At 41.1% G+C, this 278,804-nt stretch overlaps 32 protein-coding genes, 1 long non-coding RNA gene and 1 other non-coding gene across 43 annotated transcripts; 12 read left to right on the forward strand and 22 right to left on the reverse strand.

The window, feature by feature from the left end:
* Positions 1-3,942: 3,942 nt before the first annotated feature.
* Positions 3,943-13,089, reverse strand: LOC136951475 (von Willebrand factor A domain-containing protein 5A-like). Of its 3 annotated transcripts, XM_067245886.1 has the most exons (20): positions 13,016-13,089; positions 10,499-10,550; positions 10,108-10,310; positions 9,404-9,626; positions 9,054-9,229; positions 8,757-8,871; positions 8,399-8,574; positions 8,141-8,229; positions 7,853-7,997; positions 7,448-7,527; positions 7,192-7,306; positions 6,872-7,030; positions 6,616-6,719; positions 6,191-6,414; positions 5,757-5,840; positions 5,579-5,638; positions 5,014-5,043; positions 4,644-4,828; positions 4,346-4,469; positions 3,943-4,226 (listed from the first exon to the last, which is right to left on the reverse strand). In XM_067245886.1, the coding sequence occupies exons 2-20, from the start codon at positions 10,539-10,541 to the stop codon at positions 4,147-4,149; spliced, it is 2,415 nt and encodes an 804-aa protein (XP_067101987.1). In that variant the 5' UTR covers positions 10,542-10,550; positions 13,016-13,089; the 3' UTR covers positions 3,943-4,146. The 3 variants fall into 3 exon arrangements, with proteins under 3 accessions (XP_067101987.1, XP_067101989.1, XP_067101988.1); XM_067245888.1 differs by lacking the exons at positions 5,579-5,638; positions 5,757-5,840; XM_067245887.1 differs by lacking the exons at positions 5,579-5,638; positions 5,757-5,840 and having other exon boundaries at positions 4,993-5,043.
* A 5,733-nt stretch (positions 13,090-18,822) lies between these two features.
* On the forward strand, positions 18,823-25,340 carry vwa7 (von Willebrand factor A domain containing 7). Its single transcript, XM_067246429.1, has 16 exons — positions 18,823-19,062; positions 19,276-19,509; positions 19,899-19,995; positions 20,520-20,642; positions 20,819-21,014; positions 21,233-21,402; positions 21,628-21,740; positions 21,975-22,091; positions 22,267-22,458; positions 22,689-22,821; positions 22,914-23,066; positions 23,264-23,356; positions 23,480-23,751; positions 23,969-24,105; positions 24,232-24,391; positions 24,785-25,340. The coding sequence occupies exons 1-16, from the start codon at positions 18,823-18,825 to the stop codon at positions 25,325-25,327; spliced, it is 2,973 nt and encodes a 990-aa protein (XP_067102530.1). The 3' UTR covers positions 25,328-25,340.
* A 22-nt stretch (positions 25,341-25,362) lies between these two features.
* On the reverse strand, positions 25,363-30,683 carry LOC136951820 (major histocompatibility complex class I-related gene protein-like). Its single transcript, XM_067246428.1, has 5 exons — positions 30,592-30,683; positions 28,200-28,457; positions 27,709-27,981; positions 27,237-27,515; positions 25,363-26,712 (listed from the first exon to the last, which is right to left on the reverse strand). Exons 1-5 carry the CDS (start codon positions 30,635-30,637, stop codon positions 26,582-26,584), a joined length of 987 nt encoding a protein of 328 aa, XP_067102529.1. The 5' UTR covers positions 30,638-30,683; the 3' UTR covers positions 25,363-26,581.
* A 1,099-nt stretch (positions 30,684-31,782) lies between these two features.
* LOC136951443 (sodium- and chloride-dependent GABA transporter 2-like) lies at positions 31,783-38,441 on the forward strand. The gene is made up of 14 exons (XM_067245832.1): positions 31,783-31,936; positions 32,221-32,355; positions 33,559-33,699; positions 33,968-34,049; positions 34,167-34,299; positions 34,501-34,635; positions 34,846-34,949; positions 35,164-35,288; positions 35,424-35,536; positions 35,677-35,814; positions 35,994-36,096; positions 36,466-36,566; positions 36,846-37,016; positions 37,311-38,441. Exons 2-14 carry the CDS (start codon positions 32,265-32,267, stop codon positions 37,431-37,433), a joined length of 1,560 nt encoding a protein of 519 aa, XP_067101933.1. The 5' UTR covers positions 31,783-31,936; positions 32,221-32,264; the 3' UTR covers positions 37,434-38,441.
* A 449-nt stretch (positions 38,442-38,890) lies between these two features.
* si:ch211-132b12.7 (uncharacterized protein LOC564531 homolog) lies at positions 38,891-43,908 on the reverse strand. Of its 2 annotated transcripts, none has more exons than XM_067246705.1 (4): positions 43,700-43,908; positions 41,654-41,811; positions 41,105-41,472; positions 38,891-40,224 (listed from the first exon to the last, which is right to left on the reverse strand). In XM_067246705.1, exons 2-4 carry the CDS (start codon positions 41,808-41,810, stop codon positions 39,085-39,087), a joined length of 1,665 nt encoding a protein of 554 aa, XP_067102806.1. In that variant the 5' UTR covers position 41,811; positions 43,700-43,908; the 3' UTR covers positions 38,891-39,084. The 2 variants fall into 2 exon arrangements, with proteins under 2 accessions (XP_067102806.1, XP_067102805.1); XM_067246704.1 differs by having other exon boundaries at positions 41,654-41,815.
* Positions 43,909-44,660: 752 nt separating this feature from the next.
* ccnp (cyclin P) lies at positions 44,661-47,952 on the reverse strand. The gene is made up of 9 exons (XM_067246863.1): positions 47,897-47,952; positions 47,434-47,568; positions 47,155-47,230; positions 46,826-46,995; positions 46,473-46,571; positions 46,134-46,289; positions 45,678-45,836; positions 45,422-45,600; positions 44,661-45,188 (listed from the first exon to the last, which is right to left on the reverse strand). The coding sequence occupies exons 1-9, from the start codon at positions 47,921-47,923 to the stop codon at positions 45,011-45,013; spliced, it is 1,179 nt and encodes a 392-aa protein (XP_067102964.1). The 5' UTR covers positions 47,924-47,952; the 3' UTR covers positions 44,661-45,010.
* A 1,799-nt stretch (positions 47,953-49,751) lies between these two features.
* akt2 (v-akt murine thymoma viral oncogene homolog 2) lies at positions 49,752-59,602 on the reverse strand. The gene is made up of 14 exons (XM_067245848.1): positions 59,215-59,602; positions 57,377-57,554; positions 57,090-57,218; positions 56,749-56,860; positions 56,156-56,306; positions 55,904-56,035; positions 55,701-55,766; positions 55,510-55,578; positions 55,301-55,423; positions 54,911-55,039; positions 54,243-54,457; positions 53,683-53,770; positions 53,112-53,214; positions 49,752-52,910 (listed from the first exon to the last, which is right to left on the reverse strand). Exons 2-14 carry the CDS (start codon positions 57,420-57,422, stop codon positions 52,831-52,833), a joined length of 1,443 nt encoding a protein of 480 aa, XP_067101949.1. The 5' UTR covers positions 57,423-57,554; positions 59,215-59,602; the 3' UTR covers positions 49,752-52,830.
* A 235-nt stretch (positions 59,603-59,837) lies between these two features.
* On the reverse strand, positions 59,838-65,234 carry dhx40 (DEAH (Asp-Glu-Ala-His) box polypeptide 40). Of its 2 annotated transcripts, XM_067246149.1 has the most exons (17): positions 64,881-65,234; positions 64,493-64,638; positions 64,285-64,404; positions 63,903-64,139; positions 63,673-63,739; positions 63,461-63,592; positions 63,172-63,271; positions 62,941-63,027; positions 62,631-62,813; positions 62,359-62,439; positions 62,014-62,171; positions 61,686-61,800; positions 61,425-61,533; positions 61,123-61,217; positions 60,901-60,970; positions 60,473-60,701; positions 59,838-60,310 (listed from the first exon to the last, which is right to left on the reverse strand). In XM_067246149.1, exons 1-17 carry the CDS (start codon positions 65,056-65,058, stop codon positions 60,189-60,191), a joined length of 2,229 nt encoding a protein of 742 aa, XP_067102250.1. In that variant the 5' UTR covers positions 65,059-65,234; the 3' UTR covers positions 59,838-60,188. The 2 variants fall into 2 exon arrangements, with proteins under 2 accessions (XP_067102250.1, XP_067102251.1); XM_067246150.1 differs by lacking the exons at positions 59,838-60,310; positions 60,473-60,701; positions 60,901-60,970; positions 61,123-61,217 and adding an exon at positions 61,254-61,380 and having other exon boundaries at positions 61,414-61,533.
* A 169-nt stretch (positions 65,235-65,403) lies between these two features.
* LOC136952188 (uncharacterized) lies at positions 65,404-66,580 on the reverse strand. The gene is made up of 5 exons (XR_010877815.1): positions 66,536-66,580; positions 66,214-66,403; positions 65,962-66,100; positions 65,797-65,860; positions 65,404-65,665 (listed from the first exon to the last, which is right to left on the reverse strand). It is a non-coding gene; the product is annotated as an uncharacterized lncRNA (long non-coding RNA).
* Positions 66,581-68,076: 1,496 nt separating this feature from the next.
* Positions 68,077-72,173, reverse strand: LOC136951902 (uncharacterized). 2 transcript variants are annotated; one of them, XM_067246555.1, is made up of 12 exons: positions 72,055-72,173; positions 71,311-71,465; positions 71,118-71,193; positions 70,474-70,578; positions 70,235-70,285; positions 70,009-70,089; positions 69,827-69,850; positions 69,567-69,689; positions 69,421-69,468; positions 69,258-69,314; positions 69,143-69,172; positions 68,077-68,714 (listed from the first exon to the last, which is right to left on the reverse strand). In XM_067246555.1, the coding sequence occupies exons 1-12, from the start codon at positions 72,125-72,127 to the stop codon at positions 68,659-68,661; spliced, it is 879 nt and encodes a 292-aa protein (XP_067102656.1). In that variant the 5' UTR covers positions 72,128-72,173; the 3' UTR covers positions 68,077-68,658. The 2 variants fall into 2 exon arrangements, with proteins under 2 accessions (XP_067102656.1, XP_067102655.1); XM_067246554.1 differs by having other exon boundaries at positions 71,118-71,465.
* A 2,022-nt stretch (positions 72,174-74,195) lies between these two features.
* Positions 74,196-84,495, forward strand: LOC136951663 (integrin alpha-E-like). The gene is made up of 31 exons (XM_067246200.1): positions 74,196-74,319; positions 74,872-74,974; positions 75,077-75,162; positions 75,284-75,357; positions 76,347-76,458; positions 76,698-76,811; positions 77,325-77,446; positions 77,674-77,828; positions 77,949-78,105; positions 78,271-78,403; positions 78,560-78,630; positions 78,761-78,887; positions 78,997-79,133; positions 79,259-79,396; positions 80,070-80,288; positions 80,447-80,580; positions 80,832-80,971; positions 81,076-81,230; positions 81,387-81,506; positions 81,653-81,720; positions 81,851-81,986; positions 82,072-82,170; positions 82,502-82,581; positions 82,821-82,901; positions 83,029-83,098; positions 83,176-83,277; positions 83,375-83,416; positions 83,484-83,570; positions 83,731-83,817; positions 83,938-84,048; positions 84,130-84,495. Exons 1-31 carry the CDS (start codon positions 74,292-74,294, stop codon positions 84,181-84,183), a joined length of 3,342 nt encoding a protein of 1,113 aa, XP_067102301.1. The 5' UTR covers positions 74,196-74,291; the 3' UTR covers positions 84,184-84,495.
* Positions 84,496-84,762: 267 nt separating this feature from the next.
* Positions 84,763-89,880, forward strand: p2rx8 (purinergic receptor P2X, ligand-gated ion channel, 8). Its single transcript, XM_067246016.1, has 12 exons — positions 84,763-85,155; positions 85,591-85,741; positions 85,876-85,947; positions 86,759-86,834; positions 87,050-87,146; positions 87,285-87,365; positions 87,453-87,594; positions 87,899-88,035; positions 88,211-88,304; positions 88,431-88,496; positions 88,666-88,748; positions 88,825-89,880. Exons 1-12 carry the CDS (start codon positions 85,019-85,021, stop codon positions 88,913-88,915), a joined length of 1,227 nt encoding a protein of 408 aa, XP_067102117.1. The 5' UTR covers positions 84,763-85,018; the 3' UTR covers positions 88,916-89,880.
* Positions 89,881-91,032: 1,152 nt separating this feature from the next.
* Positions 91,033-96,194, forward strand: LOC136951535 (transient receptor potential cation channel subfamily V member 1-like). The gene is made up of 15 exons (XM_067245990.1): positions 91,033-91,435; positions 91,780-91,910; positions 92,225-92,386; positions 92,571-92,708; positions 92,901-93,223; positions 93,532-93,708; positions 94,016-94,171; positions 94,263-94,358; positions 94,448-94,518; positions 94,596-94,761; positions 94,859-94,925; positions 95,014-95,324; positions 95,455-95,564; positions 95,651-95,766; positions 95,856-96,194. The coding sequence occupies exons 1-15, from the start codon at positions 91,257-91,259 to the stop codon at positions 95,948-95,950; spliced, it is 2,298 nt and encodes a 765-aa protein (XP_067102091.1). The 5' UTR covers positions 91,033-91,256; the 3' UTR covers positions 95,951-96,194.
* Positions 96,195-96,231: 37 nt separating this feature from the next.
* On the reverse strand, positions 96,232-102,482 carry fam222bb (family with sequence similarity 222 member Bb). Its single transcript, XM_067246900.1, has 3 exons — positions 102,348-102,482; positions 101,141-101,268; positions 96,232-100,953 (listed from the first exon to the last, which is right to left on the reverse strand). The coding sequence occupies exons 2-3, from the start codon at positions 101,220-101,222 to the stop codon at positions 98,804-98,806; spliced, it is 2,232 nt and encodes a 743-aa protein (XP_067103001.1). The 5' UTR covers positions 101,223-101,268; positions 102,348-102,482; the 3' UTR covers positions 96,232-98,803.
* Positions 102,483-104,172: 1,690 nt separating this feature from the next.
* flot2b (flotillin 2b) lies at positions 104,173-110,655 on the reverse strand. The gene is made up of 11 exons (XM_067246876.1): positions 110,452-110,655; positions 109,676-109,757; positions 108,113-108,203; positions 107,600-107,723; positions 107,286-107,404; positions 106,156-106,269; positions 105,895-106,014; positions 105,294-105,508; positions 104,946-105,129; positions 104,593-104,742; positions 104,173-104,410 (listed from the first exon to the last, which is right to left on the reverse strand). Exons 1-11 carry the CDS (start codon positions 110,498-110,500, stop codon positions 104,372-104,374), a joined length of 1,287 nt encoding a protein of 428 aa, XP_067102977.1. The 5' UTR covers positions 110,501-110,655; the 3' UTR covers positions 104,173-104,371.
* Positions 110,656-113,855: 3,200 nt separating this feature from the next.
* Positions 113,856-121,754, forward strand: galnt17 (polypeptide N-acetylgalactosaminyltransferase 17). The gene is made up of 11 exons (XM_067246363.1): positions 113,856-114,111; positions 114,430-114,613; positions 116,290-116,456; positions 117,887-118,061; positions 118,442-118,639; positions 119,070-119,187; positions 119,563-119,748; positions 120,391-120,528; positions 120,763-120,858; positions 121,115-121,276; positions 121,557-121,754. The coding sequence occupies exons 1-11, from the start codon at positions 113,871-113,873 to the stop codon at positions 121,698-121,700; spliced, it is 1,809 nt and encodes a 602-aa protein (XP_067102464.1). The 5' UTR covers positions 113,856-113,870; the 3' UTR covers positions 121,701-121,754.
* Positions 121,755-124,350: 2,596 nt separating this feature from the next.
* Positions 124,351-154,098, reverse strand: caln1 (calneuron 1). 2 transcript variants are annotated; one of them, XM_067246423.1, is made up of 7 exons: positions 154,020-154,098; positions 147,987-148,108; positions 144,598-144,741; positions 142,070-142,182; positions 129,397-129,553; positions 126,633-126,812; positions 124,351-125,333 (listed from the first exon to the last, which is right to left on the reverse strand). In XM_067246423.1, exons 2-6 carry the CDS (start codon positions 148,099-148,101, stop codon positions 126,685-126,687), a joined length of 657 nt encoding a protein of 218 aa, XP_067102524.1. In that variant the 5' UTR covers positions 148,102-148,108; positions 154,020-154,098; the 3' UTR covers positions 124,351-125,333; positions 126,633-126,684. The 2 variants fall into 2 exon arrangements, with proteins under 2 accessions (XP_067102524.1, XP_067102523.1); XM_067246422.1 differs by lacking the exon at positions 154,020-154,098 and adding an exon at positions 152,657-152,859.
* An 8,932-nt stretch (positions 154,099-163,030) lies between these two features.
* tyw1 (tRNA-yW synthesizing protein 1 homolog (S. cerevisiae)) lies at positions 163,031-197,665 on the reverse strand. 2 transcript variants are annotated; one of them, XM_067246939.1, is made up of 16 exons: positions 197,506-197,665; positions 197,123-197,250; positions 196,710-196,844; positions 194,946-195,047; positions 193,908-194,102; positions 193,208-193,483; positions 191,970-192,083; positions 186,657-186,777; positions 183,582-183,634; positions 183,337-183,455; positions 182,196-182,305; positions 178,766-178,943; positions 176,516-176,651; positions 174,121-174,231; positions 168,193-168,360; positions 163,031-163,959 (listed from the first exon to the last, which is right to left on the reverse strand). In XM_067246939.1, exons 1-16 carry the CDS (start codon positions 197,570-197,572, stop codon positions 163,738-163,740), a joined length of 2,235 nt encoding a protein of 744 aa, XP_067103040.1. In that variant the 5' UTR covers positions 197,573-197,665; the 3' UTR covers positions 163,031-163,737. The 2 variants fall into 2 exon arrangements, with proteins under 2 accessions (XP_067103040.1, XP_067103041.1); XM_067246940.1 differs by lacking the exons at positions 197,123-197,250; positions 197,506-197,665 and having other exon boundaries at positions 193,908-194,118; positions 196,710-196,837.
* Positions 197,666-198,094: 429 nt separating this feature from the next.
* sbds (SBDS ribosome maturation factor) lies at positions 198,095-200,016 on the forward strand. Its single transcript, XM_067247055.1, has 5 exons — positions 198,095-198,299; positions 198,645-198,774; positions 198,906-199,106; positions 199,301-199,465; positions 199,687-200,016. The coding sequence occupies exons 1-5, from the start codon at positions 198,172-198,174 to the stop codon at positions 199,813-199,815; spliced, it is 753 nt and encodes a 250-aa protein (XP_067103156.1). The 5' UTR covers positions 198,095-198,171; the 3' UTR covers positions 199,816-200,016.
* Positions 200,017-200,783: 767 nt separating this feature from the next.
* LOC136952326 (claudin-4-like) lies at positions 200,784-201,685 on the reverse strand. Its single transcript, XM_067247057.1, has one exon. The coding sequence runs from the start codon at positions 201,680-201,682 to the stop codon at positions 201,032-201,034; it is 651 nt and encodes a 216-aa protein (XP_067103158.1). The 5' UTR covers positions 201,683-201,685; the 3' UTR covers positions 200,784-201,031.
* A 1,025-nt stretch (positions 201,686-202,710) lies between these two features.
* cldnj (claudin j) lies at positions 202,711-203,346 on the reverse strand. Its single transcript, XM_067247058.1, has one exon. The coding sequence runs from the start codon at positions 203,344-203,346 to the stop codon at positions 202,711-202,713; it is 636 nt and encodes a 211-aa protein (XP_067103159.1).
* Positions 203,347-204,288: 942 nt separating this feature from the next.
* On the reverse strand, positions 204,289-204,942 carry LOC136952325 (claudin-like protein ZF-A89). Its single transcript, XM_067247056.1, has one exon. The coding sequence runs from the start codon at positions 204,940-204,942 to the stop codon at positions 204,289-204,291; it is 654 nt and encodes a 217-aa protein (XP_067103157.1).
* A 1,122-nt stretch (positions 204,943-206,064) lies between these two features.
* LOC136952328 (claudin-4-like) lies at positions 206,065-207,147 on the reverse strand. Its single transcript, XM_067247059.1, has one exon. The coding sequence runs from the start codon at positions 207,052-207,054 to the stop codon at positions 206,422-206,424; it is 633 nt and encodes a 210-aa protein (XP_067103160.1). The 5' UTR covers positions 207,055-207,147; the 3' UTR covers positions 206,065-206,421.
* Positions 207,148-208,599: 1,452 nt separating this feature from the next.
* Positions 208,600-212,685, reverse strand: LOC136952329 (claudin-5-like). The gene is made up of 2 exons (XM_067247060.1): positions 212,184-212,685; positions 208,600-209,764 (listed from the first exon to the last, which is right to left on the reverse strand). The coding sequence occupies exons 1-2, from the start codon at positions 212,664-212,666 to the stop codon at positions 209,003-209,005; spliced, it is 1,245 nt and encodes a 414-aa protein (XP_067103161.1). The 5' UTR covers positions 212,667-212,685; the 3' UTR covers positions 208,600-209,002.
* Positions 212,686-213,448: 763 nt separating this feature from the next.
* LOC136951430 (claudin-4-like) lies at positions 213,449-214,624 on the reverse strand. The gene has a single exon (XM_067245805.1). The coding sequence runs from the start codon at positions 214,529-214,531 to the stop codon at positions 213,905-213,907; it is 627 nt and encodes a 208-aa protein (XP_067101906.1). The 5' UTR covers positions 214,532-214,624; the 3' UTR covers positions 213,449-213,904.
* A 5,574-nt stretch (positions 214,625-220,198) lies between these two features.
* LOC136952122 (claudin-4-like) lies at positions 220,199-225,000 on the forward strand. Its single transcript, XM_067246812.1, has 2 exons — positions 220,199-220,689; positions 223,925-225,000. Exons 1-2 carry the CDS (start codon positions 220,199-220,201, stop codon positions 224,586-224,588), a joined length of 1,155 nt encoding a protein of 384 aa, XP_067102913.1. The 3' UTR covers positions 224,589-225,000.
* A 1,545-nt stretch (positions 225,001-226,545) lies between these two features.
* LOC136952335 (claudin-3-like) lies at positions 226,546-228,242 on the forward strand. The gene has a single exon (XM_067247064.1). It carries the CDS (start codon positions 226,666-226,668, stop codon positions 227,311-227,313), a length of 648 nt encoding a protein of 215 aa, XP_067103165.1. The 5' UTR covers positions 226,546-226,665; the 3' UTR covers positions 227,314-228,242.
* A 3,687-nt stretch (positions 228,243-231,929) lies between these two features.
* si:ch211-235m3.5 (BICD family-like cargo adapter 2) lies at positions 231,930-245,652 on the reverse strand. The gene is made up of 10 exons (XM_067247063.1): positions 245,269-245,652; positions 243,799-244,014; positions 239,394-239,510; positions 239,028-239,174; positions 238,205-238,378; positions 236,380-236,544; positions 235,572-235,649; positions 234,850-234,959; positions 234,266-234,386; positions 231,930-233,716 (listed from the first exon to the last, which is right to left on the reverse strand). Exons 1-10 carry the CDS (start codon positions 245,512-245,514, stop codon positions 233,480-233,482), a joined length of 1,611 nt encoding a protein of 536 aa, XP_067103164.1. The 5' UTR covers positions 245,515-245,652; the 3' UTR covers positions 231,930-233,479.
* Positions 245,653-247,188: 1,536 nt separating this feature from the next.
* Positions 247,189-249,668, forward strand: chchd2 (coiled-coil-helix-coiled-coil-helix domain containing 2). 2 transcript variants are annotated; one of them, XM_067246236.1, is made up of 4 exons: positions 247,189-247,365; positions 247,762-248,020; positions 248,252-248,456; positions 248,899-249,668. In XM_067246236.1, the coding sequence occupies exons 1-4, from the start codon at positions 247,316-247,318 to the stop codon at positions 248,907-248,909; spliced, it is 525 nt and encodes a 174-aa protein (XP_067102337.1). In that variant the 5' UTR covers positions 247,189-247,315; the 3' UTR covers positions 248,910-249,668. The 2 variants fall into 2 exon arrangements, with proteins under 2 accessions (XP_067102337.1, XP_067102336.1); XM_067246235.1 differs by lacking the exon at positions 248,899-249,668 and having other exon boundaries at positions 248,252-248,470.
* A 338-nt stretch (positions 249,669-250,006) lies between these two features.
* phkg1a (phosphorylase kinase, gamma 1a (muscle)) lies at positions 250,007-257,719 on the forward strand. The gene is made up of 10 exons (XM_067245863.1): positions 250,007-250,195; positions 251,405-251,538; positions 253,381-253,559; positions 253,947-254,001; positions 254,149-254,214; positions 254,317-254,480; positions 255,371-255,461; positions 255,659-255,812; positions 256,045-256,170; positions 256,385-257,719. Exons 2-10 carry the CDS (start codon positions 251,456-251,458, stop codon positions 256,649-256,651), a joined length of 1,185 nt encoding a protein of 394 aa, XP_067101964.1. The 5' UTR covers positions 250,007-250,195; positions 251,405-251,455; the 3' UTR covers positions 256,652-257,719.
* A 107-nt stretch (positions 257,720-257,826) lies between these two features.
* Positions 257,827-262,663, reverse strand: LOC136951465 (T-complex protein 1 subunit zeta). The gene is made up of 14 exons (XM_067245862.1): positions 262,467-262,663; positions 261,838-261,901; positions 261,489-261,623; positions 261,172-261,345; positions 260,941-261,044; positions 260,711-260,821; positions 260,469-260,628; positions 260,193-260,275; positions 259,835-259,931; positions 259,486-259,633; positions 258,852-258,985; positions 258,537-258,639; positions 258,299-258,371; positions 257,827-258,190 (listed from the first exon to the last, which is right to left on the reverse strand). Exons 1-14 carry the CDS (start codon positions 262,601-262,603, stop codon positions 258,118-258,120), a joined length of 1,596 nt encoding a protein of 531 aa, XP_067101963.1. The 5' UTR covers positions 262,604-262,663; the 3' UTR covers positions 257,827-258,117.
* LOC136952350 (small nucleolar RNA SNORA15) lies at positions 260,001-260,136 on the reverse strand. The gene has a single exon (XR_010877854.1). It is a non-coding gene; the product is annotated as a small nucleolar RNA SNORA15 (small nucleolar RNA).
* Positions 262,664-267,315: 4,652 nt separating the features above from the next.
* psph (phosphoserine phosphatase) lies at positions 267,316-270,171 on the forward strand. Of its 2 annotated transcripts, XM_067246045.1 has the most exons (6): positions 267,316-267,421; positions 268,398-268,547; positions 268,691-268,825; positions 268,966-269,111; positions 269,462-269,610; positions 269,726-270,171. In XM_067246045.1, exons 2-6 carry the CDS (start codon positions 268,408-268,410, stop codon positions 269,834-269,836), a joined length of 681 nt encoding a protein of 226 aa, XP_067102146.1. In that variant the 5' UTR covers positions 267,316-267,421; positions 268,398-268,407; the 3' UTR covers positions 269,837-270,171. The 2 variants fall into 2 exon arrangements, with proteins under 2 accessions (XP_067102146.1, XP_067102147.1); XM_067246046.1 differs by lacking the exon at positions 267,316-267,421 and having other exon boundaries at positions 268,397-268,547.
* Positions 270,172-270,222: 51 nt separating this feature from the next.
* On the reverse strand, positions 270,223-275,868 carry nipsnap2 (nipsnap homolog 2). Its single transcript, XM_067246044.1, has 10 exons — positions 275,757-275,868; positions 274,742-274,881; positions 274,593-274,638; positions 273,994-274,088; positions 273,619-273,689; positions 273,021-273,161; positions 272,790-272,821; positions 271,935-272,029; positions 271,665-271,748; positions 270,223-271,508 (listed from the first exon to the last, which is right to left on the reverse strand). The coding sequence occupies exons 1-10, from the start codon at positions 275,846-275,848 to the stop codon at positions 271,444-271,446; spliced, it is 861 nt and encodes a 286-aa protein (XP_067102145.1). The 5' UTR covers positions 275,849-275,868; the 3' UTR covers positions 270,223-271,443.
* Between the last annotated feature and the right edge of the window lie 2,936 nt (positions 275,869-278,804).

Here is a 278,804-nt window from a genome sequence, read left to right on the forward strand (position 1 = left end):
CTTTATTGACTTAAGAGACATTGTCAAATGTATTAAGGCACTTTTTTCGCATCTGCACAGAATTGATACTGAGTGAATCAGAGTCAAGGTTGTCAATAACTTAATGATAAAGTGTGTAGCACTTGTAATACATGGAACATTCTGCCCTGTGTGACAAAGTTGCATCAATTACTCAAACACATTCATGTAATACATCCCATTCGCTCCAGAGTCACACACAAACATCTCTGAATAAGACGCAACCAACGCTGGCATGTCATAATACTAATTTGTAATCACACATTTGTTGTGTATAATTGTATTTACTGCGACAGTAAACAAACAGGATGTTTATGGGACACACAGACAGCAGGGGGGCAAAAGGTTAATGGTATCTAACATAGCTGTTACATACTGCCAATTTTATTTGCCCACTAAATCCTGTCCTTTATCGCAAAATGCCTGAGCATCTTTTGTTCAACACGCACAAAAATATGATAAAGATTTTGGACGGCTACGCGATCTTATAACTTTGCTAGCACTGTTGTCCTCATCTGGCAGTTCAGTTATGCACCTTCTTTGTATGGGCACTATGACAAAATGGTGGGCAACCAGATAAACGGAGTGAATATCTGACTTAGTTTGGTTTAATTTAAGAAACTGACATGTATATAAATTAGTGGAAAAACATTTACTAGACAAGGATGACATGAGCTGTGATGATCTCAGAGCTTCATTTAATCTAAGTCACAGTTATCCGACCTGTCAGAAAGGTCAAATAAACCAAAAAGGCAGAACAAAATATTTAAAGCATCTTCTTTGGGATTCCAACTGGACAACAAGTTTTCTGCCTCAAACTGTTGTTGCTTGTTTCAGAATTTCCATATTTGTTCATATACATCATTGTCTACACTTACAAAACTACCTCAGCCCCACACTACCCGGCAAAACGCTTGTGACATCACACATCTATACATTCTATAGACATAGCTTAAAGAAAGGCTGGCCGGATTAACTTGTAAATGCAATTAAAAAGGCTCTCATTGTGTCTTAAAACTAATTGCTCAACAATGAGGTGGTTTATATTAGTCACACAATTTAATTATTTTGACCTTTACGCCTGATTGAACATGTCACCTGGTCAAATTTGGCAAGCTGTGCACTAAGTCCTTTGGTAAACATGAAAAACACAGAAAAACTCAAGACAGCACCATAGCCAATGTGAATCCTACTGACTACTATTATAATCTAAGGGAGATCAAATAATCATGGATGGAAGTTATGCCTGTGAGCCGAATTTGGCCAACTGTGCCACACATCTCCATCCATCTAAAAGGCACCTGTAAAGCCACCACAGGGCTTCTTCATTCAATTTTGATTGTTTAGCAGCTTGAGTCTTCTTTCACACTGAAAACTGCACTTGGTGGAAGCATTGTTTAAAGACAATCCATTCTAACAGGCAGATGAGCTGTGGACCAAACTACAAAAAAGTGAAAGGGAACAAGGACAGAGGGATGAGTGGAGAGAGATGGGAGAACAGAGGCTGCCCATAGGGTTGAAGACTGTCAGGAGAAGGCTTGGAGGCTCGGGTCATCCTTTGGGTGCAGCAAATTCCCAGTCCAGGCTCATAGTTATTGGTGAAGTGTGCATGTGGCCCCACTGGGTCTCTGGGGTGGAGCCTGTTACTCAATGGCCCCGGGCCTGGTGGCCACATAGACAAAGACCACGATGACAAGCACCACCACAGCCAACGTAGGCAGCACCACGGTGGCCACCTGTTGGCGTGCCTCCTGCATGGCCGCCTTGCGCTCCTTCTTGTCCTTGGACGTCTCCTTCTTGGGCTTGCCTTTCAACTGTCTCATGGCGCCTAGCAGGCTGTCCTCCTTCCCTTGAGCACTGGTGTTCTTAGACCCTCAGCTTGGTCAGACAGTGGGGGAGGTGAGAGTTAGGGAGTGCTGAGTTAGAGTGCACCCCCTGGGTATTGAGTACGGAGGTCCACTCCTACCCCACTGGTGCCTGTGTTTATTAAGAATAAAAAAAGACACATTAAAACATTTTAATTGATGAAAGACCATAAACAACATGTTAACATATGCTTATATATTTACATGACTAGTTAAAAGCTTCCACAGCACTGGAGCACCTTATAACATCCCCACCTCCACCACTATATCCTCAATTCATTTTTAGCAATGTTTCTGACTAAGGTACAATGCCACCTGTTACCATAGCAACTAAGCACAGGGCAGAGGCTGGCACTACGTTTTCATTCTGTCTTTGTTATAGAAAATATAAAAGGAACTAAAACCTGAGAATCATCTTGTTAGAACATTGTTTACCTTTTAGCTTGTTGGAGTCAATTGCTGCCAAAAGCAAAAGCAGCACTTTTACAGGTTTCTATTGGCAATTTCTTACAAATGAGTTAAGATCTACAGTAGTCTAGGTCTTGAGGAAGACATCCACCAACACGTTGAGTCCACGCACTGCAGCCAAATTAACCAAATGAATATATGAATCGATAACGTCGAAATGTCTGCTTGACAATTTTTAAAATTGTATATGCATGGACATTTTGTACATGCACCACAAGGCCACGTATTAACTTATTAACTGTTAGTTTATTAAGTTTGATACCTGCCTGCTAAATCGAATAGAAATTGCCTGAAATGAAGGAACACTTCATCACCCAACAATATCTTAGCTAAGGAATTCTAAAGAGCTCTGCCCTTCCTTCTCCCAACATGCTAAATTTAGCCTGGTACCATAAGACGTCCCTCCCCTGGAGAGAGGAAGTGGGGTCTCGTATAATTTCAGTCCAAAAGCAGGACTCTTACTGCCCTTCTGCAGGTATTGTAGTGACCCTTAAGCAAGTCAAGTGTCTTGGACCTCACAATAACACGCGCACAGCCCGACTGCCATGAGATGGGGTTTAGTTAATTAACTAATGTTAATGATTCAAAAGTCCAGGAGGCCCTTTATTTATGTCTTTAGTCTAACAACGCTGACAGCTAGAGCTACGTTACTTTGAACAGTATCAATATACATGTGAATAGTAGCTAGCTCTACGGTTATTACAACATATTATTGTGGCATGGTCATGTTGCAAGAATATAAGATGCATGGTTGAAAGTCAAATTTTATTTTATAAAATAATTGAGATATCATCCTCTGGAATCGTTGGTTAAGATCGCTAGAGCTAATGGATTAGAAGACTTACTGTAAGACTTTAATTTAGCTAGCTATAACTCTAAGACAACTTGAACTCTTGGTAACTAGCAAGCTACCCATATCGTATTCAGTTAGACCTAACTAGATGGCTAGATTCCAAGTCCAAACCTAGGTAGCATACTTGCTTCGTAGATTTAACACAAACGTTTTCAAAGACATGAGACAGCTCTCTAGCTGACAATTCACGTTAGCTACTGTGAGATGCGATAGTCAGTCTGGCTAGTGTAACGTTGCTTTCAGGCTAGCTCTAACAGCTAAACAAATCTCTCACCTCAGCCTATGAAATAGAAAGCATAGTATGACCAACATTGCTAGCTAGCCTTGCTTAGTGTTTCGGAACAGCCCTAGAAGAACACCGAAAATAATATTGTGACTTACCTATTCCCTCGATGATGTGAATCAAGGTTTTAAATCGTATCAGGGAATTTCTTGCTCCGTCTTCACTCAGTTTTCTTCGCCCAGTTCCACTCTACTGTTGCTCCTCGGACCGCCCATTGCCCTGCAGGCTGCGTTTATCTGAACTCTGAGATTACGTGGCAGTATAACATACGCTTTTACTAGGTATCATGGCAAAAAAACGAATGACTCGACATTTTAACTTCTGGGGCAAGAGTGGCGTTACAGGGGTTTCTTCTCCAACCGACAAGTTCGAAGCTGAACTGTAAAATAGTGACAAGCATCGAGGCACAAGGGTTTCTGAAATTGGTGCCAAAGACGAATACGATATTTATTATTAGATTTATTGAGATTTATTGAGATGTATTATTGTACGGCATTGAAAGAAAATACACGAAACATTATATCAGGTGTCAAGATATTTGTAGTGCAGTCCAATAAGACTATATTGCTTGGAGTATGACAATGTTGCTGTTGGTGTACAGCCCAGGTACAGCATTTGGAGCATGAACAAAAGAGAAAAAGGTAGGCAGGGTGATCTTCTCAGAGTCCCAGAGTCTCCTTCTGCACCTTGCAACCCAACAGGGCATTCCCAGCTGCCACACACTCCGGAACACAGGGCACTGGGGGGGGGGGGGGGGGGGGGGGGAGAAATCCACACAGGATGATTATATTACTCATGATGATAGCATAATAACACTAGATGGTAAGGGTTTAACATGTCAGGACAGTTGAACAGTACCATTCTGGGCCTGGATCCATGCCACAGCTTTGATAGCCAGAAGTTGCCACTCGTCCTGGTCTTTGATCTTGAACCCATGGAGCCATATGAGGGCCAGAACAGTGGCCCACACTTCCTGGTCCACCTGGTTCCCCAGAATCCAGGGTGAAGGAGCATAGGAAGGAGAGGGGGCAAAAGAGAGAAATCAATTGTATCCATAAACAGGTGCTACACAGACAACATGGACTGCTGCAGAAGTATAGTAACATTCATAGATCTGTGGATGAACGGATGTCACAGGCTGTCATCAGTGACCCACCTGTTCAGGCTTTGTCTTGTCCACTTCCTCCAGTGTTTTCCCCAGCACAAGGACCAGGGCTGTCTCTAGGTCCCAGGAACCAGAAGCTTTCTGAAGGGAGATCAGCTGGAAGAGAGGGTCCCTGGTCAGTTCAGGGACAGTGATGCTGTTTTCAGCCATTTCAAAGTCGTCAGCCATTTCAAAGTCTGATGGAGAAAATACACAATTTAGTTTACAAGTAAAATATGTACCTGCCAGATTTCATTAAAAATATAGGTGGGTAGAGTACAGAAAACTGCCAAAACCCCCAAGATTCAGAAGGGCTGATAGCAAATTCAGGATTTTAGGTTAAAAGACAAGTAACAAGTACAATGTTTGATTGAATGTGTACCTGCATCACAGTAAACTGATCCCTGTACACCTGAATAAAAAAAAGTTAGAAAGTAAAAATCATTGTATTAAGCATGTTTGTTAATCAGTCACAGTTTTTCTAGCAGGACAAGCTATGACAATCAACCTTACTGATGGTAGTACTGCATAGTACATAGCTAGCTTCAAACAGTATCATTCAAATACATTTACGTTTTTTAGGTTTTGTGGAGAGAATTTGACAGGTACACAGTGTGTACACAGTAGACTATATGTTAACAGGGTTATTATATGGAAATTAGTTTGTTGAATTGATTTTCATTATTGACTATAGTTAACTGATTATTGTTCTTTTACAACATTTAAAAGCAGATGCAGAAACAGAGAGAAGCAAGGAAAAAGAAACTAAGGGAGAATTGTCATATTCATTTTTAGATCCTGTATTAGATCTTATTTTGTTAACAGTCTTCGCTAGCACTGCATGATACTTTATTATTATATAGCCTATTTGTATTAAGCAACTGTACACAGGTCGCTGGACAGACTGCGTTTAAAAGTCCCACGCTGTTTTTCGGTCCCAGTCCCACCTTTGTTACACATTATCATTGGGGCAGGAAAACATCCTGCCTGAGGTGCATCAAGAGTCACTGTGTGAAAGAAGATAACCAAAAAGATGCACTGAGTATCACTTTCCACAATTTACACAATTTACACAGCAGCACTTTTAAGATAGCGAAAATGAAACACTTTTCCAAAAATATATACTTTTTGTACTTTTCTTCATCAACCTACATCCCATGGCCATAGGCATTGAACACATTTGGCGACCATAGCCTCCTCCCAACAACACTGTGAAAGAAGGAAATACGTCTGTAATATGTTCCGAGTGGATTTTCACACTACCTTTAGTCGCCATTTACTCTATATACAATATTATATTATTATTTTCTGAATACCTACTATAGGAGTCTAATTTTGTAACAAATGATTCCCTGGTCTCGTCAAATTTTCCCACTTATTTGTGTTGTTTTCATGGTTTCTTTAGTTTTTTTTTACTGTGCATTTCTTCCATTGTACATTAATTCCACATTATATATTTATTACTTCTATCACCTGCTATCAATGTAAAAAATAAAAATAAAATAAAAACCTTTTGTTTAAACTAATTTTAACTGAATTTTAAAAAGTAAGACACTTACTGGGTGTGGGGACATTCCTACGAAGCATCGGGCCCGTCACAGCTTCCCCACTGCCTTTGTGGACAGCAATGAAAGCAGTGAAGACACTGCTCACTCCTGATTGGACACTGAGATTAACCACTCTGTCTTTTAACTCTGTGGCCTTCTTCTCACTACCCCCCTCTCTCTCCTCCACTTCCAGGGAGCGGATCAGGGTTCGTGCCCCAAGTCTATGGACAGTTAGTCTGGACATGAGGAGAAAGGAGGGTACAAGAAAGAGAGAGACAAAGAGATTGAAAGAGAACAAAGAGAGGATTGAAAAATATCAGATTTGATGTGAAGAATGTCTTAACCTTACAATACTGCATGTACTGTGTGCTATGATCTAAGATCATGTGCTGGTTTTGTAACTTTGCCAGGTGAGTCAAAAGCTCATTTCTGCATACCCAGTGTCCTCTGCAGGTTTGAGACTAAAGCAAAGCTGGTTCTTGACAGGCTGCTTCGCCAAGCTGTACTTCACTGTCACAGAGCCCTCAGTCTGTTTTGAGCTCTGTACATGAGAGAGGACATCAAGAAAAGAGAAGATGAAGAATACAATAATATAATTAAACTTATGGTTGCATTTTTCGCAGATACCATTTTAAAAAAATACAGTAGTAATCAGTAATGCACATATTTTACCAGTTGGTGGTGTCATCTTACCTCTCCAGTAAGCTGGGCATAGATAAGTGACCTTTGACCCTGAAAGATCACACTGATGGGTTGAGACAGAGGGGTGACAGACACACCCTTTGGAACTTTCCAATCAACAGCGATGTCAACAACAGCAGGCTGAAGAGCAAAGCGAAGCGACTGCATCACCTGGAGGAGAGGGAAGGACAGAGGGAGGAGGATAGAGGGGGGGGAGTGGGGATACAGTAGCCATGTTCGACAGGGTCAATTATGAATGCCACCAGGTTTTGGTTTATTTAATATACATTCCTCTTTTGTTCTCTGTCTGTCCACCTCATTGGCCCTCTTACTTTGGGTTGCATTCTATCAGTTCCTGTGATGAACTGGCTGTGTCCCCCTCCCTCCTTGGCGACCCCACTGATGAGGGCAGAGCTGGCTCCTTCTCCGATCCCAAAAGAAAAGCACCTAGAGATTGTGAGGACTTGATGTTACTGAAACATTACTTTGTAAAAATGTTGTGTTAATATAGGTGTTGTACCAAGACCTGAGAGTGGAATGTCTGTTAAGTGTATAGCATACTTTATTTGTAGTTTAAAAAAGACCAACCTATGAGATTTTGCATTCTCCTTGACTAGATCCAGGACTTGCTTGGTGTTTCCCACCTCACCATCAGTGAAGAGAAAGAGCTGAAGATGTAAACAGGATGGTGTGTTGAAACATGTTAAGTTATCTTTTGTGCACACCTATGTTTGTATGGTTAGCATGTTGGGAAACACAGGTGGAAACAGTTTTCAGTTGCTAAGGTGCGGTCAATACAGAGCACTCACACTAGCCTGACTGGTTGTGTGTTTAAAATAGCAGCTGGTGACACGTGTAAAGCTGGTGCAACTTCATGAGGTGGTTTTAAGTGTGGGAGAATAATGTACCCTGGGGACGATGTGTCACTTCATCCAATTTATAAAATTGTAAGGCACATTGTAAACATGCATGTGTTTCATGAACGTGTATTACCTGTCTGGGCTGGTTAGGGATGCAGCTCTGACTATAGATATGTTTGAGTGGCTCAAGGATCTCTGTTCCGCCCATGTCAGCCCCCATCGTCTGCACCTTATTTAGAGCATCGTCCATAGTCTGCTGACTGTACTCCACACTCTTGCTGGAGAACAGATATACCAGCAAAACAACAATGATTTCCCCCAAACATATACAAATAGAGAAGCAAAAGTCAACATTACTTGTGGTGAATGTTGCCATTGGGTTCAAATAAGCAAGAGGAGGGTGGAGGAGAAGGGTACTTACGGGAAGAAGGACTCATAGTTAGAGCCAAAGCCAAAGATGTTAAAGTAGCAGCCCATAGGCAGACTCTTCAGCAAAAGCAGCAGAGTGTCCTGTAAGAAAAATGGAAGGCCAGGTGAAATCTGGAACATTTGTATATTTTTTTACCTAATTTAGAGTATTTTGTGAGACTCTCTAAGAAAATGTGTTTGTCAGCCAGTCACTTTATCAAACGTTCAGTCAGTCGTCAAGGACTACTAAGGGAAAGATCAGTTACAATACCCTGGCACTGCCAATGCGTTCCTGTGCCCCTTCCCCTCTGTGCATGGGGCATGACATGCTACCAGAGCGATCCACCAGGAAAATAAACTCCCCAGACGAGGTCATGGATGACATCACAGACGTGGGGAACTCTGGGTAAAGGCTCAACATGACCACCGTGTCACCCATCAAAGAGCCTGGTCAGAGAGAGAGAGACAGAGAGAGATTAAAATGCTTGACAGTTGTAGGTCTATCTATGGTGTATATAATGTATATTATAGTGTATTACTGTAGGCTGTTCTAGAATTTATTTAAACATTATATTCTATACTGTTCTAATTGAATGTTATCTAACTGGGATGGTTCCTCCAGGCCTCACCTGGTTTAGCGGAGGCCTGTCCTGACTCGACCACAGGAGTGGGCTGGTGGGTGTCTTTGTAATAAACCAACAGCTCAACATCCCGGTCAAACTTGTGTCCTGCAGCCAGGCTGATCTACAAACAGTACCAAAACAGCACAGTGTTTATTCATTTCATTTAGCGACACTTCCGTTCAAAGTAACGTACAGGAGGAGATTTGAACCTGTAAGATCTACTACCACCGAGCTTTCAGACAATTAATGGGGCCAGTGAGTGGGAAATTAGCAGACATATACACACAGACAGATATACCATACCGTGGCTTGGGTTTGCTCCGGGTTGAGATAGTTGAGTGGATCCAAGGGACAGTTAGACTCTACTTTAGAGATGGGCCGAGGGGAGGACACATGAGCTTTGACAGACAAGTTGTAGGGCACAGCACTCGCGGGCACAGAAGTCACCTGGGCACTGCCCCCACCTCCACTGTTCACACCTGAAAGAGAGAAGGTCAGTAGAAATAAGTAAGTAAGTAAGTACATTTTATTTATAAAGCACACTCTAACACAGCAAGGCTGACCGAGGTGCCAAAGACATGGAGACAGACTGGAGCCTTGCCCTGGTGTTGATAGCTGAGGTGTTAGTCTGTGTGTGTGTTGATCTCTCTAACCTTGGGGCTCATAGCGGGGATTCAGCACGGCAGGCAGGCATATCCTCAGCCCATCGTCCGCCTGCACGGCCAGCTCAGTGACGTACTCCAGCCTGATGGAGGCGCTCTCTCCAGGGGGAAGACTGCCCACTTTCAACTGGAACACATCTGAGCTTTGCTCGCTCTCCTCCAATAGGAAGGCCTGCTGGCCCGAGCTCAACGCATCATCATACTCTTCCCGAGCCTGAGGGACAGTGATGCGTCATTAATATGAGACACAACATAAATCACACACGCTGTTATGGTTATTCTAGTCAGGGCACTTGGGACTCCAGACAAGAATGTCTTTATTAGAAACTCATGGGTGTGGGGCAGGTTAAACAAGATCCACTAAGAACATAGACTGTCATAGAGAAGTCAAGGCATTTTATTTTTTTGCACAATTCATGCAGGAGGCAGAATCAATGTGCTTCACCTTAAAACATGTTATACAATACATTTGGATTTAAAAAATAATGCATAGACTAACTGTTTTTTATTGTACAATTAGTGTAACCCGACCTCGTTCCCACAGTATAATTATTTTCACTGAGATATTTCAAGGAAAAAAGCACAGATTTCTTACAGACAAAATACAGTATAAAGTGAAGGTAGTAAACTATCGCTCAATAATTCATCACAGTCCTTAAAGTCAGTTTATTGTGCGGTAACAACATTGCTCTCACCTGCTTTTTCTCCTGCACATGGGCCACCACCTCGGTCTCTCCGATCTTGGCACTGAAGTGGCAGACAGCAGCCTCCGCTGGCAGAGGAAACACAAAGATGGCCTCCAGGGGTTTCTCTTCCTTGTTCTCATACTGCAGTGTGGAGCTCACAGTGGCTACATGGTCATTTACCTTGACCTCCACCTCAATACTCTTAAGAGGCACTGGAAAAGACATTGAAGGGTGGAGCTTGGAGATTAGCTTTGAATGGACTTTAGAGAGCAACTACCTTTGATGATTACAATGAGAATGTCCATAAAATGTGAGAGAAATGTATGAAAGTAACAAGTAAAAAAAGAAAAAAAGAAGAGGATTAGACAAATCGAGTGAATATTGACCACTGCATACATACCTGGTTCATTTTTTCCAGTCACCAGTCCACAGTGGCACACCATTTTGTTCACCTACAAGGGGGAAGAAAATTGCAGGTCTGTTACAGAGAGCAGTTAGACAGCATACAACAGCACTTCACATATTAACAGATAGAGCAACATACTATGTAAGCCATTGTGACAAAAACAAACAAGGGGAACTGCAATCCTGTGCAAACAGATGAGTCATTATCATAAAGGGTGAGTCATGGATAAAGGTTTAAGGTCAGGAATGTAGGCAAGCCCTGCAACCATAAAGGGTTGGGGAAGTGTTTCGGCATTTGCAGTTTTGTCTTATCTGAGGTTTCACAGGGTTTCGATTTAAATGATTTTCAATACATCATCATCATAAGCTTTATTTCAGACACTTACTAGGTCCATAGATTAAAAGACAACATACAGACAAACCAGTGGCGGCTGCTGGTCTTTCAAACAGGGGAAGCTCATTTTCGGCCTACATCATATATATTTTCAGTTCACTGGCTAGTTCACCCCTACGACACTAGCCTAGCCTACTGTATGAATGAATGAACGAACGATCTAACCAAAAAATATTTAAACCCGAAGGAAATATGGGAATTAGGTTCAACTGAAACAAGGAATGTGATGCATAATTGTATGAAATGTATGATGAAAATTGGCTAGCAATTTCGCCAAGCAAATACCAAGAAATAGGTTGCAGCCGTTTGTCTTTCAACTACAGTTGCAAAATCCGTGATGGGACTGAGCTTGAATAGCTTCGGCGACTTTTTATAGTACAAAATCGCTGTCAATCAAAAGGAGATGCAGTCTTTCGACAGACCCTCCAATCATCACGCGGAAGCCCAGCGTCCAGGCCAGCCCACTCCTCCATTCACCCCCAGAGACGCTGAGCGTCCAGGGCGGGACATAATCGCAGCATTTATCCAATGACCTTATAGTTTCGAAGCACTGAAAAAAACTGTTCAAAGCAGCCCCATTGAAGTCCATGGAAGCTGAGCTTCAACAGGGAAATGCACTGTGGCGCTACGGGAATGTATGAGATGGAAATCAGTCAGTCGACCTGCTAATATGAACGTGTTTAAACGCATTTAAAATGTGTTTAAAATGTAAAATGTTGACACAATAGTAAATATTTGACCATACATGTTACGCCACCGGTCACTCAACCAGTCGTTTGTAGGCTGGGCTAGCAGTGGCACAGAACAGTCACGTAATGTGACGAGACTGAATTTAAAAGTAGGCTATAAAAACACACTAGGAACAATGACGACATCGGCAACCATGCACCATGCATTATTAGTTTAATGTAATCTTTAAATTCAGGCTCGTCACATTAGTAACTTTGTTCTGAACAGAACTGGGTGTGCAGACACATACGAAAAGGTTCTCCTCCATCTTGAAATTGTGAAACCTAGAAATGTTTATGATGACCAACGGTTGCTACGTTACAAGAAACAAGAAACCAATCCGATTGGCCAACGCTGGCGTTTTCACGCTCCTCATTTACATAAAGTTGAGAAAATCCAACTTGCAACGCTCCGCTCGCCTTCCCACAATGCCCTACGCGAGCGTCAACGCCTGGTTTCATTGAAAATGAATTGGAAGCCGACGCCGCGCGCCGCCCGCTCCGCTGCAGTGTGAACGCACTGTCACTCTTGAACAAGACTCCGAGATACTTGAACTCCTCCGCTTACAGACAAACATATACTGAAATCACCAGGTACATAATTTTCTGAGGAGGCTCAGACGCCAGTGAGTCCACATATTAGAAAAGTATCGTACTGAACTTAGTGCCGGATTGGTCAGTACCAAGGTCCTGTTCATAGAATATACACAGTGTCCACTTTTCTACGAATAAGATAAAAGTTTTGCAATAAATATTTTCTTGTTTTCTTGGGATAATACATTTGTGCAACATACACTACAGATTCCTTCGACCACACCCATTTTTTTTCCGACTGCGTATAAGGTTCAAAGGGTCATTAACTTCCTGTTTGATTGCAGTTAGTAACCTAGTTGAGAATTGGCAGTTTATATCAAAGTTGTGTATTCATTTAGAATACCCTTTCATCCAATATAATACAATCAATAGAATGACGGTAGGCTATATTTCAAGTCATGATTGGATACGCGGGTTGGTAATCTACATTATTATTTGTCATTCGTCCTTAATCAAATGATTTTGGACATCCAGTTGCAATATCCACTGAACATAGCCTAATATGTAGGTTTGTTGCTTTACATCTAAACATACAGCCTGGCTAAATTTTTACTAGGTTGGAGCGTAATTGTAGGCTACAGCCTCTATTCAATACAGTCTATTGTTTCTTAAATCTGAAATGTATTTTTCCAAACCAGGTAGATTTGTCTTAAATATCGTCAAAACCTTGCCCTTTATATTCCTTTAATATAATTGTATACTGCCATGCAGTCAAGTAGACTACCCTAGACAAGCTGTTTTTTTGTTTTAATACGATACTTCAGTCTTTAAATAGTAGCCTATTAAAGTTACCTACCGTCGAAGGTTCGTGAAGTGAAAATGCGTTTATGCCTGCTGTAGGTTCTCTTGTATTTGAAACAAAAACCTTTGAGTTACTGGAATCACAGGGGAGGAGAACGACAGTAAACCACGTGTAGTCGCACTCAATTGGCCAATGCACATAACATTTACGCCCACTGAAAGTTTACGGTCCGTGTTGGTTCGTTTTTTTTTAATAATGAAATAACCATATAACACAAATGGTATAACGAGCTATTAATCGTTGTTTTGATTATTCCATATCCGTTATGCTGATATCTGCAAAAGATGAAAAATGGGCTCGTAATATCGATTTGTCCATTTCGGATGTCAGAACCAGATGATGGGGAAATGCGTGGTTTCCCTTGTTTTGTTTCATTTTGGAATTACGGAATAACCATATAACACAAACGGTATAACGAGCCACTTACTCATTTGTTTGATCGGCCGTATTATGCATACTGGCACAAGTGAAAAAGAGAGAGAGGGGGAGAGATGTGTAATGATTGGGGGTGTTATTACTTCCGAACACCAGAGACAAGCAACGACTAGCTTTTTTTTCTTTTTCTGTGATGTGTAGGCCTACAATCTTTTAGGGACTAACCAGGGACCAAACCAGTACCTTGCGCCCAGTTCCTCTATTACATGTGTTTTCCAACACCAGTTGCAATCAACCCTGGGTTATAGCCCTCCACCATTGCATGGTGCCATTCATTCTTTACAGGTCACACCCATCAAGTCAAAGTGAATAGTAACTGGTCCAACTCCATATCCAAGCCCATGGTATCTGTGGAGGAATACAGTCATCACACTTGTCAAATCCTCCCCACACAAGTCCACTGACTTAACAACTTTCGTGTAGGCCCATACTGCAGTTTGCAGACATACAACACAGATGAGACTCAGGAGAGTGAATTAGAGATAATGGTAATGGGAGGGTGTTGCACTTTTCTGCTTCTCTTTTCTCAACTCACTTTACCTTCTAACGCTTTCAAATTGTTTAAACAAGTCTCTATACTCTATTCTCTCTGTATTCTGACAAAAGATGACTGTGTACTGTATATAAAACATTCCGGCATATAAATCCACGTACAGTTAGGTCCATAAGTATTTGGACATTGACACAATTTTCATCATTTCGGCTCTGTATACCACCACAATGGATTTGAAATGAAACAATCAAGATGTGCTTTAAGTGCAGACTTTCAGCTTTAATTTCAGGGTATTTACATCCAAATCAGGTGAACGGTGTAGGAATTACAATACATTTTATATGTGGCCCCCCCCTTTTTAAGGGACCAAAAGTAATTGGACAATTGGCTGCTCAGCTGTTCCATGGCCAGGTGTATGTTATTCTCTCATAAAGGGAGTTCGTTATTTCATTGACAAGGAGCAGATAAAAGGTCCAGAGTTCATTTCAAGTATGGTATTTGTGTTTGGAATCTGTTGCTGTCAACTCCCAATATGAAGTCCAAAGAGCTGTCACAATCAGTGAAGCAAGCCATCGTTAGGCTGAAAAATCCAAACAAACCTATCAGAGAGATAGCAGAAACATTAGGTGTGGCCAAATCAACTGTTTGGTACATTCTTAAAAAGAAAGAACGCACTGCTGAGCTCAGCAACACCAAAAGACCCGGAAGACCACGGAAAACAACTGTGGTGGATGACAGAAGAATTCTTTCCCTGGTGAAGAAAAACCCCTTGACAACAGTTGGCCAGATCAAGAACACTCTCCAGGAGGTAGGCGTATCTGTGTCAAAGTCAACAATTAAGAGAAGACTTCACCAGAGTAAATACAGAGGGTTCACCACAAGAAGTAAACCATTGGTGAGTCTCAAAAACAGGAAGACCAGATTAGAGTTTGCCAAAAAACATCCAAAAGAGCCTGTACAGTTCTGGAACAACATCCTATGGACAGATGAGACCAAGATCAACTTGTACCAGAATGATGGGAAGAGAAGAGTATGGAGAAGGGAAGGAACTGCTCATGATCCAAAGCATACCACCTCATCAGTGAAGCATGGTGGAGGTAGTGTTATGGCGTGGGCATGTATGGCTGCCAATGGAACTGGTTCCCTTGTATTTATCGATGATGTGACTGCTGACAAAAGCAGTAGGATGAATTCTGAAGTGTTTCGGGCAATATTATCTGCTCAGATTCAGCCAAATTCTTCAGAACTCATAGGACGGCGCTTCACAGTGCAGATGGACAATGACCCGAAGCATACTGCGAAAGCAACCAAATAGTTTTTTAAGGCAAAGAAGTGGAATGTTCTGCAATGGCCAAGTCAATCACCTGACCTAAATCCAATTGAGCATGCATTTCACTTGCTAAAGACAAAACTGAAGGGAAAATGCCCCAAGAACAAGCAGGAACTGAAGACAGTTGCAGTAGAGGCCTGGCAGAGCATCACCAGGGACGAAACCCAGCGTCTGGTGATGTCTATGGGTTCCAGACTTCAGGCTGTCATTGACTGCAAAGGATTTGCAACCAAGTATTAAAAGTGACAATTAGATTTATGATTATGTTAGTTTGTCCAATTATTTTTGGTCCCTTAAAAAGGGGGGGGGGCACATATAAAATGTGTTGTAATTCCTACACCGTTCACCTGATTTGGATGTAAATACCCTGAAATTAAAGCTGAAAGTCTGCACTTAAAGCACATCTTGATTGTTTCATTTCAAATCCATTGTGGTGGTATACAGAGCCAAAATGCTGAAAATTGTGTCAATGTCCAAATACTTATGGACCTAACTGTATCTCCACACTCAGATCCTGTCACCCTTCCCCAGTCCGCTGCTGTTTTCAACTAACCTATATACTCCAACAGCATAATACAATTCCTGAAATTCAGTTATGGCTTGTGATTTTGGAAAGCCACCCCAGGATTTCAGTGGCCCCATCTGACCACTCGTATAAAAAATTTCTGGGGGTGCCACTGCTTTTGCCTGTTAATGCCTGCACTGCAGTGAAGAAAACTATGGATGTAAGGACAACAAATGTATTGTCACTACAATGGCCTTTTGCAAAATTGAATAGATTTAAATGTAATGTTTTGGGTCAAGTTAACTCTACATTTAATCCAAACTGAATAAAAGTTACTTCCCTCTTTATAAATAAATGTATTTCTAATATTTCTCCATGTGTTTCCTTTGAGTTTGTAATTATAATAGGAGCCCCATTCTTGCAATATTTCTAGGATTTGGCTACTGCTTTAATTTGGCAATTGAGGATGATAGCTGAGTCTAAGATAATTCCAAGGTTTCTGACTTCACACTTCAGGTTGCCAGTGTAAACAAAGTAGGCCCTGCCTTTTAAGTAAGATCTGAGCCTACAGAGTCTCGTCCCTGATAGTCCCACCAATTCTTCTATCTCTGTATATTCTTCATTTCGGGGTCTGTTAGGGTTGTATAGGAGCAAGCAACTATGAACCAACAGCATGTCTTCTTACTTCCTTCTCAACCTATCCTTCTATGCATGATTCTCTCTCACTCACTTTGGCCAAAGAATGGAGGGACTGTCACTAACACGAGGCTGGAGGAAGACAATTGAACACTGTCTCCTCTGAGGTCAAAACGCTAAATTACAAAAGAGCTTAAACCCTCTCTCCCCATCCCTTCTCATAACAATCAGGCCAACGGACTGAGGTGCAAAGTTGAGCCTAGCGTTGTTGGCTAGCAACTGACCCCCTCCCACCTCTCTGTTCATATACTTATTCGAAAAGGGAGTGAAAGGGATGGGGGGGTCTATTGTAGTGGCCTGGCCTCAACGGGTTTCTTACATGGAGAAAAACTGAGTGAAAGTCTAAGACAGAGGGAGGGGGTGCAGGCCTTAAGTTGAGCACTTTGGCGGGTAATGTATGCAAACTTATTGTGGTGGGTTAATGCACCATGCAATAATGAGGGGCAAGGAGGGGGATGAGGCGGTAGAGGGAATGGCATGATAGCCCCAACCTTTCCTATGTCTTCTCAGTAAACCAAGGACTACTAAGCGTCAACCTAAATCTCCTCTAAGTGACCACGGCATGATCATCCAGTTTATAACTTCTTCATGCACTTTAACTTCAAGGAAACTTCGTAAGACAACAGGGCCTACCGACACAAAACATCAAGACCTAATAGTGGTGTGACATAGAAAAGGAAGAGGTAAGTGCAAAGAACATTTGTGGTTTAGAAACAGAAACCTGGATGAAACTGAATGAAAACAAAAGTATAGCACACAGGGAGAATAAAACAGTGAGGTAGGTCACTTACAGGAAGATTTATCAGTAACCCTGGCAATATTACATTGCTATTACTCGAATGTGTTATATTTGAAGTATTGTGATTGCTGTTTAGCATACCAGTCAAAACATGTTTTCCTGATTACTATGACGATGATGATGATGATGATGATGTTTTATGTTACCATAGAGTTCTACACAGCCTACCCTCAAAACTTCATCTGCAGGATATCTTGTATGCTTTTTAAATATGCTGTACTAGGAAGAGGAAACTGGGTTAGAAAAAGTAAATAGACTTTTGAATAAATCTAGGAAGGGAATTTAAAATGCAGTTAAAGTTTAATTCTCGAAACTATTTCAGTTGTAGTTCAGATTTACCAACTTAAAAGGAATAAAATAAATGATGAAACGTGTCAACCCTTAGGGATAGTAATAAGGCAATTATGAATATTGTAATATTTACATACTTTAAATTGCACAAGACATAACAATTAATTAATGTTGACCATCACGGGTAGATGTTTGGTGTCTACGAGAACAAAGCAAAATGGAGACTGTAAGATAACAAATGACAATAGGTTCCTCTGTCACATGACATGGTCTAAAAGAAGGAATAATGATTAATTGATAACTGAATGCTTAATGAATGGGACCTTATAATATTCTTTGCCAAGGCTACAGGCGGCCTAACCCTTGAATTATGACTTCTTATCATTTAATGTGTACAGAACATTCTCCTATTCAGTATAATATACAGTATGAAAGTAAATCTTGCTACTGTAGGTCTTTCTATGTCTATAAAATGCCAGTCTAATCATGTTACATTACATTAGGTTCAACCATAACAGGTGCAGTACCAACCATATATGTGAAGAAACAGTCCAAGACAAGCCAAAACTATGTTTGTTAAGAATTGAGAGCTTGAACTGCTGCAGCTAGTGAGCGGTGGTTGTGGTTGGAACCACTGTTAACAGAACTGAGAGTCTACTGCAAAATTCTCAGGGTGAAAAACAACTTTCCGTGTAAAGGTAAACCTTTGTTTGCCAGCAGTCCATCTTCTGTCCCAGAAAACCACATTCGTAACCCCCCCCCACCCCCAACCCACCGCCTCTTTTGATCCTCTTGTTCTTTTCAGATGTTATGTTTGTTCAGAGAAAATGTCTTTGCAGATAACAATACACTACTATATGGTTTATGATTGCTTTCTCGCAAACATGCACAACGTTTCTGTCTTTTTCTTTAACCTCATACCATCCCGTTAAAACAACACAGACAGCAGAGTGGGTGTGCAACTTCACCTGACTGTGCACCATTTGCTTTTTAGCACATCAATTTCATTGGCAGTAGGTTTATAATAGTTATTGTCACCAATATAGTCTAGATTTTCAAGCCTTATTTACCCTAGTGGTAAAGAGAAAACACAACAAACTAATGCTAAATATGTATTTTCCCAGCCATTGACACCCAATATAATGTAGGTGATGTTTATATTGTATATAACAAAGCTCAAATCAGTTTGAACCACTCCTTTCACATTGCAGGTGGGGTGGTTTCCAACCAGTCAACTTGTGTGCAGGAAATTATGTCACAAAACTGTGGGGAAAGTGGATTGAAGTTGATTAGGGTGCACATTCTGGTGTACCTGCTGGCTCTACCATTCTGCGAGTCTTTCCTCCCAAACTTCTGGTCCCGTGTGTTAACCCTTTCCTGGAAGTCCAACACACATCAGGAGATGACTGAGCAGGCCATCCTCAACATCACCCTAGAGACGTTGAGCAGCATCAACACACATAAGCATGCCCATACACAGAACCAAATGAAGGTGTGCTTACTCAAACACACACACACACACACACGCATGCACACACTATCCTTAGATCCAGTCTTCGTTGTTCACACGTATCACGTAAGCTGACAAATTTGCTAAATAATACTAACTGTTAAACATGGACATGCATAAAACGCACACACAATGCATAGGCCCATAGGTAATCATGGAATAGTTGATGATGATGCTCACTTTTCCTCGTCCTAGTCTGACCTGGGTCGGGGGTTCTGGCGAGCTGTGGGGGAGGTGGTCAAGTCAAATGCAGCCATGGACTTCCTGAGCTCCACTCGCTCCAATCCGGTGTACCACTTCGACTCTGAGCGTATTGAGGACGCCATACAGATGCTGCAGTTGCTTCAGTCCCAGACTGTATTATCTGTGCAGGCTAAAGATTACCAGGGGGCCCGTCACAGTCTGGGCCAGCTCTTCCACTCTCTGCAGGTGACCCATTTATAAATTCATGGATGAGTCTTAAAAAAAAAAAAGGGACAGGTTTATTTGACCATTGAGACACCATAACGGCCTCTTGTTGATGGTTGGTACTTGTTCTCAGATTTTTCATTCTGACCATCAGTGAAGCTAACTGTTTTGCCCAATGGACACATATTACAGCTTGTGTAGGGGTTTAAATATTGGCCAAACAACCAAAACTATTCCCTTATGTTTGAAGCTTGCATAAATAAATACTGTAATTTTGGGGGGGAGAAATCTATAAGGCATTAGCCCAATTTGCACCAGCTGACACCACTTTTTAGTTCACTGCGTAGGAGTGCTCAACGAGATTTTGACTCCATCATCATGACAATTGTGATTTTGTTTCGGTGGCGCAGGACTTCTACAGTCACAGCAACTGGGTGGAGATGGGCCAGCGTTCTGTCTACCTCCACCTTCTCAACCCAGACGAGCCTGCCCTTCCTGTAGCCACAGGTCTATTCGAACTCTGCTGATACCCACCACATCCTGATACCCACCACATCCTGATACACACCACATCCTGATACCCACCACATTCTGATACCCACCACATCCTGATACACACCACATCCTGATACACACCACATCCTGATACACACCACATCCTGATACACACCACATCCTGATACCCACCACATCCTGATACACACCACATCCTGATACCCACCACATCCTGATACCCACCACATCCTGATACACACCACATCCTGATACCCACCACATCCTGATACACACCACATCCTGATACCCACCACATCCTGATACACACCACATCCTGATACCCACCACATCCTGATACACACCACATCCTGATACACACTGACACGTCTCAGCACACCTGCCTAGTTTTTTCAAAACTAAATTTCTTTGATAAATTGTTAGTGTGATAAGATAGTATAATCAGATATGCCACAATCATCAGGTCCCATTCATTAACAATCACAGATGCACACTGGTCTCATTTTTTGTTTCCTCAGAGGACACTCCTACCTGTATGGAGTGTTTCAGTGCCACCTGCAGAGACAACCTCCTACAGGCTCAGCAGCACCCCCTGATGCTCACTACTGGCTACTTCAGCAGTGATCCTCCCAAACCTCAAGGTAAATGTCAATTTTTTTTCCAAGGTTACACTAAGTAAGACTGATAAGGGCCTAGTCTGTTCCTTTAACTTAAATGAACTGGATTCACATGCATGCCCCATGCATAAGTTCAAATGTTGCTTATTACATTGACCACAATATCTTTGAATATCCCATACAAACTCTGTGTTGTTCAGGAAAGTGCAGTCATGGTGGGATCCTGGACAGCAGTCGCCATCAGGGCGCTAAGGGGGGCATCAACAAGGACAGTACCTCTCCCCTCTTCTCCCCACACCACTACCTCCATGCCCAGGCAGCCAGACTCGCAACCACGGCAACCATCAATGTGTTGAGAGACCTTCGAGACAATGCTGGCCCCTCAAGCTTCCTCCGGTAGAGTGAATAGTAACCAACTGTAACAGCTTTAGTGAAAAAAAGTTTAAATATAGCAGCAAGAATATGCAGTTGTTGGTGTCATTTTATCTCTTAGAGAGGAAATTGAATAGAATAGTACATTGTTCTCAGGCTCTATGTAGCTCTTATGTCACATCTGTATAGATTAGGTCAAACAAGCAGGCTCAACATGGAGTTTGTGACATTCCTGTGGGCAGGCTCTTCAGTGTGAAGCAGCCACCAGCATTGGTGTTCGTCATGGATACGACAGGCAGTATGTTTGAGGAGATCTCCGCTGCCCGCCGGCGTGCCCTCTCCATCATCCAGGCTCGTGCCGACAGCCTTGAGCAGCGTGGCACCTTCCTGCTGGTGCCCTTCCATGACCCAGGTGGGCATGGCTGAAACCCTCGGTTGTCTTAGTTTTTGTCACCATTGTTTCTTAATGAGGAGTGTCTTAACCACATAGCCTTCATAAGAAGGCTAGGATTTGTCCCTGTTGTGATGTTATATTCTTATTCAACACACTATAGCCAAACAACACGATTGTTTGTACAGTGTTGAAGCATGTGTGTGCGTGCGGGAAGATGGTGAGTGTGTTGGTCTGCTGTTGCAGATGTTGGACCAGTGTTAGAGACAGAGGACCCAGACCAGTTTATGCTCTACATGGAGGATCTGATGGCTCTGGGAGGAGGAGACGAACCAGAGATGTGCCTCACTGCCATCCAGGTATGGATGATTCACAGCCTCGTTTAAGCAATGCACAAAAATGTACATGGAGTGGCATGTAAGCATTGCGTTTCAATCTTCATGGCATTCAACAGAAATATTCTAGTACAGTACAGTGTTTCGATACACAGTGATTATATGTGTTATACTATACATCATATGATATATTCTGTTATTTTATACATGTATACATTATCTTGATTTTTATTATGTTTTTTGTTTTTCCTGTATCAGCTGGCCCTCACTCATAGCCCTGCCCTATCCGAGATATTTGTTTTCACTGATGCCTCCCCTAAAGATGCCCATCTGTACAGTGCAGTGAAGGCCCTCACACTAGAGAAACAATGTAAGGTAAGACTCCTTGATTCAAAGTATTAGACTTGATACATGCAGTCATTCTTCAGTCATGACACTCCAATATGTTATTGTGTTTTATTCCTCAAGATGCAGTGCTGATGTATAGCAAGAACCCTTTCTGGACACTCCTCGTTATAGCTTGTGACTGTCTTCCTGTTCTCCAACCCAGGTGACCTTCCTCCTCACCGAAGACCCCAGTCTGGAGATGGTGAGCCGAGGGAGGAGAGAGACTCTCTCCCCAAACCGCTTCTCCCTCTACACCTCCCTGTCGTCTGTGTCCGGAGGCCTCACTATCTTCACCTCCAACTCAGACATCTACAGAGTCTCTACCATAGTAGAGGACAAAACCTCTGCTGACAAGGTACTGCTCCAAGTTGGCTGACTGTCCCAGAAGCACTTTCTGAATCTCACTGATGTTCAGATACATACAGAAACATACTATGTCACTTGTAGACTCTACACTTTCGGAACATTATTTATGTTCGGATACATAAAGAAACATAGTATGTCACTGGACTAAAGGTATTAGTTAAACATGTTTGTAGAATTGTTATTATTGTACCGTAATACAAAGCTTGTCTCCCTCTGCAGGTCACTCTGGTACATGCAGAGAGTGACAGTGCTTCTGTGTCCATCCACTCCTTCAGAGTGGACAGTGCAGTGAAGAGTGTGACCCTGCATATCACTGGAGACCTCACCGAATATACCCTGACCAGTCCAACAGGTGCAATATAACACAGCATAAACTCACAGAACTCATTCAAAAACATACAAACACACACACAACCTCTCTCCCTCTCTTTGTCCCTCCCCAAGGCCGTAGCCAGTCTCTGTTACAACAGCAGAGTCCCTTGGCAGAGCTGCAGCAGTCCAGGGGTCTTTATCGGATCAGTTTGCTGTCCCCTGTGGAGCCAGGCCAGTGGCAGATGACCTACAGGGCAGAGGGACACACCACTTTCACAGCCATAGGTATCACAATTGTTACACAGTAATCACTGACTCAATGAAAGACCGACGGAAAGACTGTAGATGCTGGGCTAGATACAACTTGTAGAGTTGCTGAACTGAAGCTTTGCATTCACTACAGCCTCATTTGATCCTGCTTGTAGACCACACGACTACCACTCATTGAAATTCATCATTGGTCTGTAATTGTATACCCATAGGTGACAGCAGTGTAGACTTTCTGTATTACTTTGCTGTGGAAGCCAATGAAACACATCCAGGCCTGGCCAGGGTAGAGGGGAATCCAGTTGCAGGTAAGAAGGAGTGGCTGTTACTGTTATCAACCACAATGTAATATTTGTTACATTTACATAAAGGCATCTTCCATGAGACAACGGCAGTCAGGCCACTCCTAATATCTTGTTACCTTTTTTCAGGTGTTCCAATGTTTCTAGTCCTGGTTGTAACCGGCATTTTGCCCAATGAGGAGGTGTTTTTCAGTCACGTGACTCTTCTTGGAGCCAATGGGGAGAGCCTGCAATCAATCTCACTTAACTCCTCCTCTGCATTTGCGGAGGAGCTTGTAGGCAGAATGGACTCAGTTCCCAGAGAGCCCTTCTGTGTAAGACTGTCAGGTAGAGACGGGAATGGGAACGAACTACAGAGGATCTCTACAGAGATGATACAGCCAACTCATGTTCAGATACAGGTAATTGAAGACAGTACAGACGGAATCTAAGAGACAGGCTAAGAGATACATATACAAACACTGTACAAACAGTTCAAATACAGCAATGTTACTGATAAGTTGTAATCATTAAGCATGACTGGCAAGCACAGCTGCTTTGTACAGTTCATGGCACACAAAGCAAAGTTAACAGGTGTCAATATAGTGAATTAATAAAGTATGTCCAACACTCTCTTAGGTGCTGTCAGCCCCACGCCTGGTCCCTGGTCACACCACGTCAGTAGATTTTAATGTCCTGAACCATGGGCCCGCCCGCCTATTTTCTCTGACTGCGGACGACGACCATGGATACCTCTCCCAGAGAGGACCTCAGTTGTGAGTGGGGTCACACAAAAAAGTCTACCTATAACTACTATGGATTGATTTATATATATATATATATACACACGTGTATATATAGCACTATGTCCATTGCTAAATATTAATCTTTTTATGTGTTAGGTTCCCAGTGGGAGAAATGGGGTCTATTAGAGACAAAGTGAACATCCACATTCCAGGAGAAGCAGAGGCAGGAGCGGCAGTCACACTGACCCTTACAGTGGAAGCTTTGGACTCTGCAGACTCCAACTATGCAGTTCTCCACATGATTGTTGTCCCCCTGGTGAGACTTAAAAACAGAATGCAAGATACAAAACTTTCATGCAAAGCCTGGTTGATGCTAGCAGAGATATTATATCTATTATTAATGGGAGTCAGGTGGCTGAGCGGTTAGGGAAGCGGGCTAGTAATCCGAAGGTTGCCAGTTCGATTCCCGGTCATGCCAACTGACGTTGTGTCCTTAGGCAAGGCACTTCACCCTACTTGCCTCGGGGAGAATGTCCCCGTACTTACTGTAAGTCGCTCTGGATAAGAGCGTCTGCTAAATGACTAAATGTAATGTAATTATTATTTTACCATAGTTAAAAGAGAATGTCCATATTCATCATTAATTTGACACATTTTGTAGTTCCTGCCTTTGCTACTGACATCACTTCCTGGCTCTCTTACTCCACAGGACTTGGACACGTCCCCCCCATCCTGCTCCCCTACACCTGTGAAGCAAACATGTCCATCTCAGTGTACAGGCTCTAGCTGGAGTGTTAGTCTTGCTGTCACAGACAAAGGGCGCTCAGGCCTTTCTTCTCTCCAGCTCAGCCTGGGCCAGGGCACCCTCACCCTGCTGCATGGCCCCGCAGCTCTGGGAGATGGGTCTGAGGAGGACCAGCCCAGTCTCAGCAAGGATCAGGAGACTGGGGAGCAGGGAGGTCAAAAACAGGGAAGGCCCAAGTTGGAACAAGGTGACCCGGCCATGAACGTGTCAGAGTGGGTCGGAAGGTCAGGCCACCTGCCCTTGTGGGTGACATACAGCTCCAGCTGCTGCTCCCCACAGGCTGAGCTTCTGGTGTGGGACTGGGCCGGAAATATGAGACGCTGCCATCTGACCTCCAGCCTGCAGAGGGGGTTTGACGAGAGAAGCAAGGAAACAAACGGAAGTGGAAACACAACAACAGGCAATGTTTTGTTGCTTTTGAGTACTCTTTTCACGATTATTTTGTAGTTCTACATGGAGCATGAGCAATTCAGCTGTACAGATATGGACTGTACATGGAACAGGCCAACAGCAACTCCAGTAGGATTCTCAGGATACTCCCATAAGTAAGATTTGCATACTGACGGGATCATGCAAAGCCTATGACTTCAGTCCACTTGAAGAAGAAAAAGAAATCCTATCTCTTCATCAGAATTTATTATATTTCATAGCTGGCGCCTGTTCTAGGAATCAAGTTTAACATACCGTCTTTTAATTAGCTGGCTTCACTAAGACTAACAACCGCAATCAACCTAAGTGGTTCCACAGTGGTAATCAAGTGCTGGTCCAACCTTAATGATTGGTTGTGTTTATTACAGTCCTGCAACGCTCACAGATACCAGATTTATTTAATTTTACTGTCAAACCTTTAGATTTGTTGATTGCTATCAGGATGAAAAGTTTATTTCAGCAAATATGTGCTTCTCAACATTACCTACCCTGGCCTTTAACCCATCTACACGGTACCTTCTAGAAACAATGATTAATTTTTCCAAGAGATTGGTCAGTAGGCGGTGCTTTCATACGTGATGATCTGTAATCTGGAACATAACCTGCTCCGGAGAAGGTTAGGTGTGTTGCAAAAGTTACCATGGAGATCTACCCTGGTAAGAAGGGAACTAACGTTGTTGTGACACTGAAAACACAGGGTTAAACCTGAAGTCACCTTGCTAACCCCAAATCTTGCTTCGTAGTAGGCCCCTGGTAAATGGAGGACTAAGGTCTGTAGGCCTATGGTTGTAAATGTTTGGTTTTAATTGTTTTGTGGATTGAGAAGCATGCCATACAGTCTTTAAACACATTTAATGTGTAAGCAATTGTCTCAGACAAACAATCCTATTGTAGCCTGGTCCTACATAATTTATGTAGGCTATAATTGGATTGTTCGTCTAAGATGTAAATAACATAACACACATAAAATGTGTGTCTATGTTACATTAATGACCTCAGTGTTGGATATATAGGTGGTATTCTGAAAACGTCACCATAAATACAGTACAAGCACTCATTATCAAAAATATACTACAAAATCCCTGCAGTCCCTCCACCCAGCCACATTGTAAACAAATAAACATAATTTGACATCATACGCATGTCAAAACAGAAAACCTTTCTACAGACCCTTGTCTCATTGATATTTGTTAGTTGAAACTGAATGCAATTGACTTATTTAGTATAAGCAAACAACAAGTAACAGTTAAATTGGTTAAGATCACTCCTCAGTTAATTACGGACAAGTAAACAATGCCCATTCCGTACAAAAATGACGCCTACAGCCACCAACCCAGAACAGAGCAGCAAACAGATGGAGATCGAGATGCTCCAAGTATTCCAAATTCTTGAGTGCTTGGGTTCTATTGAGAAATGAATAAAAGGAAATAACTAACTGGATATGGCATAATAAAAAAATTATTATGACTAAAATGTCAATGATGGATATAAAATGTAACATAATCAATATTACTTATTTTGACAATAAACAAAAGTCCATCATTCATATTACATTGACATTTAGCAAACATTTAAATCCAAAGTGACAGACAAATAGTGTACTATTTAAAGAAGAGTTCATGATAAAATAAGGATCAGAAGTGCACAGTTCTAACAGTATTTTGGTGGTTAGTCGAGGAAAGATCTGTTACCCTTACCATGCAACACAAACAACATCTCATTTACAGTAAAGCAATGACATCTGAACTACAATATTACATACTAAAGTAAATCAAATTTGCTTAAGTGTAAAATCTTGTACAGTGCTTCAAGAGAATCTAAAATACAAATAAGGACATTTCCAAAGTTACCTCAATAAGTTTATATTCAGTTAAAGTTAGATTTTAATGTCTATATAAAATGTTATTGTAAATAGCAAAGGACTCACCCCAGATCCTGGTGATGTTCCCCTGGACACTGCTGTGGACCACCAGACAGCTGTAGCTCAGGGAGTGCTTGGATCCCAGTGGGACAGCCAGACTGGTCCTCAGTTGGTAGGTAGCGTCTTCATTGGGCAACACCTCTCCTCTCCTCACCCCCTGCACCAGGGGGTGCCCCTCCTCATCCAGCCACTCCACCTGCACCTCCCTGGGGTAGAACCCTGTCACATGACATGTGACCTCCACTTCAGAGCTGCTAGATCTTTCAAACAGGCTGACATCAGGAGCTGGGAAGAGATTGGAACTGGTCATCACATACTGTACACTAAGTACTGACATCAAATAATAGGTTAGGTTATAAATAAATGATAGTTTCAGAAATTGGTTTGATTTGAAAGCTAAAGTCTACTAATCAGGTTAACACCTCCCTGAGGTTAACCAAAATGTGCCAATGACTCCTTCAATACCATGCATATTTACCTTTTGATTTCAGCAATTTAGAACCGAACTGTAACAGTTTCTTGAGCCAAAGGATGCATTCAGATTCGTAATGGTTGGTAATTCGATCAAGATCTTCAGAATTTTGCTCCCTTGATGTTTTGTAAAAGCGAGCTTCAGGAACTACAGCTGTCCATTGTTTAGTCTGCACATCAAAACTGATAAAATCTTTGCCATCATAAGCGTGGCTCATGAGTGCCACCCTGGTTCCGTCTGAATTCCAACCACAGTGACCCTGAGCTTGATACAAATGATCTATGGCAAGGAAAATGACCATGAGTACCAACAAATTCATCAGTAAATTTAGGATAATAGTAATAACAATAATAATTTTATGTTGCCACAGATTTACATATTATCAAGAAGGAATGCTTGTTATATTGCAATTAATTCAGATGAACTCTCAATTCAAACACTGAAAAATATCAGTATTTCGGAAATGTAGGCTATTTGGTACAAATTGTTTGCCTTACCATGTGAATGGTTGAAACGTTCACTTGTTAGCTGGACTGCTTTTTCCATTACATGTCGATTGTATTTCAGGTTCCGAGTAAGTTTCTTCCAGAACTCACTGCCTTCAGAATGGTTCAGCCATTCTGGCATTGGGGTACCAAGGTCAGAGGAACTGTTGTAGTAATAAATTATGTGATCATCCAACATTACAAACTGGATGTGTTTGTGATATGAAACTCCCTGGGAGGCAATACAATGGCGATGAACAGAATGAGGTTCTGTGAATGAAATTGAACATTTGTTTATTTATGGACAATTAGGAATCAACATAGTATATCTCTCAACAATAACGAAACAGCTTTTACCATTTCACATTATATGTATTTATGTATACATATATTAAGTTACATAAAATATATATATATATTTTTTTTTTATTGTGTGTGTTTCATTGTACAGCACCTTCTAACCTTTGTTTTGAAAGGCATGTTATACATAAAGTTTAGTCACACTAGAAGGGCAGGATTGATTGTGCTTTGAAATGTATTGACCGATATACATTAAACTAGAGAGGGTACAATTTCTGGGGAAATTGTAGGGTGTGCTTGCTTGCGTCGGTTGCACAGGGGTCCGTTTTTGAATGACATTTTTACAACTGATATTTCTGTATATTTTATATAAAAATGCATACTTATTATTTATAAAGATGACATAGATTTAAAAGCATTTTTTTTTTTGCTGCTCATTTACAACTGAAAATACGAGTGAAGTGTAGAATGAAATAGATGTCTTCTCATTTCCCCTGCAAGAGGCAGCCTCATCGTTGAAACAAAACGAATAAATTGGGCAGACCGGTGTAAAAATGGACCTAATCTCTATGACTTAAACGTCATTTTAAGTTTTTCCCTTCTCATGATATTTTCAGGCATTTAGCCTACTCATTGCATTCATTCATTAATAAAGAACCCCCTTTGAAGATTATTCTATGACGTTACCCGGCAGTAGAAGATGGAATCGCGATTCAAACAGTACCATCTGCTAACTGAAAATATGCCCCCCAAAACGTAAATAAGCTTGACATTTATTTAGTGGAAAATCGCTCATTCATAAAAAGCTCAGTGGTAGCGATCATTGTCAGTAACAACGCAAAATGCGATATAGCCCTGTGTGGAGAAGCTGCCCCGGTAAATTGTACTACTACGGTACAGTACTATACTACTACTGTGTTCGTCTTGGTAGCGATTGCGTTGGTTGAATTGGATTTAACGTTCCGTTGTACGGTTTAAGCTGAAATTAATTATTTTCATGAACAGATTGACAACGTTTAGGCTGTGGCAATGAAGTTCAGGTTAGTAGTTAGATAGACTTTTGATTTAAGTAAGGGGAGTACCGAACATGTTCTGTCGCCGTTTGACTTCCTAAACAGCTGTTTAGTGTAGATGTTTTTGTACAGTAGTGTGTCTCGCGTAAGCTACAGCGTTGCAGTGAGCTACACTGGTTTGAAACCACAGGTAATGGTAATTTCACCAACAAATCGTTTTCTAATGTCAGAATAAATCCTACAACGAAAATGTATATGTGAGGAATGTTTATTTTAACGATTGAAAACAGATAACGCTACATCATAGACCACTGTAGTATGTGTTGCCCGGGCAACACAGGTTAATGTCATGATGCTAATACTTCAGTGAAATAGTAGACTACTGTTTCCGAAAGTAGATGTACTTCCTTAATAATATCAGCTTATATTGTACATTACACATCACAATTGTGTGTCATATCATAAAGTAAAATGAGTAAATAGTTATCACCCTGGCCTCTTTTCTTGTGGCGTTTCTGCAGCTGCCTTGCAGTAAAGCTATAGTTAGCCTAGCTATCCCCCAAGTTAACAGATGCTAAACGAATGTTCTGGCAAAGGTAGTCACGCGTGTTTTCGTGACGTTAGTGACGCAGTGACGTTAGTAACGTCAGTGACTGTGGCTAGCAAATTAGCCACCGTTAGCTTCACTTTTCGCCACAAAAACTTAACTTAAGCTTAAACCATGCAACGGAACGTAAATTCCAATAGAAGCAACTCAATCGCTACCAAGGCGAAACTTTTGACACCTACGTTGTCTATGTAGGCCAAATATTGACTGAGTTTTAGGGGGGCAAAAAGAAATAAAAATAATAATATATATGTGAGAGAACAAAAGTTGTGCTCTCGCCGAAGGCTTGAGCACACCCAATAATAATGTGACATCAATTGACTTCGGCATAAGGTTGCCTCTGGGAATCTACTTTATCGCCAGTGTGCTAGCTGGGCGTAACCCACCTTAAAGACCTACTAGCCTGCCTTTAGCTTTAACGTCAGGTAAACACAAACGTGTAATCTAAACCATTTTGACTGTATTTTTGAATCCATTAACTCACCTGCGTTCGAAAAAGTAATAAAAACGATAAAAAAGAAGTGTATCATCTTTGCTGTACAATTTGTAGCGAACAAGAACCTGACTAAGTGGACATGAAAGTGAAAATGAAACTGTGTTTCTACATTTCCCGAAAGCTTACGACGCTTCCAGAAACGCAGCCCAGGTCCTTTAAGTAAAACAGCTTCACGTGTTCAGTAATTGATGTGGTCTCCAGAACTGCCTGTTAACAAAAATGTCACAATCTTTTCTTTCTCTGACATCTAGGCAATACAATACAGCCCTACGTGGAAATCTAACATGCTCACTCTTTTGTCAGACATTTCAAAACACAGACATATCTTGTATATTCAAGTTTTTTCAGTTCTTGCTTATTAACTTACGTTTAATGTCGACTCAGATACAAATATTCACTATATTCAGTAGACCTACTTGGTGTTTTATTCACCAACTTATATTGTTTTATAATTAATATATGGGCTATTTTTGTGATATACATAAACATCTCCACCTCAGAGCTGCTGTATCTTTCCAACAGGCTAACATCAGGAGCTGGGAATATTTCAACAGGTAGATGTGGTTCACACTGACAAAATGAAGCTTTGGTAACATGCCATTGTATCCCATTCACCAATCTCACTGAGTTTAAAGCGCACCCTGCGATCTGATTAAGATAAATAAGTTTAAGTGCGTATCTTTACCTTTTGGTTCTCTGACTTTTGGTGGAAACCTAACCTAACATGAAAATCAAACACTTGTGCTAGTGGTCACAAAAACTAGTAGTCACAAAATAAATATTGACAGTTCTACTGGTTAGTAGGTTCAAAGCTCTCTTTGTTAGATCTATTGTTTGGAAAATAACAGCTTGAGGCATTACTGTAAAACAATTCGTACCTGGATGTATCTAGAAGTCCAAATTTTGGAAGGCCATAGTTAGTGTTGTCAGACACAAAGCTGTGAAACAAGTCCATACAGTGGTAGGAATTGGTCACTTGCAGTCAATGAATACAGCTTTAGTTCTCCATTAAGCCACCAGTAGTAGCCTTGGTATAGACACCATCAACAGTACAACTATAGTACGATGGAAAGACAAGCAAACGTGAGCGATAGGAAAGGTGAATATGTCTGGATAAAGGAAGGAAACAGGAATGCTATTAAACACAGAGCCCTGGCTGAGATGTTTGGGATGAGGAAGAAGAGAAAGGCAGATGAGGATTCAGCGGAGGGAAATATTGAGGCAAGGGGCCACTGGGGAAGTAAGGTGGAGTTCCTCCTGGCAGTAGCCGGAAATGTTGTAGGCCTGGGCAATGTATGGAGGTTCCCCTACCTTTGTTATAAAAATGGTGGAGGTGAGTGCCCAAGATAATATGATGTAATACTTCACAAGCAGGGTTAAAGTTAGTCAGATGGTTTAAACTTTGGTTTGTTCTCGTTACAGAAAGTACTAAAGGGCTGTTAAATCTACTGTCATCATTCATTGATCTTGTGTAATGTCACCGAGGGTTACGATTAATAAATGTGACAGATATGAGTTAACTGAGTCAAGATTCCACATTTGATTTAATTCTGTTAAAATTCTGTAATCCCATGGAATGAATGGTCGACTTCTGTTTGACTTCTTCTGTGTGGACAGGTGCCTTCCTGGTGCCGTACCTGGTATTTGTGGTGACATGTGGCATGCCCTTGTTCCTGCTGGAGACAGCCATGGGCCAGTATACCCAGCAGGGGGGAATTACCTGCTGGAAGAGGCTATGCCCACTGGCAGAGGGTGAGCACCTTTACATCACTGTCAATGTCCACAATGGAGGACTTACTCCAGACACTCTTTGCTTTACAAATACCTTGTGTCCTAGTTATTACACTGTAGTTTGAAGGACCACATTTCAGACATGAGTTCTAGTTTTTTTAGCTTTAACATTGTATTCATTTATTTATATTGTTTCATTAGATATTATCACATTTAATTTGGATTTCTTTAGAAAATAGATTTTAAATCACAATAGGATATAAGCTAAGCTCAGAGTAAACTGTCACCAGAGCAGGATTCAGAATTCCAATGCACTTGTTGCAAATGACAAATATACTTGGAACTTGAACTTGAAACGTAAAACTTAAACTACAAATACACGCATAGCCAGAGATTTGTATTGAACCATACAGGCATGGGTTGTAACTTGTAACACTTTGCAGCATACAGCTGTATTGGAGAGCGCTTCTGTCTGTGAGTAGGTCAACAACTTCTCAGTCAGACTCCAGTAGAGTTTTTGTTCAGTTATTAAATGTCATATTAAACAGATGCAATGAGTTTCATATTGGCATTACAGTTTAGCTAGAGAAACCTTTCTGCCTGAGAATTTGTTCTCATTCTAGGGACACACGTCAACAAGCAATAGCTTCCAAAGAGTGTGAGGGACAAACAGACTAAAGATTAGGTGGCACAAAGTATGATGACATTGAAGTTTCAACCAGTTGTCAACTGTGATCAAGAGTCTACCACCTGAAGTGGCTTGGCTTCACCTTGGCTCATTTCTTTCCACCAGATTCAGATAAATTCCTTCCCGTTTTATTTTTAACTAAGCAAAGCCATAGTTCTATCATTTTTTTGTACACATTGACAAATGTGCTACTGTAGTCTGCTAATCCAGAGATAAATACAGTTAAGATGTTACTACAAGTGAGGTCAATGGGATTCATGTGTGAGCGTATAATGACACATTTATTTCTCAAAGATCTAAACTTCTTATTTTAGTGTGAGAGCTGGTTTATTATTTATCTTGTTTCTTGATGTCAAGCTTGTTTGCTTTGATACTTTCCTTTCCTGTAGTAGGATGTGAAGAAAATAAAATGTTTTTTCCAACATAGGAAGGAAGAAAATAGCCTAACATTGGATATCAGTTAGATTTTTCAGGCACATACATTCACACAGAAAATACATCTTACAAAAATACAAGCTTTTGCTAATCTTTCCTAGGTATTGGCTATGCTGGCCAGCTGATTCTCTTGTATAGCTGTATGTGCTATATTATCATCCTGGCCTGGGCTCTTCTGTACCTGCTCTTCTCCTTCAGTTCTCAGCTCCCCTGGGCCAGCTGTACTAATTACTGGAACACTGGTAAATGTGACAATGGTCAACCACTTAAACTCCCTGAAATGTCACTGTTTGTGAATGTGAGAACTGTCCGAGAGAAAATATACCTTTATACATTTTTTGCTTGATTAACCTCTCACACCATAATGTGCTATTCTATAAGTGTGCTGTAGTTTTAAGATTATACATTTTCTACCCAAAAATGTTATGGAAAACTGTCTACAAATCAAAATGGCCCCAATCTAAATGGAGGTTACCTGAAGTATCAATGCATCTGCTTTTATCGAAACAGATGACTGTGTGGATTTACGAAATATGTCCCTCAACTGGACGCATCAGGCCAACTCAACCTCTGCAGCCACAGAATTCTGGGAGTGAGTTGATCTAGAAGCATCTTCAACCAACCCAATATTATAATCTTCCTTTCATCTTAGCCAAATGCAGCAGTAATTTCCCAAAAGTAAGATTTTGTTGTTGTTGTCTTTGTTCAGACGGCGTGTGCTGGCTATCTCTGGGGGGATAGAAGAGGTGGGCAGTATCCGGTGGGATGTGACGCTGTGCCTTGTCATTATGTGGGTTGTCTGCTACTTCTGTGTCTGGAAAGGGGTCAAGTCTACAGGCAAGGTGTGTGTGTATGTGCATCAAACTGGTTAAAAAAAATTGAGTTACAGCATGATCTGTTATAATTAGCTCAATCTGACAAATTCACTACCAGCATGATACAATTCGTAATTTTCATCAGCAGGGATGAATAAACTAATTGGAAAACACTGGCTGGTATGTATTCTCTTGTCCTGTGATTGCATACTAACTCTGTCTCTCCAGGTGGTGTATTTCACAGCAACCTTCCCCTATGTGATGCTGTTGATCTTGCTGGTTCGTGGACTCACTCTGCCTGGTGCTCTACAGGGGGTTGTTTTCTACCTCTACCCCGAGCCCTCCCGGCTATCCGACCCTCAGGTATGTGGCAATCGGTGAACGACTTCCAGGTGCCAGGTCACATGATCAACACCAGGAACACCAACATCATAAAACATCACAGCAGGGAAGGCCTGTAAACATAAATGTGTTTTATTTGAGATTAAAACAACTTTTACAAACAAAATAATGAAGCTTGCATTGAAGAAAGTAAGGGAGATCATATATTTGTATGCTGTGCCTTAACTATAGGTGTGGATGGAGGCTGCTTCACAGGTCTTCTTCTCCTACAGTGTTGGGGTGGGCTCCTTAACTGTACTGGGCAGCTTCAACTCTTACAACAACAACTGCTACAAGTAAGTCCAAATTATGCTCAAAGTCAAGAGTCATGATGGTGGTAAAAACAAAAAATGGAGGGAAGTTAAAACCAACTGATTGTTTGAGCAATTCAGAAAATATTGTTTGAGATGACTTGTGAGGTGACTTGTTTGAGAGACAACTTGAATGTTGTTTACATGGACATTTTGTATTCAGGTTAAGTGGGAGTAAGTGATAGCTTTTTGTTTTCAGAGACTGCCTGTGGCTTTGCTTGCTGAACAGTTGTACAAGTATTGTGGCTGGCTTCGCGGTCTTCTCTGTATTGGGCTTCATGGCTCATGAACAGGGTGCCCCTATTGAAAAAGTGGCAGAATCCGGTAAGACAGCAATACTTCGGTAAAGGAACCAATTGAAGGAACTTAAAAACCAAAAAAACGTGTAGATCAATTAAGTAGATATAAATCAAATGCTGGGAAATAATATTATCTTCTATTCCTTAATATTGGTTTCAGGGCCTGGCCTGGCATTTATAGCATATCCTCAGGCTATAGCCATGATGCCCCTGCCACAGCTATGGGCAGTCTGCTTTTTTATCATGATCATACTTCTTGGTGTGGATACACAGGTATGACTCACAAACATCCAGCACACTTCATTCTAAACAAAATCAAACCATAATATGTTTAACACTGAGCGAGAAAATGCCATCCCTATACTGTGGCCTAGGTTAGCTACAGCATGGTCATTACTTCCTTCTCCTCTCAGTTTGTTGCCATGGAGGTAGTGATGACGTCAGTCACAGACGTGTTTCCCAAGATTTTGCGCAGGGTTGGACGCAGGGAGCTCTTCCTCCTCCTCTTCTGCCTCACCTGCTTCTTATTACAACTCATCATGGTCACAGAGGTGTGTGTTTGTAGAGAGAGAGATCGATGGTGCTTTCAAGTTATTTTAAAGGCAACAGTGCGGAGCTTATATTCAGTTTTTAGCACATATCCTGTAAATAAGGAAATCCCACTTAATAAGAACAAGAGGGATGTTGTTTTACTGTTGTGAGTCTTTAAATACCTTGACCCTTGTTTCAGGGGGGGATGTACGTGTTCCAGCTGTTTGACTACTACGCCTGTAATGGAACATGCCTGCTCTTTCTTTCTGTGTTTGAGTCTCTAGCTTTGGGATGGCTATTTGGTAAGTCTCTGAGGTCAATGCTGCAGAATGAAAAAGGTGGTCATAAGCTTTTGGTCATCTGCTTTGAAAAGCTGTGAAGAATGCATTTGGTCTGAGTGGAGTATGCACTTGTCGCAATGAATTTGGTAAGAATAAGTAAAGTTATGGGATGTATGGATGGGTAAAACTCGGTGTTAAAGCACTTGACCGCATGTTAAAGATGTTGCAATTTCAAATTTCCCCTTGTACTTCACTTCGGATACATAGGCAAAATTAACCATTGTACAGGTTTGCCAAATGACAAGGAAAACAAGGTATCAAATGCCATGACATTGCTGTCTGCCTGTACATTCCACAAATAACTAACTAACTAACTGACGGACTTACCAGGGGCAGAACAGATGTGTGATATTATCAAAAACATGACAGGAGTGAGACCTAACATCATCTTCAAGTTCTGCTGGCTCTATCTCACCCCACTGGTCTCACTAGTAAGTACATTTTGTAGCTTCAATTAGAAATAATGCAAATATTTTATAATTACTGTTAATATAAATAATGAAACATTTAAAGATATTATGTGACATTTATTGGTATGAACATTTAAAGCTTACTTGAGCAAAATAAAGTTTAACATGCCACCACCAAGTTCACCACAGCCCCACAAGGAGTCAGGAAAGGAATGACATCAGTAGGGGACAGCAACATGACAGAAAGAACCTGTTGTGTTGGATCAAAGCATACATGCTGACATATCACCTATCTTCCAGGTGTCATTCATCTGCTCTTTGGTGGAGTACCAGCCCCTGACCTTCAACCGCTGGTATGTGTACCCAGCCTGGGTATATGTGACTGGCTGGCTGCTAGCCCTCTCCTCCATCCTGATAGTGCCTGGGTGGGCTCTGTTCCGGCTTGGGACTGGCCCTGGGTCCCTCCGAGAGGTAGGAAACAGGAGGGGCATACTCTGGGGAACTCAAGAGGTTTGTTGCCATGGTCATTTGGTGATTGCTGGTTTACAGGCAAGGTCTATGTAAACAAGCTTGTATTTTTGTTTTCAGGAAATAGCAGTACGCAAAGGACAACTTTCCAGAGACAGTTTTTGACTATAGCTGCATGTCGTAGAACCATTCAGTTATCCTGAATGAAATGTTTTCATAATTATAAGAATAATTATTTTGATAAGAACAATGACAACAATGCAATACATGGTGATCATTCTCGCTTTTACACCCCAGCGTTTCTTTCACCTGTGTCAACCTGACCATGATCTCCCAGTGACCTGGAAGAAGAAGGCTGGGCTCGAGAAAATGACTCTCGGAGCTGAGAAGGGCATCTTTATTGGGAGCACGGACATCTGAAGTTCACAAACAATTATCAGAACTGATGATAAAATTATGATTTATCTGGACCGCCTATACTACAGTTTCTTAATTGATTATATCTGTCTCTCTGTCCACCAAGGCCTACAACACAAATTCTTAGCTCATACTTCACATAATGTTTTCTACTTGGCTCTCTCCCCCTGCAGTTTCCATGGCAGTGACATTGCATGGCAACTAATCAACAGGTGTATAAAATACAATATCATCATCTACATTAATAATGTTTGCACGTAGATAACACATTTTTTGTTTTTATTTGTTTGAGAGAAAAAAAGACTGTAATAGCAAAATAAATACTTGGTTGACCATAGCTGCTTTATTATCTCTTGAAGTCATGTATAATTATGAGCATTGGCAGAGCTATACCTAAGATGTAAATCAAAGCTCATAAAAACATGAGAAAGACAAACTCGTAAGATAATACTTGAATCAAATCTACAAACATTATTGTAGTAAAAAAGTATTTTATGCCACTAGGACCTCTCCTCACTCTGAGCTGTGTTTGACAGCAGCCAGTAGCCTGTGGATAGTGGTCTTTAAGCATCAACAAGCATCAATGTATTACAATATACAATCAATTTGACATAGTTGAACTGAGTCTGTAGAAGTAAACAGTTGTTCTGTTTTGTATTAAGTGCATTTTTAAGATACTGCCTTAAAAGTCATACTTATGAAGTCAGATGGGAAATAGTTATACTTATGAAGTAATGCACATTGTCTCCCAATCTGGCTCTACATTTCCACTCTCACATTTTATGATAAACAATATTTAAAAGTGAAAGATTCTGATGCAGTATTACAGGTCTGGAATTGAGAAAAGGCAACAAGAAACTGCTAAACGTCACCAAATACGTTAAGGCTAGAACTTTTTAGTCTGTTCCCTGACTAAAGCAGAAATATACAGCTTGAAACATGTGCAGTCTATCAGTTTCCAAGTTAAAAAGATTCAAATGCCATCAAACCTTTCCCTTTTTACCTTCCATTTGAGCTTCAAGTTTTTTCAAGCAGACCAAAACAACCCTGTAACTTGTTCCATGGAGGTGTGAAGAGGAAGGGGTGGGGATAACAAGCATTTTTAGGACCCTCATGCCAACAGGAGGCTGTTTTAACTTCAGTCTTTAACAAAGAATATTGAATACAAATTATAGAACATTAATTCAAATATCAGAGCACCGAAAATGAATCTCCTTCCATGGGCTCCTCCTCTAACAGCGACTGGATTAAGAAAAATACTAAGAAAAATGTCATCTATATTTACATTTACATTTAGTCATTTAGTCATTTAGCAGACGCTCTTATCCAGAGCGACTTACAGTAAGTACAGGGACATTCTCCCCGAGGCAAGTAGGGTGAAGTGCCTTGCCCAAGGACACAACGTCATCTGGCACGGCCGGGAATCGAACTGGCAACCTTCTGATTACAAGCCCGCTTCCCTAACCGCTCAGCCACCTGACACCCTATATGTATTATGAAGACAGTATTTTATTTCCAAGGGTCTTATCAACAAAATTGGAGTGAATGCTAAGCAAAAGCCAAGAAATGCATGTGGAACCCTATTCTATTCAAAACAGCAGAGGGGCTCTCAATCTCTTAGCCAGCTTCTGATTGCCCTCTCCCTGTGCGTACCCTAGAGAACACCCCAATGAGTGGAGCTGTCTGGGGGAATGAAGGTGAAGTTCACTGAGGGTGTGGCACTGGGTTTGTACTCATTTCCCTGCTCAGAGTGAGGAAGGGCAGCTGTCCCATTGCGCATACAATTTTGTGACATTGGATAGTTCTGGGATGGCTCTTGCACTGAGACGATAGGAAACGACAATTGTGCATGGGAACCATTGAGAGTCTGTGTGGTGTTGACCCCAACTGTACCTCTAGAGTCAGGATCAATAGCATTTACTGGATAATGAAGTGCTTCCACTTTGTCCAGGAACTTGAGAGTGGGGTAGACACCTGACTCTTCCATCGTCTGGTGCAGGCTTTCCAAGGTAACGCCTCGTCTGCTCTCATTGTTGCCGCTGGCAGCCTGACACAGCAGCTGAGTGTGTTGACGCAGCTGGGCGATGTCTCGTTCGGTGGCGTTGCTTTGGCTCAGCAGGTCCTTGCTGCGTAGGGTGATGTCCAAAAGGCCTGATTGGCTTAGGATCTCCAGCGTGTTGTGGAAACGGCGATGGTGTGCATTTAAGAGGCCGTTGTGGGGCCCCCTAGTGGCTGAAAGTGGTGAAGAACTGTTGGAGGACGAGGAAATAGTGGAGAGTTCCGAACAGGAGACAGAGGGCCAGCCCCGGCTTGAAGAGACTGTGGAGGGGCTGGAGGGAGGGTAAGCAATAGGTCGTGACTGCAAACTTTGGGCTCTGGAATCAGACTGCTTGTGAGGGTGTTGCTTGGGCATTTGCAAGTCAATGGTGGTGGTGGACACCTCGTCTCCCTTATCATCTGTACATATCCTCTTGCTCAGGCTCTGACCCTCACTATCAGTCACTTTCTCCAGGCCGGTTGGGGGCTTGTCGCGGAGCTTCTTGCTAGGGTGCGGAGCGATGCGACTGTAAGAGTTCAGTATGGGCAAGAACTCGCCTTTGGTTTTCTTATTGGTCCTGCGAGACGGCGGCTTGCGGAGTTTAGTGGAGGATGGCGAAGGAAAGGACATGCTGGGCGGCTGCAGGAGGATCACATGGGTGGGGCCGGTGGGGCCGGAGGAATTGGCTCCTCCTGTGTTGCTCCATGTCAGCTGACTCTGGATGAGGTGATCACTGCCATGATGAACTGGTTCAGGCTGGGAGTAAAAAGTGATACAGAGAGGAATACAGAGAAAAAAATATGCAAAATGCAATATGGGAAACAGATTCTATATAAAACTGAGCATGGAAATCTTGATAATTACACATCAAGACTATTACTGTATCTTATGACCATTTATCTACTTTATTTGAGTAGAGACACTCCACTGTTCTAACTGTTTAACCTACTACAACCTCCAGGAAAATGTCAACCGGTCATTCAAAAGATTGTGAGAAACTTCAATGAAATAAAAAGGTCAGGTCCCATGGTGCAGTCTACAACATTCCTCAAAAGCTGTCATTCTGACCTTCTCCTGACGTTTGTCACACATCCCACTCTCATTTTGTGAATAATTCACCATGTGCTTTCTTCTCCCTCCCTCTCACTCCGACTGCTTCTCACCTATCATCTTCAGCCTTACCCTCCACCTTTCCTGCCTCCACTCCACTCCTACTTTCATTTCAACACATCCTTTCTTCCAATTTCCCATGGTTTTTATACATCCTTGTGAGCCTCCGGTTTGTGATTGAATGACCCTCTCCACATCTGTTTTCTTTAACTCTGCTAAATGTCAAGTTGGCCATTCTTAAATTAACTGTACACTGATCACAGGCTCTTCAAGACCACCCTAAGCAAACAAAATGTACACTGAGATAAAAAAAAAATGAAAAGTGCTAGTACAGTAATGCATCAATATTTGCAACCAGAACAAATAATAAGGTGTCTACTAACACTTCCATCAGTTTTCCTCATAGAATTTACAATTTAAATAATACTTTGATGTGATATCCCCTGGGACTCAAGAGTACTGGGATTAAATATATCATTGTGTTCTTGCTTTGTTCGACAATTTAATCTTCCACCCTGTTGCTTACCTTTTTTAACACAACATTCTTAAGGACGTAGACGGGGGTGAGCTCACTGGTCCCCTGGCCCTGCATGGTGCTGCCCTGGTGGACGGGGTTGACAGTCCCCTGGCCCTGCATGGTGCTGCCCTGCTGGAGGGGCTTGACAGTCCCCTGGCCCTGCATGGTGCTGCCCTGCTGGAGGGGCTTGACAGTCCCCTGGCCCTGCATGGTGCTGCCCTGGTGGAGGGGCTTGACAGTCCCCTGGCCCTGCATGGTGCTGCCCTGCTGGAGGGGCTTGACAGGCCCCTGGCCCTGCAGAGTGTCCATGCCCTGAGGTTCACTCACACTGCTGCACTGGTCATCCCCCTCCATTTGCTGCCAGTCAGACCCATTATCTGGGGGTTAAGAGGAACACAGTTTTGACAGCAACTGACTATTGGACGTGTCATATGTACGTGTGAGGTTATTTTAGCAAGGGATTTAACAAACACTTTTAAGATTCTGTGAGTAATGAATGTGCCACAGGGATTGTATGAGTAAGAAGGTGACTGTTGCATATGTATTTCTCCCACTTACCAGAATATCCAGAATCCTTTTCTGAGCTGTAGTGTAATTCTTGTTGGTGGGACCGGTCCGTGTCTGCAGGGCCCTGTGAGGCTAAAGGTTTTGCCTTAGAAGTCTTGCTGGATGAGCGAGGTGCTCTTTCACTCAGGCAAGAATGCTCCTTAGGCATACTGGCTGGTGGGAACAAAGCATAAAGAAGAAATTCAAATTTGAAGAGAATGTTAATGAATCATGACTTATACTTAAAAAATATGAAAAGATACATAGGAATGAATTACTGTGTGTGATTAGTATTCCTGATATTTTCAGATTCTTAAGTGTTGTATTTCAGGTTATTTCATCAATACTACCAGTCTGAATGAATTGAAACAGAGATATAAATAGTGTAGAAAACACTTTTACAATAATGCCCTGACTAATTCTTATAAGGTCTAACAACAAAATATTGACTCATTAAGAATTACTTCTCATTGAATATTACACGTCCTATAATGTAATGTGTGCTTATCTAGGAGAGACACAATGCATCGATCTACCGTACATTTTGTTTGACCAAAGGACGTTATGTAGCTGTTCTGCTGTGGGAGTGTGCCTACAGCCTTCGCTCCACCTCTACATGTGCTCTCCACTTAGCTCCTCCTCCAACCATCTTTTCCATGCATCTCTCACAACTCACTCTGACCTCTGTTTTTTTTTACTTCTCCATAACGTCACAGATGTTGTGTGTGAAGTGGTTTACACAAACAGGCACACACTTTCTACAAACCTTTTCTACTTTCTCTATGCCACAATATAATTCTCAAAGACACACCGTTGGAAATTGAATTAGGCCACCAAACATATTCAAAATGCCAGTGCAATGACTTACTTCTGTTCAAGTTTGATTACATTTAGAGATGCTCCATCACACATACTGTATGTGAGAAACGTTTTTGACTCTCACGTGGTCAGACTGCTGTCTGTCGGGTTGACATGGGTTATTCTCACACCACACTACAAGGTTGTGAGACAGATGTTGACGTTTAGGTTGACGTCAACTCAGTGACTCCTTGGGAGTTTGACTGGCAACCCACCAGTAACACTACGCCTATTTTAGTTTTTTTTATTGGCAACAAAATTTGAGTTAAACATACATTTCCCAGCACACAAATGATTATTTTAATAAGGATAAAAGTGAGAGGACTATCACGCGCTGTAACGAAAGTCTAGCACGACACAAAATACCTTATTGCCATGCGAAATGTATTTCCTAGTTATTTTATAAAGAGTTTGTTTTCAGTCCAACTCATCATACACTGGCAGATACAAGACCGATACAATCTCCATTTGCCTGTTGTCTGACATATTTTAGTACATTAATGCCCCTAATCAAATTGCCCCTCTAGGATTTAAAGTTTGTATTGAATTGTATTGTAAGGAACTGCTGATGTACGTAGTTCAGCTCTTCTGGTTCTACCCATTGCAATTATTTGCTTTCACAATGTATGCTTCATGTTTTGGCTACCCGAAATGTTTTGGGGCTATCTCGATGTTTATGATCATTGACCTATGCACTTTTTGTAAAGCTCTTTCTTGTAAGTCGCTTTGGATAAAAGAGTCTGCTAAATGAATAAATGTAAATGCATGAGACTTCCGCAGAGACTTGTGGCACGTATTTATTATCTTTCATACTCAGTCTACTGTATCAAAACGTTGGAGACAAAAAAACTGTAGAACAACGAAACATGTTTTGAGCTATTGAGCAGATTTTTATTTATTTTTTACGTTGAGGCTATTTTTGCCTTTACTTGTTTGTATGTAACCAGAGACGAACGTGCAGCACCAGGCAACTCGTGCGCTGTCAAACCCCTCCCCTAATCTCACTGTTACATAAACGTATCAAGGTACTCTTCCTCAGGCTCTGACTGCATGGGCTCGTAAACAAGCTGATAGCCAAAGAAGTAACAAAGAAATAGAATATACGATTTGTCTAGAATGGTACAGAGTTAAGACAAACAGCGGACAAAAGATCAAGGCCACTTTGTAAACAGTATTGATGTAGCCTAACTGACAGCTTACCTTCAATAGCAATTTCACCAACTTTCAAAACAAGTTCTGGTTCAATGGCCGTCAATGGCACAGTGGTCACTCCATGGTATAATGCATCTAAGATCCCTTTTCCATCTCTCTGGATGTTCACCACTCGATTTCCAAATGTATTCGCATTTTATTGAGAAAAACCTGGCTCAGTTCACTGGGCTATACTAGCAAGGTAACAGCTGCACGAATATGAATCATACTGATACTGTGCCTCCCTATAAAAAGAATGACATGACTTTGTTTCCGATAAGATCGTGAAATACTCCTTGTCCAGCCCCAAACCGGGAGCACAACGCCAGTTTGTCCAATCCTGAGTGAGGGCACGTGTAGGGGGAGGGACCGCATGGCTTTGGCATGGGAACCGGTTTAAAGGGAGAATAGAATGCAACCAAATAAAGTTAGTAGACAAATACAAAAAAAAAAATCGTAGTAGGCTAGATGTCGTAACGGCATACACATAAGACACAATAGTTAGTCACATAAGTCAAATAGTAGCCTGTGCCATTCCTAATAATCCACGAATACGAAATGGGCATAAAGGAGTGAAATATAACTTGTTACATTTCAATCTGTGTTTGGAAGCAATTTGACAATGATACATTACTGCAACCTTTGTCAGTCAGCTGCCAGTCTCCCAACACATGGGAAAATGTTTCCAGTGCATTTCAACCAATCAACGGCGCGAGCGCATGTGAGCGGGCCGACTCAAGGGAGGGGTCTAAGCAAAAGAACACATGTAGCAGCGAAAGCGCTCATGCCGAGAATGAAACCTGGCATGAATTGCTAGTCGTCGATAAGTGTTAAAACTACCTAAACGCTCCAATTACAAAGTGCTCCCAACCATAGAACAGATGGCCATAATGGCACAATTTAATTGTTTTCGTGCAATTTAATAGGCAAGAAACACCACAAAACGTTTAGCAACATACATTAACTTTTTATTTTTACATTAAAAATGTAGATTACTTTTACATAGAGCGCTCACATTTAAATGACAAGGGTAAAAAATGACAACCAACCCCATCCAAAACCATCAACTGCCTAATAAGAACATACCGACAGTTTGCATCTGTATTGCCAGCCAGCCAAGCTCAGGTGCCCAGTCCAGCCAATCACAGTTTGACTGAACAGCCCTAATTTTTTCCTCACTCCCTTCTCTGTGCCTTATGTACTCCTGTGATCCTGCATCAACAGGCCAGGCAAAAGTTCATTATGAACAGATTGAAAGAGTCCTGACACTCAAGTCTTATCCTTCAAACTCAACCTTTCTCCCTTAAAGAACAGCAGGCGTCATGCATGTTCAGAGAACAGCCCCAGCAGACTGGGGCCACTCTGCAGAGCAGGGTGGCTGCTGACATGCATGGTCTCTGCAGTGGAGAATTTGATGAAGGTGGCACGCGTTTCTCTGCTATGGGCACGGGCTGCAGCCCTTGCCTGGATGTGCATGATCTTCAGGAGGGTGGTCTCACTTGGAAAAAAGAGGGAAGGGTCCAAGTAATTGGACAAAATCATTCAACTCGCAGGATAGGTAAACGTCAACAACAACCTCTGACGGGGACAAAAACCCACAACGTATCAATGGGGGAAAGAAATTATGTATTTTGTGTTGAAGTGTTAACTAACCAAAGCGTTTCTGGATTTTTCTGACAAACTGTCGTCAAGTGTGCTCATTTAAGACTCATCACTCAAACCCTTACACACCTGCCCATGTTTATACTGGAGGCAATGCACCAGGCAGTCTCTCCTTCTGGGGTGGGGGGTTCTTGCAGTACTCTGCGGGCTAGACAGAGGGAAGCACCTGCCAACTGGGCAGGCAGGAACACCACGCACTGGCCCTCCAGCAGAGAGAGCTCCAGCAGGTAACGGGCCATGCAAACCACCTAGGATAACAGAGGTACAGTTACAATTCAAGTTCAGATTTATTATTTGAATTTGTTTTATCTGCAAGATAACTCACCTTGGTGCAACAGCGGGCAACAGAGGCTGTGAGTAGGAGGAAGTGCAGAGGGGGGCAGTGAGACAGGTCAAACCTGAGCTCACAGAGGACACGACGCTCCATACGCAGCAGCTGTCGCTTGGTGTAGCTGTTCTCCATGAGGTAACACAGCTCTGACACCTGAAGTGGTGAACACCCAACAGCTGGATGAACTAGGACTAGGCTTAGTTGGAGGATACAACCGACATCTAAATGGTATACAACATCCTTTCGTCATCCACTGTAGCCAATAGCATTTTAGACGAGGGCACAGGGTCACATCTTAATGATTTAGAAAAAGAGGCTTCAAACAACACTTTCATTCTACCAAGGATAGCTCAAAGAATCATCCTCAAGCTAAGAGAATCTAGACTCATCAGCACCCATCACAATGTAGAAAAAGTATTAAACTAATTCAAATGGTCTTCCATAAAATACCTCAGGTAGAAGACTCTCCTCCTTCTTGCCTGCTAGGAAGAGGCAGACCAGACCCAAGAGCTGCAGGTTGGAAGTGGATACCTTCATCTGGCGGAGGGCACGGTTGAGGAGGTGTATGGATAGGTAGAGGGTCTCCTCTGAGAAGTGGAACACGTCCTGGACAGACCGGAGAACGAAAACATCCTGACTCTTGTAAGAGTCCTTCTGTCTTCAAACAGGGCAGCTTACTTTTAGTTTCACAAATTAGTGATCTAGTGTAAGACCTCAAGTTGACATATATAGCTGCCTACCACAGCAACGCCACATTTTCCTTTATAAAGCGAAAAGCAGACCACTCACATGCACCTGGATGAGCCAGTCTACCAGGATGGCACGGGTGTTGTCCGTGAAAGGTTGGGGGAGGTCTGCGCTGGGGAATGTGTAGCGCAGTTGACTTCGCTGGAAATGGACAGTAAAGACTTAATGAGAACACTTTTACACACACACCAAAAATATCCAGCTGGGTCTCCATAAGAAATTCTTGCAATACTCCAAAGTGCACAAACTAGTACATTCTTCTCACCTCTCGATAAAAAGTGGCAATGCTATTGCTTTGAAAATTATGACTAGTGACCTCATCTTTAACCGACTGCAATATAGAGCAGCTTCAAAGGAGCTAATGTGCAGACTTGGCAAGGGTTACAGCTGCTTACCATCATGTCAGAAAAGATGTCCCAGGCATAGGACTTGTCATAGATAAGGCCCAACTTCACCATGGCCTGCTCAATCTCACAGCGCAGCAGCCCAGGAACCAGTGCTCGCAGGCTGTGAAGGCCCTGGAGGCCATGCAGGTACACCAGCACAGCCTCCGCGGCACACCCATCTGGGACAAACAAGGAGGAGCCTGCCATTACCATTTGTATTTTGTGTGTGAAATCTATGCAAATGAGGACCCCACATACCAACAAAATCAATAAGATAAATCTGATAATCAATTTTGCCAACCATGTACTGGAAACACATGCAGGGGATGAGGATTAACCTGAGCGGGTGAGGCTGTCATCCTCATGATAGCCTATGATGATGCCATCGTCTGTCGACACAGGTAACCTTTTTTCCTGAAGACCACACACAAAGCAAATTGATACAACATAAAAAGACTTCAATCAACAGCAAACCATCGGGACACATGGACTCCATTACACATAAGCATACGTGAGAAGATCAGTATGTAAGCCATCACAGCTTGAATAAACTGACAGTGGAGGAGGAAATGGAAGGGGGAGAAAGCCAGACGGAGGCAGAAGTTGAGGGGGCGTACCCATCTGTGCTGTGGCTCACTCTTACAGTGGGACCCCCTGGGCTCCTCTCCTTCCTGCTGCTGGTGCTGCTGGCAGCGTTGTTTGGGTGGACATGCATTGGCCCAAGTTCTCAGTGGGGCACGCCTCTCCTCCGCCTGAAAATAGGACAGTAAACATCGAACCAGACATAACAGAACTCATCCATTCCTAATCAAGCCAAATGGCTCCAGCTTACTTCCTTCAATGTTGTTGGAAATAAGAACATAACTTAGCATCATGTCCAAGCTCAACAAAATGAAATTATATACAGTAACTTTGTCAACAATTATCCTGTTATGCATAGTTGGAACCTATAAGAATACTTTAAATTGACTTAAACAGCGGGCGATTTAAACTGGTGGAAGGCCAACACCTGCAGGCGTTTTCAAGTTCAGGCTTCGAAAACGTATTGGTACACTGCATGCCACCATCAAAACAGCTCACCTTCTTGTGTAAGTCCAACAGAAGCATTGAATCGCAGAATGTTCGAAGCCGGCGAGTTTACCAGACAGGCTCTGCAGCTACTTATCCACGAGGAACGACGGCTCAGAGATTTGAGAAGTCGCCATTAGTGTTTAAATGTCAGCAAATAAACACACGTGGTTGACTAATTGGGGTGTGGGAAAAATGCATTAAAAGTGGCTAACCAAACGGAGGGACAGTAATGAGATACGATATCTCCACCAAAACTGGTACACTTCAGAACGCCCTCTTATTCTTAAATTTACTTAGCCTTCTGACACCATGGACACCATTTGTGTCCACTCTAGCGTACAATAGTTTAGGGTTGGTAACTTTGGACCAAGCCACTTAAACTTGCTTTCTAATATTAAGAGGTTTGATCAAGCATGGGGGTATGACCATGTCAACAATTCTCATTTCAAAAGCTCACATTATTTTCTGAAAAAGAAAATACGCATGTCAACGTGTAAATATACTATAATTGTAAGCAGTGGATATGCTGAATGTTTTCAGAGCAGTGTAATGTTTTCCTCATTAATTATTATTATTTTTTGTTTGTTTCTTGTTGTGAACAACGAGAAAGGATCAACTTTTTGTTTAACCAGCTTTATGCAGTGTACATGGTTCACAGTGAGGCAAAGATTAGTTAAAAACAGAACCATGGAAGAGTCAGGCATTTAAGTACAAGAGGCAACGATTGAGGCAAAATAGCAAATTGACAGCTCAGAGGAAGAGGGCGTCAACCAGTGGCGGAATCGGGCTTTTCGAAGGGCAATTTATTTTGTTTTTTTTATTCAAAAAAGAATTAAAGGGCACCCACTGCACAACATGGGGCCCCACCGGCGTAACAATGGGAATTTGTATTTGGCTTTGTTGTAGCCTACCATCTTTGGCAATTATTTACTTTGTATTTTACTATCAAATACAGTTAACCTAACCTAAGGGGTAACTTATCGACCCCATGGAAAAACACACCATTTGGGGCACTGTCTTGTAGGGGCAGCACCCTTTTCCATTGGAAGGAAGGGCACCCATAGGAAACAATCAAATTTAGACCATTGTAAGGGCACCTTATAGGGCACTGCATCAAGTTTTCACCACTGGAAGGGCACTCGTTAAGACATTTTATCAAATTGCTAGAGGGCACATCATAATGTATTACATGAAGAGGCACCCTAGAGGGCACTCAACCAATTTTACCATGTGAATAGCAGCCAATAGGGCGCTTGTTCTAGTTTTTGCCACTCTTGAGGGCACTTTAGCAACACCTTTTCAACCATGGGGGCACCAGGGGGCGCTGTCAATACAAATCTGAATGAGCTTAAGGTGTCAACAGGATACAAAACAGATCAACAAATAACCACAACAGAGACTAAGTTTAATTCAGTAAAACTCTTTACTGGCGCAAAGTCATTGCAAATATTTTAGGCTACAATACATACTGTAGCAGGCATAACCTGCTACTTAGTAAAGTCTTGCAGGAGGCTGAAACTGTCTACCAGGACATAGCCTTCCCCCCAGGAGCTTTCCTCCACCCGTTCCACCTCTATCTACTCAACAGCAAGTTTTTCTTGGTACATCAGCATTTAGATATGACATTCGTGACTGTTGATCACATTCAAAATATAGAGAAGCAAGTTAATTAGGGTCAAGCTACAAATCAAATTCTACCAAGCAGCTGACTTTCTACCAATGCTGCATTCATTTTCAAGCCTTATTTGGTATTTACAAGCCTGTGAGTGTGTTTGTGTGTGAGATTAAATGTAAATGTCAGCCTAAAGTAGAGGTGCAAAGATGCTTGTTTGCATGTAATACTCTAGACAAAAGACAGAAACAGTTACAGCATATAGCTTTACTGCCAACTTTATAAAAGGTCTTCACCCTCCCCAAGTGGCCATCATTAGATTGAAGGCAAAGTGAGACTCAGTCCAACAAAGGGGCGTCTTGAAATCCGGTCCTGCCGTTTCCGAAGGTGAACCCCAGGCCTGAATGTAGGCCTCAGCCAGTGATGAGATGAGTACTGTGAGGGTTGCATTGCCGTGATTGCCGTTCGATCTGACTTCTTTACTCAGGTTAAGGAACAAAAAAGTTGTAAGCCTACGAGGAAACCCTTAGTACTCCGTTTATTTACTAAGTTCTACTGCTATGGGCTCTCTGCAGTGATCCACTCCTAACATGCTAGCGTCAATCACGTCTTCACTCACTCTTCTCTCACACATACACAATGGCATGGTCTACATGAATAACTAAAGCCAAAGGAAAACAATGTTTTGAAATGTTTTAATATATATTTTTTATATAATATATATACTTAAAAGACATTTAAGTCTTCCGAGGTTTAAGGAATAGGTGGACAAAAAGGGAGAAAAACAAATTAATCAAAAATAAAATGAAAAACAAAAAAACAATAAGGTGGTCGCAAGGTGGTTGCTTAGGTGCAGCATCTATTCAAAAGAAGGCATTTCAGAATTTTGTCCAAACACTTGGCAGTGGAATATGATGGTTGTCTCTGTACAACCATTTCCCTATCTGCCAACTTGAAAGGGCTCACACGCTCAGGTACAAGGGTGGCCTTGGCCTGTATAATCCTCACAAAATACCTTGTAAATGATGTATGCAAATAATTAAGAACAAATAGCATACATACCAAAAGGACCCTAAAACATGATAGTGGAAGAATTTACGTGTTAGTTTTCCAGTCAGTAGAATTGGGCATCATTACAATCACTAATCCATGATTTAACCGTTTTCATTCTTAAAATGCAGGAAACAATCAATTGCTCATAAATCCCATTTCATCAATACATCCCAGAATAATTAATTGCTAACAAATTATTGAATGATTGACATCTATTAGGATATTCCTGCTCTGGGAGGGAGTGACAGCTACGGAACTTTGACATTAAAAGCTGCAGCATCTAGACTGGTCTCTAGACAGAAAACTAGTAGCTTCTTGGCCCGTCCCAAATCTATACCTACCCCAAACTACTTTAGTGGACTACTTGGGAAATTTGACAAGTGTAAGCAAAATGATAAATACTACCTGTTTGCCCTCTGTTTGGCTGGAATTGTTTGTAATTACCACCATGTTGCTTATAACCTGACAAATCCACTTAGCCCTCCGAAGGGAATGCACATAGGGATTTGAAGGTGGTTAAAGTAATTGATATAGAGTGGAGCCTCCTAGTCTTCCTCCTCCCTTCTCAAGTGTTATAACCACTAGGGAAATAAGCCTCGGAAAAAAACAAGTTGGTCACTTGAGCTACAGGTTTAGCCCTCTTTTCCCTTTAAAACTCATAGACTGTGCTGTGTAGTGTCCTCTCCTCCTCCACTTTGCCAATATGTGGAATCAAAAACATATATGCATTTGTACAAACAGACATGATAAGATGTTGTAGATTCAAATGGTTGTTCATACATTCTCTGGCACACTTCTACATACAAACATTTACTCTCTTACACACATTCATTCACATACACAGTGCAAGCAGAGAAATGGCTACCCTCCTAGAGGTTTAACACCTTTTCTTATCCCTTCCCTCTCCCCACCTTATCTTCCCTGTATGAACAGTCCAACACGATTTGTAACAGCAAGTTCCAGAAAGAGCACTTGTAAAAATTGCAGAAATATGGCTTTTAAAACCGTAACAATCAAAGGAAATTTTTGTTAAAAATATATATTTTTTCATCCCCCAAATATTTTAATTTTTGTGTTAAAATCCCCAATGTAAGTCTACATAATTGTTTCTCTACTCAGAACTGTGTTTTTTCTAAGAGAGTACTGGTGTATTTGTGTCAGTTTGAGTATATTTGTTGGTGTAGCATGCGGTCAGCTGGTGGTGAGGTGTTTTCTTTGCTGGCATTAAACCGTTTATGGTTACCCCTTCTCCACCAAGGCAGTTTGAGGGCCGGTTCAGAGCCGGTGCCCGATCTAAAACCGGTTCTTTGCATTTAGGACAGCAAAAGAACTGGATCCCGGCCAGGAAAACTGGTTCCAGAATGACACCAACTCTTTAACTTCTTTACTTACGTTAGGGGCTGGGGGCAGGATTATCATGACCAACTAAATAAAATAAAATAACAAAAAAACAGGGCTTCAGCAAAGAACTTACATTGATTGTGCTTCTACTTTGGCTTCAGCAACAGCATATTATGATACAAATATCGTAATTGCTGACCATAGCAATTGCGACGAGCAGCACAAATGCGTTGGACCACTCAGGTTTCGATGTCAATGTAGGTTTTAGCAACACTTGTAAAGAAACAATGGAGCCCACCGTTGTTGTGTTTTAAGTTGGCGCTATAGTTGCTGGGAAAGCAGAGACGTATACATTGATGACGTTGACGTGGCTCTCTAGCCCATGGAAAAGCAAACCGGTTCGCAAGCTGAACCATCTGTGAACCGGCACTGGCAACAGCCCAGAACCAGAACTAGGTTTGCATTGGTGGGAAGGGGGTAGGTGAGGTGTTGTCACTGCTTTGACGTGGTGCCCAGTGTAGTGTGGCAGGGGTCCTGCAGGCAAAGCTATGGCCAGCCCCATTGGTAAGACAAGAGAAACCTGCATGGACAAGAGGCTGCCAGTCTGGTCACATAGGACCTGCTGAGGTCAGTCATTCATTGCGTGCTTTCATGTCATGCTCTAGGATCCATGTTTTCACATGGATCTATCAGCACCTGTATTCGTGTGTATGTAGGTGTTTGTGTGTGTGTGAGAGAGAGAGTGGGTGTATGTGTGTGTGTGTGAGAGAGAGAGAGTGGGTGAATGGGTGAGAGACAAAGGGAATGAGTGTGTCTTGTGCGATTTGTATGTGTGTCATCCCATTCCCTAGCAGTGCAATTGTGTTTTGTGAGCGTATGATAACCTGCCTGCCTGTGTGTGTGTGTGTGTGTGTGTGTGAGAGAGAGAGAGGGGGGGTCACTCCCGTATGCTGGCTGAGTAAGAGAATTGAGGGAAGTGCGTGCGCTGGTCTGAGTCTTCTGCATCTAAGCTGTCATCTGGATAACGAGAGACGGAGAAAGGAAGTTCAGTACACAAACGAGCAGATACGATGTATCTGGTCATTACAGGATAGCACAACATCATTCAGAGTCACGGGCTCACACAACATTAAAAGTGTGGAACCGTAACAGTGGAGTGCAGTCATGCATGCCATGATAAGAAACAGCCCTTGTGCGCGCACACAAGTTCTAACTCACACTTGTCTGGCGGTGTTACAGTGATGGTCTGTGCTGTGAACTCATCATCAAAGTAGCGCGTGTCCGTCTCTGACGTCACCTGGGGCTTGAAAGGAGGAACCAGCTGTGCAGTGAGAGGGGGGGGACACACACACACATGTATTTCTGGGTGAGTATAAACCACCCAAACCTAACAACCGTTACTTTCTAGACGCAGTTGTAAAACGAGTCACCTTTGCAACAACAAAACAACATTCCATGGGTCTCCAAATGGAAAAGCAAATGGATTCTATCACAAGATTTCTACTGAGGAGTGTGTTTAACCAGTTCCAGTAGGTTTACTGAGTGGCACTTTGTACTAGACAGACACCTTGAGTGGATTTAATGTAATAAAAATAATAATAATCACACTGTATTAATTTAGCATGCTTTTACCCTCTTGAGTCAAACGCTCTAGCACTGATATATGTCACTATTTGAGGAAGGAATGCCTCAAGTAGTTGTGTTACTATTGGACTTACTCATTGGCACTGCGCCCTGTCAGCCCTGACTCCTCACCTCAGCCACAGGTGCTCTCAAAGTAGCTACTCACCTTCCGTTCAACCACGTCTTGCCAGTTGATAGAGGTGAAGAATTTGTGGGTCATCACGTCTTTGGCATCGTCTGGCCCGCCTCCAAGCCTGTGAGTATTACATGTTGTCATTGGCTTCACAATTCCCTTCAGTAGGGTTAAGGTTGTGCGCATAGACAGCACATTAAAATAGAAGAGCAAAGTCATTTTAAAATAAATTATGTCGGAAACAGCCGGAAAAAAATCTAATTGGGGGAAGAAAAGAAATTGGGCGTCTATATACCCACAAGAGCTGTTTTCCATAGTAGTAACCCTGCCACTCTTTCACTCAGGAGAACGAACTGTGAGAAACAGAGATTTGTGGGATTTCTTCCAGAAGAACAAAGGTTGGGGATACTATATGTTATAGTATAGTAATATTAAAATGCTTCTAAGAGTCCATGTCTGTGTCTATCACATAGCTAATTGTTTCACCAGCTCAGTAACAATGGGGCATCACCACACAGATACACACACACACTTACGCCTATATCTAGACACACACAGCTAATACCGCCATTCGCAAACACATACACACACACCTCTGCTTGGGGTCCTTCTTCAGCAGGCCTGCCAGCAGAGCCTTGGCCTCTGGGGCCAGGTTTTTAGGGAAGCGGATCTCTTCCATGAGGATGAGCTCAAACAATCGCTCATGGTCCTGGTTGTAGAAAGGCAGGCGACCGCACATCATCTCGTACATGACCACACCTAGACCCCACCAGTCCACGGCTCGACCATAGTCATTGTCTTCTAGGACCTGGGCAAGAACAGGGGGAGAAAAGAGATGGTTGGACGAAGCTTGGGAAGAAAGAAGCAGCTTAATGGTAGCTATACGGAAGATAAACATTCAAAAGGTGGATATCATTATCTTTCAGCTTCAATTGTTGTTCCTTATCAAAACACTTTTGAAGAAAGGGGAGATGGGAGGAAAGGTCACCATCAATACCTTTTTGAAAGGATACATGTAAGGAATTTAGGAAAGCAATCAAACCTTGAAATAGAATGACGTTTAGAGATTGAATTAGATGAAAGGCATTGCATAACTGCCTCTGTTGCAATGTAAACAATGTCTGCCTATTCTGGTTGATAATCATTTACTTTCCAGGTGGAAAGTTTTTTTCCCCCCAGTTCATTTCTAGAATAGAGAATTATTGACAAGTGGAGGAGAGTGCACTACCCTCTACTGAGCTTGTGTCTGGATGTTGGTTACCTCGGGGGCCAAGTACTCTGGAGTTCCACAGAAAGTCTTCATCGTGGCACCGTCCGTGATGCCCTCTTTACAAAGTCCAAAATCTGTGATCTTTATGTGTCCGTCTTTGTCCAGCATTAGATTTTCCAGCTAAATCAGACAACATGAGGAAAGAATGACCACACAGAAGAAAACAGCCGGCACAGCAGGACCACACACAGGGCCTAAACCTAACAGAATGCACATTTAACATAAGTCTGTTTCGAAAATTCATCATCGTTTGGCAAAACACTGAGCAATAGTAAAGAAAATATCTGCTTAAGTGTGAAGGCTTTTGTGTTGATGTTGTTATATGCAAGCTATGTAATTACTGGGAGTTTGTTCAACTGTTGCACGCAATGGTGGTGCTACCTTGAGATCCCTGTAGACCACGTCTCGTGAGTGCAAGTACTCCAGGGCTGATACAATCTCTGCTCCATAGAAGCGTGCCCTGTCTTCTGTGAACACACGGTCCCGGGATAAGTGGAAAAAAAGCTGCAGGAAGAAGGGTGGGGGGTTAATGTGCTAACGTCCATGTACATTATTATACAGACATGATGAGGTGGTGTGTGTGTGCTTACCTCTCCTCCGTTTGCATACTCCATCACAAAGCAGAGCCGGTCATGTGTTTGGAAAGCATATTTCAGTGTCTGTGAGGGACAGAATAAAATAAAATAAAAACTTTGTACATTTTGACCCCATGACAACTTCAATGCAAGAGTGGTCACTTTTCATGTCCTGACGTAGTTCACTTGCTATTTAGGTAACTTACTGTCAGGAAGGGATGTCTGGTGTTCTGTAGAACTCTGCTCTCCGTGACTGTGTGAGCTACCTCATCCTGATGAAACACACAATACAAATCAAGAAAAGGGACTGCCCATTTATACTATAAAACTGATCACGTTAAGTGGGTGACTTTGGCTTCATTACCACACTGCCTGAAAGAAGTACTCAAGCTACATTAGCAATGCTCACCTTGGCTATTATGACTTCCTTGCGGAGGATTTTCATGGCGTAGTACATCCCTGTGGCCTTCTCCTTGACTAGAATAACTTTGCCAAAGGTCCCCTTACCCAGCAGCTTCAGGTAGTCAAAGTCACTCATGGTCTGGAGGGACAGAAACCGTGGAGAATGTGGGAGGGTATGGCTCAGACTAAAGAGTAGAATCTGGACAAAGGCCACAGCTTGCACGCCTTAAAGACCAAGCATAGAGACAACAATACTGACCACTTTGGAACGAGACTTGGAAATGGCAACCTCCATCTCCTCCATGCCGCTGCTGTCACTAGGGAAACCAAACTTGATATCCATTGGCTCCTCCTCCTCCCGTGTCTTTAGTCCATTTGCCACCGCCTGGATCACCCGCATCCATTCTTCCCTGGATGAAGGGGAGGAAACAGCAAGACATTGAGCCACTCAGTTAAAGCAATCAAATTGGATTTTAGGGGATTTCGATTTTAGGTCTGAGTGATGCAGAAGGCGACGCAAGTCTGCATTCTTATTGGATTGAGGCATTTGCAGTTGAGGCAGTTTTCTAATTGTAAGAGCTAGCGCAAAGAAATGGGAGCAAAAACTGAGCTGGTGTTAATATGATTTGCAAGCAGGTCCATTACAGACCTCGATACTCCTGATCTGTAACATAGAAATATATGAAGCACCAGAACCAGGCTTTTGTTTTCTATCCTTTATTTTGAAAAAGGATCATGGCTTCCCTAAGAGCACGTCGGAATGAAATATTTAAAGTTGATGTCATAAGACCTACTCCTAAAAGAGCTTTGAGAAGGAGACATGGAGAACATAACTGTCTGAGGCGTTCTTACCTCTCCTCGTTACTGTCCACGTGGAAGGTCCTCTCAATCACTGTGGTCCATTGGAGGCAGCGGATGACAAATGTGTTGGGCCTGGGCCGCTCGGTCTTCATCAGCTGGCACTCTGCACACGCGGCACAAAAAAAGCAACTGTTCAAAAAATGGGTTTACAGAGTTATTCTTTGAGATGGAGCTCAAATGTAGAAGGTGGACAGTTGTGAAAGTGATCTCTTCCTTTTATTTGAGAAATATCAGGTTTTAGGAAAATAACATTCACAGCGCTCCTCTTTTCAAATGGCGTCAAAAACACCTGCACCTCAAAAGCGGCATTCTATTTGAACGAAAACACAGACCTGCGACAGAGAAGTTGTTGAGGGGTGGCAAGCTGTGGTCGGACACCTCAGGCTTCTCTTTGTAGCCAATGAATGACCCGTCGCTCTTCAGGATGAAGTACCGAGGCCTCCATGTCTTAATGTACTCTCCTGTAAACAAATAAGGGGAGGGAGGGGGCAGTTAGGGCAGTGGCAAGAGACGAGGGGAGGAGAGCGATAGAATGTGCATTGGGTTTATGTTTGACCAGTTCTGAGTAAAGCAGTGTCCTCATAAAAGTCCATGACAGTGCACAAAAAGTAGAGCTCACCTCTCTTTTGGAGCCAGCCCTCTCTCACCACACTGATTTCATTCATGCTGGTCCAGATGCTTGATGGGGTTCAGGGTGGGGTTATGGTGGAGGGAGGGGAAACAGAGGGGAGTGGGTGAGAGGTAGGGGAGATGATGCAGTATCGGTTTAGGGCGCCGACTGGGCGTCAACACAATACCTAAAGGCAAACCAGAGATATCAAAACATTAGCAGGTACCACAAAACATTCACTATTCTCTACTTTTCAATGCTGTACATTAGTAATAAGCATGAATAATTCAAAGAGTTATTCTCGTTATTCATTCTATATATTCATTTGCTTTGTGAGTTATGATAAACTGGGCCAGGTTATCACTAGTGAGCAGCAAGGTCTGACCCTATGCCTTGGCAGTCCACCATGCCATCCCGGGGCAGACCTCCCAGTTCACCATGGGAACCCCACTGGATTACCCTGCTGAAAATCCTCACCTTGTGATGCGCTCACTGCCTGTTACGTAAGGTATGGTTAGGGTGGCCTGGCCAATTACTAGGAGGAACCGTAAGCTTTGGTTGGGTCAATAAAAAATAAATAAAAGGTATTGGTTGATAAAGTAACACACCCAATGACATAATTATTGCTACTACTTATTTCTTGCTACTACTACATGCCTAATGAACATGTAAAATACATAAGAGACAAAGGAGGAATGTAAGATTTCTCCACAAATCATATGGCTGCTTTAAAGTAGCCTAATATCAAATAGCAATTTGTCACCAAGGCCTAATCGTAAACTAGAACAATTAGCCTCAGTCGGGAAGATGTTATTGATATTATACATATATATATATAATTTTTTTCATACAAAAAACAAAGTGGAAAAGTACAAGACTAAGCTGCTATTTGAAGTTTAGACTATTGTTTACAAAGGTGAAAATCAATAGACGTACGCCCCCTCTACTTTGTAAATTACAAATCCCTTGATAGGTTAGGTGTGTGGAAGCTCCGCAGATGCAAAGACGGTTACTTTATTTATTCATGTGAATCAACAAACACCCCAGTGATTTGCATTTTTAAACCTTAACCACCATAGAGCATCCACAAGCCCGCATTAGCGACGTCTCAGGTGTTACTGCCTGATAAGTAACACTGGCATCTTCATCACCAACAGTCGTTGATTAGAAACTTTGTTTCAAGTTGGACTAATGCTACACCTAAACACTAGCTACCGTTAATTTCGGCAGGGAACTTAATGTGATAACAGTAGCTCTATTTTAGTACTCGCTAAAAACAGTGATCCATAGCCAAGTCCGTCCAATACACCTGCGACGTACCAGCAGCAGTAGGTCATTTTAATTCAGATACACAGCAACAGCGTATTTAGATAAATGGTCAATTTAATTATCAATGAAGGAAATGACCTTCCAGATAGATAAGCTTCTCTAAGATACTCTTACTGCAGTAACGTTAGAGCTAACCCCTCAGCAATCGCCCAAGCTACGTGTGTTAATACGTTAACTAGTAGCTAAATAAGTTGAGATGTCATTCATGCCATAAATGAGCCCGCTAGATACAGTACCGTAGTACAGTAGTGCCTAGCTAGTTATTTAACTGGCAGTGTTTTTTTACTGTAGTTATATGGTTTAAGGCGGGCTACCTTGCGTTTATCAGAAAACGAAAACAGTCATGTTAAACTCTGCTAGCTAGCATTAGATACATAACCTACATTCTACCCTAGCTAGCTAGTCAATTGACATTGGCGTTAAAGCTAGCTGGCATAGCAAGTACTACTAGCTAACGAAATAGCTAGCCACGCATTAGTTGGTGCAGCAAGTTTCTGGGCTTAAACCGAGCTCCTTACCTCGACTACTCCTGATCTTAGCCACGGCAGATACCTTCTTGGGCTGTTGTTTTACAGGCCGAATAAAGTAAGATGAAGATCTTTACTATTTATCCTCGAAGCCGGTGTATTGAGCTCTGCCAATGAACACACAGCTTCTAAAAAAAACAATGCCCGCTTAGCTTGTTTTTCTTCCTACAACGGCGGCGTGTTGTTGCACTAGCTCGCTAACGTTAGTCAAAACGTTAGGTTGGTTAAGTGCACAATAAATGGTCGCCCTTTTTAATGTAAAGAAAATATGTAAAATGCAGAGATGCACGTTATTTTCTTTTCATGTATAATTATGTTCCTTTCTCCAAACATTAGTCGCCTGCTTAGCTGGAGCTTCTGATATCCCACCAGCACAGGCCCTCTACCTCCAGACAGAACAGTAACCTCACACGCGCACAAACAGGATATGACGTTTACAGGAGGCCTCCGGCACGAAAAGGAACAACTGTACACAGTAGTCAGTTCAGTTTGTCATCTCGGAAGCCAGAGGCCCATTTCTTCCTCTCAATATGAACTGTACTAGGTTCTAAAATTCAGATTTGTAACACTAGTCAACCTGCTATGTCCGTCGTGAAGAAATTATAAACAGTATAGTATTTTAAAATATCACATTTATTTTGGAGACAGATGTACAAAATAACCTCAATGTGTTATGGTAAGTGGTTCATGATAGTTGGCCTACATGTTTCTGGTTTTTGAGTAACTTCCCCGACATTGGCATATATTGACACTGTAGGCTAGCTTCTAAAAATATTAAAGCAAAAACAAAATCATATTTCTAACACATACAAAAATTCAAATTTCTAATGTTTTCCATACACATGCATTTAGAACCTCCCTGTGCAGTTTTAGAGGTTGTAAACCCTGAGATTTAAATCTACTACTGTTCTTTGATTAGGTACCATTCCAGCTGAGGGAAGGACAGGGTTTGGGCCTCTTCTTCCTCATGGTGCCTTGCTTTGCTGGCGTTCTTGTTTCCGCTGCAGGTACCGTGCACGGGCGTCGCTTACAGAGCCCTCATCATTGCGTCTCTCCAGTTTTTTCAAGGTATCCTCAACAGACACCTCTGACGAGAAGACGGACATGTTCATGTTTAATGAGGCTTGCTACTTATGTATAGAAAGTTAATGTAAATAGAATAAATTAGTAATTTTAGAATATTTTGTCAAGAAAGGATTAAATACTATCTTAAGAGTGTTCTGATTAACCTATAACTAGAGTCTCTCACCAATGTGTCTTTTAGCAGCTTCTTTGGTCTCCCATTTGGCCACCTCCTCCTCAGTCACCTCCTCTCTGGCAACACTGCTCAGCTCGTACACGTCTACCTCATGCAGTTTGGGCAGCAGGTCTTTCACCCAATCATAGCGGATGGGGCACACCGTTCTAACGTAGATTCGTGAAGTGACCAAAACATCATGGAAGATGATCCAGTCTAGCATCTCCTCTTGGTCGAAGAGCTGGGACACAAGGTTAGAAGCCACATACAAAATGTAAAAAATGACAGTTAAAATATAAAATACTTTAGTATGGAGTATTTAGTTGGGGACTCTCACAGATCAAAAATGGAAAACCTCTCAATAATACATGAACATAAAAGTTGTATCTGATTCAATTAGAGTTCTGATGATAGAGAAGACTTATAAACAAATTATTTACAGATGACGCAGGATGAATGTGGACCATGGATCCATGACCATCCATGGTGCAGAATACCTTCCCAACAGATCTAGGACAAGGGAAATATTTGAGAAAGTTTCACAGAGGAATATGGTAAAAAAAAATTAGATATTTTTAACAACAGGGCCTTCTCAATCTCAGACTGCCCTGTTGGTAAATATTATATATATACAGTTACATTTATTTGGGTATATATAGTACCTTCTGGCAACATTGGTGAAATAACCAGTGCAGAGGCATCGCCTGAAGAGCTCACTCTTATTACCATCAAACGTCTCCATGGGGAAATCGCTTTTCTGTACAAACAAGCACAATACATTTATCCACACATTCCCCATTTTAGTTTATAGGATTGCTACCATGGATATGCAGTCGTGTAATTACATTTCTATGGTTTCAAGATATGAATCCGGGTCATTAAAAACAAAAAGTTCATATGTGAATCCACATTGGGATACACTTAACCCTTGTGCTGCCTTCAGGTCACATGACCCAAAGAATACCTGTTGGAGTCTAAGCAGGATCTCCCTGAGCTGGGTCTCTATGCTGAAGGACGACTTGAGCGCCCTCCAGTGGATCCAGTTATCTTTGCACCAGGCTGAGGGGTTGTCACTGCAACACATGATGACATGACAAATTACATTATTAAAATTACATTATTAAGACAAATGCAACAAGCCAGACACTGTTAGCCTGCCAACTCTAGTCCCATGAAAAAAAAAAAAAAACTCATGACCCCACAGCACCTGTGACTTAAAATGTACCTGGATTTACACTTCTCAAACACACTGAGTAGCAGGGTGAAATCATTACAGCTGCCTGCCTTGGCTGCAAGCCTTCTGTGCTTCTTATCAGCCTCCTTCTGCTTCTCTGGGTGACCTGCAGGGGCACAAAAACAAAGCAACACAGTAAGTTTTGAGACAAGAAAGAAAACAGTGTTGTGAAGTACATGGTTCTGTAACAGATAAAGTTATGACTTAAAACCTGTCCTATAGTACTGCATATCCCTATACTGTTGACGAGTCAAGTTTAGTTTGAAGACTGCATAAATGCTCAGACTTTACAGTTTTTAAAACTGTGGTAAACACCTACCTGGCCGGATGAAGATGTTCTCTACAGACAACATTGCGGCCACAGGAAGTAAGAGGTCCTGGCAGCCAAGAGAGGCTGCTTTTAGCAAGGCACGGGTTAAACCTGGGGGCAGGGGGAACTCAACCATCAACTCCCCCAACCGAGTCACCTTACCTCTCCTACAAACAGGAGAGTGGAGGATGTGACATTGTAGAGAATCAAGTGAACCAATAAAAATGCATAATTAATTAATTGTCACTGTATGAGGCCTTTTTGATTTCCTGCAGTCAAGTCTAGATTAGACTAGATTTCGAGGTAAAAACATTTAGATAAAATAATGTTTAATAGGAGGTTTCTGTTGCTCACCTGTCAATTGCATCACACTGGAAAAGCTGTTTCAGCGCCTCCAGGATAAACCTCTCCTCTGGACGGTCCAAGAAAGGGAACCTATGAGGGACAAATCCAGTCATAACATTATCTTAAGATCGATTCAATTTAAAAATAAATAAAGCCAAAGTAGGGACAATATGTCCTTGGATATACCAATGTCTATTGGACAATTTACATTACATTTATATTTAGTTATTTCATTTAGTCATTTGCATGTAGTCAATTTCTGAGGTAGAAAACCTGTATACCTAATAACATCATGGACTCCCAGGCATTTGAGAGTGAGGATGACAGCTGTAAGACTGGTCCTTTGGATCTCTGGAACTGTGTAGTCCAGCATGCACTTGTCCCAGAATTCCTTAGTGTAGATCCGGAAGCATTTCCCGGCAGAGGTCCTCCCGGCTCTTCCTGCTCTCTGTTCAGCTTCACTCCTACACCACAAATAGTAAAAGGTCCAAATGTCAACAACCATGCTAATTATTATGAAATTGGACACAAACTACCATCTGTAACTACCAAACAACAACATGTAAACCAACAATTACTTTTCCAACTTACTTCGAAATTGGCACAACTTCCAAAATATCCATGCCAACCCTGGAGTTGTGATTGAGTTGTTTAACAAACCCGCTGTCAACAATGTACCTGCAGAGAAAATGTACTAATATATGGTAACGGTTCACTATTCATGTACTTGTATATCCGCGATGCAGAGCATTTTGCACAAGATAAAATGGAATATTAAATAAATCAACTAAAGCAGTCCATGTTGCCTCTAAATGTACTCACTTTATTCCATTGATGGTGAGAGACGTTGCTGCAATGTTGGTGGCCACCACACACTTTCTAATACCCGGTGGGGGAGGCTGGAATATCTGTCTTTGTTGATCTTAAACATAGGAACCCACAAGATTACATCATACAGCACAATAGTAAGACATGCCAAGCCCCCCCCCCCCCCCCCCCCCCCACATATATATATTCTAGCCCCCCCCCCCCCATATATATTGTAACGTGATGGCCTACATTTTTCTATGTCCTCCGTAGGTTGTAAATAAAATAGTCCTCCAACACTTACCAGTAGGCATGGATCCATAAAGTGGTAGGATGAGCAGGCCCTCCACTGTGCGGTCCTGCACATCGTGACGGTAATTTATACACTCTGCCTTCTCATACAGTATGTCACAGGCCTTCTCAATCTCAGACTGCCCTGTTGTTAAACAAATAACAAAGATGAGACATCTAGCGCGAGTGTACCATAAGAACCTGATATCGTAATCCACACCATACCTGTCAAAAACACAAGGATATCCCCAGCCATCTCACTGGTGTGTATATCTAGTGCCACCTTTACAACCTACAAGAGTGAAGATGAGCTTGTTTCAGTCAAATTAAAAAAACAGAAAGGTTGATGGGAAGATCAGTGAATCTAGAACAGGAAAAACTATTTAAGATAATTTTTGACAAAATTCTTTATTTTATGCGAGTCAGCCCCAAAAAAGTGCTTGCCTAAAGCCTACCTCTTTCACATAGACAGAGCTCTCAGAGTCTTTCGGTCCAATGGCACAACCAAACTTGGAGGTGACAGGGAAGGTCCGGCCAGGTATGGTGAAGACAGGACACTGACCCAGGAAGTCAGACAGCTTCTCTGTCTCCAGGGTGGCAGACATAACTACAACCTTCAAGGGGATGGAGCGCCCTCTGGATGCCTTGTCAGGGTGGGAGAGGGTCTTCCTCAAGAGACCTAGCAATATGTCCTGCGGCACACAATACACAACTGCTTAACTGCAGAGCAATACTTGTTTGTTATTCTATTTAAGACTCGGTTAGATGTTATACTTGGAAGACAGCACATTCATTTTTGCTTCCCAGGATAAGGTTGTACCAGTAACTGGTACTGACTGTGTTCAGACTCCTCTCGTGGGCTTCATCCAGTATTACCACGCTGTACTGCGACATACAGGGATTTGCCAAAATCTCCCTCAGCATACAGCCATCCGTCATGTACTTCACCACCGTGTCCTATAACACACAACCACTTTAGAGATACACACAAATGACTCACATTACAAGTCTGATTAGTCTCCATCATCTTCCTACAGTCTCTTACCTGTGATGTGCAGTCGTCAAAGCGCACCTGGTATCCCACTTCTTTACCCAGACTGCACTGCATCTCTTGGGACACCCTCTGTGCCACAGTTATGGCTGCCACTCTCCGCGGCTGAGTTATGCCAATTTTACCATCCCTACAAAATCCTGTACGGTAAAAATCACCAAAAAAAATTAACATTTGCGAGTCACTAAGTATCACTTGGATCAAACTATGGTGTTCACCAATATCCATTCCAGTCATGCATTAATTACCTGTATTTGTTATCCAAAATACGCATAAACTCAGTCGATGAGTTGACAAAAATTCGTCTGTTTAATATACGTGTAACCAGCAGGTAAATACACCTTACGTTACCATGCAGTTTTTGAGTGGGAGCTGAACTTACCTGCTTGATACAAATACTGTGGAAGTTGTGTCGTTTTCCCACTACCGGTCTCACCAGTGACAACTAAGAACGAATTGTCCTTGACAGCTTGTATTAGCTTTGACTTATGCTGATAGATGGGCAAGTTCTTCGATTCATTTACTTCTTTCTTGGAGTTCCACCTTGTCCGTTTAGACATGATAGCTCTGAATAGATAGTAAATTCGAATACAATTGCGAGGTACTAACCCCAACTTCTTGATCTAGATAATTAGATACGGCTAAAAGAGGATGGTTGAACAACTTGTCACAAGCACAAACGACAGCATGAAACATGACATTTATATTAAATATAAAAACATCCAGCCATGCCAACCATTTGACTCTACCTCACGTTTTGTTCGTCAACAATACAAATCGCGAGCCACTTCCGCAAGAGGGCATTTGGGGTTTTCATTGGTCAACACGTACGGATCATGTGACCTGACCTAAATACACAAGTCAGACACGTCATTGTTTCATTAGATACTGTTTAATAGCGCAAAATATTACAACATTTAATTAATGCCAACAGGTTTAGAAGATATTGGGGATTACGTAGTACAGATATCGCCAAAGTATGCCATATTAAAGTCAACTATATCGAATAATGTACAGCTCATTGGGAGTTCTTAAATTATAATAGCCTACTAGGGAAAGCAATCAAGTCAATTTTGTCCCAAATTCACAATACTAGTTCAAGAGGTCCATAATAGACAGTGGTATACTTCTGAACTGTCTTTCTCTGCCTCTCCAAGCGCTGCCTGCCTACAGGGAAAAAACTACTTGATATTTTGGAACTTCTTCAGACTATTTGGAAATTCTGAGATATTCAAAAATGTAACTGAAACTTGTATGTTAATTGTTTAGGAGTCCACTCTACACAAAAGTTCACTTACTTCTGTTGCAGGGTTTTGAGCAGTCATGTTCTTTGCAGACCTCTACATCACAATGGAAGTATACCTGATACACAAATGATTATGCATTAAAATGTCAATTTAATGTTAAGACAGCTCTGTACCATTGACATCTACTCTGATAAATTGGCATCATATGTCACCTACCAATTGTTGGAACTGACTGGGTTTCACAAAAGCGAACTGCTTGACTATAAACCACTTGTGATGAGAGGGATACTTTATGATCTTACTAGGGACTACTGGTAGGACCACTGTTCTGTGGGTGTCACCGCTAAAGGGACACCTGCCATTGAATACAGAGGGAAATGTAGTTACTCAGAGCTTTGTAAAATGTATATTAAATGTGCTGATGAGAGCAAATATACAGTAACATCAAACTCTATTCTGCAGACGTACCCTTTAACCAGAAGGTTCCATCTACGTTGGTCAAGTGGGTCTTCACTGGTTGTGGCCCAGCAATCTTCTAATCGGAGCTTTAGCTCCTTGTCTTCACATTTCAGAAGAAACACCTCCACATACACTGGCTTCCCGAGCTTGAGCTTCACTGGGAGGTCTTTGTTTGAGTAGAAGGAACTGTAGGAGGAGTCTAAAGACAGCACATGATGATCTACTGATACAAGTATATTACTTCTGGACTGTACAAAATGGGATATAGTGCTCTAATATATTCTGAACTCACACCATGTTAATTGACAGATCTTTATGAAAACCTAAACACCTTTAGCAAACCTAATTTCAGCCCGAAGAATTCCTTCACTCTTCAGTGCTGAGGATTGTTCGGCCCCCTCCCTGTAGACCTCCATCCCAATTTGGGACACTCTGGTCAAGGCATAGCTGCAACGCACTGTCAATCTATGGAAAAGGCATGTTAGAAGCAACAGAAGCAATGGCTTTGTCTGCCATTTGACTATGGTCTTATAACTGCTGAAGCATCAGATGTTGTGGACTTCTCACCTACCTTGTTTTTCTAGTCATAACTTAAAACAACCATCCAATTCATACCTGAAAGGGGCATTGCGAAATGTAGATTCTTGTTTATGCATCAAAAGTCGCTGTGCTTCTACTTTCACCCAATAAATAACTTTTTCGTGATCCATCTGAAAAAGATAGAATACATCCCACAAGGAAAAGTCACTGCAGAAACTGAATTGTGAGATTTTGGCAATTTATGTTGGGCAACTGTACCATTTGCAGGACTATACTTACCAAGAATTGAGTGCCACAGGAAGTGAATGGGAAACGGAAGGTGACAGAGTCAGAAGTCTTGGTTTGGGGCTTGCAACTGGGACTTTGGTGAGACACAATGTGCACTGTGTCCAGGTTCAGAGGTGGGACAGTGGCATTCTGGTTGATGGTAATGGTAAAGCCATCCTTGTCGCAATGTTTTGGATAATGTCTATGAGGTGCATTTCCGACTGTGTTGATTTTTTCTGAAGATAACAGTAACAAGCTCCTGATAACTCATAGAACTAAATGTAAACAAAGATGAAATGTACCAAAGCTAAATATATTAATTGCTGCAACTTCTGTAAAACATGAGGGAAATTGATACCTTTAATGGTAACAGTTGTCAAGGTGCAGATAAGAGGCACTGTCTTGTTGATCTCTACCTGTCCCCCTTTTGCCAAAGCTTTGATGACAACGGTCATACTTGCAATACTGCCCTAAACATTTCAAATAAATGAATAAATACATTTCAGTCAAAACAATACCTGAGACATGGGCACAAAAAGCAGGGATGGAGAGTTAAGGAGGAATCAAGGGAAGTATGTTTCTTAACTTACTTGTCTTTTGACGAGACAGCCATAATAAGGTACAGCTAATAGTAGGAAGCTGCTTGTTTCATCAATGAAGTAGTGGCAAGGGAAAGCAATATCTGTTGCTTTGAAGTGCCTGCCTTGCTCATCTGAATTACAAACCATTTAGCGTGGGTAGCCACATCTAACAATTCTTTTGTAAAAAAATACATATTTCGTGATTTACTTACTTGCAACCTACCTTTGACATAAATAGTGAATTGCAAATTTTTAAATGGTTCTTTTGCAATGTGAATGACCATGTAGTTTTCATGACAACTTGCTGTGTCCTTTATGTCTTCTGTTGCAGTTTTAAATATTCCTTTTGAGGTATGACCACAGTGTAAAACTGATAGTGATAGAATAACAATAGACACCACAGCATTGCAATACTTCATCATTGTCTGTCAAGACTGTCAGTGAGTGCGATGTTTCAATGACCATCCACAACAACAGGTGATTATCATTTGCTTTAATTGCCTTGATTATCATATTCACAATTTCCCTCTCACTAGACTTTGGCAGACAAACTACATTTTCACTACAGCATACAGCATACAAACATCAATACAAGTTAAACTCTTGGTGAGATTTATAGAATATACAAGACACATATTGTCTTGCTCTGCATGTTATATACTTACACAAAAGAAGATTAAGCTAAATCTGCAACATCTATTTAAGATTACTTTAATCTACATTAACAAACTGGAAATTCTCTCAAATTGACTGATGGCATAATTTTGACAAAACATTACTAAATATTTTATGTTGAACTCAACTAGTTCTTAAAAAATAAATAAAAACTGGATGGCAAACTATTTGAAAAGTTTAATAATCATTGTATGTACTATATGGTCAGGAGCATTTTGGTGAGTATGTACAGCTAAATCAAGTGCACATTAATAAATGCATACATTTTTATTCATGTAGAAAACCACAAAGCTATGACTGTGCAGCTGCATGTAAGCGTTCATGAGTTTTACATGAATACCTTAAAATACACATAAATTCAAAGTTGTCTGATATTTTACCCAACCATCCTTTATAAGTTGAGCTGATCCATGTTGTTATTGTAGAGAGGGTTTTCATATTCACATTCTGGAATGAAAACACACACACACACACACAAATATATACAGTGCCTGAAAAGTATTCAGACCCTGGACCAATTCACTTATATTATTTAACTTCAAATGCTACATTAAAATCATTATGGGATTAACTTAATTTAAATAATTTATTATGGAATTGTAATTGCTCAACTTCAATAATTGTGTTAAAAATGTGAATCCCATAATTGTTTTTGTTTTTATTTTCTCTGAAACTGTATTTGATCCTCACTGTTTTTAATCCTCAAAATGTAACCCCATTCAAATTCAGTTCTTGTGATTTTTCAGTTGGTAAACATTTTCTTTTGAATTGGTCAGAGGTTTGAATACTTTTGTAAGAAACAATATATTTCTGTATAACAAAAAAATACTACAAACAGTATGACCATGATAAGCAATAAGAGAAATATAACTTACTGTGTTTGGCTCTCTTTCTCCAAAAACTTGCTGCAATGGAGACATTATATAAAAATACAATCTTACAGCTATGACCTCTGATTTGAAAACCATAAATAAATAAACAAACAAACACCTCTTTGACCGTTTCCTATTGGAGATCTTGCTTGTTGGTTGAGCTCTGCTTGATTTACTGGGTTTGCATTAAAGGGTTTGCATAAAAATGAACAATTGTATTGTATCATCATTGAAGGCGAAATGCTGTGTAACATTTTGACAGTGATTGAAAGTTGACTTACCATAGGAATGTCGTCCAAGACTTGCTTGACGTAATCTGCTAAAGAGTTCTGTATAGGGAGAAGTTACAGTAGGAGTTACAAAAACATATGTACTGTTTTGAGACATGCTTTCAATGTGTGTGTTCCTAGGCATGTTCTTTAATCACCTCTATGAAATGTGACACGGTGTCTTCTCTGACTTTCATTTGTGGATTGATTATCTTGAGAGTTTGGGACATTTCTGGTAATATCTTGTTGTTGATTAATAGTTGGATCATGCTCATTGTTTTCTGTTAAAATAAACAAGTAACGGTTCAATATTGATCCAAAACAAATTAATTCAACTCGATTGACTTTTTCTAATGACATTAAACATGGTTTAAATCTGAAGCACTGTGTTTTATGAAGAGGACAAACCACCACTCACCATAAATGATCCCGCCATTGGCGTCTCCAAATGTAGGGTGAAATGGTTGAAATAATAATGAAACAATCAGTTTATCTTAGCTTCAGCTTGTGTATGTATGTGTGTTATACCTTGTGTGTGTATGTGTGTTATACCTTGTGTGTGTATGTGTGTTATACCTTGTGTGTGTATGTGTGTTATACCTCTCTGTTGTTGCTCTTCCCCTTGTCCTATATGTTCGTCACATGCAATGACCTCAGGGGGAGGGGCTCTGGCCGTTGTGCCTGTGATATTAATATGAATGTATGTATGAATCTATTCATCATACTGTGAATTGTGATTATTGTGATGTTGACTTGGTTTGATGGATGTTATATCCAAGGCTAAATTTACGGTTTTCATAATTCAATAGAAGCATAGAGTTCAGACCTGTGTGGAAGTCCTCATTTTCATAGTCAGGTTGGCTCTTTTTGCAATGCCCTAAAACAGTAACAAAAATGCAGTCAATTTCTTAAAGGGGACAACCTATATCTAAACATTGTGTAAATGTATACATTTCTGTCAGAATTGAAGTTACTTGCTTAAATGTACAGTGATGTGTGTAACAAACCATTATGGATTCACATTACTGTTACTCGAGTGAGATACAGTATAATGCATGGTCTCACCTGTAAATTTCCAATGAAAGACGCAGCATGTCATCAGAAGTAGAATGAAGATGACCACTCCAGTAGTAATGTAAAACAAATGCATTATATTTTTGTTCCAAGCCCCTAGGGTTAGATAAAAGGTTTTATTCACATGCGTCTACAGGAAATGCTACCGAGAGATCTACAACCCACACTAGAAACAATGCTAGTGACAGAAAGTGGTCGTGAAAAGGAAAATTGACCACACAGAATGCTTTTTGCAGTCTGTTTCACAGGTCTCATTGTGTTGCATGTGACTTCCTCCTTCAACTGAAGCTCCCTTTAACTTTTACCATTAACAGTTTTTAAGCCAGTTACTCCACCTAAGATTGAAAGTCTCAATGGTGCAGATAGGTGGTATTTAGGATTTGAGCAGTGACAGTTCACCGTTTTGATTCAACTTAGTTACACTTGAATTGCTTGTTTTAGCATCAAATCACAAGACTTGTTTTCCCCTAAAAATCCCTCCTTTTTATAATTTGCCAATTAATTTCCGCATGATAAAATTATCAGGTGAAATAATGACGACAGTACAGAGGCTACATGACCTACCTGTTGCACACAGGCTGCAACACAACTCAACACTGTAATACTAGAAACACTCACAGAACTAAATTACTTACCCTCTTCAGCTTTGGTGAGCTCCACTCTACGGCACTCATCTCCCCACTCACAGCAGTACCAGCCAAGGTCAGTGTCCTGAAGGACATCGATGCGGATAGAGTAGTTACCAAGTTTGCCCTGGTTAGGAAAGGCTTTCACTCTACCATCTCTTGGGTCCTTGAAGTCAGTCTGGCCTTTGGCTGTGATACTGACTAGTCTAGAACCAGGAGGTCTGCTCCAGAACACCCATTTCTGATGGGAGCTGTTTCCAAGCCAAGTATCTTTGAAGCTGCAGTTGAGGAGCACTGTGGAGCCCAGTGAAGCCTCCAGAGTGGTCCTATCACAGGAATCCAGACAATTGTTCTTCCCTAGAGATGGGTGGTACAGGAAATGCTTCAAATGAAAAAGCACAACATCACATTTTGTGACACCTTGGATGAAGTGGCTATTGATCTACCGAGATTCTCTCCGGGGAACCTAAACATAGTGGACATAGAGAGGACATGCTCCAAGGGTGATATTTAGTCAGTGCAGTCACAGACAGGGACACCCATCACACAAATGGCAATCTATGCTGCATTACAATAACATAAGTTATGTATATAGTATCTGATCTGAAGGTACTCAATTAACCATCCCCTAACACTAACCTTGCTACTTTTTGTATACAAATATAATAGCGGTTGATAAGTTGAGTACAATAACTCATCTTAGCTTAAATGAAGGTAACTTATATCTGCAAGATACCATTTGAAATTTTTTGTTGCATTGGTTTTATTGTTTTTGTTTATATACTTTTTTCTCTCACATAACCAGAAGACTAAAGACAAGTTTATTCTTTCAATAAAGGAAAAAGATTCTGTGACAACTAAAGCCGAAGAACTGACTTGAAGTCAGGTAAGAAGTAATCAACCTTAATTTAAACATTTTCATAAAGAAAATTAAGTAAGCACTTACCATTTGCAGGAACACACATATAGCACAGGACTATACAGATAATACAATGGTTAATATTGAAAAACAAGAACATTCTCTAACGTTGTGTAGAACAACTCTGTGCACTGGGTGAGTGAGCAATGGAGTCAGTAAGAAACAGAGAGGGTGAAACCATTGCAGTGGAGAATGTAGGTGTTCCTTAACTGCACATCCTTCCTCTCCCCCGCCCCCTCAAGCCTTTACAACAAATATCTCATAATAAAAAAAATTTTGGGAGTGTAAAAATATAGATATGCACGGAAATGTTGCATTCTTTAATGTGCTATCTGCATCTATTTACTGTATCAATTTACTGCTATATATTTACTGCTTGATTTATGCATTCTTTTTAAACCTACAACACCCAGAGGTTGCCATGACAAGGAAAGGCACGCTATAAATAAATTGCATTGCATTGTTATTGTTCTTTCTTGAGTTCAAATGTCACATCCAAAAGTTTTGTTTTGTTTCACTTGAAGGAAAAACAAGAATGAATGTTTTAAGTGAGTTAGCAAAAGTAATCCAGACAGAGTATGTGGCAAATGAGTCCTCTGGTTTCGGGCTTCTCAGAGCTTGGCCAATCCCCCTCAAGTGGAAAGCTAGATGAGGAGATGTGGAGATGTTGGGATGCAAAAGTAAAGACTTGTGAGTGGCTGGTGTAGCAAGGTATGTATAGTAGGCTACAGACTAGCTTGAGTTATACATTGGAATAATTGATGAGTGTCTGCTAAATGCATAAATGTAAATGTGTCAGGCCTGTATTTTATGTAATCAGGTGCGCAGATGAGGTGTCAGATGGAAATTGTGGTTTATCTTCTTCTCTTAAACCTCAGTTGCTTCTAACTCATCTAACTCTTAACTTCATTTTATTTTAGGTACCAGTATGAACTGTAGCAAACGCAACAAAGTAGTGGTGAGCTGACATTTCTGAAGACCACAGTAGCTTCCTGTTGCAACTACATTTACATTTAGTCATTTAGCAGACGCTCTTATCCAGAGCAGGGACATTCCCCCGAGGCAAGTAGGGTGAAGTGCCTTGCCCAAGGACACAACGTCAGTTGGCATGACCGGGAATCGAACTGGCAACCTTCGGATTACTAGCCCAATTCCCTCACCGCTCAGCCACCTGACTCCCTACGTGACATAAGACAATGTGGCCTTACTGGCAATGAGCAGCACAGATGTAAAGCACAATCTCTCATGGGCCTGTGTTGGAACAGTTAACAGTTAAACTCGCAGGTAGTGAAACACTTGGGGGAATTAACACATCTACCTTTTGTCTCTGTGATGTACTTTGAAGTCTCTCTTTGGGGAATTTCTTTCTATGTATGGCTATGATATAATTTCAAATGTAGTATTTTGTGAGTGAATGAGTCATATCATTCGAAGGAAAAGAAGGTGTCCCTATTCAATTGACAACCTCTATCTTGCCTTAACATCGTAAAATCAACAATGTTCAATAATTGGAGATAATGTACTTTGAAATACTACAGAACATTCCTGCTACAACAAAAACAACAAAAAGAGGTAGTACAAGCCAGAGCAGTAATACCACACAGATGCTCTCAGGAGATGAAGAATCCACAAAACAATGATTCATAATTCCCTTTATACACAATTATTACCTGCAGAACAACCACATCTTGACCCTTCCTTATCAACATATAACTAGCAATGTGACAGTAGGTTACACAATGAGGTTTGAGACAAGTAAAGAGTCCGTCCAGCAACTCCAGATTTTAGCATATGAGTGGTGGGGGCAGGGTAAACCCAGCCTTACAGTATCACCAGGGAAATGTGATGTTGCAGTAAAAAAACAAATGACAAATGGGAAACTGTCCACATTACTTCCTAATACAACCATATGTAACTTTGACTCACACAGATGGTTTGCATTCAGAACACCCATGGATGTCTCTATCTGCTTGTCCAAGTCCACCATTTCTAAACTGGGCAGGGAAAGACTATGTGAACTGAACAAACTGAACATTTTGTTTTGTAATTTCGCGTGTGAGACTTCCTCATTATATTTGGTCACAGTAGTGTACAGGAAGCACCCACTTTGAAATGCTTTGATATCATAGCATACCCTGTCTAATTTCATGTGAACCACTTCCACAATCTGTAGGCTGAACTGAGCAACAGTTATTTTAAACTTTATCAAAAGTCCAGGAAGTGCTAAGAGTTTCTCTAAACTGTCAGAACTCATAAGAAGAAACATGATTTTGGGAGTCTTATTTCTGGCAGGTATGTAGGAACAGTCATTATAGGACACCTAAAATGTTTTTACAGAACTCTATGGAGTGTGGTTCTTAACAATTTTTGATTAGTTCACTATTTCCTTTGTTGGGTTTTTCAAAAAGTGAATATGGGACAAATCATACTCATGCTTTATAAAGGTAATGTAAATGGTTTGTTCACCATTTGCTAATGCTTTCTATACCAGCGCATGTACCATTAACAGATTATAAACTACTGGTTTGCAACTATATTAACAAGCTGTCTATAAAGTATGGTAATGCAGTTATCAAACACCTTATGAATTGTATTATGAATCAAATCCATAATGTTTAACAGTGTTTATTAATGATTAACATAACATTTAATAATAAGCTTATTAACTATTTAATAATGTATTGTTAATAATTCAAAATGTTTTATAAAGGATTAACTAACTATTAGTTAACACTTTGTAAATGCCAAAAAGCGTTGACTTATTATAAAGTGTTACCCAGTATTCTCTTTGAGTTGATTAGTTATAAAATCATGTTCAGACAACAGATATGTTTTGTGTTACAGTTATCCACTCAGCAGCTGGGTTCAACATTTTAACAAATCCTGTAAGGACTTTTCAGGAAAAAGATGATTTATTTGGACAAACCACTGTTCAGTCCAAAAAAGGGTAAATTTCAATCGGTTCAACCATAATCGTACTTCAATATACATAATGTACACAGTACAGCTAGTTGTTTTACATTACAGTGTAACATTTAATCCTCTACAGAGCCTTGGTCACATCCCCAAATTCAAGACCCCCAGCAGTGTTTAATTGTACAATTGAGGGCATGTGTTCCAAAGTTGAGATCTCAGGTAAAGAAAGTAAAACACATACTTCTTAAAGCTCAAATATCTGAGTGTCCAGTCAACATACGTTCATTTTAGGTAAAGGGTAGTTTTAAGTTTCTACTGTAATTTTTGTTTTTTTTAACAGCTCCTGCAAAGAAAGGGCTCAGGCCTATTGTGTCAGCTGACAACCGTTTGACAGAGGACATTGAGCAACATATGGTAAGTTTATAAAAATTGAACCGATTCCATAGATAACACATTTGAATTTAAATACTATTAAAACCTGTGACAATGCATGACTTACTGCATCTTTTTACATTGATAAACACGTTAATAAAGTTTCATAACATATTGTGTGAATGCAAGACAAGGTGTTTTAATGTGTACTATAGCTTCAGTATTATCTGTGGTTTGTCTGCTGACAAACCACAGGTTCCTGTTTTTGGAGGTGTTATATAGACAAGGCTTTCGGCATCATGTAGCGGGCCGTAGGGAGGGGAGCTGGAAGTGGCCTGCGTGCCAGTAGTTTGAGATGGCAGTGTTAGAATGTCCTGATTGTTATCTTTTACTCAACACAACCCTCTTACACGTAAGAGGAAATGTGAATTCAAGATTGTAATTTAAATAATCTTGTTCACAGCAACTCCTCCTAAAGTTTCTTCTTTGAATCCATAGGTCAGGGAGGAGTTGAATTAGTTATTCTGTTCATTTGTTTCAGTATCCTAATATAAGTCAGACTCATGAGCAGTATGGCCAACACTGTAGTTATACTTAGAAACAAGAACAATGTGTCTCTACATCTTCTTTTAGTGTAAACTGAACATGAACCACATATTGTTGCACACATTGTCTACACTTTGTAACTGAAAATATGCAGTATATGATATAGAATACGATATTGAGTATATAGGCTACTGCTATCAACTAGTACAACTAGTAGTGATTGATGGTACTGCTATCAAAATTAGATTGATTCTTCTTTGAGATGTTGGATGTTTTTTGAACATATATTTAATGATGGCTATTGCTTTGTCTGTTGTCATTCACAATGCACTGTTTGATGTTGTTTGTACCTGTTTGTACATTGTATTTCACTTAGTTGTTAAATCAACTGAATCTTCTGTTAGCAGTGACTACATCTTAAACCTTTTTTTAATCACAATGATCATGATCATTGTCCTGATCATCCTCAACTCTTGTCCCACCAGTTCTGTCAGCAGGCGAGGAATAAAGTGACCATGAATGAGGACTTCAATGGAAACTGTGCCATCCTTATTGCTTCAAGGATGGAAGGAGAATACATCAACCCTGCTGCACTGGGTAGGCAGTGGCATCACAATTGTAACAATAGTAGTAATTGTAACATATTTGAACAGCATGCCCTTGTGTCACACTGTGAACATTATGAATACATTACTTTTACTTTAAATACAACTGATGATGATTTATGCATTGTATGTACAAAACAAACGCATAATGCATGATCCCCTATGGTGTACAATTTTGTACAAACTTAATAGTAAGGGAAAAATGCGGCCTGTTACCTTTTTTTCTTATAGTCGTTGAACAACTGGGAAGAAACATCACCACCACCAACAACAACAACAACAACAACAAAAACAATAACAATAACAATAACAACAACAACAGTGAAGATGATGAGGATGAGGATGGTATGATTTTTTATGAACTAGTTTATTTATGAATGAATTCAGTCTAATGTTTCTGCTGTATAGAAACAGTGTTTTCTATGGTGACAGAGACATGTCAATGCTTTGCAAAAGCCACAACACAAATGCAAAAGCTGCAACACAAATTTCCTCCTTTGCATTTGTGTTGCAGCTTTTGCAAAGTGTTGACACTTCTCGGCCACTTTGTCAACTTTCCAAGCTTTTACCTTTTTAACTCCTTCACCTCCTCAATAACTATGATGTTAGCTTTTGGTGGGAGTCAGGTGGATGAGCGGTTAATGAATCAGGCTAGTAATCAGAAGGCCGCTGGTTCGATTCCCGACCGTGCATAAAAATGACGTTGTGTCCTTGGGCAAGGCACTTCACCCTACTTGCCTCGGGGGAATGTCCCTGTACTGACTGTAAGTCGCTCTGGATAAGAGCGTCTGCTAAATGACTAAATGTAAATGTAATGTAAATGGTTATTGTACATTTGAAATAACTTTTTTCCACTAGATCCTGGGACTGAGATTGCATTTGTACTTGATGGTTCTGCAAGTCTCAGCCAATCTGACTTTGAGAAAGCAAAGGAGTTTATCTCCACTGTTATGAAAAATGTTTGGGAAAAGTGCCTCAATGTAAGTACTGTGTGTACTATGCAACTTTACTGTACACATCAACAAAAACATTTCAAGACTAGTGACACTTATTAACCAGTTCAGACCTTCATGTCGTTGAAATCCAAATTGGTTTGAATGTATAAAGTGTCACCTTCACATTTATTTATATACAGAAAATGCTGTGTTTGTATATATTACGAGAAGAAAACTTTATTTAAGATTTATCAAAAGGGATTATTTTTCAGTGTGACTTTGCTGTACTTCAGTATGGGACAAATATCAAAGCTGAACTCTTGCTAAAAGATAGTATCAGCAATAGCAGCAAAGCTCTTCAGACAGTCTCAGACATCCAACATCTCAAGGAAGAAACAATGACTGCTTCAGCCATAATCCATTTGTGGTAAAGATTACATCAATACAAATAATGGTATTAAGTAGAATTCAATTCCAAATTGTTACAGATATATGCATTTGATGTTAAAATCTTTATTAATATTTGTTTCAATGTTTCTCTTTTCAGTAAACATGTTTTTGTTGCCGAGAATGGGTCAAGAGAAGACTCAAAGAAAATAATGATTTTGTTGTCAGATGGGGAAATCACCTATCGGGATACATTTAATCTAACAGAAGCTCTGAATTTACTCAAAAAACAAAACATTTCAAGATATGCTATTGGGGTAAATCTTAGCCTGAATAATCCCTGAATCATTGTTCAGTTCAAGTTGATATTTGCACCTATTGACATAATAATAATACCAAATTATAAATAATTATTAGTTATAAAATGGTATGAATGCATTACAAATAAGATCATTTAATTTAATGAAGGAAATAAATTACAGGTTGGAAATGCAAATGCAACAATTGCTGACATGAAGACAATTGCTCCAGATAACCATTTTATGGTTGGGGACTACAAAGTTTTGGACAAACTTCTCTCTCTGTTACAGACCAGTATCATTAAAGGAATTGAAGGTACTATAATATTGTGGGAAAAGCTAGTATTGAGTTTATATCGAGTAATTATCTTAATTATGTATACATGAAGTAAGTCACAACATGTGTGTATGTGCATGCACTTGATTGTAAATTGCTGTCTAACCAAGTGGCTGTGTTGGATTTATAAATAAGGATTAAAGCAAGGGGCCGGATTTACGTTTCAACTTGCTGAGGCTGGATTCAGCAATCACATGGCACCTGATGTAAGATTCATGGACAAATCCTGTTTTGAAGCCCATTGTTTCAAGGGCAACAACTTCCTAATTTTGGTGTATTACTGATTCTTCCAATTTCTCCAATTAGTCATTACAGCAGCAAAATTTATGTTTCTAGGGGTTCCTTCTGTTTGGAGCTGTGGGGGCTTATGACTGGAGCGGGGGAGTTATACTGAAGCACCGTGAGCAGAACACTGTGACCTTCTTAAATGGGTCCTCTAGAGAATCATGGTTTTCCTATTTAGGTATGAACCTTGGAAAGTTTGTGTATCGTGGTGTTTGTTTCACCTCATATTCCCATTCTAATGTATTAATACATGTGTGTGTGTGTGTGTGTGTGTGTATGTGAGACAGGTTACAGTGTGATATCAGCGGTGGATTCCTTTGAGACTTCATACATCTCGGGGGCTCCTCGTTATAACCTGACAGGTGGGGTATTTGTCTTCAGTGCTAAATCACATGAGCTGATTTCAATACTTCAAGGGGATCAGGTTAGTCAATGAATGTATCTGATGGATTTTTAAAACCATTTTGGTTTTAAGTCTATTGAGTCTATTGGCTGTGAGCATTTATAATACTATATCTTGAATTCCAAATTCCTTTTAAACTTTTGTAGGTTGGCTCCTACTTTGGATCAGTCCTATGTGCACTGGATACAGACAAGGACAGTAAGACAGACTACCTGCTCATTGGTGCTCCACACTTCCACAGAAGGGGCGAGGAGGGTAAAGTGTATGTGTACAGGCTTCACCAGGTAAGTGAGTGTCGAGTTGTTTCAATTTGTATTCATACTACTTTACCATACACTACTGTTCAAAAGTTTGGGGTCACCCAGACAATTCAGACAGTTTTCCATTAAAACTCACACTTTTATTTATCAAATAAGTTGCAAAATGAATAGAAAATATAGTCAAGACATTTACAAGGTTAGAAATAATTATTTTTATTTGAAATATTAATTTTGTTCTTCAAACTTTGCTTTCGTCAAAGAATGCTCCATTTGCAGCAATTACAGCATTGGAGACCTTTGGCATTGTAATTCTATTTCTTCTAATCATCCATTAGTCTTCTAAGGTAATTAGCAAACACAATGTACCATTTGAACACTGTAGTGAGAGTTGCTTGAAATGGGCCTCTATACACCTATGTAGATATTTCATTAAAAAACAGACGTTTCCACCTAGAATAGTCATTTACCACATTAACAATGTATAGTTTTTTGTTATCTTCATTGAAAAAAGTGCTTTTCTTTGAAAAATAAGGACATTTCTAAGTGACTCCAAACTTTTGAACGGTAGTGTATATCCACTGTTAAAAAGCCATTGCGTATTGTTATTTTGCACAGCAAATGTGGTGTCAAACATCTTCAAGACATGTCTCCTAACAGTTGTTTTTTGAGGGTGATTATGATTATGTTGTGTGCTCAGGGAGTATTTTTGAAGGAAGATTGGGAGTGGCAGGGTTTGGACAATTACGAGTTTGCCAGGTTTGGGTCAGCCATTGCCACAGTGGGCGACCTAGATGGGAACAGATACAATGATGTGGCTATTGGGGCTCCTCTAGAGGAAGATTCTGAGTCAGGGCGTTCTGGAAGTATCTACATATACAACGGAATCCCTGGAGGGATAATGCATGAATTCACACAGGTGAGTCTTTGGAGATAGGGCAGCTACTTTGTTACTTTGAAAGAGTGAAAACTAAATATAAAAAAGTTGGCTGTGAAACTAAAATTGAAATTGATAAAGAGTACACATATGGTGTTGACATCATATATAATTTGAAATCTTGTCCTACTGTCATGCAGAGAATATCAGCTGGAGATTTTGACATGAAACTTCGCCATTTTGGTCAGTCTGTCAGCGCCTTCTCTGATCAAAAAGACAACCAGAGACAAAAGTACATTAGTGTTGGAAGCCAAGGCAAGGTCACTGTACTGGAGTGAGTCCAATATTATGTTAAATTGTTTCACGTGAACAGCATAAAGAGATTCATTTAAAAATTGCTAGAGAAAATGTATTGTTCTTTGTCAACATTATTTGGTATTGGACGGTTCTATATCCTGCCTGTCATCTCTAACAGATCTGTGGACACTTTAACATTATTCTGCACGTTGCCACTAAAGCAGCTTATTTTAGTTGAGGATGCAAATACTAATTAACAAATATTAATTAACTTTCTATTTATTCCAGAACTCTGCCTGTCATTGCCTTTGAACCTAAGTTAATCTTGAAACCTAACACAATACTTATCCATGCGCAAGCAAACACTGTCCCCACCATTTTGATCAACTTACACATCTGCTTCAACTCCAAGAAGGAAACAATTAAGTGTATGTACTATACAGTATACTGCTTTGGAATGTACACTTTAGGTTGATTTTAAATGACAAGTTTTTGATTAACTGTTCTTTTTTTTTGTTTGTTTTTTTACCAGCTGGTGAAAATCTTACAATTTCCTACATCATTCATCTGGATGCAGGACAAAACCAAAAGCGCCTATTTTTTAAAGATGAAACAGCCAGAGAGTCCAATTTCACATTGCTACCTGATATTGAATGCCTCGGAAGTCCAATCGAACTGCACTTTAAAGTAAGTTCTAACGGTGTCAATTCATCCTTGAAAATGTTATAGTCGTTATTGAATTAACAAATAATTCATTCGTTTTAATAATTTATAATGAACTATTGGCTATTGCTGCTTATTTAACACCTGGCAACATCAACGTTGTCTTTCCCCTTCACCCAGGGCTGTTATGACTGTTTCTCACCCATAGAGGTCAGGTTAAAATTGTATTTACCCTCCAAGACAACTTCAAAACCTGTTCGAATTTTGGATGCACTTGATTCTACAGACGTGGCTGAAAAGGTTAACATATGTTTTAGAATCAGAGCAAGTTATTGCCAAGTCAACCAGGAAGACAAAATACCCTTCAGTAATTCTCTTTGTGTAGAAACATAACTTATTTTAAACTAATAAAACCATCCATCCATTTATGCATTTTCAATCTTCAGATTGAATTTCTGAAGGACTGCAACAGCGCATGTGTCAGAAACATGAGCCTGTCTGATTCAAAACTCAGGTAAGTCCAATAAACATTTAAAATAGAAAATGGTAGTCTTAGACATTTTCAACCTACCAAGTAAAGCTGTGTATAAACATGCCTTCTTTTTTAACTATTCTGTTTCCCACTCTTTTATCTTGCTTATTAGCCATGACAAGGTTGTTATTGGTTCCAACCAGAATGTGTTGATTTCGTTCAACTTAACCAACCATGAGGATGGGACTTTCATGACAACACTTTTTCTGACATACCCCAACATTCTCCTCTACAACATGTTTATAGTGGTAATGTCATCTATAACAAACTCAGATCCTAACCTCTATAGAGGAAATGTAGAATGCTGCCTAATAACTTTGATGCGTTTCTCAGAATTCACAAAAACCGGGGGGTTCTGTTGTTTGTGAGGTCCAAGACACATCCCAGTTGAAGTGTCGTCTCTTACATCCAGTCTTCAGGAGAAATGATCAGGTAATTGGGCATCTGGGAGGCCAATATTGTAGTGGAGATTGATGTGGCACTGTCTGGTAAAAATACAGACTGCTCCTTGGCACTAACCATTGAAATACTGTTAGAACTGTGTGCTTCTGGTTGTTTGTTATTTGCTGCACTCACTATATATATTATTCAAATAATGCTATGGGGAAAAGCATCTGCTAAATGAATGAATACATCTTAAGTCTTACTTGTCTAACTCTTAAGTGACACAGTCCTTTCGCTTTAATTCAAATGTCTCAAGACTAACCTGGATTTCCCTTACTAGGCCTACTGTATTTAAAGTTGGTTTATATGGTTTCTCCAGGTCAAATTCGACATCATTTGGCAACTGGCTGACAAGAAATCACAAACACGAGAGGCTTACATCATTGCTAACTTAACCTGGTTTGAAATATTTGGTTCCACATAAATCTAGTAAAAACTTTGTCTCAAACACACTGAGACTTAAAAACATGTAATAGTCTCATACTTTTGACTTTTACTGTTGAATTATTTTGTCAAGCTGTTACATCAAGTGGTTATCTACAATGAGGGACCTGTCCATTCTATTGCTCGTATAAATGGGTTTCAAATGATATTGCAAACTGCTACTTATGAAACTGCACATCCGTCTTGTGTTTTAGTGAGAATGGAGGCACCCAAGTGTTGGATGACAAGAAGTATCACTTTGGGATAAAGAATGCTTTAAGGGTCCAACTGACTGGGTGAGTAATAATAAAACTAATAACAACTGAAGTACAAAATGAAAGTGGAGGGTTTTCAAGAAACATGAGAACATTATTATACATTTACATGATTTTTAAACAAGTTTATGGTACAATCCTGTTCCAGAGAAGCTTCACCAAACTCGCTGACAATCACTGACACTGAAGAGACAAAACAGCTGACTTTCACATTTCAGGTATGTTTGTAATGTAATCGACTTGAACACCACTCTGTAATCTTGCATCCCTATTCAACCTTCTTATGTCGTTCCAGCTCCACGGCAAGAACGATCACAACGCCGCTCTGAACGTTTCCATCGTCATAACAGTGAAGGCTGATCACACTGACTTCAAGATCAGCCATATCAAACCCAAGGTATGTCAAAAACAAAAACTGAGCAAAAAAAATAGACAACCTAAGACAGCAATGTTTTCTGTATAATCTTGATCAAACTCAATTACTGTGTTTACAGGACAAATGTAACAGGAGCACCCCTGCAAATACAGGAGTTAAAGTTAGTACTTTTACTTAGTTTTTCAACATTGGTTTGTATGGGATATTTATATGTTCTTTTTTTTCAGAAATTTGAAAAGTATCTCATCCACTGTGTCATGACAGACCTGAAGGACATTGTGATTACAGCTGAGGCTACGATCAAAGATGTGCAGGTGGGTGTACATTTACTGGATTCATGCGCATTCTTTTAAAGGGGTGTAAAGATATACATCTGTCATTAATTTTGTCGAATAAAGACAAATCTGTGAAATGAACAGTACCTAGCAAGGTCTATTGAACTCATATGGTTGCTCTCTGCTTTCCTTCTTTCAGAGTGCATCTGAGAAGATTACAGCTGAAGCCACTGTGACATTTGATGAGGATCTATATGAAGCACTGGAAGTTAAATACAAAGAAATGGTATATTTCTTTAAAATTACAAGTTTGAAAAGAGTTACTTACTAAAAAACATCAACAGAAAACTTGTTTTCATATGAGGACTTTTTGGAACCTTTCAACTATACTTGCGTTGGTCTTCAGGTTCAAGTGACAATTAGGAAGCTGGTAATAGAGAAGTCCATGGCTGCCATCATTGGGGGCTCTATCGGAGGCTTTCTGTTCCTGGCTCTCATCATGTTCCTACTGATCAAGGTATGGTTGAGGTCTCATATAGTTCATGTATCAGATCACCAGGTAACCAATAACTATAAATGTTCAAAATATTCTTTACAGTGTGGCTTTTTCAAGCGGCGCCACGAGAATGTAGTGCAATCCAATACTGGCTAGATGAGACATCCACTTCGGACTTCTTATCCAGCAGTGCTGATGTTCCTTCATTTTAATTCATAGTATTTACATGGTTGCCTCGGAAGATACATATGTGTTGTTATACAGTTTGACAGTTTTGGATATCTTTAAGCAATAAATGGCATGCTATTTTCATATTTAAGGATTCAGTTTAGGTTTAAAAAATGTAGGCCTACAGTAATGTTAGCAATGTTTTGTACCTGATCATTTTCTTATTACTTAATGTTTCATATTATAAAAATGTTTTGCATTTGTCAATTAACTGTTTAAAATTATAAAACATAAAGGCTACATACAGGAGGCTCCCCCCTTGTTTCATTCTTTCAAACATGTAGCACAACAGTAGTTTAAGTAGCCTATAAAATTACGTCAAAAACAAACATGTTTCCCTAATGAACTGTCGCACAAAATATGGACAGACATTGAAGATATTTTGATGTATGCTGTTTGTATCACCATTCCATAGCCTACCTATTAATAAGGAATTACACGTCCAGGTTGCTATTCCTACTTCAGACACCGCAAGGTGCCATGCATCATGGCCTAGTGAAGCGTTCCAATGGAATTTGAATAGGAGTTTGAATAGGGTGTGTGATAATAATCAATGGTCAATGCATTCGTAAGCCTTTTAGTTTGCTTATTGGTACAATCAAGCAGCGCAATTCCGAAAAGGATGGCTATTCGATGTAACTTTGATGACACTGGACTGCGACGACTGCAGCTTTCACTTTCAGTTTTGCTGTGTCTGCAGATGGGCTAGACTACTACCGTCACTGCATAGCGTTCGTTTGCTTGCTGTCGACAAAACGCTAAAATGTCCGGGAATTACTGGAAAACATTTTTTTTTTCCATGTTTGACTATAAGACTGAAAAATATATAATTGCCAAGAACAAGACAGTCGGCGTTTTATACAGACTTGTACAATTATTCATCATTGGATACATTATTGGGTAAGTGACTCGGCATGTTCTGTCTACTTACTTGACCTGCTTAAGTCTAAATGACAGAAAAAGGTAAATAATAGGCTACTCATCGGGAGCCTACACATAGCCGAACTGACATAACATTTCAAATTGAAAGAAAGATTAGGCTACATATAGGCTACTTCTGGATCGCCTGTCGTGTCACCAGAATACTTGATACAGATGAATGATTCATGAATCATTGACTGACTTGGCCACCTGTGCACAAACACACTTTTTGCATGATCAGAAAACAATAAGTTACTTATTTTGTTACCTAATGCTTAGACGTCAGTCTGGTAGATTACTGTCTTGGCTCAATGTTAAAGTCCTAGTATCCTTCATGCAGAAGTCCATCTACTACACTTTTGGATTAATTTGAATCTAGCTTTTTGAACCCCCCAATTGTCGTCTCCTGAAAAGGTGGGTTTTCCTGACCAAGAAGGGCTACCAAGAAACAGAAGAATCCATCCAGAGTTCTGTGATTACTAAACTGAAGGGTGTGACTGTCACTAACACCACAGAGTCTGGGCTACTGGTTTGGGGGCCTGAAGACTATGTCATTCCTCCTCATGTGAGACCAACCTTTCCACGTGCACTGTTCAACAAAGCTATAGCCAAATATAGACACAATTTGCTTAATCTGCAACAAATGGCAACTTTTGCTTTACAAGGTCAAATTGTTCACACATCTGTCTATTTTTCCAGGGTGATGCAGCACTATTCATTGTAACTAACTTTATAGAAACACCAAACCAGAAGCTGGACTTCTGTGCTGAGGTAAGAACCTTTCCTTTAGAGCTGTGGTTCAATATACTTAAGCTACTCTTAACCTTCACCCAATCAGGTGACAGGGGTGAGATTAGCCACAATCTCGCAATGTGGATCGCAATGTTTTAATCTCCACATCTTTCATCACCCCCTGAAGCAAAGGATGGTGAGTCCCCAAACTGGAGATACAGGTCCAAGAACAGAAACTCTTTAGCTGCTTCTCCATGTCCTCCAAGTACATATGTCTTAATTAGATTAGCAATGAAATATCTTATTTATGAACACTGTAAAAAGTAATATGCCTTTAGCTATCTGAGGCACTGTCTTCAGCTGAGAGAAAGACATGTGTTGTGTAAACACTCCCACGTTCTCTGTCCATCAGAGAGAACATTGCTGTCACATTGCCGCCAACGTCCTTAATACACTTAGTAATTATTTGGGCAACATTGCCTCCGACGATTGCTAGATTTTTGGGTGAAACTGCAGTTTTATATTAATAATGGCCAACATTGTGGTATCCGTGGAAATTTGATTGGTTTCATCACATCTTGGGAAGTTTTGGGCAATTTATTTAAAAAACAGTATCTGTTATCTGCTCCTAGTCCTGGCCCAACCAACTAACAACCATACAACCCTACAAAGACCAAAGTCCCAATAATTATCTACACTGGGAGTACCCACACCTCGCTGCATTTACATGTAAAGCTTCTCTTTACTACCTTGTAACAGAGATAAGGTTCTGTTTACAGTAACGTAAATCTAGCCTACTAACATGATGAAAGTCTTTGTATTTGTTCAACCAGATGGTGTCTGTTTTCAGAGCTTCAAGGTGTTGGACGGCCTCTGCAGGGCAAATGAGGACTGTGTGAAGGGAGAAACGGTTGTTGCCGGTAACGGTAGGAAGCCAAACAAACTCCTGAGTGGGATTACTGTGAAGCTTTAGATTAAAATGGATTAACCTTTCATTTAATTTGACTGAACAAAATGTTATGTAGTTAATTAAAGTCCATTACTTGTAAAGACCATCACCTTGGTCGTGATGAGTTCATTCTATTTTCTACCAGAGGTGGGACTGGAAGTTGCACCTTCAAACTTTTTTATGATGCTGCAGGTGTTATGAGTGGTCAATGTTTAAAAAGGGATAGGAACTCTACTGGTACGTGTGAAATATATGGCTGGTGTCCTGTAGAGAGAAAGACCCAACCACAGTAAGGAAACACACAAGCACACTCATAAAACACACAGTCTCTCACTCAATAGTAGTACTATTAGTATAAGTAAATGTCTCATTTCCTGTCTTGTTGGTATATTTATTACCAACTCATTTTCATTTAATTTTATTACAGGGGCCCTATATTAAGAAAAGCAGAGAACTTCACTATTTACATAAAGAATTTCATCAGATTTCCAAAATTTTCTTTCTCAAAGTAAGTCGTCTGAAGTGAAGTAATTGTTATTCACACTATGACAAATCAGTAGTCTCCACTATGTTGTTCTAACACTGTAATTTTTAGATCCAATGTTCTGGACACATCTAACGATTCATATCTAAAAACATGTCTGTATGACGAGGTCCTCCACCCCTACTGCCCTATATTCCGCCTGGGAGACATTACAAACCGAACGGGACACAGCTTCCAAGACATGGCCTTGAGAGTGAGTTTCACGGGATGTTGAGAGTTCAGAGATTAACACACATTTACCAGAAATAAGTGTTAAACCATTAGTGAGCAATGTAACAGAAAATATTGTGTGAGTGGCACAGATGGAATTGTTATCTCCCTTCCTTTCTCACTGATCCGGGATTGAACTCTGGTCTGCAGAGTCACGCATGCAGTGACCACCGTTTATTTAAAAAGAAATGCTTCAGCCACCTACTCCACGGAAAATCTAGCAATTTGATTACACATTACTTAATTTCAACTCTGTTACATGGGTGCTGATTTTCTGCCCCACTCAGGGTGGTTCAGTAGGCATTCTGATAGAGTGGAATTGTGACCTTGACAAGAGCTCCTCTAAATGCCATCCACGCTATCGTTTCACTCGCCTGGACATCAGTGCTTCCAGTGACTCCATTACATCAGGTTTCAACTTCAGGTAACCTGTCGTGCCAAAGGTAGAAGTACACAACCGTACATGCACAATACCCAATAATAGATTGAAAACATTTCTTAGGAAAGGATAAATATTATGAATACATAACACAATGTAATGCTGCTAAACAAAACTGTTAAATCCTTTCATTGGACCTATCCTTGTTTTGACTTCATAGACATGCTCGCTATTACAAAAATGCTGCAGGGGAAAGCTACCGAACTCTATTTAAAGTGTACGGTGTCCGCCTAGATATTATGGTGAATGGAAAGGTATGAACTAGAAAACGTAAGGAATTTTTATTTAAAGCTGCTCTTATATAAAATGCTGGCCTTGTTTCATGGTGTGGTCGCTTTAATACATTGTACATAGTCATTTTACTCTTCTATTTTCTCTAGGCTGGGAAGTTCAGCATAATTCCTACGGTTATCAATATAGGCTCAGGAGTCGCTTTGATGGGTGCCGTAAGTGTTACATTACCCAAGTTTCGATTATAAACGTCCAAACCCACAGGAAGTCATAATCTAAGTTCAAAGTGTTGTGTTCAGTTATAGCATGAACAGTTATAACTCCACACCATATGGGTAGGTACATAATACACAGAGTGAATATTTTGACATTATTATGTTGCAGGGAGTGTTCCTCTGTGACATGGTCCTGCTTTACCTCATGAAGAAGAGTGAGTTCTACCGAGAGAGGAAGTTTGAAGTGCCTAGGTAAGTTATGATGTTATGTGTAAAGATGTTTTGAAATAATTACTTGTATTAAGTTATTTACCCTGTCTTTCCAAAGGAAAAATAAAAGTCTAAAAAACCATAACAAAATAGAGGACACAAAACGGCTGGAACAGCAACAGCTCACTGACCTATCACCAGAGACATAGTAGCCATGATGGCTCAACGTCACCTATCCTATCACCAAAGGCTTAGTTGTCATGGTAGCAACTCAGCGAAGAATCAACAGTGGCTACTTAAATTTGGCTGCAACTATATCACTATCTTAACACCTCAGACAAAGTTATTTGTCCGATACTTGAGACAAATAATGCTTGTACACACTGGTATCAGACCACTGACCTGGAGCAGGCCAAAATGCTAAAACAGGACTGGAAAGGAAACATTTGACAATACATTGGATTGAAGTGATGATGGATACTTTTATGGATGGATACTAGTATTTTTCCATTGTGGATAAGCTTTCAACATGCTGACCTCACCATTTTAAGCAGCTGCATTCTTGAGTTATATGTTTTTCTCTGGATTTTCAATTATTTTTGTTTCTGTGCTGTCTCCGCTAGTCTTAAACTCTATGCTCTTCTGATTGATCACTTTAATTGTGAGACACCTTATCATTTTGGACAAGTACTGTATTGATAAATACAAATTATTACAAAAATCATTTTTGAAATATTTGACCATTTTATTATTTTCTTACAAAGTTGATGAAAGGTAGCCTTGTAGGCGGGTACTCTGTTGAAGTTTAAAACTATTGGATCTGCCCAGAGCCACTCTGATCTGCTATAACCAATCGCTAGCGTTCGCCTTAGCCAATTCCTTCACCACTACTGTAACAGAGCTAGCTGCCGTAGCTGGAAAATCAGACTGTTCCTGAACCCCGTGGGGAGGAGGGCCACAACATCATGGCCACCAACAAAACTCTAGCCTGGCTGCCAGCCCAACTTCGTCCCGCCCACAAGAAAATTTGGTCGGGAAGTTGGGTCTGGAGGGTCTCGTATTGGGGACAACTACAGAAAACCAGAATCTGGGCGGACCAATGAAATTGCCAGGGCGGGCTTTATACGATGATGGACAGATGATCAACAGTAACGTAATCACCCACGTCACAAAAGAGCGCTTAAATTGAATTCGTTTTGAACAAACATGGCTACCGCTGGAGATCTGGGATGTTATGATTCTGCCATCGAGTCTGTCTTAGAAGACATCGACAGCGCATTAATTTTGAAAGAGGAACAGAGAAACGCAATCAAGGCATTTGTCGATGGAAAACATGTTCTTGCCGTCCTTCCTACGGGATTCGGTCAAAGTTAACATACTACGTTGCTCTGATTGGTTGTAGATCTATCCAATTGAGCGAAGAGGCATTTGTTTTCCAGGTTCGTTTGAAACACACCCCATAGTCACAGCCCAACGGAGAGTTCTCAGACTCATATTCTGACTAGAATTATGAGTATGACAACGCCAGGCTAACAAAACTCAGCAAAACTTGTTCTTGCTCTTGCTTATTATTATTTTGCTTATTATAGATATTCGGCAGTGTTGCCACAACGGGCCGAATGGCTTCGCTCGCATCTTTCTCCGCCGCCATTACGGAACTACAACACAAACTAGCACACGACAGCCACTCCCCTCTGTTCGTTGATTGGCCGGTAGAAAATCAACCGGAGACATCTGACTTACTTACCTCATGGCCAGACCTAGTACAGAAGCAAAATCAAAATTGAGCGTAAGTACGTAGGAGGGCAGAGCCAGGCTAGATGAAAGGGGCTCCTCAACTGTGAAAGGCATTTCCTTCACTAGTTACCTGTTAAACAGGTACTGTACCTGAGCATTTAACACACACCCATTAGCCAATAGTCCATTTTACTCTTAAAATATTAGTAATGCCAACGTTTCATAAGGCCAAAATGTAATGTTTTTTTTTGTTTAGTTTAGTTAAGTTTAGTTAAGTCTTAAATCCAATAACCAACTAAATCCAGCTGTTACAAAGATCACTAGATAAATTAGTCTTGCCAGACTTTATAAAGGGTATAAAACATTACTGTCATAGCCAGTTCCTGCCTTGAATGTAGCTTTTTAAATGCTATTTTAAGCCATTAACAAATCGTCAGTTGAGTGTGTGTATTCAGTTCACAACATTGTATGATGTAACAATACGCTTTTGCATAGTAGATCATATTAATGGAAGATGATCAGTTTTCAGTCCTATCAGGTATTACTGTAAAATGTGTGTGGTACCATGTTTCCTTACATTCAGAAGGTATGTTTTACTACTGGAAAATCTTGATCCTCTATAGAATACCCTGTGGTAAGTGGGAGGAGCATAACCAAGGTAACATCCATCCCGAGTGAATTACCAGTTCCTACTTTATCACCCGACAACAGCAGCAAACCTTTAAAACTCAGTTGACAATTGGTTAACAATTAGACATTTGAATAGAGCAACACGGTAGAAGAAGCTGGATTTCTGTTCAAGACTTCAACATCATGCACCTAAACCCCACTCAAGACTGTCTTGGCAAAAAGAGAGATATTACAAATGACACAGAAGACATAGAGGATACAGAGGATGATGATGTGGATAACAATGGCAGTAAGCTGCTTGATGTTGTGGGGGGTGATGCAAGTCATCCCCCAATGGATTCTCCCATTCCTGTTCCGAGCAGGTAAGCTCGAACTTGATCTTGAACCAGTTTTTCCCTGGTGGTGCGATGGTATGTTTGACATATAATTATCTCTGATCAATGTTTAACTGTTGGATCTCTATAACAAATATAGCAATGGCACAATGTCTTAAGGTATATGGACTGGTTAAACAAGTTCAACTGTTTAAACATAAAAACAAAAACTTATCAAACATGGTGTCATGTTACAGTGAAAAAAGATGACCCTCCTTGTCATGACACCCATGTCCCCACCCTTTACTTTGCATTATTCACAGTGTGAATATACGGTGTATCCCATTGTGTACTTTGTATAACATAAGAACATGTCGGTCTCTACATTGCAGAGACAAACACAATACATTAAATATGGAACGTTTGTTTGGGGCAGCATCAAAAGGAGATGTCTGTCTTTTAAATGGATTCCTGGAGTACTTTCAACTTACAGGGAAACATCTTACAGACAGAGAGTTTAAAGGTGAGACAGTCTTGCCTCTAGGAAACTATTGCCTATGGGCATATCACACTAAGGTGTATGATATGGCTGAGCGGTTAGGGAATCGGGCTAGTAATCAGAAGGTTGCTAGTTCAATTCCTGGCTATGCCAACCAAATGATGTTGTGTCCTTGGGTAAGGCACTTCACCCTACTTGCCTCAGGGGGGAATGTCCCTGTACTTACTGTCAGTCGCTCTGGATAAGAGCGTCTGATAAATGACTAAATGTAAAATGTAAATGATATTTGAATAAGATACCTGCCATCTAACCATCTAAAATGTCATGCATGAGTTTAGATCCAACAAATGGGAAAACAGCTCTTCTGAAGGCCCTCTTGAATCTGAAAGATGGCAAGAATGACACTATAGAAACTCTTCTGGAAATTGCAGAGATAACTGGGGGTTCACAAGTTTTAAAAAACTTTGTAAATGCTCCCTACACAGACATTTATTACGAAGGTAGGTAAATCTATGAAATCTGCAAGGTCTGCATGAAAGGGTATTTTGACGCAGGTTTTGCATTCTCTTAGTCAAATGTAATTGGTTATTTGATATGTCTATTCATCTATGAGTGGGACTATTACATTATGTACATGTATATTTTGTCTGGTCATGCCTGAGCACACTCATTCCTATTTTGCAGGTCAGACAGCTCTTCATGTTGCTATTGAGAGACGAAGCTTTCACTTAGTGAAACTTCTGGTTGAGAAAGGCGCCGATGTCCAGGTCAAAGCCTCTGGCAAGTTCTTCCAGCAATATGCAAAGCCTGGTTTTTATTTTGGTGAGTGTTATTAATGTTATGTATTATTAGTAAGTAAACCAAAAATTGTGTACTGTATAAAGGGCTGTCTTGATACTGATGTGCTAATCAGTCAAGTTTGTTTTAAGACAAAAAGATGAGATGAAGCTACAATTTAGTTTGTATAATAATTACCTTAATACTTTCTCATGTTCGGGCCCTTACGTCCAATAGGTGAGCTTCCTCTGTCTTTGGCAGCCTGCACCAATCAGCTTGACATTGTGTCCTATCTCATGGAGAACCCATACAGCACCGCTGACCTGACTGACAGAGATTGTCAGGGCAACACAGTCTTGCATGCACTGGTCGCCATAGCAGACAACACCCCGGAAAATACTGACTTTGTCACAAGAATATATGATGAGATTCTTATACGGGATGCTAAACTGGGAAAGGAAAGGGACAGCAAAACAAATGACAAAATCAAACTAGAGGATATTGAAAACAACCATGGGATGACTCCTTTAAAGTTAGCCGCCAAGACAGGAAAGATTGGGGTATGTGTGCCAACACCCAAATATTTTAGGTGTATAACATTTAACTGTGTGCAGCTGTTTAATGTCAACTTGAAAAAATAGGTCAACTTGTTAGTCCACACTCCACATAGCTGTCGCTGTGGATCATCAAGTTAATATGATGATGAGGAATTTACAACCCACATCAACTTGTTGCAGAATGCCATCTTGTCACATACTGTATCCATCAAAAGACAATTAATAAAGACATTTGTAATGAATGGTACAAAGTTCACATACCTGTGCTGTGTTTAAGGTTAATGCAGCCTTGCTTACCTGTTGTTGGCCAGATTTTCAGACACATGGTGCAGCGTGAGTTCACAGAGGAAGAGACCAGAGACCTTTCCAGGAAGTTTACCGAGTGGGCCTACGGACCCATCCACTCATCCCTGTATGACTTGGAGTGCCTCGACACCTACGAGTCAAACTCGGTGTTGGAGATTATTGTCTACGGCAGTGGGATTCCGGTACAAGCACATTACAGGCACATCTGTAATAAGTGAAAGATGTTGAACAAATGTGTAAATTGGAGACCAAGGTTATAGAAGTAGTAGTAGTACTAATACTAGTAGTACTTTTTAATGCCAGAATGTCTGATTTAGTTGAGTTGAAAGAATGGGATAGAATAGGCTTATGCTCCATAAATCTCTCTGTGGAACGTCACAGTTGATTTGTTTACATATTTCCAACCGACAATTTTAAGTTATTGGTGACAGTTGTATACTACTTCAACATTTCAACATACCTGTTTGTTTTAAAATGTTTGAATCTCAGAATCGCCACGATATGCTGGAAACAGAGCCTCTACACAGACTTCTTGAGGAGAAATGGGATATTTTTGCCAGTAAGATGTTTTTCGTCAATTTTATAGTTTACATGGTATACCTGGGTATCTTCACAGCTGTGGCCTTTTACAGAAAGGAAGGACAGGTAACTCAAAAATACATTAAGCCACATCAATAGTACTAGCAGTAGAAACATTATCATTTGATTATCTGAAACTTGCCTTTGTTAATTGCAGCCACCATTTCCTGTAGAAGACACACCACTTGACTACCTTCGTACTGTTGGCGAGTTTATTAGTGTAATAGGTGCAATATACTTCCTCTGTAAAGGGGTGAGTATATTCTATATTACTATAGCCTATATGTGGCTTCAAATTAAAAACAAAATCTTATATTTCTAATCGATATCAATTATCCACAGATAATTAATCTAAAAAGAAAACCCCCAAACTGCCAGGCTTTGTATCTTGACGGATTTTGCGATATTCTATTGTGAGTATCCCCCCAAAATCAAGCAACTGATATGTATATGCAGTCCCTCATTAGTAATATCCTGACCTCTTCCTTAGTCTCCTGCAGGCTGTGCTCCTTCTGGTCTGTGTGGTTTTATATGTCTGTGGTCAGACAGAATATGTCGGACCTCTGGTGCTTTCACTTGCCTTCTCCTGGATCAATCTCCTTTACTTCACCAGAGGGTCTAGACACATGGGAATCTACAGTGTCATGATGCAAAGGGTAAGTTAGAAAAAGTAAAATAATTTTACATTGGGAATACAATTACAATGTTGTGAAATTACATGTTTGTATTGTGCCTGTGCTGTTTCTCTTTCAGATGATCATGGGGGACATTGTACGATTTCTCTTTGTCTATATCGTCTTTCTTTTAGGTTTTTCTATAGGTAATCACAATCTTCCAAACAATTTGTGTAAAACTCTCACAAGGTTGGATACCAAGATATGCATTGCTATGTTTCCATCTGTTCCCAGCTATTGTGGTGCTAATTGAGGAGAATCCACCTCTCCGATCTCTGTCAAGGAAAGTGGGACTTCGTTCTGAAATCTGCATGAGGCCAACCTATAACAACATAGGCTTTACCACCCTGGAGCTGTTTAAGTTTACCATCGGTATGGGTGACCTGGAGTTTACTGACCAGGTCCAGTATAAGGAGGTGTTCTACATTCTTCTAATCTCCTACATTATCCTCACCTACATACTGCTGCTCAACATGCTCATAGCCCTCATGAGTGAGACTGTCGAGAAGATCTCCAGAGACAGCGAAAGCATCTGGAAATTACAGGTAAAGGTACCAAGTCAACATTAAAGTGATTCTTTTGATATTTTCTTGTGAATATTTTTCAGTGGAAAAATGGAAGAACGAGTGCCTCTTTACCTGCTAATAATCTCTGTATTGTGATTTGCATTCACAGAGGGCACATACCATCTTAGACTTAGAGAGAAGCCTTCCCAAGTGCCTCAGAAAAAAACTGAGGTCGGGAGTGGTGAAGAAGCTTGGAGACGTCCATCGCAGGTTTTTCCGGTAAAGTGTCCTGTACAATCAAAGATGGAGTGGGTGTGGTTACAGTTAAGTAGGCTAACATGTAAAAATGACTTGTTAAAAACCAGGGTAGAAGAAGTCAATTGGAAGAAATGGCGGACAAACCTGGGAATCATAAATGAGGAAGATCCTGGGAGTTGTGAAATTACCAAATTACACTCCCATGAAAACACTGAGCAGCAAGGTATGGTGATCTTTGATTCTAATTCTCTAAATATCTGTACATACTAAGAAATATGTAACTTAAAATTACTCAATTGAATGCATTTACAGGGAATCAACTGCGACTAAGTCCTTTACTGAAGAGGTTCAGCTTCAGGCAGAATCAAGGACAAAATAGACAAGGCTACATTACTGCCAATGTTTGAGGTCACCCAGTCAAATATTAGACCGTTTTGGGCCCCACAATTTATTTGAAATGTAATTAAACTTTTTTCCTTGTGTGTTTTATGCAATTATCTAAAAGCATCTCGTTTAAAACAAGTTTTATATTACTAGTTTATTATCTTAGTTTTGTATCTGCATGAGTAGCCCACAAGATACCGTTGTCTCAAGTTGACTCCATATCAAAATTAAAAGTATAACAAACGTACTGCATTTGCTTCAGACTTCACTCAGTTGTAAAAAATAAAGAGTCTTGGACAAAATACCTTTTGAAACTGCAAACTTTATTTTGGTAAGGGGGAGAATGTTTTTGTGCAAGACGTTTCCTTAAGGATAGGCAACTGGAATAACATCTTTAAGTACAGAAAGTGAGCTCCCCCACTGTCATTCAGGTCACATCTAGACCACTGAGGAGATAAATGACAACCTCAAAACATACTCAAAATGTCTTGCTTTACCTATAAACTGTCCAAAGGACAGTACCAGTCCCATTTTTCCACCCATACAATATGTGAGTCTGGGCTTTGGACCAGGGTTGTGGGAGTGGTGGCCTGGTCCCTTCGGTCAGTAATTTCAGCAGCAACAGTTTCAGACTCTCTAAAGTGTCTGGAAATCGTGGCACACTTCATTCCATGACACAGTTTCAGTAGTTAGAGTAAGTAGCTTGGTCTTAACAGTGGATAGTCCACTACTATGTAGGTTTACACACCTGTATGCAAGTACCTTGGCCTCACACATCCTGGCACAAACACACCAATTCTGTGCCCACTTTTGAGCCCTTTGGAGGCACTTCATATGAAACAAATGATAGAACCTGACTGTCTTGGGCTGTAACATGGCAGTAGAAACAAAACAGGTATATCATGTAAATTGCTTGGTTCACTGCAACAACAGTCAGCCCCTTCCACCATAAATATTCTCACATTTCAAAAAGGTAAGAGACTCAACCCATCAATAGGAACTTTTATTCCACTAGTACAACTCACACATCATTACTAAACACACACACACAAATCACACTAGTGTGTGTTTAGAATGGAATTCAATAGCAGCTTCAAGGGCCAGGCACATCATAGACAACAAGAAAGTCACAACATCCATGGCCATCAAGGAAGACAGCCCAACCCATAAGGTTAGAGTTGCAAGCCATTCAATTTGCATTTCTTGCTGAGTGCAGCCAGTTTTGAGACCTCAGATTGCATTGTCCTTGTGTCTGATATGCTTTATGTATGGCACCTATGAGGAAATAAAACATATGGCTTCAGGATGCAGTGGTCCAGAAAATAAATTAAGTAACTAAAATCTGGCTATATGTCAAGTAAAACAACTGAAGAAAGGTAGTCTGGGGACCAGTATTACAGCTCAGTGCTACACATCTATAAAACTCTGCTAAATACTATTCATATTTAACCCTTTAAAAACACTAGTTTTATGTTGCAAATCAACAGTGACTTAAAATAAAGAAATTTGCATTAACAATCACTAATATTATGACTACTTTCCATATCAAGCTCTGCACCACACTTGATTTCAAGTTCAGCGTAGAGAGTAAATTAACATATCCGGTATAGAGAGGGCAAGTAAAATGTAAGGCTATTTTCAAGAGATAAAGGACGAGAAAGCAAATGGGCTGAACAACAATGAGGTTCCAGGCAAGGTAGACTTGGGAACAGAGGAAATCCACCAAGCATGGCGTAGTTACCTGCATGAAGGGACTGACTACGCTTCCTTTTTTTATAGGTAGAAGGTAGACAGGACTAGTGCTTCTGGAGAAATGCCTTAATACAACACACAGGCAGGTGACCTACTCTGGGATTTGTAGGCTTTTCTCAAATGGAAAACCTTTCTGCTCCTGCATGAACTGTTGTACTTGCATGCTTGCAAGTAATACACCTGGTCTTCTCACACACACGCACACACACACACACACACAGACACACACACATCCAAAGTGGTGAGAAAGGCTACGCATCTCATCTATTTCACATGATTCTTAGACATTGAATGCCAACAATTTAGTAAGTAGTGTTTTCCTTTAGCTAATGTTGATCATAACATTTCCATCCAGTCGACACGTTCACTATACCAGAAATTCAAGTAAAAATGTTGAACTGAAGAATTAAAACAGTCTTGCAAAAACATACATAGGCTTACCATTTCCAAAGCGATTTTGACTTAAGGTTTATCAACACACAAGACACTATGGCTCTAGCACATTAATCTAAATTATGAGGTTGTGGGAATTGTTTATCAGTTGCTCTTTAAATCAAGAGAGCATCTGGAAAATTAGCGTGATTGACGTTCAAAAATGCCCCATTGACAAGGTAACTCCAATAGGTGCATAAAATTATATACTCTCCAACATGTTTATGTCTACTATGAAAATCTTATAGATTATTATGAATGTAAACATAGGGAAAGGAAAACATACCAAGATCCTGTCAGTGGGAAGTTGTAGTTGAAGGCCACAAATATTGTAAAAGGTAGATCTATGTCACCCATGGAATATTTCTACTGACCATTGTAAGGGATTACAAGGTTTGATCTGGATTCGGGAATTTGCCATAACCCCCAGGATATACAAAGGATGTCCACCCTCCTTGTAATAGTGGGAATCTCATAATTGGAGTAACAATCTAAACCCATAATCTAATACCACGGTTCACATACCTTAAGACCTGAGGACTATTTTATCAAACAAAACCTGGCAGCTGTCAATCAAGAGGTGGGCAGAATAATCAATTGATTTGTTGCAAGATGGAGAGCAAACATAGGTACACCTAAATGGAGCTTTGGGAGGAAGGCAGCTAAAACAGTAGAAGAGTTGACTTCAAGCTTTATCTATAGCCTGTGTGATGAGCATGGACGTTTCTACCATTGCTAGGCTCAGCAGCCCTACCCATCGGAGGCCTATGCATCTTGCCCGTCACACCCAGGTTCTGCTCACGGAAGCAGGGGGCCTGGAACTCCCCACCAAGGTACTCCACATTTTGCATCAGCTTGATCTGGGCAGGGGGGGCACCCCTGAATTGTGGCCCAGGTGTGCAGTCCAAGGCAGGTGCTCCTTGTGCTCCCTGGAAAGCATGGGGGAGGTCTTGAGGACCTGAACCATTGTTGTTCGGGCCCGGCAGGACCCCACTCCAGGGTGGCTGCATGTAGTGCCCGTTGGTGAAGGGCATGTCAGGGAGCTTGACAGGGGGCGAGGATGTTGGTTTGTCTGTACTGTGTCTTAGAGGGAACGACTGAGACGCACACAGCTTGTGCGGGTAGCTGAGGTTCTTGGTTGGGAAACCAGGCCCTGTGGGAGCCTCCAGCCTAGGGTTCTTGCAAGGGTGAGCCCCCTCTGGAGCGCGTTGCATGTGAGCCAGTTGGTGTTGATTCCAGGAGCGCTGTTGTTGCTGCTGCTGAAGCTGTAAATGCTGTTTTTGTTGTAGCTGCTGTTGCTGCTGCTGCTGTTGCTGCAACTGCTGATGCTGCTGCAACTGCTGATGGTGCTGCTGTTGTAACTGCTGCTGCTGTTGTTGTAACTGCTGCTGCTGTTGTTGTAACTGCTGTTGCTGCAGTTGCTGTTGTAACTGCTGCTGTAGTTGTTTATGTTCAATGTCTGAGTGGAAAGCAGGCATCCTGTTCATAGCGGCCATGTTAGGCTGTGGTGGGATAACAGTGGCAGGGGCGGTGTCTGGGAGACCACCCAATAGGCAGGAAGGTAAGGGCCCCAGTGCGGGATTGTGAGTGGACACCCTGGAGCTGGCGCTGATGAGCAGGTTACGGCTGATAGGGCTTGGGTTTGCAATCTGGCCCTCGCACACCGAAGTGCCGCCCACACTGGCCCGTGCCTGACAAAACTGATTAATCTGGAGCACAATGCTGCTCAAATCACTAGGCCTGTTCTGGTGCAGACTGGCTGCCATGGACAGTGGTATGGTGGAGGTAGATACGGTAACGTTTGGTGGGGCGTCAGCATCCGGCAGCTTCCTGGGTCCGTAGGGGCCAGGCAGGGGCTGCTGCTGAGGTGGGGCATTAGGGGCAGGTCCTGCGCCGGCAGCCTGAGGGAGGGACTGTGACGGCGGAAGGACCTGGGAGTTTGGCAGGCTAGGCTGCTGGGCTGCGTCAGACATATGCCTCATGCCCGGGGCCACTCCTTGTTGCTGCAGCAGAGCTAGCTGATCAGGAAGTGTCTGATGCTGTTGCAAGGTCTGTGGATGAGTGATATGCTGCTGCTGCAGGGTCTGTGGCCGAGGCTGACTTTGCTGTTTCTGTAGAGTCTGGGTGTGGGGCAAGCTCTGTTGCCGTTGTATGCTTTGTGGATGGGCCAGGCTTTGCTGTTGCTGCAAGGTTTGTGGATGGGCCAGGATTTGCTGTTGCTGTAAGGTTTGTGGATGGGCCAGGCTTTGCTGTTGCTGTAAGGTTTGCAGCTGGGACAAGCTCTGTTGCCGCTGTAAAACTTGTGGGTGAGCCATGTTCCTCTGCTGTAGAGTTGGATGGTGGGACATAGTTTGCGGCTGCTGTAAAGTCATGGGGCGAGCCATCCTCTGTTGCTGCTGGAAAGCCTGTGGGTGAGGGAGTCCTGGTTTCTGAGCAGCCATGACCTGAGGTTGAGACAGACCCTGCAAATGGGGGACAGGCTGTGGGAGGTTTAAAGTGCTCTGAGTGACATACTGCCCACTGTGAGGGTTCATGGTGGATTTGGAGAGCAGACGGGCACGGCTACCGTCCACTTCTTTGACAATGCTTTTGGCGGGCACTCGGAGAACGGCCAGGAGGCCCGCTTTGGCGCCGACCTGAGACTGGTAAGGGCTGTGGCGCTGGCTACTGGTGGAGGTGTCAAGCCCGTTAACTGTGCGGCGAATGTGCTTCCTCTGAGGTACTTTGACGCTGTTTGGGAAGATCTTGATGGTCAGTGGATTGTTAGCAACTTTCTTAGCATAGGCATCCAATTCCGCTGGGGTAGGATACTTGACAGATCTCATCTTCTGTGTAGTTTCCCCTAAAGAATTTGTGAAGAAACAATAAGAATGTTGAGCAAATGCAGGGCTCATCAGGAAATTACATTCAATAGAAACTGAACCACAACTGAGACTTATCTATTTATGCAAAAATTGTAGCTTTCTGAGGATGAGAATTTCTGTGAATGGCAAGCATAGCATAACCAAAAGAAAGGAAAAATTGCTTACATTTTTGAAGTCCAGTGTTCATCTGCGTGTGGGAGAGAAGTCGGTTGACAGGATAACCTGATGCTGGCAGACAGGCCAGCATGTCACACTTCCACTACTGCAACATGGGATACACGCTCCTCACCATGCTGAGAAAAGGACAGTAAAAGGAGGGACAGCGCTGCAGGGATTAATGACTGTTAAATGACTCAGCACTTACTTCTGCCATGTGCATTACTGTGACACTTTAAAAAAAAATGGCAGCCAGTAATCACTTGGCATCAGAGCTCTGTGCTCCAGTCTGCAATAAACAGCCCAAAGCCACTGTGACTGTAGAGATGTAAACGCCTTGCTTTCAAACCCAGCAGGGCATAGACTGCATAATGGCAGGCTACAGGCCAACCAGCTGGCTTGTTCAATCTTGCAGTTTCAAAGAGGACCAAGTCAATAGTTAATCACAACAATTCAGACAAGACTTCCCATGAGCACAAAGGGCTAAGCAATTCTTGTGTTTAATGCGTTTAACTAACTAGTTGTCATTGAAAGCAGTTCAGTGGATAGCTAAGCTATGCGCCTAAATTAAAGAGGAAAAAAATACACAAAATGGCCAACCATAGGGCACAAGCCCTGGCATATGGTGAAAAGGTTGTCGGCTGTTAATGTATAGTTTACAACTATTTGTTTAAATGGAATAACGCAATAACAAATGCAGCAACAGACTGATATGAAAGATCTCGCTTTAATATGGTTTAAGGGCTTCTTACCTTCATAAACTGACGACTAATCAAGACCAAGATAAGACGACTTTACAAAATATTTTACGGATATAATTCAGAGGAAACTAGTCGTTGCCTCGGTAAGATGTTCTGAAGATATGCGTCACGTCAGCAGACCAGCAAATATACGCTAAATTCGACAGGAAGAACGAATTGCACGAAGGAGTTTGGTACTGGCTACTAATGTTATCTTAGTGGCTAGCTCACTAATGACGTTAGTTAATATGATATACGTGATATTGGAATCAGCTAGCAACAGTCAATGGTAACGTAGCTAGCTAGCCAACTAGCTACACACCTCGAGTCACACAGCACTACAAAGCTTCAGACACTTCTTTGTGCCACTGCTATTGCTAACGTTAGCAAGCCTAGCCACCCGGCTCCAGGAAGCTTGCCATCCATAACTGTCAGGAAATTATGTTAAGTAAATTATCTTAAGACACAATACTTACTCCGCAGGTATTCAACATAGAGGGAATTCAAGAAAACATCATTTTGGCGAAGTGATACACCACCGGTATTTTGATTATTTTGGAGGGGTCCCCCGATGCTTTTCGTGTTGCTTTCTGCGGCAGCAACTTTTGTAGCGCATGCGCAACAATACTGGACTTGAGGACCTGCTTTCTACATAATTTGCATTTAGCACTACCGACCGTTTGCCTGTCTGTAAATCATTGCATGACGAACGCACCAGTATCAAAAATTGCATTTAACGCAGTAAAGAAATGTTCAGTTGATTTAGGAAAAAGCATGCAGGTATGCCAAACTTGGCTTTTACCTTTCAACCCATTGTTGAAAAAAACATAAGTATTTGCTCCAATTTTATTAAAATAACAGACAAAAGACTGATATATAGTCATATGTAATATGAAGTTAACTACACATGAATAACATGCACAAACATGCAGGATCAGTCATTGAATGCTCACAATGACCCAAATGACTATAATAAAGTTAGTGAGGTAATATTTTACACTTAACAGGTAAATGGTAATTTTCACACACTTAAACTTTAAGGGTATTTCAACAGATGATATCCTTGAAAAAAAACGAATAATTTGTTCTTGATTGCAAAAAGTGCTGTTACTTTAAATCAAATTTTCAATTTGAAAAAAAAAACTACTCCTTGGTTAATCCTTCAAAAACCATATTCAACTGTATATTCAAAAGAATTCAAATTAAATCAATGCAGGTAACAATGTAACAGCATACATATTTTACTGTGGTACTTCCTTTAAAAGAACATAAACCACATATCTCACAGCCTTGTCTAAACAGAAGTATCTTATAAGTGTAAGATATGAGAGTAAAAAGTATATTTTGAAAAGAGTACTTTACAAACAACAAACAGTAATTTACAGACAGACCTAAAAGGAATGTCAAACATGGCGTAAATTATTTAAAAATATTACTATATAAATTGTAAAAAATAAAATAAAAAACAATATTATAACTGTGTTACATAATATCAAATCAAACAATGTTACAAAGACAGAATCAACATAGTGATTTCTGCCAGGCTCATCATTTTCTACAACAATCTCAACTTCGTTACCAGTAAAATTGATGACTGTTGGTCAATAGTTTAATGGACAATTCATGAATTCCTTAACTAAAGATGCTTTTAGAGCACGTCAACCATTCTTGACTAACATCATCTCCCAAAAATGTTGTCCTTACTCTTCTGGGAATCTAGGCCATGAGTTAAACTGAACTGAGGCCTTTCAACAACTCTCCAGAACAACATACTGCTACTCCAGAAAGCAGAAAATATAATGAGATTAACTCTCTCTTGTAACTCTAATTCATATTATTGGCAATCTTAATAATCAAGTCTGGAAATCAATTACATGGAGACAAATTATCCACTCTAGTAGAGATATGTGAACTTTTGCCAAAAGTGTGTCATGTTTGAGAATGTTGTTTAAGATGATTAATTCTAACCCTAAGACAAAACAGAGTTAAATGTAATCGAATTATTAACAGATATGTACAGTGAGTGAGAATTGCCATAAACCCCAAAATAGATACCATGAGAATGAGACAGATGGCTAGGACAGGGCAACTATATTAGAAACTGGAGATGAGGTATACATAAACAAAAAATATTACCATGCTTATGAAGAGGTACAAATAGATATCCATGTAATTACATGGTTTTTAGTGGCTTCTATGTTTTATTTAAAAAATGATTGAACTCAGATATATATATATATATATATATATATAGAGAGAGAGAGAGAGAGAGAGAGAGAGAGAGAGAGAGAGAGAGAGAGAGAGAGAGAGAGAGAGAGAGAGAGAGAGAGAGAGGAGCAGTGGTACATGCAGATATTCTGGTCCTGTAGAAATTAAGGCACCAGAGGTTTCAAAATATCCACTTGTTCATGAACATATAAAAGAACAAAAATAATTTTCAAGTGTACTGAAGGCAGTCAATGAGAATGCATACAACATCTTTGAGTAAGGTGGATTGTTTTCAGGCTTGAGCACCAGTCATCTTCTGCAGTAAAGGAATCTGTTGAATAGGAACAGAAAGTTGTATTCATGCCAATGGATAACAGGTGAACGGTCAACATCAACAAATTTGCAGAATAACAAAAATCCTGTGAAATGACAAGGCTCGTTAAACCAGTTTTTCTTAGTTATGAGACCATTAATCTGTCTGGGAACTGCTTTGGGGACTCCACACATTCTTACCTTTGTTAGGTCAACTCCAGTTAGGGCGTTAACAGACACAGGAAGTTCAGCCAGGAGGCGATTCACTTCCCCAGTCACACGGTTTCCCTCCCCGCTCAGGATGACGATTTCATTAGTCCTGGACAACGGGGCTGCCACCTTGCCAGCAATCTGTGTGAATGTAGTAAGGCCAGGATTAAAATTACATGCAAGGTGTGTATGGCATTGCATACACACCTTGTTCATCTTGTCACATGATGTGGATGACCTCTGACTTACTGCCACAAATAATGCTGTAAATCTAACAATGGACCTGCCATGAAAGATTTCTGTACTTGGCTTAAGTCTCATAATCATGATATTAGGTATTTTACCTTGGGCAGGGCCTCCAGGACCAGGGCAATCTTGGCTGCTTCTCCGTACTGCAGGTAGGCCTCAGCCTTCAGCCTCATCTTCTCAGCCTCTGCCTTCCCCACTGCCTCTATGGAAAGAGCCTCAGCCTCACCTATCTTCCTGATCTTCTCTGCCTCTGCCTGGGCTGTCAGCACCCTCTTTACTCTGAAATGGATAAGATAATGATTAAAGAGAAAGATCCATTCAAGAGTCATTATCTCTTGAATAACCCATTGGACTGACTTAAATGGATTCCAATGGAGCCTTGGAACAATGGAACAACAAAAGAAGACTGACATAAGTGGAGGTGCATGGGACTAATCACTCACTTCTGTCCCTCGGCCAGCTGCTGCATCTTGTAGGCTTCAGCCTCGGCGGGCCTCTTCACCATGGCGATAAGCTCCTTCTCCGTACGTTGGATCTCCTTCTCTTCAATGATGATCAGCTTCTTTCTCTGGACCACTTCAATCTCAATCTCTTCCAAACGGATCTTCTGCTGCTCCTTGGCTGCCTGTAGTTCGTAGGCCAGCTGGGCCTCTGCTTTCTGTCCCCCAGAGAGAAAGAGAAGACAGAGAGAGCTGATCGTCTATGTTGGGCGATGGGGTCAATGTCAGAGAGATATGGATGTGGTCCACAGTGGGAAGGATAATGACCTAACAAATTAGTATCTTCCAAAAACTGCCTTAAATGAACTGATATTGCTCATTCACTACAGGTATTATTAGGAACTATGACATTAGAAGTCAAAGACAGCTAACTTGTCTTCAATTGAATCAAACCGCAGATGCAGGCATATGCATCAACTTTACTGCCTATATTAGTGTTATTACGGCAAGAATAACAGCCAGAAAAAAACACTTAAGTTCGAACATTCAAGGAAGTTTAATTAATTTAATGGATGTTGGGCTTCTGTGTGTTGGAGATGCAAACCTTGGTGTTGACTTCTTGATTGAAAGAAGCCTTTTGCAGTTCCAGTTCTCGTTTTGAGTCTGCCATTTTAGTGTCTGCCTGGAACTTGATATCCATCATTTCCTTCTTGCACTCAGCTTCCTAGATATCCAGGGAGGAAGAAACCCCATAATGAACAGACGAAGAGCATCAATACAAGTTACAGAGTAAAAAATCACACAAATCAAGAATGACACAACAAAATGAGGATGACCAAAAGATTGAAAATGCAAACAGACTAACCCGTATCCCAGCATCCCTTTCTGCCTCAGCCACACCGATGTCTGCATCCCTTTGGACAGAGGCCGTCTGTGTCTTTCCCAGAGAGCTAAGGTAGTCCAGTTTATCATACACATCCTGCAAAGCACACGTCACAAACAAAGCCTTTTCAATCAACGTCTGGGGCACTGATTACTGAAAAATCAAGAAGTCTTTCCGTTTCAAAAGTGATAACATCTTATTGATTATCACGTGTAGATTAAGAACTGATGGGACAAGCATGATCATCATTAACAAGTAAAGTTGACAGTGCACAGCATTACTACAAGCAGTTCTAAAAATATATATGCTGAAGTAACAAACATGCAGGCATGTGCGATGTCTTTTTGGAAGTGATTTAATGGCTATATTCAATATCTGTATAACCCAAGAGACACTCTGTCTAGCACTAATGTTCCATCTAATGAACTGAACTTATACATCAGTCAAGGAGAGTCTCCTGCCATTTTTTCAAAATCCTTATTTAGGCCTTTAATGCCATTCAGTCCCGTACACAACCCATGAGGGCGGACTGTGCGCTCCCGTCTCTATTAATACCAAATGAACAACAAAGGACATATTCTTCCTACCAAGTATCCTAAATATTTTGTATCTTACAGACAGAACTAGTGTCCTGTATGTGTGACAGGTATGTAACAGACGTGGCCACCAAGGTGGTTCGCCACTCGCTGGGCTCGAACGCACAACCTCTGACTTGCCAAGCGCGACCACAACCAACTACGCCAAAGAAAAGCTAGCTCTTCGTTGACGCGGGTGGCCTGTTACATACCTGAGGAGTGAGTTTCACCGATTCACACCGGTTATATATGCATGGCACACATTTATTTACATGTTTGTACTGGAACCCATATGTTACACGCAATATGGAACTACTATTAATTTCTACATACCGTTTAATTTTAAATATACAAATTGAATGTCTAGCGGGTGTGGAACTTGAACTCCAATACAATGTGTGTACTGTGCAGCATTGCAGAATGGAACTTCACCTCATTGTGCTGAGTGGGATTCAGACCCACGATGTAGGGTGCACAAGTGAGCCAAGAGCTCTGATGTTTGACTTTATTTGACTTGGCAAGATGTATCCGACTAACCTTGATGGTGAAGCTGAGGATCTCTATGCCCATCCTGCCCACATCAGGCGCTGCCACCTCCCGTACCAGTTGGGCAAACTGGTCCCTGTCCTGGTAGATCTGTTCCACTGTCAGTGTGCCTGCATGAGACAAACTGAGTCAAAGCCTCTGTATCTCTTCATGTTTCATATGTGCTTCCAAATGTTACTTTCAATATTTTTCTACTTATACTTGGCTCATTTTTTTTTTAATCCTAGGATGTATGACTTTCAGTAAAGTATCACTATATCAGATCACAACTTGCTGAAAGCAGACAGACACACAACATCTCTTACCAAGAATTGATCGCAAATGTCCCTCCAATGTTTGCAAAACCACTGCCTTAATTTCTGAGACGGATTTACCCAAAAACTGCTCACAGGCAACTGCAAGCAAGTCATGGTCAGTCATGACTTTGACCTGGGGAGGAGATCGAGCAGGAAGTTAAAGATTAACTGTGCCCTGGTAGTGCAAAACATCACTGCCCTTCTTATGTATGTAGACGTGAGTAATTTGAATAAAATGAACACTGAAGACTACTGAGACTAAATGAGCTGATTGGCATTAGAACTGCAACATCAGCAGATCATAACATTGACTGCAACAGAAAATAAATGATGACAGTGTCATTACTTTCAAAACATCATATATATTTCTTATGTTTTTCTAGAGGATTCTTTTATCCAACGTATTGTTTAGAGGTGGAATTTCACCTGGGACTTCTGGATCTGCAATCAAATGCTCTACCATTGAGCAATACCCATCCCCAGAGTATCCCCTTATTTACCAACATAATTAACGAGTTATACCTGTGCCACTCCAGTCACAGTGATGGCAACCCCCTCAGCAGTTTCAACATCCTCACACTTTGGTTGGAGAGTCATAATCTCCAGAGTTATCCTGCATAGGAAGGGGGGTTAAATCAATGAGAGGCAGGTCTTTATTGCAAAACAACTGAGACCGACCTGAGAGGAATTTTGTGAAAAGGTCAGGATTAGAGCTTGTTTTCTTCTTAGAGCACACCTACTGTACACATCTGTTCTGGGGGGTATTCCAGAAAGCTGGTTATGCGACTTAACCGGGTAAGTTAACTCTCCAGCTGACACACAATGTTGCAGCAACTTACTGGCAATATTGCTACAACGCTGGCTGTCATATGAGGAGTTAACTTACCCGGGTATGTTGCATAACCTGCTTTCTGGAATACCCCCATGGAATCTTAAGGATTTATGTTATGTCAACACCACTGATAATTTAGGCAGGTGAGTACTTAAAGATGCTGTAAAGCAAATTCCATGATTTGCTTCTCAGTACATTTATATACATATGAGATGAGTTCCTGAAAGTATGTGCAAATCGCGAAAACTTTGTCGCACTGAAATGTGGAGTTAGACCGTTGAACAGTTTCTCTCCCGTTTTCAGCTCAGGTTTTGTATAGGCAGGGCAAAAACCCAACCTATGTACGTCACAGCGACCAATCTACGTCAGATCACAGATGGTTGCATTCTGTTACTCAGCTGATGGTAAACGGTAAGATGCAAAAACAAAGTAATTAACACATAAAACACTCAGAGACTGCAGGCAGGTCTGTTCTGATATCTGCAATTGATTTAGCTAGTGTTGCTGTTGTTGCTAAATTCAATAAATTTGAGGGGGCGGAGCTTCAGCTCCTTTAGGCGACACGCCCCCCCAGTCTCAAGCAGAGAAGACTGCTGATTTTATCACGATTTCAAAGCCTAATTTAACATACTTGTCAGTGTTTAGTTTTTTTTGGATGGGTAGTTAACAACACATTCTTCTGTGGTGTGATGAACTTAAAACTAATTTTCAATTTCACTTTACAGAATCTTTAACTATGCAAACAGACCTGCCATGGAAAGCTTCCAAACTGTCCCGGGGATTGTTAGCCTAATACTACTGTTCAAAACATGTTTTGCGTGCGTCATCAACTGTTGAGAAATGGTGCATACAATAACTTAAAAAAGACCAAACCAAACTTTCTTGAATGGAACTTGATAGTATCTTATGACACATTGTTAACGAGCCAGTGGAAGCAAGCAACCTATCTCAGCTGCTCAGAATTAGAGTAAAAAGGATGTGTTGTGTACAGTGTGGGACATTTGACCTTTGCAATTTTTCCATCATAAACCTGTAGGAAAATACACTTCACTAATTTCCTATATATTATATTGCCAAGAGCAGTATTGTTTCAAGAGCTGAGCTTGATCTATTATGCATAGCGACAAACCTCAGACCAAAATTATGCGTGTGGGCTTGCCTTAATGGAATATTTGAATGAGGGAAAAAAACTACATATTAAATTACTATTTAAAAAAATAACAACGATTATAGACCATCATCGACAGCCTCACCTTTGAGTGTTAGAGACCAGGCACCATGCCCAGGCCCAGCCCCCTACCATGTAGGTTTTGTTATCTGAACCACAACATCCACCTGAGGAGAGAAGCATACACAACATGAGTGTCACCAAAACAGCCGACTAATAAGATTTCTTGAATTGTGATAGTAGCCTAATACTGCATTACATTAACTGTCTTGCATAAAAAAAGGAGTTACGTGAATTATTTGCTTGATAGTGCTGACCACGCGCAAGACCCGGGAGTGAACCCTCAAAAAGAACCCCATTCTATGCTTGGAAGTCACTTGGAAGTGAGCCAACTGTACTCTGTAGTTACATTCAACCCGCCTATCCTAGGCAACACAACCATTACATGGCCGTACTCACTTTTAACAGTCATTGGGCTTAACCTTTGATTAAATGAACAACAATGTAGGATACACATACTTGTGTGCAAGGGGTTCAACTTGTTTGTTGGCTTGTTTCAATCACAAGCATACAGCCCTAACCAATTGGTTTGCTAACTAGCTAGTAACTAGTAGCAACATGGAGGCCAACACTATTTTACATAAGAAAATACACACTTAGCTAGTGAATGGGACTCGTGAAGAGCACTGTACTGGCCTATTAAGAATTGGTAACTACAGATACACATAGTTGTGGGTACCATACTGTAAAATTGTCTGTGCTAGCTATACGTGCTATATATGAGGGCGTATCCAGACCAAATGCTAGAATTAATAGTCTGAAGCATATGCTAGCTAGCTCTACATTAAGGGGAACACCTACCAGAAACAACAAGAGCTTCATTTGGTCCGACTGTAAGACAGGCACCCATCTTCTTTTGAGATATTTCCACACGAATTTACAAGAAAATGTTGTGTCGTGTAGAGTTAGTCTATAAATTAGGTAACTCTATCGCAAAATGCTGTAAAAAAGATAGCTTTACAAGGCGTATTTGTTTTTGGCTAGTCTAGAGACCTCCTGCTTCCGCACAAGACCGTCGAAGTCCCCGCCCTACAACCAGACAATGACGTAACGTTTGTCACTAATAGTAACAGGGGTCTCAAACTCAATTTGTTTTGGGGCCACTGCTGGTACTGTCGTTTCTTAGGAGGGTCACTTCAACATTCAGGTAGCCTACTAAAAGAAAGCGCAATAATAACAATAGTAATAATAAAATTCACTTTCTTATTTCCATTTGCCTAGCCTATACATTTTTCTTAATGGGCCTACTTAACAAGAAAATCTACCCAGCAGTTTCAAGTTCAAGTCTTTTATTGTCAGATACACAGAACCACACAAGGTCAGACTGGGCACTGCAATTCTTAGGACAAGACAACGCAAAGCAACCTGGCATAACATAGGCACAGAAGTACACAGAACATAGATTACATCTATGATAAGCTAACATATAGTAAACCTCCTAATATACAAATAATATACAATATTCAATACAGTATACTAAACCTCTAAATACACATAATACACATAATAACCTATACTAACCTTATAAACCTAACCTAAGACAAGTGAAGTACAATAGCGCAATATTGCTGATAGTGCAACCAGCAGCCGAAATAACCTATACCTTATAAACCTATGCTAACCTAAGACAAGTGAAGTAGCCTACAATAGTGCAATATTGCTGATAGTGCACAGTAGGACAATTCCAAGGGCCCCTGACTGACAGGGCCCCCCAAAATAGGTAAAAACTCATATAAAAATGATATTATATTATTTAATTCGAGTTACGTAAAGCTTTGGATGGGACAGTTAGGTCCTAGAGATGTGGTGCCAACAGCTGCGCAGAGCAATTAGATTTGTTTGTCATGGGGCCCAAAATTCTGAGCTATAGTATACCATGTGTGTGCGTGTGTCACAACTATGAGTGTGCATGTTAAAAGATCTCAGAGCATAGCACCTCACAAAGGATTCCAGTGTTGTGTGTTCTCATGAGATAATTGTTTAACATGCATCGCCACCCATCCACCAGTAGCCTATTGACGCTATAAATGCAAAAAAAGTTTTGGGTCTGGGAATTATCCACTCTGTGAATACTGGTAATTAATAAACAATAAGAAAAGTTTACTTTTGATTTACCAAAAGCTCAGTGATTCTCATTTTTATCCCAACAGATTCAGAATACTAATCTCTTAGATTCAAGATGTTGACTTCCTTGCATAGAAAGATAGACTCTGCTGGGACTGATACACATATCATCATGACATTAAATAATCAAGCATTTGGTAAGATATGGATGTGTATTTATTTTTTTGGGATCAGACTGCGTAGTATTTAGGGGCAGGTTTTTTAGACGTAGTATTAACTATGTTTTTAATACGAAATTCAAGCAAGTTGTTGTATCGTAAATTCATAACTTTGTCATTCCAACGGGACCTATACCAATTCAGAGCTCTAATGTCTGACGCATTAAGGGGAAAAGGCCACAAGTTCTATTGCATTTTAAATGAGAAGATTTGCATAAATCCGATTACTCGTTTTATACTATAGGCTATTGACAATATTGACAACAAAAGTAATGTCTAACAAGGGTTGAATGCAATGTTTTAATTAACTTTTTAGTGAACCTTTGTCTTGTTTGTTTGTGTGGTCCGTAACAGAAACTCCATTCCGTGTTTTTCCACGTGCCATTCTTCAGCGTTATCTGGCACATAAGGAGAGTTAAAAGAAATAGTGCCACACAATGAACAAGCAAACCGCGGGAATATCAGAGGTGTTATCAGCGCGTTTCTCTGATTTTGAAAGGAGTAACCTATAACAACGCGTTCTCATGATTTAATTCGCATGCCAGCCTATGCTGTACTGTGTAAGGATTGGATAGGTTGCATCTGTGGATTATTTTTTAAAACCGTCTCTGGTGCAGTCTTATGCAATGCAAACGTTAAACAATCTAACAACCATTGATCATGCGTGATACGGCACGGCAACTGCTCAGGTATGGGAAATGCGCTCGATGTGATTATTTGTTTTCTATATGATTTTCAAGATCCGCGGACATCGGCGCAGTGCTTGTGTAATAAACCCTTACTACCAGTAGGGGTGGAAAGGAACTGCATGGAACAATGCGGGTAGCTAGCTGTCACAACCTTTTTCCCAGTATGGTGCGGTAGAGACTGTTATTTTGCGCATGTGTAAGGCAGACAACGTGAAAGAAAAATACAATAATTGTTTTCAATAAATCCATAAATACAGTCCTCACAGGGTTTCCGAGGCCCACTACTTATATAGTCAAGGTGCTCTGCAGAGCCCCATTGAAATGCCCACCGGTGCCCAACCAGTGCCCAACCAGCACTGAATCAAACTCCATCAGTCTCTTGCTGTCCTTCATCCTCTTTTCAAATGGGTCCCACAGGTAGCTTATCTTTCCTTGGTTAAAAAGGAATCCTATTTGGGGGTATCCACATGGCCAATGACAAGTGCGCTAGGCGCTCACTAGCTCACATGTAAATGACACCAAATAGCAGACTCCCTACCGCAATCGAAAAGAAGACAGACATTACCTTCCGACTCTTTAAATATCAAAAACATTGGCTCATCAAATTATACCAGACCAATATTAGGCAGGCTATTTGTGCTGATGATCTTATAACAAGACACGAGCCGGAGACACGCATGAAAACCCATGACTAAGCTCCCCAAATTTCCCAGAAAGGGGACGCAACCTAATAACCCCTCCAATGCGAAATGGTAAGTACCTCAATATGACTTAGGCTACTCTTACAATGACTGAAGATGACTGATTTAAATGTTTTTTTAATTGTATTTGTTTGTTACTTGTGTATGGTCAATCACTGGGAATGTTTCATTAAAATACTGTACAATCCAAAATCCTCAGTCCAAAGGCCACACCAATGACTGAATATTTTAGTATAGTTTAGAAGGAATAACATGAATGAATGAAGTTCAAGACAGTTGTGTGTGAGTCTTTGGGTCTCAGTTGGATGTCTCGGCGCTTAGCAGATCCCCACAAGGTACCCAGATAGCAGAAGGAGGAGAGTAGATGATGAAAGATTGTTTGGTCATTGATGGTCTGCCAGAACAAAGCCATTTAACCTGAAAGTAAATAACGGTGCACATTACTCTATTTTCAGCTTATTACGCATCGAAATATATATAAATACGGGGACTCCTGCAACATCTCTTCAAGGATTGTGCTCCTTGGATCCCGGGCGCTGGCGACTTTAATGGCTTCTGTGTTCAGAAGATGGAGAGTGTTCTTGGTGCTCAACGTGATTGTGGTCGCAGGGTTCATGGCCTTTTGGGCCAGGTGCAACACAAGCAGTGTCAAAGGCACCGGTCAGGACCTGTTAGGTGAAGGGAAGAGGCAGTCACGAACCAACAGCACAGCTCAAGGCTCCATCACCCATGAGGTGCTGCTGAAGAGACTGGGGTCATTGGAGGATGTGGTCTACAGACAGCTCAATGGCATGGCTATATTTACACTTTAAAGCTTTAACACTCCTGTCAGACGTTTTCTGTCCAATCAGGGCACTGCCTTTAATAATTGAAAGCAATATATTTATGTTTAGTTTATCTGTTTTGTGAAGCTAGATGTGTGGTATCAGATGGACCATTCTAGTTATTGTTTCTATTCATTGTTAGTTTCTTTGTATAGTGGAATGTCCATATGTCCATATGGCATGTGGTTGTCTGACTATTCTAGATTTATTTTCATCAATATCAAGGGATGATAAATGGCACACAAGTAATAACTTGGATGTTGTACTGGACCATGTTTCACAGGTCTGTCTAAGTCACTAGGCCTCACCGAGGGATTTGGGGGGCGAGGGAAGGCAGGCCTACCTGCCACCCTGTCGCCAGAGGAGCAGAGCAATGCCAAAGTCTTGAGAGAAAAGTATGGCTACAATGCCTACCTGAGTGATAAAATCTCCCTGGACAGGAGCATTCCCGACTACCGCCCCAACAAGTGAGTGCTGGCTCAGAGGACTGCATGTGTTGTCATAAATGGGCCACCATTTCAACACCCCTATCCTAGGCTTAAGTTGTCGTAACACAACAAGTGATGCCCTAAGCTGTATGTTTAGTACCGGCTAAAGCATTAGAACAAATTTGACTTTAAACTTTTACTGCAGAATTGTAGTCATACAAACACAATTTGTCTTCTAAAACCAGATAATGTGTAATAGTAATCCCTCACTGTCTTTCCTGGTTTGATAAAGTTGCAACATTCACAGCCCATCACAGCCCATCCGCTCCTATATGCCAATGTCTTCATAAACAATCATCCTTGAGCTCCCCTCAGGGAACATTAACTCACACACTTCTAAGGTATATTTCAAAACGAGGCATGACACAATGTTGGTAACACAGCATTGTCTTTCAGCTCTGAGAAAGCTGCTTTTCCTCTGGGTTAAGTACAGTATCTAGATTATATATTTTTTTGTCATTTAGCAGACGCTCTTATCCAGAGCAACTTACAGTAAGTACAGGGACATTCCCCCGAGGCAAGTAGGGTGAAGTGCCTTGCCCAAGGACACAACGTCAGTTGGCATGACCGGGAATCGAACTGGAAACCTTCGGATTACTAGTCCGACTCCCTCACCGCTCAGCCACCTGACTCCTAGATGCCCTGCATGAAGCTTTAAGCAAAAAAGTTGAGAGTTCTGAAACAGAACTTAACTAATGTGTCTCTTCTGATGGTCTTCTTAGTCCAATCTGATCTTGTACTGCCAGTTGACTGTCTGGCAACTAAGTACAGAAGAGATGAAAGGCAAGGAAACGGAAGGGAACCTGTGTGAACTGCCGGGACACAACTTCTTCACCCTTTCTTGTCATTAACTCTAACTTTAACAACAAAGGCTACAGTAAAAATAGACCTTTTATCTCTTGCTACTTTCCACACTGTGATTGGGCAATAACTGTGAAAAAAAAGTGTGTGATTATGTTGAGCAAGAAAAGGCGCATGATTGCATTCAAATTCTATGAACATATTGCCAGCCACTCAGAGAAACACCATCTGTAGAGAAACACCATCTGTAAAGGAATAGAACAACCTGGCAACATAAAGTTAGGCACAGCTGACTTGGAATCATTTTTAATTGACGTAATGTAATGTTAGGACTTTTTATTTCATATCATAGAACTGGGCAACACTTTACATTAAGGTAACATTAACTGCCATGTAACTATAGCATTACCTATACTAAAACATTAGTCGCTATGTAATAATTACAATGCAATGAAATTGTATGACATAAGTGTTATAGGAAAATAGTATTACTAAAGTGTAAGTACAGTAAGGGGGGCAGGTGGTGTAAGGGTGTTTTGTAAAGGGGTAGTTGAAGGTTGTGTCACCAAACCAAGATCAATGTTAACATCCACTTACCCCTGGAAAACCCAACCTCCCCTATAGAAGAGTTTCATTTGTGGAATAACTTGTACCACTTAACTGTAAAGATGTCTAAATAACAGTTCGTATGTAAGTATAATATTGTTACTCGAGGTATTGCTATGTAGTTACATGCTAGTTAATGTAGCCTTAATGTAAAGTGCCCAAAACTGTTATGTCAGCCTCAAGTTTCTCCATTGTGTCCATAATTGCTATTTGACAGGCAATTGAATGTGTACACGTGTGTGACATAGGTGTAAGAGGGCAGTCTACCCAAGGGACCTCCCCACAATCTCCCTCGTTTTCATCTTCGTCAATGAGGCCCTGTCAGTGATCCTGCGCTCTGTCCACTCAGCGGTCAATCACACACCAGCCCACCTGCTTAAGGAGATCATCCTTGTCGACGACAACAGTGATGATGGTGAGTAAAAACACCTCTATACACACACACACACAAATGTATAAATTTTAATTCATATGTATACATTTTAATTAAGACAGTAAACTAAAGCATATGCATTCATTTTGAGGCCTCCTGTCTCTCACAAAGAGCACATCAATATATTGACAGACACAGCAGATATGCTGTCTTTACATCTTGCACGCATTTTGGTTTGGTACTCTCTTTTTAGCCTCATCACATTGGTTTTCTATCATAACAATATCAGCGAAAAAAGTATTTGCCCATGCAGCTGTAACAGAGGGCCACAACTGAGCTATAGTGACGTGGTGACAGTTTGACGGGTAGCCAGCTGGAGTCAACGTCTCCTTGACAAAATCCATCTTGGTGTTATTGGCGCTCTGTGTTTGTCCTGGTGACGGTGACGGATGGTGTCGGCTCTGAGACAGTTAGAGGCGGAAAACCGCAATAGGGTGTCAAGGGGGATCTCTGTGTTTTATTTATTGGGTCTGTTTTGTGTAGGGGATGAGGAGGGAACAAATCATAAGAGGGAGAGTGAGGAGTGGGAGAGATAGAGGGATGGAGAGAGGGAGGGATGGAAAGTAAATGAGGGACAGCAAAAGGCAAAAGAGGACAGGCCATGGGTGAAGAGAGTAATAGGCATAGACGAGATGGAAGGGGAGAGAGACAGAGGGAGAGAGAGAGAGAGAGAGAGAGCAAGAGAGAGAGACCTAGAGAAAAAAGGTAGAGACAGAGGAAATTAAGGAGGCGAGAATGGATGGGTAGAGAAATCTGAGGGAGGGAGGAGCAAAACAGAGACAGGGCTAGATTGTGGTAGGGTTGGGGGAGAGAGAAAAAAGAAAGAAGGATGAAGAGGTGGAACGAGGAAAAAGGTGGTGGAGACAGTTCAATTCCCCCTCTGCTCTTGGCACGGTTGGATGGCGCAGAGCCAACCATCTATCAACGAGGGGGAAAGGGAAGAGATTGCAGTGGCGGACAGGGAGCAGCATGTAAGCAAATAACACATACTCTACTGTCCACATATCTCTCGTCTGTTCCCGCAGTCACGCATTGTGCCATGGGACCAGGGGGTACATGTACGAGAGACATTGTGTCATGGGACCAAGGGGGTGTGTGTATGAAAGACAGAGGAAGAGGAGGAAGGAAAGGGAGGGTGTGTGTGTGGGAAATGAGTAAAAGGAAGGGGGATGCTAACAGTGTGTCAGAGAGGCCGATCACTTCAGTGAGTGATCAAGTGGTAGAACTCAGTAAGCCCCACATTCCCTCTGGTGTTGTATTGAGACTGTTAGCAAGCACAGAATCTCTCTCGGGCAGTAAGAAATGTAATCTCTTCCTGTGTGTGTGCATTTGTGTTTCTATTTGCTCAAATGGGGATGTCTTTGGATTTATATGTGTGTAAATGTGTGCGTGCCCATCATGTGTCATCACAGAGCAACTGAAAGGCCCACTGGAAGACTACGTGAACAAGCGTTACCCAGGCCTCGTGAAAATCGTGAGGAACCAGAGGAGGGAGGGGCTTATCCGTGCACGTATCGAGGGCTGGAAGGTTGCCAGTGGCGAGGTGGTTGGGTTTTTTGATGCTCACGTTGAGTTTACACCCACCTGGTGAGTTTACTGCTGCCTTTGAGACACAAGTTGTCTTCACGTACTATATAGATTTGTACGTTTTAATAAATAGTTTGGAGGGAGTTAATTCAGGAAATAAGGAATAAATTGTAGGTGCCTGTTTACAACTGACATGCTCATTACTGTATAAAGTAGTGTACTCTAGGTCTAAACTGCAGCATTCTATAAGAAAGGTAACACTCTTCACATGTTACAGACCAGGGTTGACTTGGCCCCACAGTAGACTCTCGAGCACTTCTCTCAATGGAATAACCCTCTGAGTCAATTCAAAAATTCAAAAAGAATATCGAAGAAGTCCAACTTCTTAGAGAGAGATCATAAAAGAAACCCCATACCATCTGTCGGTCTCTCTCTGCCAGGGTTGAGCCGGTTTTGACCAGAATCAAAGACGACCACAGGAGGATAATTCTGCCCTCCATCGATAACATCAAGCATGAAACGTTTGAGCTGGAACGCTATGAGAACTCTGGCCACGGTTACAACTGGGAGCTGTGGTGCATGTACATCTCCCCACCCAGGAAGTGGTGGGACGATGGGGACACCTCTGCTCCAATTAGGTGGGTAGACATGGAGGCAAGGCACACACACGGTTTGTTCTAGGTTATATCTTAACCCTCGTGCTGCCTTCGGGTCACATGACCCAAAGGTTCATAACGAACCATCGTTGTGTTTACCCAATTTTACCCAATACAAAAACAAATAAAAATAATTTTCTTTTAACCTTCGCAATGTGGGGGGTCTGAGACAGCCCAACGGTTAAAAGAAAATGCTTCACTTTGTTTTTGTATGCAGTAAAGTTGTCGCAATACGACGGTGGGTCACAATGACTGATGGGTCAGAACAACCCGAAGATAACATAAGGGTTAAGGAAGGGTTTTGTTCCAGCAAACTGTCCTATTTTCAAATGTTCTTGTTAAAAATGAAAAGTGCAAAAAAGTAGAAGAGAAAGAGCTCTCAAACCCAGAACTCATTTTCTCCCACCCCTAGGACTCCTGCAATGATTGGCTGTTCCTTCGTGGCCAACCGGGAGTACTTTGGGGAGCTGGGGCTGCTGGACTCTGGCATGGACGTCTACGGAGGGGAGAATATAGAACTGGGGATCAGGGTTTGTGTGTCACCCATTTTCTCTCCCACTTCTCCCTTCTGTTCTAAATGGAGCGTGGACTTTGCAGTGTGGCACAACTAACTAATGAAACACCGTCGGGAGACCTGGGGCAGAGGGGAAGTGTGTGTGTCTGTGTATGTGTGGGGGGACTGGTCGGGGAATGAAGATAGATGCATGTATATAAAAAGGAAGGCTGAATGCTGTTGTGTGCTTGGCCAAGGATTGGAGGATAGTGCACATTGTGCATTAGGTTGATATGGGTTTGCAAGCATTTGTTATTGATAATCGAAATGCCCTTCTAAGTGTGTGGGCTTGGATGAGTCACTGTAGAGTGTAAACAGTGTATTACTGCTCTTCACCCTCGTGGACCTCAAGGTGTGGCTTTGTGGGGGCAGCATGGAGGTGCTTCCCTGCTCCAGAGTGGCTCACATTGCCAGGACCAAGAAGCCCTACGTCACCAACCTCGCCCTCCACACACGCCGCAATGCCCTACGTGTGGCCGAGGTCTGGATGGATGACTTCAAGTCCAATGTCTACATGGCCTGGAACATACCTATGGAGGTGAGTGGGGAGGTTTCCACTTGAATGGTGTGACTATCAGTTTAGGTTCTGGGTATATAAGTATTAGACAACCAGCTGATTGGAGAGAGAGTTAACATACACCTCGACAAAGAAAATGACCAGTTAAGACACACAGTGGTTGTAGCAAAGTCTCTCTGAGGCATGAAAGTCAGAGTATAGTGTTTTTAGAGAATAAGGAAAACAAAGAGAACGTACAGCCAACAGATGTTTGTTGTACGCTCAGGCAGATACTACATCATAGACCTGTGACTGTTATCAGTACACAATATAGGTTACAATAGGATTGAATTTGAATGAATAGTAAGATAATAAGGCAATAGCTAATCAATTGATTGTTTTGAACATATTAAGCACATAGTAAGAGGCTGAATGAACCATCAGAATGTCAGTACAAACCTACCCACTACTTGGTAAAATACAAATGACAAAATACTTTATACAGAGATAGCTTCGCCTGGAGTGTAAACTGAAACCAAAACAAAATAGTTGTTGGCAGTGTAGCTTAATTTCCTTAATCATGTTATAACTTTGCCTTTATGACCTGTACATTATCTTGTCAAACTACCTTACATTATGACCCTGTTGTATGTTGAGACTCAATGCCTGTACATTTTCTTTTAGAATCATGGGATTGACATCGGAGACATCTCAGAGAGGGTAGAGTTAAGGAACAGGCTGCATTGTAAAACATTTAAGTGGTACCTGGACAATGTCTACCCAGAGATGAGGAGGTACAACAACACTCTCTACTACGGTGTGGTGAGTTGGCCATGTTATTTACCTGATTCATGAGTTGTGTCACGTTCGTAAATTGGCCAATCTACATCTCTAGGTCCCTGTAGGTGATCCACATTGGCACGATTTCAGAACAAACTAGCCAGACAGCAATTGTAATGTTTGTTCACAGTTAAGTCAGGTAATATTCTAACACTTTTTTTCTTCTCTGTTTCTCTCTCCCTTTCCTCCTTCCCCTCCCCCCACCTGTATTTTTAGATTCGTAATGTCAATGTGACTCATCTGTGTTTGGACCAGGGAGAGAAAGAGAATCACACAGCCATTCTGCATCCCTGTCATGGACAGGGGCCTCAGGTAAGTAACTACCACAGGCACACAACGCATGCCATAGATCTACAAATGTATCTGAAGTGAAGTTCTTTAATAAACAAGAAAAATGTAGTTTCACTTTTTGTATATTCTTTGAGATTGCAATTCTCATCTGAATGTTGAAGGTGGTATGATGTGGGAGTTGTTTTAGTAATTACGACATCTACTGTGAATGTCTTATCAATGAATAGTCACGTCAACAATTGCACAGCTAAGTGTGTTTGTCTCTGTTCTGTGCTAGTTGGGGCGTTACACTAAGACTGGTGAGTTCTACCTGGGTGCCTTGGGCAGCACAGGAGAGGAGACACGCTGTCTGATGGATGATAAGGTCAGCAGTTTCCCTCAACTCGTCAAATGTGAAAGCGTCTTTGACTCCAAGCAGACTACCTGGCTCTTTACTCAGGTGAGACTCCAAGGAGGTGATCAACACGATGGTTGTGGACTTGAAACACATCATAATGTATTTTGTTTTCCTTTGCAGAGATTAGCATCAAAGACATTATCTGGGATTTATTCACCATTTAGCTTTGTATAAAAAAAAGACACTTAAGACAATAAATTGAATTACCGAACAATGTTCTCCATTCATCTCTTAGTGCTGTGTTTCAAAGCTGGGTGTAAGACATGAATATCTCTGGGGGACTACTAATGGCTTAACGATGATCTCCTGTTCTGTTATTAAGAATGAGTCAATCAGGAACAGAGCCACTGGTCGTTGTCTGGAGGTAGTGAAGGCGAAAGTCTACTTTGGGTACCTGCTGGTTCTTCAGACCTGCTCCGGCCAGAAGTGGACCATAAAGAACACAGTGAAACACAGCCACACCTGACTAACTCACCTGTCATTTGAGACCAATAAAACTAAATTAGATAGTGAAATAACTTGCAATAAATAACATTATTGAATAATTGCAATATCATTTTTTAAATTTAATTTAATTAATTAATAATCGGCGATCTTGGGGTCACATGGGGCTTGGTGTTTGGTGTACATGATAGACATACACACCAACACCCAGGAGACCTTGTGCATGTGTTCACCCATCATCAAAGATGGGCAAACACGGATCAATACAGCCTCTCGGGCCCACTCAGAACTCCTTTAAAAAACCCTATTATAGTAAATGGTTTGGTTTGAAACCTGATGAAATGGCTGGAGGATTGTCATTAGTTATTATTATTACTATTTATTATTATTCATTATTATTATTTGTTACACTTTTTTTTCTCACTTGTTTTTTAAGGCATATCTGATACTGACTACATTGTCAGATTTTATTGCATTCTTAGTATAAAACAATTGCATTATTATGACGTTATAACATTTTCAAGTGTCATCTTCGGCTGAAAGTTGTCATCTATACACTGTCTAGCTTTTTTGATGGGATGTCCATTGACATATGATGTCACCTCCATACTGTAAGGAGACGCTGCACTGCCTACTGTACACCCCTACTGTAGGCACTGGGAGTAATGTAAATGTTACAACTAAGCTCTCAGTTGCTTTAGGTTACAAGCATTGTATGACATTATTTAAATTCCAAAATGTGCCATTTGCCTGCTGCTACTGTGTGTAAGTGGCCAACCTCTTCAATAATGCCCTGGGTATTGAGGAAGCTAATGAAATTGAGACTTGAAATCACAAACTTAATATAATTTAATGTAAGTGGAAATGTATTTTATTAATTTATAGATGATTAATGAAATAGAATTACAGGTTGGCAAAGTTTCATAAGAAGTCGACTGCATTTTTATTTGTGGTGAATTTGTATGGTTTGTACTTTTTTATTTATGTTTTAAACAAGGGTAAATAATAATTTGAAGCATCCTTAAAAGTATTTATGTAGCACCAGACCCAAGTTTAGTAGCATGACCTGAAATGTAACAACTTTTCAGGGTTTTAAATGTTTAGACATGTATTTTTCCTCAACTGATTTACAATGATAAAATGTTAACATACTGTTAATAATAACATAAACTAACAGCACAGCAAACTTTAAGCACTTTTTACACATTCATACGGAATTGCAGGCCATGTATGTGGATGGAAAACGCACAAATGTATGGGTCAATGCTTTTTGTATTGAATTGTATCAGATCATATATTCATATTTATCTGTTGTCATTTGGATTTTTTCAGATGGTCTTCCAATAAACTGCTGGACTAAAACTGTGTTTTATAATTTAATTAAATTATTAACTCTTTGATGCATAAGACCAGACCAATGTGATTAAGCAAGTATTTGCAATTTTCATGTTGTTTATGCAGTCATTTTAGCCTTTGTTTAAGGGTTAAGGGAGGAGTTTTTATCAGGCTTCATTTGTAGGTTACCTGTGCAAAATATAAACTTGAATGTGAAGGTTTTTTTAAATTACAGTTTAAAAACTGTAACAGCATTACATCAGAACCGGATATGAACATTTATTTTCTGCATCCTGCCTGAATGTATATTTGTTTATTGGATTTATTAGTTACAAACAAGTAACCATCTGTCACACTCAGTGACACACTGTCACACCTTAATGCTCCCACCCCATTTTTCAAAAATAGATCCAACCTCAAAAAAACTATTCCAAATGAGAATTGTTATCCCTTCATTCTGCTTAATTATAGCTGGCTAACATCTTGGGCTGCGAAAAACTCTCTTGGATTATGTCTGTCTGAGTAGTATTGTCACATATTCAGCAAATGTAGTTAGGTGAAGAGGAAGGCATCCATTGGCACAAGAAGTCAGCTAAGCTGACACACACAAGGCCTTTTACTAAGAAGGACTAATATGCGCTAGCTTGAGAAGGCAAGGACTGCATGCTAACACTGAACGCTAAGCAGTCACATAAACAGGGCACTGGGTTGTGGCTTGATGGCTCAAGGCTTTCCTTGTCACTGTCTGCTGATGGTAAACTACTGTTATCATTACACTATAGAGGAGCTAGTGTGCATAGTTTATTTTAGTAGACTTTTAGTAAAATTTACTCTGATTGTCAAACTGTTTAAAGATTTGATGATTACTTTGCTTTAGAATAAGGATTTATTTTGCTGTGGTAATTCTGAGGTGATGTTATGGCACCATTAACATAATTCAAATCATATTGTGTAAAAATGTAAGTTTAACAACCATTAATGTTAAGTAATCAGGCAAAGGGATGAGGGTTGAATGTTAACATTGCTTGACTTGTTAATAACAGCTGTTTACAAGGAGCCTAGGAGAGAGTATATCACTTTTGAGATTTAACTAATTTCATACTACATGCCATAACAAAACAGTACAGTAGGTTACAGTATGATGGAAGAGGCACACAAGATAAAACAAAATACACAAAGTCAAAGAAAGCAAACAATCAACAATGCAGTTTACAAAAAAATGTTTTATTGCATAAATGCTTTCCAATTTACCTTTGTACAGATTTGTATATTTACATACAATTTTTAAGTCTGTTTAAGTTAATACTTTTAACTTAAAAGTTAATTTTAAGTTAATATTACAACTTAAAATCTTGGCTACTTGTCTACATGTTTTAAATGTTGTGCATGCAGAGTTTACATATGTGTGTGTGTGTGTATATCCATGTGTTTTGTTTACATACTAGCTATGTACAATGTTATACAGCACAACCCTGGCTGACTCAACCATCATGCTACTTCAGTGAGGCCGCAGAGGTTTACACCCTAAATGGACTCAAATTCAATCATCTCAGTCATTTCAAGACATGCATTGAGGATAGCTACAGTGTCATTACTTAGAATTGTGTATCCAGGTTTTACAGTGCGCATTGGGAGTCCTGACAGGTAGAAAATTTGGGAGCTTAACAAAACACTCTCACATTGCTTTTCCAGTTCCATTACAATTGTGAATGACTGCAAATTAAGTCTTCTTTTCCCTCAGACTAAAGTGGGTATCATTAGTCCTCCAGTGTACCCTACAATATTTTGAACATAATATTGCACAAGATGCTCTTATTTTAACATTATAGATCAACAAAATGTCAAGTAGGTGCTATTAAAAAATGGCACTGGATAAACATTGTTTTGAATATAACCTCTTCAAGGACAGAGGGAGCTTTCCTGCCATTGGCAAATCATAATCATTTCTAATAAATACATTTTTATTTTATTTTAAATGTTTTCACAAACAGTTCCACCAGTCCTTTTGGTAGAATGTAATAAACCTTTATACAGATAAGATAGATAATAATCTTACTATAGTTAAACATTGAATGGTTAGTCATTGTGAAAAGAATGTAGTGACATTTTACTGACATATCATAACTCCTCATACTAAGACACAATGAGTCAAATATTACAGGTGCATACATTGTGGGTCTATAAGAAAACAGACCAGATTTCACAATCTATCCCCTAGGTGGCACTCTTACACAAGCCTGAGCATTTGTTCTCCCCTGCAGTTCATCTGTATGTACGGAAAGTACAAACGGAAGCCGAAAGACACATTTATGGGCTGTTCCTGCCGAAAAAATACATGTGTTCTCATTCAATGGTGTGACAGACGAAAAGCATCCATTTTGTGTTCACCAGTGCATCTCTGCAGAGTTTTATGGCTGTGGCCAGATGGAGGGTGACACAGTCAGAGAGCAGTGTCCTGTGTATTATCGTGTGGCAGCTGCCTCTGGTTTGCAGCACTCCCTCCCTGTATCTCTGGACTTGTCTGAGCAGAGTGTACTGACAATCATGCATATACATTCATACATTATTACCCCGATAACACAGACAAACGTGTAGGTTACGTTATTTACAGACGTTGACTTGATTGCATGCAAGTACATATTACAAGTCATTCTCCAAAAATAAATAAGCAGAGGTGGTTTTCAATCATTTACCCAAGAGTCAACACAGAAATACCTTTATGGATCATGGGTCATTTAAGATCATGAAGGGTCACGGGTAAGGCTTGTATACAAGTTTTAACACTTGTCCCAATTAAAACCAATGAGGTGAAAATCTTTATTTCCTACAGTACAATAATGTATGTGCCTTAATGGGCTCTATCATTCTCATTTGAACCCTTACTGGTTTTGGCAAGACAGTGCAAGTGCACATGACATTCAGAGAAGCATGTCTGTGTCTACATGATAAAATGATATATTTTTTATTAACACTGTTTTTCTGTCATTTATTTGAAATGATCTCTCAAATGATTCTGTTTTATATTACAGTTTCCAGTCATTTCTTCTGTATCAGAATCACTGTCCAAGTCGGCGGCAAAATATAGCTCAAAAACATAAACGCACATTACTTCCAAGCCACTACTACAGCTTGAACCCAAGAACTGACCAAGTACTGACACCATTGTCTACTCTTCCCCTTCAGTGGTGTGTTCTGACTTCTCTCTGGGAACTTAAATAAGAGGCCAATTATTTCCCCCTCTCCGTCCTTCGGCTCAGGACAGACTGCATCCCTGGCTAGCTCATCAGACTCTCTGCGGGAGACAGGACTGCAGATACACTAGACTGTAGGTTTGTAAAGAGACGAGGTCTGAACTCATGTACTTGGTGGTGTTATTGCATGTAGGCGACAGAGACAGCAGAATTATGCAAAAGTCAGCCCTTGAATGTCCCTGCCAAAGTAAAGGGGAGGAGTCTTCCGTGGACTCCTCTTGCTTGCTTCTCAGTCTCATTGGACACCTGGAGTGTCACTCAAAAATTAAAACTATAAAGAACTGTTTGTCCATCAGTTGTTTGTTTTTTTACCGTAAGTGAGGCATTTATTTTCCTTTTTTAATCTAAGAAATAGGAAATGACCTCACCCACTGGCATGCACATGCAGGTATGTTTTTCCTCCGCTCACAGAGGGCGTGGCTACTCCATGCCGTTTCGTAGCATCTGGTTGGCTGCGATGAGCATGACGCTGATGATGAAGGCCATGGCAAAGGCGCAAATCAGACTCTTCCTCACGCAAGTCTGACGGTTCTTCTTTGAAGAATGGACTGAAAGAGGAAAAGAACAAAAAGAGAAAGATTAAATTGTTTCTCCCTCTATCTGATAAAAAAATTTGCTCTGTTGCAGCCTTGAGTGGTTGTTGTCTGTGTTGCTAGAGAGAAATTAATGGCTTCTGATCGTGAATGATAGTTGAATGCTGATTTGAAATGGAAAGATACAAGCTCTCTGTTGTTGGTCAGTGAGTGGCTGAGTAAAACTCAAAGAGTTTTTTCCCAGCAACTGTGGCTCCACTCGGGTCCAGTAAGGACAGGGGGTCAGGGGCAGTAATCAAGTGGGGGGGCATCTGAATGTACTCCATAGGGTATATTGAGAATACAGTACAAATTGAAAGCTGTGCCTGTTTGCATGAGGACAAACACACAAATACGCACACAGACACAGACACTCTATAAAATAATATAATATAAAACCTCTAACATTCATCTCTCACCCCCCCCCCCCTCCTCCTCCTACATTCCCACACAAAGACTCTGACACACATACAGTCAAGTAGACATGCACACAGAGAGCTTGCCAGCCAGCTTCTCGCCATAATATAATTTTCCGGTTTAGTTAACCTCTGGCGTAAAGCAGTAAGTCAGCAAGTCTCATACCCTTCTGGCAATGGAAACAGTGGTGGGCTATACAGATGTGGTAATTAGGGGAACAGGTTGAATAACCTGCAGGTACAGAGGCATAGTACTGCTGACTCCTCTCAAGTCTCACTCACTCTATCTATTTTTATCTTTCAATTCAGTCAGCACTGGTATCATCATTTTCTGAATACAGAACATTTCCTCTCTTTTTTCCTTCGTTTTTCCAAAAAAGAAAAAGTCGAAAGTAGGACAGGAATAAGCCTTTTTCAAACTTTTTTTTGAAGATGAACAAAATGAACACTTCCATATCTGTAAAGCAACTGTAAAAGAAAAAGTGGACCTTGATCTTTGGTTACTGACTTCCGGTTCAGTACACAGCCAATAACAGTATACACAGCCGCTGTCAGATTCAGTGTTACAGAATTCCTGCCCTGCTATTGGGAGTCGGAGCATGGCGTCAGCGTCTGTGACATCTGTTCTGCCTCTGTTGCTGAGGTGGAGTGTAAAAAGAGGAGGCACAGGGCACGGCACTGTGCCCAGAGGGTCACCGCCTGCCTAGCAGGGTTACCCCACAAAACACTGCTGGCATGCCCGTTACACATGTATTCCATGTATTCAGACACACAGTGAGAAACACAAGCACATGAAGAAGAGGTAGGGCAAACCACACACAAACGCACACATTCTCACATGCACACAGACACACGAGCACACACATGCACACACGTGCACACACACACATAAGGGTGCACACATACACACATAACCCTATCGGCCAATATACAGCTTAGAGCCAGGTACTATGTGGCACCCGATATCTCAAGCATACATTTTATATTCATCGCTCAAAGCTACAGGTGATAAACGTGCATTTCTGGAAGAGGCCACATCTGCTGCAGAAGGCTTAAATCACACTCAAACTGGCAGCTAGCTGCCAAATGTTAAGTAGTGGCGTCTTCAAAGTAGGTACATTAATCTTCTGTTCTGTAAAAAGTAACATGTGCAAGTTAATTGCAACAGTACAGTTTGTACTCACAACAACACACCAAGTATTGTATCATACAGATTAGTATTGTATATTTCAGGTGAATCAAGTATTAGCATCTACAGCCGACCTTTGTCACAAGGCAACATCATTTCTAACTTTGTTTTTCACAGTGCATTTGTCAGGACGACAAATCGACAAACACTCCAACATGATCTACCACGTTGGTTTGAGTTAGTAAGTACAGCAACACGATGGATGGTGTTTCATTATGGATGGGGTTGATTTCCACACAAACGGACACACTCTTTGTTGCACATGCCTTTCACAGACCTTGGAGATGATAGGAAGAGAAGCCCCCAAGCCACAAGCCAACTCACAGTCATAAAAAGGTAGTTGAAACCTTCTTCCACACAGAGGACACGTCCTAATCTCTCAGTCCATCCTTCTTATTTTTATATCCCAATAAAATCCATGCCCAACCCTGGAGTCACCACTCCTATTGTTGTAAATCTCATTGTGACAGGCCATTTTGGCTCAGTGTCAAGACAGCTAGAGCAAGTTTCACAAGGCAGGTCTGCTACTGCAGATGCTTGAAATAAATTACATCTATATTTATTTACCCAAACTTGTTACACTTTTAAAATGAAATATTTTCCTTTTGCTCATGAGCTAAAAAAAGGCTACCAAAAGAAACTCCTCAAACACATCACAAATGATTCAAGGGTTTAACAACTAATATCGAATAAAAGTAGCCTGTACAAGCAAATGATCTAAAACGAATCAAAACAAAAACAAATTATATGACACCCTCAGCTACCACGATATTCATAAATCTTTGTGGACATTTGATCATTTGGAGTCAGGCTTTTACATATTTCATCTGTGCATCTTAGGTGACCAGACAACATGGTCATAATCCCCAGGCAACACACTCATCAAGGCAGCAGGTGCACTAGTTGAAAGTAATGGAAGCCTAAAGTCGGTCAGCGTCGGCCCTATTCCACTCACCTCCCTCAAACTCCGTCTGACATCTCCCTGAGTTCTCGTTCAGGCTCTCTTCCTCATTGATGATGATGTTCTCAATATCTTTCATCGTCAAGTGGTCCCGAAAGGCATGGAACAGGATGTGCTTCAGTTCCTCTAGAGTGATGCGCTGCATGTCGAACTGAAGAAGGAGAATGGGAGAGTCGGAGGATGGGGGGATGGGGAGGGGGACAAATCGGCCGGCAGACAACAAACTTTTGAATCTTCCAAAATTGAATTATAGTACACGCAGACAAAAATAATCTTCACATTTTGGTATGGGGAAAGATTTCTCTGAAGAAATGTCTTCTTGGTTGCTTGTACATACATAGCACACACATTTTACTTTAAGTGTACTGGTTTATACAAAACATATTCATTTTGGACGGTTTGCTCCATAAACAATAACAGAAACAACAACAGTAACACAAATATCAATACAAATCCTCAGTTCTCAATGAGTTTTTCTGGTTGTTATTCAACTCTGAATTTTCAGTGCTTTGCTACCTTGAGCATTCACACTAATGAAAGTAGCACAAGTGGACAGAGTTATGGCCTGAAAGTAACAGGTTTTACTTCAGGTGTTGATGAATGTCTGCAGCTATTTCATTATCATACAAAGCAATCCAATACCATAGCACAACACATGCCAGGGCCTCAGGCCAAAGCAAAGAAGATTTGAAAATGTCCAAAACTTCAATAAATCCTTAGAACTTTCTTCAGAGGCTATGCTTACTATATTGAAGCAACCAACATTTTACGGTAAAATGAAATCAATCTGATTTCTGTGGGAGTCGCAGGACGGTAATATACACGAATATTAAGCAATCGTGGAATTGCAGGGTAAGTTGTATCAATTGCTTTAAGACATGACTTGTCTTAGAGAGGACAGCTTGTTTGTGATTTCTTGAGTGTTGCTTTTATCGCTTCCAGTACAGGGCAATCAAACAACAGAAATCTGCCCTCTTGAATGGGTTCAACATAATTATAGTAGACCTAACATACACAGAGACTCACAAAGACTAACTACAAAGCTTATACAAAATATGATATTATATTTGTATCTATTCAGCTCCATGTAAATGAAATGTAATGTTATTGTGATTTGTTCACAGTCTGGTGTCACTCTGCTGCCTTTTGTTTGTTAAGCTGTTAATTAAAGAAAAGGGTTTGCACTGGGTTGTGTTGGGTGGGAAAGAAAGATAAATGACAGTACAAGACAATTGAGCAATAAATCCCTTTGACCTTTTATGAACTGTAAATTCAGTACCAAAGCAAGGTATAGTACTGTTTGACAGCTCTAATTCCATTTTCCAGCAACCGAATCTAATGAATGTGATACATGCAACTAAGATAGGTGAAAATTTGTGGTGACATGTTTTTGAGTTGACAAAAGTATACTTAGCTGAATAGCTCTAAGTCATTAAGTTGAGATGGACCTGAGAGTCCATACTGTGTGCAGCAAGGTAGGACATTTTTACACAGCCTTTGAGTACACCTGTTCCTGTGTAGTTTGTTACTACATGGAAAAGTCTTGTTCATGTGTTTTATTGTTTACATGTTTCTATTGTTGTTGTTAATATGTTTACATTGTTGATGTGTTAATATTGTATATAGTAAACATTATTTAGTTTTATCAAAATCTTTCGCCGGTCTCTCTGCTGCTGCAAATTTCCCCACCTTGGGATTAATAAAGTTTTACTTGGCTCATCTGAGTTTGGAATATAAAAAATAATTGCCAAATCAAACCCGTGTTTATGACCAACAGTCTGAAACAGTTATGCAAAAATTAGAGCTATTTGTTTCTTTTCATCTATTATCCTTTCTTTGGGCATTCAAAAAACTAATGACACTCGAAGCCACACTAAATATTTCCACCAGGGTCTATTCATCAGCATCTGCTACCCAAACAGAGAACAACACCCGCTTTGTTTTCTCTCTTTCTCAGGGCTCTCAGGGGTCATGTAAACACGCCCTTCATGTCACTTCCCTGTTCTCTTCAGAGCCATGTCATCACCAGGGGACATTAAGATAGTGTCTCTGTCATTTGTGAGCGAATGAGGAATGTACCAGAGGATAAATTCATTCATCTCTCCCCTGGCAGAAAGATTAATTAAATTTTCTTTTCTCCGCTTACTGCCTCCGTCATCTTATCGGCACAGTTAGTGACATTCATGGGTGAGTGAGTATAGGAATAACACAAAGGGGGCTGGACCCAGTTCACACAGATCGGCCCTGTGGGAATGTTCTAACACGCCATGCTCTGCGTGCTGTGTGGGGAACAACCTGGATAGACAGTGAAGATCTTAGACCCTTACAGATCCAGATCAAAGAAGATGAAAGCACCCCTGGAAGGAACTACTTGTCTTCATCATGATTTTGATATGATATGCTGACATACTGAAACCCTCCAAGACCTCTACTGTGAACCCTGATCATCTTGCTGTACCCCATCTCCTCCCCTATCATTGAACAGCAAATCCCTTAAGAGCGGAGTGTGGTGTGTGACGCAATTGCAGACAGTCAAGATTTCCAAGTGTTGATGGACTTTCAGATTCCTGGCCTGAGCACTCACAGACAATCATTTGAAGATGAGAAAGTTTGCTTCCTTCCAGATGTTGCGCAAAAAACTTTCAAACAAGTCTGAATAAATATCTATGCTCGTCAATATTTACATTTAGCAGACGCTCTTATCCAGAGCGACTTACAGTAAGTACAGGGACATTCCCCCCGAGGCAAGTAGGGTGAAGTGCCTTTCCCAAGGACACAACGTCATCTGGCACGGCCGGGAATCGAACTAGCAACCTTCTGATTACAAGCCCGCTTCCCTAACCGCTCAGCTACCTGACTTTGATACACTGAGAGTCCTAGTCAATCTATATCAGTAAAAGCAGCTAAGATTGCTGTCCTGCTGATAACCCATCAGCCTCCTGTCAGCCTCAAACAGCAGAATGACATATAATCATAATGGGACCTCTATGCTATGTCTATGTGAATATGTGTGTACCAATTGCCATGGTAAAGTGCTTATTGATTTGCTTCACACATGAATCCACTTAGAATACGATTGTGAAACATTTTCCTGATTCCTAGTTACCACTAGAACAGAGCTAGATACAATATACAAAAAAGATAAGAACGATATACCTTTCTGACCTATCTGACCTACTGTCTCACAAAGACAAGGGCTTCCCTATTTTAAACCTCAAATCATTTAATCAGTAAAGTTACTGTAATCTCAAGACCAACCAACTGAGACACTGTTGTTTTCACAGTCGCAAGGTCACTTTGAGAAGCAGCATACAATGTCTAGCCAGGTTTGTAGTGGACTGTGGGGCTGCCTGAGTATCTGTTGGTACTTTTCTCAGGTGACAGCCGTGACACCCAGCTGGGAGACTCTGACAAAACAAACCATTACTGTGTGGGTAACTGAGGAACCTGCACTCTCGGTCAATAAAGGTGTTGCATAAGCTTAGTCTGTAGTCAATAGGGCACCTGTCAGCAGCATGAATATATCATCAAGAGTTGAACAAAAATTATTACGCCACTATGAACTTGTTGATGCATCATTGATTCAATATTCGCTAAATAAACTACAGTAAGCAACAGGTTCTCACAAGGGTATAAAAAGGCATAAATAGTCATTAGAAAGGCATCAAGCAGCATCTTTGAGAACAAAAACACTTAATTTCAAAAGCCCATTAAAGCAGAGAAGTCAGGATTACAGTTGCACCATTACAATGGCTTCTAATCAACACTGGAACACTTTCATGTTGTTAGTGTTGGTGAAGCGGAAGAAAAGTACCATGCTATGAGAGGAGCCTGAGACTGATCCTCAAATCTGTGTGGCTGTGCTAATGTTTATAGAATTAAGTCGTTGTCACTCAAAATGTTTGAACTATTATGTTTCCCGAGCCAACCAAAGAAGGGTTCATTCAGTGCTTTTCTGCTCATAGGGTTGTAAAATGGCCGTCCAAAAGCAGTGTTGATCCCAGCCTAAACAACATCACAGCCAGGCCTGAACCAATCATTGGAGCTGAGACTGTTGACAGAGTCAGAGTTCTGTAAAAGTAATCGGACAGTGGACCCTCCAGCAGGGGACATCCAGTGGGACATCCAGTGGGACATCCAGTGGTGATGTAAAGCTGATGACACACAACACGGATGCCAGCAGCACAGAGGAATCAATACTAGGCCATTAGGATCTCCACCTCAAACTACTCAGGCAACCAGGGGTGAAGTGAGGTGCCTGTCGGTAGCAGTGGCATCCAGCTAAGCTAACCATGTACCAGATGAGGACAGAGAGGAAGAGGTGTGCTAATGGTCAGAACTGATTCCGCTGTTCCAGCTATTAGGAAGGACAATGTCCACTGTGCCATTGAGAGAACTGTCGATGAGTACATCAGGCTGAGCAAACACAGAGCTCAAACGATGCTCAGATTTATCTTTTCTTCCTTTATGTCTCCAATATGTAAAAGAGTCTACATTTTTACCAAACTATTAAAGACGTTTCTCCGGACAGACTCCATTTAATGCTGACCAGACAGATAACAGATATCCTGTTCTTGTTCCCATGTAGTACATCAGCACTTGTCAAAGGGCCAAAGGGTGACTGATTACAGGAACCTTCCATTCAAACTCAAATTTGGTCAAATAAAGCAGCTGAGAGAAATGTTGTTTAATGAGCAGGAAGTACCAGGAAGGACAAACCCAAAAGGAAAAAACTAAGTTTACCATCAAGGCCCCCAAATCAGTGCCTTAAATCGGACCAGTTAGGTAGTTAATGTCAGTTAAGCAACAAGTTCCTATAAAAAACTAGACAAAAAAACAAAAACAAATACAAAGTAAATTGGGGTTTATGTGCTATGAAATTCCTGTACTAATACAGCTCCCATCAAACAGCATCAGATAAAGAGCTGACAAGCAGTGAAGAAGCATTTTAGAAACCACAGACTACTCAACACCATTCCCTCCTGCTGCAAAAATGATTGTTGCACTGATTCACTTGCAGACAGAAATGTTTGACAAAAGGAACATGAAAACAAAGTGAATGTGAAAAACTCTGTCTATATTGACATTGTATTGGAGATGACGGATTTCTGTCAGAGGCAAAGTGTATACATCAATATGTGCACACAACCCAAGTAGTATAAACCGTCTGCCAACCACTTCCTGCCATGAGAGAAGAGGACTATCCAACAACTCATTTGATCCAATGGGAAAGGACTACTTGTTGCTCGTCATCAATAGGCAATTACTGGTAGTCTGATTAATGATTAAGCAAGGAGAAAATCCTCCCATTATGTCCTCTTGGGGAGCAGGGTGTGGGGGTAGGGAGGTGAACAGTAGGGTTCAGGACCCTCATTAGAGGAACTCACTGAATCTTTACATTCTGTCTCCTATAATTAATTCCAGTCCCTAGGAAAGAGAGGTAGTAGTAGAGGTAGAAGGAGAGGGGCAGATAGATACGGAGAAAAAGGATGAAAAGACGATAAGAGGAAGGAGAAGACAACAAAGGGACAGCATGTGGTCCCGCTGATTCCTGTGCAAAGTGTGTAGATGTAAAGTCTGTATGTATTACATGTACTACAGGTACATAACCTTCAAAGGACAAAACACGTGAGATGAAAGCAAAAACGAATGATAAGAAGCCTCTCCTCTTGCCTCTCTCTGGGTCTTGTTATTGTGGTTACACAACCACCTTCTGCTGGTTAGACGTAATGCAAAAAGACCCTTGTTAGCCCTGCCACCATAGCTCACATTAAAATGTGTCTTTACTTTGTGCTAAGCATTTATGTTTTTACATTTCCCAGGACTCCCACAGCAAACTGTCAAATTCTGAGCATGCAAGGTGTGTGTGTGTATGTTTGTGTGTCGGGTGTGTGTGTAAGTATGAGTGTGAAGGTTGTGTGTAAGTGTGAGTGTGCATGAAAGATGCAGTAATTATCTGACACTTCCCATAGTTGATACAGCATGTGGGAAAGTGCTGTGATAAAATGAAATGCTTAAAAGGTAGTCAAGGTGACTCACATGTAATTAAAGCTATGGAACACCAGGGAGAGAGTGAGGAAGAGAGGGAGGGGGCACAAGTAAGAAGGAGGAAGAAAGATGGAGAGATGGAGCAAAGAGGCTAAGCTTTGAAAGAGATGTTGCCTCGCTAAGTTGGATGTTGTTGAGAGATTGGAGGGAAACTGCTACAGTAAAACAGATAACAGGGTTCTTTTAGAGAAAAAGAGACAGAGAGAGAGACAGAGAAACAAACACACTCAAAGTGAGACATAGAGAGAGAGAGAGAGAGAGAGAGAGAGAGAGAGAGAGAGAGAGAGAGAGAGAGAGAGAGAGAGAGAGAGAGAGAGAGAGAGAGAGAGAGAGAGAGAGAGAGAGAGAGCCCGAGAGAGCCCGAGAGAGAGCCCTGAAGGTTTTCTTTGTTCTTTGTCTATGTGAGGAAACATTGCATCTCAAGCTGAGTGTCTATACAGTATGCGATAGTGGTACTTCTAAAGAATGCTGAACTTCAAGTCTACAATCAATCATGCAATCTATAGAGTGAGAGGGTATAGATCACTATAGCAATACCTACAGTAAAAACACTGTAGGTACATAGGAAATTTTGGGTAATTAAATGGTATTAAGTGTTATAGGATGAGTGGTATGAGTTATTACAAAAGTGTAAGAAGGCACAGTATGAGGGAGGATGTAAGGGGTAAGTGGATGTTGTAAAAGGGCAGTTGAAGGTTGAATTACTGAAACAAACACCTTCCTAACCCAGCTCACGGCTCCTGCGCTGGGATGGAGCACATTAGACACACGGAGCTCTTTGTGAGTTTAAACATTTGATGGAGGGTCATTAGTACAACGGAGCGGGAGGGTTCATGATTAGCTGGGGCTGTGATGCTGGTTCACTGTGCCACCTCCATTGGTATTCATGGTCACGTTTGACAGCAGCAATATTGCTATGATTCTTCTCCTTTTTTACACATTGTGGGCAGGCAGGCAGGCCCCTTCTCCACATGTTTACATACTCCACAGGGGCCTTGAATCCATCAGGCACACATAAATGGCCTGTGTCATTAACTGTCGCAGTGTGTCAGCAGTGTAGTGTGGTCCCAGACGGCTGGAAGCAGAAACAAGACCAAGAGAGTGAGGGGAACGAGCGCAAGACAGAGAGAGAGAGAGGGTTGGGGGGTTCCTATCATATCCAAATGATTTTGTAAAAAGTGCAGGATCAGGGGATATTTATTCCTAAATGTTGCCCCAAATGTGCTTTAAACCCGTACTTTTAAGACATTCAAGGTCTAAAGCATTGTTTCCTCAAACAACAATATAAGAAATAGGCCTATTGATGTTGAATGATTTATACATCTGTCCTTTCTGCCTCAGGAAAATATCTATATAAGACTCTCACATGCCATTCCACATGAAAACTGGGTGAAAAAAAAACTGGGTGAAAAAAACTATTCAACAATCAACAGTTATGCAAAAGCATGTTATTACAGTATAACCTCAGCTGACGGCTTCTGTTAAGTTCTTTAAAAAAAGAACATAAAAGCCATCAAAATTGCTTACATCATTAGTTCCCTGCCATTTCCTGTCTGCGTGTCACTGTTACTGGTGGGAGGGAAAGCTTTAGATAATGTTCCATATGTCCTGTGGCAATAATTCCACAGTCAATTAGACAGTGCATAATTAACTTGTTCAGTTAAAAGCATTTCACTGTAATTGACAAGGCTCAGAGAGAGAGAGAGAGAGAGAGAGAGAGAGAGAGAGAGAGAGAGAGAGAGAGAGAGAGAGAGAGAGAGAGAGAGAGAGAGAGAGAGAGAGAGAGAGAGAGAGAGAGAGAGAGAGAGAGAGAGAGAGAGAGAGAGAGAGAGAGAGAGAGAGAGAGAGAGGTTATTCTCCATTTGATGCCAATCAATCAACAGCCAATACTAAATACTAGGCAATGTGATTAATGACAAAAGTCTGGCCGGCACAGATCCCTGACCTAAACACCACGAGACACATTTTGGATCAATTCTAACGCCATCTGCAAGCCAGGTCTAATCACCCGACACCAGTGCCCAACCTCACTACTGCTCTTGTGGCTGAATGGAAGCAAATCCAGCATCGATGTTCACACATCTATTGGAAAGCCTTCCCAGAAAAGTTATAGAAACCAAGTGAGAACCATCTCACTATTTATGCCCCTGATTTTTAAATCAGGAAGTTCAACAAGGAGGTGTCAGTATACAGTACTAAACAATGTCCATACGCTATTGGCTATTTAATATGGTTTCACAAGACAAGTCATAATTACATGAACATTATTAGATGGCTGTAGCTTACAGTCCATAACGCTAAACAATTAAATCACCCAGTCATAACAACAGGCGCATGTTTGAGATAAAAAAAGAAAACCATATTGGACAGTATTTCAGGGTGAATGTCAATGAATACAGTGAACCCCATTTTGGTGAAAATGAAAATCTGTGAAAATGTAGAACAGATGGACTGGCATTCATTTTCTAAACAAAACTGGAATTCTACATGTTGCACACATATTAGATGTCATGCTATTTAACCAAGGCTTCAGAGTTCACACAATCCTTCCAAAGTGTGAGCGCAGGACAACTGAGGAGGCCTGAGTAACAGTCTGACTTACTCTGCTCTGTCTAAGCTCTCTGTGGCACATTATAATCTGTCATGTAGTACACCCAGCTGTCAATTACCTACGAAAGGAAGTTTATGTGAGACACAGGCTTGCCAACATCACATTAGTCCTTTTCAAAGGAAGAAATCTGAAATAGTCCTTTCCACTTCTTGTTGTGTGATTTGAATGTGAAGGAGACGCCACAAAGACAGGCATCCTGCACTTCGTTTTGCAGGTGATAGGCTAGGAGCCCCAAAAAAGTATAGACAGAGAGAAAAACATATTTATAAATACGAACAAGGTCATTTGGCTGAAAGTCCACCTGCTTGACACTTTTTAGGAACTATTTAGTAAAGAAAAAAAAAAACATCCATGGTTTTGTTGAAATTGTATAACAAGTAAACAGCAAATTGATGGCATTCCCTTCACGACCTCTGGAAGCTGTCTGAAGCCAGGGTTTGTTAATATTCTAAGCATACTGTTATATTTGTGTGAAAGAACAACATTTTAAATGTTTAATGAGAATCAAATGAGTCTAGATGCATCAGTTCAGCTCAGCTCCCTTCAAAGCCCCGGCTCTGACTTCCTCAATCAAACATTGCTCCACATGTTATTCCTATATTGAGTAACATACAAATGCCCCAGGTTACAAACTGAATTTGCTTGCTTAAATATTTCTTAACACTCAGCAAATTACATGCATTAATGATGAGAACTTGTCAGAAGCGTGTTTATTAAGAAACATGGGAAGATAGGTACAAAATACAGGCATGTGATAGGTGATTTATTATTTTATACGGAAAAGCAGAAGTGTTGGGATTAAAATAATGTTGTGTACAGCCAAGAGGTTTGCTTTGGGGTCATTGGGGCTACCTCTGCATGAGACATGAGACTAAATCATTATGTGAGTCTGAGAACCTCATCAATAAGTCTAGATAAAGAATAATAAAGGATAATGATGGTTGTAATTACTGTACTATAGATTGGTAAAATGATGTCTCCACATTATCATATCTACACTCTAGGAAGTTGGTGCTAGGTAAGCAAAACCGTAGATGACTAAAACGTCCCGTGCTACACTTTGAAACACGTTCATCAACATTGCAAATTAATTCTTGTAGCCACTGTTACATAGTGAGATGTTTGACTCTGAGACACGAGAAGCCTTAGAGTTGGACTGTTTCTTGCCTGTCATATTCTTGGTCAGAAACACTGAGATGTGAATCACAACAACCAATTTTATTTATTTATTCAGCAGACATTTTAAAGAAGTTTTTAAGGCTGGAATTTGAACCGACAGTGACCCCTCTTGACCTAAAGTCAAATATTCTTTAATCCCTGAGCTATACCCACCCCCAACTCTTAATGTACATTTGTATATCATTTAGATTCCAATTCTTCATTATCTGAAGACACAGTATCCGTGCATCACTACTCATGCAGAGAGTCTGCTTTCATACCCAGGGGCAATTTAGTAAAAGGGACATGGAATTTGAACAAAAAAAGGCTTCATCCTTTCAACATTCTACACCATAAGAGCAAGCTTTGTAAACTATGGAGGGGAAAAGAGAGCTAGACTATCCTTTATTTATGTATTGTGACATAATGAACAACAAAACCACTTAAAGGAACAATAACAAAGGGACAGCAGGAGTTCCCTTTGGCGCTTCCCTAACTAATCATTGATCTATGTGCTAGTCAGAGGAGAAAACAGAAGGAGAGAAGGAGAAATCCTACAACGTGATATCAGTGACACGTGGAAATTTAGAGCTTCAATCGAAAAACCTTGTGTGTTTGCAAGGACAATTACATGTGAAAATGAATGTGAAATGCGTTCATTGACAAATAACATGCTTGTGTCTATCCAGAAGACGTAATTAGGAACATTATCAACCTTCAAAAATAAATACTGTAGATAGCTGAGTGTGTGGCAGAAAGGGAGTAAGTCAGCGTTTGAAAGTCATTTTATGCTAGTTAGGGGAACATGGTCCTCTATAGTCGATGCTCCATGAGAAGAGTGGTACCACAACTCCTTCTGAGGCTATAGCCAGGCCTCGGAAATCCTCTCAAGTGTAATTAATAAGCTAGCTGCCTGACAGTGCCTCAAGCATGCTTGTGCCTCCAGCATGGCGGCGTAAGAGAAACCTGTGCTCAGGGACACAGCCCTGAGACTGATCCTGACACAAAGTGCAAAGGAGAATAAATACTGAATGGCAGAATCCTCTGAACCCCAGCCAGCCCGCATTTAGACCCAGAGTTATGAACTGCAACCAAATGTATTGACAGCGCAAGGAAGGTTTAGAAGGTAAACTATCCTGCATGGCTAATACTTTCAGTGTCATACTGCTGTTGTTCTGTGCCTGTTGTGATTCATGTTTTATGGAACAGGTTGGCTATTTAAATGTAGAAAATGTTGTCCTGGCTGCAAGTGATTTATCAGTCATAAAGCTCTGAGAGTATCGCAGTCGTCTTGTAGGGCCTCAAGCACTTTGTTTCTTGATGTCTCAGGTGTCTTTCATTTAGGTGAATTGTTAGGTAAAGTCTTGACACAAGTGACAACAAATGTATCTCAACAACTGACCTGCCACATAGATACATTTTCTTATAGTTATACTTAGGATAAATACTACAGGAAATGTTAGTGTAGTCTTTTTTCCAACTTATTTCAAATAATATAATAAATAATTTCAAATAATTTCTATTTTTACAGTACTGCAGTGACATCTCTGCATCCGGTAAAAAAGATGCTACCTAACTCATCTATGTAAATGGCAGCACGGATCTCTTCACTCATTGGAATAAACTACACATCTAGGCTTTCTGACTCAGAAAAACAAACTACTTCCACCTCATGCTTTAGAAAGTCAAAAGTACATAAAGAAATCAGAAAAACAGACAAACTGACTACAAAAAAGGCGTAGGGAGCGCCATTTTTAAAGGCCCCTATTTAATTCGCCCACTGGTGACGAGACTCCTAAAAGGGTTGAAACCCCACAGACAAAATTTCACCTTCAGTGCCAATTGCCTTTGACAGGAGTACATCAAACAAGAAAAGGGTGGTAAAGCAATTGAGTCGCACAAACTGGTGAGTCACACATTGCTGCACCTAAAAAGAAAACCAAGCTTCCCTGTGAGCTACAAATCACCCGTGTCAATTTCAGGGTGATAATCAAAATGAAATAACTGTGATATATATTTGCTGGTACAAAGCAGAGAGAGATATGGATCATAACTAATATTAGGTTAGCTTGTCACATTTTCTCTAAGTGCCTATGGGTATTCATTTATTCCGAGATGATGAATGTGCAGCGCAATTCCTCCTGTGACATTATTCATAAAATATAGCAGATGATTCCCCCCTCGCTTTAACCAGACGGAAGAATTTCCAGACAACCACCTGCTCTGCATCCGCTCTCCACGGTGAGCCAAGGTCGTGCTGCCTGACATGAGTGAAACGGAAGTGGCACTGAGTTCACTGAGTGTGAACACATATCATCAGAGAGCATGTCCTCACTGTAAACCAACAGCTCCTTCTCCCCAGTGAGAGTGCCCAGGTCACAGTGCTGATGGCATTAAAGAGCCGCGTCTCCTTGCCAAGTGTCCTCGTCAGCGTCAAACGTAACTCTGTCTTTCTTTCTTACACTCACTCGTTCAGTGTCATTCTCTTTTCCACACTCTCCCTCTAGATGTCTAACTCGTTTTCACACACTTTCCCTCTTTCTCTTTCTCACTCACGCCACTCTCACTGTCATATTTCCCTCCTCACTGGTTTCTGTGACATCTCAGACATTCTCCATTTCTAGACCTTTCTGTACAGTATCTGCCTGGGAATGTCTCAGGGAATCTACATTTGGTCAATTATGCAACTTTATACTGGTGATGCATCGGCACACCAATAACATCAAACAAGAACACACTCACACAGTTTTCCCTAGTCTTGGCTGCTTGCTTCATTCAATTAATATTCAGTTTAATAGATTAACCCCTACAACGTGGTCGACCAAATTGGGCCATATGTAAATGCCTTACCTGCCAGAATATGCTGTCTATTGTACTTCCCAGGAAGCCTTCCCTTGTTTCAGATGAAAGGAGTTTGGGTCCAAGGATTGTCATGAACTCATCGAAATCCACCTGTCCATCACCTGGAACCAGATGAAGATACGGTAACCATCTGATGACATGGTATATAAGACAATCAGAAGAGCTAAGATTACAAAAGGAATAGTTCTTAAGCAGACTATCCTAAATGGTAATGTCAATGAAGAACAAAATAATAATAAATGGTACAGTGTCTGTATGTCAAATCAACTGAAATGAAGCAAATCTTTGGCACAGCAACCATATGAAGGTTGCCGGTTCGATTCACGGCCGTGCCGAATGACATTGTGTCCTTGGCAAGGCAAGGCACGTCACCCTACTTTCTTCGGGGGGAATGTCCCTGTACTTACTGTAAGTTGCTCAGGATAAGAGTGTCTGCTAAATGACTAAATGTAAATGTAATGTTAGAGCTTTCATAAAGCATTTTGGGTGCATGGTTGAAATGAGTCCCAACACTGTAGTCATGCAGCTGACCAACCTGCAGAGCGCCAAAGTCTCTGTAGAAACCCCCGTGGACAGAAGGGCCTCAGACAATATAATCCTTCATCTCCATCTCTGCATACTCTAAAACCCCTTTTTCCACTAGGTCCTCTTTCTTCCTTCGTTTCTCTTTAATTTTCCCCCTTCATTTCTGCCTATCGTTCAACCACCTCTCCTTCTATCCTTGCGTGACCTTGTCAACACAGTGCTGCCCATGCAGGGTGGCGCAACCTGCCCTGCCTTAGCTCCTCTCCCTCCCGCTGGCGGGGTTGTCCCTGGGGGAGATGGCGCTGTCAGGTTTGATGGCATCGATTGTCCCTGTGCCCATGTGGGAGTTCATATGCATGCAGGGATGTGACCCCCTTCTCTGGGGACACCGTGAGCTGTCATGCAGGATGGATGGAGGAATGGAGGGAAGGATGGGGACTGACAGGGTGAGGAGGTCAAGGTGCTAGAAAAAATGGTGTAGGAAGGGGGAGTCAGCATTTTTGAGGAACTTGTAACCACGGTTACCATCGCTTACATAAAAAAACGAATATATATCATATTTTCAAATTCTCATTCTCAATTCTCATTTTCATAAACTGCATATATACACTTTGCGCCCAAATGGACTTTAGCTCTATCAAAATTTACTTTATCCTAGGTCCACTCCCTGTGTAAATAAAGGAGTAAAGAAATTGAGCTGTTGCAGTAGCATGATCTTACAACAATAACAAACTTGCAGGCATTCCATGAAGGAGATCCTACGCTACAGTAGATAAACATCAAGATGGATTGGTTTGCCTGGCAAAGCAAACCAGATGGCCCCATCCGTATCAGATAGGAATCATCTGGACGTTGCAATGTCTGTGTGAAATCAATGCATGAACACGTGCGACATGTCTCCAATTCACACAGCTGCTCGCTTGGCGAAGACACAGTCAGAGTGCTCCTGTGCCGTTCCTCCAGCGAGGGTTCTGGTCTTTGATGTTTTTAGTCCTTTTGATCACCAGAGTAATTTGTGTGGCGTCTATGCATGTAAAAATTAAACACCAATTACATTAATTGTGTTATGAAAACATCTCCGCTCCTGTCCTTTCTCCGTTCGAGCAGTGTGGGATCAATCAATACTTTCTAACGTTCCTCAGATGAGGAATGCTCCTCCTCCCTCGATCAATTCAACAGCAGGCTAAACGTTCCGGAAACTGATTCTCCTTCAAACTTTTTTATTAGAACTATAACTTTGTGACTTGAAGTCACATATTTTATACAAAGTTTTAATACTATGTTCCTGAGGTCAGATGTTGTGTATGGGTTGGAGATGGTTGTGGAGGTAGCAGATTTCAACTGCTCTCTGGCAAGGCACAACAAGGGAAAAGGGTTGGAATCAAAGCCACTACTATGCAACCTCAAAATGATGAATTTCACTTTAGAAACACGGAAATAGTTTCACACTACCTGAACCCTAACTGTCTTAACGTTATGATGTAAAAGGAACTTGGGACTGCAGCAAACATGGATCTGCTCTTAGGCAGACCTATGAGTCTAGACAAGTGAGTTTAGATGTGTGAGTCATGTGGTGCTTTATGCTCTGGGGCTTGATGTATGTTTGCAAAGCAAAATCATCCATGCTTATCCAAGCTAAGGTGTTCAGTGAAAATCATGATCATGCAAAAGTAATGTTCACGGGTGCATCCAATTGCTTGTAAGAAAAGAAGACACCAGCATTCTACACATTATGTCCTGTACATTTAAAAGGACAAGTCAAGTGTGTCTCATTGGTTATGTATGTGATGACAGTATAGTGTAGTGTAACTGTGTTTGAAGACTGAGTGTACCAACAGAGGAAGATAATTCATGTACAAGACTGCACACGGTGTGTGTGTGTGTTTTGGCACTTGCATGTGTGTCTGCGTGTGCATCAGTGTGTTTGCGCGCATGTGTGTGTCCAGCATCAGTGTGTGTTAGTGTGTGTGTACAGTATGCTCATGACTCACCATCCATGTCTAGTCTCTGCATGATGATGGCCAACTCCACTTCACTGGGCATGTACCCCAGAGAACGCATGGCCATGCCCAGCTCCTGCTTGGAGATGAACCCGTTGCCATCGCGATCCAGCACCCTGAACGCTTCCCGGATTTCTGCCAAAACAAACAGACGCACACTCAACTCGTTGTCGGCAATCTCCTTTCTCTTATTCACTCTCTCTCTCTGTTTCTCTCTCTCACCCACATACACACACACAATTCCTGGTCATCCAAACTGTCTGTTCATCCATCCCCTTGTCTATTCTCCTTCCTTGAACTGTATCTGTCCAGTATGTTTCAAACTGTTTCTTGCTACCATATGTGATTATCTCTCCATTCAATTTACAATTCGATTCTCTCAACACTCTCTCTCTCTCTGTCCTGCCGCTCCCTTCGTCTTTGATCTTGTCTTCTTCATTTGATCGGTTGCACTCCACCGCCTCCAGTTAACAACATCAATTTCTCCTTTTTTTCTCCACCTGCTGTCATCGTTTTCTCGCCCTACTGCAGACATTAGCCTGGCCTATTCCTCCTTCTTCTCCTTTCCCCTAAACAGACAGAGGAAGAAAGGGAAGTTGAAAGACAAGTGAAGAAGCCTTAGAAGAGTTTGTCTCCCATGCACTGTAGGTATTACCATGTACTATGTCGCATTACCAGTAGGCAGTATTCAATAACAGCTACCAAAACAGGAAACACAGCTCTATGGTAATGGATAAGCTTCCTGGTTGTTGATTTGTTTTGTAGGACACCGCTGACTGACTCCACTGATTGTTCAGACAGAGTTTTCCATGTCGAAAAGTCAGCAAATCTTTCTGGACTTATATAAATGCATATTTCATTAGCGTGTGTAAGGAAAGGAGAGGGGTTGTGGGGGAGAGGGAAAAAGAGCGAGAAGAGAGAGGGGGGAAGAGAGTTACAGAGGTGGGAGAGAGGGGGCGAAGAAGAGAGAGAGATGTGTTTTTAAATTGAGGTGGAATGTGATATTTCTAAAGAATACTATGATTGCATGGTATTCTTAAGCACACTGCTGAGCTCTGAATAATAGGAAGCAGTGGACTGGCATACAGGAACATGCAGCTTTAGCTGGCATCCTGGTGAATTCAGCCATCTTTAACTATAATAGAAACAAGACATTCATCATGACAATGATGTTGGGAGGTAAATATTTACACAAATGTTTTCTGGAGTCAATGCCACACAGATTCAAAGCACATTTCTACGTAGATCTGAGTGTATCAAAGACTCCTAGTTAACTTTGCTACAGTGCAAACTCATTAACAAAACATGGTCTTTCCACCAGTAATTGTAGACCACGGTCATCCAGGTGTTTGAGGAGAAGTCATGCTTGACCAGATCTTTGTGGTCTTGCTGTGGAGAATGTCACTCGTCCTCTGATGTGCTCTTCATTGGTGAAGAGCAATTCTGTGCACTAGGCAACAGTACAAGAACACTGAGATGTTACACTTCTCTGTATTTCTCCATGGTCTCTGACCGTAGTCTGATTGCATCGCCTCACATTTTGGAATGTATAAAGATCCAGATATGACTGTAATTTACCCTTCAAACAGTCAAGACACAGTTCTTTATCAGTCCATGCGTTCCAAAACATCTGGTCCCCGAGCAAACAGCGTCCGCCATTATCATTCATAACACGGTACACAAGCTTGTTCCAGGGATGCTCATTTGTCAGTGTGTGTGCACTCATACAAACACACATGCATGCATCCAAGACAGACACACACCCTCACAAACATGTACTCCCACAAACACAAACACACAATGAACAAACAGAAACACAGCCTCATAAAAGCTGTATGGATTTATTTTCATACACTGAAATGAGCGTTTCATGAATAAATCCATCAGGAGAAAGCATGAGTGATTCAGGCCTTTGTAGAGTAGTTCCCCATGTCTGGGACTTGTTTGATAGACATTCTGGACACATTTTCATATTCATATGGTTCCTGATATTTCACACAAATTACTGTGTCCTCAAGGCTTTAGCTATTTTTTCCAATCACACGCCCAAAGCAGTGACTCAAGGTTTAGCTTTCTGTATTCAATTCAATGAGAGCATACCATGAGAAAAAGCTGAACTATGATTTAATACTTGACCTAAGGCTAAAATCCAGACCATTCTTTGAAATATTATCTAAATTTAAATCTTCAAAACTATTATTCAGTCATGGATCTCATGTTTTTTTTTCCCCATGAACCTGCCGTGACATACATTACAAGCTTTCCTTGGTTTATGTGTGTGTGCTGTGTGGTTTTGTGTATGCCTTTGTGTGTGTGTGTGTGTGTGTGTGTGTGTGCATGCATGCGTGTGTGTCATGCAATCACCTCGCACTTCCTGCCTGACCTTTCAGACCCAGCAGCACAGATTGGTCTCAGCGGAGGCATGGCTGGCACAAACGGAGCTGCCCCCTCCGCAACCATGCAGCACTGAGACACCAGATCTCTTTCAAGTACTGCATTTTTGCCTCAGCATACAGCTACTTTACCCCTTAGTCTGATTTCGCTGATGTACTGTACTGACTGCATTTGTACAGTATACATTTGTATAGTATTGGTACTTCCATTTATCATTACTTGTGAGACTTATTCCGTTATTGTTAAAGATTCATTGTGATGTTTGTAATAAAGCCTGTCTTTCCAAGCCACATTTGGTTTTCCCAATGTGAGGTACTGCATTATGTTTCACTTTGGAAACAACTCCCTTGTAATCAAATGAGAAATTCATCAGTACGACTCAGCATTTTGAACCTCTTCAACTATTATGGTGCTCTCTCCAGCCAGGTCCTTGGCTATACCATAATGTGGCATTATTAGATTAATATGTGGGAGCCTTAAGATCGTTTAGCTGGTTCCATGTCAATGGTGTTTGGTGTACGGCAGACAGTATTGTCCATAAGCAAGGGTGATAACTTACAGACTAGTATCTGAATGCAGCTGAAGAGATAACAGAACCATTAGAGTTCATGAAGCACCCTTTTGCCTCACAACAGCCCTGGTTTCTCCTTGGTGATGCTTCACCAAGTTTCCGGTTTACTCCAGTCTGCCTTCTTTAATTTGTAAGGTGAGCATTGTTCTTATAGGAGGAGTTGCCGCCACCACAAGGCATTAGTGATTCATATTTCTACTAGGAGTGCAATCTACAGTATATCCACAGTTTTGCTAAAGGCAAGAAACCCCGGCCTTCCTACTGGAATGCTCTTCTCACCCAGCACATCTGGAACCCATCCTGTATCTTGTTTGTCCTTTAAGCTGCTATCACAACTACCCTACCAACCTAAACATAAAACACACTTTAAATGACCAGTAAACCTTATCTGTAATCCAAGCCTGATGTGCCTCACCGTCTAGCTCCTCCACAGAGATGCTGGCCAGCTGGTCACTGTCTGTGTTGGAGATGGAACGACTTAGGTAGTTCCCCTTGTACAGCAGACCTGCCGTCACATGGTGGAACGGCATCTTCTCCCTGAGAAAAAGACAGAAAGAAGGTGAGATAAAAGGTAATTGAAAAAATTAACATGAAGGCAGAGATGCTTGTACAAAGATTTGAACAACATCGTAAAGAGGGAAAGGATACAGACACACATGTTTTATCCAAAGCTGTTTGAATTCAGCTTCTGACTGGCACAGTGCCCTAACACAGGCAGCAACCCAAATACTGATGATCCTCAATTGTTAGCCAAGATCCCATGTGGTGCACTATCTAAGGGAGACGGAACATTTGCACTGTCAGTTCACCCGAGTCCCTATAATTAGGGCAGGGCAGGGGGCGTGATGGATTACCTCACAGCCTCCATCACACAGACTGAGAGCGGAGCTGAAAGCCAGAGACACTCAAATAGTACCAACAATTGACTAATCTGGAATAGTGAGTTATACAGATGGTGTATGCTGCTCTTGAATGATCACCTAGAAAAATATGGACAATGTTAAAAGCATCAGGCAAATAATTCCCGTGACATGACTTCCGTTTAGGGAGATGCATAAAGTAAATACACAAAACATGAATAGTCCCACTTGGCAACCAAGAGTTCTCCTCTGTCAAACTATATTTAATAAACAAAAAATATTGTTTATTTTCACAGAGCGCAAGAGTAACAAGATCTATAAATGAAAGAAAAACTCATTCCCTAAACTGGAATGTCATCCTGTGAGACCGGTATACCATGGGGTGTGTGTGGCATTTCATTATTTAGTCAATGATTTTCTCTAAAATATTACAACACGGAAACTAGGAGATTTGCGGCAAACAGCACAAGAAAAGGTTGTCTGTCCAGAAAATCTTAGAATACCTCCCTGTTTCCAGAATTATTAGAACATTAGATATTGATGGCATGAAGAAAACGTTTTATGGATAGTCACCAACATAAAATCTTACGCATAACACGCTCCTACGCTAATCCTAAACTCTATGCAGCCCAAGAGAGCCTAGCTAAACACAAAATGAAGGTTGCCTAATTAAACTTAACTGCCATTGTAAATGTGCCATCAGTTTTGGGGAAACAATATTCTGAATGAGATCAGAATGATGAATGAATCACGTTCAGGACGTAACACAATGTGATAGAACTAACAGCTGCTCTTGACACTTTAAATAAAGTATCTATGGAGTGATTAATCAAATTTACTGAGGCGGTAAAGTTTTATGTACTGCCAATTTAAATGGTCTCACAGTCACAGGTAGGTGAAGTAAAACATTATAATGACAGGTCTACAAAACGGACCCAGCAGCATTTGGTTTGATTTCATCCCATTGAATGTTCGTTACAAGTAATTTTTGCTGGCTTTGAGATCCTATAAAACTTCCTGAGTTGACATCAAGCCTGGCAAACAAGTTAAAGCTCACATCCATTTAGTTCAGTCTTTCAGATATTTTCTTTCTTGTTTGATTAAACTTTCCAGCCTCATTCGTTATAGCTGTATTTTGCTGTAAGCTTGCAAATTGTTACGTTACGATTAATTCTTTTTCAGACATCTATTATTTAGACGTTTCTCAGTTGTAATTTCTAATAGTACAACCATCTGTCTTGACTAGTCTCTTAAGAACATTGTTGTACTGCAGCTCTTCACATCTTGTGCCAAACACTCACAGTAGGGGGATCACCGCTAAGCATTTTATCTGTCAGAAGCATTTGAACTCAACATAAGAGGATTGATTGACTATTAACACTATAGCTGTGCCAGTCCACTACCCTATCATACTCCACGGATGTGATTTTTCAGCTTGATCTTTGTAGGAAACAACAATAAACTAAATCTTCTGTATTCACCTGGTTTTCCGGAACTACAATGAAGATGAGAGAGCACTTTGCCTGGAGGACTGGATCTAACACAAAGAATGAAGGTCTAGCTCTTAGGATTACGGTCACGTTTCTAACACCTCTAGCCCTGCTCTGAAGTAACACGATTATCTAACCGAAAACTCTGTCAACCACTGATTGAATACAGTAGGCAGTAGGCATGATACTGTAGGATGAAGACACCCACTAAAGGAGGAGGAACATACTGCTAAGTAAGAAGTGGAATGTGAGAGCCCAGAGAAGCAACATGCTGTCGAATACGACAGGTCTGACCGTGTACTGGCTGCTATGCTAAACACTGCCTTGGTGTGTTGGACAAAGCTCAGTTGGAGACAAAAACGTATCGACGCCGACTGGGGTGCTCAAGTCAAAACATAATCTCATCAAGGACAGGGAAGAAATCCATGTCAGGCTAATGGTTTGTTGTGGTTTTTGTGTCACTTGTGTGTAAATATGTTAAGAACATGTTTATAAAACAGATGCTTTTTCCTCTCTTTTGGAATGTATTTTTGATCATAATTCCCAATATCAGTAAATTAAACAACTGATAATTAAAAGTTGATTTGAAATACAGTTCAAATGCATTACTCATGATTCTCTTCACTTATGTAGTGAGCCAGTTGTACAGAATATCGCACGTTAAGTCCAGATGTGACCAGGGAACACAGGTGGGACTGAAATTGGGACGTGAATGCAGCTGCAGCCCAGTGACTTTCCACTGATCTTCCATGGGTATCACCACAAAATCGAAACAGCTGCCTCCTGGTTGCGCGCTGAACATCTTAAACACTGTGCTGCATTCACAGTAGCGGCTTGTCAATGCATCCGATTTCACTGGTAATGTTTTCACCTTAACCAATTAGCTGAATCAGATAGCAAGGTGGCTGAACGCACAGCAACGTTCAAGCAACTGTGGTCCAGGGTTGTAAACACCTACAGTCTGTAAGAGAAAGATAATTGTATAGTTTTTTCCTTCAATTGTATTGTCAATTGATTTCCGCCTTATATTCATCACTCCTCTAATGATTGTAATGGCCAGTGCATACATACCAAAGACCAGGGCGGATATTCTCACTCAGATTTACAGGCTGATAAAACAAGATGTGGATTATAGAGGTATAATAATTGGACCAAGCATCAATATTTAAGAGGGTGCTGCTACAGTATTCACCACTTGCATCTCTAAATCGTTAAAATTGTAAGAGCATTCTTTATGGCCACTGTTTTATTTACAGAAATCCTGTAATTATTCAACACCTTAAAGTTGCATTATTAATTTTTAAGAAGGTCATCTAATGGACCTTTAACCACTGACACTGGCACAGGTGGTACTCTTTGTGCTAATATATTATAGTGCAAAACCTGTCACCAGTTGTCATCTGTTTGATTAAAGTAAAATTGAGATGGAACTCTTTAAAACTATAAAAGTACTTCTTGGACCTAACAGTAGATACAAAAACACACACAAATGAACTGAACCTCTTAGTGAGAGGACACCATCCTAGCATTGACATGTTTTGCTGTTTATATCTCAGTTAACTGTTGTTAAATCTTATTGTGAGTTAAGTCACAGTAAGTGTAGCTGCAGTTTGTGTTGGTGTCTATACCCAGTCAACATATTGACATTAGACAGCCTGACCTTAGTGAGTGAGAAAGGGATACATGACTAATCAGTATGTTGCTGCCAACCAAATTTCATTTTCCAAAGTACAGTACAAGCATATGAGAGGGATTTGACCCCTGTTATTGGGGAATTAGATGTGAGAATGGCATGAGCAATCAACCTGCTGCACTGTTAAAAAAGACCAGCCCTGTATCCTAAAGAAAGATGTGACTAATCAACCTGCCACATCACTGAAGACCACAGCGTCATGTGCTGGCTTTCTGGGTGGCTGGGAGACCAGATGGCTATTTGTCAGTCAAATCTTGCCACTCAACTCAGCCCCTGGATGTGCATAGATACAGAACATTATGCACACACCCACTGAACACTTACTCAAAGAAAGAAAGCAATCTTATGAAGTGCTTGTAGTCACTCTTGTGTGCGTCCATCGTACAAAAACTGTGGCTGTAGTAATTATTCAAATCACTTTAGTGATGACATACAGACCTAACATACTGAGTACATTTGACATCGATGTATTAGTTACAGCATCATTACACCATGTATTCAGTCACTATACAGTATTGAAATACATACCCAGTCAGACAACAAACAAATGATCCTTGATCATTAAAAGCTATAGAGACTTGGAAGTGAAATATGAATTTTTGTGATACTTAAGATGGTGCACTCTTATGTTCCTTCCTATCAAATTTCACCAACACAACAGATTTCTTCAGCAGACATTCAAAACTAATATGTAAAACTACATTCACAATCAAGAACACTCAATCGTCGGGCAACAACCATGGAAAACACATATTAAACACGTGTCCAATAGCAACTCTTGAAACAGGCTGGCCACGTTTTTCATAAAGACATCAAGTGAAGTCAGTCCCATACATTATGAAACCAATGTCACAGACTGAGTGAGGGTAGTGGAAGCACTGTACTACAAGTGAATATGAAACGGGATTGCAACATGGCAGGGAGACAAACAGCAATGAGAGGAATAAACATCCACCAGCCCTCCAAGCAGGCACACGTTCATGTACGAGTAAACAATCTGGATCCCCACCAACAGTCTCTCCCACTGTATGCTGTTGCTTACCCATACTGATTGTGCTCTGTGGGATACTGCAGCACCACTGGCTCCATGGGACACTCCATCACCTCCCTCAGGCAGGGGGTGCCCGGCAAGTCTCCATTTACCTCTGTCCTAGTCCCTCTCCCTGCCTCAGCCCTTGCCCCTGCCCCTCTCCCTGCCTCGCCCCCTCCGGTCAGAAGATCCGGTTCTGTGACCTCCTCCTCCATCAGACGCCTCCTAAACACAGCAGCAGAAGGGTGCCTGTCCCCAGACGCCTGAGCCTGACTGCCTCCCCAATTTGAGTTTCTTCCAAAGCAGCAGCATCGGTGCTCGGAAATCCGTTGTAAATATTTGAGTGGTGAGAGGAGCAGGTAGTGGTTCTCACTCTCTCTCCCTCTGTCCAAGACTCTCTCTCCCTCTTTTGCTCACTCACTCACCACAGTACAAACATTCCTCCACATGGGGACACAGGTTCGGAAGACTCATTAGCGAACCTCAATGACTGCCTCTGCGGCTGCGCCAACACACCCCAAAGCGCGCACAGCCCAAAGCGATAGGTTCTGAGTTGCGGTATAGGTGCAGCAACAATAAGTCACAGAGAGCTGTTGAGGAGCGACATGTAGAGAAGTGCAACCAAACACAACACGTGATTAAAGCCTATGCGATTACTTTCTGCGAAAAAAAGCAAGCGTCACCGTGCGGCATTGCAGCGCGGGAGGGACACTCGAGGAGGCAAGGTGCCCTAATGAAATGTGTGAAAGCAGTCCTTCACACCTCCAGTACATCACAGCTCTCCAAAACCACTTCCTGTAAATTGTTAGCACAATCGTCAGTATGATAGAGCTGTGGTACTCAAACATTTTGACCTATAATTATCAGTCACCATCAATCAATGCATAATTTCAATTTCATACCTTTTTTCGAGGATCTATTCCTGTTAAAACTCAGATGTGCACAATCTTGCCTTGGGGGTGAAATAATTCAAGAGGCTATCGTTCTAGTCATTACACAAATATTTTCTGATATTGACTGAGTTTTTTTCTCCTTCAAATCCACCTTTTAAGTCTATTTAGTAAATTAGACATACGATAACGGTGTTCGCATAAAACAGTTTTGTTTTAATATTGTCTGTTTTCAGACTAAAATAGCGTTCTTCGGTACAATATTCAAACAAAATGTATAACAAGTAAAGACAACACTCAGGTGTCAATTACATTAAATTAGACATAAAGCTTCAAAAGAAGAATGTAGGCTAGCATATCTGAAAAACAACAGGTGCAAGGACAACCACCTGTTCCAGAGCCAGGCAATGAAAATGTGCCATAATTTGATGTGAAACATTTTCAAATATGAAAATTTAATTTGCAAGATTGTATCTCAGACTTACCTATTAGGGTTTGTCTTTTAAAGTAAAGTAATTTATCAAATCCTTTGTCAACACCCAAGGTCGCGCAATAAGATCCAGTTTAAACTTGTTTCACAAAATCTTCTCAGACAATCACTATGCCATAGAGTGAAAAAAATGTATTTGAATAATATGCTTCCTTCCAACTGTGACAATTTTTCCACCACAGAGAGGTGGAAAGGTTCTGTTGGATGGTCCTCTTTCTAATAGTCCATGCTTATTGGGATCATTCAATGCCCCACATCTAATGGATAGGCTAAAATCGAACTGTTGCACTTTTCCCCCAACTCTTGTCAATTTTAAAAGCCCTATCGTTCCACATTTCTATTTGCTATGGTAAAATATGTCCATAGAATGATTCGAAAGCTAAGTAAGCAAGCCCAAGTAATTTACCTCAAATTACTGTCCTTGGTTGGCAGATTTATTGACGCCGAATGCCTGGAAGGATTGATGAGACAACCTAAAGACAGAGGCTTCTAAAATTAATCAATTCAGTAGGCTACGCATTCGAGATCAGTAATTGTTGTTTACTCGAATTTCCATTTTGTGTCAATTCCTTTGAAAAAAAAACACGCATCCACTAAACACCACACGGACGCATCCTTTAGATAGTTCAGTCATATTTCCTGAAATTCCTTCCCACGACAGGCTATTAACCCATGCGCGGTTGAGGAAGACACAAGACTGCCCAGGCAATTCATACTATACAGGAAAAGCTTACCATTTGCTACGTCTGCGCTCCTCATTGACAAGCGACAGGATCTTATATTCCAAGGTGACGAGACCCACATTTCATTGTATGTTGCGACACTCATATACAGAGCAAACAGTATCAGAACTACAATATGTAATTTGTACTTATGGATAAGATATTAACTAGCCGCAATACACATCAATGGAGAGAAAGAAAGACAAAAAGGGAAACGAGTTGATTCTGAAGAATGTATAAATGGATTGAGATTGGGGTGGATTAACAGGAAAGATGAAGGATAACTATGTATAACCATGAACAAGCCTAACTATGACTGGCTTCAGAGCTTGATCGTTTAAATTATTGGAATTTAGAGTCATCGATTTAAAGTAAGAGCGTAATGGATGGATAAGTGGATAGATGAAGAGATATGGGAAAGAAAGCAAGTAGAGAATAGTATGTACTGTAGACAAAACACTCAGAAGTCCTGCCATGTGATGTCCAAGAGTCAGAACAGGTCAGATATTTACGCTAGACAGCTTTAGTAATGCTAAATATGAATACCTATAATTAAGTATTCATTGTTGACATGAATATGTAGGGTTAAAGCACAAGAATAAATGGACAGATAAAAAGTACCATGGATAATTTGTTCCAGAAATATCCACAATTAGGATGGTAATTATCCCAGCTGACAACCCCATACCTTTACCATTAATGAGTAAAACAATTATCTGAAGGAAGTAAAGACAACAAATTACAGTAAGAATTTGGCAACACAGAAAATTTTATTTTTCAGTCGGCTAATGGTCATTATGTCCCTAAGGATCCGCATTCCCACCTTCTCCACATGCAGGATTAAACTCATTTGAATAATGGAGATGACATCCTCTTATTAAGGTATTCCTTTAAAGCCGACCTTCAATGGGTCTCTTTTGTCATCACCTTTTCAGTATCATATTTATTGATGTGCCAACCTCTGAGGCTCCAGAAAAATGCTGAATGGAACCAACTGGCCAACTCATCAGTTTCATGAAAATTATTTACGATATTTCATCATTGTTAATACCACTGAGGCAATGTGGATATAGGCCAATGTGTCCCATGAGACTACAAGAGCACCAAAATGTAATTCAAAACATTCTGGCATAATTACCTTCAGTTATCAGCCCCTAGAAGTTCAACATGAGTAGAAAGGTAAACACAAATATACAAAATTATACACTGCATTGCAACAGCCAGCAGATCAATAGATCATAATAATCCCTATAGCTTTTTGTTTAGGAACTCACCAAGCTAGATCACTTCTCAGGCTGGAGAAAAAGATCAGCAGGGAGGTATATTTCACAGCATCCCAGTTATAACTCTGGAGCTTTTGAAACATCCACACATAATGGATCACACCTGACCTCAATGTTCTTAACGACTCATCTGAGGGGAACTATAAACAACATCTCCCATCATTCAAGTGATGTGTAACAGTTCCAATAACATGACCATCCTTCTCGGTGTATCAGCATCAATTTACAAAACATGTTAGTGAGTTATGTATTCTATTTGTGCTGTGTGTTGTTCTCAGCTGAGGGCAAATATTTGGAAAAGGAAAACAACCAAAGCACTTTCTCATTATTCAAATTAATTAGCCGTGCAGCACTGGAAAATTAAGCAGAATGTTAACAACAGTACATGTAGATTTTTCAAGACACAGTATACTAGTTCCTTTACTTATGAGGGACATGTCCTGAGTTCTTGCATGCACAAACATCCGTAAACATGCACAATGCACAAAAACACACGCACACACACACACAAATGAGAAACCCCCTCATTTCTCACACCCTCAGTCTAAGCTCCTTACACCAGTTTACTCACATTTGTGGTTGTGCGTGAGGGTGTGTGTGTGTATGTGTGTGAGAGAGTGTGTACAGTATTTGGGTGTGTATATCTTTGTCCCTGCTGTTGTTTTACCATGGGATTTAGCAATAGGAGAAGTTGTGAGTCATACTATAAGGTCTACTCTGGATTAGCTGACACCAAGATTTTTAATCCTCTCCATAACATCTAGTAGCCGTTGAAGAGCTTATAGAGTTGGCATCTAGAAACTCTTTTAGGGACAAATAAAGGATTTTCCTGTCAAGTAGAGGGTGCCGTGAAGTATGGCTCGTCTGGATTCACTGTGACAGGTTTCCTGTTAGGAGGCTCATTCCATTTCGGTTGAGTCTACATCAACAAGGAACCAGAATCGAGAAATCAACAGTTCTAAAGATGATTGATCTTACCTTTGATACAGATGTTCAAACGATGCAGGTTAAAACAAGGGAATAGAAACTTACAATTTTCAGTGAGTGTGAATTTCTGTAGAGACAATCTACAAAATTGTCTTCAGACTGTCTTAACATCACCAATACAGAATGGTAGCACGAATACAGAGACCCAACACATGTTCGTAGACTCTGGGCTCTGGTTCACAGACTGTGGTTATTTAAGGGTTAAAAGCCCGGGGGTGTTTGGCACATTATCACTCCCAACTCAAAGCAATCCATGCAGCCGTTTCAGAGAGAAGCTGTCACTCAACAGTCCCTCAGCCATTCCAGACAGACACATTCATAAACTGGCAAAACATGCCTGTCTGAATTTGTATGGGGTAACAAAATCATTTTTGAAAGACTAGAATGCTTAATAAAGTGCATTATTTGCATTGTAATTAAGCTAGATAGAGCATGATACAGTGTAACATCACAACTGATTTACAGTTTTTGATGGTCAGTTTAGAACTGGTATTACAGATGGATCACTAACCGGACTAATACCAGATCAGACTGTAATGGTCTAACAGGGAATCAATAGAAACATATTGGAAATCTCCTCAAATATTAACTATCCATAGTTGCAGTTTAAAAAGAATGTTATCCCTTAATAAAAAGATTCACCCAACTATTTTCCTGTTTATCCTGGTGTGTAAGACAGGTTATAGGACTATTAAGCTAGTTGATTACCTCGTTGTGGAGTGCAGTAACCAAAAAAAAGAATGTTTCCTGTTTCCTGCTGAAGGACACCACCTGGCATGGTGCTTTATCCCATTAGTGTCGTGGTTTTGTGGCTACAAGTATCCTGTAGTACTTGCTGTTAAAAAGAGGCACTTTCCAAATTCAATTGCTGATACGTTTTCATTTTTCTCTGTTTTTTGATGTGTGTGTAACACTCGGATACATAGGTGACCTACCCTAGAAAACCTTTGATCATGTTTTCCCACTTATATGTAGTCTAGGACACAAATCTGAACACTTCATTCACTCTTATTCTCTCCCACACAAATAGTACTGTACATTATCAAATTGTGACACAACACAAGCATTCTCAGAAGTCTTATTCTAATTTTGTCTTCTGAGAAACCCTGAAAACCTTTATAGGACTTTGGGTCTCAACACAAAAACACACACAATTGTATCTTCCATTAAAATCTCAGCTCATTCTCGCATTGCAGAGAGGATAGTTGAGTGGCCTCAGGGCATGGTCAATTTCCATCTCTCTATTGCCACATCCATTCTGTTTTCTGGCACACCATTAAATCTTACCATTCTATTATTGCTATTCCACTCCTCCAATATTCCTCATATTTTTGGAGCACAAGTGAAGTAGGAGTGGACAAAGAACTTGAGTAGAAGAGTTATAATGATACATGATATAAAGGACACTGAAGTAGTAATATACGTTACTACAGGTTTCCTTGCTGCTTTCCAATTTTCACGTGAAATTTGAAATTGTGGAGATGCTCCAGAAAAGAATAAATATTTAAAAGTTAAAGTAAATCAGTAAATAAATTATGCAATAGACTTGAGCAGAGACAGAACAAAACACAAGTATAGCCAAAGAGGTTCCACAGGTCTGCAAATCAAATTTCTTAGGAAAGGAAGTCAATGGATGTGGCATCTTCTATTATTGTAGAACCTCTGTGTGTCTGGCTGTAACTCAATTATCTTGAGAACCGCACTGTATTAAGTTACAAATCGGTAGGTGTCTTGCTCAGGACTTAAGGACATGCAGTGTGACATTGTTTGGATGAGATGTTAGCGTTTGCGAAAAATAAATAGGCCAATTAATATATAAAATCGTTGCACTTTTATATACAGTATTTCTGCCATAATGAACAAAACAGTAGTTATAAACAGGTTTATATATATTTATACCCCCCCGTAATAGTTAACGGAAAACATAGTTGCTGTTGACACTACAGACCAGTATCAGTATCAGTAGTCACTAAAGGAGCAAATGTTGAAAAATGATAAAACCTTCACTGAGGATCTTAGTTTGCACCCCAGTATGGGCAGATCAGGAACCTACTGATGAAAACACAATGACACCTGTTACCCTACATGTAGTGATGCTCAAGGGAAAATATGATACCAGGTGCTGCACTCTTTCACTTTGTCCAAGTCACACTTGGACCAAAATTATTAGAGTAGCACATCAAAATAACAGCATCCTCTGGGAGGGGTTATCAGTGATTTATAGCGCTCCATTGTGAATCATTGTGAGCCGTTGCATCTGTTGAGTCCATTACACCGTTAACATGCAAATCCTCCCATGAAAAAGAAAACATCACATGCCAGACGAGGCGCTCGTTTGGTACTCATTTGGTTAATTGACTCCCCTCAGTTAACGAGCAGATTATAATTAGTGCTAATCAAGGCCTTTGGCCTCCAGCGAGAGGCAAGCAAGTGTCTGTGATCTGAGTCCAAACAGCATACACTGCTCCGTCATTACGCAGGTCAAAGTTCAACCCCCCCAACTGACAAAAAATTCCCTATTTTCTACCATTTACAGAAACTGATCTGCGCAACTCGTGTCACATTCAGGTGTCTCCATTTGTGTAAATTTTCTAATTTGTTTTGGGATTTTGCTTGTCATTTCTAGCATATCCCTCTTTGACAAAAGCCAGGTCTGAATTTGTCTCTGTCTCCCTTCAAATCTGCTTGCTTGAAAGAATACCCAAAGTTCTTCCACTCTCATGTGAGCATGCTAACTTTCACATTTGCGCTCACACACAATTATGGACAGGTTTGCATATGGAAAAGAGAACCACACACAAATACATACGCAAACACCAGGCGTGCACACGCACGTGCACACGCACGTGCACACACACACACACACACACACTAAGCTCATAAAAGATGACATGGATATTGAGGTCTCAGAGGATGTCCAAAAATGCTGGAATGTGATTAACAATTTATTATTGGAGTTATTTAATACCCCGTATTAAAAAACACTATGACACAAACCCCAAAGGGATTTAAAAAACACAGGTAATAGGGCACACTTAGTACATAAAATCAGGGCAATGGAGAAATGCTGAACGAGCTGTGCAGCTGTAAAGTACACAAACATGCAAATACACAAAAAACACCCACAAATATGCAAGGGCCATCTGTTTGGATCATTAACACATCCCCTGGAAACGCTTTGCCCAGTGGCAATAATATTAGCCATGCAGTCACACACTTATTACAGTCATCAGAAGTCACACACAAACACCCAAGCCCTCATCTATATCCAGACGTTAATTTATCCTACACTCAAACTATAGGCATCACAAAACACACACACACACACACACTGATAAGCTCACACAAACATGCAGGCACATTCATTTGAATTTGAACAGTGTTGGAAGCAGCAATGCCAAAGGATGTGAAAAACCATCACAGGTCACAATTTTTCAATAGACTCTCTGGAGAGGCCACAGTTTTTCAGCCCTTGAGCTAGACCTACTTCAGTAAATACATGACCCTGTTGTTAGAACAAAAAAGATCCCACTCCACTAGACACTCTGTTTTTGAACAATTTAGTAAATGATAAGATTAGTACACAAACAGTACCCTTGCTGTTCCGAGCCGAGAAAAAATCCCATTTGTAAAATTCTCAAGAATTGAGATCTACCGCTTCTTCTTAGCTCTCGATCTCCGCTTTATAGTCTCTCAAATTTGCCAAGTGGTTTGAATAAATCCAAGCTCATTTACTTTCCATCTGTCTGTATAAAGACCTGGCTGAGAATCGGTTTAGAGAGCAGCCCATATGTTTGGTGCTATGTCAGGGGTCTCAGGGTTAATTTCTGACGGTTGATTTGGACAGCACTGACGGCTTGAATTAGTTAGGTCTTGTTACGTACGATGTTAAAGGTAACAATGTTTGACTGTCAGTACTGTACCAGCGGAGAGCGTCAACGGTGTAGCCAGGCACAAACCATGCAGCGGGGTCATACGGACTGTACATTTAATACAGCGAAAAAAAGATATCGGCAATCCGCAGCAAGCCGTAGTGAACGGACAATGACAAATAACAATGACTAGTAGACAAGGGACGTACCAGTACAAAAAGACACGGAGAAGGGACTATGAGCGATTCCCGATGAGACAAACAAAGTGCACTACGCTAAGGACCGAAACGGCCCTGTTGGAAAACCACTAACTAACCTAGTATTTCCTAAGCTGACTACACTAAACTCTAGGTTACAAAAGGTGGAGGTGGAAACGCTCCTAAACTACTGTGCATAACAACGGTTATCTACGTGTTGAGGAGTATACCCATGGGTCTCTACACTATCTCCCTTCTCCTCTTACACATCTGGACAAATAAACAGCCGCCCAAAGCGACTCGCCCCTCCCTCTCATACACCAAACAGAACACATTTTATCTATGACGACAGTGTCTAACTAGGCCCAATTAGACACAGCCGCTGCAGGTCCGGATCTCGACGTCGGGGCGCGCACTCCGACGTCATCACCAGCACCGTCACAGGAACACCTACAGACAAGACACACAAACAAAACACACACACCCTACAGGCAGAAGTGGTAGCCGTAACAGGTCTGCTTTTTTTTTATCAAATCAAAATGTATTTGTATAGCCCTTTTTACAAGCAATGTCACAGAGGGCTTCACATACGCCCATAGAACTGCCCCTGAACCAACCTAAACCCTCAAGGAAGACAAGGAAAAACTCCCAGAAAAACTCGACAGAGGAGAAAAAATGGAAGAAACTTTGGGAGGAGAATCAGAATCAGAAAGGGATTTATTCGCCATGAAAGTTTGCACAGACAAGGAATTTGCTTTGGCAGGAGCAATTCAGTGCAATTCAGTGAGACCCCCTCCTCCAGAGAGGAAGCACGTAATCAACCTTATACTTTTGCAGAGTACTGTAGTACATTCAGTCTAGCGCTGCTCAGCTTGGGACTGGAACTAAGATGCAAAGTGTTGTTCCACAATGTGCTTGTATGCTGCATCTGTGTCTAAGGGATGTGTTTGTGTGCATGTGTGATTGAGAGCATGCATGTGTGAGTTTGTATTATTGATTCATACCTAGCTGTCGTCATAGTAACCTCTTTCTTCCTCACCACTAATGTACAGTCTTTCCTAAACAAAGGGCTTATCTGATCTAAAATCAACCACATGCAGAGTTCAAGGCAGGGTTACGACGAGATGGAGACACCCAAATCTTGGGATGAACGTTTTGTTACAACACACACTTGCCCTGTCCATTTGCCTTTATTTGAAGGTTGAAGGACTTTTCATCCCATCCCTTGTAGGCTCACTCTGATCAACACAATGTGCTTTCAGCTTTACTCGTTGATGACTAACATACATCCAATGAAGTGTTATTACACACTGAGTCAAGGTAACCTCCTAGCCTATCCCTGTTCCATCTACCTGATGCAGACTCAGGTACACACAGTGCACATCTATAGATATTTTCAACCTTGTGCTGAATGGATTCCAAAAATAGTTTCCCATTATTTTCAAGAGGCAAAACATCTAGCTGGATCAGCCTGTGGAAGACAGTGGCAAAGCCAGCTTAATGTTCCATATACCTCTGTATGGCTCACACCTCCTTACTCCAATCACAGTGGACCTTTGGTGTATACAGCAGAAGCTTCATTTCACTTCTTACACAGATTCTCGTCAGAACCATAGCATTATAATTTTTCAACATCAGTCTAGACACTGTAAAAAATAAGCAAACAGGTGGACTGACTGACTGGTCAAAGACCTACTAAACTGACCAATACACAAAAGCAGTGAAGACACTGAAGCCCGTCTCCTGGTCTTACAAGAGCCTGTAAATGTCAGGTTCTAATTCAAGAGCCGATGAAAGGGGACAATAAAAATGGTGAAAGTGAAAGGTGTGGGCAGATGCAGACTGCAGCATACTGTGCTAGTCCATTATGACACGGCTTTCAACAAGCCTCACCATACCAGTCTATTGATTCACTGAACAGAGAACAAGGAATTTTGTTGTCGTATATACATTTATTGCAGTGATACAGTAAACATCAGCCGTTACGTACCCTATTTGCCAGGCATTGCAGAAACATGAATAGAACACAGAACGAGTGTGAAACAAAAATACGACAAGGAAAAACAGGGGATATTTTCAAAGAACATTTTGATGAGATAAAGATAATTCAGTAGACACTTGGTAGTGGCAGTCCAGCTTGAGTTGTGCACATGAGGGGTGATTGGAGCCGAGAGCAAGTCTAGTGATACACTGAGTACTTCAGCCCTCCTCCTTAACAGGATCCTCATGACTCCCTCTCTCCTCCTCAAACATGGGGGGGACAGATGACATACACACACCAGCTACCAAACGTAAATAGTGCAATCCTCTAGTGCTAGTTAGCAAAATTAAAATTAATCAAGGTAACGTCATAATGACGTTAAAAAGAATAAACATTTGAAGTACTGTAAGCATGGAAACAACAGTATTTATTTTTTGAAAAGACAAAAAAAGAACAGGCTGGTTTGGAGATTGAACCTTGCAGTTTCTGGTTGAAAAACACCAAAGAAAAAAAACATTTTTATTTCATTGTAAAACAAAAAAATAAAGACAGGTAATACAGACCTTACAACTGATTATGACAATTAAAAGTCAAATGTAATGTGAAACTGAACTGCTCCCTCCCACTTACTATCTCTCCATCACCATCTACTCTCGTTCCCTCTTGCTAGATCAACATCCAGAAATGTCTTTGGCTTTGTTCCTCCTTTGGAAGCGTGTGTCCGCCGGGTCGAAGCCTTGATCCCGGGCCCCAAACAGGGCCCAGTGAGGGGTTTTGGACATGTAGTCCTGGGCTGAGAAGACCTGCCGGCCGCCGCTCTTCTCGTAGGCCTGCACGAGCTCCTGGAAGCCGTCATAGTCAATCCATGTCCACCACTCCCCTTTTACCTTGAACTGTGAAGAACCGCCACAGACACACAGTGAGCTCGTTCATTTGTGTAGACACACACACACGCATGCACCCACACAAACACACACAGAAGAGTAGATGGTATTTGTGGATTGAAGTGATCAATCACGCTCCCGAGATCAGAGTGCAATCTCCTGTGTGCTCAATGGCTGACAGGAGCTTTCATTAACCAATGGTGTAGAGGTGTAGAACCTCCACCTCTCAACCGTGGACACTCCTCTGTGACACAGCCCAGTGAAAGGGGCGGGGTGGGGTGGAGAGGGGAACAGGGGACAAAATGTCAAAACAAGACGGGAGAGGAGAAAGTAAAAAATATCCAATGGAGTGAAAAACTGGAAAGAGAGGAAGATTTGGAGTTGGAGACAATGTGTGCAGTGAATGTGGCCAGACACATTCGGTGCTGCATAGAGATCAGAAAATATCTTTCTTCAGGGTATATTCCTCTCTAGCTGAAACACACAGTAACAAGACGATTCAGACTAAACAATTAAGTAACAAACAAATAATATATTTAAAGCATCACTTCAAAACTTGAGTTTATTAAGTGATTGTTTATTTCCAATTCAGATGCCCCAGCAGGCATCACCGGTCCAGATTCACACCTCCTTACAGTTATGTCTCCATCAAACATTTCTAGTTTTTACCCACACACTTTCCAGCTGAGAGAGCATGATGAGAGTAGCGGTAGATAAACTGATGGAGAGAAAGAGAGAGAGAGAGATAGATAGTAAGAGATGGGGGGCACAGGAGAAAATAAGGTAAGAAAGTAAGAATACAGTATGTACAGTACACATGTATGTTTGAGTGTGTGTGTGCTGAGCCACACTGCTCAACTGGGAGACTGCAATGTTGACACATCAGAAAAACTAGTTGTTGTCCCAGAAATACAATTGTCTGGTGCCAAATTTTGCCAATATTGTGCCATATTTCTTTTGAGAAATGAATTAAATGGCATCCATCCATCTGTCTTTAGTTGGAAACAAGCCACAGCAGTTGTCTAAACAGTTTTTAAAGTAATTGACATGAAACAAAATGGCGGTTAGGCCTAGATTTTCCAGGGGAGGATTTGTCAGATTTTAGCATTCAATATTTGGGCAGTTCAGGGCAGTAAGATCCTTCAACTGACAAAGCTCTTGGACTAGTCCACATTGTAGATCTGGAAGACTTTCAAAATGTCAAGATCTTAAAAAATAAAACAATGAATTAAATCCCAATTAAGGCCTTAACACTGATGATACCAGCCCATTGAGAGAGTGAAAAGTACACATTAGCACATTGGCCATTAGCAGTGCAGTGACTGCAGTAGATGCAAACTAACTGTTAAGTCACTAATGAAGCCTTAAAAAAAATGAGGAGGGGAATCATTTCAACAAGCATGGGAGCAAACAGGATGAAAAATTGCCAAATCACTTCCCGCTCACTAAGCAATACCCTTCTGAAACTTCAGAAGCAAATTACCCATGTTGTTACACTCCAAATACCCTCATTGCTAAGGACAGCTGCAACTCATTGCACAAAAAACAGGAGGTTTCCCTCAATGTAATACACTACTACCGTTTCCTATGTAGTGCAGTTTCCACCGTTTGGCCGCTTCACCGTAGTACCTGCAATCTGTCTCAAACAGCCCCAGTAACCAGGAGCTCTCCCTGGGGAGCCCTGTGTGCTAAGCCTGCGCTTTTCATTACACTGTTATCTTCTAGAGGGAACCACAGGTCTGGGGCCTCCCCACAAAGAGAGCCAGGACCTGGGCAAACAGCAGCCTGTCGATAGGGGGTTGGTGGGGGGGGGGGGGCCCTTGGGAGAGCATGGACAGATGGATGATGGAGTTGGTGTTGGTTAAAGATCCATCACAAGCCACTCCAGTGATTTGTCTTACACAAACCTTTATGGACTGCAAAAGCTAAGTGCCCACACATGCATGTGCCCCCCCCCCTCCCCCACACACACCGTTTTTGAAAGTTCACCCAGATATTATGCAGAACCACTTTACCAAAATAACAGTTGGGGTGAGTAATCTACATAGAATATTTTACTGCACATTTGCTTGACAGTCATTAAAATAACTATGGATCCATTCTGGTGTGCTGCATATATAAATGGCAAACAGTGCTCAAATGTGCTCATAATGTTTTAAGTGCCTATGAATTATTGAAGAATCACAGGAGACAAAAGACAGCCAGGCTCTCTCACTCACACACACGTACACACGAACACACACTCACACACACACACAGCTGTGTGTAAAGCACTTAAATCGCAGACGAGACAATGCAGCGGTAATAAGGTTAAAAGAAAAATGTTCGCTTGGATACAGCTTTACATTTCTTTCCAGTACACTTCACCTAACAAGAAGCAGTGTTGGAGACAAAGTGATGTACATAAATGTACAGTACCAGTCAAAAGTTTGGACACATGGGAAAATGTGTCCAAACTTTTGACTGGTACTGTATGTGGACTTCCTTGCTCCACCTTCAGGACACAGTGTGTGAGAGGCACACGAGGATACCGAGACAGAGGAAATTACAGCTCCTGTGAAGAGGTTGACGGAGTCATCTACAACAGTATCATGGAATGCGCCGGTTAAAGACAGAGGCAACGAGGACAAAGGGCGTAAGAGAGCGAGAGGAGGACAGGAGGCGGGGGAAATCAATGCAGTGAAGTATTGACTGTGGCCTTTCAGGCTGGCTTTTGAAAAATTGAGTTGAATTTAAAAGGAACAATTGGCTTTTTTTGGTCCCCATTTGTGTGTTGGGGACCAGTCCACTCAAGTCCCACGGTGCCAAAGCTTGACTACCCACTCAGTCTTCATCAGGGGGACATGGCCAAGGAGACGGATGCGTCACCTGCCGTCTATGGAAGGTCCCATCATATCACATCATAATAATCACCATCCTCACCACCATCATCATCACCCAGGGTCACAGAATTAGATCCTTCTGGTGGGCAGCGATAGACCTGGGAATTGTGTGTCTGCATACTATTGTTGTGTATTGATGAACTTTATCCCTTTGTTTTAATTTAAAATAGAGGGACAAAACCAACCCCTTGTTTCAGTCAGGAAGGTAAATGGAGACCTCCACCCATTGGTGGAGGTATATGTCAATCAAAGATCAGGACACTGTTAGGGGCGTAGACTTACTGTACATGATCCTTTTAGGAGTTGAACCCAAAGCCTCGTCACAAGCACCATGAAAACCCTAGTGCCTCATTGCCTTTATAAGTCCCATCACGGGCGCAACAAATACTGTATTAGTTATTCATGTTGCCTGGCTCCAAGACACAGCGCGTCTAGTAACTTAACATCTCACAGTGACTCATACCCCAAACTCAGACGCAATTACAATCAAATGCTGGCACTCTCTCTTTTTCCCGCTTTCTCTCCCTGCCCCTGTCAACTCGGTCTCTCTGCAAGTCAGTCCCCAGGAAAAATTAGGGGAGGATAGAGGCAAACATAGCTGGTATTCAGATAATGACTAGTCGAGACATATCAGACAAACGTGGGTACAGAACAAAGGCGAGAAGTTTTCTTCAGGGTTAGAGGAGCCTGATTAGGCGAGTTTGAGTATTGTTTTATTAATTGTTCTCTAAAAACAATAAAGGGAATCCTTTGATCCCAAACCAAACAGTAATGAATGATTCTCTGTGAGAGTTGAGGCCCCATCGTCTTCGCTGCCCAGGAGGAGAGAGAGGGTGATATATCATAATTCATTCATTATTGATTCATATCTGTCTCTGCTTCACTGCTAGCGGCTGCATAAGACGAGGGACGAAAAGGGAGAGATCCGCTGCCAAAAAGGAACAATGTTTTCTTCAAAGGTTGGCATCATTAACGTGCATTTGTTTAGGGCCAGCAATAAGACAACAAAAACAAGAGAGATGTGTGTAAAGTCTTGTTTTTCTGGGTGGAAAGGGGCCGGTAACGTGTTGTGGGAGGTTGTGGGTGGAGGCATCAAGGTGAACAGGAATTTAGGCATGGATGTTGAGGGAGACGTTTGTGCCATCTCTACGATGCAGGGAGACAACACACATTCTCTCTCACACATACACAACTAGGTGTTTTAAGAGGAAATGGTGGCAGGAAGAGAAGGAGGGGGAAAGTGAGGGGAAAACACGGAAAGAGGGGGAAAAAGAGAAAAAGACAGTAGGAACGAGGGGGAAAGAGAGGGAAAGGGGACTCCTACAGAATACCGCACCGTGCCCAGAGGTGCAGCACTTACCTTCTTGTGGGCTATCAGCAGACAGTTGGAGTGCTCGTGCTCGCAGGCGATCTCGTACTGTGGCAGCATGTCAGCCAGCTGCTGGACAAAGTGGACCACCTCCTCGTGCCAGGGCACGTTAGCCATGGTCAGGCTACTGGCCGAGCTCTCCCCGCAGTACGTCACCCCCTGGGAAAGAGAGGGGGGGGGATGGAGAGAGATCAATGTAAATCCTTCCTCAGCCACATGAAGCAGGGAGTCTCATACAACATGTGCCACAGACTATAAGGTGGATTCAGCAGGCCGGCGGGGAGATAGAAGCGGATGACTGGAGAGGAACAGAGATGTGGAAGCGCCGGAGATAAGAAATGTGGGACGTGGGAGGTTTTGCTTGCTTGCTATTTGCCGTTATCTGCATCTGTATTCTAGAGTTTTCCTTCACTAGGACATTCCACTGCTCTTCCCACCACCATACAGACAAAGAGATAGCAACTAGGAAAGTACGCTTAATATACAGTGACTGGATAAGATGCAGTGCTACGCAGAGGTATGCGGTTGAAAAAACAACACATTTTATACACTTTACCTCAAAGACACTTCTATTATCTCAAATTCCAGGGGTTGTCTCTGAGATTTAAAGCCACTCTAATTCAATGGAGAAAATAAAATGGGATGTGACAGGCTTTTGTGTGAGTGACAGCTCAAGTCTTTTAGCACCCTCTCAGGATGCTGGCTGTATTGTGTCTTTGATTTGAGGTGGAAGGGGGAGGAGATTTGGAACATTCTTTCTATTTTAAGGATAACTCCCATGAAAATAAAAACCCTAATGATTCTCGAACTTTCCTCTGATTCTTAAATCGTTAAAAGTTACATTCTGTTTTTGCTATGAGCTCTGGAAAGACAGTGACTTGAGAACAATAATCAATTGGAGCCTGGACATCGGCAAGTACTGGAGTGACAAGCGCAGTACGTGAATTTTACCTCAAGCACTGACTCGCACGGTCTCCCAAGGCCAGAACCGGAGGGAGAGGAAAAAATGAGAAAAGAAGAAAAGGGAAGAAAGACTGTGTACAAGTATCAAGGAAGTAAGAGAACATGCAGCACAAATCAACAAATTGTCAAATTGTGTAAATGAAGAACCAACACACACATTCACACATGCAAACACACCGCCAGCCTGTATGGCCTCACGGTTTCCTGAGGACCAGGCCAGGACCCAGACCACCGACAGCGTTTGTTAAAACCTAAATAATTCATAATTATGATTATTAATATTGTGCTGTCAAACACATTTTGGTCAACCAAACTCATTAATCACTCCATTCATGCTGGGTCTTCAAGTGTTCACTATGGTTGTAATGCACAGCTTGTATGTTATCGTTTTACATTTATTGACAGTCTGTCAGACACAGCAATATTACATTTCTTTCACTTTTCAGAGACTGGTCTACTTTCAGAGACTGGTTTATCCCACTGCTCATAAAGAGCCCAGTACAGAGGTCCATTCAGAGCCTCATGCTTCTCCGCAGAGGAAGATTCAGAGGCGTCTTCCTAACCAGGAAACAGAGAAACGCGACACACACAAAGAAATACTCAAATACACAGATGCACAAACACACTCTTTTGTCGTTTGGGTTGGAAGCCAATCTCCCAAGGACGATAAGGCATGGTAAGGCACGGGGTGTTGTACAGAATTGATGAGGAGTCTTGTTCTTATCAGACTGGCCTGTAGCCTTTCAGAATAATGATCACCTTCACAAGCTGAGGTATAAATCACCAAGAAAGGGAGAGAGGGACCGAGGGAAGGAGGGAGAGAAAGAGGGAAAAGGAATGATGGGGCAGGGGATTAGAAAGAGAGGGAGGAGAAGTGAAGAGTGAGAAACAAAAGACAGCGAGTGGATTTTAGTGCGGGAGACAAACAAGTGAAAAACAAAAACAGGTGAACATCAGCGAGACGCTGAGGGGGGTGGGTCCTGTTCGTAGACTTCCTGCCTACTTCCTAATAGCACAGCTCTTTACGCCCGTAATGAGACACCAGTGTTTCTCTTCGTACTGGCAGGCATCAAAGCAGTCTGCGGCTATGTTTCAGGCCAATTCTCACCTGTGCTAGTGTAAACCAGTGAGAAGGAAGAAATATTGATGCCGTTTTCAGATGATCATCAGTCTGAACACAAAAGGGCCATAAAAAAATCTAAATATGGAGGCAGTACATTTACCTTCCCCCCAGATTACTAACTTGTGCGGCAGTGATGAAGTCTGTGCTTCTTACAGAATCTCAAACAATCACACCATGAGGACACATACAACATGAAACAAGCTTTACCCTTTTGCTTCAATAGTTTCACTGAAATACCACCCACACACTTCCCCAACATCACTATGCGGACAACCCCCCCTCCTTCACACACGCCCACCCACACCATGTAGTACGCCCCAACAGGGAGGTCACTGTCATGAAGCAGTGATGTGGGCTAAGGTGAGACTGGGTGCAAGGTGTTCCATCACTGTCCCAGTCCATGTCCTGTGTGATATACTAATTGTAAGGATATAAGGCTTTAGTCAATCCCATAGCCGAAGGAATATAGCCTGGAGCCTCAATGTTACTGAGGGTCAAGACGGACTAGAAGAAAAAAAGGTGAAACTAAGAACAGGGACACATAACATGGGTGACCTGTGAGAGCATGGTTAAGTTATTGAGTCAAAATTGCTCATTGTAACACTGTTATAGTTAAGTGTGTGTCTTGGATGTGCTGTACAGATTGAAGTAAGCCCTGTCAAGTGAAGCACACCGATGCAGAAAGGCCAGAAGCGATATTCTACAGTAATACTACATTCACACCGCAAGCCTTGGTGCTAAATTCAAATGTTTTGCTCACATCAGATTGTTTTTGTATGGTTGTCCATATTCTTATTTATTTATTTTTGGTGGCCAATATCAGATTCCTGATAGGGAGAATGACCAATTCACCCTAAGTCACAGTTCAGCAAAAACATCAGAATCAGGCCCCTTTTGCCTGTGTGGTGAATGCAGCTTTAAGTGGTCCCACAGTGAGCCTGTTAGAGCGGGAGGGGCGGGGGGGGGGGTTCGTAGTTCAGAAGACTTCCACTGGCCTTCATCCTGTTGGCCTCAAGCAGGGTTTCCTACTGAGCGTGAGTGTGTATAGACAACAGTTTGATGTGTCTGAAATAACATCCCAATCTCAGATCTCTCTGGCTGGTTGTTGCAGGCTTCATAACATAACTTCCGGATTTTATAGACCCCGTAGAAGGTAGTTTTGTGCATCTTGTATAAAAGACACAATGTACAGTCAGGTTGAGAGGACGAGTTCAGTGTGTGTGGTTGTGTTCTCTTGGCTGAAGTTTGCCTTTGGGGAGTGTGTGTATTCTGTATGCCTGTGTGTATTCCTGTGTGTGTGCTTGTGTGTGTATGTGTGTGTATTCTCATGTGTGAGTTTCTGTGTGTGTCTTGTAATGACAGGAGCTGATGCTGTGTGACTGATGAGATAAGGAGCACCAGGCTATTTCGGTGAGTGTGGCTCCTGGCTGCTTCTTCCCTAGCAGGAGGCGAGCAGCCCAGGCTCAAGGAGGAGAGCAGATTCTGAGTCTCGCTGCAACTGCTGAGTGTGAATAAAAGGAGGGTGTGCTGTATGTGTGTTTGTGTTCATGATCAGAAGGACATGGGTGATAAGGACAGCAAGGCTCCCCTGATTGTACATCGCCACCAGAACCTCCAGTCCACCTAGACACAAACAGGACATGTTTCTGCACAGCCCCATGGTTCAGTAAACAACAGCCCTCTCACTACCAGCAGCTCCTAACGGCACCACCCTGGCTGCAAGCACGCCATCTTATAATAGATTCGCTGATTCACTGAGAGCACCCACCACTGCTTGCGTGGGCCAATGGTTTGGTTGACTGAAAGGAAATAACTGTGATTAAATTGTGTGTCAAATATATATATATACATTATATATATATTTTATAAACCTCTGTTCTTTTGTACACAGTTGTAACATCATTTCACACGTTACATTCCAGTCTTATTTCTCTGGCTCTTCTGACCTCCTCCTGAGCACATCAACAGTGACGCTGAAGTGGCTCTTAAGTAACGCCCATCCTGTCTCTGCTGAGCCCGCTTGGAAGGATTGCTGAGTGCTCCGATGACTCACACACTTCTCAGTCCTCGACTTTCTGCGGCTAATACAGCTTGACGACAGTGATGTAAAGACTTCTGTGACAAGGACAGTATCTTGAGAAAGACAACTTTTTTTAAACCAACAACTTAATAACAAGTGTGTGTGTGTGAGTACAAGTATCTAAAAGTGTAAAGTGCATTATGGACAGTGCAAGCATGGTGAGGGTGTTTGTTTGTTTGTGTGTGTGTGTATGTGTGTGTGTGTGCTTGCACACTTGTGTACAATCCATGAGAAACTGTGTTGGGAGTGCATGTGTGTGTTTCAGGAGAATATAAGGCAGCTTTATTTGGCACCATTTCTTCACTGATTGGCCCTGAGACCTAAGAGAGGTGGGCCCTCAACCTGCTGCACAGCGTTGGGTCCAAGTGGGTCATCACTGTTGCTAAGCAACCCAGGCTGTGCTCCTGCCTCCAAATTAAGGTGTGTGTATTTTTGGAGAGAGTGTGTGTGGTGGTGGTGGGGGGGGGGTCTTTATGTAGCTAAGGTGTTCTATGATAGTGTGTCTTTCCAAGTATTTACAATGCAGGCAATATCAGTCATCTTGCTTTGCAACTCTCACCTCTTTCAGAGGAGAGGATATGATAACACAATAGGGTCTGGAGAGATTTGGAGACATTTCAAATCTTAAATTTGACTTTCAAGTTATACTTCACAAAAAACACATTTATTACAAATGTGTTCATCATAGGAAGATCAATAACATAAAACACTTGCAAACTGGATCTATTTTTCCCCAACTAGGTTCCTTTCAGGTTTGAATGAAAACCTTGCTGTTTGACTTCAATCTCTTCAATCCGTCATTTGAATAAGCCTTGTGAATAAATCAATCATAAAACACCAAAAAACACAGCATTTAATTAAATGACCCGCTGTATCACTATGACAACTCTAGATCAGATTCCTCCCCTCTCATTCATACTGTATCACACCAATTACCATAGCTGGGTCAATGGGGTGTTCTCCACTAACTGACACTCAAGTGAATTGCACATCAGGTCAGGGGGACATCAAGAGAGACTAATAGGCAGTATATAAATCTTAGGGACATATCGATTTAACAGTGCGGCCTGAGATACACATCGTCCCAAGATGACTTGGAGGTCTCTTTTAAAAGCCATCTGGATCATCCATTCAGATAATTCTCTTTTATGCATGTCGGCCATAATCTTGCACATCAAACCAGAACCAGTCTTTGCTTTTTGTGTTTGAATCGACTCATCATTTAGTGATGTGATCCAGTTAATGGTAAAAGTCAACGAATAAGAGGATGAAAGTGCGTAGCGTAATATGTGTTGTCAATTATTAGATTTGGATAACTGTACACATTTTTACACGATACAATTCACATCATTAATATGTTACTCTTCACAGCATCTATCCCACATACAAATGTATGATTCTTTATTCCAGAATAGGAAGTGACAGGGTTATGGATATTTTTTTAAGTACTTTAAGCATATTTTTGAAGGGTTTTACTACAGTCTTGAACTTTGCAAATAATTTAATTGAAGATCACAAATTCATTAGCTACGTGTCCTTGACCACCAATTAATGATATGGTTTAACATGATTACTTTGGTCATTAAGAGGTGAGTCTCTTCACCGTCACAGAAATGAAGGGAGAATATAAAGGAGGGCTCATGGAGAGTGACAGTATAGAGGCAGGAAGACACAAAGAAAAGTGCCAAAGAAAATGAGGGCCAATTCCCTGTTTACTTTCCATTTTCCTTTCACTGAAGATATGTGTGCCTACCTTGACCTCGATGAAGTCCGGCTGTCCCAAGGCAATGAGCTCTGAGTAGGCCTCCAGCTCCACCACGTTCCAGGCCTTCACCAGTGTTAGTCTGTACACGGTCCTCTGTCTCTGAACACACAGAGTGAGGGAACATCATGAGAGGGAAGAAAAGTAAACTGAAACCATATCACTCAAAAAGTTGAGTGAAACTCAAATCACTAAAATTCTCACTTATTTCCTTGTATTGGATAAACTGAGGAAGGCCTTGACAACGCAAATGACTTTAATAAAGAACAAGATCCAATGTCTTCCTTTATGCTGCGGACAAAGAGAAGTGTGGCAATGATGGACAAGTAAGTGTTGCATAAGTCCTGAGCAAAGCAATAAGTGTTTTAGGAGTTATTCATCATCTCTGAGATGTCATTTGGTTGTTGTTGGGCTGTAATTACTGTGGATTAAAATACAGACAATTAGCACAGGAGATGACATGCTTAATTGAGAGTGCCAATATTGTGTGTTAAGAATAATTCATAAATGGCATTCTTGTCTCTTTCCAGATTGCCATGATGCCGATGCCTCAACCCCCATCTGTCTGTCGTGACAGAGATGGAGAGAGAGCGAGCGAGCCAGGGAGAAAATGAGTGAGAGCAGGAGAGAGGAAGAACAAGAGGAGGCTGCATCTGTTCCTTTTGAATGTACGGGGAGCAGCCTGACGGAGAATTCAGAGCCAAGGTTGAGAATACAACAGACAACCGTGATATTACATCACAACGACAAGCACGCCTGGACTATGATGAAGAGGCTCTAGAGCACTAATCTCACAGAGCTGTCGAGCCATAAGACACTACAGCACATATTCAACCCTCTATGTATTTGTTTTCTCCAAAATGGAGCACACACTTTTGAGAAGGCCACATCGTTCTCATTCTATGGCCCTCTGAGGCCATCAAACTCTCTCAGCAGGAGGAGCTATCACTCATCGTTATTGCAACCGAGTTTATCATAAACACCTCCAGCATGTTCATACATTAACAAGTTACTGAAAACTGAAGAGAGAACATGGAGAGTGAGTGTCTGAATGGGAGGACGGGAGAGAAAAGGAAAGAACAGAAGAGGAGAACAAAAGAGAAGAGAGCTCTGCCTTGCAGGGGAGTGGAGTATGACTAAGAACACCCAGCCTGATCTCTGGTGTTCTCCCCGTTGGTGCAGGATGATCCCCGGGCATGGCCCCTTCCCTAGCACAGAGGGGAAGGGATCATTGGACAGTGGTGACTGTTTCTCTTCAAGAAACCTGACAACGAGGCATGGCTCCATCACTTCCACAGCACCAGGAGAAGGTCAGAATGGAGAGGAGGGGTGAGGGAACAGTTGATAGGGGAGTAAGACACTAATTGAGAATCAAGATATAGCCCTTCATAAGAGGAGGTCGTGGCAGACACACACACACACACAGACAGAGACAGAGAGCGAGATTCTTTCTTAAATACCAAACATCAGTATTTCCCTAGTTGGAGATTAAACATCAAAAGCCAATGCAGGACATTGCAGGCTTTACAATGTACAATGGCTGGATTCTGCATACACATTGTGTATGTTAATCCCTCATAAAGGGAGTTCGTTATTTCATTGACAAGGAGCAGATAAAAGGTCTAGAGTTCATTTCAAGTATGGTATTTGTGTTTGGAATCTGTTTCTGTCAACTCTCAATATGAAGTCCAAAGAGCTGTCACCATCAGTGAAGGAATTTTGGGAAGCCATAAGAGAGTGACCATAAAAGCCTTGAAATAAAATTAACAAGAAAGAAATATTTAATGAGCGAATTGTTAATCGAAGCTCTCAAATGCCTCGTATCTTGAGGCTGCAATTCGATCGCATCATTATTATAGAAATAACAACTAAAACATTTCCATTATAACTTATCTATATTTCTCCACCCAGGGGTTTGCAACGGTAGTGAGATTGAGGTAATATCAAAATCTAGAATATTTGTTGTCTACACAGTGACATCAAACCAGTGAGACATCTGTCAGAATGACAAAGAGAATAGTATTCCCTTTGACTTTGTTAAAAATCTCCAAAGATGCACTGAGGCTCCTTGAGAATAGAGAGATGAGATAAGCCATCAAAAGGTGTATCACCATCGCCACCTTTTTGTTTGTACCCAAGTTTGTACTTTATGCATTCATGCTTTTGAATAGAGGGAATTCACAAATAATTAACAAATAATTTAACAGATTTTCAACCAAATGTGGAAAAGCAACATTTTCAGTATTTAAGGCAAGGATACTAACGTAAACTAAGGCAAAGATACTAACGTAAACTAACTAAAAAGAGAGGAAGAAAAAATTATAAAGAATTATTATATCTTTCTGGATCTAAATCTTCTCAACCTCCACAAAGCTCTTGGCCTCACCTTGTCACCCAGGGCTTTAAGGCTGTCTAGGAAGCGAGGCCAGAAGTCCGTGAAGAGCGGCCGGTCGATCTTCTTAAGACTCTCCTTAGTGCTGGCATCCACACTGACATACAGCTGTGTGACTGGCACCAGATTCCTGGAGAGGAGATGAGGAATGTAATATTAAGACAAAAAAAGACGGGTCAAAAGAAAAAAAAGGATACCAGAACCAACTGAGTGATGTCAGTGAGCCATCTCTTCCCAGAGTATGGGTAAAGTAAAAGGACTAGTCTAAGGCCTGGTGCTGTTTAAGAGATTTGTGGTCTTTGAGGAGAGATACAAAGCACTCTTATTTCAGAAAGGGAGGACAAAGACTGAGAATGAGAAAGGAGAAGCAAATGGGAAAAGTGAGGCCTTCATCAAAACTGACTGAAGCTTCGGGGTCTTTTCTCCCACAATGTGGAGGCAAATGGGTTTAACTAAGAGAGAATGCTTAAGTACTGTAGTTCTAACTAAACTACAAAAGAAATCTGTGGGAATAAATATTATAGACTGAATCAGTATGTGAAGTTACAAAACGTATTTGAGCAAAGGCATTCCTAAGGCATTTCAATAGGACTTTTAATTTCCACAGGACTGTAGAGTTCTTCATTCAGGCGGAAGTTTGAGAATTATGGATTATTACTTTATTTGGCTATCCTCTCATCTCCTCCTCTTGTTGGCCAACACTTGTTTGCAATCACAATAATGGGGGTTGGGGTCCAACCTCGATAAATTCCAACAGCTTGTCCAAGACTAGACAATCCTGACGGTGATGATTGATGCCGTCCTCCCTGCCTGCTCTGGTTCAGGGAATGATAAGTCAGTGTGACAGACACGGCAGGGCCGAGGCTAACAACACAGCAAGGAATGCAAACCCAGACACGCTGTAGGGCGACCAGAGTGAGATTGATCTTTTGAACATGAAAGCAAAGGGCTAAAGTTCTGGTGAATTAAGGAGCAGGGTCAATGTTGACTTACAGGAGATCGAGGTTTAGCAAATAAGAGAGTGGTTGTTTAGCTGACGTGATTGTATTATACATCTTATTAAATCATCAAGAGTGTCCTCGTAGTCCTTGTATTGGCAGACTTCTGTGTCGAGAAAGTACATTTTTGAAATGGGAAAAAAACCATCTTAAAAAGTCAACACAACTGCCCATATCAATATCAATCCCTTCAACGGTGCTTGAAATGACAAAAATGGCTGTTAACAACTCTTCAACTACAGCACAATTAACTACAAACAGCTTGCAGGTCTTTCAGGTTCCCTTGTGGCAACTTAACCTTAGAATCTGATGCCAACATAACTAAAACATGGGCACAGTGCTGACTATGCAACGTATAATGTTCTCTCTGTGGCTGCTTGCTTCTAACACGCTCAATTTAATAACTATTTTGTTAAATAAATATTACAGAAAGGAGGGATGTCACATGCAGAGACTTGAGCTTGCAAGACAGACACATTCAACAGCATATGAATGTTTCTATTGTGTTGCCAGCGAATGCAGTTCTCGGATGAATAAGGCGCTACCGCACTGCAAATAGAGACACTGTGAACTGACAACAGTGTTCCCTCGACTCCGACACTAAACCCTCTTTTCTCATTGTGCTCCTCACCGCGCCCTCCTGCCACTGCTGATAAGAAGGGAATAAGGGTTTGCACGTGTATGAGTGTGTGCAGAGGCATGTGAGGTGAGGATGTATTTTTCATGAGGCCAGAGGAGCTGGCGAAGATGCTTTATATCGGGCATGGTGCATTAAAGTGACTGACACCCAGACAGATGGACACAGGTGACAGGCGGAGCAAGGCTGTGATTTGTAATTCTGCTCCCAGAGTACTTCTTATCAGGCCTTCCCCAGGCGTGACCCAACCCCTTTGAGTGGCACTGTGTAGGCTTCAAAAGCCATGGGGTAAGGGTCGGGGAGAAAGGGTGTCACTCGCGCATGAATGAAATGGTGCTGGCAGAGAATAAGGAAAGCCAGGATGACCTTTATGTAGCGATGAGTCAAGTCATTTGGCATTGGGACTTGAATTGAGAGACAGCTTCAATTGTCACAAGCTGTCTCCACCCACCTCCGGACACGAGTGGCAGCTCACATAAGGACGGACCGTAGGAGCCTCCTCAATCACTTGTTGAACGATAATGTACACAGGAGAAACCTCCTCAAGAGAAAGCTCTACAGCATGCTGTTCCAACTAAAGGCTATTTTAGTTTACCTGATTTAATTTACCTGATTTCCTCTGGGAACTGTGCATTGGTGACCAGAAAGCTGGAGATGTGGTGGGTGTGAAGGAGACAAAGGAAGGCATTGATTTCGGGGTACATAATTGGCTCGCCAACCAGGGAGAGTGCGCAGTGTTTCACAGACAGGCCCTCTTCAAAGCGGTCTGGCCGCACCCCCGGCACACCTGGACAGAAGAGAGATGGTAAAAGTTCAAAAGGTCATCCTGAAGCAGGAGGAGAAAGCTAGGCGTTATACTATACATTACCTCTGGTCTGTATTTGTGTCGATCTGAAGGATGAAAAGGATTAAATAAGCAAGTACTGATGAATAAATTAATTGTGTTTAAGTTACAGCTACTATCATCAGAAGTTCTAGTATCCATCAGCCTAAAGTAGGGGGAGTCTGGAGCAGGGCCCCCTCGCTCGCTCCACTGGTAGCCCTGCCTCTCTCCAGCTGATCCCTGCCCATCTACCAGCAAAGAGGATGCTTCTGTTGGCAGCCGTCTTAATGTGCGTATGAACACACGCTTGAAGCAGTTAGACACACACACAGCTCTAAGATAAGGAGACATTGCTACCTTACCTCAGTGAGGCAGGAATCTAAGTTGACATTAAATATTTAACCGTAACATTTTAGAACACAGCCAGTTCATTTCTGTATGTCAACCGTAGCTGTGACTGTAGTTTGTCTTAAAAGTTGTCTTCCTTGACAGAACAAATAGTGCCATTAATCTTTATTAGCATGTTTTTGGCAGGTTGTTGTTTTTGTGATACAGTGCATCTTAACCAGAATGAATTACCTAAAATAATCTTCAAAAATAGAAATGTTTATTTTGGTAGGTCTTCCATAAGTTAATAGGTTATAATAATAATGTTTGTAAACAACAGTTAAATATCTAAAAAAAGGTATACATTTGTGATGAAAGTTTCTGCGGGTGTAAAAAAAAAAGAAAAGCTAAACCTATCCTGTATGTGACTTACTATTCTTCAAACAAAGCACAAAAAGGTGAAACTTTCAAACATTAACTATTGGTGTATAGCAAAGCCAGGGTGTGATTGATTTCCTATGCCTTACATAAGACTAGGAGAACAACAAGACTCAACAATGAAATCATAACACACTTTCCATTGACGAGGCCAGGCGGCTAGCAGGAGCTCCGCTACATTTCTATGGAAAACTCAATTTAATGAAACAGCTTCATAGTGAAAGAGGCCAAACTAAAAAGCAATCTAAGCATTCCCATGGCACTCAATCAGGCCTTCGGAGAAATCACACTTTCATTGCATTCATAAAACACAACAGCTAGAACGGACAATACAAATGTGCCAATGTGGCCCCTGAAACCTCATTACGATATCTCATTGATATTAAGAAAAAGAAAGAAATCCCATTCAACTCCCACACGTATAGGTAACAGTCCCACTGTGGGGAAGTGGGGCCAAGCATCAAGTACGCAAAGTTCTCTGGCCCATTGCAATGAGTCAAGTTTGGGAGTGCTGGTGTAGACTGAATTGGAACTGGGTCCTGCTTTAAAGGACACATGCACATGATTAAAGCCCTCTAATGTCCTCAAGAACTTTTTTGAAAAATACAGAATCTCCCCAAATCAAACCCAAGGAACAACTGCTGGCCAAATAATCTCAGTGTGCTGCATCCAGCTTGACACAACGTGCACCAGTCCTCAATCGACATGAGGTTTAGATTCTCACTAATGGCATTAACTCATAATATCTAATTGGAGAAAAGTCAGACTTAACTACAAAGCGTCCTTATTCCCTGGCAACTCAACAGCTTTACAAATAAGAAACAGACACTGTGGTTGGCTGCCGTCGAGTACAGCCCAGCGGCTAGGAGCAAATCCTGATCATTAGGAAGGATTAATGATTCTGTCACTTCAGTGCCCAACTGGATAGACTCTGGCTCAGTTCCCTTTTGGTCCCAATGCAGGCCTTTAATCAGATGTGCTCCCCAAGATGCATAAACGTATTTGAAAGGCAGTGATTTTGTTAACTAGTCAGATACAGATGCTTATCAAAGGGTTGAGTATGGGAAAATAATTGGAGTGACCATCTTTTTAAACTAAGGAATTGGCACTTCAGGACAATCAGACCTTCTTAACTAAGCTGACTCACTGCTATTGCAGCTGAAGAAGGGAGATAATAATAATAATAATGATTTCCTTCATTGCGTTTGATGGGGTTCAGCAATGTTTTTAGATGTCTTGGCTTGAATCATTAACGTGCACTGCTACTGTCATCTTGTATTGTCATCACATTTGTTTGATAGAAAGATGGATGAACAATCTTATTTTGGCAAGATAAGTGCAGGAGCAGCAACGTGTAAAACTACTAAGCAACAAAAATATGAAATAATAATCCGTCTATGGAAACAACCTGTCAGACTGCTATCCATGCCAGCCTAAAATAAAAACAGCCAAAACTTTCATGACTAACTTCAAATGAAGACTGACGTAGAACCTGCGCCATCAGGAAATTCAGCCTGTGCTTTTCAGAACCTCTAAATCCTGCAGTCAGGAAGAGGTCATCTTGTGGTGACAAGTGCGTCCCAATCCAGACAGAGGTGTGTGACAGCCGCAGGTCAGTCAGGCAGACAGGGTGATGATGACTAAGTGAGCCCAGAGACAGTGCAGCCGGAATGCTGAACCATATCACTGTAAGGTGAGGACTGAGGCAAACTGTCCTTCAAGACATCATCTTAAAATCTACATCTGGTATCTTTCATACGATGAGACAGAAAAATACACTTTGGCAGAACTTTACCTTAACCATCATGTAACTCCATACAGTAGTTGTAGTAATACCTACAATAAAACATATGAATTGCTTTGTAATTAAATTGTATTATGTTTTTGCGGATAGGCTATTACATACCTGGAATATCTTATTACAAGGGCATAAGAGGACATAGTATTGGGAGGGGATGTAAGGAGGTAAATGGATGTTACAAAGGGGCATATGAAGGTTGTGTTACCAAAACAAAACACATGATAACATCCACTTACCCTTGGAGAGCCCAACCTCCCCCATACCAAGTTTCACTTGTGTAATAACTTGTACCGCTAAACCATAATTAAGTGGAACTACAAAGCAATACAGCACTATGCAGTAGCACATATTGGTAACAGTCAAAGTTAACTCAATGATTATGTCATTCATTAATGATGTCCCAATTCCAAAAGACAAATGACCCAAGAGAGATGGGAGAAGATGATAGAATGAGCTGGTAGAAAGTCTGTTAAGTACAGACACATCAGGATGCAGGGAATGAAGTTCAGGCAAGTGGATGCCACAGCTGTGAGGATGATTGATGACACCGTTGAATGGGATGTGTGTGTGTGTGTGTGTGTGTGTGTGTGTGTGTGTGTGTGTGTGTGTGTGTGAGCATGTATTAGCACACACGTGGTGTGCGCACTGACCTTTGAACTGGCGTATCATATTCTGATGGTTTTCCATGGCTTCCAGCAAGATCTTCTCTGGAGGGTCCATTTTCCAGCGCCACTCCATTCCCACTGGGTTAGTGTGGTGTCTGCCAGGACACACAGAGACGATGAGAGGGGACAGCTCTGGTCACCCCGACCCCAGACACCGGCTCACGTCAGCAGGCCCAGGCTGGCATATCTATGCCCACAGTGGGGTGCCTTGGTAACAATCCAACTGGCGTCCACTTCTAATGGCCTGTCCTGAACCTTTCAGCTCACCTCACATCACCAAAAGGGCATGGTGGACAGCAGGATAGCTGTTTGCACTCATTCACAATAATTCTATGTAAAATTATAACACGTAGATATAAAGAAAGGGCATCCAGTGTTTCTTTATTCCAGACCTGACTCCACAACCTATGATCGAGCTCTTGATTAGCTGTACCATGTGATCCTGCAGTAAGTGCAGGGTTATCATGAAAATGTGCCAACGCTTACAGAATTCAAATGCGGTTTCACACTCCCCAACATCTTTGGTGCCCCCTGGTGCTTGACCATGGACCAAATACATCTGTGCCCTAAAGAATGCCTAATACCTGATGCCCCAGATTGGGCACCTCAAGTGAAACTGGCATATCTTCCCTGACAGACTCCTCATTCAGCAGTCACACACAGAGCAGAGACATTTCACCAGAGGTTTTAAAATTCACCCTCTCTGCAGTAGCATAACGTGAGGAGAAAGGTTCTCGCCCTCTCTCTCTCGCCCAATGTCACGATGCATCAGCTTCTACCTTTCCATCTCCCATTAGCCCGGTCATTAATCAGACCCTCGTTAGTCACTAACTCATTAAGCTGACGGGTCGGCGATGACGTCAGTCCATGACAGGGATCGCTGATTGTTCTCGGCTTGAGTTAACAACGTGTCGCGGTTGAGAGGAGAATATGCCTGAGTAAACGAGGGTAAATGAGAGATCGCCGACACTCGACCTTCACAGGGCTATAAGCAGTGCTTACAACATGCCTCTGCGTTCTGATAATCGGAAGGGGAGACAAAATCAGAGAGTAAACATCCGTACAAGGCAGAAGTGGTTCCAAAAGGCACATGATTTAAATCCCTCCAAATAATGGATGAACGTACCTCCAGCAGAAGACACACTTGTTAGCACAGGCCAGGCTAGGGGTCGTCTCCATACACCTGTGAGACTCAATGCCATAGAAAGTGTGTTTGTAGCAGCCTCCTCTTCCCCTCAGCATGGACTAGATGGGGGGGGGGGGGGGGGGGGGGGGAGTTAGTCACCCACGTGCCTCACAAAAGATGTACTGTGGCATGAGGATAGTGTAGGATATGAAGTTTGACATTAAAGATTCTGGATTCTAAATTACCTTGGTCCAACGACACAGCTTTACCCCTGAGTGAGTTCCAATCAGTTTGTATCCTGTATGGAAAAGAAGAATTAAGTTTATTAGTGTGATACACTAACCCTGGAGTCAGGTGGCTGAGCGGTTAGAGAATTGGGCTAGTAACCAGAAGGCCGCTGGTTCGATTCCCGGCCATGCCACATGACGTTGTGTCCTTGGGCAAGGCACTTCACCCTACTTGCCTCGGGGGAATGTCCCTGTACTTACTGTAAGTCGCTCTGGATAAGAGCGTCTGCTAAATGACTAAATGTAAATGTAACCCCAATTACCAACTATTCCAGATGACCTGCTGAAAAACTGGAGAACAAGTTAAATTTCTTCGCATTGCAACTACCTTTTATGTAACTTATTACAAGTGTACCGCAGTATGCGGTCAGTGGTCCACTGTAATAAGTGGTCACTGAAATATCTTGGCGGTATGAATAAAATAAGATTCCAATGAAGCTCAATCATTCAAATGAGGTATGCAACTTCAAAAAAAGTGTCAGATGTGATGATGTGTGTGTGATCAAGGAATTATGGCTCCCTCCCCCCTCCCCTACCTCTGAAGTCAGCCCATCAAACAGAATACTTTTATTTGCCTCCTTTATAGAATCCAGATACATTCCAGTGCCTGGGCTCTTCAGATCCCCTCTGGAGGCTCAAGGAGGGCCCTCCATGGCATTTCAAGAGTGCAACATTTAAATTGAGTTTCTATTTTGGTCCCTGGTGAAGAGGTAAGAAGCAATTTGTGGAGGATTGGAAAATGTTAGACATTCTGGGTGCATAGAGTTTAGAATGGACACATTCAAGTTGAACCTTTCATCTGTTGGTCATTGTGAGCGTCAGTTTCTGTTGGCGGCAACAGAAACAGGGGGGCTGATGTCAGTATATTGAATGACTCCAATGGACACCAATTCTATCTGTAAGCATCAAAGCTGCATTTACCACTGACCTCAATGCGCAGGGGGATGACTATTGTTTGAGGAAGCTTTATTCAATGCAAACGCATTGACACAAACAAAAGAGAGAGAGAGAGAGACAGAGAGAAAGAGACAGAGAGATGCAGTGTGTGTGGAGGGTGGGGTTCCAGGTTATTTGACAAGCCATGCAAGTCTCTGGGCAAACTCATGTTGACCCTCTACCTACACTACTACTATCAAACCTCCAGACAATATCTAAGCTTTAGACATACAGGCTACAGCTACAGTTCACACTGATACTCTAACAGGGTTCTGAAGGGCATCAGGCAATACTGTCTACTGCCACTGTCTATAAAATGACGGTCTCAACACTTGTCATATTGTATTAGCGTATGCACTGTCAAATGATCTGTTAGCTAATAGAACCAGCAACACCAAAAACATTGCACACATTGTCTGCAGTCGAGTGTGTGCACTTGGTAGGAATATTCTCTTACTACTGGCTTGAGCCTCCGAGTTCATAACGCAGAATCAGATAGACCATCATCAAACCAGGTCTCATTGTACCAGAGTTGTATAAAGTTACGTAAAGGACTGCTTAGTCTCTTCAGGTCTGTCGATACAGAATTCAAAAGAGTCTCCCTGAATATACAGCAGAAAACACCACAGTTCCTAAAAGGAAACAAGGGCCAGGTTTGAGAAAGTGTGTCCAAACACATACCAAGTTATTTAATCTCAAATCGAACCTTGTCAAGCCTACAGGGACTTTGTGCAGTCGACAATAAACAGTGGACTAGGGTCGATAGTTGGTCCTTGGGGAAGGCTATTACACGGTTACAGGGCATTTTTATATGTTATATAATCTCACAGTGGAGGGTTGTTGCCGACTACAAGTGAGCTGAGCGATAGTTCTCACGGGAGGGCTAAATCAAGGCTATGTGTTCATAATACTCTGTGCTTGAGCCTGGGCAATCTCTAAGGCATTGCTATGCTGACAAAGCACTACCTTGGGGAATTTGCAGTATTGTATTTTAATCTGTAATATATTGTATATACAGCAAGTATAATGCAAACATATATATTATATGTCACACACCCTAGTGGCTTTGGAGTAGTACTGCAGAAATCAATGTAAACACTTTATGGAACCAAGGCAAATGCCTGGTAACACTCTTTACAGTAGCCGATAGTTCTGCAGGGTTCATAATTTCCTAGTGTCTTTCTCCTCATCAGCAAAAAACACAAGATGTGTATGTGTGGGGACAAATATTGTCATATCAGTGAATACACAGAACAGGGACTGGTCCCTCATGGAGGGGTAGGCAGAGGGGGGTAATTAGATGGAGTCGAGTCATTAAGAGCCATTAGGACACACAGACTCCCCAGCACCACTCTCTTCTGCACGCTGAGGATGGGATGATTTCAGATGTTTGCGACAGAAGCGAGAGAGAAAGACTGCAGTGCGGGTTGCGACTTCATTTAAAAAGCTGCCTGGGTAAACAAGTCTGTAGCTGGCAGGAAACAGAGAACGGTTGCCTAAATAAATATAATCGAATGTAAGGTGCAGACTTTCTGGTGTTTCACTGGTACAGAATGGCACAGTAATTAGCTTCAAAGACCAGCAAGCTGAAAGGTTGGACAGCTTATCAAAAAAAGCTTCAGAGAATTGCGCTCAATAGAAAGTAGAAAAAACTGACCTGCCAATCATTTAGAAAATTATACATTTCAGCAAAACAAAAAGTCTAATTGGCTTTCCTCCTCCTCTTTCTCCACCAAATGTACAAGCGTGTGGTGGTTTTACTCTTGAAAAATGAAAAATATGTGACATGACTTAATGACATGATTCTTTTTGACACCTTCATAGGACAGTAAGCTTAAGAAGGTGTTTTTAAGCTTTTGGAACCGCCAATGTTGTAAGAGTAGTTTTCATAGAAGAAGAAAATATGCTTTAATATATTGCATAGGTTTTTCAGAGACACCTAACAGAATTTATATCATCATTGATACAGTATGTTGGTATTTGCGGAACATATTGCACACCTTGATGTGAAGTGTGAAGTGAAAATGCCAGCTTGGTTCTTGCCAGGCCAACCTTGGTCGCTTCTCTCGTCATGAAGGTGTGGACTTGCGTCCTTACCTTGCTTGGTCAGCGCTTCCCTCAGGGCTGGGGTGATCATCTCTCTCCTTTCCTCTTCCTCTCCCTTTCTCACTTGTTTCAGCTTCACCATCCAGGGTTCCCCATCACCTTCCTCTTTGCTCTGGGGCAGACAACAATGGGTCAGTTTCCTTGTTTTAACAGGAAACACATGCCAAAAGAAAATACACAAATTCCCATTCATCCAAGTACAGCAATGCTCAGAAATTGTACATAATATTCTTGGCAAAAATAAGAAGGCCTGAAAGTTGAAAGCCCATACCATGCATTCTCAATGGGATATTTATACTGAATGTGTCAAGTTATTCTGAGGGTTGGGATATCTTTTTAAGTCAAAAAGACAAGCAGTACCAATTTCACATCCTGTTCTCTCACCCATGAAAATGGTTTGATGCAGTCCAAACAAAATGTTCAACACAGAAACAGACCATTAAACAGAACACTTCCCATCATCATAACCATGCATATTGTTTTGTAAAAAAAAAAAAAAAGCCTACACAAACCCGCTTTTAAATTATATATATTTATAGAGGAAGCGACATCTGATGCAATGTCAGTGTGACCATATGGACTTCTCTGAATAGGCACCGATCTGAGGAGATCTGGAGCTTGGTCTTGGCAAGCGGGTGGCAGAGCCCTTGACTCTGGCCAAGCTGACTGCTCTACGCCCGGGAGGGTTTGCGATGACTCACTGAGCAGCAGGGATAGGGTGGCTGTACATTTCCCTCCAGAACAATGCTGAGAATAGGGAACCTGCAGCGGGAGAGCACTTGACCAAAATGTCATGAATCATCATGTAACACAGTGAAAGTATTGGGAATGTCGATAGTGGCCTGATTCATGCACTGTATACAGAACTCCAGCAGGGCCACTACCAAAGCCTGCAGCAATGGAAATGTAACAGAAAGAATTATTTTTGGTCAGGAAAAAAGGGGGAATAAGTTAAGTAGTAAAAGTCTATTAAAATAAGAGGTAGAAATGGCTATATAATGTGTCTAAACTGACGTTAGATTTTGAGCTAAGCCATTTGTTCCACAGTAAGCCACGAAAATATCTTTATGGAATTAGGTTGGGACCATACCTCCACATTGGAACCCTCACAGGCTCATTCATGCTTCATCCGTCAGTCATTCTAATCACATCAGAGGCGTTTACTATGGAGATCCATAGCTCCAAGGCATCTGCTATTTACAGTCATAACCAAAGATTGATGAACTCCTGCCAGAAGGTTTACCAGATTTATAATTAGGTACTGTGTTAGCAATTTGAGCGATGGCCTTGTTCAGCGATAGCGTCATACATCCCAATTACTGTGTTAAGGCACACAGCTTGGACTTCTGCACAGGGATCTCCAGAATATGCCATCCAAGTGTAGCAGGGATCTTCAGGTGCTAGTTATGAGTGGGCTGACACCCTGTACGCATTCATGTGTGTTTGTTTGTGCACATGTACATATTTGACTCTGTTCTCTGAGTGGTGGCATGTCACACCATAGATCTGCAAGTCCAACTCCACGACTAACTACTAACTTTGTTCAGCTGATTCCAAATGTGAGCTTTGAAAAAGGCTGTAGACAAATATGACACAAATTACTACCAACAACTGTATGCAAGCTCAGACTATTTACTCTTTCCACAGTAATTTATCATCAGCTTTTCCATTTATTTATTTTATACTACTGCTTATTGCAATAGATCAGTGGAACAGCATCATAATGATTCCAGGCTATGTTATGATTTTTAGGAGAGCAACTGAATTTAATTCAAAATGTTACACACAGTTACACCAGTGACCTACATGGACAGAGAAAACTCCTTCATCTGTTCAGCACCTCTTTACAAACCTGGAACTGAATTGCACTGTTTCTCCTCTGAATAAAGTCAATGACCCAGACACCATAGTACATATCCACATTGTTTGTGTGTGTGTGTGTGTGTGTGTGTGTGTGTGTGTGTGTGTGTGTGTGTGTGTGTGTGTGTGGGGGGGGGGTTCTGTACAAAAACACGTGTGCTCTAAGTGTGACCTCAGGTGATCTTTTGAGACTTGTAGACATGCTATGGTCACTTATCAACCAGACACTGTAGTGTTTGAACGCCCACAAGGATGGGTCTGAGCACGCGCTGAGACTATGAACAGCACTGTCTGGCTTCTGCACCTGGGCTTTCAATAGGACGGTGGAGTACTCCAACCAAATACCCAGGAATCCCACCGCTCTAATGCATTTTGTTGTAGGATGGGTGACAGCGTGAATAAGTAAGCCACAGCACTGTGTCAGGCTCAGACAGAATCCTCCTGCCTCCCCTGCATACAGAAACAGGATTACCAATCCGTGGTGACATTAAGTCTGAAAACCCTTATTTTTTTTCTCCAGCATTTTGGCTGTACTTTGCTCTAAGATGGCACTCTTCTGTTCTTCATCTGAGTATGTGTACAGATACTATATGGCAAGTAATTATGTTATTATTACATTTGTGTATTCAGAGAGGGTAAAGCATATACTCAGCACCCACAAGAAGAGCTTGCAGATTCCAAGTCATGAATAAACCTATAAGGAGTGACAGAACAGGGTCATCTCTCAGTAGAGGGCTGCGCTCTGTATCCCAAGCGTGAGACAGGCCTGACACAGGCGGTCAGCGGGAGGGAGGGACCGAGAAAGTTTGGGTACTGAAACAAACAGGCTGCGACATTCCACCAAGGCCTGGCAGGTCTGGGTAAGGCTGACACACATCCATGATGACGGGCAGACACAACAAAGCTGTACATCTCCAGCTGTGACTATCACTGACCCCCTTACGTTTAAACTGTTCTACTTCACTAGACACATAAAAGGCTCCATAGCAACACCTTACCGTAGTAGATGGATTATCTACACTAGAGTTACTACAGTATTTCCAATGGACAGTTTATCTACAAAAGAGCTATGATATATGTACCAGAAAAACAGCTGAGCATCGAGGCTGACGATCCATTCTGTACTCACTATCTGGCACAGGTCCCAGCAAAAGCCGACAACAGCACTTCTAAAGCAAATCTGTCAGTAGCAGAAAGCCTCAAAGGACTTTGTGTTTCAAATGATGAACATGCGTGAGAGGCTGTTTTCTGAAGTGATCCATCATGTGAATCAATGCAGGGCTCTAATGGAAATGATGCAAGTAACAAGCAGAATCAATGTACATTAGAATTAACTGCCAGGGTCAATACATCAACAGTATTTGACACCCAAGGACTACAATTGTCAACAATCTCTGAGTTTATGTTTTGGGTGAACTACCTCAGTTTCTGGAGGGTATCAACTACAATGTGGCATTTTGGAATAAAGACACACTGCAAGTAACCCAGTTAACGGTAGTTCAAGGTTGGCTACACAATAATAATTGTGCCAATCATTAACTTCTGGATACAGAGCTTGTTTTGTAGCCATACAGTAGATCAATTAATTTCTTATAGCACACAATACCAACAAACAATTGCATTTTAGGATAAACTGTATTTTTGAGCAATACATAAAAAAATGACAAGCCCACGGTCTTGTCAGTTGTCTGCTTGACACATTTAGCTACCTGAAAAACACTGCTTCTGACAACACCAAGTAGTAGAACTGGCAAATGCGTAAACAACCCTGACATTAAAACCCTGTGTTCCCCTCTCAGTTTCTACTTCTCATTAAACTTTGGATGATTGAGTGAATTAAAAAGTTGCAGAGGAATAACTGATGGCTTGGATGGAGCACAGAGATAAGATACTAAATATAGAACAAAACTGAAATCTGAATGTTCACTGGCACTGAAGGCTGTAGCTAGCAAATCTTTCTTTAAATTCTTTGAAAAGTTATACATACTATATTAATTTACATGTAAACTATCATCATGATCTGAGCACACACGTATACACACAAACACACACCATTCCCTGATGATCTAGAACTTTCACACCTGTGACACGCAAACTCACTAATTCGCCTCAGGAAAACACGACAGCTGAAATTGAGGGAAAATAACTTCTTGCTCCAAAAGTCATTTTTGAAGTTGTGAGGTGACATGGAGAGAGAGACATCGTGGTCAAGAACATGGGTCAAAACTAGTCTTGAGTGATGGCTGTCCCTGCAGACTTGACAATTGCATTTTGGTCCTGTCTGTCAGTGTCAAACAGCAAGGATGGTGCCCAGGAGATATCCCTGTAGGTTTGGATAAACGGAAGGGCAAAGTGATGGGCATCATTGAGTTTTGGGGCTTTTTAGTTTATTCATAGAGCATTTCTGTCCATTAGGGGTACTATGTAGTAAATCAATCAGCCATCAAAACTGTTAGTCCAGCAGTACACATGCCATGCAAGTGTACTGCAAAGTGACTGTCAGATGCAAACAGTCCAAACACTTTCCTGTTTGTGACAAATGCTGTATGGCACACAATGAATTTCCAAAATGACTAATAAACATGTCTATCTACACCTACATGCCTAAAGCAGCATGCAATTAAAACACATCCCCTAATCTTAAACCAAAAATGTTGTTCCATATAGGCCCGTCTTTCAGAGGTGGTATGAGTCTGTTGATAAAGAAACTCGTATGCACTCATTTGCCAGGGGTGACTTGTGTGTTTGAATGGAGATATTTTGTGGACATTTAGATCTTTACCATTCCAAAATAAAAAGAACATGTCAATAAGATAAACAGGAAGAGCAAAGACACACTTGCATCTCTTACACCTTTTTTCCCCTTCTTTCTCCAGCAGTCACTACATGAGAATAATTATGGTTGCCTCTGCTCTCTTTTGAGTCACTCGTTCCCACAACTCTGCAGAGTGGGCGTCCTCGTTCACAGCTCACTCTTACGCAAGTTCCCACTTCGCCCGTTGGTCCTGGTGTCTATCAAACCATCTGGTGCTCCTGTTTTTCCTTCAATGAAACCACGTTCCCTTTTTCCCTCTACTTGACACAGTCATGTATTATACTCCCGACTATGACCACGCTGGTGTTCCCTTTGAGGCCTTAACACACATTGTGAAGAATCCAGATAAGGTGCAACTCTGTTAATGAAGCTTATTTTCACTCCTCTCCTTTTACCCCTGTTGCTACATTTCCAAAACACTTGATTGCAAATCGGAGGATTAGGTGACCTTTGACTGCATTGCGCAAAAGTGTATATTCTATGTTTGAACATGATAACAGACTGAATGAGGTTTGAATGACAGAAAGGAATTGTAGAATACTCTAGTCAGCACTGAAGCAAAGAGAGTATGTAAAATGCCACATGGTGCTATGTCTCTCCAACTGTACAGCGTGTGGTTGCTGTCTGACCTTGACTTTCTTGAAGCTGTTCATGATGTCCCCTAAGTCCTCCACATCTATAACCATGCCTGGCCTCTTCTCCTGTCCAGCTGCTTCATCACTACTGGAGTCCAGTAACTTCTCCTGCAGAGAGAGAGAGATAAAGATGAAGGAGGAGGGGTAAAAAAAATCAGTCAAAGGAGGCAGAACAGCTCATCATGGATGGATGGAGGGGGGGTGAAACACAGAGGGGGGGTTTGGAGGAGTATATGTGTGTGGGTGGGGGGGTGGGGGATAGAGAGGGAGTTGATAAGAGGCTCCTCTCGCTTCACAAGGATTTTGTGAAGAGCATAAATCCATAACTAACTAAAATCACTTCCGTAGTTAAACACAGGGGCCCATAAGGGACACATTTATTACACATCATTAATCCATCTTTTGTTGGGGCGCATGATTAAATAAAAGAAAAGCATATGTATATTTATTCCTTTCAAGCATTAATCACAGTACGTGTCTGATTAAAAAAGATTTTCCCCCACATGGTCTCCAGGAAGATTAAAGACTGGCTAAATGGATGTGCTCTTGATAAATCAGAATGATTAACCTCCACGGTAGTGACCTACTCTCTTCTTCAGTTGAATGTCACTCCTGCTGAGTATAGTGCCTTAGTCAAAGACAGGAAAGAGAGTTTCAGAGGCACGTTACCATGACAATGTGTGCAAGGAGGGGGTGTGAGTGTGTTCGTGTATTGTAGTGGTGAGGAAGATGGTGTGTGTGTGTGTGTGTGTGTGTGTTGCAATGATATCTTTAGGTGCCAAACATCTGTCAATACAAAAATGAACATTTGGTAACTCTGCAATGCTGTATTGCTTATTAAATCCTACCATAACATGTCCATGACACCCACTATAACAATAACAAGAGGAAATTACAAGTAATTAATTAAACCCTGTAAACCAGTCAAATATTTCTGGATTAGTTGAAGAAGCAGTTGACAGAAGGGCAACTGCCCACAGAAAACGATGTGATTTCAAGAACTTTGTGCTCCTTTTAGCAGTTGTAGCACTATGACATAATCAAACACACACAACGGCACTACTAGTGCACTTGCTAATAAGGTAGACGGATTACAGACCCTTGCTGAGGCCAGTCTCATAGACAGACGGGCATTCTGGTTATGTTGCAGACTGCTGTCTCCCTGAGGTATTTAATGTTGCACTTTATAGAAAAATTTGAGAAAAAGAGCATGAGTCACAACTTCATAATACCTCCAAGGTGGGTGCTCCTGGAGGAGCCTGCTCCTCCTCTGGCGGCTGCTGGTTCTTCTTCTTCTTTTTGGTCTTACAGGTACAGTTCCCCAAGCAGCTCTTCTTCTCTCCCTTGGACAGGGCCTGGAGCCGCCCCAAGAACTTTGCTTTCCACACCAGGAAGTCAGCCTTGATGCTGCCGTGGCGACTATTCACTACGTTGCAGTCCCCCTCTCCTCTGGCGAGGACACGGACGCTGCTCAGCATCCACAGCCACTTGTCCACATTTTTACAGACCTGAGGAAGGGAGAGGGGCAAAAATATTTGCACCCTACTGTCATGAGCTGAGACAAGAAGGCAAAGACTAGTAATGATGGTAAATTGTTTGACTGAGTATTGATTGATTGATTGATTGATTGATTGATTGAGAAAGTGATCAACTCGAAGTATGAACTGAGAACATGCCACTAACAATAAACACATCAGGGGCCATATTCACAAAACATTTGATCTTACCACTAAGAGTTCTCTCAAGTAGCAGTAAAGTTTATAAGAGTTTCTCCTAAATCAACAAGTTGAGAGTTACCTTTAGCCGCAAGATGTTTTGTGAATACGGCTCTAGAAGGCATTACAGGAACTCCATTGGTTGAAAGATTGGCACACAAAGCAGAGTCACACAACTATCAATGATGCTACTTCATCTCGTATAACAGTCTCCTACCGTGTTGTAATGGCTGACATAAACAGAGTTTCCAAGCCCAAACACTGAATATCTCAGGCCCTTCAGATATGTTTTCCCATATCTGAAGTCAGTGGATGCCTCCTCCAGCCACTTATAGAACCACTTTGCATTCTCTGTAGGCTGTCCATCAGTGTAGGTGGCCAATAGGAACACGCAGACAAACTTGTTGGCGCACTGAAGAGAGATAACACTTAAATCGTTCAATGCAGCAAACCGTTGTAAAAGACAAATTAAATGGAATATGTTTATAAAGAAAAGGTTGAGAGGGGTTAAATTATTCAGAGTCAGGAAAGGAATATATGCATATACTTCGGCATGCCAAGTAAAAGTAAGATTTGATCAGTGAAAAAGTAACACCATATAGACCTGTGTACCATGATGCAATGAGATCCACTCTCATGCTGAGCCAACATTAAAAGAACAGAGCCCCAGAGGTCAGGCAGGGGTCTCTCTCTCTCTGCTGCTTGCCCACAGCTCCTTAGTTTTCTAAGGAGAAAGGCTCTTTGACATACATGCTAGTCAAGGCAGAGGGGCTAAAGACTGATGGTTTATCAGTGGGCCTGAATGACTTGGCATCTGTAACTGAATCTAAAGCCTGATACTGGACGGCTACGCTAATTTCTCTTCAGGTAGATTTTCCTCTCAGGAATTACGACACGGTTGCCTTTGAATAAATTGCAATTTCCTCTTTCTCATCACACCTCTTCTACTCATTTTTCAGATACTGCCAAGTGCCCACAAAAAAAGGAATACGGATGAAAATAATCAATCTTTCCCCGGTGGGACAATATTCTATAACCTATTTCTCCCCTGTGCCAGCCATTTGATGGATTGAAGAACTAGCCAATTTAGGGGGAAGCTTCATGATAGGCATTAAATTCAGACAATCATTTTTTGTGGTTGGTTCTTGATACAGAATATTGAATATCACCTAAGTAGGTAGGTAGAATATCGTGTGAAATGGGTTGGTCAATGGCCTGAAGGAAATTTTACATAAAAAAGTGTAACCAAACTTACCTCATCAGCAAGTCTATCATCTGGATCGTAATCTTTCAGGTTGATCACCTCAGCTGGCAAGCCCAATGCTTTCACCTCATCTGCCAGTTCCTTAGCAAACCCCTTTGAGAAAGCACATTGATTTTTGTTCTGTTTAGACATCTGCCAACAGATAATTTTCTCCACAATAATTACACATCTCAATGAGTTTATTGATGAACGTTTTTTCTTTTACTGATTTGTGCTTAAGGGTGTTTGAAGTTCAGGGAACTATTATATACAATCAATACTACAGTAGAGAATTGACATATTTTGGTTAGGTGTTGATGGTATCACTTATACACTTGATACAAACTGCCATATTAGGTTAATGTGTTTATTTAATTTTTACTTTGTCTATTGAAATACATGTGGTATTGCTATGATCTTTGCTATGCTGCCAGGCACAGGGCTCTCAAGTTTTCAAGACAGGCAAGAGTGACATTTCCCCTCCCCCAGCCCCCCCTCAAAATTAATTAATTAATTGCTTTTTACCTGACATCTTTGAAAGGCAGTAATGATTAATGCATCCATGGCCAGGATATAATGATAAAGTATGACATGATTTTAAAAGTGTAAAACATCGACTATGCAAAACACTTAAATGTATTTATTGCTAATAAAATTATTAAGCCTATTATGAAAAATATGTTTATAATGTGACAATATGTCAGTCATCGTGTGATAATGAAAATATGACTAGGCCTAGACTCAGGGGCAATTCTAGGATCAGACCTTTAGGGGTGCTCAGCCCCCAATGACAATGTGACATGAATACAGTGCCTTGCAAAAGTGCAAAAACCCCTTGCTAATAACAGGCATGCAAACAGGTCAAGGGTGAAAAAGGTGAGAAGGATACGGCGAACACCCGACCCTCTAGGGGGGTCCGGGGGCATGCTTCCCCGGAAGAAAATTTATTAAATGTTAAAGTTAAACGCATGAATCTGGTGCACTTTGAGAGCAAAATTAAGAGGCTCGATCTATGTAAAATCTGTGCTCTTGTAAACAATGTCATGTTCTTTTAACCATAAAGACATTTTTTGTATAGCATTGGTTCCATAGCCAGTTGTAAAGTTGGGAAGCACGGGTAAAATGCTGTGTTGGCCACGGCCACGAACGTAGGTTATTTTGGTTTCAAAAAGGTGAGGAGTTTGCATGCCTATAAATCCCTAATTTCACTGGATAACAATTAATACATTTATGTATTATTATGCAAAATATTGAATGAATTAAAAAACTAAAGATGTCCCTTTCTTCATGAACTTTTTAATTATTATTATTTTTAGGGGTTCTGAGATTAAATTTAGGGCTGCTTGAGCAATAGTGCCATTTTCTGATAAGCTATTGTGTAGACCTTTTCCTTTTTTGATTGGGTGATAAGTGGCAGGCTCGACTAAGAACTCCAGGGGAGACGCGCTTGATTCCTGCCGGTTCCATAGTGAGAGCGGCACGGTCAGAGAAGTTTCGGTTGGGCGCTGCGGCATATTAAATATAAATAGTTTTTCCGTGTGAGAAATACAATGTGTGGCGGGAGTGCGTGACAAAAGACCGAAATGAGTGACTGTCACGCATAATGTGTGACACTTGAGCCCTACAGGCACCTGACCACACCTGGGGACTTCTGGCCTGTGAAAACAAATTAAATGCATTTCTCACAAGCAGTGAGTAAAACCCTTTTTCAAACAATGCATTAGAGCTGTCTGATACTACTTGTTAACTTTTAACCACGTGAGTGATTGAACATACCTTGGCTGTTCCGGTCTGTGATCCAAAAAAGATCTTCACCCCAGAGATATGAATGACAGACCCCTTCTCCACATTGTTGCTGTTCTTTTTCACTGCTTTGGATAGCCAAGGCCACACTTGGTCTGAAATACTACTCTGATGAGATAAAGAGATGCAAGACTCTCAACTCCTAATGCTGCCACAGCTGAATATATGGAGCAGAATCCCGAAACAGATTACAAAACAAGAGAAAGGGAAGCTATTTTTCCAGTTTTAATTCAGTAGGTTGTCTGCTTGTCATGCTAGTATCTAGAAAAATTGAATGTTTTTATTTAGCAACCAACTTCACAGACAGACCTATATGCAGAAACGGATAGTGAAATTAGATGGCACAGTGCACAGCAAAGGCAGACATGACAGGGGACATGTCTAACCTGTTTCAAGGCCATCTTCAGAGAAAACCATATTCCAAAGATGATGGCAGCCGCAGAGTACAAATACAACCTGTTCTGCCATACTGAAATAAAGTAGCCCACACTGGTACTGCGTGCTTTGCTGGAAGCTGAAATACAGGAAGTTTAGAATTTTAGCTGCATGAGTAGCTACTGTCAACAGACTTATGCGCAATGTGCGTATGTGTAATTCTGCTCTCAAACTTCGAAGCTCAAGAGGGCCTTTCAATTACACAAAAAAAGTCTAGATACGGCAAGGTAGCCTACAGGATAGCAAGTGAGCTAGCTAGCTATCTAGTGCTGTAGATAAGAGCAGCAGTATCCTCTCTCACCTTTGAGATAACAAGTTGTTTCTGCTTACTTACCATCATTATCAGTTCCAAAAACATGGGTGACAAGACTCAAAACTATTACTGTCAAAGTCAGCAACATTGTCGACTGAATGTCTATCTTTTGAGGTAAATAAGGCACACAATACTACTAGCAAACGTTTTATATCAAAGATCTTCAGCAAGACGATGCCATACTTATATCATTCATTGTGAGAAATGCATTTTGGGATTTGCAGTTTGTACCGCACTTGTTATTTAGCTAATGTTTTGTAGCTTGTGTACAGCAGTACATGTTTGCATATATCCGTATCTGTAGCTACATTTTGTAAAATATCTTACATTAAAACTCTCCCAAATTAATGTATATGAAAAGCCCAGCTAAAACTGACAAGAAGACCCCATAAATTGAGTGTAATACACAATTCACCTATCTAACCACACTTTATAGCTCTATAGCTAAACAAATGAAAACAACTCTATTTTTGTAACTAAGTGTGGTGGTTGTTATGGCTCCGTAATTGTTTGAATATAAAAAAAAATCATTTTTTAAAGTGCTGAAGCCGTAAACTCGGAATATTATTATCCTGTTCGTTGTTTCAGTCCGGAACTTGAATGAGAACTCATAGCAGACGAGAGCAGCAACAGTAACGCACGCTTTTTTATTTCAAGACAGAGAATTCTGTCGTTACAAGGGAAAATATGTCCATATTTACGCCAACAAACCAAATTCGACTTACTAACGTGGCGGTGGTGAGGATGAAAAAAGGGGGGAAGCGATTTGAAATTGCCTGCTATAAGAATAAAGTGATGAGTTGGAGATCAGGAGCGTAAGTGATGTTATTTGGCCAGTCAGCTAGCTAGCTACTGTAGAGGTAGCTAGCCTAGGATTTTATGTTCAGTGTTACAGTAGCTAGAGCTTGTGCTTTCGCGGCAAGATTATTACTAGTAACTACAGTAGCCTAGCCACATTTTGTTTTCCAGCCTAAGAACAAAAACCTTTCTAACGTTTGCTAGACATACTTTGTAAGAAAAAAAAATTATTAATAGGTACGCGCCTTGATTGTACTAATCCATGTTCAGCCATGGAAACATGAATGTACTGTTCATTTACAGTCTATGGTACAGTTGTTATACATGTATTGATATGTCATATTTTGACCACGTTCCGATAGAGAGAAGGACCTGGATGAAGTATTGCAGACCAATTCTGTTTTCATCAACGTTTCCAAAGGTCAGGTTGCTAAAAAAGATGACTTGTCGAACGCCTTTGGAACAGAAGACTTGAACGAAATTTGTAAACAAGTAAGTGCAATGGATTGTACAACTGGAGTAACCACTCCTTTAATATCACTTTCACAACAATCACAGGTTATGATTGTGGTAATGCAGTGAGCTTCAACTAGCAGTAGTATTTGTTGTTTCTCATCTTACAGATTTTAGCTAAAGGGGAACTCCAGGTGTCAGATAAGGAGCGTCAAAGCCAGTTGGAGACTAGTTTTAGAGACATAGCGACCATCGTGGCCGAGAAATGTGTCAACCCAGAGACCAAACGTCCATACACAGTGAACCTCATAGAACGGGCCATGAAGGACATCCACTATTCTGTCAAAGCCAACAAGAGCACTAAGCAACAGGTAGGATCGTTACCTGTGGTAACATCTTCTAGTCTTACTCTTACAATGCTCTTTCACTTGACATCATAGACACATAGCACAATTGAAAACAGTTGTGTGTGCAAGTAGCAATCTGTCTTTTATTTTCCTTACAATTCTGTTCAGTTTGCTTTAGGAAGGTATCATCCTGCTAACAATAGCATTCCTTTATCCAGGCTCTGGAAGTGATCAGACAGTTGAAGGAGTCCATTCAAATTCAGAGGGCCCACATGAGACTGCGTTTGCTTCTGCCAGTTAAGGAGGGCAAGAGGCTAAAGGAGAAATTGAAGCCCCTCCTTAAGGTGGTGGAGAGCGAGGACTTTGACGAGCAGCTGGAGATGGTGAGAGATGGGCCATGCTGGAGCAGCATTAACTGTGACATTGTTTAGAGGGGTCAACAATCAGAACCATAGCTTAAAAACATTATGTTAAAGTTATATTCAAGTGATTCAAGTCTCCCAGAAGCAGCATGCAACATTGGAATGTATTATAAGGAATAATGCAACTATTCTCCTTGTCACTCTCATAAACTTGCATCTCTTCATTTATCGTCCTTCCTCAGGTGTGTCTTGTAGACCCTGGCTGCTTCAGGGAGATCGATGAGATGATTCGCTGTGAGACCAAAGGCAGGGGGTCCCTGGAGGTGCTCAGCCTGAAAGATGTGGAGGAGGGAGAGGAGAGGCTGGAGTAGGCGGCCTGTAACATAACCTTACCAGGACTGTGTATCCATACTAAAGTACCGTCCTCTTCCACCGAAAACTGCTAAGTCATTAAGAGACTGGTATTTTGGATCCATTTGAAACCACTGGTGCCCTTCTTGTGTTCGGCCCCTGTATATTTGAAGATTATTTAAATAGATATATCTGAAATAAATATTTTTCTTCTTTCCCTGGATCATTTCCATTGCATTTGGGTGTTTTGCTGCCTAGACAAGGAATTTGAATGCATCAGAAAGACTTCTGATATGTACTTATTAACACAGCTTGAGACATGAAGAGTATTGGCCGGTTTTGCCCATTGTGTTGACCATCACTCAAGAACTAAATGCACTGATTGTTGACTACTAGTTTATAATATAGCTTTGACCCTTTCATTTGACCTGGTGTGCCATTTAAGTCATATTTTGCCAAAGTTCCATATTTTCAAACAATAAACGTGCTCCTTATTAAATTAAAAAAATAGACACCAATGTATTGTAGAATTCTTATTTATTATTTTAGTGATCAAAATATAAATTAAAATGATGTCAATGTCACTATTTCTGAATGCCAAACAATGTGATAGAAAGGATATAAGGTATCTCACAGTACATTACTAAGACATCCTTCCAACTATCTGACGATTTAAATGCAATTAGGTAGATACCACCTCTTAAATGATGTGATTCATTTGAATGCTATTAGACAACAAATAATGCATACAGTATATATTTGCTTAGAACAAAACCAAATATAGGGCAGTTTTTGTTTTGTGTAGTTTTACACCTGCAGATCTGTCCAATTGCCCAAATTATTCATTGACATGGTACAATGTTAAAAGTTCACATGTTCTTTATAAAAACACACCATGCTTAACTAAACAAGAGGTGCTACAGGCTTCCTATTGGATAGCCATGTGTTCATGGCTTGACTCAAAGTCTATCTATTATAGTAATTGGTGTAGTAAAATTATTTCCTTTTCCAAACAAGAAAAACTTCAAGTCAAAGTAAAAGCAGAAAACAGTCAATCCTAAAATAATGTATATCCCATTAAGCTGAACGTGTACCCCAAAATCCTCACCCACTATACACACATCTCAAGTGCCAGTTGATATTTTACAATGCAATCATTCACACCACAGTAATGAACATATCGATATATGATATCATTAGTAAACTTCATTTATTGTCATAAAGATAGTTATCTACTCAGATGGGCAGTGATCTCTCATACTGGCTGTGTGTGAAAGCAGTTCGGTGAATTGTATTAAGAGGAGACTGGACTTCCTGCTCTCTCTCCCCCTCAGCCTGTGGTTCATATGTGGGGCATCTGGTAATAAGAAACCCTCCTCCTGTTACCAGTAGAGCAGAAGAGATCCACCCCAAGTACAGAGCAGCGCCCCAGTCCCTCTGTAGAGCCACAACTCCCTCCAGTGGTTGACTTGTGTGATGACATGTCCAGGCTAAAGGAATCATCAGCAGTATACCAGCAAGAACAAAGACCCCACCAGATACTACCTTCACCTGGGCTCTTTTGGGGAACCAGACCGTTCCAACCAATCCCATGACAACAGCAAAAGCCCCAGCTCCAATCGCCGCCATGATAAGGGCTCTCCAAGTGCGGAAGCTTCCAGAAAGAGACATGAGGGACTGGTAAAAGGAGCAGTGCAGGCTGCCATCATGCTGTAGATCCCAGTGGTCCCATTCTAGCCACACCCCATCCCAATAGGCGGGCAGCGTGGCTGTGGTGTTATCCAGGGTGCCACTCACTCTCCACAGGGACAGACAGCGGGTGAGGATGGCACAGATCCAGCCTGTCATTCCGAGACCCTGTGCAGCGATCTCTAGCTGTCTCTGCATTCCCGAGCCCCTTGGTCTTTGTGGATCTACCAACTGAGACAACTGTAGCAGAACAGAATGGGTGTTTATGAGGAGTGTGTTAACTGTGTATGTGTGTGTCTGTCTTTGTTTTGCATGTCTGTTCGAAGTGAAACTTGTCTACCCACATTCCTGAAGAGGAGGGCGTGGAGCAGCTCCGCAGCTGGGAATGAAAGGGAACTCCCTGTTTTTCCACACAGTTTCATAACAACCCATTTTTCAGGTTTGCTGCTCAGCAACTCAAACAAAGATGTGACTGTGCTTCAGACAGCGGCTACCGTCTTTGTGGCCTATGAAACTGAATTGTTACAATGATTTTATTGAGCAGTTTTTATGTGGTCCACGATAAGTCAGTGCCTTCTTATTATTCTATCTTCAGCTGTTACAGACCTTTTAAGAGCGAAAAGGGCAAGGATAAGGTGGTGCTGTATTTGATGTAGTACTGGTATTTTATTGTATTATCTTGCAGGGTTTTAAAATGAAAAACTAATTTCCATCTTTATTTATAGTTTATAAAAAAAAAGCCTAAAAGAGTTAACTAAGATCAAGGTTTCCTACTCCCTACCGTACAAGATTAGATGTACATTTATAGGACTACAGTGTTTACTATCATAACTGGAATAGATGAAAACACATTAAAAGCAGGCTGTACTTTTAGACAAAACTACAATCTGCAATTAATACATTCAGATTCAACACAGGAAATAACCATTCTATAATTATGTGGTTAACTCAGTGAAAGTAGTGCCTGCAATAATATACTGTTGACTTAAATGTTATTTCTCCAACTAACCCCTTGGTCATGGATAACAAACAATGAAGATGTTTATCGTAAAAAAGAACCTTGTTTTTTATGAAAATTCTCATACCTTTGTATTATTGATGACCTGAACTTGCCACGCTGCTAATTCAACATAAACTGAATCATGGAATTTGGGTGAGACTACACATTATGCCAAACAAGCTTGCAAGTCACATGTCTTTCCAGTTCACTTCCAGACAAATTCTCTTCACACATAGTTCTTGATGGCATAGCCACTGGAAGTTGGCGTTTTGGCCCGTGTATATCCGCTGGAAGAGTATCTGACCCTCTCAGGGGGGCAGCTGGAACTCAACAGCGCCCCTCCACAGAACAGAAGGCCAGAGCTCACCCAGCCCACATAGATGGCTGCCCCCAGCTCCTTCTTCAGAACCTCGGGGACCCGTGGGTTGTGGAAGTCCCTGATGATGGAGTTTGCCGTCCAAGACACAGCCACCACGGTGGTGAGGCCCGCAAGGGAGAAGGTGAGCCCTGAGGACAGCACCACGCGTGCCTTCACTCGGGGATGACTCAAGCAGTTGGTACAACGGGCACCCAGGAGGAAGATGAGGAAGGCCAGGCAGCCCAGTACCAGGCTGATGCAGATGAGGCCACGGGCAGCCTGGAGGTCAGGAGACAGGTCCAGCAAGGCGTCGTAGATCTTACACTGCATCTGTCCCGTGTGCTCATAAACACATGTCATCCACAGGCCTTCCCAGAAGACCTGCATGACCACCAGGTGTTGGCCTATGAATGCGGTCACCTTCCACATGGGCAGGGCACAGATCAGTATGGTCCCTGCTAATCCAATCATTGACAGGCTAATGCCCAGCACCTGGAGAGCCATAGGTTGGTATATCCACAGTCTGAAACCTGGGGTACAATAAGAAGAAGGGAGATTGTGTCATTCACAATAGTAGGGTTTAAGTCCATAATTAGCATTATACATGAATGTTCTAAAACTTTCTGTAGACCATGGTGATTCATGATTCATTATGTCAGTTCCATGAAAGTAAGTGGCTCTTCCCATAACTGCAACACTCAGTTAACGTCACAAAATTGCTGATGTTGTTATGACGTATGTCATTTTTCACAGTTTCTGTTGAGAGATCAGCACACTGAACGACTGTGTGTCAGTATCGTCAACCACTAGAGGGCCCCCTACATTTGGACTATTTGAGTACAATTTGAGCAAATATTTGTATTATACAGTATAGCTCTTGTATTTGCCAGTTGCACTCAAAACTTTGTAAAGTAGTATTTCATATATGATCTAGAGTGACTCTTTATTGTGGGCATTGCCTGAGTTGGATAAATGTCCTGAATCTCTGTGTTGAGACTGGCCTTCCATAGACTTAAAAGCAATAATACGTAAGCTAAGTTGAGAACTATGAAAGTAGAAACTGTTAATCACATGATGTGATTTTGGACCATTAGGCAATAAAAGTAGCATTTACTTCCTGCTCATGTTCAAGTTGGTGAAAAACATGAAAATGACTAGGTGAGGTCTCTGAACTTTGGACAACACCCTATTTTTTGGTAATGGTAAACACATAGAAATATAAATCTAGGTCATTGGTGAACCATCTTAATAGCACATATATTTATGTTTTTGAATGATTCATGTTTATATATTCAAATCAAATTTGTTTTATATAAAACGCAAGTACAGTTTAAACTTGAGGTTTTTTACATACTCAGCAGCAAGCAGCAGACAAATCCTTTCTGCAACAGATTGCTTTTCTTGAATTTTTCATCATTGACATTCACCTGTAATTTAAACTCATATTTAAGTCTTTGTTGGGGTCGAGTCAGAGCCCACAGAGCCCTGTTTAGAATGTCCTCCTGAGGACTTGGCCAGCAGATATTTCACAGAAGGTGCTTTGTCTTCATTGTGGGGCAGGAGCCCCCCACCCACAACCAGCATGATCCCGGCCGCCCAGCCCATATAGAGTGAGGCTCCAAGTTCCCTGCGCTGGGCATCAATAAGCATTGGGTTGTAGAAGTCCCTGATGATGATGCTGGCCATCCAAGACACAGGAATGAAACACAAGATCCCGCTGATAACAAGTGCCACCCTGGCCATTACCATAGCCTTGGTTTTTGCCGCCTCCTCCACAATGAAGTTGGTGCACATGCTGCTGACAAATGCCATAAGAAGGCCGACAAAGCCTGTAAGAATGGATACCACCACCAGGGATTGGACGGTCTGCAGGTCAGAGCTCAGAGCCAGCATGGAGTCGTAGACCTTACACTGCATCTGTCCAGTGCTCTGAACCACGCAGCTCATCCAAATGCCCTCCCAGATAGTCTGAGCTGTCATAATGTTGTTGCCGATGAAAGCGGTGACCTTCCACATGGGCATTCCGCACACAAGTATCACCCCTATCCAGCCGAACAAGCCCAGGACACTGCCCAGCATCTGCAATCCAATTGAGGCCATTCTGAACAGAACCTCTGTCGTTCACTGCCTGGTTGTTTGAGGGCATTTCAGAAGCCGATTAGGTGTTATGTCCATTTAATTAATACAATTGAAAGGAGTGGGGGGTTATAGTTTTCTATACATAGAATACCAGGCCAGAAGGGTTCTTTGTGACTGAGAACAATGAATGTGGGGGTTTCCTTTCTTCTCCTGACTGGAGAAGGCGATCATCTTACAGAAACTTTGTTAACACCAACAAAGGAAAAGGTGTATTCTTATGTGAAAGTAAACAGGACAACAAGAAAACAGCATGTGAACATATCTATTTGCATATAGAAGCCCTCTTTGTCTTTGTCAAATTGTCTAAACCAACCCTCTGACAGAACCCAAACAGATTCTGAGAATAAAACCAAGAATTTGGTTTGTTTAACAGATATACTTTGCTTTACAGACACACCTTAGTCACCAAACCTCCAAAACCAGCACAAGAGATGTTGTCACCAAAGTCACGGTATGCTTCACTCCCCAACCGGTTTGAGGACATTCCATTTTAATTGGACCAGATGAAAGAAAGTAGAGATTGAAGAGAATCTACTATGGTGTGTGGGGACTTGACCACCAGTGAAGTGTACAATTCACAGAATTATATGGGAGTTGTTCCCAAAATTATATGAGAACAACGAACGCGTAAAGGCCTCCCTCACAAGGCGTCAAGATAGCTCAAAGAGGTTCTGTTACACAGATGATGCTGGAGAAATCCAACAGTCAAATATGTATAGTTTGTCAGTTGAGTTTCATGTTGACTATGTAGAAGGAATACAAATTTGATTAAAGTTAATTGTTTTATTTTTATATCATACTAAACCAATTCTAGTTTACACGTATTTGGCTGACAGATTCAAGACTTCTTTATATCCATGTTGTAATTGGCTACTGTCTGACCCAATCAATTTAAATTAAGTGTCTCATACCAGGGTCAGAAGGCCTTCTCTGCGTTCTAGGAATCAAAAAAACTTTCAGTTTTCTTCAGTTGAGCATTTAAGTTTCACTAAAACTGAAATATCACTGTTCTGCTTACTGTACCTAAACTACTTCAGTGACATTTAGACAAAGGATAAAATGGGTTTACCAGACAATGAAACATTTCTTTAAAACTTAAATCATTGATTTACATTTAATCAAATAGCTCTTTACAAAACATTTAATGACATACTGTACAAAACCTACAATCTGAACAATTATGTTAAAGGTACATTTTACTTTCAATTAACAATATTTTAAAAGATTCATTGGGTGTGAGTTAAAGTTAAGAATAGTATTCCTTTCAGTTCATTCAGCAGCATCCCATGTGTGAAACAATCCTTCCAAGTTACGTAATACAGTAGATCTCAGTGCAGTTATTTAATCAATGTTCTGCTATATCTGGAAAGGTTATGAAGCGGTGGGGAAGTACCAAAAATCACACAAATATAGAACATTGTTTCCTAACCAGTCCTTAGTTTAGACATAGGCTCTGCTGGTGGCTGTGGATCTTGCCTGTGAGTACTTCACTGGGTAGGGCTTGTCCTCTTTGGGTGGACAGGAACTGGCGAGAAGGGCTCCTCCAAGGATAAGAAGTCCGGCTGTGCCCCAGCCGATGTAGAGTGAAGCCCCCAGCTCTCTCCTCTGGGCATCGATCAGCAGGGGGTTATAGAAGTCCCGGATGATGGTGTTGGTTGACCAGCAAATTGGGATGAGGATGAGGACACCAGCCAAGATGAAAAGGATGCCACTGGTGATGGCCACTTTGGCCTTGGACACTTCATCCTCCACAAAGTTGCTGCATTTCCCCCCAGCAATGCCTAGGAGGATGCCGAAGATACACGCGATAATGGAGATCACCACCAAAGCTCTGGCAGCCTGCAGGTCCTGAGGCAGCTGCAGGAGAGAATCGTAGATCTTGCACTGCATCTGGCCGGTACTCTGAATCACACAGTTCATCCATAGGCCTTCCCAGATGGTCTGAGCAGTCACAATATTGGATCCGATGAAGGCTGTGACTTTCCACATGGGGAGGGCGCACACAATGATTGTTCCAAGAAAGCCGACCACAGACAGGGCAAAGCCCAGCATTTGCCTTCCCATTGATACCATTTTGACGTCTCTCTGTCTCTTTTTGTAGATCGAAAAATAGGCAGAGGTTGAAGAGTAGGTCAGCTCACTTGGACTGGAATGGTTGACAATGAGCCTGTGGTTCCTGTGATTATATAGATAGATCCTTTCAGGGGTGGAGTCAACTTTGTTCCCCCTGACCTGAAACCAATTGACAGCTTTCCAGTCTAACCAGATGCTTTGGTATATCCGTATGTGAACGGCAACCAGTTTCGATGAGATGTGCATCTATCTTCAGGCATGCTGCGGAATGCAAGGCCCAAAAAAAGAATGTTTACAGCCCTAGTCAAACAATGCCTGTCCAATGACCAAGTGTTAGGTTTGTTATACCTGGGGAAACCAGTCTGCCGAGTCTGGTTTCAGGGTACTGAGATAAGCCATCTTCATCGTATCACAAATCTTGTTGACAATCACCGGAAATTGCCTTGTCTTGCATGGTGTCTTACTGTATATCTCTTAGCTTCACAGTTAGAAGTTGTGATTAACATGTATATACTGATGTATATATACTCATTGTTATTAAGTTGGTTAAGTTAGATTGTTTGTGTTAAGTTTATTCATAGCTTGAAACAAAGATATGTTTAAATATGTTTAAAAGCTATTTACAAGCTATGGCCTGAAATGTAAACGTAGTTAGAGATTTATATTTGACTAGCTATGGTAGTCTTGGCTATGTTTTGGCTGGATTACCATACACCAGTATACCGATCCTAAATCAGAATAAAAAAGGATTTGAACATTCAAAACAATACAATTAGTTGTATTTTGTTGGATACAGTTTAATATATTTTCACGTAATCAGATCATATAGATGACAGGGTTGGAAGTGAACGTGAATATAAAATACATCCTTTTACATCTAAGGCATACTAGATCTTAAAAAATAGGCTTGTTTTTAACTCTTTGTAGAACTAGTGCACAGTGCCCGTGATGCAGTCGGTTATTAAGATGTCGGTGAGACATACACACACACAGATTTGTGGAACTACAGATAGGGCACAGTGCCTGTGGTGCACTAAGATGTCGGTGACTGTAGTGGAATGCTGTTATACTAATATTTTGCCGTGCCAAGTTTGTGACTGGAAACTGTTTTGTTTCTTCTCTGTCTGAGCTGAACCGTGCGAGTATGCATGTCTCAGACAGACTCAGGGTCCTTCCCCAGGGTTGGAAGCTTGCTATTAGTTTAATCTAAAACTTCATTTGATTAGTCATTTTGGGGCTTCCTGGAACGCCCAAAGTGATACAGTACATGAGCATGGCCAATTATCATACACAGCCCCTCCATGTGAAGATGAAACGCTACCCTAAGGGCACTTCTAAATCACAATTTTATCCTAATATTTTTGCCACAAGGGACAAAAAAAACTAACCACTAAATAATCCAAAAGACCCATTTGTAAAGAATCATCAGAATCCAGACCTACATTGATTTGTTGGATTAATATTGAACATGGAGTTCAACATTTGCTTACTCTTTAAGAACAGTTACTAAGTCCTGTGAATAACCACATTGTAGAAGGAGCTTAATTTGTAGTTTTTATTGTAAATCATTAATCACACCAAGATATAGCAAGTCTTCACAATATATCTATTGTTTTATATTGTGTATATAATTTGTTTTTACAAAAGAGAAGTTGATGTTTTAGATTCCATTCAATAGCAACCAGAAATACTGACTTTTACAATAGCTATGTACTGTATATGTCTGAATAATTTGTTTCTCAATCTTAAAGCAATGGTACACAGATTTACTCCAGATTTTCAAAAATCACACAAAAAGTACATATCTACGACAATGATGATCTTGAATTAAGATGTAAGTACATGAGTAAATAAAGGTGTGCAATGGTTACACTCTGCGAGGCAAAGTCAGGCAAAACAGTTGTTTGAAACATAAAGGCAAAAAAATTTCACAGTTCCTTTGAGTTTTTCAGAGGTACCTTCCAGCAGAGTATGGTCCCGACGCTGCATACTGTTTGCTGGGCATGTAGCTCGGTGCGACAGAGTATGTGGGTGGGGGGCCGTATACTTTGCCATAGTTTCCTGGGTTCATCATGGGCCCAGCGTAAGGGTACATAGGAGCTTGAGCGTAGGTAGGTCCGTACCCATACATTGGCTGCTGAGGTGGGCAGGAGGTGCAGAGGATGATGCCTCCAAAAAAAAGCAGCGCTGCAGAACCCCAACCAATGTAGATAGAGGCTCCAAGCTCCCTTCTCTGGGTCTCGATTGTCAGAGGGTTCGAAAAGTCTGTGATGGTGGTCGCTGCTGACCAGCAGACAGGAATGAGGACAAGGACTCCCCCGATTATCAGTAAGATGCCTCCGAGGATCATCACCTTAGCTTTGGAGGAGTCTTTGTCGAGGCAGCTGGTGCACTTGGCTCCAATAAAGGTGACGGCCAGGCCGATGAAGCAAAATAAGACGGAGATTATGACCAGGGCACGAGCGGACTGCAAGTCCTGTGTCAGCCTCATCACAGACTCGTTCATCTTGCACTGCATCTGTCCTGTGGACTGCATGACGCAGTTCATCCACAGTCCGTCCCAGATAATCTGCCCAGTCACAATGTTGGCGCCGATGTAAGTGGTTACCCTCCACATGGGGATGCCGCAGGTCACACATACCCCCACAAAGCCGATGATGGACAGCACCTGGCCTGACACCTCCTTGCCAATCCTCCCCATGACAAGAGGCTGCTTCTGAGCGGGTGAGAGAAGAAGTGTGTCCGTCTAGGTCTGGATATCTGGAGCTCTACTCTACCTGACTGACTCAACCCTCACTACTGCAGTCTGCTCAAGGAGAAAGAATGTTCCATGCCACCAGGTCAGTTGTTCCTGTTGAACAAGATTCCATTTGATGTCAGACGAAACTAAAACAGATGACTGCCCATCCTGAAATGGCTTGCCTTTACAAGAGCTTTCTTTCACATGAAATCTGTTGTAAACACTATAAACCTACTCTTTACATAAACTCTCAGAAGTTTCAAAACTGTGAAATCAACACTGCTATGAATGAGGATCAACACAGTAAGCTATACACCAACAATGTGTAAATAAATTGGTGTATACTTGGTGTAATGTTTTGGAAGAAAACAAATCTATTACAATAGTTAGTTTGTTTAGTTTTGTATGTGACTGGACAAAATACAACTTGGGTGTGTTCCACACAATGTGTATGTTCAACAGGTAAATATTGACTTTAATCTGAGTGATGACAGAGGTCAAATACTGTCTCAAGGCTAATTATCTTGTTAAGGTTTTTATAATATTGCTGTACAGTATCTAATCCATGAGGTAGATGAGTTAGAGGACACATACTGTGTAGAAAATCTAAATAATAAATTAAGAGGATAAAAACGTGTATTTACTAACTGTGACACTGTCTAGATGGTTCAATTTGTTTATTTACCTATGGTCTTTTATTATCCATTTTAGTGGCAATTGTCCTTCCATTTTGGAGTCATTGGGTATTTGAGATGTCCATCCAGTCATGAAGAAGAATCAACTACGATCTACTCGATTACAATGATTATTCAGGCAGCCTGGTCCTAGATGAATCATGGCTGGTTTATTATTAGAGTTTAAGTCACAACTTGTAATTACAGTAAAATGGTAGCAGGATCATTCCAGTCTGACCTGATTGTTGAAACCCCTTTAATACATGTTTTGATGATCGTAAAGTCACCTCCTAACTGCTGCAGTGTCTTAACTGAATGCTGCTGTGTTGTAAGCTACATGTAATATTAGTTTTTTGCAATGCATGTTTCTTAAATGTTTTGTTTGTGTTAATGCTGTTGAGTTCTGGGTTAATGTTATAATGTTGTAAATTTGAGCTGCTTCCTATCTCATTATTAATGCCTGGTCATGGACTATTGAAAGGCTCTCCAGGAAAGGCTTTCTTTTTTGTCATGCAGATGGCCTGAAACAGATCCGCCCAGTTTCTTTCCAAACACACCTACATCTGGTGAAAAACATTGTGCATCACTAAAACCCCTGACAATAAACCAAAAGTGACATCCACTAAATGTCAAATGTAATGTTGGCCCATAAATCTTTTCACAGAAACTTTTTTTCACATTTTTATCTATAGAATGAGTTTATTTGAAACGGAATGAAGTTAGGGTTTAGCAGCGTAACCTATGAAATTGCCCCACACTTTAGTTGCTGTTGGCTTGGATATCTAAGTTTTTTTTTGCAAGCACAGATAATAGCATTCGCTGACTACCATAATAATGTACATGAGATGGGAAAGATGGGAAAAATATACCCAATTCTATGGTAGTTCTGGATTCAACCAGTTCAACCTGTTTCCTCGTTGGCCCTCCAGAAATGACTGGAGAAACTTCAAATTAACCAAAAGTATTTTTTAAGTAATACCCATTTTCACAATAGAACCAGTAATGCACACAAAGCAGACCATCCAACTGAATATCTAATTTCACCACAAAACAAAAGTCACCCCAAAGGTCAACATCTACAACAAGCAAAGCACGTGGGCACCTGCACGGAACATTCGTTTATACAGCAACAAATGAAAACTGCTGAACTGACAGGTTTTTCAACCCTGTATGGTAAAACCTCACCAGAACGTTGTAGCAGTTATAATATTATGTTTAGATGGCTTAGATGTTTGCACATAAATACTGCATTTACATTCATAGCCAAAATTGCAAAAACATGCATTATAGAAACGGAAATAAAACAGTATATGAAAGGATCCAGAATCTTGTATTCAATGCTATCTAAATGTACAGTGTACATAAGTGTACTTATGTATGGTACATGTACAGTAAATACTGTACGTACTGAATATTCTCTAGGAACAGTAAATAACTGTTTAAGTAAAATATTAACAGTATATACCAACAAACCATTTAGATAGAAATTTGTTCTACAAAATGTTAAATGCTATCTGAGAGTTGTCTAAAGTGTCCTTCAGCACCGTTTAAGGTGGACAGACATCTCAGACATATTCCCTGGGTGTGGAGGTGGACCTCACAGGGACAAACTTGGCTGGGTATCGGTGATCCTCCTTCGGGGGGCAGTTCCAACACAGAAGCCCTCCCCCCATTAACAGCAGCGTGGCAGCGCCCCAGCCAATATACAGGGCTGCCCCCAGCTCCCTTCTCTGGGCCTCAATCAGCATGGGGTTGTAGAAGTCCCTGATGATGGTGTTGGCTGACCAGGACACAGGGATTAGACAGAGAGCACCGGACACAATGTAAAGGACTCCAGATGCAATACACGCTTTAGCCTTGGAGCTCTCCTCTTCAATGCAGTTGGTGCACTTCCCACCGGCAATAGACAGAAATATACCAAATATACCCGTGATAATGGAGATGATGATCATGGCCCGGGCAGCCTGGAGGTCCTGGGGTAGAGCCAGCATGGAGTCGTACACTTTACACTGCATCTGTCCTGTGCTCTGGACCACGCAGTTCATCCACATGCCCTCCCAGATGTTCTGAGCTGTGACGATGTTGGCACCAATGAAGGCCGTAACCCTCCACATAGGCAGAGCACACACTACTAGGACCAAGAGCCATCCAAGTAACGCCATAATCATGCCCATCAACTGTATGCCCTGAGAAGCCATCTTGTCCAGGTAAAGCACACTTCAACCTAGCTCCAAGGGTTCTTGTCCCAAAGTCAAAAGATGAATGAGACAAAGGATACTAGTACTTATAGACTGTGTTGTTGTAGGTGGGGTTTCTGAAACTTCTTGGGATATGCAGGTATTCTACAGTCCCATGGATGTTTATACACAAACAGTGTCCAAACTAGTGACCTCCAAGACAGCTGACATACCAGTAAAACAACACCTTCAAGGTCACAAACGTAAACAGACTGGCTATATTCACTCGTTTAGCTACCAATCTTGCATATCAAATATTTAAATTAAGTGGCTATTTCACTAAAGGTGGAATTGATCAGATCACATGTGTATGAGACTGGGCGTTTCACCAGCATGTCCTATTCTTGAATTTCAAGCTGGCTGTCTAGTTAACTGTTTTATGTTTCCAAGTACACATTGCCAAGGGTATGCAACAACGATATAGATTTAGGGAGTCAGGTGGCTGAGCGGTGAGGGAGTCGGGCTAGTAACCTGAAGGTTGCCAGTTCGATTCCCGGCTGTGCCAAATGACGTTGTGTCCCTGGGCAAGGCACTTCACCCTACTTGCCTCAGGGGTAATGTCCCTGTACTTACTGTAAGTCGCTCTGGATAAGAGCGTCTGCTCAATGACTAAATGTAGTGTTTAGATTATTTGGTTATGGGTGCTAATCTGTTGGCAACTGTGAAGCCCCTCGTTATGTTGCCCGTAATAAGGAGCTATACAAATAACATTGGGTTGGATTTTATAAAAATGATGGAAAAGGTTAATAAAACAAGAAACAATTTATTCTCCTTTGCATATATTTTGTATCTTTATGTACAGTACATTTTTATCACCATGAACCTTTACACATACAAAAAACACGAAGCATAACAAAAGCATCATTTGTAAGGTGTATCGTGTACATATAAAATAAATTAAGATACAATTTCTAATTCTGTTTCAGTATTAGTTTGTATATAGTTTGTCAGCATCCATGCATTTGGAATACTGCAGTGTTAGCTAATGCAGTCCAATCATGCTCAACTTGTTGTGGTGCCAGTCAGCCCGACTGTCAGTCAGAACTGCCTAATTTTCCTGAAGTACTGTTTGTCTAGAGCTCAAGCTAAATATATTGAACCAAAAACTTGAGTAACAGTGAAGTTCATACTTAACATTGAGAATAAACATTCCTTTTCAGTCTCTTGATTTTTCTCCTTGAAATCTCAAATTGTCCAACTCAAACAAAATTTTTGGGAGCTGCAGATCTGGCAGCAGAGTACTTGGCATTGTAGGTGTCATCTTTATTGGGGCAGTTGGCACACAGGAGACCCCCTCCCAGGATCATTAGAGCTGAAGCCCCCCAACCGATGTATAGCGATGCGCCGAGCTCCATTTTCTGAGAACTGTTCAACGTGGGATTGTAGAAGTCCTTGATGATGCTGTTGGCCGTCCAGCAGACAGGAACGAGGCACAGAACACCGGCAATGATAAAGACCACACCTGAAACCATGCCTATCTTGGCTTTGGCTCTCTCATCTTCCACACAGTTGGTGCACTTGCCCCCTACCATGGCCAGGAAGATCCCAACCATGCCAACCATTATGGAGATGATGGTGAGGGCACGAGCAGCCTGGAGTTCCTGGGGAAGAGCCAACATGGAGTCGTAGACCTTACACTGCATCTGTCCAGTGCTCTGGACCACGCAGCTCATCCAGATGCCCTCCCAGATGGTTTGGGCAGTGACAATGTTATCTCCAATATAGGCAGTGACCTTCCACTGGGGCAGGACACAGACCACGATGGCAGCAATCCATCCAATGAGGCCGAGGCAAGTGCCCAGCATCTGAAAGCCAGCAGATGTCATTTTCTTGATTTCCTTTATATTTCTGCAGTCGTGAAAAGGAAGTTCAAAAGTAAATGCGCTTTAGAAATCAGCCGCTATGTCTTGCTTGAGAGATCTCCAAGAATAAGAGTGACAACACATCTGGGACAGGTGCTTATATACTCCTGTCTTAGGAAGGGCCTGGCAGTATTCCACAGCTGCTATGACAGCCCCCTCCCACCCAGATCATGTGTTGTCACATGTTGTGTCTCATCTTGTCGTAGGTGGAACCAATATTTGGTCATCAAATATTGCTAGGAAACCCAAACACAATGTTCGGCAACACCCTTTAAAGTGCAGTGTCTAATTTCTTTACTTCCTTTCATTTCAACTCAATCTGTAAGGAAATGATATTTCTACATTCATCAACTGCCAATACATCCAAAACAAATACATCCATCTATGCACATGGGCATAACACATGGGAAAATAGTCACATACAGTTGCTTCTATAGTCATACTGTATCACATACTTGACATAGATCACATAGATCTTTAAGATCAATAATGTTATTGAAGAATTAAACAATAATTGTTATCACTTTAATGTAAAAATATCAATCTACACTGTCTGTTCACTCTATCACTGTATCTATCTATTTAACTGTATATATTAGTGAAAAGGTTTACCTTTAGTCATTTAGCAGACGCTCTTATCCAGAGCGACTTACAGTAAGTACAGGGACATTCCCCCAAGGCAAGTAGGGTGAAGTGCCTTGCCCAAGGACACAACGTCAGTTGGCATGACCGGGAATCGAACTGGCAACCTTCGGATTACTAGTCCGACTCCCTCACCGCTCAGCCACCTGACTCCCGGTTTGTAATGACATCCAGACATCAACAAGATTACAGCATAATCGAAAGTCAGAACTTTTGATTTCCATTTCAAATGCCCATTCACAGACACACAAATGTTTAAATACTTGAGCAGATGACATTTTTGACCAGTAAAGCAATAGATGAAAAACCATTCCAAGACAAAAATGTAACAGCAATAAAGAAGAAACTTGGATGATGCTCTGGCAAGTAAATTACAGGCCTGAATGCACATTACTCCAAAAAGACTTCAACAAAACGCTGTTTTCATCCATACTTATCATCCAAGTATTAATCAATTGATTCAGAACTAGACATCCCATCAGATTCCCACCAGAGCCATCACTGCTGTTCACTGCTGTTTCAGCTATGGGCTGAGACATAGGCTTACTTTGACGATGGGACACCTTGAAAGCAAGCATTAGGAAAAACACAGGTAAGGCTGACCTTGCAGTGTGGTGAATGGCAGTCCTTGGTAGGGCTGTCGCTGTCCCTCGCTCTTCGTCTGGAGGATGTGTTTGCTCTGGCGGGGGTCTTGCTGGTTCTCTGGTCGGGGGTGTGCAGTATAGAGGAGACATGAGAGGAAGACGTTACAGAAATGACAAAACAAAAAGCAAGGTGATCGCAGTAGTTGGACAGACCCCCCCCCCCCCCCCCCCTTCACACACACACACACACACATGGTTGAATGGATGGGAGAGCGAGAGAGAGAGATAAGGGTTGAGTCACACATGAAAGAAAGCACTGTTTTAGGGCCAAATCCGCTGTTAGGACAATAAAGTCTCTATTTTACTCAGCTAGTTAATTAAAGGTACTCTGGCTTGAGGCTTGAGATTGAGTTCCACACACAGGTAAGCACAGAGGAATTCCACAATTAAGGCTTCGTGGAGAGATGGTTTGGGGCATATCACCTTCTCACTGAGATTGCTCTTAGTGCTGGATATCAGATAAGCCTTAGAGGGGTTTACTGTTTGAAGATCATACACCCGACATAAGATCACATAGTAAACATGTAATCAGACTCTCAGGCAAAAACTGTTCTGCTCTGCTGAAATGTGTCAAAAACAAATTTGAATACATACTGTTTTCTTGTACAACCGTAATAAGTAATTTCCCTTTTTCATAAATAAGGAACAAGATGTAGGCCTATGGTGTCTATTAAATAGCTGACACAATCAAATCTGGCCAAAACAAAATTCCTTACTAACTTTTATATAGGTCTAAAAGTTCCAGTCCAACTTCCTTCCAAGGACACACTCGCTGTGGTTATCACATGCCCAGATACACAAAAACAGAATCTTATTCTATGTCCTGCCATACCTTTTCAGAGTTAAAATGTGTGTACTTCTACATAATTATCACAGCTCACTACAATTAATTTGTTTTAAAATTACATTTCAAAATAATATTATTTCAAAGGGCATTTGGAAGTAAACAAACAGTAAAAAAATGACAGATAACCGTGATTTGTTTGCTATTTGTGCTAATCATTCACCCTTGTGAATTTAATACACTTTCACTTTGGAAATAAAAACTGAATAAAACACACTATACACACAAACTGAGACAAAGAACAATTGTTTTTGTAGTCTTTGGGTTGTGTTTCGTAACTCTCCCGTGAGAACATTCTGCAGGGAAATAGGAGACATGTATTAGCAGGCACAGAGGGCAGGTCTGAGATATACACTGACGGCTGCTAGTTCTGGACTAATTAAAGCAATCAAACAAACTTCCCAAAACCTGCTCGGTGACTTTGGATTTTGTTTACATATAATACTTGTGTAAAGGCCAATGAGTTGGATTTGCAAACAATATTGTGTTGTAAAAAAATAAATAAAATAGAACCTAAAACCTTTTACAACCTATTACTAGTGTTTACATATTGGCAGGATAGAATTGAAGTCATTTTGAAGGGACAGTCAGAGTTTCATTGAGTAATCCAAATGACATGCGTGTCATGATGATCTCAAGTTACTTGAGTAGCATGAGACATTCAGTGACTCACGCATGTTTGGAAGTGACATCACAACCTCACAAGCATCAACAAAATAATTATTTTGAGTGTTTGGCAAAGTTGGTCAAATACATCGGAATCACTCAAATCCTTTAATATGGGTTTTTGGTTTACTGCCTTGAAAACACACAGACATTAACTAGTTCTTTTAAACTGTAATTATACGGGCTGAATATATTTCAAGTTATATATCTAAAAGGAGGTTGTGTACATGGGCTACTGTGTAATAAGGGTTAAAGAAATAAATGGTGTTCTGCAATATGCCATAAGTGACTGGGAAAGATGTTGGGTGAGAAAAAAACAGATTTTCCCTCAGGGGTTTTCCGTTACTCATTTGCATAGACTTAACTCCAAAGGGCAATGTTGCACAATGGCAGTATGATCGTTAATACATTTTAAGGAAAGGCAGTCACTTGACATGTTAAAGTATATCATTTTAACGCTATGAGGAAGAAATGTTTGTTGTTTGTTAGTCGGTCTGTCTGTCTTTCTCTGTCTCACACTTACTCACTTAGTAATGTGTCTTAGTTCTCAAAAGAAGGTAAGTCTCTACATAGAATGGTAATTCGTGGAAAGAGGTTCTAAGTGTACATGGGTAGGAGTGACAAGGCAGGCCAGACACTTATTGTTAGAAGTAGAAATTGGTTTAACCTGTTTCCACTCCCATGGCAGGTTTCATGAGGAAGTGTTCAAGTGTGCATGTGAGCTTTTCAGGAAAAGGTAAATCTACATACAGTGTCAGCTTTAATTCGAGATATTAATTGAAGGGTCCCAACAAACTGTTTCTGTATTACTGTAAAAATATCCGTCCAGCATCTTGTGAATATCGATGGGGGGGAAATTTGCTAACACTTAGTTTGATGGTAAAAGTAAATACACAAATCCTAACCTACCTTTTTATGTGACAATTAACTTGAACATTACATGCTTTGGTTACACTTTCAACCCATTTTTGAAGAACATTTGAGAACATTTCCCTCCTTTGCCACAGGGTGGTGACTTGTAACAGGGCCCATGAGTCAGGCATGCACTGCTCCACCAATCATCTCCACTGTTGTTATTCAAACTGTCATGGAGGTATTCTGGGGAATGTGGAGGGTTAACAGACAAGAGTATTGATGCAATGTTCTCAGATTTCTGAAAGAGACATAGCGGTGTTGACAAGAAGTGACACTGTTGAGATACAGTAATACTGTACAACCTGTATAAACTGAATGTAATTTACAGTTGGAGGCACAACAGTGTGACAGTTTCAACTCAAAAACCAGAAAGCCATGTCAGACATGCATAGTTGGAGACAACATAGAGAAGGCTACACTGACTCCCTCTGGCTGCATGTCTTGCAGACAGTAACAGAGGTACAGTATGTGATTGTCATTCCCAAATTCAAGAGTAACCTTCAGTTCACACAGACTCTGGCTTGAAACACAGTAATGGGTTTCACTGTACATAAAGAATGTTATATATATATTTCATTACATGAGAATGTTGACTGTTGTTGTCATAGCCACCTGTGCATTGTATCCACTGCATTGTATCCACTTGTAGAACACAATTGTACTGAACTAATTTCTGCCTTGGCAGAGGAAACTAAACAAGCAAAATGGCACGTTTCAGGTGTGGATTTCACATCTGAGAAGAGTTTGAGATAACTGTGACCCCAAGCTAACACGTGACCCTAGAAATGACCGTGGTTCATTTAAAGAGGCCTTATTAATAACACAGACCTGGTTAGCCATCCTTAACCAGCAAGATAGTGAGTCTGTAGTGTCTCAAAGAACATGAATAGACAGACTTTTCTGATTTTCAAAGTATCAGTATGATTTGGATCAAATTAAATTGAGTCTCTCTTTGAGTAGCTAACAGTATCTATTGCAACAAGTTGCACCCTATGCTTATACATTTATTCCTTGAAAGTTCAAGGAATCAATATGAATCAATTAATATTGTGTAATGCTGTGAGTGTTGTGGTGCCATGCAATATAGCTGCATAGCAACATAAGGCACCATGAATTGAAAGAAAGGGGCAAAGTATATAGAATGTTTTTCTTTCAATACTTAATGTTTTAAAATACTTTTATTACATGTTTGATAATGCCAAACATATAAAAGATTATAATGTAGGCTATAATCGAATCCAATGTATTTGAGCTATTTAGCCCCAAACACTCAGTCAGTGGTGTTCCTAGTCCCCTCTATGAGGGCTTATGCATCTCACTGACTGTGAACAAAGCCTCTTATTGTCTTTAACTCCATGGCAGATCTCATTGAGAGAATGATACAGCATTTTGTTTTAATCAAGGTTAATAGAATAAAAGTGATACACACTCAAGGTCTTTCTCAAAGAGAATAGTGGGTTCTTTTTGCTGTGTTCCAATCTCTTTCATGGAAACAGTGAGCAACGTTTGCAAAGCAACACTAAACTATCTAACACATAATAATTTGGTCCTGTATTATTCCCGGAATATAGTTTTTGCGTGGAAACTACGTTTTTTTAAGGATATCTCCCCCAGACAAAAACTAGCTGCTCATCGAGAATGTAGTTTGAACATGTAAAAACAATTTCCCAAACATTGCTACTTGAACATAAATACAATTCCACCTTGAACTGACTCCACCTTCCATCTTCTAAGCAGTATAAAGAAGCTAGAATTGTTTCCCCCCTCTCTCCTTGTTCCCTCTCTCACGTAAAGCCTTATCCAGGATTCTGAGCCAGCGAGATCTGATATCGCCTTCATCTTAAGAGGGCTGAGCCTGAGACAGAGCTCCTTCTATCCCGAGCACCCAGGGAGCACCCAGTGTCCAACCCTGCCCAAACGATGTATTCGGCCGGCATTGAGATCCTGGGGATGATCCTGTCAGTGGCGGGCTGGTTAGGGGTCATGGTGGCCTGCGGTCTGCCCATGTGGAGGGTAGCCGCCTACATCGGTCAGAACATCGTCATCTCGCAAGTGATCTGGGAGGGCCTGTGGATGAACTGCTCGGTGCAAAGCACAGGTCAGATGCATTGCAAGGTGCACGACTCCATGCTGGGGCTGCCAGTGGACCTGCAGGCAGCCCGCGCCCTCGTCATCGTCTCCATGGTAATGGGCGTCGTGGGCATCGGCCTCTCGGTGGCCGGAGCCAAGTGTACCAACTGCAGTTCGGACGCAGGGAGTAAGCCTCGAATTGTGCTGGCAGCTGGGGTGACCTTCATCGTGGCAGGGCTGCTCCTGCTGGTCGCTGTGTCCTGGACTGCGAACGCCATCGTCCTGGACTTCTACGACCCGCTACTGGAGGAGACGGGGAAGAGGGAATTTGGGAACTCGCTGTACTTTGGCTGGGCTTCCTCCTGCCTGCTGATCATAGGGGGAGCTCTCCTGTGCTGTTCTTGTCCCCCTAAAGCACAGCGCAGTGGGAATGTGTCCGTGCCCCCCAGGGTGGACTACACTGCAGTCAAGTCCATGTCTGTCAACGGATATACAAGGAGGGACTATGTGTAAACCTGTGTTCTATAGAATCAAAGACTCCCCTTTCTCCTTTTGGGCTTCTGGGAAATTAGTGTAAAGTGAGCCCCATCATTTGGCTGGAAGGGGTGAGACATACAGTCGGAGTAGAACATATTTGTGGGACCAACAATATGAAGAATGAAGCAAGCAAAAGTACTTTCATTTTTGTTTAGCTATAAATACTAGGACAAAGCATACATGAGTATAATATTAATGCTAAACTAGCGAATACAAATTTTGCGTTTTTAGATTTTGATTGACTTGTAGTAGATTTGCACTAGGTCTTTTTTCCACTTAATGCTTTTGTACTGTTTGCAAATTAATTTTCATTTTACATGATACCTACTCAATGACAAAATTATTAAAGAAGTATTTCTGTGGTTCATGTAAATGTATTGCTCTTTATTATATATAAAAGAAAGAAGTTAATTTAATTGTGAGGAAAAACTGTCATCCCTTTGAATTCTCTATTTAATATTTCTGAGAACAAATTTCTTGCATGAGGCTTCAGCACCAGAATGCTGTGCATTCCTTGTTCTAAGCATTTGGGTAAACTAGGTCTGAAACTAACATTAGGGAAAGAAACCCTATTGGAGACTCAAGTCTCAAAAATTGACCAAAGTAGAGTGCAGGAATTCCTGTTGCAAAGCTCAACTCCATATCACCTGAAATCTAGCCGAGCCAGGCCTACTTTCCATACAATTTTTTTTATTATTCCAATGCAAATGTGAGCAGCAACAATGTCCTGCTTGTTGTGCAAGAGTGCCATCTGCTACTTTCTATTGTGTCCTCTGTTCCATTTGGAAGAGTGAAATCGAGTCCTAGATAAAAGCTTATTTTTCAGTGTGGAGCCAAATTACACTGTGATAACGGGGTACTCGACTTCCACAAAGCATCTTATGACTTTGTTTACATTGTATCTACATTTAAGAGAAAGATTTTTTTTAAACTAATCTCAAAACCAAGTGAGAAATATCTCAAACTAAAATGTTAACCAAATTGTATCTCACACGCCAAAGCCTGCCATGCACAGGCAATACATTGTCATTAGCTGGAAATTTAAAGTTACATTTACTTCAACATGCCTGTCAACCTTTTACGTCTTTCTGCTGTGACTTACAATAGCAACTGCATTCAGTCGTGAGGCACATTGGAAGCTCGTGTGAATAGGCCTTAATAGCACTTCCATGAAATTGAAACAAGGCTTAATTAAAGACAGATCACACTGGCTGTATTGTGTTACTACTCGTCTACCTGTGTGGCTCAAAAGGCAGCTAGCCACCTGCAAACAGTGTACAGACCAGTAGAGACTACCTGATACAGCGGGTGTCAGGTGCTTTGTAATAGGGAGTACTGTACTATATTGAGTACTGTACTGTGCTGTGCTATGATAGCCCAGAGATGTAATGTCTCCACAGCAGGATGTAGCATTATTACCATTCAGATTAAGAATCCAGACAGTCAACAGGTTGTTTGATCAAAATTAAGACAGTAAATTAGATAGAAATGCTACTCCAAGAGGAGTCAGATGGCTGAGCGGTGAGGGAATCGGGCTAGTAATCAGAAGGTTGCCAGTTCGATTCCCGGCCGTGCGAAATTACGTTGTGTCCTTGGGCAAGGCACTTCACCCTACTTGCCTCGGGGGAATGTCCCTGTACTCACTGTAAGTCGCTCTGGATAAGAGCGTCTGCTAAATGACTAAATGTAAATGTACTGTGCCGAGACATTTCAGGAAAATCGGAAAATGGTTCTGCGCATGATCTCTTTTGTTTTAGGAAAACCAGAAAATGTTTTTGCACATGCTTTGCCGTCCAGGCAGCTGTGGACTAAACAGCTTAGGTCCTAGGTTGATGATTGCAAAGGCACTGTTTGGAACAAAGCACTGCTTTTGGTAAACAAATGTAGGAAGTGGGATAGTTAAACAATCATGACAGTGAGCGTATTACAAGAAGTAGCCAGAGTTGGAAAATATATTTGTTTGTGTCAAAAGGCAATATAGGTAAAAGCTAAGGAGGTTGATTAAATCAGAGTAAGTGCTGCTCCAAAATTAAGCCTAGAACCATTGGAAACGGTTGCATCTGTTCCCAGCTCCAGGAAGCTGAATTTGGGGTAGAATCCCATTTGAAATGTGTGGCCTTGTGGACAAGGACGAAGATAAGACCACCCCCACACTAAAACATTTGCAGACACAATGGTTGACTCACTGTGTGTTTGTCTATGGGACAGTCATTTAGGAAACCTGTTTACTTCATGAACTAATTACCAACAAGGACAGAAGATAAGTCTGCTCACATAATTCTTCTTCTACCTTCAGTGACCAGTAACTTAACGTAACTGGATCTGACATTATTCAATATCATGACATCATATTTTACTAAAGAGAAAAATTAGTAAAGTTACACAAAAAGTACCTACAAAAACTTTCTATGAAGAAAAAAAAAACTCTGGCTCTGTTATGTTACGTAAAAGGATAGTTTCCACCTGAAAGACACTCGTGAGCTCATCAGCTGCCCAAAAGGATTTCTGAGGAAGACTGAACATTCTGCACATTTGTTTCTTGAAAACAGCTAAATGGGGTTAAGACAAACGAGATAGGGAGGCTGGGACTTAATCTGAGAACAACTGAACCAAGGCTGCCATCTGACCTGTGAAATGGACATGACGGAAAGTTCAAGTAGTGGTCTCCACTTTCAATCATTACGTCCACATTTCACCTGTCTGTTATCGTTAACTATTAAGTTAACTATTTAACTTATTTACCCTCCTCATAGCCAAACAGTCAGGGGAGTGACTACTGGCCGAAAAGTTCAATCATTAACCATTTACATGCCAGGCATGGCTTCCCTCAAAAACGACAGGAAAAAAGCAAAATGTTTGAAAGCCCTTGGCCAATCCCCACAAGACTCCACCTTCTGCTGTGTAGACAGCACTGGGTATATGTGCTGTGAGAATTTCAGAGCAGGCTCAGAGAATCTCCTTTGTGTAACTGAGACAGCAAAGACACCTGGGCATTTACACCTGGACATTTACAAAAGAGAATCAAAGTTTCTTTTTTAGGGGTCAAATGGCTGCTGCGGGATTAGAGATTCTCGGGGTGACTCTGGCTGCCCTGGGGTGGATTTCAGGAATCATGTCCTGTGCTCTGCCTATGTGGAGGGTCACAGCTTTCATCGGCAGCAACATTGTGACAGCTCAGACTATCTGGGAGGGCATTTGGATGAGCTGCGTGGTCCAGAGCACTGGACAGATGCAGTGTAAGGTCTACGACTCCATGCTGGCTCTGAGCTCTGATCTGCAGGCCGCTCGGGCCCTCACCATCGTCTCCATCCTGGTGGGCATAATGGGAGTCCTGGTGGCCGTGGTGGGGGCAAAGTGCACCAATTGTGTGGAGGAGGAGACGGCCAAAGCGCGGGTCATGATCACTGCTGGAGTGGCCTTCATCGTGGCCTCCCTGACCCAACTGATCCCTGTGTCCTGGTCAGCCCACACCATCGTCATTGAGTTCTACAACCCCATTATTCCTGAGCCACAGAAGAGAGAGATTGGAGGAGCCCTTTATCTGGGTTGGGCGGCAGCCGCATTCCTGCTCATAGGGGGCTGCATCCTTTGCTGCAGCTGCCCTCCACAAACAGAAAAGAGGTATGCCCCCCCCTCAAGGATTGTGTACTCCCCAAACCGGTCTGTAGCACCCAGTGGCTACGACAAGAGAGATTATGTCTGACCTGGCACCTGGCATCTTCTCATGCTTTACAAGACGAGGAAACACTTGATGCCACATTGAACTCAAGATAAATTGTGTGATACAATAACTACAATAACTATGTTTAGGTTTTATGAAGGCAAAAGAAAGACTAAACCCATTTTTATGATGTTCTCATGTACATGTAAATCTCAAAATTTGATCTACTGCAATAGATTTTTCTATAACGTGAGTATTTGTAAAAAATTATGTACTTAAAGTATACTTCAATCTGAGCATGTGGTGTACATACAAAAGGTTTGGGAGGAGAAATAGTTGACATTGTTAAAATCTTCTTGGTAACATAATGCATTTCTGACAAATTTGGTGTGTAAATGTTGTATGACCATTATGTCAGGGCAGCTTTTGTTGAGAGTACAAATATTAGCGTCAAAAAAGGCATACAAAATGCCCATTGTTTTGATGTGATGTTTGTATGTGTGAAAATCAATAATTAAAAAAAAACTTATAAAAGGAATAAGACATTATATTACAAACTGACTTCAGTAGAGAATCATTTGAAGATGTTTTCTTTTCTGGGATTACATTATAACATTCCAGGCAAACCTCAGAGTTTGGCCCATGGACCATGAAAAGTACAGACCTCTTTTAATAGAATAGTTACAATTACTGGCGATGAAGCAACGTTTTTGTATTTGAGAAGCAAGTGGACTCCAGGAAACTGACACACTGACAATTGTGAAAACATGAAAAGAAATGTTCTCCAAACATTTCAGAAGCAAGTAAAACACACTCCCACAAAGGTATTGTATGCTCATAGTCCAATGTTTTCTTTAGATGTGCTGTAAAAGACTGACATTGGTCACTGATAGTTCCAAGACACCTGCAATTTATTTGTGCCCTAATGTACTTTAGCTAAGTTTTTTTATAAAAAGCTTTTCGATTTCTAGTTGTCTAGTTGTTTCTAGTCTAACATGGTGGCTGTTCTAATATAGTCTCAGTGTCATTCCAGAGGACGCAAGATGCAGTGAATAAGATTTGGGTTTAACCCAATGATAAGATGTTGAGTATTTCACTCTTTCATTGTAGCCATCTACCTGGCTGTCTCCCAGATGTCTGTTGGCTCTCTGTAACAAGAATCCTTGCTTTGTCAGGCCTCCACTTTCAACCATACCAGAAGCCCCACAACAATGGATCCGTTTCATAGTAATGTGGAGGCCAGGCTGTCATGTCAACACTGGGGTACGGAATTTGGGAGGAAAGACTATTATTCCGGTTTTTGGAGCATGTCAAGGGAGACCAGCTCAGCCCTAAAGAACTCAAAGCAATTTTAGTGATAGACAAACATGCCGTTATAGCACTTCAAACAAGGCAACAGGGATCGTTACTGAGGAACAAGTCAGTTATTCTTTTTTCATGTGGAGTAAGAAAATGTTATGAGACCTGTGAGTAGCTAAGATGGCAGATAACTTTTTCACAGCAGGGATTGAGATGTATTGGGCACAAATAGTTGACCGTTTCTTTGAATTAATGAATGATTATCAACTCCATCTCCAAATCTAACTTGTCACAGTTGCTATCACAGTTCCTATTTGGTAAACTTGATATGATGCAAGCTGCAGTGTTTATGTTATACTGAACAAGCTAGGATTTACATAGTCATCTATTTTGGAGAGAATAATACTTTTTTTTACGCAGCAAAGAATCTTTGCGTAAAAATGGATCCAGATATTTTCGGGATTTCAAATAATAGTTTGACGACTCTAAAACGCTGTGTCTGTTCGTCTGTGAATCCTTTGTAGCTTGAGTCATTGTGGAGTTAGTCATGTAAGTTGATAGCATTCTCAGTCCACAAGAGCTCCGATCCATCCTCCACTTGATTATGTCAGCTCCCTCTCTGACTCCTCCTTCCACCTGATCTGGGATATAAAGGGTACTTTTTTAGAGGCAGCCCCAGAACAACACACTCGTTCAGGTGTTAGGTTCATGAGGTTCATTGGTGTTGTGTCTTTGTCTCTTTGTTTCCCATAGAACCTCGTTCAGATCTTCTATCTGCTGTGAAAGACACAGTAGGAGTTCAAGAGAGACAATCAGCATTATGTCCGCAGGGTTGGAATTGGTGGGAATTGCTTTGTGCATCTTGGGATGGATCATTGCCATCGTAGCCTGTGCCCTGCCCATGTGGAGGGTTACGGCCTTCATCGGGAGCAACATTGTGACAGCCCAGATCATCTGGGAGGGCCTGTGGATGACCTGCGTAGTGCAGAGCACTGGACAGATGCAGTGTAAGGTGTACGACTCCATGTTGGCCCTCTCCCAGGACCTCCAAGCGGCCCGTGCTCTTACTGTGATCTCCATCCTGCTGGCCATATTGGCTGTGCTCATAGCCATTGCGGGGGCCAAGTGTACCAACTGCATTGAGGACGAGGCATCCAAGGCCAAGGTAATGATCATTTCTGGGGTCTTCTTCATTGTGTCAGGGGTCATGCAGCTCATCCCGGTGTCCTGGTCAGCCAACACTATCATCAGGGACTTCTACAACCCTCTGCTGACCGACGCACAGAGGAGGGAGCTGGGGGCAGCCTTGTACATTGGCTGGGCGGCTGCTGCTCTCATGATCTTAGGCGGAGGGCTACTCTGCTGTTCCTGTCCACCCAATGAAAAGAGGTACAACCCATCAAGGATGGCGTACTCTGCTCCACGCTCCGCAGGTGGGCCCGGGTTTGAGAGGAAAGACTATGTGTGAAAAATGGAGAAAAAACTATGTTGACAATCCAAACTGTTGTGTACACCTTTCTAATAGTTGTGTGCCTCAGAAAGGGCTGAGCGAAACTGCCCATGGAGACTCCATCATGAAGGATGTATTTGGTGATGACTTTTATGGATGTTTTGTTGGATTTGGTTTGGACTTTCGTTTTTGTGTCTGTGATAATATCTCTGCTGTCAGTAGTTTCAGACGCTGGGACAGATTGAGAAAGATGAGGAAAAGATCCTTCCATTTGTCTTTAGTGAGGATGTATAACACATAAAAGATCAATGGTTTTTAAACAATCCATACAATTCAGCTTTGGAGGATTTCAGTATCACTGATTCATGTAAATTGATGGTACAAAATGTTAGAAATAATTGTCTGGCCAATATAGTCATGTTAGTTTGGATATTGTATCAGGTTATTCCTCTAGCTTCAATATGACCACATTGTAATATGCATAACAGACTCTTTAAATCAGTAAATCATTTTAATCAATCAATTCAGAAACTAAAGATAAAGTTGGCTTTTTGGCATTTTATATAGATCTGTATTTCTTTTTATTACATGTCCATTTGTGAACTGTTGTTTTTTAATGATTTTTTTTCACAAATTTTAAGATTTGATACTGATCCTATATCATCAGTGTTATGAGTGAGATTGTGTGACATACATTTTGTACATGATTTACTGTTCTAGTGCACTATCAGTTTGACAAAGATAATGAGTACTATTTAACACAGTGTCAACAGTGCACAGGGTACCGTAAAGGCCAGGAAGACACATGATGCATATCTCAGTGTCTGTGTGATAAGGTTAAATAGGTACACCATGTGTCTAGCCACAACAGTGCTTCTGTGCTGGTTCTGCAGTGCTAAAAGCTTAACTTACTTTAAAGAAAATAAAGATGTTTGTTTTTAAAGGTGTGACGTCTCTGCTTCCTGTCAGAGAACAATAGATGAAAGTCTGAAAGAAGTCCATCCTCAATGTTTGTCCTCTGTTTCATTCATCTACCACAGCTTCTCACAAGGAGAGACATGGCATTGTGTCATGCTTCTGTTATACACAATGCAATGGTGACGGTAATGATGGGATAAGGATCAGTACATGTGCCATTGTAAGGATAGCCTGATATGCAATCCCAGAGGCTGAGTTACAGCCAACCGGCAACTTAACCACTCACACGGAGAACAATTAGCCCCAAGATTACCTCACAGAATGAGGTGACAAATACAGGCACAAAGAACAGGTATAACACTGAATCAGTATTTAATGGAATCTTCTGAACTTATCACTGATATATTAATTAAAACACACATATTTTCCCTACACCTATTTTCAGTGGCAACATAAAGACTCAGAACACTGTTCTCTGTTAGCCCTGGGAAAACTGTTCTGTTTGAAACATATCTTGTAAAGCGTTATAAAACCAACATAAAATATTAATTTGTATCTTATGGTAAATATGGGAGAGGCCCATTGAGACTGGGTTGTATCACGTTACAGCCTAACTGTCTTTTTCCATATATCAATTTCTCTCACAAAGGTTCTCAACCTTTGAGAGACTATTCAAAGTAAATACAGTTGAAAAATTGGATCATTCACATTTTTTTGCCATCACAAAAATGTCTTCTAGCCAACGCAGCATTGTACAATACCACTGCTGAAGCTACTGTATGGCTATTTAATATGCTTTCATTAATATTTCAACTGAAACGTAAACCAAGAATCTACAAGAATGTGCATTTGTTATTATTGTCCCTCTATGGGCAATTCAAGTAGGTGTGTCAGCATGAATATAGAGTATATATTCATCAGCAAGGTTTCAACTTCTAAGGCTTCTATCCTCCAGTGACAGAGAGCTTTGCCAGTTTACTATAAGTGTAAAAGCAATAAGCGTGTGTTGAACAAATGAGTGAAACAAATGTGGTCCAAATATACATTTACTATGGCAGCAACAGCAGTGTTTGAGGTTGTTAATCATTCATCAGCACCACAGGTTTACTTTGATGGAGATTGGACATGCCTCATGAAGCCCAAGCATTAGTGTTTGCATGCAAAAGTATTGACTAACCAGAGATCCATTCCTCTAAACCTAGACTTCACAATTAAAAATTGTTTTGTTATATATAAATAAATTATTGTATATTATTTGTGATAAACTAGGGGACCAAGTAGGGTTATTATTTGTGAGCAAGTAGTAGTATGCTATTGTTTGGAGGTAGGTTACTTTCACTAACACTTGAGAGTGTGTGCCTCTGCGCTCTTTACGATCAATACAACTGTGAGCATAATTTGATGTAATATTTTAATTATTGTGCAGGGTATTCCAAATTTAATTTTAGAAAGGCCTAAATTGCAACATCTTGAGACAGCTCTGCTGTACACAAGGGAGTCATGAACTGGTCATCAAGTTAATAACATACACATGGTAATATTTCCAAAAGCCATAAAAAAAAGATTATACTAAAGCCATATCAAAAACCTCAAGTGCTTCTAACAGACTTTCAGTGACTGTCCTAGACTGTCGGCACACAGCTTCAGTGAAACCTTGGTCACATGACCGATACTGGCGTGCTTGAAGGACAGAGAGGTTGCTAGGCACCTGGAGTCATCAGGGAAAAGGCTTTCCCTTGTACCTTCTTGAGCGGAGAACACTGGTCTCTCTCTCTGTGCTCACTGGATGGGAACAGAAACTAACTCCCACAGTTTACTGAATGTGTAATCAGAGAAAAAAGAAAACCACGCAAAATTGCATGTATTTTGCATCTAGATGTATAATGTTGTCACTTTTAATATGAGGTAGCCTAGTATATCTGGACAGTACTGCTCAACACAGTGAAGAAATTTCGCTAGACAAACAAAAGGTTATGATAGGCCTACTAGTAGGCTATTGTAATCCAGTTCTACTGTAAGGAAAAACTTAAGATGAACAAGGCTGTCATGTCATGCTTCAGATCAAATAATATCAATAAGTAGGTCAACATCTTGCAAAATCAATGCTTACTTTGGTAGTTGCTAAAACATGCTTCATGAGTTAGGCTACCATGAACTTAAGAGAGCGCTGGTATTTCAATGTGTCGTTTGCCAAACACCTTACATTAAGAAAGACAGATGGGACAACCCTCTGACCCAAACCTTCTGATCTGGGTCAGGTTGTCCTTGGAAACAGACCCTCTGTGTTTATCTGGAATGTGGTGGGGAAGACATATAGGTCTAATATGCTTTCCTGGCTCATAGGAAAGGTGAGAAACTCATTAAAATATCTCAATATTAACTGAGTTACTCCCTACATTCCTGGATCTTGTGTGCCAGGCTTAACCAGAAAATGTGGTGCTTTCATCATGGATTAGTATGATGGGCATGGCTTTACTTTATTTTCCTCTGATAGCTACAAATACTGCTTGTGTAAGAACAGAACAATACAACTTGCAAACAGTATTGCTCCAGGTGAATGCCAGGTGCACATTTGACCAGGAAAAACATTACTCTTCAGACAGGTTAATTGATTAAGTCATGCTGTAGCCTTCCTGGAAAGGTCTGACTTGATTGCAGTGCAAACACAGAATCTGTGTGTGAACCACAAACATTTGCTTTTCTGATTTAATAAAGAAAAATGTAACGAACACAAAGAATACTACTTAAATTCATAGTAAAATGGGTTACAAAAAACTAAAATAGAGTACATATATGATCAAAGTGAAACATATGTACAGTAACAACATACAGCTAGGTGAGCCAAGACAAGCCTGCTACAAGACAATCTTAAATCCAAAATGCACAGTAGACCCAACACCTTAGTGACAGTGAAAGAGATTATTCTTGTATAACGTCATATCTCTGACCTGTACCCTAACTGGTAAACACCAGTAGTCTAACTGGTAAACAACACCATGAGGTTGTGGAAACATGTAATAGCTGAAAGGATTCAGCGACCCCTATAGGTAAAGAAGTGGGAGTTTGAAGTTAAAGAAATAGTCAAACTCAAACAACCAATATCCTTAGATGGGAAATCTCTCATTCCAAATATATACTATGTTACTCGAAACATGGTCTAAGTGATCAAAGAGAAACTATCATTTGTCTAGTTTATCACATCGGTACGGGATGTATCACAAGGCCGTAGCCATGGAGTCAACATTGGGGGGGACAAATTCAATTTGATCATTTTGGTTGCCTGTCGTAGCGTAGCTCATTTATATTTTTATATCAATATATTGGGGGGGACATTTGGACCAGATTTGAATATTGGGGGGGGGGGATGTGTGTCCCCCAATATGTATTATGATTACGGCCTTGATGTATCACATGGAAGGACTGAATAAAAACTGGAATGCGTAGGGGCCCAACTGACCAAATGCTCTGGAATGCCTCCTGAAAGTGAAAGTTTGGCTTAGAAAAAACTACACTCAAAGTACACTACTACAATCAAATTAGTTGTAAGTAACCTGGTGAGTTGGGACAATCAGAGTGAGATAAATTCATACAGACACACATGAGCACAGTGCCATTGAAATGGTCAAGACTCATGACACATATGTAAGTGATTGGCCTGCAAAACATACAGTCTCTTAATTGACTTTTTGGACAGTAAATATGCCTGCGGGTCCTTATGAAAAAATTACTTTATTTTGCTATGGAATTGTGTGCTATTGTGTACTGTACGTGAATACATGTTCAACACCAAGTACAGTATCCATCATGATACAGAGATATATATTGAGCAGATATTAAAATGTTACATTTGTGTCCTTCTAAGGCTTTTTTGTTGTTGCATATTGTCAAAGTCAACTACCTGTATATATATGTGCAAGTACATTGTATGCATACTTGAATGCTGTCTTGTGTCCAAATAGCTATGACCTTGCTCCATGGAATGAATTGCCTTGTTCATCCAAAAGCTTCCAGTGATAAGTCAATATAAATACAGTACATCAAGCATTTAGTAAAATCTACATTTTCTCCATCTTTCAAATAGCGTATGACAATCAATTCAGCCATTACAATTGCAAAAAGAACAGTTACTATGTATAGAATACAATATCTTACATGCATTTCATTAAAGGGTTGTCAAATAGTGTCTCTCCCTAACATTAATATTAGCCATATAGAATAATTTCTGTTCATTTTGTTTCTGAATACATGATAGCTACATTCGCAAATCTTTTCACATCTTGACAGAATTCATAGTCATATGTCAATTAGAGGTATTATGTGATAGTTTAGATTTCTGCTGTGTATCTGGTCAGTTGAAATACAATGCAATTAAATGTGAATCACTCAATCATATACAGTACTATGGCCCAGCACAGTCTGACTATCAAGTCAAACTCTGCTTTAGTTAGTGTAAAAACAATAGTGTGAAAATACTGTTCCATTTTGTCACAAATATTGACATTACATTTACATTTAGCAGACGCTCTTCTCCAGAGCGACTTACAGTAAGTACAGGGACATCCTCCCCCGAGGCAAGCAGGGTGAAGTGCCTTGCCCAAGGACACAACGTAATTTGGCTTGGCCAGGAATCGAACTGGCAACCTTCAGATTACTAGCCCACTTCCCTAACCGCTCAGCCACCTGACTCCCATACAAATGTATGGTACATTTACAGTCTCAGGCACAAATGACTTTACAAATGAAACAAAATTATTATCATGAAACAAAAGGCACAACCTCCAAAATTATTTCTTAGTGATTCTCTGACCATGGTCATGTTTATTTAAACAGTTCACCCATGCCAGTACTTGGAAGGATGTCATTGACACATGGAAACCAAACCTTGAATCATCCAGCCCACTACAGTGAATTTAATGAATTATCTAGTGAAATAGAACAGAAGATGGGGTTGCCTGATGAGGTGAGTTACAAATAAGTTGTAGCTCAATTGATTTGTTGAATACAACTGAATTGTTGAAATGAACAGAATACAATAAGATGCCAGACTTCACTAGTGTTGTCCTTAATGGCTCAAATTTTTTTACAATGACCATGTGGAATCCTCTGAACTCAAGGACCACTACTGAGTCCTGGAACTGCTTGGCACTGTATCTACCACAACATCTAACCCCAGCAACCTAAAGCTGTAGTCCTTTCAGATCTAGACCTGCCAGCTGGTGTAAGTGGCTCCATGTGCCAGTCCTTTATGGAGAAGCACCAGCCTGGATTATTTGCCATGCTGTGCCACCTTGCCCCGTCTGAGCCAGTCCATCCAGGGGGATTGGGGCTTGTCCTGTCCAGCCTCTGAGGTCCACGATGGGGAGGAGGAGGGCTGACGGACCCTGGTGGAGGCCATGCTGGGCCTACGGAAGAAGGACATGGAGTTGGAGGGCGGCTTCTTCTGGACCTGCTCTGACTGCTGCTGGGTCCTCAGCTGTTGGTTGATAATGATCTGGATGTCATCCTGAAAGAAACAACAACTTTTGACAAAAAGCCACTGGACCTCTGAGACATTTCAAGATATGGCCATTAAATATGATACTAAATCTATTAGACTTTCTTATTAGGTTATCTATTTAATAGTCTGGCTTGAGGTTGAAAATGTAAGGCAATCCTAGTAAATGTATGGGACAATCTGGTAAATGTGTTGCACTATCTGCACATGGCCACTAGATGGCAGTAAGCCACCCAGCAGATGTCTTAGCTGGAACCATGACTCAGCAGTAGCAAGGTGCCCGGCCCCAGCCACACAGGCCACCTGTCAGTTATATTCCTCCAAACTGACAGGACTTTAAAAGGTTGTCCAAGTGTAGTCCCTGACCTCCAAGTAAAGACACTATGTGAGGGTAGCAATCTCTCTACAATGGTATGTGTCACTGAGAGCAAAACAAGGGAGAGAGAAACACACATAGAGAAAGACAGAGAGGTAGTGTGCAAACGTGAGAGAGAGAGAGAGAGAGAGAGAGAGAGAGAGAGAGAGAGAGAGAGAGAGAGAGACTCTTTAGGGACCTACCTGCCAGTCCTCCAGCTCCTGAGACAGCTCCAATTTGCGTTGGATGGCCTCCAGGAGCTGGTTGTTCAGACACATCATGTCACTCTTACTTCGAATTAGCTCTGCCTCCATCAAGTTCTTCCTACAGAACCCAAACAAAGGACAAAATGCATGTAAGTTCAAACAACAGCACTCAGCAAGACGGAGACGTTAATTCCTAACATCTCCTCAACCTAAACTGTACACATAATTCAGATTTTGGAGCAGAATGTACATGTAAACGATTTGAATTGGTTAAACTCACTCCTCACTATAAATACAGATCACCCGCGCAATTTAAGAGCTAGCTTTTTGGTGGCATAGCTGGTTAAAGCAACGTTTATAAAATTGGTAGTCAGAGGACCTGAGTTCAAACCCCAGTAAGGGCAAGATTGGGAGGAAGTGACACTGACGAGCTATGTGACAACATCTGTTACACACACAATTGAATGAGTTTGACAGTTGAACTGAAGGCAGTGAAATAAATCCCACTAGGAGTACTATCACTCTATATCTAGTATATGTATAAAAATTCCAAGACTTTTCTAAATGAAGAGGACACTGACTTTGTTATGGCTTCATCTCTGTCTCTGATGGCTTGCTGAACAACTCCTTCCTCTTGTCTGTTCCCAAGTTGGAGTCTCATTTTTGCGTTCTCCTCTTGCAGTTGTGAATTCTGTTTGAAGGAAGAAGGAGACAATCTAATACCATAGTAGCTTGGCTGTTCCAAAATATATCAGTTCTATATCAGTTTCTATAAAATATAGAAATGTGTGTAAAACATAAGGTGTGCAATGTATTAATACGTTTCGTTAAATACTGTAATGATGGGTTAAAACTGTACAGATGGCTGTCGCAGTCCTTCTTGGCCATTATAACCACAAGGTGGGGCACAAAGCATGATCACTAACATCAACTAACTTGTGTTGCAGTGGCTTTGGTGTCTGCTTTGTTAAGACTGAAATATACTATACACCCCAAATCAAGTGTGAATAGGATATCAAAGTGAAATGTCAGTCTCTGCTGTTTTTCAAGTACGTTTACCTAGCTCATACACTTGTATTATGGTATTTAGTATATACCTATATTAAGAGAAGATTCAGTAATCAAGACAAGTGGTTAAATTGATGAGGTACACCCGAAGAGAAAAATGTGGCTAAAAATCCTCAAACTAGCCTCGATCCAGAACTGAACTAGAGGTAGGGTGAACACAGAGACAACCAGGGCCTGATCACCCAGTCCGCCCCTGCAGGAGTCACGTGTTGGTTTAGCAGGGCCGTGCTGTTACCTGATCCCTCAGCTCCTGCACCATGCTTGGCTTCCCACACGGATCGCTCCCTCCGCTCACAAAGGCCGAATTCAGCTCCTGGGAGACACAAATGTTAGGGGAGAGATCCAGTGTCATCTGTTAGTTCTGTTGAGGTTTACACCTTTAAAAGAGTTTCTGTGTTGTTGCCTAGTTCTGTTCTGGCCTCCAGGAAGAACGGGGCAGTTGTTCAGTACAATGATAAGCTCAAATTACTGGTCGAAATGACAGATAAATACCATGAGCTACTGTTGTACAATACCCGTCTGTTTTTGTTCACTCACTGACTTGTGGAGGTTTCACCTTTGGTATAACCTTTGATTTACCAAGACATACTAGTTACAATCAGGAAATAACTAGTAGGATATAGTATAATTTGACTTCATTTCAATATCAACATCTGTCATCAGCTTAGTTACATGTAAATACTGAATTGGGAAAAACAATAGTTTTTAGACAGTAAAGTTGATTCTGTCCTAGTAAACCGGGTAAATTTGTGGTAAAACAATGAATTATAAATCGTTCTGCTTTCTAAGGATGATCTTTAGCCTTGACTTTACACAGTCACTGTATACCATTCTAAAGCACTGCACAATCTGAAACTACAGATCTCAAACAAAAGCCTACATAAAAACCTGCAAATATGCTACTGTGTTCCATTACACAAGCTGTGTGCTGATTAAAATAAAATATTTTAGATATATGGAAATATGGTGAATAGAACAAGGTCAGCCTTTTGTTGGCGTAGCCAGGTGGCATGGTTTCCGTGACACCATACACTATACCTCACCTGGAGGCTGTGGGTGTGTGCCAGGTATTGAGCTACACCCTTCAGCTGGAGTAGCATAGCCTGCGGTTCTTCCCCCTGACGTAAGACCCGTAACCCCTCTGGGTTCATCACTTTCTGGGTCAGAGGCAGTAGCAGCTCCAGGATGGTAGACAAGTCCTGGGCTATCTAGGAGAAGAGCATGATATAATTTGATTCAGATTTTTAAGACGTTACACAATGATGAGACAATAAGGACACAGTATCTCTATCCAACCATGACATTCCATTCAGAGAATGTTATTAATTTTCCAGGGAGTCCTGTTTTCTTCGGTTTAGGCTACATCACAAACATAAGGCAAGGTCATGATGGGCCACAGGTCATTGGGTTCAGGTGTACTGCCAGATAACAGTATGCACAGCTGAGATACCATTTCTTCCGTGTTGCCTAAATTTGTCTACTACCCTTTCATGTGTCAAGTTACTTTTAGAAAAAGAAATGTATGGAAAAAAGTGGGTTAAGGATATGAAAAACTAGGTTGTTTCTTTTTTTCTTAAATGTAATCCATTTTATCAAGGCACTTGAAACTAGACTTGAGAGCAACATGACATACATGTATAGGGTTCTTGCATGCACACACAAACACACACACACTGCTCACTTTCCTATCTCTCCATTTATCAGTCAAGGATGACAATATTAGTCTAAAGATAATGAGGGGCCTGTATTTGCATTCCAAACTATATGTGTATTACTATAACGCAGATGAGCATGTGTGATTGTAATAGACTGTAATAGTTAAATACAGTTTGTTTTTCTTTATCAACTGTAAATGTCGGGAGTCAGATGGCTGAGTGGTTAGGAGTCAGATGGCTGAGTGGTTAGGGAATCGGGCTAGTAATCTGAAGGTTGCAAGTTCGATTCTTGGCCGTGCAAAATGACGTTGTGTCCTTGGGAAAGGCACTTCACCCTACTTGCCTCGGGGGAATGTCCCTGTACTTACTGTAAGTCGCTCTGGATAAGAGCGTCTGCTAAATATGTAAATGTATATTATTCTTGTTAATGTGTTCATTTAGTCAGCCAGGAACATTCCACTAACATAGTTTCAACAAACAGGAAATGTAATAAATGACTCATGGGAGCAATATAATTTTTTCCCCTGGAACAAAACAAGCAGAAAAAAGGGAAGGGAAATATGTGGTATTTTCCTTCTAACTATTTCATTGTCTTATACTTATTGTTTAACAACATTCTCTAAATGAGTTGTTGACCCAACTCAGTACCATGCTCCATTGTGGTTTGGTGTCTTTGAAGTTTTCCTGTGCAGAGGTGCTATTTCACCTTGTCATGGAGAACTTGAACAGGATGTTTTATTGCTTTGGTAACAGCAGCTACAAAGATTACTATTTATTGTGGCACGGCTCAGATTAAAATTAATGTGTAACTTTGACATAGATACTTTTGTTTTGTTGTTCATGGTAAACTAAAAAACGAACTAACTGTGTTCTAAATCCTCTTCATGCAAAAGGCCCTGGCCAATATTTTTCACATTCCTTGAACTGAATGACTCACTGTAAACAAGAACCAAAACATAAATTGCCAGAGATGGATATCATTGCACCTGTCAGCCACAGTGACAAAGAAAGTAAATACGTCCTACATTAATCAATTCTGATGTTATTGTTTGTTCAACTAATCTGGTTCAATATCACGTGCCCTTACATTTATTGCTAGGTAAGCAAAGGGAAAGTACAGACAGCATTCATACTGTGTTTCCTGACCTACCTACAGTACTTTTATATTTAACTTTATACCTTTTTCCTGACCTGTGTTTCACAATGTTCTTACCTGCTCTCTACTGCCAATGGTCTCCAGACTAGTCTCTAGTTCAGACAGTAGGGAAGTGTCTCCACGGTTACAGCTCTCCTGAATGGACACCTCCTCCTGCAGCTCTTCCACCTGGGCCTGCAGCTCCTGGGAGCGATCCCTGGCTGCCTCCACCTCCCTCCATGCCTCCGTCAGCTTAACGGACAGATGGACAACAGGGAGATGAACAGGTAGACAGGTAAACAGACAGATGGGCAGCAGACAGACAGATGTACAGACAAACACACCCGCACAAACAAGACATACACAGTTTCAGGTCAGTATATTGTACCTATCAATTGGATCCTTTGAAAATAATACAAAATGTTCCTTCACAAGGGCATCTATCAAATCACTTATAATATATGTATTTATGGAGCTATCCATGTACATGTGTAGTGTAATGTATTATGTCATGAAAGCATATAATATATCTTAAATGTTACACCAAGCAATACATAAACAAATAGGGCTCGAGAGAGAAATCCTGACATGCCAGATTCCAGCCTCCAGTCTCACATGAAACTCTACGACAAGTGTGGAATCCTGCCTTGCTGGTTGTAGATACAATGAGAGGGATGAGGTGATTGTTCACTGCTTTCCACCACAGAACTGACCCCTGTTGTTCAGGCTGACAGTAAAATTCCTCTGTAAGAGAGGCATATTACCTCTCAGACCCTCTGTTTCCAGACAGCCATGTTAAGTGCTGTTAGTTTGTGTACATTGGTTCTAAGGTAAGCTTTCGGGTTACTAGCTGCATGTTGTTTGGCAACATGTAGGTGACCTAGTGTGTGTGTGTCTGCACCTGTTGGCTCTGGTGTTGGTTGTGTTGGTCCTGCAGTGCAAGCCGGGTGTGTAGGGAGGCAAGGCTATCACGCAGGTCTGCGTTCTCCTGACACACACTGTTCAGACGCTCCTCCAGGGCCTGCTCTCTCTGTGTGAGACGAACAACCTGGACACACACAGGGAAACAGAGACAGATCCATCAGCACGCACACAGAAAACGTTCACATAATGGGATTTGTTTTGGCTCCGTAGCGTGTGGATGCGGGAAGCGAAACTCGGGATGTGTGTGTGTGGATGTGTATTTGAGCAGGTGCGTGTCCGTCTGATACCGTGTGTGAGAGTTTGCGCTGTGCTTTCACGTGTGAGTGGATGCACACGTGCCCACCTGCTCCCTCATGGCGCTCAGCAGCTCCTCGTCCTGAGGCCTGCTTTGGCTCCCTTGCCTGAGCTCATGTTTCAGGACCTGGAGCTCACCGGTCATTGCTCTCTCCACCTCCATTGCCTGGCCAGCGAGAGACAGAAATAACATAAATGATGGAGGGACCCCAAGTGAAAGACGTGAGACATGCAGAGAAGGACAGGTGAGCTTAGGGACAGAGGGCTCAAGGGTTAGGAGAGACTAGATGAAATACCCAAGACCACCACTGCCAGTGTAAGCTTCTACATATTAGGTACATTGTTTCTGAGATAGACATCTGAGAGAGGTATGAGACATGAATCAATGTTACTGTATTATGCGATTTCATGGAGAAAGACATTATTATCCTGGAAATAAATATCCTGACAGTGTAAGATTCTAATGCTGCAAGCCATGTGGAAAATGAAAAGAAGATCACATTCTGCAGTGGAATCAGAGGAATTGCCTTTGCCTCAAGCACATGAATGCATGTTCTCATATAAAAATAACAAGAAATGTCTTCTGGCTGGACATTTTGAACTGTGAACTGCAAGATGGGATTTGAGCAATTATTGACTTCCCAATACAGACACATGCCTTTGTGAAAGTTTTGAGCGTACTAAACACTACAAGCGAGACAGGAATCTGTGAGGGCTGTGCCAGTTCTTCAGCAACTCAGCTCTCCCTGGAGCCCTGGTCCTGACTCAGCAGTTGGCCGGGCGCTGTCAGGTCCCATCACACACACACAATACAGGATGAAAGAACCAGGGCAGATGAAGCGGGGCATCTTGGTATTGGCAATGACATCATCATGCCACATTAGGCAAATATGTATGAACAAAACTTGGGGGATAAGGGCAGTGTGGTTGTCCGTGTGTGTGTTTTTGTCTTTGTTGGTGTGTGTATGGCGTGGGGAGGAGGGGGGGCGCTAATGAACACCCATAGAATGAAACAGAACAAAGCACATAGACACTGTAGGAGGTGTGGCAGGGACGCACGCTTGCGTCAATCGGTTGCCCCCCAACTCCGCCCCCTACTTGCCAATATGAATCCTACCCACAATAGAATAAGCCACCCACTGGGAATCCACAGAGTCAGAGTAGGGACGCTACGTTTGTTAGGGACACAAAGCCAAGCACAACACCCCCCTTAAAGAGGCCCAATCCCTGACCTATCACCACTCAAACAGTGATGAGCACAGCAGCTGACTCCCCCAGCAGTAATCGGACATTCAGGGACCCCTCTCAGAGAGTGACCAAGCATAGTGCTCCCCTGGGATGAAGGGATCATACATGTGAGGAACAGCCTCAAAGAGAGAAAGATTCCTATCTCTCAGTTTTTTTGGGCTTGATTTATCTCTCCATTGCTTCCCTCTTTAAATTGAATGACGCGCTCTGGGTCAAAAGTGAAATAAGGGCCCCCAAATGGGTGTCTTGTTTTACATAAACGGAAAGCAGTTTGACAGGTGTTAATTTTAGGAAAATACATCCTGTTGAATGTGATAGTGTTTGAAGCCAAGGTGAAGAAGTGGACACACAGCTAGACAGCATATTCTTCATACACAGATGTTAACAAATTATATATATTTTTTAACCGTATTTGGATCGGAAACAATATTTGACTTGAAGTACACTGGCCATATAGCTGATAAACGATTATCACATAATTTAAGAAAATGTTCTATAACAATACTCATGTTCACTTTCCTTATATTGCAATATATCATTAACCAAATAATCCCTTGCAATGGCCTTGTCTGTGGGAAGGATCGTCCAAGAAAATGACTTGTGAGGAATGGAACGTGATGTTTGATGCAAGCCCAGATGTTGCTTACATTTCTGGCTTATCAGTTACCACCCAACTCCCTTTCTGGTTAACGCTGCATAAGCAATAGAGTATTTACTTGAAATTAGCAACTGTGTGTACAGAATAAACAATATCCGTGTCTTTTAATTTTTGGTTAAACACTGACTGCATCATTCTCTACTGTACTAATCTTCTGTTCCTGTTCCACAATATTTATAATTAGATTGCACTTTTCAGTTCCCAGGAAAGTCCTCATAAAATCTTTTGCAACACGTAAATGAATGAAGTTAATACTGGAAAATTCACAGTGGCAGAAAGAAATGTCAGCAATTCTTTTGCATCATTGTAATCATTAAAGAAAAACTCATCATCCAAGTCATAATCAACCAAAACATTGAAAGTACCTGGCATGCAAAATGTTATGTTTCTTTTACCTCAAGAACTGTTTTAATGACATTCACAGTCAGTTGGAAAGCCCATAACAGACTGGCAGATCAACATTGATTTTGCAGATACATCCCTTTTCAACAACCACTGTAAGAATATTATAGGTCTAAAAATATATAACTATAACAAGACTCATCTTGTTTGTTAACTGTTCATTTGAAATTTGGTGGTAAAAATGATGAATCATCGCTCTCACATTACAGCTGAAATATGTATACGTTTCCCTGTCATGCTCTGACTAAATCTACCCACCCAACCCTAAACAAGCACAAGTCAGCTAAGCCCTTTACACAATTCCATCCATATACGACAATACAGACATACGCTTTTATGGATGTACAGTATGTGTTGGATACTCTGTGGTACAGCCCAAAATAAGAATTATATGCATATACTGTATTTATCCAGATCAAGAATTTCCACGAGGACCATCTCTCTCATAAAAACAAAGAGTAGTTATTCATATACACTCCTCCTTATCTCCCACACGTACGCCCACACACCGATACACAACACATGCGCTCACACACACACCTGGTAAGATGGGCACGACCACTCACGTCGCCTGGGCTGGTACTGAGGAACACGCCATTGCTCTTCAATTCAGGGAAATCTCAGACTATCTTAAACTGTTGTGTGACTTTTACAGTTAAACAGAGTCCAGAGTCAACCATGGTGGCAGCCTGCCAGCCAAGTAAACCCAAATCTCTGCTTCCGCCTTTCTTCAGAGCTTAGTAAATTGACTTTTTCCTGCATGACAAAATGAACTCACGGGGGACCGTCAGTAATTCCACAGAAACTCACATCATCAGACCACACGGATCTGGAATTAAAATGTTGCTTCCCCTATCTGAAGGTGACTTGAGTCATAGAGGGTTGTACAACCTTTCTCTAAGACACGTAAGTGAGCTCAAGTTAGCCATTTAACTTTCATACTTAGGAAAATATAAGATGCCAAGCAACAAAGGTGGTCAGTCATGTGTTTCGTTCACCCAAGTTTACGTCACAACCCTAAAGTTAAGGAAAACAACCTCCTCTTGGCAGACTGATACTAGCAGCCCACTCAGGGCTATCTAACCAAGTGCAATATAACTTTCAGGCAATCAATTTTTTCTTGCTGAAATGATAGGTTGAAACAGATTTCAAGTTGTGATTTGCACTTAAAAACACAGCTACTATGCAGTGTACCTAAGTTTAATTTAGTTGAACACATACCTTAAGTGTTCTCAGAAGAGTGGAATTAACAAAAATGAGGCATTTAAAAGAATTAACCAGATTGAATAATTAAAAACCACCTGACAGCTGTGTCCTCTGTACTGTATGACTGCCACAGCCACATGGCTCACACGGTACACAGACTTGCAGTCAAAATGTCTTGGTTGAAGTCAGCTCTATATTTTAGTAGCTGAAGAGCAGTTTGAACTCAAAAGGGAGATGAGTGAGATTCATAAAAATATTATAGCACTTAGCATTTCTTAATGATGAATTGATATCCTTAATTTTCCTCAGAAACCACACTGTCAACTATCTGCCCCAGATCAGTATTCATATTGAGCCACTGTCCATATTTACTGAGTCTTTTTACTTGTTTGCATGAATGTTTACAGTCTCAGTCTCTAAATCTATTATTTTCCTAAAGCATACTACTTTGGTCTACTTACTTATGTAATAACCAAGTGATGTATTTAATTGTCACTGGTCCTTTTAATCTAAGGACCAGTGCTAAAGCAGATATGCACATGCTTCTTATCTGCCTGTTATTGCTTATATTCTGTACACAGTGTTTTCTGACAGGCCTTGGACTGAGTCACATCTGGTTTTGGCCTTGCTATATACCAAGGTTGCTTGTTCAGTACATTTGGTTTCAGTGAATGGATTGGGTAACACACCCGTCTTATCAGGTCTGGCTCAAGACCAGAGTATCATAGACAAGACTTGAGTGTTTCTTTCAACAAGGCTCATGTGCTGCTGCATGAGTACCTTACCTTTACCTTCACCTTATTCCATTGTGTCTTTGATAAGCAAACTTTTAATGTGTTACCTGAGAAATATCCCCAATAACAAAAGAGTCTGGCCGCAAAACACAGAATTCCTTGAGGAATCTCAAACCATTTCTAATTCCCATTTCAAAGTGACTCACGGTGTTCAGCTGCTCTCTAAGGCGTTGCGTATGTTCTTGGTGCTCCTGCTGGGCCCTGGTCATGTCTCTCTCTGATGTGCTCAGGGCCTGGGTCAGCTGCTCCACCTGGACACTCAGCTCCCTCACGTCCCTCTCCAGGTCCCCCACCTGGCTCTCCCACAGGGACTGACAGCCCTCCAGCTTCAACCTCAGATCATGTTTGCCCTGCTCCAGCTCCTGAAGGGCAACACATACACATACTGTATATGTACAGCATTAAACCACTGATTACCACTGAATTGACATACAGGCTACTATTAGTATGTCTACTATTAGTACAAGAAAACCCTTTTTATTTTATTTGGGTATAACAGGGAAACATTGTAACATTGAATCAATAGTCGGTTTGCCAAACTTTACTGAATTTGATTGATGAGATGAATAAAGATGAAAATCTTGTGTACCAAGAACCGACAGTGTTGATAGTTGGCCATAATGATAATGACATAACCTCACGTGGGTGTGATCAACTTTAAAATAAGAGTGCACAATGGTTCTCATTTTAATGATCATCTTAGAAACTCCATCTTTGTCTTACCGCTCTGTGGCCCTCACTCAAGCAATACAGTAGATCACTTCACACATCAGTATTTATGTCTTTATAAGATCTCCTGTGGATTTGTCTGTGAGCGTATGGCCATGCTAGTTAGATCAATTATGAGCTACAACCAAATAAGCTTCACCACACAGGGCCACATAAAGTGAGGAGTTTCAATAATATTGAACATAACATAATGTGAGCAGTGAAAAGCAAATATAAGGTTAGTAACTCTTAATTATAATAACTGCAGCCAATAAATTGGCTTGGTGAACACAGAGCAGAAGAAATGTGTTTCTGTCAGAAAATCAATTATGGTTTAAAAAAAATAATTTTTGGTGTCCAACATTGTATAGAAACAGACAGCAGACATACATACATAAAAGACTACTTTAGCATCTTGAGTTATATTATCTTATGTATTTGCAACATGCTCAAGGCCCATGAGGATACTATACAAGAGGAATGTGATATTGGCATACATTTCCCCAAAAGCTTCAACTGTGCTGACAAAATAACAGAAAATACGAGTGGTTTAGGCAACTGTAGCCTACATAATGTTTATCCTGAAATACAGGGTGGCACTAATGGAAAACTTCAACCCAAGAAAAATTGTTGTGGATAATACAACGTTTCTAGTTAAATTTAAACTCTTGACCTGTAAACCTGTATTTGATAAGCCAGTAGCCTTTGTTTATCTGCTTTGCTATTGATACATACGTTATTCATAGCCTACTGTTTGTAACAACTGTAACAACACATAAACAGTCAAGCACACAAACCGGCTCAGTGTTTATCTGAGACGTCATCCTGACATCGATCTAATTTGATGGTTAAATTTTGTATAAAATGTTACTGTACAAATAGGTTACATACGTCTTGATTTATCTTACCTCAAATTTGTCTGCGTATTGTTCATGAATAGTTTGGCTCTCTTCTTTTAACTGACGATTTTCCAAAAGCAATGCGTTTCCCAGCTGCGCTGCCAAAATAACCTCTTCCTCCTTTTGTTTCAAAGCAGCTAAAAGTTCACTGGGGTCTTGATAATTTGTTATTTCCTCTGTGTCATAATCGAAATAGAAATCATCTTCCAATTCCATTTTCTTCGATTTAAACCCCCAGTCACCAAGCCGATTCATATTTGTTTTTATATTGAACAATACAACGTTCCCTTTGATGAAGTTAAATAGATATAAACTCTTAACATTATCCCGACTTCGGCTAAACCTAGCTGATCGATTAATCCGTATTCATCTGTTGCCAAAACCACCTGCTTGCATTTCCGCCGTCTTTGAACGAATGAACCTGTGAAGTGATAACCCTGCCTCTCGAGCATGAGTGAAAGTAGGCTGGTCCCTTGTCCCTTGCAGGTGACGGGCTCCCAGAGGATTCTGTGGACAATAAACCATTGCGTCGTCCATCAGTTGCCTCCCTAAGTTTGACATTCATGACTGACAAGGCGCATGCTCTATAACAAACAAATTGTTTTGCAATCAGGCTTTTATGGGTTAAAAATATGTATAATATAGTAGGCTACATACTATATGTACATGTATTCAAAAACGTTGTAAATTAATTCATGGTCTCTTTCCTGCCAAGTACAGCTTCTGTGAATGGCACTCTGCTGGATATAGTCTGGGGCTGCAGCCAGTGTCCACATGAACTAAGTATCTCTCTCTATTGTGTTGAACCACCAGGGGTCAAAGGTCAGCCCCCATTGGGCTTTAAGGAGCAGGGGGCAGCGGCACTAGAATAAAAGACACAGCATCTTGACACATGGCATGCACATTGTTTTCTAGGAAGGCCATGGCATCTGTACATATGGCTACGGGGGTGAACCCTAACACAGAGAGACTGTATATCAAGGCTTGTCCGCCTGCATTAACCATTGTCCCCATTGTCTCTGTTCAATGTGTAAGCTTGTGGTGATTAAAGGGAGTGTGCCTTAAGCATGACAGGATGCCACACTTGTGGCCTGAGTAGCAAACAAGGACAGGAGGTCAGAGCAGTTTACAGAGTCTAAGTATAGCTGAAGCCACATGAATCATCTAACTAACAATCATTATAGTAATTGGTTGGTTCAGCAAACTTTGAAACAAGCTGGTTGTGATTTATAAAATTCATAGATGTACTGTATAGTGTATGTGTCTCATAAATGATCAATTCATTAAAATACATTCCAACACCCTGAACTACCCTGCACCAAATGTCTACTACCCCCAAACCTTGATGCAATGGTCATATTATATTTTAGGTATAATGTTTGTCTATTATTTAAGATCAGTTTACAGTTTTTTCTAGACTGAATTGAACAAAATGCTATTTCAAGTTCAAATGGTCACTAGATCTGAACTATTATGCAGTTATAGCATCTACAGTAAATAAGGAAAAGTTCAAGGAGGACCTCTAGTGGCGAATTTTGTAAATGTTTCCTTATAAAAACTCTACATATTAGTATTCCTTAGATTTGACGTAATGATTAGCCTTTTAACTCAGTTTAACCAGAACCAGAGAAGAGATGTATTTTATTTTCTATTCTCTCCAAATGCTGAAGGATTGCCACACAATTATGCATAGCCTAAAAATACAAGTATTTTCTTGTTTTGGCAACCTGGAACGTCTACAGTCCTCGAAAATTCGAAGCTAGCTATTTAAAGTAAAACGTGACTGTCTTAACTGTCTTAGCTGTAATTGTCTTTACAAATGATGTAATTCTCGTGTAATTCTGGTATTGATGAGTTTTACCATTTTAGTAACTCTAGAATGTTCTTAGCTGTGCCGGAAGTTGTACGTGAAACAAATGATGTAACACAAGTCCAGATTTAACGTCACAGTAAACTCCGAAGGTCGCTCATACGCATTTGAAGCTATTCAGAGTCAACTTCTCTACTTTATAGGAGAAATCTATCTTAATTTTTACGTATCTTCATAGCTCTAACAATGCCAAGAGGAAGCAGAAGCCGAACATCTAGGATGGCACCGCCTGCAAGGTATGAATGATCCCTGTGTGTGTGGAAGGTTAGCTAGCTAGAAGTTAGCTAGCCGAGTATACAGTAGTTAAGTAAACCAGGATTATAACGACTGGCCATCGTTCTGTTAGGTATCCAGATAACAGTAATGGGCATTAACATCTCATTTCGGCGGGGTTAGCCTGACGTATGTTTATATTGAAGTATTTGCTCATTGTTCAATTGTACATATATATATTTTTCAATATCAATAACACCGTTTAATAAAGCTATCTCTATGTTAACTATCCAGTCTGCTACTGACCAGTTTGATAGATGTATCGAAGTAGAAGGTAGCTACTGTCAATTGCTTGGTGTTTGTTTCAACTATAAAACTTTACTGGTAAAAAGTAACAATTTTCTGTTTTGTTAAACTAGCCGGGCGCCACCGCCACCCCCCATGGCCAGGGCTGCACCTCCGTCCTACGCCCCAGCTCCTACCCATGCCCCTCCATCTGCCATGGCAGCACCTGCTGCGGCCCCCAGGCAGCCTGGCATGTTTGCCCAGATGGCAACTACCGCTGCGGGAGTAGCCGTGGGCTCAGCTGTAGGGCACACCATTGGCCATGCAATGACCGGGGGCTTTGGTGGTGGCGGAGGTAACTCAGAAGCTGCCAAGCCTGACGTCACATATCAGGTAATCAGATCTTAGTCATAAGTGGCTTTAAGGCCCTGTCTAATGTGGAGATTACACAAAACAACAAATGACAAGTTTGAGCAAAACAAAGGAATAGTAATTCAAGATGTGTATATTGTCACATCTTATCTTCAAGTATCTTCATGCCGACTGAGTAGCACACTTGGGGATGGAAATATAGTGCGGTGTTTGGTTGATAGTGAGTGACAAAATAAAACCTTTTCTTCTCAGGAGCCCTACCAGGCCCAACCTATGTACCAGCAGCCTCCCCCTATGTATCAGCAACCGCCCCAGTCCATGTACACACAGGAGCCCCAAGCCCCACAGAACTCTTGTGCATATGAGCTCAAACAGTTCATTGAGTGTGCCCAGACCCAGGGTGACCTCAAGATGTGTGAGGGCTTCAGTGAGGTGCTGAAACAGTGTAAATCCAATGGTAAGTTTGTATGAGTATTTGAGTGCATGCTTAGTGTGTATGTGATATTATGCCCCATTTATGGGTCAGGATAAAGATAAACTAGGCTATACCTTACATTCCTCAATGCTGCTTAGTAAAATGAGCTTAGGCTTAATAGTTGTTGATTCGAGAGTCTAAGGCAGCCAAGTTAGAATTTGATTTGGGCCTCAGGAATTACATATTATTGTCAAAGGTCATGGACTGAACAAGGTAAATAGGCTGTGGCTGTAGCTGTGGTTTGTTTTTAATTCAGAGAAGAATCAGTGGAACGCCGTGTTTTTTAGTTAAAGTGCAGATGTCATTGGCCATAGGATATCTATCAAAACTTTATAAAAAACATGTATGACTTAATATGTGTGTATATATTCTGGATCATTAAGTAAGGAGAATACTACTTAACTTCTTTAATCTTTCTCCACAGGTTTCTCATGAGTGTGATAATCCTTGACACTGCTGAATGCACATGAACATGTGCATGTACAGATGGTGACATTTTCAAAAGCTCAATAGACTTAATATGGTATTTAATCAAAGGCTTATTAATAATTATCAATCTTACATAATAAAGCAGTCTGTCAGACTTGTAAAGGTGGTATTGTGTATAATGTTTATTTTTGGTTTGGTGCATGTGTTAAAATGACGTTCCTTGTTCCAAATGTTCAGTATTTCTTAGGCATCAGTGCTTTGGCTTGTGATGAATGCAGTTCTTGAATACTTAAGCACATACTTTTTACCATCACAATGTACTCAAATGACCTCTACACGTTCCTTCCAGTGGATTATGGTTGTAAAATCACAATGTGCTTGTAACAAGCAACCAGGTTATAATAAAGCACCTGGGCCTTGAGTCCATTGGACCAAGTGTGGAGTTGTTTTTATCAGGTGTTATTTCTCTCATCCCTGCTGCCCTACTGTATTGCACTGTATGTCCATACTTCAGTACTAGCTCAAGTCTTGCATAGTGTATGTAAATCCAAAACTGGTTGTTATAGTATTGTCATGTATTTCCCCCTTTGCAATCTTGTCACCAAATGTAACAAAATATTTGTTCCCATAAACCTGTTTTGCGTTCATCCAACCACATGCCCAGAAGGAGACTAGACATTTGCAGCAAGTAGAACAAAGCTCCTGACCCAAGAAACATTAGAAGGAAAATACTTATATCTGTGATAATAAACATGTAAGTAATTACTATGAATCATGATTAATTCTGGAGACATATCCAACTCAGATCACTTGTATTTTGTATCATTGTAACATTTCAAAATGTCGTACTTCGAAACTTGATTCATAATCTATAATCTACATACTAGCCTATGCTAGGCTGTTGTGTAAGATTTTCTAAAGACAATGTGGTAATAGTAGCAGAGATGAACAAACCTTTCACCAAAATATGAAACGGAGGCTAACAAACCGTAGACTAGCAGCCGGGGATTCGTTTCTTGATACAGAAGTAGTTGTCAGCAATGTACTGCTTGTAATGTCATGAATAAGATGACATGTGTAGCCTACACGAGCAGCTTTCAACCAACGATTTATTTTTGGCATCTGACATTAGCGTTCACCCTTTTTCAAAGCGGTCCACACGAAGACGGGCTGGACTTACATCGCATGCTAAGAAACTTGTTTTCTCATTTGTATGCCGCAATAGGCCAATATTTATTGTGCGAATAGGAATGAATTACCGTCATAAAATGGATTAACCACGCATTTATTCGGTGAGTAGGAAGAATGTATAATTTCTTGTGAGCTATTTGCACTTCTATGGCAGCACTGTAAAAGGTCATGATAATGGCCAACAACACGATGTTGGCCTATGTCAAGTGTGGCATTTTAGGGCACTATGCTCATAGAAACCGAGGGTGGTCTTCCATTTTTCTATACAACGAGAATCAAATGGATTACGCACATTACTGTGGGGTTCTGAACAATTATACAAGGTTTGAGTATATCTTCGTACAATAGTTTCGCATAAACTACCACACATTAATGTTATATATTATAGCCTAAATACTGAATCTGTCTATGGTGTACCATTTCATATGATTTCCAGGGCACTCTGTCCCGACTCCCCAGCCTTGGCACTCAACAGCAAAGGGCGGAGCATCTGTCATTGTGCAGTTTATTGAGTTTAACCATATACTGATATTAACACACCATGGCCGTAGTTGACACATCCAACTATCTAAATTGCCCCGTGCACATTTCTGTTACGCATAGGCTAGCTCATCAGTTAGGTCGTCGTGACCATATATCTATGGTCGTGACAACCGGTAATGTGAAATTGCTGGATTTTTTTTATCGCCACAACGTAACAAGGCAATTTTGTATTTTGGAAACCGGACGTCGTGGCCACGTGATTAATTCGAGTTCGCGGGTTTGTAAATGAGGCCCAACCTTCTATGAGCATTTAACAACTAGTTGCAATCATCATTTGCCCAAAAACAAGCCTTCTGCCACCTTGAGACAGAAATGAATGGCACACATGTAGCATGTAGTCATTATTAAAAATAATGATAGACTATTCTTATATTCACTTAATTAGGGGGCCAGGGCTGGTCTACTCTTTGTCCCCCAGCCCTGCCTATAGGCTGCTTTGATCCTCGTGGTTGCTTCTGCAATTAATGGCATATAAATGGGGAGTCAGGTGGCTGAGCGGTGAGGGAGTCGGGCTAGTAATCCGAAGGTTGCCAGTTCGATTCCCGGTCATGCAAACTGACGTTGTGTCCTTGGGCAAGGCACTTCACCCTACTTGCCTCGGGGGAATGTCCCTGTACTTACTGTAAGTCGCTCTGGATAAGAGCGTCTGCTAAATGACTAAATGTAAATGTAAATATAAATCAGAGCTATGATGCAATTCAATGATGGTTGGTAGTATCAGTGGGCTATATGCAGTTGTCCCATTAACCCTATTTGTTGTATTGTAGCCTGTCAACAACGCACCTATATTGTTGCCTTGGATACCCTGCCAACCCATCATGACCAAAGAAGACGAGATCCCTGATTGGGTTGGAGCGCTGGAGTTCTACGATAAATATGACCCCAAGGAAATTCTGGGAAGGTAGGTTACAGTTAGCTTGTATTAGCCTATTTATAACATAGCCTACCCTATACTTTCAGAAAATAAGATCTAGGTGGTTGTCTTTGGGAACAAAAAAATATTAAGATCTACTAGGGGTTAATCATTCTTAATCAGAGTTTCCATACCTACTCTTGTGACCAGCGTGTATTCAAGTGAATGTGTTTGGGGTCAAAGGCAGTGGCGGCTGGGAAGCCCCCGCAGCCCCCTGAATCTGGCAACAATGGCTTTTGCGTATCTTACGTGCCTTTTGTGCCATTACGGCCATTGAACGCGCATATTTCAAAAATGCTAATCATTACGTTCTGCTAGATGACGGTAGAGATATGAGTAAAAGAAAATATGCACGCGGTGCTCAAAAGCGCAGCAATAAACTGTTGTCTGAACAAGCTCGAGCAAAACACCCGAAGATTACACACTTATTTAGACCAGCCAGAGAGGAATATTATCAACATCTCCACAGACAAACACTACCGCAGCCGCAGGTAGCTAACAGCAGCACGTCTTCACCAGCAACCAATATACTTGCTTAACCTACTTATTGGCAAGAATGAATGTTTTCCTTTCCTCCATTGATTGTGTGTTATTTCGGCGAAGCTATCCTTGGTGCTGAACTATCAGAAGGCTGTCTTTGGTTTTGAACAATGACAAATGTGTGGCGGCCTGCGGAAACCCTTCACATCGTGAACATTTCGGTATTATACATATTTGGAAATTGCAAACTATCCTGAATACAAATCTGTTTAAATCACTCAGATATCTTTATCACAACTGAAGTTACATAATTTTAAAGTTGACCTGTGTCAAAAAGTGATAAGCGAGAAAATTGCACACTCCGTTTCATTCTAATTCTGTGGCGAATATGGAAAGGAAATCCTTTTGTTCGTAATCACGTTGTGAATGTAAATGTCAGTTTAAGTATAGGCTACATCAATAACTTCTCAGCAAGTTATTTTTAAGTTTAACAGCCTAACTTCATTGATCAGTTGTTTGGGGCTGCTGCAGCACTCAAAGAGCATGCAAACTGAGTATTTGATTTGAAATGGCTTGGAAATCTTGCTAGCTGACATGTCCAAAAACCGCCACACAAATAGGCTGCTGTTGTGCTTTTGTTATTTTAAAACTTTTTTATTTCTCTCTCACATTGGTGAATGTAGTCTATATTTAAAGGTAGACATCAATGTATAAGATAGGATGGAGATACATTTTGAGTGGATTTAGGGGAGGGGCCTCTGCAAAGTCCCGGCCGCCACTGGTCAAAGGTAAGGTATGCTGCATAAGATTGGTTTTGAGTGTTGATGTATTCTCAATCAGGTCACATGCTGGTTAATGAGTCAGTGATGTGATGTAGTCAAGACATGTTCCTCTGCCAGCACATGAGCACAACATGCATGTAACACCTTCAACATAGTTTTTGTATTAATGGATAAAGATCTGTATTGATCAGTCATAAGAAGGAATAAAGTTCTAGCCTACTTACTTAGGCTACTTTCTAACTTGAAAGCTCAAATGAATCACATTTATTACCTACAGTAAAACAGTTAGACAGAAAGTATGTCTTAGTCATGCTTTCTGGAGATAGTCTTTGTCTGGGGTGTGTGAATAAATGAGTCATTCACCACTATGACTATGGTATTGTTGTGAATAATCTGTTGTACAGGTTTCGAGTTTATTATTATGTGTAACAGCTAACATAGTTAAACCCAGACGATTGTGGATTCTAAATCCCTGTCCAGATATTTTGGGCAATTAGTATTCAATTTTTTAGATATTCCAGAAATCCCTTTTATATCCGATTATGTTTTTCTGTCTCTGACTGTTCAGGGGAGTGAGCAGTGTGGTGCGACGTTGCGTTGATAAACGTACTTCTCAGGATTATGCTGTAAAAGTCATTGACATCACTCCCTCTGACAAGATGACGCCCCAGGAGATTGAAGAGATCCGAGATTCTACTGTGAAAGAAATAGATATTCTCAAGAAGGTCTATGGACAGGAGAATATCAGTAAGTAAATTGATAACACTATAACACATACTGGACAAGTGCACATTCCACGATACATCACACACTTAGCACTTTAGAACAGATGATGGAGCATCCAGAAACACTGTGAGCTGATATACTCCACTATGTTGCCTTTAAGAAGTGACAACAATCATAGAACATAAGGAAATATTTGCACATTTGGATCTCACATGGGAGAAACTGCTCAAATCCAAGTTCCATTGATTTATCTACTCAAGGTACATGGTTATGTATACACATCCTATGGATGAACAGGTTCAATCCTTGACGTAAAACAGGTTGACCTTGAATCCAACTGAAAAAGATAACATTGATAACACACACACACACTCATACACTGATGTTGAATCCGTTTACTTTCCACAGTTCAGCTGAAGGACTGCTATGAGTCCAAAGCCTTCTTCTTCCTAGTCTTTGACTTGTAAGTGTCCAACATACACTATGTTAAATAGGATGCTAACAAGGTTTAACAACATTAAATTGCTTTAAAACAATAATCAACCCAACTCCCATTTATCATTCTTAGTCTGAAACTAAGAAAGCACTTAAATAATGTAATCTTTCATAGGATGAAGAGGGGTGAGCTTTTTGACTACCTTACAGAAAAGGTTACCCTGAGTGAGAAGGAAACCAGGTTTGTGCTTTATTATATTGCAACTAAATGTTGCATATCCAAGGTACATATAGGTATATATTAGGTTTGTGGGTAACTCATGACTCTCTCTGGGCCCTGTAGGAAGATTATGCGAGCTTTGCTGGAGGTGGTTCAATTCCTCCACTCCCAGAACATTGTCCACAGGGACCTGAAGCCAGAGAACATTCTCCTGGATGATGACATGAACATCAAGCTCACAGACTTTGGCTTCTCTGTGCAGATCCAGCCTGGCCAGACACTGAATGGTTAGTAACATTTCCAACATGGCTACAGGGAAAACTGGGTGGGAAACTTTAACCTGTTTGTACAGTACATAGGACACAACAAACACAAATATACTTACAATGATATTTTGGTGGGAGTGAGCAAGGAAGGGATAACACTACCCCCATCTACACACACACTTATGTCAGCTGATAAATGTTAAGATGCAACTGGACCCTGTGGAGCTATTTGTTGCCTTCGTTTGGTCACATTGACCTTTCTAGTGTTCCCCTGTCACTTTTTGGGGTGCACATGACCTGCAGAGGCAGTTGTCAGAGGCAAATAGTAAAATAATGCAACATTTAGCATTGATATGGCAGGCTAGCAGGGTGAAGTGCCTTGCCCAAGGACACAACGTCAGTTTGCATGACCGGGAATTGAACTGGCAACCTTCGGATTACTAGCCCGATTCCTTCACCGCTCAGCCACCTGACTCCCTACAATTACATAAACCTATAGTAAAAACATTGTGTTACCAAAACAAGATCAATGTTAATATCCACTTACATTTACATTTTAGTCATTTAGCAGACGCTCTTATCCAGAGCGACTTAAAGTAAGTACAGGGACATTCCCCCGAGGCAAGTAGGGTGAAGTGCCTTGCCCAAGGACACAACGTCAGTTGTGCCCTGGGCACTTAGCCCTGGATATCCCAATCTCTCCCATACCAAGTGTTTCTCTAACTTTTAATGCTAGACTGTAATGAAATGTCACTATATAGCAGTTTCTATGTAACTGCATTGCTGTTACTAGCATTGCTATGTAGTTTCATAGATAGTTATTGAAACCTTATTGTTGCCTGTTTACATGGAAAAATGGAAAAACATTATATATTCAAAACATCATCATCAATGGCCTCTGTCTTTTCCAGAGGTGTGTGGGACCCCAGGGTATTTGGCTCCGGAGATCATTGAGTGCTCAATGGACCCCAACCACGCAGGATATGGCACTGCTGTCGACCTGTGAGTTGCAAAACTGTCCCCGTATTCCACTACCTGCAAAGATTCAGGAGTTACACATTATCACCCACTTTTGAATTAATGTTGTATTTTATACATATAATGTAAGACACAGCAACAAAATACTATAAACCTTAATCATCTGCATTTTCTTTCTTAAAAACAGATGCCCGTTAACACAGTTTTTGCTGTGATTCCAGGTGGAGTTCGGGGGTGATCATGTACACTCTTCTGGCCGGATCCCCTCCCTTCTGGCACAGGAAACAGATGCTGATGCTGCGTATGATCCTGGCTGGCAAATACGAGTTCTCCTCCCCTGAATGGGACGACCGCTCTGACACTGTCAAAGACCTGGTAGGTTAGAAGACGGACAACAGAGGTGACACGATCATACCAGGCACATACACATGCAGTCACACATGGAGTCATCTCATTACCCACTAACTAGCCTAGGCACAAATATGTTTATGCCCTTCCTGAACCAGGACAGCATAAATTATTTGTATTAGAATATAGTATGCCTATAGTTTTCATGCTGTGAGTAGTACAAAGCTCCATGTTAATATGACCCCTTTCCTGTTGTCAGATCTCTAGGATGTTGGTCGTGGACCCTCAGAAGCGGTACACTGCCTTGGATGCCCTGAACCACCCCTTCTTCCAGCAATACGTGGTCGCTGAAGTTCGACACTTCAGCCCCTACAGAAAGTTCAAGGTAATGGGGGAGCTGCTGCAGCCAATTAAAATGTGGGTAGATATTTAAACTATGAACCTGAGATAAAACAGCAATTATTAAAATCATCGGTGCCTGTGACAACTACATTCAGAAGAGTTGTTAGTCTGTTGAAAATTACAAAATCCAAATATTTATTAATTGATGTGTGGGCTGGTTGATAAACATTCACATCCAACCCAATACCTATTTCCAGGTCATCTGTATGACAGTACTCGCCACAATGCGTATTTATTGCAACTACCGCCGGGCCAAGCCTGTTACCAAGGAGGTGATCAAGAGTGACCCGTACGCTGTCAAGCCCATCCGTAAGCTGATTGACGCCTGCGCCTTCAAAATCTACGGACACTGGGTGAAAAAGGGCCAGACCCAGAACAGAGCTGCCCTGTTCGAGAACACTCCAAAGGCCATCCTGCTGTCTCTAGCAGCTGAGCAGGAGGAGTCGCCCCTCCACACGTGGTAATGCTGCTGCAGTTTCCCCACCGCCTGATTGTAGAAGGGCAGGAGGGCCTGTTGCTGAATGCTGCCTGTCCCTTTAATCCTCTTGTCTAAGTGTGTACTTATGTTCTTCACTGGGAAGAAAGACAGGGAAAACATGAGGCAGCAACCTCTAGAATATTCTTGCATTCATTTTCAGATGTGTGTGTGTGTATGAGTGCACATAACTTGAATTTCCACTTCAGAAGAATAGTTATGAATTGATTCAGTGGATGCTGTAGTGTGAGGTTGCACCTTGATGATTCTGTTGGATACCGCTGTTGGAATGTTGGGGAACTCAACATAGGTCCATGCCTTGGGTCATTTTCATTTTGGAGGTCCTTATTTCACTCAAGCAGATCCCTGAGTGACAACTAAAGTAATAGCATGGTATTGTATGTTAAATTAGGATAGCGCTGAAGGGTACTGCAGTATAGCACTTTTGATTGCATTATTATCCGTTTGTTTCCTTTCTCCTGAAAGGAGTTGGATTGAATAAGAGGTTGTGAGTAGTCTTCTGCAGCCAAATTTAAGGAATTATTTGTTATGGATGAATTCAGTTGCAGTGAAGACAAATGGCCTGTTCAGAATAACAAGCGTAATGTAAGGTAATGTGCCATTGCAAATAACAAAAATGTGTGGCATACAGAGTAATGTATGCATGCTAGAGGATAGAGAATGAAGGAAGACAGTAGTACCAAAGCATGTCTTTAATCAAGTAACTAAGCACATCTTGTCATCTAAAAGACTCCACACTCCAAAAGGTACTACTGTAACTAGATAATGCTATGCATTGGTTTGCTTGAAAAGCTTGTAACACTTCCTAGTGCCATTAAGTGTTTCCCTCTCCCAGTTTAAGGCAGTGCAATGAACCTTCATACTTGAAATGGCATGTACAAAATAAGGGCATCGTCTTATTTTTGCATTATGTAGGTTGTACTGTACTTGTTCATTTACAGGTAACTGTTTGAAGAGAGTCTGTGAACCAAGTGTTGGTTATACTTTCAAATGTATGCCAAGTATTTATTTAAAAATAAACTTAATGATGTTGAAATGGTGTTTTCTAATCATAGATTTTGCAAAAAAAAGGAGACAATTCTATGAGGGAAAAGATTGTGTGTAGTATAACTTCATCAACATGGTTTTAACTAAATGCAAAAATATATCTCAGAGCCATGCAAGCAGTTTATTCCAAAGAGTGAGGTAACATTCTTGGTATGATCTACAATTTAACACAAATTCATTGAGGCTTCATGGAAACATTGACATGGCAAGACATACTGCATTATAAAACATTGGTGGGAATACATGCACATAAGAGGCCTGCCCGCGTCTCTCGCTATGTAGGATGTCTAACCTCCTAGAATGAGTTCAGCATACACACTTCACTGGCTCCTCAATTAACTAATATCCAAGTGCTGAAGATCCTGTTGCTCATTTTGGTTTTTGACTTTAGCCCTTAAGGGATGACATGCCAGCTCTCATGATCTCATCCACGAGAAGAATGTTGCTTGCTATTACCGTGCTGTTGATAGAAGCAATACATTAGAAAGTGAATTGAAAAAGGCAAAGTGAATTATGATAACAAAGGCATCAGAACTGTGCCTTCTTTTGAATAGCTGGGCATTATTACCATGAGTGAAGAAGCTGTTTCTTAACACTGTAGTTGTCCCAGATGCCTGCCTCGGCAGCATGGATTGGTTCTCCTGCAGAACACAGTAATTTGAAATTTCCTTAGGAAAATTGTATCTTAAATCACTAACCCTTAAAAACAGATATTATGCACAACGCAACAGCTACAAATTCACCGGTCCTTTAAAATTAATGTACTGTCAGACATTCAACTGCCATTCAAACACTTAGGGTCATACCAGAGCTCAAGTCCACTCCTAAATGCTGGCTGCTCTCTTTGTACTCAGTCTGGAGTTTGACCAGAGTCTCCTGAGCATCGTAGCCAGAGTTCTGGGCCAGGACCTACACAGAGAAAAGAGGTCAAATGGTATACCAAAACACAATAAGCAAAAAAACACAACACTGAATTAAATGGTAGCAAACCCTACTGCATGAGTTACTGTTCTGCAACTTCATAAGGACTTTGAAAATACAATAGAAACACACTGCACGTAACACACATTTGACTCAGCTCTTTCATAAAAGGACAGCAGTGTAACAGACTTGAAAGGTACCTTGGGGATGATGAGAAGGGCATCAGCGAAAGCCTGCACCCCCAGCTGAGCCCTTCCTTTCACAGAGGACTTGTGTTTCACCAGAGCATCTGCCACAGCAACCTCAAACGCCCCTGCCCCTGCCACGACGCAACCTGCAGAACACAATCAGCCAGCTCAATATCAGGACAGCAAGCTCCTAACTGGTTTGAAATGTGTAATCTCAAAATGTGACTTTTCAGAGCCGTCAGTGGACAAGGGGGTGTCCAATTAGACCAATAATGCATAAATTGGAGCTTTAATCAAACTTTTAGGCTCAATAGTGGAGTTTAATCACTGAAGAATGTGGCTTTGGATGGTTGGTAACAACTGGTCAGGTGAGAGGGATATTTATGTGTACAGGTGCCAAGTAGTGAAGTCAGGACAAATACAGAGACATCTTGTGATCAAAAATCAAAGTCTCACAACTATTCGACATGGTCCAGCACTTATCATAGATTATAAGGGAATGGTTTATTTAGCATAGTCTGCCTACTGAATGGCATATTTCAAAAGTCACACCCAACTTTCAATCACAGCATTCAATTCAGAGAATCGTTTTGCAGACTCGTTTCAGTGTCATATGAAGTCGAGTTGTTTTTTACAGCATACTAACCATCTTCAATGGCGTTCTTAACCGCCCTCAGCCCATCACGCACAGCGTCTTTGATCTGGGTGAGGGTGTGTTTGTTGGGTCCCTTCACTAGCAGGGTCACTGAGCGAGGGTTCCCACACTTCTCAATGAATGTGAACTTCTCCTCGCCCTAGAACAGAAAAAAAAATTTCCTAAAATGTTTCAAGTGTGTATTTTCATAGTATCACCACCAGCCTACACATGCAATCTATAACTTTTAGGTGATTTGAGTGATTCAAAAACAGCAGGCTACGATTAGTGTACAGGTAAAACACTATATGGATCCGAACTGGTTGATAAAGTAATGTACATGTAGAGCTTGCAAACATACCAGGGTATGTTCATAAATCAGACCGGCGTGGCCCAGGCAGTCTGGTGTAAGGTCATCCACAGAGTTCATGGCCATCCCTCCGCAGGCTAGGGTGAGTCTAGGAGTAGAGAAGGGCATGAGTGTGTGTACAACGGACGCAAACGGCGCACACACACGACTTGAGAGTTGTTGTATTCACCCTCACATCTCAGACAAGACAGTTCAGAAGTCTTCCATTAATCAAGTTGAAGGGTCAAAGGTTGCTTTAGCATGGTGTCTGACTGGGTTAACTACTGACAGAGTGACACAGAATTTGCCCATGCATTTATCTATATGGTTGAATACTATTTAGAAATCGATTCACAAAAATACAGGTCACCTCTCCATGTTCCTTCTCTTTGCCCTACGCAGAGCAACAATTCCTTCTTTGGCCAGCGCATCCAGGGAATGGGGATCGATGCCCTGTCAGGACGGGGTAAAAAAAAACAGAATTAATCACAATAAACGCAGTCCTTCTGTTACATAGCAGAGATACAGACCATACATTCCTACACCATCACTGACCCCTACACTTAATGATTTCTGTAGCTCTTGTATACATAATATTTAACTTTATTTCAGACACATTAGTCCATAGACATATTCATGGTCATACCTTCTGGTTGATGACCACAAAGCCTTTGGACCCATCAGCGCACACAGCATTCTTGAGCTCAATAATTTTCTTGACACGATCCTCGATGAACTTCCTCTCTGCGGAGACCAGCTTCTCACGCTCATCAGCGCTCTTATAGAAGAAGCCAGAGTTCACTTCTCTGAAACGAAGTTACAAAAGAAGGCTCAACATCTAGGGTCCATTGCTTGTATTCATGCTTGCCTATATACTTTTTAACCTACGTTTTCTCATACTCCAAAGACGCATTGCATGTGAGCACATATGCGTCCTCCACTCTCTTCTTCATGTCGGGATGACGGGCACCATGGTCCAACACCAAGCCTCGGATCAGCCTACAACAGCACAACAAAAACTATTACACCTCGGCAAAGATGCACAAAGCTTGTTGTGACGCACACAAGTCTCTGTATCTATGTAAAGCGATTGGTGTGAAAGGAGGGTGAGCACTCACACTGTGTCGCTGTCTGTCTTGTGTCTCATCTCCATGATCTCCACCATGTAAAGGTCGATGGGCTCATTGGGTTTATGGATGGTGAGAACAGCATCAACAACAGCCTGTGGACAGTCAGTCACTTAATTTGTTGCTAGTAAACTTAAGAAAAACACCCAAATGACACCATTATTTTAATATGGACTGCAGGAAAAATGGGTCAGTGATAGCCACATATCCATAATCACTTACTTCGGTCAGCAGATCCGCCAGTTCAGTATGAACCTTGGTTCTGAGGGAGGTTCGGGCAACATGGATGAGAGTCTCTCTGTCCATCTCTTTAGTCACCTTCACCTGCTCTAGGACCTCCAGGGCTTTCTCTTTGGCTGCCTCGAAGCCTTCTACTATTATCCGTGGATGAAGACCCTGTGAGAAACACACACACAAAGGAACGATGTTGCTAATGCTCTGACTAGAACAAATCTTAACCCTAATTTGATATAAGAGTTTATGGGCCTGCCGTAAGCTTAAAACCCATCAAGTTTGACCAAAAAATAAAGATGTCTTACCTCTGATACATACAGGTCAGCTTGTTTCAGGAGCTCTCCTATGATGAGTACGTTAGATGTTGTTCCGTCTCCAGTGATATCATCCTGTGCTGTAGCCACTTTAGCAATCAGAGATGCCGTCGGATGTTGAATTTGCTAAATACACAGAAAAGGCATCAAACCCGGAACAAGTACTAAAATCACTAAAGTATTGCTACATCATAAAATGCAAAACATGTGAAAGAGATGCACTCTCTTGTAGAGTTAACTGCAGTAAAGTAAACAGTAACGGTCTAAAGAAATTAGCTTGTGTGCAATGGAGCATTATGGTTCACGGTCAAAATGAAAATCAAACCAGATACCGACATACCATTTCATGCAGCAAAACATTTCCATCTTTGGTCAGCTTTATGTCACCAGCCCCAGATACAAGCCTGCAAATGATTAGGATTATTATAACGATTAGTCTATAATATTAGATGTATATACAACAAACTCAAGCTTGCATCATGTGCAATAATCTTTGGCCAAGATTTTGAGATTGCCACCCGTGTTTCTGAAGTTCCAGTCTACAGCCCCACGGCCTGCCAGTTTGTGTAATTCAAACCATAGCATGTAACGTTACGGCATATAGCAAACATTTAAATCAGACGAGATCCGCTAGCTAGCCCACTTTACCACACACTGACAGGCAGCTTTGTCATGTTTAGCTACAACAACTCAACTTACCTAAACAACCCCTCCCTTTCTCGTGCAAATGTTAGCTTGGTGTTTGCTATGATATGAACATGCAATATGATCGATTGTTCAATATTTGTTAATAAGGTCAATAAGGTCAGTTTTGATTGATAGTATTTAACGATGTGAAACTTTCTTAACAACTTTTGACCAAGCTAACTAGTGGTAGCGCAATTAGGAGCTTCTCTATCGTTGGCTAGCTTAGCTAACAAAGTGTACGCCATAGCTACGCACGTAGCTAGCGTCAAGCTAAACACTCACATTTTCATTGTTCCTTTAGGCCCCAAATTACTCTTTAACACATCTTGAAGACCACGAGCAGCACTTATGTTAACAGCAAGAGCAGCCTGAGCTCGAGCCACCTCAGCTTTTGGATTTAATGACTTTATAGCAGACATGACGACGTTTCTCTTTACGCTAAATCAAAAATGCTAACAAATTCTGGAACTCTCTTTTCACGTGGAGACATTCAAAAGCTCCACCCCCATGTCAAATAATTGTCCAATCGGATGGCTTTTATGATTTGCGAAAAGTGTTGTCACTGTATGCAAGTCGATATATATGCGCAGTCACCCTCTTACAACATTCACAAGGGTTAGATTTACCTAAATCTACCGCTTTTAACATTTATTTTTTCGATAACATTGATAGCAGACCAAAGTCAGTCATTTATTTATCTGTAGACTACAGCATGTGCGTCATAGCCTTTGGTTGCCAGACCAATTCGCAAATTAGCTCGCTGATTCGTCGTTCATGCAGGCTCATCAAATTCAAGTTTATTGTCTTAATAACTGATTTACATGAATTAAATTATCATACAGACTATAAATATTAATAGTAATGTGAATGTTATACTCTTAGTAAGAGTAATGGTAACGTAGGCTATGAGAGAGAGAGAGAGAGAGAGAGAGAGAGAGAGAGAGAGAGAGAGAGAGAGAGAGAGAGAGAGAGAGAGAGAGAGAGAGAGAGAGAGAGAGAGAGCATGCATTCTAGAGCGCTTATTAATACAAGTAGCCTACTTTACAGTAGCGGTTAGAACCGAAACTGTACTGTACTGTAGCGAGTGGTACATGACAGTGGAGCGAGTGGTACGTGACAGTATCTAGTGGTACATGCCAGTGCCTCCACTGGCACTTGACAGTGGCTAGTGGTACGTGCCAGTGCCTCCACTGGTACGTGACAGTAGCTAGTGGTACATGCCAGTGCCTCTACTGGCACCTAGTGGTACGTGCCTGTGGAGCTAGTGGTACGTGACAGCGCCTCCACTGGGACAGTTACTGTTCTGTTGATAGTGGTACGCAAGTGTCTCGTGGCAGTTGCATTGGGTGTCTTGCAGCTTTTGTTTACTGTCATGTAGCCTAACTGCCCCGCGGCCATTTTAGAATAGGAGAACAGGCTATAAACTTTTATTTTTTAAATATGTGTGGCGGCCTGCGGAAACCCGTGGATGTCGCGGCCGCTCATTGTTGGATATAAGCCGAAAATCGTTTTCTGTCAAAATTGAGATTTTTGATGTTTTGTATAGTTAACACCCTAAACATCATTGTAATGTACAAAAAGTATATGATGACTGATGAAAAACTGTTAATTTCAACGGTTTTTGGACATGTCAGCTAGCAAGATTTTCAAGCCATGTCAAATCAAATGCTTAGTTTGCCTGCTCTTTTGAGTGCTGCAGCAGCCCATAACAACTGATCAATGAAATAACTTGCTGAGAAGTTATTCATGTAGCCTAAACTGACATTTACATTCACAACGTCATTACGAACAAAATGATTTTCTCCCATATAACTTTTTGACACAGGTCGACTTTAAAATGATGTAACTTCAGTTGTGATAAAGATATCTGAGTGATTTAAACAGATTTGTATCCAGGAGAGTTTGTAGTTTCCAATATGTATAATACCCAGAAAGTACATTTGCAATCATAGGGTGTCATTTATTGACATGGTTCTTCATATGAAAATAATGAACTAGTATTAACAACTATATATACTCAAAGTATCGAAATGCAAATGTAGGCTACCTATATTGACTTCAGATATTACAATTAATGATATACGCCACTAGGAGGCGCTGAAAGCAACAAAACGATATGCATTAGAGACGTAGGAGAGTCTACAACGGTGGCTCATGTGCACGCTTAAATTCAGTTACTCTGAGTAAAATAATTTGTTACTAATTCATTACGTGTGTACAAGTCTGCTTTACATTACAGTCACACCATTACACTATATGCAATATAATGTCTAAATCGACTACTTTGTATGGTGAGCTTGTAGTGAGACATCAAAAGTATGGTTTGGAGTTGAAGGATTCATAACTCTATGTGTCTATTCCAATATGTAACTAGAGAGGGTACAATTTCTGGGGAAATTGTAGGGTGTGCTTGCTTGCGTCGGTTGCACAGGGGTCCGTTTTTGAATGACATTTTTACAACTGATATTTCTGTATATTTTATATAAAAATGCATACTTATTATTTATAAAGAATACATAGATTTTTTTGCTGCTCATTTACAACTGAAAATACGAGTGAAGTGTAGAATGAAATAGATGTCTTCTCATTTCCCCTGCAAGAGGCAGCCTCATCGTTGAATCAAAACGAATACATTTGGCAGACCGGTGTAAAAATTTACCTAATCTCTATGACTTAAACGTCATTTTAAGTTTTTCCCTTCTCATGATATTTTCAGGCATTTAGCCTACTCATATTGCATTCATTCGTGAATAAACAACCCCTTTGAAGATTATTCTACAACGTTACCCGGCAGTAGAAGATGGAATCGCGATTCAAACAGTACCATCTGCTAACTGAAAATATGCCCCACAAAAAGTAAATAAGCTTGACATTTATTTAGTGGAAAATCGCTCATTCATAAAAAGCTCATTGGTAGCAATCATTGTCAGTAGCAACGCAAAATGCGATATAGCCCTGTGTAGAGAAGCTGCCCCGGTAAATTGTACTACTACGGTACAGTAGTAGACTACTGCTGTGTTCGTCTTGGTAGCGATTGCGTTGGTTGAATTGGATTTAACGTTCCTTTGTACGGTTTAGGCTGAAATTAATTATTTTCATGAACAGATTGACAACGTTTAGGCTGTGGCAATGAAGTTCAGGTTAGTAGTTAGATAGACTTTTGATTTAAGTAAGGGGAGTGCCGAACATTTTCTGTCGCCGTTTGACTTCCTAAACAGCTGTGTACTGTAGCTAGATGTTTTTGTAGTGTGTCTGGCGTAAGCTACAGTTGCAGTGAGCTAGACTGGTTTGAAACCACAGGTAATGGTAATTTCACCAACAAATCGTTTACTAATGTCAGAATAAATCCTACAACGAAAATGTATATGTGAGGAATGTTTATTTTAACGATTGAAAACAGATACATCATAGACCACTGTAGTATGTGTTGCCCGGGCAACACAGGCTAATGTCATGATGCTAATATTTCAGTGAAATAGTAGACTACTGTTTCCGAAAGTAGATGTACTTCCTTAATAATATCAGCTTATAGTGTACATTACACATCACAATTGTGTGTCATATCACAAAGTAAAATGAGTAAATATTTATCACCCTGGCCTCTTTGCTTGTGGCGTTTCTGCAGCTGCCTTGCAGTAAAGCTATAGTTAGCCTAGCTATCCCCCAAGTTAACAGATGCGAAACGAATGTTCTGCCAAAGGTAGTCACGCGTGTTTTCGTGACGTTAGTGACTTAGTGACGTTAGTAACGTCAGTGACTGTGGCTAGCAAATTAGCCACCGTTAGCTTCACTTTTCGCCACAAAAACTTAAGCCCAAACCATGCAACGGAACGTAAATTCCAATAGAAGCAACTCAATCGCTACCAAGACGAAACTTTTGACACCTACGTTGTCTATGTAGGCCAAATATTGACTGAGTTTTAGGGGGGCAAAAAGAATAATAATAATAATATATATGTGAGAGAACAAAGGTTGTGCCCTTGCCGAAGGCAAAGCACACCCAATGATGGTATTCAATGACACAAATCTGTGTTCTAGAAAGAGTGTTCTGGAGTCGCAGAGGTCCGATAATATCAGCTTTAATGCAGCAGTTGGAAATCAACAAGTACAGAGCTCTGGGGTTGTTTAAGTTTCCCTACCCGCAACAGAGTTTGGGCTGGTTCACGAAGTCCAACTGGCTATCTGTCCCTCCCCAGCATATATTTATACAGTGCAATTGAAACACAAGTATCAAAAAAGGGTTCAGCTTGTTATCTCGTGCGTCAGGGAGTTGTTCTTGCCTACGCGCGTCCCACCTGCTCGGGTGCCGTCTCCACCCGGTTTCAAGGTTGTTTCTGAAAATGAAGAGATAGAGACACAAAGAACAGCCTGCTTCCCACACCCAGTGTGAGACCCAATGTTTAAGCCTGAGCACACTTCTAAGTTCATAACTTTAATAAGCACAATGCATAACTTTAATAAGAACAATATATTCTTTAGAGTCTATTAGCACGAACAGTTTAACTTATTTTTTTTAAATAAAAGTTTATAGCCTGTTCTCCTATTCTAAAATGGCCGCGGGGCAGTTACACGACAGTAAACAAAAGCTGCAAGACACCCAATGCAACTGCCACGAGACACTTGCGTAACACTATCAACAGAACAGTAACTGTCATGTACCAGTGGAGGCGCTGTCACGTACCACTAGCTACTGTCATGTACCAGCGAAGGCACTGGCATGTACCACTAGCTACTGTCACGTACCACTAGCTCCACTGGCACGTACCACTAGATGCCAGTAGAGGCACTGGCACGTACCACTAGCCACTGTCACGTACCACTCGCTCCACTGGCATGTACCACTAGCCACTGTCACGTACCACTCGCTCCACTGGCACGTACCACTAGCTACAGTACAGTACAGTACAGTTTCGGTTCTAACTGCCTCTCCTAATTTACAAGTGGTAAAGTAAAAGTTCCAAGAAAAGTGCTTTACCATTTATTGGAGCTGATTTATTCAGATGACAATATCGATAACTAAAATACAGATTTTTTAAAACATCCATACACGTTTAATTTAACGTTACGCAATACCCCTTGCTTTGGCCCCCACTCAAAACTCAGCAGTGGGCGGTCTCACGTACCCGGCTTTCTTTTGAGATTTAGCTGTTCTCTTCCTCACCAGTGAATCCATTGAATGCATTGCATTTTGGGGTTGGCGTAACAGTAGCAGTACCATATCAACGCTTTAGAGTCCAGTAAGTATTTAGATATTTTTTTCCCAAAACCTTGCAGTGCCGTTATAATCCATAATGTTAGTTGACATAACACAGAAGAGTGACATTCAGGAAGAAAAGGCGCCGGGCATATTTTCGCATGTAATGCAAATACATGTTAATTTATTATTAACATGGTATTGCCTAGTATGTGCACTTAATAATTCGCCGTTAATGCTGTAACTTGATGATGTAAACCGTTGAGAGTAAGTCGCAGCGTCTCACACATGTTGGCATAGCCTTGTTTTTTGAACGCTTGCCATTTTTTTTTCCAACAAGCAGGGTGACGCAACATGGACAGGATCTAACGATCAAAACATGTAGCTACATCGTTAGATCCTGTAGGCTAACAAATTAATTGTGCACTACGCATATAATCTCATAGGCAATGCTGTAAGCAATGTCAACTGTCAACCGAGAATACGATAGCTTCATTGTTACAATATGCTGCTTTTGCATTGGTCGATTCGCTGCTCTTCGTTTGCATATAACGGTATTTGTTTATTGTAGCTCCTCAATTCATTTAACCCTTGTGCTGCCTTCGGGTCACATGACCCAAAGATTCATAACGAACCATCGTTGTGTTTACCCAATTTTACCCAATACCAAAACAAATAAAAATAATTTTCTTTTAACCTTTGCAATGTGGGGGTCTGAGACAGCCCAACGGTTAAAAGAAAATGCTTCACTTTTTTTTGTATGAGGTAAATTTGTCGCAATACGACGGTGGGTCACAATGACTGATGGGTCAGAATGACCCGAAGATAAAACAAGGGTTAAAATACTTGTACAATCTAAGTTATTGCATTTTCCCATGTCTTCATCGATTAACAGTCCTGAGCCGAACGAATCACTAACTACAGTGGAAATCGTCTTATCACTGTCTTGATATGTACTTTAACCCAGATTGACCAAGTGCAAAATTGTCTTTTTGTCTCACACTTTCTTGCATCTTTAGTTTCAGCATAATGACAACTTTATCACAGACAAAGGAAATCTTCCGGAGAGCAGACGCTGTCTGTTTCGACGTGGATAGCACTGTTATTAGAGAGGAGGGCATTGATGAGCTTGCCAAATTCTGCGGAGTTGGAGATGCAGTTACAGAAATGTGAGTATAGGATTTGTATGTCAACTGAATATTGTCTATCCACGTGATTGGAATTGGTTGAACGTAAACTCGCAACAGTGTCAGTTTTTGTTTCATGAGTTGCAAACATTGTAGGGCATATCAATAACTTCGTTACATTACAGGACTCGCAAGGCCATGGGTGGATCAGTGACTTTTCAAAAGGCTCTTATGGATCGTCTCTCAATCATTCGATGCTCAAGGGAACAAGTAAACAAACTGATAACAGACCACCCCCCACAACTGACCACAGGTATCAAGTAAGTGTGTGTAACTATGTTTCAACTTTTTATTTCCCTCTTCAAACCAAGATCTATCACTGCCAAAATGGACGTTATCAGGGCATGCCTTTATACCGTTTATGAAATGAGAAGTGACAGAAGGTAATTTCATTATTCAGGGAGCTTGTCGACAATTTGCACCAGCGCAATGTCAACGTTTTCCTCATCTCCGGTGGTTTCCGCTGCATTGTGGAGCATGTTGCCTCTCAGCTCAGTATTCCCCTTCATCATGTCTACGCCAACCGGCTCAAGTTCTATTTTAACGGTGAGTCACCAGGTCCCCCTTTCCAACTTCGGAGTTCGATATTTTTAAATACATTGGTTCATCCTATTTTGTTGGATGGGAAAACATTGTCCTTTCTATATATATTTTTTTTTTATTGCATTGCAAGCATTCCTAATACTGCTGGCCACAGAGCACCCTAAAAACCAATTCGGCAAATGTATTTGTTGAGCTCATCCTTTGAGTGGAATGCCTACACCCACTTTAAATTATAGTAAATGAGAAGAAGCATAAGCCATTCCTAAGCTTGTGTTTTCACTCTCAAAGTTTAGTATCCATGTACTTGATACATCTTCCTAATGAACGACTCTTCATCCCCCCCTCCATCCAAGGTGAGTATGCAGGATTTGATGAGAGCCAGCCCACTGCTGAGAGTGGCGGAAAGGGCAGGGTGATCAACATGCTCAAGGAGCAGTACGGCTTCAAAGACGTGGTGATGATTGGTGATGGTGCTACAGACCTGGAGGCCTGTCCCCCTGCAGTAAGTATCTACACACTCTGGCATATTTGTAGGTGTGATAATGTACTTCAATTGCTTCAATTACTATATGCTGTAAATAACTATACTGGTAATGTAACAATGTCTTGTTTTTCAGAGTGCCTTCATTGGATTTGGTGGAAATGTGGTGAGACCACAGGTGAAAGAGAGGTGCTCTTGGTATGTCTCAAGTTTTGGAGAGCTGCTAAAAGAACTTGAGAAGATCTAACAAGGGATATCAGGGCTTTTTGAGAATTCACTAATGTAACTAATGCTAAGTTTAAATATTTTTTAACTCATCCAGTCAATAGATTTTTTTATAATGAATGGAAATGTTTACACTATAATAGTGGGACTTTAGGGGGAGGTGTTGTCCTTGAATATTTTATACTTGTATAGAACACTAAAAAGTTAACCAAATGTCTATTTGGAAAGATTGTGTTTTTTTAAACAGCACTTTCCATGTTAAAGCTTCAGTCAGATTGATAACAAAACTGCAAAAAATGTGTGCCATGTGGAATACAGATTACTACTGACACAATAAAGTGTATAGTGCAGTTTGGGATATCTGCCTTTTTTGTTTTAATTGTACATCTTTAACAACACTATCCCAGATGTTCTTTAAATATTTTTATTCATGTATGACATTCTTGCCACCTGTCAATTTACCCTTACATTGGGGGGAAACTGGACATGCTACTATAACACTAAAACCCTCTTAGAAATCACAATTAGCAGTAGCATGACTGCACAATTACAGCATCAGAGTAGTGGTTTACACAATACATGAGATGTTATGCCCAACTGAACATCAAACCGATAAAACTTGTTAAAGAAAAAATGGGCATGCAATCATTTTCTCATCGCTAAAACAAAAGCCATGTTCACCAGCACAGTACGATAAACACACATCAAGCTTATTGCGTATAGTGAAAAGGAGAGACATGAGGGAATGCCCATAGTTACAAACAAAAGTATATTTTGGGGAAAAGCAGACATCTGGATTTCCATGTACTTCTGTGACAACTAAGGGCCTGGGGATCATTGTACAACTTGGTATTCATAATCTTTTGCATACCTTGTGTGCTGATGATGTCAATGACCATTCAAGAGATTCTCCCATTTACAAAGGACGGTTTATGACACATTGTCCTTTTGGCCTGTCGCCAACCAATTGTTCCTTTCAGTGACAGCATTGCTTACCCTAGACTTTGCAAAAAGTGCCATTTGCAATTAGTGATAGAGCATGTAATAGAGGTATTCAATATTTACATTAAATAAATAACTATATCGCTTATTGAGCATAACACTTTTTGTTAAGTCTTGCCATACCTGCCCATTGAATTAGCTATATTCTTATTTGCTGCAAAAATACAGCTGCCGCAGCTCTCCTTCACAGTAGCACTTTGGTTCATTTCTAAGAATAGAGAAGAGCCGTGGTCTACTGATCAGTCTTAATGTGACACAGCATGTGGTACAGAGGGTATCCACCTAAAACAGATCAGGAGGTTTACATACGCTGATGTTGCCCATCCTACCAAAGAACAAATAGACGTTTGTGCGCACGCCACTGCCCTTCATCTCATTTAGGAAAGTGTTTCAGCCACAGAAAGAAAAACGCTGTTAACTTTGCCTTGAACTTTGTCTTTGAAATGCATTTTTTAAGTACTAACTATAGTTTGCTGGTGCAAAGTCATAATATGGTTATGTGAAATAAATCCAAAACAGTGGGTTCGTTGGCAACATTGACAGGAGGATGAAACCATGGCAGTGAAATATTTATAGACATTTGATACGCTAAAAAGGTTTGAGGTTCAATGTCTGATTTATTTTCCTTTACTGCAACGGTGAAGCCTTCATTGGGATCATAATCCTTGAATCCATGTGCTGAATGAGAGGAACTGAAAATAAACATCAGACATCGAGTCAGCTTGCTTTTAGAGGAAATTCTCTAGCAAATGGTTCTTACAATGTCAAAAAAAGCCGTGGGGAGGTGGGGCGCCCCCCTAATATAATGGTAGGGGAAACACGGTTGTTGCTATCTGAACATTACTCACCTGTATAATACACAACCTCATCCCAGCCCTCGTGTTGCCAAGCTGCATTTCTTGTGTCTTCTCTGGACTGGAGGTCTTTGTAGGCTGAAATCAATCACAGTATGTTTCAGCGAGTGGTGTGAGGAATTACCAACTCCCAAGCATTGTGCAAAAGCTTGTCTCCTACAGCACCTGTGCCTACACAGGTCGCAAGTCCCCGGAGGTCTGAAATGCGAGATGACAAAACATTTCACTTCTGTCAAATGTTTGTATGAAGCTACTCCTGCTCACCCCAGAGATGGTGCACCATGTACAGGTTGCCGATTTGGGAGAAGAACCCTCCTACTGCCTCACGGTTGTGCTGCCGGTAGCCAATGGCTCTGGCCCTGTACAACGTAGAGCAGTTACACTCAACCCAGACCAAGGACACAGGCTATTACTTCCTCCGACAATTCACGTGAGACAATCAAGACTGAGATTCTTCTTTTCAAGGACTAATGAGCCAAGCTAATGCTTTGGAATGTATCATTGAAAGCATAGAGAAGCATATAAATATATTTTTTAATGGGGTTGGCATTATTTCATTAAATAAGCAACCAATTTATATTTAATTATGATCACAGGCAACAATTTTGATTCCAGCCCAAACCATACAGTATGCATTTCATTTGTCAGCATTTAATGTTGATGTAATGTTGTTGCATACCTTATAACTTGATTATCTGCCAATTACTCATGAGCATTTCAAGGAATTCCATAATCAGAGCGCCCATGTTCAACCACAAATTACACTGAGCAGGTTTGATACGTTTAAACAATGTGAAACAATGATTATTATCATGCCACAATTTTCCATGTAAGAATGAAGAACTATGTTTGAACATAAACCTGATTAAGTGCAACTGTCCGCTTTCAAATGCTTCTGTTGGAAAGCAAAAAATAAACTTGATGCACATTCTTTCAACATTGAAACTAGGAGGAAAAGGGTAAAAAGGCTGTGGAAGAGTTTGGTCCTGTGCTGCAGGGATTAAAATCTTGTATGAAAATAGTATCTCTCATGGGATATGACTATTATTGAGAAAATTACAAAATATATATATATTTTTTTTTACTACATATGAGTGAATTAAATGTAACAGGCCTTACCAGTAATTACCCCACTCAATCATAGTTCCAGGCTGGAAAAAAAGAAAATGAATAATATTGTATTTAAATAATGTAATTCATAGGCTTCTATTTCTGCACAAATTACATGATTCCATCAATGACTACTCTCCTTTGCTTATATCCATAAAAACACATTTCTCTTCCCAGTCTGGGGTAGGCTCTATCTGATTCTGACCCTGTAAGGTGAGTTACAGCCATGTCAGTACGTACTCTGAGCTGGTAGGACCTCAACTCATAGATGTTGGGTCCTTGTCTAGGGGCAGGCTCGTTCCAGAAGCTGAACTCCAACAGGAGCTGGTTCCTACGAGACAGAAGCATCTTCCCTCTCTCCTTTCTGTACTCCATAAATTCCTGCCAAAGGAGATCAATACCAATCATTCTCCTGCAGGCTTTGCAACATAAAAAAAAAAAAACATTACAACGGGGTAGGGTCCTGACTGAAACAGTTTGAGAACCTCTGCTCAAGAGTGAAGTGACACTACATCACAAACAACACAGACACACCATGCAGACGAGCAGTAGAAAGAGGCTACATTGTGTAAAGATGTCTCTCTCCCTGAGAGCCTCACACAGACACAGTAAAAGCCAGTAGAGTTTTTCAGGGAGAGACTTCCTTTCCGCACCAGCTACCAAATCCTGGCCTACTGCACAGAGGCCAAGACCTGTTAAGATGCTCGTTCAAAGTATCTTTCATTGTGTTGTTATAATCCATTAAAAAAATGTAACTACCTGTTTATCAGCATTGTCACATGCACAACAACAAAGGAGCAGAATGTCTAAGAATATCTAGATGAAAACATAGTTTTACCTTGTTCTGCTTGAGTTTATTCATTGAATCAGTAAGAGCTGGGTAGCCTCCTCTATACCGCCACATATGGACTGCAAAACACACACACACACACACAATCAATTAATTAATAATGAATTGTTTAGATGTGAAATATAGCATATCAAGGGGGTAACAAAAACACTACTATACCTATAGTGAATAACAAATAATTTGAAAGGCTAACATTAAATACCGTAGGTGGATAAGGCAACCTTAACTTGTTTAGTCAAGTGTAAGTGTAGAGCTAGCTGATTACATGTAGTGTGGCTTTCATTGCTCTTTTTCAGTGAAGAGGAGTATGACTACTTCTACAGGTAGAACAACTTTTGCCTTTCCCCTTGCCAGCACTCCTACCAGCCTGGTCTTGCTCTCCATACCAGGTGTTCCAGGTGCCCACCAGTTCACAGGGGTAGTACTTATCAGCATGGATGGATGGAAAGACATCCTCACTATAATAAATAAAACAAAACTTTATAAACACATCTGTTGTGTGAAATACCTCATATGTCGTACTCCATGCTTAATAACCATAACCAATCATTAAATAAAACACAGGCCTCCATACAGGAACAATGTCTGTGTATTTGCATGACGAATTGGGGCAATGAAAAGGATTTACAACTGCTCTTTCCCACAGAATGTCAACAAAACATTAAACTGCAATACCCATCTGGAATGATTTAGTCTGTGTCAAAATCAGTTATGTGTGCTCCAATACTAGTAAAGGCCATTGTGAGTCATCTTAAGTACGGCTAGCCTATAGACATTCATCAAGGCACTTTTGCCATTCCACTGTGTCAATCACATCCCAGAAATAGAACTAAAGACATTTTGTATGAACTCTTCAGGCTACTTGTTAAGTCATATAATATCACCACAATTACAACTTTTCTATAAAGAATACAAAATATAAAACCATACACACCAACTTAAACAATAACAGGGACACTCACCAAAGTTGGTTGTATGCATCCAGGCACTCTGGTTTGACATTGTGGACTGTAAACAGAAACAGAAGAAGGGTATTTAGCCCTCTCACTTTGGGAAGTCTACAGTCATATACACTTTGAAATGTATCTTGAACATGTAATAACATACTTACACTGAATTTTGTAAAGGTTGCTCTCCTCATTCTTGGTTAGCAAATGAGCGTGTGCATCTTTTCGGGGATCTACTTTCCTCACAAACAGTGATTTAAACCAGCTGTCTTCTCGGTTTCTGTTACTCGATGCTGCCAAACCCCTACAGATTAATATGTCTGTTAGTGACACTAAATATTGTGAGTATGGTTGCTAACATCTATTAAACAACAGTTTTATTCAACCAAACAAAACCTGTGATGTCTCCAGATGTTTCTCTACATCTATCTCTCATTTCATATTATGAATAACGATACACCAAACAAACAAGACTAGGGAAATAACAGGTTGTGAGGCCTTTCCTAAACAAATACCCCTCATGCTGAATAAATCTGAGACCATTTCTTGCACTTTTATTTTGGACGTCCCTGTCAACAAGTTGTGTAAGATTGCCATCAAGTTCTCAACTGGTCCTGCAATAAGTAAGCATAATTTATAAATGAAGTCCCATGAGAACAACATGAGGATGTCGCTGACTTGACCTTGGTGGGAAAAGCAATGCACGTGTCTATAAATATTTGTAAAATAATGTTGAAAATAGCAGGTTAGCTAGCATAAACCAAATCTGACCTTGAGCATTGCAGTAGTGAGAATTGTTGTTAGATACAAGTAGCTAGCTAGCTTGCTAGCTTGGCTACAGTAATGTTAAGAGTATATCAATTCAATGAAATCAATTTACAGCTCAGTCTTTCACGGTTTTGCAGTGAACAATACGGTAAATCACACCAATCTCCCATTTGCACAGCAGTGTTCTGTAACGCAAAAGCAAAGGTATCAAAGCTAGTTAGCGTGCTAGCCAGTCACTTGCTAGCAATAAAGAAAGGTCCACTAGGCTAGCAGCAATTGCATGAAGCATGATAGTACCTGACGAAGAGGACTTAGCTAGCTGTGTAGCTACATGGTCCAAACTACAGACCCTGGCCAATCGCACAACTAATACCTGGGTAAAATAAAAAAAAATCACAATAACAGCCATACCTGCTTGAAATGACTATCTGTCCCGCCGACCGGGCCCTGTTTTTTGCCCGATCCAGGCCACTTCCAAATCTCTGAAGGACTCTGGTCGCCATCTTCCATTGGTAGTGCTGTACTACGTTGAAAATGTTTGTGGAAGTTTACCACCGGGTGGTAGTAGAATACAACCCACGATTAATTCGGTCAGGACTAGCTGCGCCATTAGCAGGTGAAAACATTTATTGTTTTAAGCATTTTCATTGTGAGGAGTGAACCACGCGAAACTTTTAACTTGTAAGTAATGTAATTTTGGTGGATAAAATATCAATTCCTTTGCTCTTATTTAGAATTTGCATGTTGACTGGAGACAACCTGTAGACAACGTGCTGAAGGAAAATAAGAAATGTAGTAAGCAGCAAACACTCTTTTTGTGACAGGTCATCTAAATTAGAAAAGTGGCTACTCCTTATGGATATGGCAGTTGAGTTGAGTTAGAAGGTGACTTTTTGCATCCTTTAATGGTCATTTGGTGTAATTAAGTGTGGAAGGAGTTATGGGGGTTTGAGTCCAGGCATTTTCGTGGTTGTCATTCTTGGCCCTTGAGTCTTTAGGCCTCAATCAGAGACCTGGCAAGAACTGATGGTAACGCAGCTGGGCATAAGGGCCTTCCCAAAACATTGAAGACCATTTCTTGTCTGGGAAAATAATTGATCCCCCTTCTCCATGAGTGGAACAAATCTAGCCCCACCATATTCTCAAAGCCTTTACCTCCAACAAGGTATACTCAGACAGACTTAGAAGCCAATTCCACAAATGTATGACCAACCAACCTTTGACCAAAGTTATGGACACTGATTACCTAGTTTGTTTGGGTGACATGATCCATCATTTCATTTGTTAAGACTAGACCTCTAGTTGCAAGTGATGAAGACAACTGGATTGGTGAACACAGAGATACCTTTTGGTAGTTTGAAGGAACTGCACCAAGGCATATGAAAGTTGACTCTAATTTCCTGCTGATTGTGTTTCAAACACAACTAATGGATTAAAGTCCATGAAAAAGTGGGAAACAAAGGCAAAGCAGATGGCTTGGCACTGAGAGAATGCTACATTTTGCTGTTTGTGTAGTGAAGGCTCTCTGTTAACCCTTGTGCTGCCTTCGGGTCACATGACCCAAACGTTCATAACGAACCATCGCTGTTTTTACCCAATGTGGGGGGTCTGAGACAGCCGGTTAAAAGAAAAGTCCTCACTTTGTTTGTGGTAAAGTTGTCGCAATACGACAGTGGGTCACAATGACTGATGGGTCAGAATGACCCGAAGATAACACAAGGGTTAAAATGTACATCAATCATCTACCATGATTGATGTAAAATTGCCCCATAACTAAATGGTAGCTACCACAGTCATGTGGTCAGGGGTACAGTATCTTATCAGCTTATCAGTGCTTCTCTGGGGATATATTTGTAGAATTTGTTCACTTCTTAGACTCAAACTAAACTAGTCCTGAAGTCCTAAGCCTCAGCTTTAAAAAAGAAAGAAAGATGCTTTCTTCAAGCAGCCTGTTTTTTTGGTAGACCTGCTGCAAGTTTGGCCCAGAGAACCCGGTCTGTGCATAGTTATAACCAGATCTGATGCCAGAGTATCTGATTCCAGAGGTGCACCTCATCTCTCCACACTTCACATAGGATGAGTCTTTTCTCTCTGGCACTGGTCTTTGGTTTAAACAGTGACAACACGGCATACTTACCCATGTTTCAGACTTTGTTTGAATGAGTCTGATTTATTTTCATTTATTTCTCCTCCAACCAATTTTGACAGAAGCCACTGATAGCATGCCAGGGTCTGATAGATGGGAGGCCTGAGAAAGATCCTTTGTAGCAGCGAAGGAATTTCACACCGTTCAAATATGTCTACTTTCCCTATCTGAGCGGCCGAATCATTGCACGCTTTCTCCGCAATGCTTAGACAACAGGTCAGAGGTGCGAATGAAAAATTATCAGACACTGCTGAAGGCCAAAAATAAGACAATGCAGAGGAATGACGACAAGCCTGTCAGCTAACCCAGCCCTGCGTCCAGGATCCGTTTTCCTGGGACACTTTTAACTTTTAGATCATGTCTCCTGGCAGACGTAAAATTATCCACAGCGGTGTGTTTCTCTCAACAGAGCCAAGCATGACATGGGGAGAAGGTGATGAGGAAGTCATTCAAGTCTTTCAATTCTTCAATGAAATGGCAGACACCTTGCATATGTAACCTGGCTCTTGTGTCCATATTCCACTTAATGCACTGGATGATGAACATGCTGACTTTTGATGGATGAATGGTGCATATTTTCTCTCTGATGTTCTAATTCATCTTACTTTCTGATATGTCAAGGCAAATGTTTTCCTAATAACGTTTTGGGAGTGCAGTGCAGGTTGATTTTCCATCAAAAAAAAACTTGCTGTGAGCACTATTTATACGTCGCTTTGAATTAAAAGCATCTGCTAAGTAAATACAATTTTTTTTAAATCAAGTCAATGTTGGCTCACAAGAAATACTAAATGGGGGGATAGTGTGCTCCATGGTTTCTGTGTGGTTGTAGGGTTCTATTGATGTTTGGGTAGATTGGGGATGTGCTTGGACATGTTGTGGAAAAACACTGGCCCTGGTCTCTGACTGTCAATAGATTGCTTACTGAAAACAGTGTCAAGTGTCAAGTGGCATTGTTACTTGATGGTGGATAAATCCTAACTATTACTCCTGTTAGATGAAATTGACTTGGGTAATCTGTGTTAGACAATGCTAATAATATATTGTCATAATTTTCTGACACAATGGTGCTTTGTTCCCTCATGAAGTATGGTTGTTATTGACGAGGTGCATTACAGAGAAATTCAGTATAACTTCACTTTTTTACCTCTTTTTTCCATGTTCTGTCAGGGTACAATGTCTCCCCTCACATGCCCTCTGGACCATCATAAATCTGCCTAAAGTAAAGAAGTCAGAGTCGTGGAATTTTGGGGAATAGTTTCAGTTGCTCTTGCCAGGGGAAAGCTGCAATGATGCATGTTAAAGGCTTTCTTCCC

This window comes from Osmerus mordax, chromosome 11 (assembly GCF_038355195.1).
Source record: "Osmerus mordax isolate fOsmMor3 chromosome 11, fOsmMor3.pri, whole genome shotgun sequence".
Lineage (NCBI taxonomy): Eukaryota > Metazoa > Chordata > Actinopteri > Osmeriformes > Osmeridae > Osmerus > Osmerus mordax.

What these genes read in the sequence shown, in the direction of transcription:
- LOC136951475 (XM_067245886.1), bottom strand. Translation starts at nt 10,541, where the DNA reads ATGGTGTGCCACTGTGGACTGGTGACTGGAAAAAATGAACCAG. An exon ending in GAGAATGCAAAATCTCATAG is followed by an intron (nt 7,307 to 7,447) that starts GTTGGTCTTTTT and finishes CACAATCTCTAG; the next exon opens with GTGCTTTTCTTTTGGGATCG. An exon ending in AATGATAATGTGTAACAAAG is followed by an intron (nt 5,044 to 5,578) that starts GTGGGACTGGGA and finishes TTTTTTATTCAG; the next exon opens with GTGTACAGGGATCAGTTTAC.
- vwa7 (XM_067246429.1), top strand. Translation starts at nt 18,823, where the DNA reads ATGTCACAAAACTGTGGGGAAAGTGGATTGAAGTTGATTAGGGTGCAC. An exon ending in GGCCCCTCAAGCTTCCTCCG is followed by an intron (nt 21,015 to 21,232) that starts GTAGAGTGAATA and finishes TCCTGTGGGCAG; the next exon opens with GCTCTTCAGTGTGAAGCAGC. An exon ending in TCCCAGAGAGGACCTCAGTT is followed by an intron (nt 24,106 to 24,231) that starts GTGAGTGGGGTC and finishes TTTATGTGTTAG; the next exon opens with GTTCCCAGTGGGAGAAATGG.
- LOC136951820 (XM_067246428.1), bottom strand. Translation starts at nt 30,637, where the DNA reads ATGATACACTTCTTTTTTATCGTTTTTATTACTTTTTCGAACGCAG. An exon ending in TATTACTTTTTCGAACGCAG is followed by an intron (nt 28,458 to 30,591) that starts GTGAGTTAATGG and finishes TTTCATTCACAG; the next exon opens with AACCTCATTCTGTTCATCGC. An exon ending in ACGTTTCAACCATTCACATG is followed by an intron (nt 27,982 to 28,199) that starts GTAAGGCAAACA and finishes TCCTTGCCATAG; the next exon opens with ATCATTTGTATCAAGCTCAG.
- LOC136951443 (XM_067245832.1), top strand. Translation starts at nt 32,265, where the DNA reads ATGCCCTTGTTCCTGCTGGAGACAGCCATGGGCCAGTATACCCAGCAG. An exon ending in GGGTCAAGTCTACAGGCAAG is followed by an intron (nt 34,300 to 34,500) that starts GTGTGTGTGTAT and finishes CTGTCTCTCCAG; the next exon opens with GTGGTGTATTTCACAGCAAC. An exon ending in TGAAAAAGTGGCAGAATCCG is followed by an intron (nt 35,289 to 35,423) that starts GTAAGACAGCAA and finishes TATTGGTTTCAG; the next exon opens with GGCCTGGCCTGGCATTTATA.
- si:ch211-132b12.7 (XM_067246705.1), bottom strand. Translation starts at nt 41,810, where the DNA reads ATGCCTAAGGAGCATTCTTGCCTGAGTGAAAGAGCACCTCGCTCATCC. An exon ending in AAAGGATTCTGGATATTCTG is followed by an intron (nt 41,473 to 41,653) that starts GTAAGTGGGAGA and finishes CTTAACCCCCAG; the next exon opens with ATAATGGGTCTGACTGGCAG. An exon ending in AGAATGTTGTGTTAAAAAAG is followed by an intron (nt 40,225 to 41,104) that starts GTAAGCAACAGG and finishes TTTTACTCCCAG; the next exon opens with CCTGAACCAGTTCATCATGG.
- ccnp (XM_067246863.1), bottom strand. Translation starts at nt 47,923, where the DNA reads ATGCTTCTGTTGGACTTACACAAGAAG. An exon ending in GTGAGCCACAGCACAGATGG is followed by an intron (nt 47,231 to 47,433) that starts GTACGCCCCCTC and finishes TGTGGTCTTCAG; the next exon opens with GAAAAAAGGTTACCTGTGTC. An exon ending in ACTGGCTCATCCAGGTGCAT is followed by an intron (nt 46,290 to 46,472) that starts GTGAGTGGTCTG and finishes CGGTCTGTCCAG; the next exon opens with GACGTGTTCCACTTCTCAGA.
- akt2 (XM_067245848.1), bottom strand. Translation starts at nt 57,422, where the DNA reads ATGAATGAAATCAGTGTGGTGAGAGAGGGCTGGCTCCAAAAGAGAG. An exon ending in CAACAACTTCTCTGTCGCAG is followed by an intron (nt 56,861 to 57,089) that starts GTCTGTGTTTTC and finishes CCGCGTGTGCAG; the next exon opens with AGTGCCAGCTGATGAAGACC. An exon ending in AAGACGTGGTTGAACGGAAG is followed by an intron (nt 53,215 to 53,682) that starts GTGAGTAGCTAC and finishes CTCACTGCACAG; the next exon opens with CTGGTTCCTCCTTTCAAGCC.
- dhx40 (XM_067246149.1), bottom strand. Translation starts at nt 65,058, where the DNA reads ATGTCTAAACGGACAAGGTGGAACTCCAAGAAAGAAGTAAATGAATCG. An exon ending in GCTCTGTCTATGTGAAAGAG is followed by an intron (nt 63,740 to 63,902) that starts GTAGGCTTTAGG and finishes TCACTCTTGTAG; the next exon opens with GTTGTAAAGGTGGCACTAGA. An exon ending in CAGTGTGATGCAATTGACAG is followed by an intron (nt 62,172 to 62,358) that starts GTGAGCAACAGA and finishes TCCTGTTTGTAG; the next exon opens with GAGAGGTAAGGTGACTCGGT.
- LOC136951902 (XM_067246554.1), bottom strand. Translation starts at nt 72,127, where the DNA reads ATGTTCTTGTTTTTCAATATTAACCATTGTATTATCTGTATAGTCCTG. An exon ending in CCGTGTCACATTTCATAGAG is followed by an intron (nt 69,469 to 69,566) that starts GTGATTAAAGAA and finishes CTCCCTATACAG; the next exon opens with AACTCTTTAGCAGATTACGT. An exon ending in GAGAAAGAGAGCCAAACACA is followed by an intron (nt 68,715 to 69,142) that starts GTAAGTTATATT and finishes TTTTCATTCCAG; the next exon opens with AATGTGAATATGAAAACCCT.
- LOC136951663 (XM_067246200.1), top strand. Translation starts at nt 74,292, where the DNA reads ATGATTTTGGGAGTCTTATTTCTGGCAG. An exon ending in TTAAGGGTCCAACTGACTGG is followed by an intron (nt 82,902 to 83,028) that starts GTGAGTAATAAT and finishes ATCCTGTTCCAG; the next exon opens with AGAAGCTTCACCAAACTCGC. An exon ending in CTGCAAATACAGGAGTTAAA is followed by an intron (nt 83,417 to 83,483) that starts GTTAGTACTTTT and finishes CTTTTTTTTCAG; the next exon opens with AAATTTGAAAAGTATCTCAT.
- p2rx8 (XM_067246016.1), top strand. Translation starts at nt 85,019, where the DNA reads ATGTCCGGGAATTACTGGAAAACATTTTTTTTTTCCATGTTTGACTAT. An exon ending in ACTATGTCATTCCTCCTCAT is followed by an intron (nt 85,742 to 85,875) that starts GTGAGACCAACC and finishes CTATTTTTCCAG; the next exon opens with GGTGATGCAGCACTATTCAT. An exon ending in ATATTATGGTGAATGGAAAG is followed by an intron (nt 88,305 to 88,430) that starts GTATGAACTAGA and finishes TATTTTCTCTAG; the next exon opens with GCTGGGAAGTTCAGCATAAT.
- LOC136951535 (XM_067245990.1), top strand. Translation starts at nt 91,257, where the DNA reads ATGCACCTAAACCCCACTCAAGACTGTCTTGGCAAAAAGAGAGATATT. An exon ending in CACAGACATTTATTACGAAG is followed by an intron (nt 92,387 to 92,570) that starts GTAGGTAAATCT and finishes CCTATTTTGCAG; the next exon opens with GTCAGACAGCTCTTCATGTT. An exon ending in TTTACAGAAAGGAAGGACAG is followed by an intron (nt 94,172 to 94,262) that starts GTAACTCAAAAA and finishes TGTTAATTGCAG; the next exon opens with CCACCATTTCCTGTAGAAGA.
- fam222bb (XM_067246900.1), bottom strand. Translation starts at nt 101,222, where the DNA reads ATGCTGGCCTGTCTGCCAGCATCAGGTTATCCTGTCAACCGACTTCTC. An exon ending in GAACACTGGACTTCAAAAAT is followed by an intron (nt 100,954 to 101,140) that starts GTAAGCAATTTT and finishes CAAATTCTTTAG; the next exon opens with GGGAAACTACACAGAAGATG.
- flot2b (XM_067246876.1), bottom strand. Translation starts at nt 110,500, where the DNA reads ATGGGTGCCTGTCTTACAGTCGGACCAAATGAAGCTCTTGTTGTTTCT. An exon ending in CTGTGACTGGAGTGGCACAG is followed by an intron (nt 107,724 to 108,112) that starts GTATAACTCGTT and finishes TCTCCTCCCCAG; the next exon opens with GTCAAAGTCATGACTGACCA. An exon ending in TCCTGGAGGCCCTGCCCAAG is followed by an intron (nt 104,743 to 104,945) that starts GTAAAATACCTA and finishes ACATTCACACAG; the next exon opens with ATTGCTGGCAAGGTGGCAGC.
- galnt17 (XM_067246363.1), top strand. Translation starts at nt 113,871, where the DNA reads ATGGCTTCTGTGTTCAGAAGATGGAGAGTGTTCTTGGTGCTCAACGTG. An exon ending in CGACGACAACAGTGATGATG is followed by an intron (nt 116,457 to 117,886) that starts GTGAGTAAAAAC and finishes GTGTCATCACAG; the next exon opens with AGCAACTGAAAGGCCCACTG. An exon ending in GTCATGGACAGGGGCCTCAG is followed by an intron (nt 120,859 to 121,114) that starts GTAAGTAACTAC and finishes GTTCTGTGCTAG; the next exon opens with TTGGGGCGTTACACTAAGAC.
- caln1 (XM_067246422.1), bottom strand. Translation starts at nt 152,859, where the DNA reads ATGGAGGAGGAGGTCACAGAACCGGATCTTCTGACCGGAGGGGGCGAG. An exon ending in ACAGAGCACAATCAGTATGG is followed by an intron (nt 148,109 to 152,656) that starts GTAAGCAACAGC and finishes TCTTTTTCTCAG; the next exon opens with GGAGAAGATGCCGTTCCACC. An exon ending in CTCTGTGGAGGAGCTAGACG is followed by an intron (nt 144,742 to 147,986) that starts GTGAGGCACATC and finishes TTGTTTTGGCAG; the next exon opens with AAATCCGGGAAGCGTTCAGG.
- tyw1 (XM_067246939.1), bottom strand. Translation starts at nt 197,572, where the DNA reads ATGTTGCTGACTTTGACAGTAATAGTTTTGAGTCTTGTCACCCATGTT. An exon ending in ATGTCAGCCATTACAACACG is followed by an intron (nt 193,484 to 193,907) that starts GTAGGAGACTGT and finishes TCCCTTCCTCAG; the next exon opens with GTCTGTAAAAATGTGGACAA. An exon ending in TGCTGATAGCCCACAAGAAG is followed by an intron (nt 163,960 to 168,192) that starts GTAAGTGCTGCA and finishes GGTTCTTCACAG; the next exon opens with TTCAAGGTAAAAGGGGAGTG.
- sbds (XM_067247055.1), top strand. Translation starts at nt 198,172, where the DNA reads ATGTCCATATTTACGCCAACAAACCAAATTCGACTTACTAACGTGGCG. An exon ending in TGAACGAAATTTGTAAACAA is followed by an intron (nt 198,775 to 198,905) that starts GTAAGTGCAATG and finishes CTCATCTTACAG; the next exon opens with ATTTTAGCTAAAGGGGAACT. An exon ending in TTGACGAGCAGCTGGAGATG is followed by an intron (nt 199,466 to 199,686) that starts GTGAGAGATGGG and finishes GTCCTTCCTCAG; the next exon opens with GTGTGTCTTGTAGACCCTGG.
- LOC136952326 (XM_067247057.1), bottom strand. Translation starts at nt 201,682, where the DNA reads ATGCAGAGACAGCTAGAGATCGCTGCACAGGGTCTCGGAATGACAGGC.
- cldnj (XM_067247058.1), bottom strand. Translation starts at nt 203,346, where the DNA reads ATGGCTCTCCAGGTGCTGGGCATTAGCCTGTCAATGATTGGATTAGCA.
- LOC136952325 (XM_067247056.1), bottom strand. Translation starts at nt 204,942, where the DNA reads ATGGCCTCAATTGGATTGCAGATGCTGGGCAGTGTCCTGGGCTTGTTC.
- LOC136952328 (XM_067247059.1), bottom strand. Translation starts at nt 207,054, where the DNA reads ATGGTATCAATGGGAAGGCAAATGCTGGGCTTTGCCCTGTCTGTGGTC.
- LOC136952329 (XM_067247060.1), bottom strand. Translation starts at nt 212,666, where the DNA reads ATGGCTTCTCAGGGCATACAGTTGATGGGCATGATTATGGCGTTACTT. An exon ending in CCCAGAGAAGGGAGCTGGGG is followed by an intron (nt 209,765 to 212,183) that starts GCAGCCCTGTAT and finishes GCTCAGAAGCAG; the next exon opens with CCTCTTGTCATGGGGAGGAT.
- LOC136951430 (XM_067245805.1), bottom strand. Translation starts at nt 214,531, where the DNA reads ATGACATCTGCTGGCTTTCAGATGCTGGGCACTTGCCTCGGCCTCATT.
- LOC136952122 (XM_067246812.1), top strand. Translation starts at nt 220,199, where the DNA reads ATGTATTCGGCCGGCATTGAGATCCTGGGGATGATCCTGTCAGTGGCG. An exon ending in AGGGAATTTGGGAACTCGCT is followed by an intron (nt 220,690 to 223,924) that starts GTACTTTGGCTG and finishes TTTCTTTTTTAG; the next exon opens with GGGTCAAATGGCTGCTGCGG.
- LOC136952335 (XM_067247064.1), top strand. Translation starts at nt 226,666, where the DNA reads ATGTCCGCAGGGTTGGAATTGGTGGGAATTGCTTTGTGCATCTTGGGA.
- si:ch211-235m3.5 (XM_067247063.1), bottom strand. Translation starts at nt 245,514, where the DNA reads ATGAATCGGCTTGGTGACTGGGGGTTTAAATCGAAGAAAATGGAATTG. An exon ending in AATACGCAGACAAATTTGAG is followed by an intron (nt 244,015 to 245,268) that starts GTAAGATAAATC and finishes GTTGCCCTTCAG; the next exon opens with GAGCTGGAGCAGGGCAAACA. An exon ending in AGGAGCTGGAGGACTGGCAG is followed by an intron (nt 233,717 to 234,265) that starts GTAGGTCCCTAA and finishes TGTTTCTTTCAG; the next exon opens with GATGACATCCAGATCATTAT.
- chchd2 (XM_067246235.1), top strand. Translation starts at nt 247,316, where the DNA reads ATGCCAAGAGGAAGCAGAAGCCGAACATCTAGGATGGCACCGCCTGCA. An exon ending in AGGATGGCACCGCCTGCAAG is followed by an intron (nt 247,366 to 247,761) that starts GTATGAATGATC and finishes TTGTTAAACTAG; the next exon opens with CCGGGCGCCACCGCCACCCC. An exon ending in AGCCTGACGTCACATATCAG is followed by an intron (nt 248,021 to 248,251) that starts GTAATCAGATCT and finishes TTTTCTTCTCAG; the next exon opens with GAGCCCTACCAGGCCCAACC.
- phkg1a (XM_067245863.1), top strand. Translation starts at nt 251,456, where the DNA reads ATGACCAAAGAAGACGAGATCCCTGATTGGGTTGGAGCGCTGGAGTTC. An exon ending in CTATGGACAGGAGAATATCA is followed by an intron (nt 253,560 to 253,946) that starts GTAAGTAAATTG and finishes TACTTTCCACAG; the next exon opens with TTCAGCTGAAGGACTGCTAT. An exon ending in TATGGCACTGCTGTCGACCT is followed by an intron (nt 255,462 to 255,658) that starts GTGAGTTGCAAA and finishes CTGTGATTCCAG; the next exon opens with GTGGAGTTCGGGGGTGATCA.
- LOC136951465 (XM_067245862.1), bottom strand. Translation starts at nt 262,603, where the DNA reads ATGTCTGCTATAAAGTCATTAAATCCAAAAGCTGAGGTGGCTCGAGCT. An exon ending in ATGTTTTGCTGCATGAAATG is followed by an intron (nt 261,624 to 261,837) that starts GTATGTCGGTAT and finishes CTGTGTATTTAG; the next exon opens with CAAATTCAACATCCGACGGC. An exon ending in TGGCGGATCTGCTGACCGAA is followed by an intron (nt 261,045 to 261,171) that starts GTAAGTGATTAT and finishes GACTGTCCACAG; the next exon opens with GCTGTTGTTGATGCTGTTCT.
- psph (XM_067246045.1), top strand. Translation starts at nt 268,408, where the DNA reads ATGACAACTTTATCACAGACAAAGGAAATCTTCCGGAGAGCAGACGCT. An exon ending in CAACTGACCACAGGTATCAA is followed by an intron (nt 268,826 to 268,965) that starts GTAAGTGTGTGT and finishes TTCATTATTCAG; the next exon opens with GGAGCTTGTCGACAATTTGC. An exon ending in TGGAGGCCTGTCCCCCTGCA is followed by an intron (nt 269,611 to 269,725) that starts GTAAGTATCTAC and finishes CTTGTTTTTCAG; the next exon opens with AGTGCCTTCATTGGATTTGG.
- nipsnap2 (XM_067246044.1), bottom strand. Translation starts at nt 275,848, where the DNA reads ATGGCGACCAGAGTCCTTCAGAGATTTGGAAGTGGCCTGGATCGGGCA. An exon ending in ATAAACTCAAGCAGAACAAG is followed by an intron (nt 273,162 to 273,618) that starts GTAAAACTATGT and finishes CTCCTTTGGCAG; the next exon opens with GAATTTATGGAGTACAGAAA. An exon ending in ATTGAGTGGGGTAATTACTG is followed by an intron (nt 272,030 to 272,789) that starts GTAAGGCCTGTT and finishes TACGTTGTACAG; the next exon opens with GGCCAGAGCCATTGGCTACC.